Genomic DNA, 288,358 nt, shown 5'->3' on the forward strand with positions numbered 1-288,358 from the left:
CAATTAGGGAAAGCATAGATGAGTAAATGGTTTTGTATAACAAAAGGATTTGTATAGGAGAGAAACGGGGAGGAAAAATACCTACAAGAGGCTGAACCCGTTGTCCAATCTATTTCGGGGGTGGTGGGGGCGGGTAGTTGGCTATGGAGGAGAGTGGAAAGAAGCAAAAATCTGAGGAAAAATCAGGCAAAATCTTACCAGCTACCTGGAGATAGTTTTTGTGGTAAAGGCTAGGCAGTCAAGGTAAAAGTTTTGTGGGGCAGCAGCAGATAACAGAAGGGAAGTAAATCCTGCATTCTGGATCACTTTACCTTATGAGGCATCATGTCTCATCCGGGGTACTGTGTCCAGTTCCAGTCACCCTGTCATAGGAAGTATATTATTAAGCTAAAGAGGGTTCAGAAGAGATCTCCCAGGATGTTACCAGGTATGGAAGGTTTGAGACATCAAGAAAGACTGGATAGGCTGGGACTATTTTCCATTGGAACATAGAAGGTTGAGGTGACCTTACAGAGCTTCCTGAAGTCATGACGGGTATAGATAGGATCAGTGGTAGGGTCTTTTCCCTAGGATGGGGGATTTCAAGACGAGGGGGGCACATTTTTAAGGTCTGAGAGAGATTTTTAAAAAAAGACATGGAGGCAAATGTTTTACACAGACGGTGGTTTGCACGTGGAAAGAACTTCTTGAGGAAGTGGTGGATGTGGGCAGTTACAACGTTCGAAAGATGCTTTGATAAAAACATGAATCGGAAGAGTTTGGAGGGATAAGAGCTGGGACCAGGTGGGTGGAATTAGTTTTTCCGGCATTATGTTCGGTTGGACCAAAGGGTCTGTTTCCATGCTGGTTGACTATGTGTATCATGATCTATTGGTCCAGAAACAGTGTGTTCAGTCACATGAACACCCATGGTAGAAACTCAATACCCTAAGTTGGCATCTTCAAACTGCAGGACTTCCAATAGTACTGAGACCATCCCCGGACTCTTTATTCAATGACATCCTGACCATTTGTTGCAGCATTGATATGTCCACCCTAACCATACTAACACTTGCATACAAGAAAAAAATGCGAAGTGGCTGATGACTAGAGGTGATTAATTTGAGGCCAGAAGAAAAAGACAAGCATCATTTCAGCACAGCAGGAAGCATAAGACAGAGGGATCCAAGGCATCTAAGATGATGGAGAATCAAAATTCCAAGTCATCGAAAGTATCAAATTTGAGGTGTACATGCCCATTATTGGGGGTATGAATGAACAAAAAAGACTTTGTCCTGATACGATATCAGGAACACCTGTCAGGGTATCTCAGCACTCAACATTCGATGAAAAACATTTGACTCAAGATAAAGCTTTAAGACACTTGTGGCCTTTCCCAGTTCAGATGCAACAACTATTTTATAGTAACCGTAAATCGTTATACACTTACTCTGCTGTCACTGTGGACTTATGTACACAATTCTGTAAAGGCCCTTGGATGCAAATATCATATGTAGACACATTCTGAGATTTGTTTGGGAATATTGGTATACACTAGAGCAATTTGCAATATGCTACAAGTGAGACTAATTAAGCTTTACACAGGACAATTTCAAACTGGATTCTGTTGTATTTAGTTTATCGCAAATGTACACATCATATGTGGTGGTTTTGGAAAAGCAATAATGTGGATTCTTTATTTGGAAGCTAAATGGACACATCTGACCTGTAGGCTCTGCTGCTGTGTTCTATTTGCAGAATCATAGGCAAGCCACATACACATCATGTTCTCTATATTTGCAATGCACTTTGACTAGCCACAGCAGCTGCCCTATTTTTGATCAAAGTAGAACATGTAACAATAACAAATAAATTATTTTTTTCTAAAAAAACTTATCAGTGTACATTTCACTGTCTGGGTTAGCATACATTACCCAACCTGAGGTGTTTTCCTGCCTTCTTGAACTGTTGTTCATGTGCTGTAGGTCCAGTCACAATGCTGTTATGGAGTTTCAGGACATTAATCACTGTTCCTTCAGTGTCGGTGTGACAACGTCCAAGTTGGACGGTGGCACTGTTCCTATGTATTCACTGCCCTTGTCATTCTGGATGGCAGGGTTATGGGTTTAAAAAGGTGCTGCCGAGAAATATTTGGTGAATTTCTGCAGTGCCTCTCTAGATGGTGTCAAACTTGATGAGCAATAATGGAGCTGCACTCACGCTGGTAAGTGAGGAGCATGCTATTACAGTCCTGACCTGGGCCTTGTGGACAGTAGTCAGTAAGTATTAACCAGTTACTTTCCTATTGCTCAATTTAAATTCAGAAACTGCAAAAAATCCTGTACTCTTCTATTTCAATTACTTAAAGCAAATATTTTATGATATGAACAACTGTATTAACAGGTATAAAATGTACAGTTGCTGATATATCTCAAGGGGGGGGGAACAATCAAAAGATTAAAATCGCTTGCATTGATTTTTTTCACTACAGTCACCCACACTTGACAAATAAAGGGATAGTAAAGAATCTCCCCCCGTTTCCTACATTTGATTTATTCTATAACTCACTCAGCATAGATCCTACAATGGGAAAACAATGTATTACTTTTCCAGGGACAATGAATACATTAAGGGCTTTGGGAAATCCCATAGAATTCTTTTAAAAAGTTCTTTCAAGGTAATGTATAATCTTCCCCTAATATGTGTATCTATTGAGTAATAAAAGGTTCATTGCCTGTAAAGCACTTGAGATATTTGGTATTTGTGAAAGGTGATGTGCAATAAAAATGCAAATTTCTTAACCATGCACGTAATATTTCAGATCAGAACAATATTCATTAAATTAATGAGAATATACTATCAACACTGAGCACTTTTGTCAACTACAAAGAATAAAATAATTTCTTTTCCATTTTGTCATTAAACATGCAAAAAAAATGTAATATTGGAAATGTGAGCACATGAAATGCAGTTATTTTGCACTTTACAAATTAGATCATAGAGTCCCTACAGTGTGAAGACAGGGCCTTCGGCCCAACAAGTCCACACCAGCCCTCCAAGCACCCCACCCAGAACAGTCCCCCTATAACCCACCTAATCTATACATCCCTGAACACTATGGGCAATTTAGCATGGCCAATCCATCTAAGCCTGCACATCTTTGGACTGTGGGAAGAAACCAGAGCACCCGGAGAAACCCACACAGACACGGGGAGATTGTGCAAACCCACATAGACAGTTGCCTCAGGGTGGAATCGAACCTGGATCCCTGGCACTGTGAGGCAGCAGTACTAATCACTGAGCCACCATGCTGCCCCTCGATTCTATACTTGTTCAACATCCAGACTGGCAATTTTGACTACATAATGACAGTTGACGAACTTTTGTTGGATGTGAAAATAGACATTACAAAGTTAAAATACTGTAGAAGACAAGGTTCTGTCAGATGTTTTGTTTGTACATCCCAAACTACCTGGTACATAAAATTCAGCTGAGCTTATCATCATTTGCAAATTCTCTCATCGATGTCCATTTCGACCTAAGCGCTTCTGCAGCATTCTAATGGTATTCATCTTTTTGTCCTGCAATTTACAGCCCCTCTTACTGGAAAAAGAAACAGGAGAAGCAAAGTAAAAAGACAAACAAAAAAAATGTTGCAATTGCTGTTGGCGGGGTTGGGCGGGGGGGGGGGGGGGGGGGGGGGAGAGAAACGGGTTCCTTGGCTTTCAGGCAACTCCATATTTACAGTCAGTGAACGATCGCTGCACCCAGCTCACATCTATTAGAACCAGGTCACAATTAACTTGTCTCTAGCTTGTTGCATCCAACACTGCATTAGTCCATGCTGAAGTGAATGCTCTTTCTTCTCAATGATCTCATTGTTCTCCTTGGAAGACTGCTGTCACTCTCCCAGGTCTTCAGAGGCCGTCACATTCCCTCTTTGCTTGTTCCAGTTCTGTAGAAATTACCATAAGTCTGCACATGATCTACTAAGCTCTCTCAAACTTCATTTTTGGTCTACACATGTTCAATTAGCAGCTAAGTTGTTAATAACTTGGTCAGTTTAGCAAAGGTATGAACAGTTGTATACCATCTGGAAGCGTAAAGACTAAAATCTCATTGAAAATGAGATGAGATATGAGCCCAACTACAACCTCAGTATGTACAACTTCCGAAGTATTTTTTAAAAAAAGTCAAATTCAGAGTACTGCAATACGTGTGCATATAGGAGTTTGATGACAAATCTATTCAACTGTTGATTATTTGAAGTGCAATAGTTTTGCTAGCTTCCTCCTTCTCTGTTGACACCTGAAAAAAAGCTGTTGAAGTAGGAGTTACAACTGGCTTATGTTCAGGGCATTATCTTTGATTTTATCATTGGCTAGGCCAGCATTTATAGCCCACACCTAATTGTCCTGGAGAAGATGGTGATGAGTTGTCTTCTTGAACCACTGCAGTCCTAAAAGTAGGAAGATCTATCTAAAATCATACAAGATACTAATCAGATCACTGCTGGAATACCGAGAGGTGTTAGACTCCATAGCAAAGGAAATATATGCTGGTTTTGGAAACAGTTCAGAGAAGGTTCACTCGGCTGATACTAGCTATGGAAGGGCTGTTTTATAAGGAGACATTGAGTAGGTTGGGTCTGTACTCATTTGAGTTTAGGATGAGGCAAAATTATTGAAACACATTGTATTCTCTGGGACTTGACAGGTAGGACACAAAGATTGTTTCCCTTGTGGGAGAGCCTAGGACGAGACAGCATAATCTCAGGAGTAACGAGTTGCACATTTTAGATGTGGAGTAAGTTCTTCTGAGGGTTGGGAATCTGCAGAATTCTTTATTGTAGAGGGATGTGGAGGCTGAGTCATTGAATATATTCAAGGCCATAACAGACTGTTTTAAAACAGTCAGAGAATCAAGGGTTATAAGGAAAATGCAGGAAAGTGGAGTTAAGGATGATCAGATCAGCCATGTTCTCAAAGAATGGCTGAGCGGACTTGATGGGCTGAATGGCCTACTTTTGCTCCTATATATCTTACCTTCCAAGGGTCCTTGACTTCGTGTACTGGATTCCTTCTTATTCTTACCATTAATTCTAAAATGAAAATGTTTTCTTTGTAATTCATGTTTACTTTCAGTATAAACACAATTACTAATGATCCTTAGTCATAACAAAATTGGTGCAGTTTCTGGCTAGGGTTCCGTGGAGTGACATACGTAGACCATACAGCCCATGCTTGTATCACCATACAAATTAGATTATGGTTACTATTTTAGCGGTCATCCTGCCTTGGTTCAAAAACACAAGATAATGGTCTAACCAAAATTTGTGAAATAATAGTTTTGCATTTTGAGTGATCCAGTTTAGACAATTCATTTCTGCATCATCCTTCATGTGATGTACCCTGGCCTTACTCTGAACAACCTAGTTTTAATTTTGATAAGTATGCCACCTTTCAAAACGCATCAGAAGTGATTCCTCTCCATCCAATCTATAATTCTTCAATCATCTTAACCTTCTCAATTAGGCCATTCATCATTTAAGTGAATACAGACTTGATCAATTTAAGCTGGGCTTAATTAAAATCTTTTGGTCACAGATAACATTCTGGTAAATCTGCTTTTACCACCTTCCAAGCATAATATTCTTCTTGATGTATAGATTCCAGAATTGAATTTGTTTAAAACTTTATACAATTAACTGCCTGAACACATCTGAACTGCAGCTAGTGAGATTAAAGCAAATTTTTAATTTGACCTTGCAAACTGGTTTCTGTTGATGAACTTTGTGCTCTCTGTACTTCAACCTTAAACCTCTCTGCATCTTCACAGTTCCTGTTTTTTCACCATTTAAAAATTGTGATAATGACCTCAATGTAACTCTCTCTGCCAGTCTCAAACTCAGTTTAGCAATGAAAGCTCTTGCACAATTGTCTGCAAATGTACATTTCACTGTACCACGTAAGCATCAGGAATCCTGAAAATGTGGCTATTACCTTTCAAATTCATTTCATAAATCTAGTGAAAATCTACAAACTCAGCAGAGCCTTGGAAATGGGCACATAACACTATCAGCTGCATTGGTGGAAGTTCACACCTATTACAGCTACTGTATCCCACCTCCTTCCCAATTTCAAGCAGAAGGCATGTTTAACTCTAGCAGTTTCTGCACATTTAGTCAACTGTACATTTCAAAATTATTCAGTCCAATCCCTTATTTTCATGTAATCAGTCTGTTGAGCACCACTAAGTTTCAGTGACATTATCTGAAGGAGCCAGATATATTGGACATCCATGATACTGTAAGAACAATCCAACTTACAGGTAAACTGTTATATGCTTCTCCACCATGATGAAACACAAATTACAAATTTATTATTATGTATTTATTTTCCTAAGATTAAGACAGACTCCATTCAGGAGTCATTAATTCCAATCCACACCAGCCAAGGATTCTCCCATTCATTTGCACCTCTCAAACACTAAATCTGAAGTTCTTTCAATTTCTGCAAAGTGGACAATTATCTTTACAACATTTAAAATATATTCATAGAAGATACAAGTTTTGACTGCTCTCTGTAGACTTCTTTAAAAAGTATTAATGATTTTAAACTTTAATTTTAGGAGACAGACATAATTAACTTCGGATTGTTCACTTTTATAACAAACTTATGCATCAGAAATCTGTTAAAGCTTTGAAAGTGTACCAAAAACAAAAATGTACTTGAAATTGCTAGACAAATGCTCTGGTGAAGTGGGTCAAAAAGTCAGCGATTTCAAGGTGGAGATCAAGTTCAATATCTTTGTTCTCAACAGAAGGTCAACCAACCTCAAAAGATTCATTAGATAAATTCTCCAAGCTGCTGTCATTTCCAGCAGTGGCTCTGACAACTGATTTTCTTTGACAGTCTCTTGCAACTACTTAGGTTTAATCTGGTGAGATTCATAACTTGTTAGCGCATGCAGTTTGCTGTAAAATTTATCCCCCACTACATTAAATTCTGCTTTTGACTAGATATATTTTAATTTGCCTACATTAATACAGATGGACTTTCGCATAAAAATGATGTTATTGATGAATCAATTTTAATTTTTGTTTCAACTATTTATCTATCTTACTGTGCTAAGCTTATGACACTGGTAAATAATGAAAATCTTGTTCAACTTTCAGCAGTTTGTAAAATCTAGCATAAAACACAGCAGATTGAAATAGATACAAGAATATCAAAGCAAATATTTTAACAGATGAACAATCATTCCTTTCAATGGACCATGGAACTGTCATGCAATTTGAGAAGAATTTGGTTTCCTGTAAACTTCAGCTTATGTAAAAATCATACCTTTAGCATTTGAACTTGCCTTTATCAAAGAAAGTCAGCTCTTTGAATCAGCACATATATTATCTATTAAAAGACCATTGTCTTATCAGGTTGTTGAAAAGTAATACTGACAAACAGGTTACTGTATCCCTTCATTTAAAAGTCGTAGTATGCCAGAAGCTCTTGAGCCATTCTCCTGATCTGCTACAGTAACTCTGGCAGATTGGCAGAAATCAGAGATAGAATCAAAAATGATGTAACAGAATATCAGGTGTATAGGTTTCTAAATATATCCACTTAATTTACATAACACTGATGTTACGAACAAAATAACCACAAGGAAATGCGTGGGCACATCAACATTCTTCAAAATTTGTTTCGACATTAAAGTATTTGCCTACCTGGTAGAACTGAACTGCACTGGTGAGATCATTTGCATCCAGTTGCTACAAAGCACAAGTATGCTGCTGCAATAAGCGTATGGACATTTATTTTTGCAAGCTTCATTTTGTCCCCCTTTCCATTCATCACTGTCCATGATGGCCATCAAGATAGGGAACTTCAACTTAATGAGGAGCGAAAAAAGCATTACGATGGCATTCTAGTTTCAGATGTACTTTTCAGATGTACTTTTCTCATGGGATATATAATTCTTGTGTTCACAGCCCAATAGACTTGCTAATGAAAGACTCCTGAGCTGTCAATTCATAACATGTTCTTCAGCTGTGAAATTTACCCTCTGGCACCTTTCCACCCATGAATAGAAATCACATGCTCTAGGGTAGATAGACATGTAGAATCACATTTTAGTCATTCTACTGAAACCGTACAGAAAGTTCACTGGGGATGAATGAGTAAATAAAGGCTGCTGGAGAAAAGACTGCTGCTGCAACATATTTTTCTTCCATGTGTTCTAAGGTTTTTTTTGAAAAACCTCTGTATCATGCTGAATTAATAAAGTGATCATCTTTTAAAATAGCTTTTTCACTATCCTACCATTTTTGAATAGTCTGCATAATTAGCTAAAACTAGGACAGCAATCTAATTAATTAAAGTATTCAACTACAGAGCACAAAGGTACTAACCCCATAATCGAAACAAAAACCCTCAGGTCACAAAAGTCAAGAAAGGATTTTCTTTGTTGTTTCCAGTGATAGATTTATCTTACAGAACAATATGAAGTTTCCAATGTACACAAAGTATCCTCGAATCATGCAATCTTTACTGTAGCTTGCTACAAAAGTTTCTATAAGGAAATGTACCCGGAGATTGTATTTCGATAATTTAATAATTTATTAATCTAAAAAAGTGTGTAAAAGTATAGCTCTCATCCACAAGATATATGAATGACATTAAAATGCCTGCAGGTTTATCAAACTCGCTTTTAGTGTATTTGTTTCAGCAATACAGAATTAAAATGAACTTCACTTATTTTATTTTATATAAAAGAAGCCCACAGCAAAATGCTCAGAAGAAAAAACTTCATATTGGCGTGAAATGTACAGCTTTTACATTTAAAAATGTTCTGAAATATACATACAAGCATGCTAGCAAATCCAGGTTATCACAAGACAAACTGGTATGCCATTTATGAACTTTGAATGTGTTCTAACAGAAGAAAAATGAAAATCTTCTGCAAAGGGATTCTGTTGTTCAACTGGGGCTTGTATGCTCAAATTTTTAAAAATCCACAACTAAAATATGCATATCCATGTGAAATATACATACAACTTTCTCACATTGAAGTACATAATATAGGATTTTATCTATTGCCATTTATTTATTTTTTTGCACAAAAACCTATAAATATTACTTCACCAGAATCTTTTAACTTAAATCTTAAATAAAATGACAGAGGTCTGAGTTTGCACCTCCAAAAATATGAAGATGAGTATTTATCTTCATCAGTAAAGTCCTAGATAAAAATGGCCTTGAAATCGAAACAACCCACTTTCATCTATAGCTGATGAATTCTGGGAGGGAGAATGACAATAAAATGGAAAAATTACAAACTTCTACTTACAATTCTCACCAAGTTAACTTTTTGTACAATTTTACAATCTTGATTTTCCTCTTCAAAAGACCTTGTGAAATTTTTCTGATTAAGAAAAAATAGTACTGCAATTTGTCAATTTTACACTGTACACAATAGATACAAACTTTTGATATATCTGGTTTATATCTACAATACAAAGGAAGCCACCAACGGTGACTCAAATGCACAATAAAATATCATTTACAAGCACTAGCTAGTTGATATTCTCCACTATATTTTCTTCAATTTCACAATACTGTGTTTTTTTTAAAAGAATGTACAATTTATCATGAAAAATAAATTCTGTGTTGTAGCAATGATGACAAGTATTGTTTCAGAAGCTGTAACATAAGAATTCCAAAAAAGTTACTGATGTGGAAGAGCTTTACAACATATGCCGCTGATGCACCAATATCCAAGAAAAGTTCTTTGCAGGTTAACGCTCACACATTTGAGAAAGTTAGATGGAGTGAATTCAATTCTCTTGGAAATGATACTTGCTCAAATTCTGATATTTCCCCTTGCAAGGTCTTCATGTCATTGATGTACAGCTGATGATGCATATTATTGGTCAGGGAAAGGGATTAGGTCCGTGTATAACACGATTCCTAGTTTCAAAGTAAATTCATAATGGCATTGTACATTTGAGTAAGCACCACAAAGTGGACGGGTAGACAGGACTGGCGATCTTGTGTGGCAGGGTTGCAGTTGAGCCATGATAAGGCATTATACTGTTCCAGTACAAATCTGGAAAAGGAAGAACCAGTGTATTAATATTCATTTGAGTAATAAAACGGTTTTGTTAAAGAGTAGGTGACAGATAGTTATGACAAACCTCAAAACATCTGAAGTTCTATTGGAATCCAGCGGGTGAGGATGAGTGTGTTTGCCAGGAAGTAGTTCATCAGATTGTGCCAAGGAGACATGGTGATGTAAAGAAGCCTACAATAAAAAGGAATACAGTAACAGATTAATCAATTTTACCACAATAACTATAAACAATTTTTGAAACAATGTGGAACACCATAGACTTTTTTCAAACTCCATTGCCAGCCAATTTTAATTCTGTTTTGGGGTGTTTCTTGCTATAGAAGTTTTACACTGTGAAACAGCTAAGGTACAAAAGATTTATTTACTGCGCAAAGTCATTTCAGTGCTACTTTACTCTGGCAACAAGTACAGATCTGCTCCAGAGAATGTGGATGAAGGGAGTGCAAAAGGATCTTTAACTGTTCCTTCAGCAGAAGGATAATTGATGGAGGAGGGGCCAGCAAGTGAACATAATATCATTAATTTTCTATTTGCTGCATATAAATGTTTCTGCAAATACTCAACAGCACAGGTTTATGACAGCAGAATATTAAATACATGAGACTGATTCTAAAAAATGGAAACAAATGTATGTTTCACTATTAGATTTGCCTGAAACTACCTCCATGTATGCATTTTAACAGTCTTGGCAAACTTCATGGCAAACATTAAAAATAGACAGACACTTCAAATGATGATTGACAAATCTTAACATTTGAAGAAACAGCACTCACCTTTAGAAACAATGGGCACTGATTTTGGGCATGGGGACAGGCAGACCAGAACCACTGAGGAAGATTCTCAGCTTTGGCAGTTGACACAAAATATCCAAGAGCAAGCGGTTGCTGCAATACATTCGCCACTTCCTCATGAGCTTCTGTGGAGAGGAGTCGTTCACCTCCTTGGCCCTGAAAGAATGCAGATATTTAAAAGAAGTCAACTTTTGAGGTGATAATCATTAGATTATTTGCTCGCTAAACACCTTACCCATTAACCAATTTATGCATTATGCACGACACTAAATGGTGTCCCACTCCAACTGAATCATGAATGAACAACAGAAAATAGAGCAAATTCTTCTGTTCTTGATATTTGTTAGCATTTAGTCACAAAGTCTTCTAATGGATTTTCTCCCCCCATGAGCAGGTGCAGCACAAAAGACACATTATGCAAAGCGTGGGTAACTTAACATACAAAACCATAACATAACCCGCAATAAAACAGAATCGCACTGAATGGTGCGTACTTTGCTTCGCTTTCAAACAGAATATAACATGGCATGCATTTTCATCAAGTCAGTGTTTAATTTATAATCACAATAGCAAGTTTTGAGAAGATTTATAATTTATTTTTAATTTATAATCACAATGCTTTCACTTCCAGTGTTGTGAAGTTGGGTACAGTATTTGTGGACTGACAGGCAGGACAGTAGAATTTGGTATATTTAAAATATTGGTGTTTGTAAAGTGGGGGTGGGGAAGGAGGCACAGAAAGCATTGGATGATCCCTTTAAAAGATTGTGCTTTTCCATGCTTGGAGATGTCTGTGAGCAGTTTACAATTACCCAAATACACAGAACACCCAAATTGAAACATTTGTGTGGAAAGGTCATACTGTTAGTGGATCAAGCAGCATTTTTGCCATGACAGTGTGTTTCTGAATTTTGGACTGAATTTGAACCAGGAACCAAGATCCCAAAACTTATCAAATTTGAATCTGATAGTTTTGACAATCCAATTGTAAAAAAATGATAGGTCATCAAGGGTATAAAAGAAAGGGCAGTTGGGCACAGCCAGGAGAACTAACTGCTTTCTGCTTGAAAACTCAGCTCAGAAAAAGCAGCATGTCTATTCACAACAGTACCACAGCACTCCTAAGATTCCTGACAGAATTAACAGAGAAAAAAATCTTGACAGAAGAAGTGACAGAGAACACAGAACATTCCGGAAGACATGAACTGGATGTCATTTCGAGAGACCAAATTCGATTGTTTGTTATACAAGTGGGGCTTGTATTTATTGGAACAGCATACTATTAGAATCTGGAGTTATTCAAGAATAGTTAGTATTTAGAATGGATTTATTCTGTATGTTAATAAGTTAGTTAATTTTTTCCACTGCTAGAGTTAGGTAACAGGCCGAATGTATTAGTCTATGATTCTTCTAAATAAACGGTTACTTGATTATAAATTGAATATCAGAGATTTATTTGATTTAACCACTAGAAGTTGCGGAAATACAGGTTACACCCCTTCGTGTATACACAGATTATTGGACGAAGTGTTCCTCTTTGGGTGCTTCAGTTTTGGATCTCGGTGGGGTGGGGGAGGGGGGGGGGGGTCAACCTCCACTTTATAACACTCGGAAACCCCATTGTTGCATACAGATGTTCTGAAATGGCAACTATATGACCAATTTATTTCTGTATATTTAGATCCAAAAATGTTAAAAGGCCCGAAACGTCAGCTTTTGGGCTAAGATGCTGCTTGGCCTGCTATGTTCTCCAGCTCCACACTTTGTTATCTCAGATTCTCCAGCATTTGCAGTTCCCATCATCTCTCTCACTAAATAATTTACGTTCATTTTGAAGTTGAACAGAGGCGTAGGAATTGTTTATAAATATGTCACAGAATCTTCTACCTATAAATGTATTTTGACATGCTACTTAAAACAGAGAGTCCTTGCAACTGGAACCAGAGGCAATATAGAAAGTACAGCGTTCCACATGATCTCATCGGACTGAAGCAAGTAATTCCAAAAAAATTCACCTAAAGTAGTGACAAACCAGTGAGATTAACTATTGCACTTGTTCAAATTTATATCCTTTGTTCTGGCCAAACTGTAAGCAGTTTTTAACTATCCTTTCCCTAACTGATTAATTCACCTCCAGCCAAAGAGAAGTGAATTGGACAAAAAAGGTACACAGCAAGTCAACAGAGTCATCACAGAAGGTTCGATCCAAGAATTTAAAACACGCCCAATTCAAACTTCAGAATATTTGCATATTCTGTGCTATTTCCTAAAGCAAGGCAGATATGCCTCTGAATGCTGCAAAAATATATACATAGTTGGTCCAGCACAAAATGTCGTCATTCAACTCATCAACTCTCGCAAGAACTTTTATGCCCTTCAAAACTATCCTTGCGTGTATTTATCCAAATTCCATTTTGATAGTTTCTATTTAACCTGTTTCCAGTACTTTCAAACAGTATATCCAGATTATAACCCATTATGAAGAAAATTCTCATTCTCTCTAGTTACTTTGTGAAGGACTTTAAATCCAAGTCTCCTCAACTGATATGTACAAAACACATTAAAATGTGAACAATAAATCTCTCCTTAAACCTTCCTTTTCTCTGAAACAGAAAAGGGGTCTAGCTTCACTAACATGTAAACAGAATGTGTGTATGCGCACATACAAGTCTTATAAAGTTTATAAAGAGATCAGCAATTTAATTTGTAGTGCTGATGGTTTGTATCTATTCACCTAAAGCTTGAGTGTCATTACTTAATAAACAGTCATTCTTGTTAAGTCCATAAACTTGCTACGTGGTTTTCCCAGCAACCTGAGTCGAAATCAGGTAAATTGGGACATCTTTTAGACTTTATTTTAAAAATTTTAACTGGTGTTAACTTCAGCAATAACCGGACTTGATTTCCAAAGCACTACCCCAATGAGCCATGATAATATTTATCAAGTTCACTCCACAAATAAAGTTTAGCCACCTACTCAGAATCCCAAAGATGATTTGCAACACCTTGTAAGAAACAGCTTAAAATTAACAGGGCAATCTCTATGCTTTTCAGTTGGGCATCACCAGGCATCCTGCAAAATACCTGATTATTTCAGCAGCACTGTTGATGATTTGCTATGTAGTCCAACTTGATACTGAATTTACTTGCTACTATCCAGTTTCCCACATTGTTTACTTTATGGAACTTTTGAAATAGATCATGTATTGTTAATACTTTAAATCAGAGATTCTTGACATGCGTTAAACATGTTTCACTGATGTCTACACGTGCTATGGATTCTTTTTCCCTTTAGACCCTCTTATTGTGATTCAAAAAGAAATGTAACTGTTTTCATTTTCTAATGCTCACTCCTGTTATTGATTTGCTTGGGACAGACTCGAGATTCCATTGTTCATTAATTGAGGTGTGTCCTTTTTGCAGATTGCCTTTTAAAAAGGCAGAAACATATTTCATAATGTTTCACTGACAATAAAATAGGGAACTTCAACTACATCCTTTGTTTTTTTCAAAAACTCAAGCCATAGTAAATGTCAAGGCAAAATGCAGCCCTACAGTTAAGATGGCAGCATAAATTAAAAGATTAACCTGTAGAAATTAGACAGACTACTTAGTTTCTAAGCACTGAATTATTTTTAAAGGTTTTGCACTAAAAATAAAATACAATTCAATAGACTGATTTATCTGTTTAATTCTTTAATGAAATTGAAAGTGGTGCATTTTAATTGAGAAAATAGATTATTCATTAGTAATTACTCACAAAAATAAACTTGATTTAATTTGGTATCACTCTCAGGCAAAAGTATTTGTTGCAAGAAATATTAACTACTCCCAAGTTCTTGGAAGGGAATTTACACTGACAATAATCAGGTTTGTGCACTCCAAGGCCATTCTCTTTCCCACAACTTCAGGATAAGATCACAGTCAGTCCACAGGATTTAACTGATGAACAAAGCCGTGTTTTGTATTTGCAAGAGAAGAAAGTACATGGAAGAATCTGACACTCAACCAAGATATTTGACCTGGCCTAGAAGTTTTCAGAATGCCAAGATAACTGTTCTGACAATATTATGGCTTTAAGAAGTGTACTTTGCCCTTTTTTTATAAACGAAGAAAGGTTGGGACAAAAAGTACCAAGTGGTCTGCTCAAAGATCATGTAAACATGGCAGATGGAATTTAACCCTGAAAAGTGAAGTGACAAGTACTTTACGAACGGCAGTAGGAAGGTCAGAAGAACCGAGGGATTTTAAAGTGTTTGTCCATAGATCCCTGAAGATGGCAGGACAGGTTTATATAATTCCTCCACTGCCGCTGGATTCAAATGTTATGCATTTGTAGCTTTTCTTATTTTGTCGACCTTATATTTGGCCTAGAAGGTTAATATTTAAAGGATCTTCTAAACTGGATTTAATACTGTATTATCATTTGATCCAAGATCAGCATACAAAAGATAGTGCTTCATGTTAGCTTACAGTTGCTTACAGTTCACTAAGGGAGATAATGTTCTAAATATTAAATTATTCTAAAAAATTAACTTAAGAGGAGCAGAATTGTGGCCTGGGCACCAGCAGAATAACTTCTAATCCAAGTTTTTCCAAAATCAAGATCTCTTTTCTTTAAATATGTTATCTGCTATTGTTGCACTTATTTCACTCTACCAGCTGGTGGCGTTGCTTCAGGGAAAAAAAGTTCATTGTTCAAATTTCATCACCTGAAAAGGCACAACATTTTTGGAAATATTGATTGATTTTATGTGGATTCAAACAATATCAGAATTTAAACTGTCTCAAGGAGCCAGCTGGAAAAGTTGAATGATACATTTAGAAATAAATGTTTTAAAAACAAAACATATTAGGAAGGAATGAGGCAACTAAAAGCACATTTTGGCCCATTTTGTTGTTTTAGTACCCCCAAATAAGGAAAGCGGTCCATGGAACATGCTCTGCCAAATCTATGCAATGATTTAAACAAAAACTTTTGTTCCAAGGTTAAGTTAAAAAAAACTCAAGTTAAAAGCAGCCTGTATTATTCAGAAATTACATCATCCACACTTCTGCCAGTCTGGCTTTACATCTATCCCTAATTGGTTATTTCAACTGCTAAAATGTACCTTTAAACCTACAAAGTATAAGGAACAGAGAAAAATTAGGAACAAACAAATAGCAGACTCTGTGAATATTTAAATTTTTATGCAGAATGTGTTATTTGGGGTTTATTCATTGTTTGAGGGGATGGAGATCTAAAAATTTACATTGTGCACCTAACTAAATGGCACATCATAAATCAAATTTGAAATGCAAATTTGTCATTTGTACTCTTTGTAGGAGTTGCGATTTATAGTATTGACAATATTTTATGGCAAATGATAAAAATTCAATAATTAACTGGGCAACACAGGTTGAAAACAAAAACCAAGTACTTCAGATTATTAGATGATAAAATGTGAGGCTGGATGAACACAGCAGGCCAAGCAGCATCTCAGGAGCACAAAAGCTGACGTTTCGGGCCTAGACCCTTCATCTGATGAAGGGTCTAGGCCCGAAACGTCAGCTTTTGTGCTCCTGAGATGCTGCTTGGCCTGCTGTGGTCATCCAGCCTCACATTTTATTATCTTGGAATTCTCCAGCATCTGCAGTTCCCATTATCTCTGATACTTCAGATTATTTATCCTTGTCCTTCACAGATCTCAAACTCTCTCATCTTGAACAAATTGTTTGGAATATCCATTTTACGACTGCAAGATAACATGATTGAGTAATGCCAACCTAAGCATGCCAAGATTTCAGAGTCACTTCCAAAATCTGAAACAGTTGAGTAGCATACCAAACCATTCAAAACCTAACAAAAGTGACTCAAGTATTAGAGATAATGGGAACTGCAGATGCTGGAGATTCCAAGATAATAAAATGTGAGGCTGGATGAACACAGCAGGCCAAGCAGCATCTCAGGAGCACAAAAGCTGACGTTTCGGGCCTAGACCCTTCATCAGAGAGGGGGATGGGGGGAGGGAACTGGAATAAATAGGGAGAGAGGGGGAGGCAGACCGAAGATGGAGAGTAAAGAAGATAGGTGGAGAGGGTGTAGGTGGGGAGGTAGGGAGGGGATAGGTCAGTCCAGGGAAGACGGACAGGTCAAGGAGGTGGGATGAGGTTAGTAGGTAGCTGGGGGTGCGGCTTGGGGTGGGAGGAAGGGATGGGTGAGAGGAAGAACCGGTTAGGGAGGCAGAGACAGGTTGGACTGGTTTTGGGATGCAGTGGGTGGGGGGGAAGAGCTGGGCTGGTTGTGTGGTCCCCTCCCCCCACTGCACCACACAACCAGCCCAGCTCTTCCCCCCCACCCACTGCATCCCAAAACCAGTCCAACCTGTCTCTGCCTCCCTAACCGGTTCTTCCTCTCACCCATCCCTTCCTCCCACCCCAAGCCGCACCCCCAGCTACCTACTAACCTCATCCCACCTCCTTGACCTGTCCGTCTTCCCTGGACTGACCTATCCCCTCCCTACCTCCCCACCTACACCCTCTCCACCTATCTTCTTTACTCTCCATCTTCGGTCCGCCTCCCCCTCTCTCCCTATTTATTCCAGTTCCCTCCCCCCATCCCCCTCTCTGATGAAGGGTCTAGGCCCGAAACGTCAGCTTTTGTGCTCCTGAGATGCTGCTTGGCCTGCTGTGTTCATCCAGCCTCACATTTTATTGACTCAAGTATTAAACTTGTATACACAAAACACTAAAAACCTGCCTGTCACAGAGGGCACAAAATTTTCTAAGAAACTTGAAGCAATCCACACATCCATTAAGCTGACCTGAAAGGAGATTCAATTTTGAATGTAAAAGCTACGAACATTTCTCCATTAAAAATCTGCTTTTGCGATTATCACCTTACCCTGCCACCTTCACTGCTGTGTTGAAAATGAGAGCCTGCTCCTGTGCCAGTAGGTGAACCAGGAGACAGTACAGGAGAAGAAGTGGGAGATGGATGAAGATTACCAGTGATCAGAATCCGAATGTCATTGTCAAAATCTTCTGCAAAAATATCTTCTTCCAAAATTCCTATACCATCTGTTTATGATAACAGAAATAAAATAAACACCACAGCAAATAAAATAAATGCAAGAAGACATGAAATCACATTTTTAAAGCCAAATTACTGATCAATATTGCATGCTTGACTTTCTGAACAAATATTTTAAAAACAGTATTTCATACAATCCTTGTTATCATTATATTGAACTTCCCAGGGTATAGAACATAGAACAGTACAGCACAGAACAGGCCCTTCAGCCCACGATGTTGTGCAAATGTTGTGCTGTATTAATTGTAGAGGGGTCCACAACTGTTGACTAGCCATGGCTCTGTATCTGTATGCATGTGCTCAGCTTCTAAATATCTCTTCATGGGTGGATACAACATCAGAAAGTCTACAGTGTGAGCAATAATGGGTAAGGGTAGTTCGCAAATCAGTGCCCAACAACCGCTTTCCCCAGATTCCATGCAATTATGGGGTTAAAATAATTCTAGAACTATAACCAGAGGCTTAAAGCCCAGGCAGAAACCTCTGACTGGCTCTTTAAAAGAGCAATCGTGCTGAGTTCAATATCCATGGCTTTTGTCCTTATTAAATCTATTGTTAAAACCTATTCGTGGAATCAGCTTCCATTGCCTTTTCAGATAGACCATTCCAGATCCTTACAATTCCCTGAAAAAAACGTTCCTTATTTTCCTTTTAGATCTTTTGGCAATTATGTCAAATTTATGACCTTTGGTTATTGACATCTTGTTAAAGTTAATACTTGTTTCTCTATCAAATCCTCCCATCACCTTTAAAATATCACATTGGCCAATTCTCAACCGTTTGTGTTATAAGATGAATATCTAACTTATCAAATTTTCCCAAACAACAGATAATCATCACTCTTGGTACCTTCTTGGTTCTCCAATCCCAGATCCAAACCCAAGCCACTTATCACCCCGCTTACAACCATCACTACCACCACACACTAACCCTCCCATCTCTTTCTAAAAATGTTTGCATTTTACAGATGTGTGGCGGCCTGAATTATTCACAATACTCTGGTTGAGGCCGAACGTGATTTATAAAGTTTAGCATAACTTCTTTGTTTTTTTTAACGTTTTATGGCTCTTGTTTAGAAATAATAAATTGCAATTTCAACATGTTTCCCAAGATTCAACATTTCTTTAAAAGATAGTTTTTAATCAAAAAAAAAGACATTGGCAGCCATAAGCCAATCTACATTCCATGTTGTGGAGACCCCAACAGAGACTGGAGGTGCGAACAGCTCTCTTATCAAGAAAATAAGTAGATCATTCAGTAGTTAATGGCTGGAACATTTTTCAAAAATCTCAGCTACCACAACTGCCGAGGGACCTGGGCCAAACACAAGTTGATCAATTATGTTTTAGAATATAGCGCAAAAATGGGATAACAGTCATATGCTACAACCTATTGCATTAACATTCGAATTTTGGATTTGCACCAACAGCACACAAGCATTTCTCTATAACATATCATCTGAGCTTTTGCTGGAAAGAAGTATGCCTACTGTCTTAGAATGGACAGAGCTTTGTGAAAGTCACTGGAGTTCTACAAATGGTACCCTCCACAAAAAAAATACCAGCCCCAACATCAAGCTAAATAAAAGCAAAATGCTGAATATCTGAAACAGAAAGAACATGGTGGAGAAACTCAGCATGTCTGTCATCACCTGTGAACAGAGAAACAAAGTTAATATGCAGTCCAATCTTACTTCAGAAGTAATCTGTTTCTCTCTCCACAGATATTGCCAGACTCAGTAAATTTCTCCAGCATTTTCCATGGTTGCTTCACATGATCAGACTACTGCTTTTGTTGAATAAATCGCACATTTGGATACAACAAATAATTATTGATTGTTCCTTGTTCTAAAATAAACAATTTTTAAACTCTGTCTGTATCTGCTACTCAAATATTATTTTAGCATGCTTTAGGTCAGACTGTTTGTGGCAAGTAGGATACGTTTATAAATTTTTGTTTTAATATTTCATTGAATATGGGTGGGTTTTAGCACAATAAAATTAATTCATGTTGAATTTAAGTGTACCTGCCTGGCACTGAAAATGCAAGTCCTTGTTAAAAAGTATTCTTCACACTAAGCAGAAAAGTGCATCTACACTAATTGACAGGAATGTATCTTGATACAAAAATCCATTTTCTTTACCTTTCATAGTAATCAAACTTCTTACTTACAACCAGCTTCTTCCCAATTAACCGTGTTTTGGTGAAATTGCACATTCTGCAGCTTTAAAAACCTCAAATTAGTCACTAAATAAGCCTACTGACCTTGGTTACCAAGAGGTTCCAAAGCTTCAGTATTGGCAACAACTGTAGCGGCAGATGTTGGAAAAACCAGAATGTGCGTACAGGATGCATCTTGTGGAGTGTTCAACTGAGATGTTTGCAAATTGAGAGCTGTACCACGTCCAAACACGGAACCCATTGTGACAGCATCTTAAAGACCCAAAATAAAAATAATTGTCAATTGGAGTTCAACTTTATGAGATACCAATTGGGTAATTATTTTGAAACTATTATAAAATACACATCATTGTAAATATTTAAAATTTATTTTCAAAATAAAATCCATACCAGGCATAACAACAAATGAACCCTGTGGTTCCAGGGCAACCAAGCAGGCACTGAGAATTGTGGGAGAATCTGCTGCAGATATACCACACATTGTGCAAGTCTCCTTCAATTGCTTACTGGTAGACTGCAGTGAGCGGCGCCCAATTAGGATACTCCAATCTGCAGAAAGATGAATTATATTAAGTAGAAAAAGGAAACAGATTTTCTTTAGGATGTGTATTTGGCAAACAAGTTTACATAAACTGCCACACATATGCCAAACTCAGTGAACTACTTTTGTATTTTAGAAAAATGTATGCGTTTCCCCTTTGGGTACATACATTGCAAAATTAAGGGTGCATAACTCTGCACTAAAATGAATGGGCATATCATTGCAATAAGCATATTTCTGATTATCTGAAATGTACTCTTCATAGAACCAAAAACATCTATTTTGAAAAAAAATCTCCAATTTGCACAACACTGTCACTGTCATTGTCCCTTTACAGCTCACGTTGTTGTTCACCTTACTTAAGAATGCTTTACTGCTATTCTAACAAATAATTCGATACATCTATTTTTAACATCTTTGATAATACAGCTTGGTTTAAAGAGACCATCCACAAATAGGTACAGTAATGGCGAAGTGCAAGAATATACTTGCCAAATACTTTATTCATATTTTGTTAAACTTTAAAAAATAAATCAAATATCAGGACAGTTTATTTTCATTTTTGACTCTCTGATAAATAACGCTGTATTACTCAATTGATGCTGGAACGCAAATAAATGAATTGATTGATAGCGTATTTGAAGACAGCTACAATTGTGCTGCAAGAAATAAGGATGGATAATGATTCTGAAACTGTTTTCTGAAGTTTTAAGGCATGTGAAAAATAATTTCTGAATTAAAGCAGAGTTGCCTACCTTTCAGTTCTCCATGACCTACTCGCCCAAGTCTCCCCATTACAATTCTCCATGGCAGCGATGTCATCTGCATAATTCCAACACACCATTCCCATAGCTTTTGCAAGCCAATTTTACGAGCAGGCACTTTACTTCTCCTTGACCTGAAAACATGATGTTGTATTAGTTCAATGTTTCAGCTGTGTACCTTGCAATTTCTGGCAAAGTTAGGTTGTTCTCTGCATCTGCTGGCATGCACAGACACGAATATTATAATGTGCTATTACACAGACTGGAATGATCCAAATGCTCATGAATTAAAATTCAGAGTGAATGCACCACAGTTGCTTTCAAAAGATATATTCACACTATTCATTCTTTGAGTAAGTGAAACTAAGCACAGAAACCGTACCTGTTTATCATTTTTAGAAAAGGGTTAAAAACTTGACAATACGTATAGTTTTCACTGAGCTTGTCAAGAATAAAAAAATAAATAAATTCTCCCACTCTTTAAAAGGCCTTTAATTTTCATATTCTTGCACACTAAAGTGATCAATCATCAAACCATCCATTCTCATGTTAGATCAAAAACATTCAAACATCTGCTTTGCTTTATAAAGGTGAGCATACAGATTAATTTTCTTCTGACACAAACTGCATAATCTAAAGATGACAGAACGTTTATAGGACAATTTAAGAGACTGATGCACAAATTCTAACTCCAATAGTACTGTGTTTAGATACATAAGCCCCAGAACTCTTACATTTTTGTGCCATATTTAAGCTTCTTATTCAGGAACAAAATTGGTTGTGATAAAAACCAAACTCCAAGATTTATATTGGTAACTAACACATATAAACAAACATACAAATTAGGAGGAGTGGATCACCTGGCCCCTCTAGCCTGCTCCGCCATTCAATGAAATCAAAACTGAGCTGATCATTTCAACACAGAGGTCCCTAATCTGTCACCTTAGATAACATGTTTTTATTCTTTCTGCCAATATGGACAACTTCACATTTTCTCAAATTACACTCCCCATTTGACAGACCTTTGTCTGCTCACTCCTCCTGTTTAGATCTCTTTAAAGCCTAGTAACTTCCACTTCACAACTGAATTTCCTACTTATCCTTGCGTCAGCAACAAATTCAACAGCCGTACCTTTAGTCCCTTCATCCAAGTCATTTTTATAGATTGCAAAATGTTGAGGTCCCAAAACTAAGCCCTGTGGCATACCATCTGTTACAGTGCATCAACTGACAAATGGCCCATTTAGATATACTGTGTCCTGTTTGTGGCCAATCTTCCATCCATGCCAAAATCCATCTGCTACATATTGAGATTTTATTTCCCATAACCTTTGATATAACAACTTGTCAAATGCTTCATGTAAAGCATGTTACTTCCTAAACAACTCGACAAACTCATGAAAAACCATCCCATTTCGGAAATAAATGTAGACTCTGCCCAATTATCGTGATTTTTCCAGAATATTGTGAATATTTTCTAACATCTTCCCCAAGATAGATATTAAGTTAATCCGTAGTTTTGCCTGCAGAGCTAAGTGTTCAGAATATATTATATTGCAGTTGTTTTATGTATAATGTCTGCTGATTATTGTTTTAACAACATTATTTGAAGTAAACATTTGTCAGTTTAGGAAGGAGTCTTATAAAAAGACTAATGCACATGTTGTCATTATGCAGAGATAGTAGGAACTGCAGATGCTGGAGAATCTGAGATAACAAGGTGTAGAGCTGCATGAACAGAGCAGGTCAAGCAGTATCAGAGAAGGAGGAAAGCTGACGTTTTGGGTCTAGAGAAGGGTCTCGGCCCGAAGCTTCAGCTTTCCTGCTCTACACCTTGTTATCATGCGGTTACTTTTCACCTACTTGAAGTAAACAGTGATTCTTAAAGTCAATTTGAACTTGAATTCTTACCTGTTTGGGACATCAATGTTCAGGATGCAAGTCTCCAGTAATTCCCCATGAAGGTCAGTACACGATGCTAGAAGCCACCTCTGATCATGCGATAAACAATAACCAACAAAGAGCACATTGTACTTCTGGCTTGCTTCTCCAAATGTCTCACCTAGCTCTGTCTGTTTGTCTTTAATCGGTGCCAAGATATAAGGAGGTGAATATACTTGGATTGGATGGGGACGCTGGAATTCAAAAAAAAAATTGACAGTGCATACAAAGAAAACGTGTTTCTCCTTTTTATATTTAAGGGAAGAGTAACTTTAGACAGGAGATTGGGCGACAGCTAGTTTCTTCACAACGAGGGGGGAATAATGAAGGTACATATTAGATTTCAACAGTGAAAGCAACATCAGAAGAGAACATGAATTGTCTGGTTTACCATTCTCTTAACAAAGATTACAGCAGAAGAAATCACATCACTGATTACAAAACTATCAGACAAGAACCGGTTCCGCAGCACCGTAACAAAATAATTCTTTCATATGAGGGTGGAATGAGATAATTAACAAGTATTCTGTATCAGTTGAGATTACATTTAAAAGAATGAAGGAAACAACAACTGTTCAGAACTTAATATGAAACAGTTAATAAATAATGATTTCTCTTGCATTTCAAATAGTATGAAACACAAGCAGACATCAAGACAGTACGTAAATGGAAACAAACTCTACATCAAGTTGTCACAAGGTTAGAATAACTAACATTCTTATAACTGGTATACACCTGATCTTTTACTCAAAGAATTTTACTCAAAGAGCATACAGTGGACAATAAGACTGGTGATGTGCAATAATTAGTGCAAGAACGGTAAACAGGAACAGAAGTTAAAACTAATACGCACCTCTGAATGCTTAAGGGTCATATCTATTGTTGAAGCAGGACCAAAGCCAGTTAGTGATTTAATGTGGATCTGTGTGGGAAGCGGCCGTCTGCATTGAGTGTAAACCGAGAATGCCAGTGATTTTAAGTGCTGGATATAGAAAGTGTGATCATCTTTCACTGGTTGTAGTAGGTACTGGCAAGGCACAATCTGAAATGAAACAGAAGTTTTACGCTTTTATGTATCACATTGCGAGGTAACAACTTTAAATTATGGAAGATTTCAAATTGCTGGAAGCATGCTCATTTACAACTTGAATGCTTTGCAAGAAGGTTAGCCATTCCAATGTTCTGTATTAATCCATGATGGAGTATTCAATGAAAACAAAAATTGAAGTGCTACAGACCATTCAGCAAGTTGTAAAAATTGACATACAATAGATATTGAAAAAGTTAAATTTCAATTTACCTGGACAGTGAATGCATTCCTCATATGCTCTGGTAGATTATCTAGCATCTCCATATAGCACCTTAACAGGCCTAACAGCCATCCACTTGTAAAAGATGACTCCTCTTCTGAGGAATACGTAAAAGGATCAACAAGATAAATGATGACAGCTGGTGGATATGCATTGCTGTCAGCTGACTCAGCTTCAGTAGGAATCCCTATCCGCTCTCTTTCCGTAATACTATAATAGAAGAATATATAATGCAAAACGACTGTCAAACAATTGCTCAATTAATTTATGATAACACATATTTTAACATAACATTCTGTCTAAAGTGAAAAGGCACACTTCAAAATCAATAATTCTATTAATAGTAGTCTCCCACAGCATTACTGCGAGCAAGTAGATGCAACCTGCTCTTCAATTGATTGCTGTTGCCTGGTCTTGTCCTGTCCTCCATTTCCCAGTGTCTCAGTATGTGATTGAATGTATTTCCCTTTGAAGGGAGTTAATAAAATTCTCAATTGAAGGATTGGAAGTTTTTTCAAAGATGAATTAAATACTTGACAATCAATTTGCTACTATATAGTTTTGTTAAGTGTATCTAACAGATTAATAACTAACCACTGAAAAACTTTCAGCAGCTGCCAAATTTTGAAAGTATATGTTCAGCGATGTGAAACTACACATTTCTATGTACTATTTATTCAAATTTTACATCATGCATACACCAGGTAAGCCAACTAGCATAGTTCAAATACTTCACATTGCTGTGAATATACAGGTCTTCAGGCTGCTTGTTAACAAATCCCACTGAGTAATCATAGAAGCTCTTAACTGGGGTTATAATGTGTACAAATCCCTATAAACAAATTCATTTGTTACTAATATGTACTTTACATCACACTTACCTCTCTTGCACTTCTTGCTGCTGTGCAGAAATCTGGGCATCTGAATCTCCACTTCCACTGGGTGTACTTGCTGGAGGTCTCTCAGTAGTGGTGCCTGAGCTGCCACTCTGCACTTGTGTAGCCCCAACAGTTCCACCAAATCCTGAAGAGGATGTACCTGTTTGATGCAAAATGGGGGTAGTTGTTGTGGTGGCAGTGGAGGTAGTAGAAGTGGAGCAGGTACCTGTTGACCCACTTCCAACAGCAGTGCTGCCAGCTGTTGCACTGTTACTGCCAGTGCTAGTTGTGGACGTAGCTGTGGTGCCAGTTGTCACTGGTGTGGAAGTAACCCCTGTTCCCAGCAGTGGCCCACTGCTTCCAGTTGTTGTCTGCCCCTGGGTACTAGATGATGTCGGTTGGTGTTTAGGTGGAATCAGCAAGTTGTTGTCCAGCTGAAGTGTAGCCAGGTAAGGGGCTGGATGAAAAGGGATAAAAGATAAAAATTACAGAATTTGAAGGACTAAGTTCAAATCGGTTTTCAGCAGTATTTGTTATATAAACATGTACATAAATTGCACTTAAGTAATAAAAAGCTTAAAACCAAATCGATGTCCGTACTATACAACTTAATATCCTACAGTAAAACTATAAATAAAATCAATCAACTCAAGAACAAAGTTGACCTTTAATGAGAACATATTGCTCATTCTTTTCAAAAGCATTGATATCAATTATTTTACTTACCCAAGTGATGGCGGCAGACTTGAGCATATAGCTTTAACTTGGCAAGATTGTCATTTTCATCACTAACCCAAGCTTGAGAGAACCATTCGTCAACAGATTCATCTGCCAGCTTTTTTGCAGAACTCTTACCAACCCGCATAATGCCATCTCTCAATACTTTGCAGATAGGTCTATGCTCGCCAAGTCTGCATGTCTGTTACAACAAAAAAAATCCAAGTCAATATGCAAATACTAAGAGAATTTTTGATTAAATGGGAAAGAATAATTACCAAAAACTGTAGCCACTCCTGCATTTCCTGAAGTTCTAAGTGTACTTAAAATTCTACAAGCCAATACCCTGCATCATCCATACACAATCTAACTTAGCTCTTAATACATACAAGTGATAAAATGTTAACTTCTATCCTTTGTACATCTATAAAAAACCTACTCCTGTTTAATCATGTATGTTGATTATATTTTATGAAAATGGTTCAGAACCTCAAAGTATTTGTTGACATTTTTTTAAAAAATTACAAAATGTTCTGCTTTCAAGAGGATGACAAAACTAGCATTCTGTGAGGATCACAGGTGAAGAACTAGCCCTTAGTTACCACTGTGATGCCAGTAGAGACCACCTCTAACTCAAACCAATTTTAAAAGAAGTAACAGAACAATGAAAGACTCAAATGCTGAATTTCATTCACGATCCAAAGGTATCCAAGACAACAGAAACTGAAATAATCTCCAAGACTATGGATCATGATATCATCAATGTCACCAGCAGCTTCCATGACAACAGCCGCAAAGCTCAAAAATTCACTCTTGACAGAAGATTCAGAGATGAATCTTTGGTATAAAAAAAATCTCGTTTTAACTCATCTCATTTCTAATCCAATTGTGCGTGTGTTGCTGATTCTCCTCACATGTATAGCAAATACACTTTGTTAATTCAATGAGCCTGGTTAAATATGCTCCTTTTAAAGCAAAGGGGGACATTTGGATCTGGGAGAAAGGGAAGCAATCCTTTTTAAAGTAACCTTGTTACAAACCACAAAGGGGTGGGTTAACAGTAAAAAGAGAGTTTGTTCTTCCTTCCTCCCTCCCCTGGGAGCATAAAAGTTTGAAGCATCTAATCTGGAACTCTAATGAATTTGGAAATTTCACACAGGTCTGCTTGCAACAATTTTTAAAAAATTATCCACAGGTTTAATCTGAGCAACTCAATCTACTATATAAAAAACTGCATTCCCCATTTAGTCTTGGTTCAAATTACAGTTGCTCAGTTTTATTTTGAAATACTGAAGATTACTTCAAGTGAAATACACCAAAAGTTTCTGAAAGCCCAAAATAGCGAATTAGCCATGTTGCATTACCAATAATTTAACTTTTTTTGCAGTAATACTGAAAAACTAAATAACGATATTAATTTATTTGTAACGATTAAAATTCTTACAATCTTCGAAGTTTTTTTTGCACAGTAATAGCAATATTAGACAATTACATACATATTATTGATGCAGTTAAGCATTTGTTCTGACCTCATACACAGCACTAAGATCCCTGAAGAAATTTTTGGCTCCAGTGAGCAAGGCCTCATTTTCTGGACAGACCACAATGTAGGCTACATCACGCTGAGAACCATATGGTTCCAGAAGCAGCTTCTCCCAAAAGGGCAGTGCAAAAGGAGAGATCATCAGGAAGTCTTTGTCATAACCCAGAAGCAGTGTGGGGATGGGAAGTGGCTCTGGTGATTCTTCTGAACCTGAACAACAGACAATTACAGAACATTTAGTTTGACATAATAGCAGAATTTTGCAAATACCAGGATTATTTTCACACTATCATTTCCCTCATATTATGGCACAATTAAATATAATCAGCATGGATTTGTGAGGGGTAGATCATGCCTCACAAACCTTACTGAATTCTTTGAGGACGTGACTAAACACGTGGATGAAGTATTCATGGATTTAAGTAAGGCGTTTGATAAGGTTCCCCATGATAGGCTCATGCAGAAAGTAAGGAAGCATGGGACAGGAGAAATTTAGCAGACTGGATTCAGAACTGGCTGACTCTTTGACGACAAAGGGTGGTAGCAGATGGAAAATACTCAACATGGTGCTCAGTTACAAGTTGTGTACCATAAAGATCTGTTCTGGGTCCTCTTCTATTTGTGATTTTTGTAAATGATTTGGATGAGAGAGTGGAAGGGTGGATTAGTAAGTTCGTGGACAATACGAAGGTGGGTCGAGTTGTCAATAGCGCAGAGGGCTGGTCTTGGTTACAAAGGGACATTGATAGGATGTAGAGCTGGGCTGAGAAGTGGCAGATGGAGTTTAACCCTGAGAAGTGTGAGGTGATTCATTTTGGAGAACAAATTTGAAAGCAGAATACAGGGCAAACGGAAAGATTCTTGACAGTGACGAGGAGCAGGAGGATCTCGGGGCTCATGTCCACAGTTCCTTGAAAGCTGCCACCCAAGTGGATAGAGTTGTTAAGGTGGCACATGGTGTGTTAGCTTTCAATAATTGAGGGATGGAGTTCAAGAGCCATGAAATCATGCTCAAGTATTGTGTCCAATTCTGGTTGCCTCATTGCAGGAAAGAGATGGAAGCATTGGAAAAGGTGCAGAGGAGATTTACCAGGATGCTGCCTGGAATGGAGGGAAGGTGTTAGGGGGAAAGGTTGAGGGGGCTGGGACTTTTCTCTTTAGAACGACGAAGGATGAGAGGTGACTTGATAGAAGTTTACAAAATGATCAGAGGTAATATATAGAGTGGATAACCAAACTTTTTCCTAGGATGGAGGTAGCTATTACGAAGGGGGATAGTTTTAAAAGTGAGAGGAGTTAGATATAGGGGAGACGTCTGAGGTAGGTTCTTTACTCAGGAGTGCGGTAGGGGCGTGGAATGCATTGCCGGAGAGGGTAGTGGATTTGGCCTCATTAGGAGCATTTAAGCGTCAATAGATAGGCATATGGATGACAGTATAAGGTCAGGGTTGAGGTTAGATAGACCTTCGATTTCGGGTAAAGGTTCGGCACAACATAGTGGGCCGAAAGGCCTGTACCTTTCTATGTTCTATAATTTTCAAACGTCAACACATACTCATTGATATTTGATAACAACCCATATTACCTATAAAATACTTATCCGTTTTTGGATAAATTGCCTCAGACTCTTGTCTCAATTATTTCACTATTCCATTCATCAACCTTACTAAATTATGAATACTACTACTAAACTACATTCCTCTAGGCTAGAATTCAATTCCATTTCAATTTTCTACTAGTGAAGTCCTGAAGAATGGTAATGCCTGAAACGTTGACTTATTTCCTCCAGGTGCTGCCTGGTTCTTCCAGCCTCCTGTTTGGCTACCTTGGATGCCAGCATCTGCAGTTTTTTTTGTTTCTATTTCTTCCTGTGTCATTTTATTTGGAATTATTGAGTCTGATCAGGATTATTACAACATTCACCACTGTCATGAACTAAAAAGTTATAAGACTGTATCAAACCAAGAAAAAGTTATGCAATAATGAGTGGCTGCTTACAGGATTGGGCAGAACAAACAGAAATTAATGGTTAAAAGATTAACAGGGAGGAGAAAAAGGTGACAAAGCCATCTGGAAAAATAAATTCAGAAAGCATGAACTTCCACAGATGCTTACATAAACATTAAGGGAGCACTGATTCTACAGAAAATGCACCTGAAAAATTAATAATGGAATAATTAATAATAATGGAAATGGTAGATGAATAGAACTGGCAATTTACATTGGTCTTCAAGGATACCAGTAACAGCTCAGAAATCGTTGTAAATCAGGAAATGGAACAGAAGGAGGTACCTTAAGAAAGCACAATCACCAGGGAAGTGGTACTAAACAAATTGTGGGAGCTGTGGACTGACAAGCTCCCAGGTCCTGATGGATAAAATGTTAACTTCTATCTTTTTGCAAATCTATATATAATCTACTCATGTTTCATCATGTATGTTGTTTATATTTTGTCTCAGAACCCTAAAGTACTTATTGACATTTTAAAAAATTTTCAATTACAAAATGTGTTGCTTTGAAAAGGAAGACAAAACCAGCATTCTGAGAGGATCATAGATGAACAACTATCCCTTAGTTACCCCTGTGATGCCTGTAGAGATTCCCTTGGGTCTTCAAAGCAGCAGTGACTGAGATACTTGATATGTTGGTTTCAGTTTTCCAAAAGGTTCAGTTAGTTTAGAAAATTGAGCGTGTGCATCTTGAACTCAAAAAGGCAGGGACAAAAAGAATATAAGACATAGGGGTAGAATTATATCATTCTGCCCAATACGTCTGCTCCACCTTTTAATCATGGCTGATAAGTTCCTCAACCCCGTACTCTTGCCTCCTCACCGTAACCGCTAAACCTCATATCAAAAACCTATCCATTTCTGCCTTATATACACTCGATGAGTTGGCCTCCACTGCTCTCTGCGGTAATAAATTCCACAGATTAGCCATCCTCTGGGTGAAGAAATTCCTCATCAGTTCTAAAGGGTCATCCCTTCCCTGACATTGCGCATTTGGGTCCTAGTCTGTCCTATTCATCAAAATTTTTTCTCCAGGTCCACTCAATCCAGGGATCTCAATATTCTGCAAGTTTCATTCAGATTCCCACTCATCCTTCCAAACTCCAAGTACAGACCCAGCATCCTCAACTGCTCCTCATATGACAAGCCCTTCATTCCGGTAACCTCCTTCAGACCCCCTCCAACAACAGCATATCTGTCCTTTTCTATGGGGCGCAAAACTGCTCATAGTATCAAAAACAGGAAAGCACAGGTAAATCAGCTTAACATTTGACACAGGAATACTAGAAGCTATTATTAAAAAAGGGCACTTAGATAGGTTCAAGGTAATCAGGCAGTCAGGTATGGCATTGTGAAAGGGAAATCATGTTTAACCAAGTTTAGGAGTTTAGGTGCAATCATCCCAAGGGCCCAACTCCCAATATTAGTCCCACTGTCCCATTAAATGGGAACTCCACTGTTCCACACAATTTGTTTTGTCACATGTTGAGCTTTGTGAACATTTGTCTCATTTAACATGCATGTCCGGATAATTCTACAGTACATGTTTTTAACAAGTATGAAAGTGATAGAACAGAGTCTACAAAATGTAGAAAATGTTTTAAACTTTCACAAATATCTCCTGGTATCATCAGGAAACAGAATAATTGAAATGCTTACTTGGTGAATGCTAGATTATATCTTGGGAGGCAACTTAAATAGGAACAGCAAAAATCCAAACGTGGTTCAGAATTTTCTTCTACTGTGTATAAAAGTGAATACTGGAATTTACCATAGGATCCTCTGCCTATCTTGTGGAATTGTTGCCAGGTGAGAGGTCCTTGCACATGTTGGATATTTTCCCATGTCCTTCCTGTCCGTTTCTTTTGAATGGCATCTTGTAGAAAAGGCTGCAGTGAAAGTAGCATACGGACCACATCCTGGGAGGAAAGGATGCTTATATCCAGAACTGCAGACAAGAAACTCTGTTATTGCAATGTTTTAAAAAGCCAAATCCTGGATGCAAATTTACCACCATCAATATTTAGCCATGAAGTACACAAACTATCTTTTGCTTTTGAAAATTAAATCTTCCTCACCCTTTGAAATTTGTCATCTTAAGCCCATCTGCAATTAATCTGTCTTTGATCCTTCTGGCCTTGCAAACTTGCACTCAATCTCCAACCTTCCTCCTCCAACGTTTGACACACGTTACTGATGTTTTCCATACAGGTGTTAACTCTTTCCAGTGAACGGAAGTTTGAATTTCTCTAAATCAGATTTCTGGACCTGCTTTAATGACCTTGACAGAGGTAAAAATTTAATGAAATCCAGCCTGAATGTAATCATGGTGACTTTACTTTTCCGTATCCTTCTCAGCACATCTGCAAGATCCAACAACTACAATATTCTCCAATTTATCCTACACAGTCCTGGTATGCAAAGTTGCCCTTGTCTGGTTTCAACTAATTCCCTGTAGCCGGCAAACATCCTGTAATGCCTTTTTCTCTGGGTACTGATGACACCCAACTCTACATCACCGCTACTTATCCAAAATACTTTACAGCTCATTTAACATGCATGGATTAGTCAATGCTTCCTCCAAAGAACCACCATGGATATTGAAACTATTGTCTTGTTTCCCGGTCACAAATTTTGCTTCCTCGCCACAAACTCTAAATCCCTCTTCACCTGTTTCAGCTTGAACCAAACCTGATTTTTGAACTCAGCCTTCAACCCCATCTCTCAATCATGAGACTCATCATCTACTACAACTCTATGTACTATCACCAACTCCACCAACACCTCAGCTGATGAAATGCTCAGGTCAGGTACTATTGTAATTAATTTGTGCTTTTAATCACTCCAGATTCTACTATTCCATTGTTTTCTTAGTCAAATTCCTCTCCAGCATCCTTCATAAACTGAAGTTGACCCAAAACACTTACCTGTATTTAAACTCAATGCATTCATCTATAGCTGCTCTACTTAAATCATCTGAAAGGGGATCATCCAGCTGGAATCAAAACAAAACACTTTCTGCTCCATTCCTGTCACTCTGAAAAATTCTGAAACCTCTTCTACCAGGAAGCCAACAAGGAAATGCACACATTGTGATTGCCATCAGTGTCCATTTTACAACAAGTGAATGTAATATTTATTGACACCTTTTGAAATTAGATACATTTCATATATCAATCCAATATTGTACTGCTACAATAGCCTCCAGATCAAGTATCATGTTTTTAATGCATCAGGAACAATGCCAAGGCCATAAATCTGATGCCATCTAACAGGCAGACCCGGGAAGGTGATAAACTAAGTTATGAAGGACCAAATTTACCACCGGTGCTATTTCAATGCTGCGCTAAGAAAATTAAGGCTTACTCAAGACTTAAAATTAATAAACAATATCACAACACTGATGCAGTGGAGGGAATCGAAAGTAAATCAGTAGAAAAATATGGATAGGTATTGCTGATTGAACAGAGATATGGTGTAGAGAATGTTCTCTGTAAATTCAGAATCAGTATTTATGTTTGTGGGTGACGTCAACAAGCAATGTGGAGGTAAGGAAGAGGAGCTATACAAGAATTCCTGGAGAATTCTACTGGTGTGAAGAGAAAATATTGAGATGCTCAGGTTTCAACCAATATGCAAATATGGAAACCAGCAACAACAGTTGCAGGAAGCATAGCAGCACAGGAGGGGTGTCGTAGAAGAATTATGCGGTTGAATTCTCTAGAGCTGTGAAGACAAACAGGGGGATAAATGCACAGCCACAGAATTTCACTTGCTTTTGTGCGACAAGAGAGACGGAGAGTCAACTAGAGGGATTGAAACATGGAACTGAGGGAGGTAGGAAACCAAATTCAAGCACAAGGCAGAGACTGACATTATTTGGTAATGCTGAAGCTCTTTACTATATTGATGGACTATGGTGAAAAAAAATGGAAGGTAGAGAACAGTGTTAACATGGTCTGGATTAAAAGGAGTTTAGGTCAACAGTTCAACATAGGCATAATTTTTGAAACAGCTAAACAAAGCTCTAAAGGAGACTAAAAATGGGGTTTTAACCTTAACTGCTGGAAAACCTAGTTGGAAGAGACTACAGAGACATGTGCTGAATCCTTTCCAGTCTTGCTTTTGGTTCAATATCTCAGGAGTCAGAGACGTACAGCACAGAAACAGAGCCTTTGGTCCAACTCATCCATGCCGACCAGATATCCTAAATAAATCTAGCACCATCTGTTAGCATTTGGTCAATATTCCTACTCAGACCTTCTTATTAATATACCCATCAAGATGCTTTTTAAATGTTGTAATTGCACCTGCCACCACCAACTCCTCTTGCAGCTCATGCCATGCACTCACCACCCGATGAGAAAAAGTTGCCCCTTAGGCCCCCTTTAAATCTTTCCCCTCTCACTTCAAACCTATACCCTCTAGGTTTGGACTTCCCCACCATGTAGAAAAGACCTTGGTTGTTCACCTATCCATGTCCGTCATGATTTTATAAACCTCTATAAGGTCACCCTCAGCATCTGGCACTCAGGCAAAGTATCCCCAGGCAATTCTTCAGCCTCTCCCAATAGATCAAGGCCTCCAACCCTGGCTACATCCTTGTGAATCTTTTCTGAACCCTTCCAAGTTTCACAACATCTTTCCTATATCAGGGGGACCAAAACTGAATGCAGTATTCCAAATTTGGTTTCACCATGACTGGAACATGATGTCTCTACTACCATACTCAATGCACTGACCAATAAAGGCGAGCATACCAAACACCACCTTCGCTAACTGTCTACCTGTGACTCCACTTTCAAGGAACTATGGACTTGCATTTCGAGATCTCTTTACTCAGCAACACTTCCCAGGGCCTTACCATTAAGTGTACAAGTCCTGCCCTGATTTGCCATAATAAAATGTAGTACCTCACATTATCTAGATTAAATACCATCTGCCACTCCTCAATCCACTGGCCCATATGATCAAAGTCCCATTGTACTCTCAGATAACCTTCTTCGCTGTCCATTACACCACCAATTTTGGTGTTATCTGCAAATGTATAAACCATACGTCAGATATTCATATGTAATTCACTTACATAAATGTCAAAAAGCAATGGAGCCAGCACCCAATCCTTGCGGCATACTGCTGACCACAGACCTTCAATCCGAAAAGCACACCTCCACTACCACAACCTCCTCCCGTCTACCATGAAGGAAAAAAAATCTTCCAAAGCTCATGAAGGGAAGTTTCTCTTCCTAAAACACTCTCTTGGCTAACTAAATGAAAACCTGGAAGCTTACTTGTCTACCTTGTACACCGCAAGAACCTAAACTGTGAACGCTTTAAGACTTTCAATCCAAGCCAAAGCTTGCTTTGAAAAAACTTAAACCTGTCGACAGCCATCATCAGTCTGATTTAGTGAAAACAGGCCAATGGGACTGAGAGAATTTGCCAAATTGTGACTCAATTTTCAGCGTTATTTCTTGTCACATTTTAGTGTACCCTTACAAGCTGTTTCTATTCACATAATCATTACTGCCCTCTTGAACGCCTCAACTGACTCTGCCTCCTGCACATTTCCAAATAGTCCAGAATTCAACCATACGTTCAGTCTTTTTTCTCCTGATCACGTGAAAATCATTAAATCTGTCATCTCGTTCTTAAACCTTTTTAAAACTGGAACAGCTTTTCCTCGTCTACTGTACACAGATCATTCTTAACTACCTTCTAGGCAATCGTGAGTTAATCACATTGAAATTCTGAAGCAAGCTGCTGATCTCCTGAATCCCCAAAGTTAAACTATAAATTGCAAGCAATAAGCACGATAGAAAACTTTTCAGTTTCCAAGTGGAGTAGAGGTCCACCTCAAGACGTTTGACACCATTCAGGTCAAAACAGTTGGCTTGATCACACCTGATCATTCGCTCCCTCCACCAATGCAGCAGTATGCATTAGACACAAGATGTAGAGCTGAATTTAGCAAGGTTACCATGACAGCATTTTACAAACCCATGATCTCTATCGCTCAGAGGGGCAAGGGCTGCAGCCACAATGTGCAAGGTTCTTTCCTAGCCACACGTTTCCGATATGGAATGAAAACAATTGCTCATTTACTGTCGCTCAAAACCTTGGAAGTTCCTAACAGCACGGTGGGAACACATATCATACAAAACACACCAAAACAGAAGCAGCAATTGGTTCTGCTTTAATATCTTAGCCATTTCTACCATTCAACCAGATTGTGCTGATATCCTTGTGGTCTTAGATCCACATTTCTGCTCATCACTGATAGCTGATGATTCCAATGTTAATCAAGAATCTACTTAAATTACTCTCAGTATCTGATTATTAGTTTTTTGTAATTGATGTACCAGGACACCTAGGGAGTCCTGAGTTGTCCAATCTTTCTTCATTGAAGTAGCCTGCTGCTCATCTACCCCTTGCCTTGCTGGTTTTAAAACTGGCTTGTGAGACTTCAATAAACAGTTGGACATCTGTTTTTAAAATTTTAGAAATTCAACTTTCCAGCTATCCAAAACCCACTGATGTTTGGAAGTTAAAATTACCCACATATATATTTGAACATTGGATAATTCATTGAAGTAAAAACATTCTGCAGCTTGGTCTTTTTCTGTGAAGTTCAAAATCCCAATTCTTATCTGCGGTTATAATGGTGAACTTCATGTTTTTGGTCAAAGATAAATAGTTAGACAGTTCTTCTTGAAAACAACATGGACAGCAACCGAAAAAGAGGGCCATCTAAGCAGTTGGACGATAGATGCTGCAGAGGCAAGTGACTGAGGTGTCAGTGGGGGGCGGGGGGGCACTTTGGAGCAAGTGATCTCCACTTTTATTAGTTATGGAAAAGGTTAGAACAGATCAAAAAGATAAAGTTCTAAACTGGAATAAGGCCAATTTTTGACAGTGTTAGTCGGGAACTTTCAAAAGTTGATCGAGGGAACTGTTTACAGGTAAAGGGAGAGTTAGGAAGTGGGAGGCCTTTAAAAATGAGATAACGAGGCCTCAGGCACTACATTCCTGTTAGCGTGAAGGGCAAGGCTGGTAGGTGTAGGGAACGCTGGACAACTGGAGACATTGAGGCGTTGCTGAAAGCAAAAAAGAGAAAAATGTCAGGTTGCAACAGCTGGCATCAAGTAAATCCTTGGAGCAGTACAACAGCAATAGGAGTATATTTGAGAGGGCAAAAAGGGGACATAAGATAGCTCTAGCATAGAGAGAGTTCGAAGAATCCAGAGAGATTCTATAAGTACATTAAGGCCAAGAGTAACTAGGGACAGAACAGGAGACCTTTAAGATTAACACGGCTGTCTATGCATGGAAACACAGGAGATGGACAAGATACTAATCAAATATTTCATGTCAATATTTACTGTGGAGTACATGGAAGTTAGGGAACTTGGGGAAATAAATAGTGATGCCTTGAAAAGAGTTCATATTACAGAAGAGGTGGTGTGGGAGATCTTAAAATACATAAAGGTAGATTTATTTTCCCAGACCTGTGTATGAGGCTAGGAAAGAGACTGCTGGGCCCCTCGCTGAGATACTTATATCATTGACTGACAGCATGGGTGAAGACTGAGGCCAGGCTAATTTGGAGTTGTTATTGAAAAAAGGCTGAGGGGAAAAGCCAGGGAACTATACCAGTGAGCCTTACGTCAATGGTGGCTAAGTTGGAGGGGATTCGGAGGTATAAGATACACATGTATTTGGAAATGCAAACACTGATTAGAGATAGTCAGCATAGTTTGTGCATGGGAAACTGGGGGTCACTAACTTCTTGAAAATAAAACTCAAGATTGAAGGCGGCGGCACTGGTCAGACATTATCTACATGGGTCTTCAGCAAAGCATTCGACAAGGTAGATGGTTAGTAAGGTTAGGTCACATGGGCTACAGGGGGATTTAGCCAACTGGACACAAAATTGGACTGAATGTAGAAGACAGAGGGTGATGGTCGAGTGTTACTGTTTGGACCAGAGGCCTGTGACCAGAAATGTACCACAAAGATCACTGCTGGTCTCACTGCTTTTTGTCTTTTGTATAAATGATTTGGATGTGAATATAGCAGACATGGTTAATAAGTTTGCAGACGACACCAAAATAGGCAGTGTGGTGGAAAGTAAGACACTCTCAGAGTACAACAGGACCTCGATCAAATGGGCCAATGGGCCGAGGAATGGCAAATGGCGATTATTTAGATAAATGTGGGGGTTTACATTTTGGTAAGGCAAACCAGGGCAGGATTTTATACAGGGGCGTGTTTCCAAACAAAGAAACCAGGGGATGCAGGTGCACATATCCTTAACATGAAGTTGTAGGTAAACAGGGTGGTGAATGTGGCGTTTAGCATGCTTGCCTTCACTGGTTAGAACATTTAGTGTCGGCATTGGGACGTCATATTGCTGCTGTACAGGATATTTATGATGCCATTTTTAGAATACCACGTACAATTCTGGTCACCCTTCCATAGGAAGGATGCTATTAAACTTGAGAGCGTGCAGATAATATTTACAACAACGTTGCCAGAACAAGACGAGATTGAGTCATAGGGAGAGGCTGAATACGCTGGAGCTTTTCCCTCTGGAACTTTGGATGCTGAAGGGTGGCTATTTAGAGGTATACAAAATCATGAGGGACATGGATAAGGTGAATAGCCAGATCTTTTGCCACAGGCGGAGTTGTCCAAAACCAGAGGGCACAGATTTATGGGGGTAGGGGAAGATTTAAAAAGGACCCGGGTGTAATTTTTTCACGCAGAGGGTGGTGCATGGATCAAACAACTGCCAGAGGAAGTGGCGGAGATAAATATAATTACATCCGTTCAGATACCTTTTAGAGTTTAGAGGGATATTGACCAAATGCTGGCAAATGGGACTAGGTCAGATTGGATAGCTGTTCGGTGTATGCGAGTTGGAAGAAGTCTGCTCCCGTGTTGCATGACTCTACTTCTCCCTTAAAAATAATGAATGCCCTGAACCTCTGCTGCTCTACAGGGCAGAGAGTTCCAAAGGCCTCTAAGAGGAAGAATTCCTCCCCATCTCCAACTAAATGGGAGACCCATTATTCCTAATCCATATTCCTTCATACTAGTTCCTCCAACAAGGAGAGCGCATCTTTCATCATTCATGCTGTCAATTTTCGAGAAGACCTTGCGTTCCTGTTGAACTTTATCTCATTCTCAAATAGATAATATGGAAAGACTAACCTTTCCTCTTAAAATAATCCCTCCATCCAGGAATCAGTCAAGCGACCTTCTTGGAACAGTTCCTAATAGATTTATTTTGTTTCTTACACATGACTAAAACTATGCACAGCATTCCACCAACATTCTGCACAACTACAGCAAAATATTCTTAGTCTTATATTGAATTCTGCTTACTACAAATAACATTGCATTTCTCTTCCCATCTGTCGCTTGCTATACATGCGTATTGACTTGATAAGTCAGGGACTAGCACACTAAGATTTCTCTGCAACTCAGAAATTCTATCATAGCAGCAAAACATGTTCTCTTCTTTCCAGGATTCACATTTTGCTGCACAATTTGTGATCTGCTAAAAGCTTTTTCCCATTCATTATACTTATCCATAGTCCTTTATACACTGATGTTCTCTAGACAACTTATTTTCCTGTCGTTGTATTATTGACAAATTTAGCCGTACATTAGAGTCTGCTTCAGCCAAGCTATTTATACAGATTGTGAACCAGAGGTCCCAACACTGATTCCTCACAGCATGCAGTCAATCTGAAAAATATTTTATGCCATTCTCTGCTTCTGATTATCAATCAATTCTTCTAAGCATGTCCATATGTTGCCCCTACACAATAAGCTGCTATTTTGTCTAATAACATTTGATGTGACACCTTGACAAATACCTTCTGGAAATCCAAATACAGTACAGTCATTGGCTGCCCTTTATCTTGATACTTGCTCAATAATATGAATAAATTAGTCAAACATGATTTCCCTTTTAAAAAGCCAGCTTGATTCTAGTTGATCGCATGAAGATTTTCAGACTGCTGTGCTACAACCTCTGCAATAGAATCCAGCATACTGGACTTCATCAAATGACAAATGCAATTCCTCAATGGTAATAAAGAATGGGCCACGAAACTCTGACTTTGCAGTGATATTGACATTCTGTGAAAGAATAATAAACTAAAATGGTGGTAGGGGATTTTTGATTGTTTTCCCACGTAGGAATGGGCAAGTATATTGGCCTTGTAATTGGAGAGTACAAGTTGCCTACAAAATTATGTTTAATGTCAAGACAGAGGACATGAGGAAAGTGCTAGGAATTGAATTCCACTATTCGCACTATTAGTACGAACGCTTGGATTCAATCAAAATGACCAATTGCTATCCAGAATAGAGTCACAGAGCTGTACAGCACGGAAACAGACCCTTCAACCCAACTTGTCCAACGTGACCAGATATCCTAAATTACTCTAGTCCCATTTGCCAGCATTTGGCCTATATCCCTCTAAACCTTTCCTAATCATATACAGAACCAGTTGCCTTTTAACGTTGTAATTGTACCAGCCTCCACCAATTCCTCTGGCAGCTCATGCCATGTATGCACCATCCACTGTGAAAAGGTTGCTCCTTAGATCCCTTTTAAATCTTTCCCCCTCACCTTAAAACTATGCCCTCTAGTTTTGGATCCCCCTCCCCTCACCCGAGAGAAAAGACCTTGGCAATTCACCCTAAACATGTCCCTCGCGATTTTATAAACTTTAAAAGAAGTTGTCGCACACCCCTCTCCACCACCTCAGCCTCCAATGATCCACGGAACACAGTTCCAGCCTATTCAACTTCTCCCTACAACTCAAACCCTCTAACCCTGACAACATCCTTGTAAATCTTTGTGGAACTTGGAAGGTTCAAATAAGTCCTTTCTATAGGAGGGAGACCTGCATACGGTATTCCAAAAGTAGAAAACACTTTCACTAGTTTTCTTTAATAAGGTCAAAACTAAACCATGATCAAATTGCAAAACTGGCCAACAACTAAGCTTTAAACCAGAATTAAAGCAACATCCACTTTAATTCCCAACAAACATTCAAATTGGCAGAGATGCTATTTATAAAGAACAAAAAAGATAAAATACCTTTACTGGCCAATACTCTGAAAAACAAAAGATTAACTCGCCAAACACCAGGTTTCTGGTGACTAACTCAAATTGTTGAAAGCATAAATTGATAGAAGACTTTCCAATCAAGTTTTGGCTCTAGAGAACATGGGCTACACCCAAGTCTTTAGAAAGCAGTCAGAACTCAACATTTCAGGGTTAGCAATGTAGTCAAGATATTGTGATATGGAATTTAATCAGGTTCCTAAACACTTCAACCAAAGGACAATTTCAGCACAGGCTTTGAAAGATTTGTTCCTTCTAATTCTTTGGGCTTTGAAACAAATTTCTAAGATCAGTGCAGGGGCCCTCAGTTTCTTTCAACCAGTTTTTCCAGCAATTAAGGGCAATATATCATCTCTTATTTCACTAACATCTTTGCTTGACGTTCTTCACAAGTTACTTGACTTTCTGTAATTAGTGACGGTTTAAGAGTTCTTTACTCAACTGTCTGACTTCATTTTTCGTTTGTTGCTGTAATCCCAAAATTCGTCACTGTTGCTTTTAGTTTGTTACTACAAACATTAAAACTTGAAACCTAGTCATGTGATTCTGTAAGTAGGTCCTGCAATTTAAGTCTTTTTAAGGTCAATTTCTACAGACATCATAAAATAATAAAATTCTGGGCACTGCTCTTTCAGCAGGACATGAAGGTTGTACAGTTGGTTTTAAAAAGATTTGTAAATGGCTCCACAGTAGAGGTATTTTAGTTACATGGATTGATTAGAAAAGGAAAGTTGTTCTCCTCAGAGATACTGGAGAAGGAATTTGATACTGATATTCAAAATCAAAGATCTAAATTAGTTCTTCACTTTTCTGGCAGGGGAAACATAGGGCACCTATTTTAAGGTAACAGTCCAATATTATTACATTGCGACAGGAAAAGGGGAGTAGGTCTAGCTAAAGTTGCTCTTGCAAAAAACAAGCATGAGCATGAAGGGCCAGATGGTCATAGTCACTACTGAAATTATTCTTTAAAGACAATCTCTCAGTACTGCACAAAGAATACTGTGGTTTGGAAGCAGCAGCAACACAAGTTTTAGGATGCTGCCTGGTATTGGAAATTGCAAATACAAAAATTAATTTATTTTAAAAATTGAGGCTGTTCTTTTAAAATGTTAGGGTTTACAGGGTGATATATTTATTGCTTAAAACTTCAAACCATTCAGATGGAGAATGTGAAAACAAGACTGTTTCTAATGGTTGTTGGGTCTGCAGTAAAGGGCCACAGACTTAGCAGTTTTTGAAATGGCGAGAGTGAGTATGTGGAATCATAACTGCATAAAACAAAGGGGAGTTGTTCTTCATGGCTTATGGGTGAGTAGTTCAGGGTAAAATTTGACAGATGAGTGAAAGCGAGGAGGGCAATGAGACATCGGAACAGGTTGGCTAATTGCGCCTACTCATAGGTACTTTATGAGATTGGATGGGCTGAATATTTTTATGCTGTAATTTTAGTGTCCTTCACCACAGGTCCTTATAGCTGGTTCATGAAGTGTATATTCAGTTTTGCATTTGTTTCAGCACTGAATTAGATCATAGCTGATCAGAGCCTCAATCTGATGTCTGAGAACATTTCCAATATGATTGGCTGATTAGCTGTTTTGATTACATGTTTTCTGTTGGATTCCAAACATCCAGGGCTCTCAGCTCTCAAGATCTTTATAGGTTGCCTTCTTCAAACATTACCCATAAAATCCAGGCCTATGTATTTTCAAAACGCCTCAATTACATGACTTTGACGCCAGGTACTCAAGTTAAATGCATACACCTATCCTTACACTGAATCCTTTAAAATCTGGTAACACTATGGGAAATCTGCTCTACCTTTGATGAAATCAAAAAATCTTTCCTGAGGTACGTGCCAAGACTTGAACACAATAGTCAAGGCCAGGTCTGAGGAAGAGTTTATCTAATTTAATCTACCTTAATTTCCTTTGCATTTGATTTCCAATCATTGTCAAGTGGCCTTCATCAATCTCTTTCAGTTACAAAAGGCAAGTTTTAGTTCACTTTAGTACATAAGACTGCTTCAAACTTTTCAAATTTATTTTGCCATATGAACCTCAAAGTACGTTCGTGCTGATTTTACTCATAAACCAATATCCTAAACTGCAGTCAGAAGAACCCATGATATCCTCACAATCCGACCAGAATCAAAAAATCACAAGTTTATACATTTCAATGCAAAGCTCCTTCCAATTCTCTAACGTTCCCAAACTATATTGTTGAATATAATTGAGCCTTAGCTGCAAGATGAATCTTCTATAATGAAGGACAGCACATTCATAATTGATGAAGCAGTTAAATAGCAGGTCAGTTATAATTTTCCCGTCTCTAGCAAACAAAGTAAAACTCTGTCTAGGTCTTGAAATGCTTAAGGTTTCAAGTTCAACCCTCTCTCGATAGTGCCCCAAAAATTAATTTAACCAATAAACCTTAGCGAGAAGCATACAGATTAACATGGCAAGAAAGTGGTGGAACAAAAAAATTTCCTTAATAACTCGGTCCAAAACGATACTCAAACCCAAAATTCTATCACCAAGACTTCCCCTTTACAAACAAAACCCAACTACTGTCCATAACCAAGCTTCCCCATTCCCAGATATAACACTCAGTACAGGCCTAAAATATCAATGCATATTCTGATAGCAACATGAAAACTGTAGCATTTTTAGATATCAGATATTATAGATTCCCATTTCCAAATACTGTTGTAGAAACAATGGCAATGCATGGCTTCAGCATAAATTATGTTTATAACATTTTCCAGAGTAAGGGATAGCACAAATTGATGACTTCAGGACTTTGCTTTAAAGCCTTTCTCGCACAATAGATTGAAAAACATTTTGTTACAATGATTCAATATCTTGAAGACGACATTTGTCAAAATTTGCTGGAAATTTAAAAATCGTACTTATTATAATTTCAGTAGATTAAAAAAGTTAAATTACATATTGAGATTGCATTGCAACAGAAAACTTACCATTACTATTGGGCCATGGGTGCAAACTCCTACTCCTAATTAGTGCTTCATCTATCCTTCCACCAGATGGATTATCCACATATTGTCGACCCTGCTCCAGGGCATTGAAACACTCTGTGCAAGAATCGCTATTATCTGCTCTCAGTTTGTCATAGTTCCAATTTGCTGATTGAAGTGCTGATCTATCTAAGGAAATGTAGTCCAGAGAACTTAGAGAAGTGAAAGGTCCTGTACACTGATCCTGTACAAGGAAAATTAAGCTTGCTGTTAGGTCTTGTAGCCTCTTTGACCCATCAAATCCTTGGGGAACAACAGAATTCCGACACAATATCAATCGTCTTTCTGCAGCTTGACCAATCTCAGATGTCCTCCCAAAAATATCGAATTCATCTTCGAGAAAGAGGCCTGCATTATATCCAAGTCTGCGGTTTACGACAGCACTAAATCCACAGGTGCATCCACACTGGGCTTCATTGGTTGGATCTGGGATGTACAAACCAACATCTGCCCCTTTGATATTCATATTACAAACACAGATACAGCAGCTATCAAAGTTGCGATCTTTGAAGAAATTCATTACTGAATCCGACAGGATTAGCGTAACATACAAGCTGTGTGCCTGTGGAATTGACTGTATGGTTGCTGGTTCCACGGAGTTCAATGGCCGCGTAGTTGAGGGCGTTGAAGCAGGAGAACACATATCAGCACTGTCATACTTCACTGATCCTTGCCCACTGGCAGTGCCCCCACCCCGTGGAGTTCGTGGTGTCCTTGGTGTACGAGGTGTTGGGACAGAGAAACGAGGGGTTGCTGGAGATGGCAACACACCAGCACCACTGTTGCTGGCAGGTGCAGTAGAACTTACTGCCAAAGGTGTGCTCATTTGAGGAGTGCTCATTTGAATATAATCTTCTGTCAGACTCCCAACACTAGGCACATTGCTGTAAGAAGAAGAGCCAGTTGTAGAAAAATGTTGATATGCTTCTCCAATGTAAGTCGAGCAAACCACTTCAACTCCCCCTTCCACTCCCTGGATGACATGTCCATCCTGGGCCTCCTCCAGTGTCACCATGACGCCACCCAGAAACTGGAGGAGCAGCACCTCATATTCTGACTTGGGAGCCTATAACCCAATGTTCTCAATGCAGCCTTTACTAGCTTTAAATTCTCTCCACCCCGACCTCATCCCTGCCTCCTTGACCTGTTGTCTTCTCTCCCACCAACACCCTCCTCCCAACTTACTGACCAAACAGCACCATTGCCTACTTACATTCACCAATTGCAAATTCACCCTCCTTGCCCAGCACCACCCCTCCCCTCTCTCTCCATTTCAGAGCCCTCACCCCCTCCCAATTTCTAAAGAAGGATCCCAACCCGAAACGTCAGCTTTCCTGTTGTTCTGATACTGCCTGGCTCGTCGTGTTCCTCCAGCTCCACACGGTGGTACCTCTTTTAAGAGAGACTTTTTTCAAATTTTAACTTGCAAAGTTAGAAATATTTTCTATACTTAGGTAGTTCCTACCCAGTTCCATGCATGTAACTTGCCACAAAGGTTTTCCAGCACTTACACATATCCATCCCGATTTAATGAAGCAGGTGGTGGTACAGGCAGTTGTTCGATTTTTGGAGGAATAGCCCATGATGGTCGGTAAATGCAGGCATCTGGCATTTTCAGTGGAGCAAGGCATTGACTGGGCACAGCCTTCAGTGGTGCAAACATTGAAGACCCAACAAAAGCCTTAGCTTTTGGGGGCTTGTGCACATACGAGAAATCCTATAATACATAGAATCATAAAAAATTGCCTTAGAGACAGATATCATGTAGTCAAAAAGGCGTAACAAAATTCAGGATTTATTGAAACATTTGTAAAATGGTAACAAACTCCTTTAAAAATATTAAAAAGAATTCACAAGATCCAACTACAACTTTCCAAATTTACTAACTGTTATTTCTTCAGGCTTAGGACTGCCCAGTCGATCTTCCACTTGCATTTTGAATTCTGTGAATTGAGTTGCAGTCATAGTACCCACTGGATTCTCCAAGCTATTCATCCCGGTAGGCATCTCAGAATTAACACCATCTTTATAATTCATTACTGGAGAAAATGCCGGATGTTGCTCCAGGGATGGAGGGGTTGGAAACATTCTTTGCAGATCTGCGACAGCTGGAAGAAACCAAGCTCATCATTATTAGCAAACAAATCCAAATTTATACTTGCTCAGGAAGAGATCAAAATTTGGCTTCAACAAGATTATTTTTCTCAAAATATCAAAATCACCCCAAAGTCATGTGTATTTCATTTTCAAATTTTCTTTAAAAAATTATTTTTTTTTGAATAGTTTAATGAATATTTTAAGTACTATGTCCTGTAACATCCTGACAAGCCGTAACAGTACCATAAACACTTACTTGGAGGATAAGGCCCTGTTGTCTTCACATCTTTCCCAACAGCTTTGTCTTCTGATCCCGTATTTACCTGCTTAGAGCGTGTTGGAGAAGACGTCTGTAATAGATAGTTGTTGTCTTTTAATAAACTTTTTTTCATTTCTGAAAATAATTCCTGGTAATATTTTGGCTTAGTTTGGACCCTCTAAATGAGTTTAGGAATTATGGACCAAAAGGAAAATTAACTGTAGGATAACCGAAAAAAGTTAACGCATTTTGCACTATTTCTTCAAGTGCATTCTCACAAGTGTGTGAGTACACTGTAGTAGTTTTACTTCAAGGCTTAACTAAATTTTAGCTGCAGCAAAAAAAATTAGAATTACAGCCACTGAACTTTTACTTCATTCCTTTCTCTATCAAAATTAAATGTTCAAGCCCAGCAGAAGTTCAATTCTCAAGGTCCAATAATTCAAGAAAGAAAGTTATCTTAATGCAGTCAAAATAACTGCAAAGCTATATATTCCTGCAATTGATATTCTCAGCAGAACTGGAGTTATCCAAGTGTGATGCAGACTTAATAGGTTTCAACCCTATTTCCAGCAACCGATTATTTTGAAGGCATATTTGAGAATTTGTGCTTTTTGCAGCAATATTAAGCAGCATGCAGAGTGAAAGACAACATCTAGACATTGATATGAAAACGTTACATTGGTTGGTAGTCGAACGAAGCTGACATTCCTATGTTGACGAGCAACACAAACATATCCTGTTCCTTCATATGTTGTGAAAAGAATGAAACATCTGAAACTAGTTGTGACTTGAAACTGGGATGAATATTTTAATAGAAGAGTCAGGATTGTCATCAGTATTAAAACTTCCTAGTTTTGGTTTTTAAACAATAGGTTCTCATTTACTAAGTATTCCAGGGATATATCAGTGTCTTAAATGATCGGATGTGCAGGAAGAGCTTTTAGTTGCAGAAACCTGAGCTCTGGCTTTCAGAGTTAGGTGGAAATGTGATCACACTGCAACTTATGAGCCCAGAGAAAAGAAGGGAATGAGATAACAAAGTGTGAAGCTGGAGAGGGTTCTGGAATAAACAGAACCGTCTCCCCATCCCCCTCTCTGAAGAAGGGTCTAGGCCCGAAACGTCAGCTTTTGTGCTCCTGAGATGCTGCTTGACCTGCTGTGTTCATCCAGTTTCGCACTTTGTTATCTTGGATTCTCCAGCATCTGCAGTTCCCATTATCTCCAAAAAGGGAATGGATGACTTTCAGGCAGTCCAAGAGAACTAGGCTAGGTAGTGCAGAATCCCCAAGGATCCCACTCACAAATCAGTTATCCCTTTTGGAAACCGGTTCCTAAAGCGACTAAAGTTAGATCGATGTTCATGGCACCACAAACAACTCAGCTGTAGAAGAGGGGAGGAAGAAGAAAGGAGGAATGATAGTGATGGAGGACTGAATAGTTCGGGCAATGAACAAGCTTTTCTGTGGCTATGAATGTGACTCCAGGATGGCACGTTGCTTCCCTTGTGCCAGTAACAAATGTGTCACAGAACCGCTGGAAGAAGTCTTACATGCGTGGCGAGAGAGAGTGTGTGCGCGCGTGTGCGCGCGTGCATGTGCAGTGATGTGGAACAGTCACAGGTTTCGGTCCACATTATTACTAATGACATACACAAGGACAGGCACCTGGTCCCACAATCAGAACTTATGGAGCTGAGTACAAAAGTTAGCAAGGAGTTCAAAGCAGTAATCTTTGAATCACTCCCAGTGACATGTTAAAGTGACTACAGAAAGAAGAGAATGTGTGGCCAGGAAGATGAAGCAGAATAGGGAGCTTCAGATTCCTGGGGCACTTGGGCTGGCTCTGGAGAAGATGGAACCTGTACAATGATGGAATTTAAGCTCCTTGTGGGTTGTTTTGCTAGTTCTGTTGGGAGGGCTTTAAAAGTTTCTGGATTGTGTGCAAGAGGGTTTCCTACAGTAGTGTGTGTCCAGTTCAACAAGAATGTATTATTTGACACGGTTCTTGGAAAAAGAAGAAGGCCAAGTGCCTGTGGTTGAACACTTACAAGAAACGATCATGAGAACAAGACTCAGGATGATGAAGAATGACAAGCATCCATTCAGAATAAGAAAAATAAATTGGCAGGTTGTTGGCTTCAATGATTCAAGAAAAACCGAACTGTGAATACTGTAAATCAGAAATTGCTGGAAAAGATCAGCAGGTCTGGCAGCATCTGTGGAGAAAAATCAGAGTTAACCTTTTGAGTTGAGTGAATTCTGCAGAAGGGTTACTGAACTGAAAACAGTAACTCCGATTTTTCTGCACCGATGTTGCCAGACCTGCTGAACTTTTCTAGCAATTTCTCTTTTTATTTTCAATGGGACAAGGTTTGAGCAGGGCAGGATTGACAAGCGGCCGACAGAAAAATTGTAACTGAGCAACGGACTACCTTCAAAAAGTAGACAGTTGAAGTATACCGCCTCAAATAGGAAAGGTAGGAAATACAAATCTAGAGCTTCCTGGATGACAAAGGACATAGAAATAAAAATAAAGATGTGTTAAATGATAGGTGTCAGATAGAAAATATAATTGACAGCCAAGAAAAATACAGAAGGTTCAAACAGTAAGTGAAAAGACAAATGAGCGAAACAAAGAGGAACGTGAAAAGTTTGGCAGACAACATAAAGGGGTTTCTGACATACATCTGGTAAAGGAAGGCAACAGGAAAAATAGGGCTCAAAGGAGACCAGAAGGAGATTTTACAGACACAGGCAGCAGGCATGGTTGAGGCATTAAATGAATACATTTTGTTTTTACAAAGGAGAGAAATGCCACCCAGGTCTTGGTGACTAAGGATGAAACTCTGCCACTATTAGGGTTTAAAATTGACATAGAAATTGTGTTGGATAGAGTGTTGATATTTAAAATTAACAAGGCACCAGATTTGGACGTGATGTATCCAAGAAAGCAAGAGTAGAGATTGCAGAGTTACTGGCCATTATCTTTCCAGTCTTCCCAGACGTGAAGGAGGGTTAGAAAACTGGAAAATTGTTGAAGGATGGCCGTCAGAGAAAGCACACCAATTATGGACCAGTCAGTTCAATTTTGGTAGTGGTGAAGCTTCAAGAAACAATTAGCTAGGAGAGCATTAATAGTCACATGGGAAAGAAAAGTGGGTTGATCAGGAAGCATCAGTATAGATTTCTGAAGTGGAAATCATGTTTGACAAACTTGGAGATTTTTGAATAACTAACAGAAAAGCTCAATGAAGGTAACAAACATTATTGATGGTGGCTACATGATCTTCTGTAAGGCATCTGACACATTTCCAAACAAGCTTGTGATAGAACTAACAGGTCATGAAATAAAAGGGACAGTAGCAAGGTGGCTACAATACCAGTTGAAAGAAAGGAAACAATGCAGTGATCAAGAGATTATTTTTTGGGCTGGAGGAACATTGCAGTGGAGTCCCCCAAGTATTCAGTATTAGCATCATTACTTTTCCTGATATACATATGTTATTGACCTAGATCTTGGTTTGTAAGGGACAATTTTAAAATACGCAGAGGTCAGAAAACATGGAAGAACTGCAAACCGTGAGGAGAACAGTGTCAAACTCCAAAAGGATACGGACATAATGTAGGGAAGTGTGAGGCAATGCATTTTGATAGAAAGAATAGAGACAAACAATTTAAAATAGAGAGCATAATTCCAATGAGAGTGTAGCAGCAGAAAAACCCAGGTGCATATGTGCTCAGATCATTGAAGAAGGCAGATCAGTTTGAAGAAGAGCCATTAATAAAGAACGCAGGATCTTTGGCTTTATTAAGAAGGATATAGAGCAAAAGAGAAAAGAAGAATGTTGAACTTGTAGGAGTCACTCGTTAGATCTCTACTGGCACACTGCATACTATTCTGGGCACCGCATTATAGGAAGATGTAAATGCACTGGAGATGGTGTAGAAATGATTTATACAAATGGCTCAAGGGATGAAAAATTTCAGTTATGAGGATAGATTAAGAAAGTTGGGACTATACTCCTGAACAGAAAATGACAGGGAAGAGGTCTGATAGAAGTTTCCAAAATCATGAGGGATCTAAATAGAGTAGATGAGGAGAAACTGTTTCAACCCGTAACAAAAATTTAAAAACCCAGAAGGTACGGACTTAAAGTGATTTACAAAAGAACCAAATACAAGGTGAGAAGCTTTTTCTCACAGTGAATGGTTAGGGTCTGGAATGCACCACCATGAAGTGAGGGCAGTTCAACTGAGGCATTCAAAAATGTTAAGGAGTATTTGATTTCTTGAACAAAGATAACGTAAAAGGTTATGGGGAAGCGGCACGGGATTGGCAGATCTTAAAGCTCACGTGAAGAGTAACTGCAGACACAATGGGCCAAATGGTCTGCATGTCCACAGTAATACCTCTGGGAATTTAGATATCCAAATATGGCTAAAAGCTTTTTTGTAGTCTTCATTTTGAATAAAGCAAACAGCTAGGTTTGACACCACATTTTAATTCCTTCCTTGTAATGTAGCTCTGTAAAAATCAATAATATTATAAGAATATTTGCAAGTGTTCAAATAAGGATTCCATTTTCACCGAGTTTTGTTTATTTCCTGTTATTAGCAACTGCTTCAGAGGCTCTTTGTGACAGGTTCCACGCTGGATCAATGGAATCAAGAATCTGGACCTACTATTTCAATGCCAGGAACAGCACTTGCATTTTTAAATAATATTTTTATTGCAAGATTATAATGCCAATAAAAAGGAAAAATGCAAATATAAAAATAACCTGAAGGAAAGTGAAGAAATTTCCACAGTTTAAAAAAAACAATAAAAGCTAGAATTGCAAAACCATTATAAAAAATGGTGAGTTTTAGCTCAGGTGTATGGAACCTTATTAAAACAAATAACTGCTACATAGAGAGATCAGATTTGATAGTCTATCCAAATTCTGTTCAAAAACAATTCAAGTACTGCATAAAATTAGAAATGCACACTGATAAAAAGACAATTTGTATGTTCACGTGAGAAATAAAATACTGGCATGAAAACAATCTGACTTCTCACTAATTAGCTAGCTATTGTTGTATGCTTTATAATTGAGAAATAGGAGCTAAAGCAATAATTTTAATTAATTAACCCTGAGAGAAATTTACTTTGGGTAACTTATCAGCTCTGAAAGCATTTTGTTGGGAAACTAAATCAAAAAAGTGTTCATAGCTTTCTAGATTGTTTCATTAATTTATGGATTTATTCTCATGCATACATAAGCACTTAATTGTCAAGTATTTGGGAACTCAATAAATTAACAGTGAGCAGCATTCCTAACTCTTGAAACAAGCCAATAGAAATAAATTGGTGACATTTAGATCTCATTAGCAACAGATGCTCAAATATGATGCATTATTTCTTAATTTATGTCACCTTCTGCAAATATAAAATTGCACTTACCCCATTTTCCTCATCATCAGAGTTGTCAAAAAGATTGTCCAGGTCATTCAAAGATACCACTAGGTCAGTCTCACGTGTGAGGCTTGCAGGAACTAACCGCCCTGTCGGAGATTGTCGTGTTTCTAAAGAAAAAATAAATCACTAATAGTTTTAGCAATTAAGTGATTTGTAAATTTTTTTTGATTGGTTTGAAGAGAGGTTAATGTAATCAGATGCTCTTTAATATAATTGGGAATGTCAGATACCTGATTTTGGAGCAGTGTTAAAAATAGACATGGCATCTTTTCCATCAAGCAACTGTGTAGCATGACTAGACTGAGTTTCCCTAGTACCAAATCCATCTTCGAGCTGTAAAGGAAATCAATATAACCTGAAATATGTTCACTCTTATCTACAAGATTATATTTCTGTCTTTGCATAATTTGTAAATTACACATTCTATCCAACAAGCAGGGTTTAAACATTCTAGGATATTTTCCTCCTACTACTTCCTTCAGGTTAAACATTCAAGCCAGGTGTATTCTTTTGGTGGAATGTTATTAGCAACACAGGCTCAGGAATAAATCTGTTCTACTCCATTGTTTTAAACTATATTTGCACTCTGGAACCCAAATCTATTTTTTTTTCCTTTTAAAAAAGCCTGTATACAACACAATGAATTTGTTTGAATTATCCATGATGCGAAAAAAAATTTAGTTGAACCTCACCAATTTTACAATTGGATTCTCCGTCAAAGTGAAATAGAAGAACATACTTTGAGGTTGCCAGTTAACTAAATCAATCGCAAAATAACATGATTTAAAGGTGAATCTTCTACACAACTGGATTGTATAATGATCCTAAATGTGTTTCACAGGCATAAAAAGATCCTAAATGTGTTTCACAGGCAACCTGGATAGTTACAGAAGAGCTTATTTTGACAGACTATTTTCACATGATTAACAACAGCTTCAAATCAAATAATACATATTGTGCAGTCAAAATATAAATGTCTTAAATTTCAAGTTTGAAAATATTGCAGCTGCACTAAGGTTTTTGGTTTTCCTTAGCCTATCCATGTCACAGGCATTATGAACCCAGCAGATATAATTTAAATCCCAGAGTGAAACCTGGCTTGACAATTCATCAGTGATAATGGGAACTGCAGATGCTGGAGAATCCAAGATAACAAAGTGTGGAGCTGGATGAACACAGCAGGCCAAGCAGCATCTCAGGAGCACATCTCAGGTGCTCCTGAGATGCTGCTTGGCCTGCTGTGTTCATCCAGCTCCACACTTTGTTATCTTGACAATTCATCAGTTTTTTTTTGAAATTTGGTTCTAGTGATGGCCAGTCCCTGAACGTATTCACGTGCTAATGCTCTTTTAATGAAATAACTTAATTTATTTCACAAAAGAAAACACAGATTTATATATTTCAGAAAGGTGTCATCTTAAACAGCTAAAAGAAAAATTCAACTCTTTTCCCAGCAATATCCTTTTCAAACTCCAGTAAAATATCACTCCCTTCTTCACTTCTAAGATTTTGTACTTAACTGACTCTCTGCACACATTCATCAGATATGATTAGGTCTCATTCTCCCAGACACATTCAAATACAGACTAACTCACTCTTTGCCATTTTCTTCCTCGACTGTTGAAATAGTTCAAGACTTATTTTCAGCTCTGACATGGTCAGACAGCCACCTCGATCAGCCATGAGGCTTGTACAAACAAACTTGCTCCACTGGTCTAACAACTTGTTTTCTAAACTTAACGTCATTCGCCCCCTAACCAACTATTTCTGGATTCACAAAGCTGAACTTGGGAAACATTCAGCAACTAATTCCCCAGGCTAATTCACTTGATCACTGAGCTCATGTTACATGGCTTCATGGAAATTTTGAACATTGTCCAAAAGTTACTTTCTGCTCTACTTTAAAGAAATTGCCAAAGAATTAAAACTAAAAGCACAGTCATCAATCTGTTATGGATGAACACATTCAAAGGATGGTCAGCCTTCATTTAATAAGTGTACCCCTAACTTCATGACTTAAAAACTTTAATATTTTGCATGATGTTAAACGAACTGGTCCAAATTTTCTTGTTTTTAGTCTTTACTTTTGAATAAAGGAGTTATGTTTGCTATTGACCTATCCTTGAACTTAATTTGCCCGTTCATTTTAGCCAGCTCTGCTTTCATACCTCATAAATGACCTCATTTAAATTTTTAAAAATAGCCTTGGACACATTTCCTTCTTATCGTTGTAACTGTGCCCACATTCACCAAATCTTTACAAAGTTCATGCTATACACGAACAACCTCATGTATTTTTTAAATCTCTCTCCTCTCACCTTAAAAATACACCACCTAGTTTTGAAATTCCCCAGTTCCTAGAGGAAAGGCACCAACTCATTAACCCTATCTATATGCCTCATGATTTTATGAACTTCTATAAAGTCACCTCAACTTTGTATGCTCCAGTGAAAAGTTTCCGCTAGCTAGCCTTTCATCGTAACTCAAACATCCTAGTAAATTTCTTCCGAAACCTCTCGAGCTTAATTATATCCTTCCTATGACAGGGCGTCTTGTTCAAAAGGTGAAGGCAGGAAATCAGTTAGTTCCTCCCAAAATTAACTAATTTACAACCAGATTGAAAAGAAAAATTTGAAACTTGATCAATGGGTCAAATGGCACACAGATCTGAACTAAAGAATAACAAGGCCGAATAGGTCAAGCTATTATGAAAGGAAAATGATGTTTCAGTAACTCAGTGAAAAGATTCCAACATATGTCATCGTGCCAGATTTTAAAATAAAGTTGTTTTAGGCTTTTAAACCCAGAAACACCCCTGCAACTTTTCACACAAAGGTGTTTTTATCCTTATGAAATGCCCTTTATTGTTAATTTTTCTGTAGACATTTTTGGAACAAAAACAAAGTTGCTGGAAGAGTCCAGCATGTCTGGCAGCATCTGTGAAGGAAAAAACAGTTAACGTTGCAGGTCCGGTGACCTTTCCTCAGACTCTGTTTTTCCCTTCTCAGATGCTGCCAGATCTGCTGAGCTTTTCCAGCAACTTTGTTTTTGTTCCTGATTTACAGCATCCACAGCTGTTTCGGTTCTATTTTAAGTAGAGTTTTTTGACTGCTTTAGAGGCTACAAATTAGCAATATAAATTAGATGTACATTTAGAATAACCATTGTCATAAACAAGGTCATATCCGTAGTTTAAAACTTCCATTCCACTTGAACTTAAGCTAAAAAGCACTTCAGTAGAATCACAGAAAGTAAAATTTAATCATATTACGATTGCTGCTACTTGTGGGCACCTTGGTCAAGATCATTAACCAATCTGATTTCATTTCACAATACCAAGTCGAGGGTAACCTGTTTGCTAGTCAGCTGCAAATGTGCTGCTCTAAATGCCATCCTGAAAATATATGAATTCATTTAGGCTTTCTTTGTGCATTTGACTTTGCCCAAAATCTCCCCATGATTATCCTTTTCTGACACGCTCTCACTATTTCTTCCGTCATATCGATCCTTCTGTGTGATTAGTGTTATGGCTTGTACACCACTCCTGCAATTGAATTCTTACCCTCATTTCTAAATTCTACCCAAACCATTTCCATAGTTTGGTTTCCTAAAGTTAGGCCATCCTTCTCTTTTGTGCTAACACCATCATTACCTAAGATAACCATCATTTCACTTTAATTTCCTATCATCCTCAAATGTCCTGTTTTATTCAAGATTTAGGTCATTTTACAGCCAAGTCTCTGACAACTACCAGATCGTACTGATTCATTTCTATTTGTGAACTGCTTCATTTCAAATGGTATTTGCATTCAGATGCAAAATCTTTTTATCGTTTGAGTCATTGTAAACTCTAGTCCTATCTGTTAGCTGACACATATTCACACCGTTTGTCATTTCCTGTAATAACATCTTCCTCTTTCGCCTTGACCGCATTATTTGCTAAATTACATCTTCCCTACCATTCGGCTTAAAATCCTCTCCCCTTCCTTCATGGCGCAGTTGGCAAAAACACTGGTCACATCAAGCTTCAGGTGGAGGCTGACCAATCAGTACACATCCCATTTTTCCCCCGAGTACTGGTGCCCAGTGTCCCAGGAACAGGAAGCCAATTCTTCCACATGGCTTCAAGCCACACACTGATCTGTCTAATCTGACTGTCCTATTACAACTTGTACGTGGCTCATACAATAATGTACAGATTATGAACTTTGAGGCTCTACTACTCAATTTGGCATTTGCTGCTCATGCTGATTATGCAGAATCATTGGTGGAACAACACCAAAATCCTATGACAAGCTAAGCCGAGACAGGCACGGGAACTCCTAGAAGCCTGGCACTCCACACAGAAAGTCATTAATAAACAGATAGAACTCGACCCCATATATACCCTACTATGAAGGAAAACCAGAAGTGACGCAACCCAGTTCAATGGACTCGAGTTGTAAAACCATGCGAGAAAACACACAGACACGTCATCAGAGGCTGCACTGAGGACATTACTCAGCACAGTTGCGAAACATCTGCGGAACAACAAACCAGCTTGACGAGCCAACCAACGTTACCACCCGAAACCCGAGCTACAAATCTGCTCAAACCTGTAAGATTACTGTCCCATCATTTTTAACATGTTCCAAGTAACTGCTTAATTCTTGCATGTAACTCTGTATTTACGTATATTTTTATATATTCCATTAACCTTTCCAATAGCTAAATCTTAGGAACAAAATAAACCACTTACAAGATACTCACCAATTAATGAGAATTTTCTCTTGTTACAGAGTAAGAATCAAGTCCTGGAGGCTGAAAGTGCTTAGGCAAAAAACAACAGAAGACCTCTTTCCACTTCTCTATTCAATCCCTGAAGCACTTAGCTCCAACACACTATTCTCAGTCACATTTCGGTGCTGAACTGCAACAAAAAACTTAATTTTTTATGGTCCTAGCACAAAAGGCCGACCTAACTCATTTCGCAAGGAATCAATTTTAGCTAATCTTTCACTGGAACCTTTGAAAGTAACCTGGCTTAAGGCTAGCAACTACATAAACTGTAACTTTCAGTTTAGTATCAAGTGCAAACTCCAGACTAAATTAGATTTGGGCAAAATAAATATTTGGATTTTCCTACCCAATAACTGCATGGAATCAATCCCAGGATCATTTAAATCTAGAGTTACCCTAAGAGTGTCCACAAATTGAAAACATGCTGCTGTGCCAAATTTGAGAACAATATTGTACCGATGAAAATCGTTGGTGAATGGCTCGGATGCATAAAATAGTAAAAGTATGTGCAAAGGAAAACAAATTGCAGCACTGAAATGAGATTCTAAATCATCCTTCAAAGTTAAGAATTGTACCCACTTAGTTCACCATTGTATCATAGAATATCAGGAACCATTTGTTTTATAACCAATGTTCCATCTTTCATAACATTGAAATGAACAGTCTAACTCAAACAAAAAAATTTGATGAAACCTGACTCTGAAAAATGCATCCCACAAAATAGGATGCACCCCTGCATGTATACTTGCATAGTGATTTTAAAACATTACCTTGTTCGGTTGTGATTTCTTTGATGTATCTTTCTCAGAGCCAAGTTTTGACTTTTTAATCGACGTGAAGCTGTATTCAATATCGCCATCCACAAAAGTGTAAGGGTCATTAAGTTCTCCGGGACCTTCACTACACTGCTGGGTAAGTCTAGTTGGATCCAGATAATGAATTTCCTGGATTTGCATTTGTATTCTTTCTTCTGAAACTTTGAATCGCTTATGGGGCTGTGCTAGAAGTCTAAAAATGAAGCAAAGAACTTTAGATGAAAAGTAGATGATGCTGAAAATAAACATGCCACTCAACATCAGTTAAGAATATGGGCAGCTTAGGAAAGAGGTTGAAAAGACAATTTATTAGTTAAAGAGGAAGTATAAAGTGCAAGCATCAACAAGTTTACTTATGACAACATCTTTAACATAATAAACCATTTTGAGAAGCTTCACGAGAGTATTCTAAAATATGAAACCAAGCCACATATGAAGATAAGCATAAGACGACCAGAAGTTAGACCCTGGGGGAGATTTAAAGGGGTGACCCTCCAGGCAGAAAGTGAGATACAGAGATGAAAAGGCAGAGAGGGGAATTCCGGAGCTTAGGGCTGAGGCAGCTGAAAGCATTATCACGAACTACACAGCAATTAAAATTGGGGATGCTCAAGAGGCCAGAATTAAAGGACCTTGGTCATCTCAAATGGTTGTGAAGGTGGAGGGGAATTAGAGATAGGGAGGGTCAAGGCTAACCTTAGAGAACAGGACATGGGGAGACCAATTATCAGCACACTGGAATACGCAAATGCAAAAAAAAACATAAGCTTGAATAAGGGCTTCAGCAGAAGAACCAGACAGTGGTAAAGTCAGACAATGTCACAGGGTGAAAATAAGCTGCTTTACTGCTGGAACAAACGTTCGGAAGCTCATCTATGGGTCAAATGTAACATCAAGGTTGCATATAGACTTGTTCCATCTTAGACTTTTGTCAAAGGGAGGAACAGAATTAGTAAGCTTGTCAAAATATGGAACAGCAGCCGAAAGCAGATTTGCTCCCAATGTTTAACTGGAAGAAACTTCTGATTATGAACCACCTGTTTTTAAATTACTCTGATAATTTACTAACAGGAAAAGAGTTGCAAAGAGTGATGGGGAGGGAGAATTTGATAGTGTCAGCTCACATATGAAAATTGAGTTATTTTGGATGTTGTCACCAAGGGATGGCCTGTAAATAGGAAATACATCAGAGATAATGGGAACTGCAGATGCTGGAGAATCCAAGATAATAAAATGTGAGGCTGGATGAACACAGCAGGACAAGCAGCATCTCAGGAGCACAAAAGCTGACGTTTCGGGCCTAGACCCTTCATCAGAGAGGGGGATGGGGAGAGGGAACTGAAATAAATAGGGAGAGAGGGGGAGGCGGACCGAAGATGGAGAGAAAAGAAGATAGGTGGAGAGAGTATAGGTGGGGAGGTAGGGAGGGGATAGGTCAGTCCAGGGAACACGGACAGGTCAAGGAGGTGAGATGAGGTGAGTAGGTAGATGGGGGTGCGGCTTGGGGTGGGAGGAAGGGATGGGAGAGAGGAAGAACCGGTTAGGGAGGCAGAGACAGGTTGGACTGGTTTTGGGATGCAGTGGGTGGAGGGGAAGAGCTGGGCTGGTTGTGTGGTGCAGTGGGGGGAGCGGACGAACTGGGCTGGTTTAGGGATGCAGTTGGGGAAGGGGAGATTTTGAAACTGGTGAAGTCCACATTGATACCATTAAGCTGCAGGGTTCCCAAGTGGAATATGAGTTGCTGTTCCTGCAACCTTCGGGTGGCATCATTGTGGCACTGCAGGAGGCCCATGATGGACATGTCATCTAAAGAATGGGAGGGGGAGTGGAAATGGTTTGCGACTGGGAGGTGCAGTTGTTTGTTGCGAACTGAGCGGAGGTGTTCAGCAAAGCGGTCTCCAAGCCTCCGCTTGGTTTCCCCAATGTAGAGGTAGCCACACCGGGTACAGTGGATGCAGTATACCACATTGGCAGATGTGCAGGTGAACATCTGCTTAATATGGAAAGTCATCTTGGGGCCTGGGATAGGGGTGAGGGAGGTGGTGTGGGGGCAAGTGTAGCATTTCCTGCGGTTGCAGGGGAAGGTGCTGGGTGTGGTGGGGTTGGAGGGCAGTGTGGAGCGAACAAGGGAGTCACGGAGAGAGTGGTCTCTCCGGAAAGCGGACAGGGGTGGGGATGGAAAAATGTCTTGGGTGGTGGGGTCGGATTGTAGATGGCGGAAGTGTCGGAGGATGATGCGTTGTATCCGGAGGTTGGTGGGGTGGTGTCCAAGTTCTTCAAGGACCGCAACTTTCCCCCCACAGTGATCGAGAACGCCCTTGGCCACGTCTCCCGCATTTCCCGCAACACATCCCTCACACCCCGCCCCCGCCACAACCGCCCAAAAAGAGGATCCCCCTCATTCTCACACACCACCCAAAACATCAGCTTTTGTGCTCCTGAGATGCTGCTTGGCCTGCTGTGTTCATCCAGCCTCACATTTTATTATTAATAGGAAATACATGGTGGCCAACAATAGAACCTTTAAGGATACCGAGGCAACAGTGAGAGAATGGCTTGTACAAATAATTTAAAATTTCTAAAAATCTTTCATAGTAACATTATTCCTTAGTACTGTGTTTCATGAGCTAATTTTTATTCCCACTTCTTCAAAAATATCCACTTACACATTAATTCCAAGTAGTCACTTTGCCTCCTTTCTTTTATTAAGTTTCAACTATATTTTTGACCTTTTTTTGTTTCTTGCTTCCTAGACAAAGGCAACTATTTTAACTTCCTCTCATTAATCTTCCCAGTTACTAATGCAAAAAAGGCCATATTAGTTTCCCATTCAATTTCACTCATCCTCCAAATTCTTGGAATTCCTGAAAAATTCAAGCCATTATTTTCTAGAAATAGCCATGATGAAATGATCTTTTTCAACATCACCTTATTTGAAAAATGAAAAAAAAATCACTGCACAGTCTCTCAAATTCATTCAAAAAATTCAGTACTAAAGCACTTACTGAAAAACAGCCTAACAGTTACTGCCTAAATTGCCAAAAATTGCAATTTGCTCTTTTATAGTTTTTCATAAAAACAGTGCAGTAAATATGCTTTATTATTGGTAACAATTCTGAATGTGAACTGATCAGGTATTGGCTAATAAAAAGTTTAGTATTTGAGAAAGTGAAAAGGTCCACTATGTAATACCACTAAAATGTTTTAGGGTGTGTGGACATGTGCACAGGTTGGGTGGTGTTCAACAACAGCTAGATACTGTTTTATCAGTGAAAGAAAATGTAAATAAACTACAACAGAGCCTGGAGTGTAAAATAGATTTTTTTAGCACCATATTTGAATTTAAAGTGTCTTTTCAACTATCAATTTGGATCCAAGACGACATTTGAGAAATTGTATGCCTCTACTGCTCTCCAATTTACAATCTGATTATGCAAGACACAAGAGATAACAAGGTGTAGTGCTGGATGAACACAGCAGGTCAAGCAGCATCAGAGGAGCAGGAAGGCTGACGTTTCGGGCCCAGACCCTTATTCAGACCCTCCTCTGATGCTGCTTGGCCTGTTGCGTTCATCCAGCCCTACACCTTGTTATCTCAGATTCTCCAGCATCTGCATTTCCTACTATCTATGTGCAAGACACAATTTTGGTTTACAGAGTCAAACTGCCTATTGACCATCTCAACTAAACTGTCCATTGCCACATCTACCAGCCCCTGAGCATCCATCTTGAATTAGATTCAGCTAATTTAAATAATAGTGTTGAATAGCACATTAAATGCTCTCTAAACCTCGCAGGTTTTAAATGCACGAACCCTTATAAATGGGCAGATCCTGGATTATGTACATTTTAAAAAACCTCAAATTAAGCTTCAGTGGGTCACCTGAAAAACTTGAATGCAATAAAAAGGGACAAGTCAAATCAACACAAAAGGAAACAGTATACCAAAAATATTACCTTCTTAGTGCTGAGCCATCTGGATTATCAATTTTATTGTCACATCTGTCACAGTGCAGTTCTGGTGGCCTGAACTCTCCCTCGACATGGGTTGGAGTCTTGTAACACTGCCATGAGATTCTGTCCGATGATTCCAAATTTTGTGCAGTGATACCACTGTATAGAGTAGTCTCACTGACCTCTGGCACCGGTGGTAGTCTTTGTGATAAAAGCCCAGTCTTATCATCAAGGCTGGGAATCGCCTGAAGTTCTAGACCATTACTATACAGTAATGGATTAATGGGCACAGGAGCTCCTTCCAAGCCTTCTGTCTCTGGACCTCTTGGTTGGGGGCTGAGAGTTGGTGGAAGTGGAGAGATGGGAGAATGTGGAGAATCCATAGGATTCAAATTTAGTGGCTTGCTCTGGTTTCCTGGATGTCCAGATGCTGGCTTGCCATACTTTCTGCTGCTGTGCATTTCTAAGGAGACATCAATACCAACTAATCCAAGCTTCTGTCCTGTTGGATCTTGCTCCATGCAAAGCTCATCAGTTAACGAAGGTCGATGATGAAATGGAGTCATCGGACGCTTCTGCTGCTTATCTCCCTTTTCCTGCTTCTCATTTGTTTTGTGCTTAGAAGATGCAGACGATGGCAAGGAAGAAGCAGAAGGGAGCCCAGCATTAAAGCCAGGCTGAGAGATGGATGGAGGGCGGTTTGTGCCTGTAGTATTTCGCTGTTTTAGAAGCTTTTGCCTGAAAAATAAGATCAGTCATATTCGGCAATAATGGAATTAACAATGTACAGTAGCAGTGTGTCAAACATAATCGAGATAATAGACTTTCTATGAGAAGTCAAAGTACTTTTTCCAAGCATTACAGGAAAACTGCATTCATAACATACAGTTTAACCGCATATTTTCAAACTCCATATTGAAACAGCAATACAAAAAAATTATAGAAATTAAGATTTATTTCACATTTAGAGTCTGCAACAATAACCGTGCAAAGTGGCTGAAGCTCAAAGAAAATAGATCCACAGCACAGATACTACACAAACAAAGCGTTAGTGCCTGTTCTCTGTCAATGCTGGACAGCTATGTTGTTGAATACATTTGGCATAAAGCCATCGCCACTGCTGTATCAGCAGAGTTGGCAACACCATTGTCCTTAGGCAGAAGACTGTGGGTTCACTCCAGCAGTGGAGCACAAAAGCAAACTCCATTAATGTAATAAGGAAGTGGCATAGCCTTGAAAAAGCTTCTTTCAGAATCTTTGAATTCAGTGCCCGGCTAATGTCTCAGACAATCATAAAAGATCACATGGCACTATTTCAAAGAACAGAACAGAAGCTATCTCCAGTGACCCTATTCAAAACTTATCTCTCAATCAATCTCACAAAACAGATCATTATCCCACTTCAGCTTGTGGGAGCTGGCTGCATACAAATTGGCTGCCTTGTTTCCTAGATTACAACAGTACATTTCAAAACATTTAGTTAATTGTCCAGCATTTGGGACTGTCTTACAGTTGAGAAAGGCATAGTGGAAAATACAGGATTTAAAAGAGTTTTTTTTCTACACAAGTAAACATGATTAACTTTGGGCCAAGGAGGGAAGTGGTCTCCCGATAAGTTAATGGTACTTCGAAGTCCCATATGATAAATCTCCCTGTATTCTATTCTAGAAAGAAGTCACCCTGAACCGCAGCTTTAGTTTTTTGATAAGGGAATGATGGGAGAATAATGGCAATTTCAGAAGCAGTTCCAAGCAACACCAGGTCAGAAAGGTACTGAGAAAAACCATGAAATGAAATATTTTGGGATGCTTTTTACAAGCTCATAATTCATGCAAAACTATCAAAAACTGATGACTCTCTTTTTTTTGAATGGTTAATTATCAAAATAGAACTAAATTACACTGAGGAACAACTAGAGAGGGTGTATTAGGACACCATTTTCAGCTGCTACCTACAACACAGCATCATGGCAAATGCATTGGAACCTGACCCAAATCAAGAATGCCGTAAAGCAAGTTTTGAGTTGACAATATCTCACGTCAACTGCACCTGACCACCGAGAAACACTGGTTGATACCACTAAACCTACATATTTACTATAAGCATAACAGTCAATTGATTTTAATACCAGTTTTTCTTTCAGAAAATGGTCACAGTACAATGATTCCTCCCAACAGTCATTCTATGCCATGACACTGCTTAAAATCTTTAGTGTTTCAAATGTCTTTAACATTTTATCTGGTGGCTCATGACTCAAAGTGTTACTTCAAAATGAATGTTATTACTATAATTCTATTGATCAGCATATTCCCATCAACAAGAAATAGCTATTTGCGGTTTAAGTCTAGCTGCTTTGGGCAGACTAAAGTTAAGTTTTAAAGAAGAATAAAAAGATTCAATGCTCATAATATCATAACCTCAATGTACAAATTTTTACAAGACTTGACTGTTTAGGTTTAATCAAAATGAACACTCTTGGAACTAGCAGTTGAAAATTTACTACTCAAAAGTAGTAGTGAGTGCGAACCTGAGATTACCCAAGATCCATACTCAACTCCCTGAAGCGATACTTCTTATGTTACAATGGGGTGATGCTCCTTTCTTAAGGAAGTTTGGGAATGGGAATTTTTAGTTTGAGAGTGGGGATGGAATAGGTGAGAAAACAGAGAAGGAAGAGGAAAGTCACCTTGACTAGCTTTTCTCACTCAAGTCATTTTGTGCCATTAAACAAGCAGAATTGTTGCAAGATTGGGAGGGGGGGGCAGGGGAGAATAGCAAGAAATATCTGCTGTGCAATCCAGCCTCATCTATCCAGTTGGAGGAGATTTCTGTGTGTTGCTTCGGCTTCAGTAAGACAGTCTGGAGACAGGGAACGAAGAATATTCAAAATGCCATCATCGGACTTGCAAAATCAGAGCAATGCATAAAGTATGTTTGCTAAATATGAAGTAATATCCTACCTTGAACAAGAACAATTCACTCTTTGGCCTGGCTCTGTAAAATCCCACAAAGCAGCATTGCTGGCCATCTCTTCCTCAGAATTTTCACTCGTTGAATGTCTTCTTTAATACATACACATTTTTTTAAAAAGTCAGTGACACTTCATCCCTCTTAAAATATTCAACTTCCATCTTAATATACCATTACATGGATGATTAAATTTTGCTGATCAAGACAGAATGTGTCCGTTTTATAAATTCCACTCCATTGATACCAATGTTGTTACTTGAGCTGGCAAATCCCTTCTAACATTTAGAAAATTGGAGATTCTTCAATTTAATATTCTTTTCATTAAATGTACAAATTCATTTATATACTTTAATGGAATGAAAATTAGGCTAATTTAAGAGTGCTTCTGCTTTTAGTAGAAATTCTAGCATCTTCAGTCTAAAGTACATTTTCAAAGTAAAGCCAAAGATGCAAAAATATTCTCTATTCTCTCTGTAATTATACTAAATTAAAATCACCAGAACTAAACACCTTTTCTCTTCATTCATGGGATGTGGTTATTGTTGGCATTTGTTGCCTTTTGTTGCCTATTCCTAACTGCTGTTGAAATAAGCATCTCGCTAGGCAACTTCAGACATCAGTTAAGAATCAACCATGATACTTTGGGTCTGGAGTTCACATAGCTAATTTCCTTGCCTCGTGAGCCAGATGGATTATGACAACTGTTTGCAGCTTCATGGCACTATTAATGAAACTAGCTTTAAGCTCCAGACTTTCCCAAGCATACTCCTCTGCATTATTTGTCTAGTGACTTGATCATTTCACCACCACCTTCCCCTGCATGTTATAGAAGCACAAGTGCAGATCAAACTTGAAGATTCAGACAAGATGAGCTTATCTAGTTTTTCTGGGAAATATCTGTTCACAAATCAAAAGTGCCAAGAATATAGGATTTTAACGTATAAACACACAAAATTGGCAAATACATCAGATCACATTAGGCTTAATGATGTGAGCGTGTTCCTGGAAAGTGAGCTGGTATAGAGAAAACATAATAAGCCATTAAACAAACATCAGCAACAATGTCAACCATCTGTCATGTGACATTCATGTCAACGGTAGCAAACAGCATCACTGCTTCAGGTGTAGGTAAAGAAAGCCAGTTTCCGTGCTGCCGCTTCTGACCTTTGGGCAATTTTGAGGTTCAAATTTTGTTTTTAAAAAGCCACAAAGTTGTGAAGAGGTTAGTAGCAACAGTTCCTATTGGCAGGCTTGCAGCAACCATCAGGAATGTGCTTCGTTGGAAATCTGGTTGAAAAGCGTGAAGCTATATCCCTGGTATCATTTTATAGCCATGTGGTGGCACGGGGTTAGATATTAAGTTTTAGTACCACAAAAAAAAACTGCTACACTTCTGCAGGGTTTGAAAGGGTGCAAAGAAGATTGATGAAATGGTTTCAGCAATAACGATCTTTAGTAATGAAGACAGGTGTTAGCAATGAAGTAAGGACTGCTTTCCTTAGAGAAAGGATGATTTGATAGAGCTATTCCAAATCATAAGTGGTCTGAACAGAGCTGATGAGGAGAAATTGTTCCCACTTGTTGACAAACCAAGAGCAAAGGGCACAGATTTAAAGTAATTACCAAAAGGGGAAAAGGTGAGATGAGTAAAAGTTTGTTTTCACAGTGAATTGATGCAACCTGGAATACATTGCGACCAGACATTGTAGAATAAAAGCTACAGGGCAGAAAAGCTCATTGCAAAAATCAGCAACAAGGTTTACCTTGTACATGATTCTTAAGGGTCTTTTAGATTGATTTGAATATTGTCCTTAGGCCTAGGTACCAATGATCTCATTCTACCTTGATGCTTCAATGAGGTTTTTTTTGAAAATTTGAAATAGTGTGATAATATACTATGTGGTGTTACATACTGAAAATATAGTGGAGTGTGCAGCAATGATCATGGAGACTTCAGGCTTGCTGATCAAGCAACTAAATAAGATATGAACAATTCAGGCCTTGTTCTTGGGACCCTCAAAAGCTGTACGTACAGAAAGACATTTGAGAGCTCCAAGGACTCACTCTGACAATAAAGTCTCATGATGTCCAATTATTCCACTTTATTGCTCGGCAGTCATTTGACCTTTCTGCACTATAAAGATTACTCTTTAAACAGGATTACATCCTTGCATGAAGTACGTATGTAGAAAAGTATAAAAAATGTTCCAGATCTTTGGGCAGCACGGTGGCTCAGTGGTTAGCACTGCAGCCTCACAGCGCCAGGGATCCGGGTTCGATTCCAGCTGTGGGCAACTGTCTGTGCAGAGTTTGCACATTCTTCCCGTGTCTGCGTGGGTTTCCTCCGGGTGCTCCGGTTTCCTCCCACAGTCCAAAGATGTGCGGGTTTAGTCGACTGGCCATGCTAAATTGGCTGTATTCTTCAGGAGTGTGTGGGTTATAGGGGGATGGGTCTGGGTGGGATGTTCCAAAGGGCGGTGTGGACTTGTTGGGCCGACGGGCCTGTTTCCACACTGTAGAGAATTAATCTAATCTTGTATCATTTTTCTAGGTTGCAAGCATTAGTATTGAATCTTTTCTCTAAATGAGTTCACTGTCACTGTGTTTACATGGTGCAAATGCAGAACATGTTGATGAGATTGTGACAAAAATAAATATAACATGGTATGGATGGTAACAAGCTAATGGCATGCTTTCTTGTGAAGTTAACAAGATTGCATGATGCTGTGAAACTAAAATGTGTACTCTCTGGTTTACTGAACTCCAGTGAGTTAATGTTGAACTAACACAGCAGCATATTGTTCATCTTAATATTATTGATCCATTCCACTCGATACTTCTAATCAGATGTCAACCATAGGAATTATTGTTTTATTATTACCCTACTGCAATTGTTGAAGAACTGCTTTGTAAATCTTGACATGGAACAAAAATAACACACATGGCCGACTATAAGAGCTGACAGGGATGTGCTGAGAATCAGGGGCCTTTATGATAACTCAAGATTTTCCTACCTGGGTCAGAATGGCCATGTCATTGCTAAATTCCAATTAAGAGGCAACACTACAGTCTAAAATAACAAGATGGTAGATGGTAACTCTATTTACATGAGTACTTAACAAGAACTTTATAATGATTATCAAAGAGGCTGTTAGGGATAAGACAGGTCCCACATTGATCAAAGTGAGGCAACAGCTATAATAGCTACAAGAGCATTAGTTAAGCTGTTGAGTTAAACTAAAGGAGGTCCAAGTTTCAAAACATAATGACAAAAACACAGGTCTTCCTTTTCACAGAAAGCCAGCTGATGTAATCTTTTATAATTATTTTGAGCAAAAAAAGTCAATTTTATACCCAGCTTATCTCTGACATCTAACTGGTACCGTTTATCTGCCTCTAGCTGAACCTAATTCTCTATTCTTAAATTGGACAGTCTGATGACCAAAAACTGCAGTTGCCTTTGTTTTCTATGTAAAACTCTAATGCTGTAAATCTGGCATTTTTTTTAAAGTTAACTATTTAATTTGCAACCTGATTACACAAGTAAGCTTTGGAAGAGATTGCTGGGCCCCTTGCTGAAATATTTGTATCATCAACAGCCACAATTGAGGTGCCGGTAGACTGGAGGTTGACTAATGTGGTGCCATTACTTAAAGTTGTAAGCAAAAGCCAGGGAACTATAGACGTCAGTGGTAAGTTTTGCAGCAGATCCTAAGGAATAGGATTTACATGTACTTGGAAAAGCAAGGTAGATAGGATTGTGAAGTTGGCATTTGGTATGCATACCTTGATTGTGCGTGCGTGCGCGTGCGCCCCAAACTAGAGGGTGGTGCATATCTGGTACGCGCTGCCAGATGGGGTGATGGAGTCTGGTACAACTACAACATTTCAAAGGCATCTGGATGGGTATGTGAATAGGAGGGGTTAAGAGAGATAACGATTAAATATTAACAAGTGGGACTAAGACAGATTGTGGTGTCTGGTCAGCGCAGACAAGTTGGACCAAAGGGTCTGTTTCCATTTAAAGTTTTAGCAAAGATCTGTAGCTTGGATTTTGGGTGAGATTGTTGACTTGCTTGCCAAGCTGGCTTTTTCTGAACAAAAACAAGCCAGTTCTGTAAGCAGGTCTGTTTCCATGTTATATGACTCTAAGCATAGAGGTACAAGTAGACAGGAATTTCTGCCTACTCTTGGAATTGAGCACACCTTACATTTTACCATTTTATGGCACATAATGCTGAGTTAAACTTACTTCAGTTGTGTTTTGTTCAAATTGCATTCTTTCCAAACTTTCTGAACCATCTGATTGGTTACTTTCTGAGGAATTCTACCAGAATGTTTTGGGCTTGATGTAGTTGCCACTCCTTCTTGTCCACTCATTTGACCAGTCTGTGCAATCGCATCACCTGCTTTACAAAAAAGCAAACATGGAAGTCATGACAGTATCCAAACAATACTCAAGATGGACTTCTGTTAGTTGCTAAAGTTCTTGTCCCGATCAAGTATAAAATCTATCACAGGCTAACAGGAGATAAACATTTTTTACAAAATGGGAAAAGACAAGTCTAAAAATAGATCAGAAGTGGACCTTGCCAATCTTCTCAGTTTATCGTAAAGTATATTTTTGCTTTCAACATGCAGAGAAAGTTTTTAAATCAAGATTAATTTTGCTAAGCTTCTTAAACTCAAGGACATTCAGTGAAATTTTACACACTGAGCACTTACAACTGCCTGAAAATAAACCACATCATGGCACTTGAGAAAAAGGTAATCCTCTAGGTTTTACGGCAATTTTGGTTCAACGGCCAGATTTCCTGACAACCAGTGTGATGCTTAGTTTGTCCAAGAAGTTATCACCTACAATATGTTTTAAAATCAGACCAGTGTATCAGCCTTCTTAATGCATCATACAAAAAATACTTTTGTCCAGTAATCATGATTGAGGGATGTACTTTTGTTTCTTAGTTTTGTAATAGTTTTGAACTTGAGGTAATTTTCAGTGATAACTTAATATTACTCAGCTCAACAAAAATTTTCTATTGACATTTTTCCCTTTGACTAATTTGACGAGAATACTTGTATCTATATTCATAATATATGAATAAGGAATAGATGTCAGTCACTTGGTCCTTGAGTCTGCTCCATCATTCAATAAGATAATGGCTGATCTATTTATGTTTTGAATTCCACATTTTCCATTCATCCCCAATAATCTCTGGTCCCCTTGTCTAAGATACCTCTGCCTTACTAACATACAATGAGTGCCACCCTCTTGATGCAGCAGCTCCAAAGTCTCTACCTTACAAAATAATTCTTATCTCTATCGTAATAGGGGAACCCTTAACTTTTAAACAGTGCATTTGGTTTGCATAAAGTTGAGTAAAGTGAGGGCACTCACCACTGGCTTCAAATTGCAAGCAGCTTTTAAGATTAGTGGCAAGAAAAAGTCTGTGATGATAACTTCACTTTTATAACATTCATTTCATTTTGCCATCGCTACTGTAGATACCTAACATCCAGTAACAGCTATGTCATCCAGTAGGTTATGTAGTCAATCTTACTTAAGAATTTGCTAATGACGAACCAGGAAATGATAAAGGAAAAAGAGTCATTTGTGGAAGTGGCATAGTAAACAAAAGGTGGGATAGATTATAAAGTAAGAAACGATGTGAGCTTGTCAGAAAGGTATAGTGTTCATCATTGGGGATCTTAATCTACCTAAAATTTCAAAAAAAAAATCATTTGAGCGAAGGTAGCCGAGATGAGGAATTTATAAAATGTTTTGGGGATAGATTATGAGAATAGTAAATTCTGGAGTTGATCACAAAGCAGGCTTTCCTTATTCTGGTATTGTGCAAAAGAATGGGATTAATTAATGACATCATCGTGAAGAGACTCCTATGTAGCAATTATCATATTATGATTGAATTTTAGTTCAGTCTGAGGGGGTGAAGACGGAGTCCAAGATTAATAGCTTAAAATTAAGGCAATACAAGGGCATGTAAATAGCACTGAAGCGTAATGGCAATTTTGCTTAAGAGACAGATCAGTACAGATGCAGTGGCAAAACACCTATATGGACATTTCAGGATAGTCAAAATAGATACATTCTAATTAGAAGGAAAAATCCTTATGGGAAGATCTACCATTTATGGTTATTTTTAAAAATAAAGATTCCATCAAACTTAAAAAAAAAACATGTTTGCACAAAGATGGATGGCAAATCAGATTTACAAAATATAGAAAACTGCAAAGAATGACTAAAAGATTAATGAGGGGAAAATTTGAGTAGAGAGAAAGACAACCAGAAATATAAAAAAGCAGACAAGAGTTTTAGATAAGACATTTTGAAGAGGAAAATATAATGTGAATAGGAAACAAAAAATGGAAAATAAGAGGATGCAACGGTATTTTGCATCTGCTTTGCAATAAAGGGTATGGGTAACAAACCAGAAAGTGCTCCAAATCAGGAAATGGAAGGGGGGGACAAATAGGAAAATTAAAAATCACCAGGCAAGTGGTAAGGGGAAACTGTTGGAACTGCAGACGTAAAGGTCCCTGGGTCCTCATGGAATTGTTCCTAGGATCGCCCACAAAGCAGCTGAAACTAATTAATGCATTAGTTTTAATCTTCCAAAGTTTTCTACATTTGAAGAGAGTTCCTTTAGATTGAAAGATAGTTAATCAACTCAATTTCTTCAAAGATTAGTAGAGACAGAAAGCTGGAAGCCACAAGCCAGTTGACATAACATCTACTGTAAGAAAGACGTTAGAATCTAAAGGCGTGATAGCAGGACACTTAGAATAGTTCAAGATAACCAGGCAGAGTCAGCATGGTTTTCCAAAAGAGAAATCACAAGTAACAAATTTATCGGAGATCTCTGAGGAGGTGACATCGCTAAAGGAATTAAGGTGGATGCACTGCACTTAGACTTCAAGAAGGTATTTAATAACATGCTATATCGAAATGTTTTTATAGTCAGTAAAAGCTGAGTGTACAAAAAAGTACCAAAATGCAAAAAATGGCAACAATTCTAGCTACTTAGTCGGGGTGCGTCACAGTCCAAAGTGATAAAGAGAGAAATTCACAATTTATTTCAACAGATGAATCAGATTGAAACAGAGTAAACACCAGTCTACATTTCAAAACAGCATACCTAATTTGAGCATGCTTCAAAAGTTTCCTTAGGTACAGGCATATCTAAAATAAATAATGAATTCTCAAAATAATTAAGCATTTATGACCCTAAACATCAAAAAAAATCCGATGCTGTAAGTTACCCGAAGTAAGTGAAAGACTGCTTCAGATCAAAGGAAGTTGATAATAGTGCCAGAAATAGTGGCAATTTTGAGCACAAGAACAATTCATGACCCAGCAAATAAGTCCAAGAACATAGATATGAAGGAGGTAGGGAGATCAAGAAAGCAAAGTAGTGAGGAACATAAAGGCAGATTGCAAAAACATACCAATATCTGAAAAGAAGAGGTTTGACAAAAATAAATGCTGCTCCACAATAATGGGAGACAGGAGAATTTAGAACAGCAAACAGGGAAATGGCGGAGAAACGAAACAAATACACTGCAGATAACAAGGTGCAGAGCTGGATGAACACAGCAGGCCAGGCAGCAGATGAGCAGGAAAGCTGACGTTTTGGGTCTGGGCCCTTCTTCAGAAAAATGGTCCAGACTTGAAACATCAGCTTTTCCGCTCCTCTGATATTTCCTGGCCTGTGTTCATCTATCTCTACACTTTGTTATCTCAGACTCCAGCACTGGCAGTCCCTACTATCACAATACAGAAAATCACCCAGAAATACCAGATAACCAAAGGGTGTGTGCAACTGAAAAGGTCAAAGAAATTAATTTGTAAGTGGGGAGTACGTGACAAATTAGCTTGATTAAAGAGTTGATAAATCTCCTGGGCCAGATCACTATCACCCCGGGGTTTTGAAGGAATAGCGAGAGACAGCAAATGCATTTATGTTTATCTTGCATAATGCTATAGTTTCTAGAAAGGTTCCTGCTGACTAGAAGGTAGCAAATGCTACCTCACTTTCTAAGGAAAGGAAAAGAGACAATGGAGAACGGAAGGCTGGTTAGCACGCCATCTATAGATGAAGTGTTATAATCTGTTATAAAGGATAATGGTAGCAGGACTTTTGGAAAATAACAGCAAAAGATGGACTGAATCAACATGGATTTAAAAGAAAGTGTTTGACAAAAACTATATTTTTGAGGGTTTTGTTTTGAAGTGTGAAGAAGAACCAATAGATATGGTGCATTTGAGTGTTCAGATGGCTTTCAATAAAGTCCGTTGAGAGATTTTGGAGAGATATACTCGCATGGATTGAGAATTAGTTAATAGAAAGCAGAGATTAGAGAATATTAGAAGATATAGAGAAGATTGGAGACTCTTGTGATGTTTACTGTTACCAGAGGCAAATGAGAAGTATCACTGCTAGATTCACAATACTTGCAAACTGTGAATGATCTGGATTTGGGGATCAAAAATAATATTTCCAAACTTGATGATACCAAACTGTGAGGGAACCCAAGTTGTGAGGAGGTGCAAGGTGACATCAAGAGGGCTTTGACAGGCCGAATGAATGATAAAATAAGGTTGATGAAATGTGAATGAGTGTGACAGACCTCTACTTTGATCGAGTAAACAGAAATGCAGAATATTTAAGTGGTGAAAAACTGGGAAGTACAGGTGCCCAAAATGATTCGCGTGCCCAAGTGCATGAGTCATTGCAAGTTAGCATCCATTTGCAACAAGCAATTAGAAAGGCAAACAGTATTTTGGCAGTCATTTCAAGGGCATCTGAGTACAGAAGTAAAGATGTCTTAATGCAGTTGCACATAGCCTCGCTAAGACGTCGTCTGGAGTACTGTGCACACTTTTTGTCTTCTTGCCTAAAGTATATACTTGCCAGAAGACATGCAACAACGGTTCATCCAGTCACTCCCTGAGGTGGCAGTACTGTCTTGAGAAGTTGAGAAAGCTCTACTTGTAGAATTTCTAACAATGAGAGGCGGTTTCATTGAAATTTGTAAACTTCATGCAGAGCAGTACAGTGCCAATATAGATAGATTGTTTCCCCTGCTTGTGCCTCAGAAGAAGGGTAAGGCCATTTAACACAGACATGGTGGAATTTTTTCCACTGAAGATAATAAATATTTGGAATCCTCTCTCCCAGAGGGCTATGGAGGCTCAGTCACTGAGCATGTTCAAGACAGAAATGGATAGGTTTCTGGACACTAATGATATTAGGGGATATGGAGATAATCCCGAAACTGACATTGAGGACATGATCAGCCAGGATCTAGAATGATGGCTCAGGGCTAACGGGCTGATGGTCTATTCCTGCTCCTATCAAAGAATAATACATAAAACGGAAAATCATCTTGCAACTCTACAAATTTAAGGTTTAATCTATGGAATTGCGTTGTGATTTCAAAATCATGTTAAATTTCCTCATTTTTGTTTTTAAAAGGAATCCATAATTAGTCGACTTTTTGTAGAAGTATTTACTCACGACACTACAAAATTTAATGGCTGATTAATTGGACTAGATTGGCAGTGATAATTATACCATGCATACAGCGTGGCTCCACTTGCACATCTAAAAATATAAATAAATACCATTTCTTTTCATCAGTATAGATGAAGATATTCTAAATGAAAAAGGCAAGAAAAGGCAAGTCAAATGAAATTTGTCCAACTTTCACAAAAAGTAATAATTTAAAAATCTCCGACTGCCTAACATCATCAGTAGGGGGAGCTCATAGTTCAAAATTAAACTAAGCCAACCCATTTTTGCACAGTGATGCCAAAAAAGCTGACTGAAGTATACAGGTCACTGTTATTTGTAGAATTACTTGTAATCAACGGTTATAGTGCTACAAGCTCAGAAAAGCAAAAGCTATCTATTCTCAATACATTATATTTTTCTTTAAATAACATGTGCCACTTAAAGTAACACACCCAACACACTTTTTTTAAAAAATAAGATATTGAGGACAAGCAGTTTAACGTACTTTATTTTAAACATGGCCACAAGATAGAGGAAAAATGGATAATGCTTAAATAGTTACCTTTCAAGCTTCCAATTTAACACATCAGTAAAGTTAGGCCTCGCATAATGACATAAACACTAACAGTGCCATTGACAACAGGCTTTACTGTAAGGTCAGAGTCAGCTCGGGATAAGACTGATACAGGACACAAACTGTCTAGTCCGGTATCCAAAAATCTCTGGTTTAATAAAAGCAACTTTTCAATAAAATTGGAATGAAGGCGGAAATTAAATACTAATGTCAGTTTTGCTCATGGATCAATTTATATTAAGTTAACAATTTATCAAGTTACATAATGATTCCAAACATTACATTAAATGGGACTTCAGAAGGGGGCTCTATTTTCACATTTTACTCAACTCTCTATAAATGATTTAATGTTAGGAAATGTGCAGTTTCTACCACATAACATCCATTAAGGGAGTTAGAGATTAAAATTCACTGAATGCATTTCACAACTTTAAACATAAATGTGGTCACATTGGAAATTATGATGTTTTGCATCACATGGTAAATACTCATGCAGGAAGAACAGGTTGCTGTGCTGTCATATCCTAAAAGAGCAGAGCAGAGTCATGATGAGGAGAAAGCAAATCAAGAAAAATAAAACATCCATGGCACATCCTTTTGAATCATCACAGAACAGCCTTCAGAGCACTAAGATCAAATAAATCAATATTCACATCGTGCGACTGACCTAAATATTTTATATACTTGGTTTAAAAATGTCCCAAGCTTGCACAGCATTTATTCATTTAAGTAGCTTGCTATCGCAGAAATATACAGCATCTAAATTTCACAAAGGGGGGCTGGTAAGGAAAGAGAAGGGCAGAAAAGATTTAAGTTTTACTTCAAATGCTTAGAAAATAGATTATCTGCTCTGTATCCTGAAACAGTGGTTCACGTGCACAAAAGAAAATTCTCCCCCCCGTAATTATGAAGAGCCTTTGCTTTAATCTGCAAAAAAGGTTTATAAACAAATGTGGAGAAAAGTGATCCAAAAATGAAAATACATTCCAGATAGAAACTTTTCAGTAACTGTATTGGTCACCAATGTAGACCAGTGAACTCAAAATCAGAGCTCCAGAACTCAACAAATGTTTAATACGTATCTGTTAGCATAATTGCTGACGGTAAAATAATCATTTTGCAACAAAATGTAACAAGTATAAATCACTAATGTTAAGATATAACAAACTCCACTATTAGTGGAGAACATACCTATTATAGTCTGCTCAGGAGAAGTGGGTGGTGTGAGTGGCAATCCACAACTTAAGGAGTCCTTCACACTTACTGATCCTTGTGTTGGATTTGTATGGCCTCCTGCATTAGCAGCATTTGAAACTACAGGGATATCCCCCTGAGGAATCAATACGAAAGCTGATGGGTATACCATTCTCACTCCACCTACAGAAATGCAAAAACAAATAATTCTGCACAAATAATAATACAAGGAAGCGTTAAAGCAACATGCTGGGAGATCACAATGCAACATCATCTTAACATGACAGGTGACGTGTTTGGTTTATTCCAAGGAACATTCCTCCCCTTTTTTTGGCTAGCAGTAAAATATTTTCAATTTTTAAATCATCTTAATTTCAAATAAGAGACTATATGCACATTAGAAGATAAAAGTTTCGAAACAATTATCCAAATAAGTAATTTCGAAGTATTTAAATTATTTGTTTTATCTCAATACTATGGCCTTTAAGACGTGTTGTGTGTCCTGGTTTTGTTTCATGAAGTGAGGTTGAGGAAAAGACACCAATATGTTCCAAGCCAATAAAGCACACAGCTTGTGAGGCCTTGGGTTTTTGTTTTAAAAGGTCAGAACAGAAGCAACATGAATGGGTAGAGTCAGGGTTCCACAGAACTAGGGCTTTAGTTTAGCTTTTAGTAGTTATTGGGGTTTTCAAGATGCTAACATCCCTCTCGGCTACAGTTAAAGCTTCAGTTCTCTCTCTCCGCCAGAATTTTGTCTTGATGTCCTTTTCTACTAGGTTGGAGAAATGTTCCATGTGAGATAATCTATTTGATTGCTTTGCAATTGCCAAAGTTGTATTTTTGGCATGTTTCTATATTGGAACAATTGCTGTTTGCAAGTTAAATAGCTTATTATTCTGTTAAGTTTTCCAATAGGGTTAAAATTTCAATAAATTCTTCTTGCTTTTATTTTATTTTAACTATAGGCTGAGAGTAAAGCGTATTTTGCTTACCGCCAAGTAGTGTAACTAACTGAATTACATCTGGAATACTGCACCTTACATTTGCCTTTAAATAAGCTAAAAGTTTAGGTGTAGGCCGTATCTGGACATAGTTGAAGGGGGCTTGGTCTGGTCCATAACAGTTATGGCGTGCTACTGTACAAGTGGTAGTGAGTGTAATTTCATCCTTCTTTTCAGCTAAAGGCACAAACAAGACAAAATGCAACCAGTTTCATCATCACAACCGTTTTTTGAAGCAAATCTTCCATACATCATTCTCAGCGATAAAAGCCATTACCATAAACAGAGACTACTTGTGACTACGCAAGTTACAGAAGGATTACATCTCATCAATTCTGACTTGATGACTGATTAAATACAAAATACACAAAGTTCTCTTCACATGTGAATGTAGTCACAGTTCACAACTGAACTATCAATCATAATGAGCGAAGACTTGTGTGATTATTGCAAAGCAATAGTATGATGCTCAATTACTTAATTTTAATCTTATAGATTATCAAAATTTGGACAAGCAAAAAAATTTCTAGATTCTTTCTAAAATTTTGTTTTGTTTTAAAACACGAATGGAAAATGTGAACCAATTCACAGAAGCTGAGAGAATTCTAACTAATCTCTTCTTGCTTTTAAGCAGCTCAAAGCCAAGTGGAAATTAGTTTTATTATTTGACTGGGAAAAGACTTTGTGAAAAAAATATTGTTTACTTTACTGCCTCATTGCAATGTCTCATTTAGAAAAATGATCAAAACTTATTTCAGCAAGAAATGAATAGCTCATGATGTGGCTGATAAATTTAATCCCAGATTTGATCAAAAGCCCAAGGTTACAAACGAGTGAAAATTCCAACTAGAATTTCTATTAAAAAAATTAGTTCAAATACTTAGCTGTGATTGATTAAGTTTTTGAGGGGTAACATTACTATATATTTAATATTTTGTATGGAATTTTTAACTAATTGAAAGACAAAGGATTTTTTTCAATGCAAGAGAAACTTTAGTCGTATGGTTCCAATGTACTAGGCTATTTTAAAGAGATACTCGACATAGACCTCTGCTTGCCACATCAATGCATACAATTTTCTTTATTAATCAAAAGATACGCCCGTGACAAGCTAAAGGTGGCTGAACAATGATACCTGTAATATTCAAGAGGAAGCAGAAACTGCACTAGCACAATCCCTTAACAATTAAAATAATCTTGGAATGGCAGTGTTTTAGTAACATTACTCCACACTCACCAACAATAACCTCAACAGCTACAGGGAAGTCATCATCACAATCCATCTCTTCTTCCTCCCTTGTTTCCTTCTTTTTCAGTACCATTGGATAGAAGTATTGCCATTCTTCAATCAATTTCCTTGTAGCTGGATCAGACATCTTGTATGTCTGGCCTGTAAGTGTGCCATTCAGTCCAAATGGGCTAATGATCACTGCAAAAAGCACATACATTTTGAATTTTTTTCAGAAAAATAGCAATCTTTTCTGGTATTGAGGCTTAATGTAGCACTTTTTTTCAGAATCATGAACTAGTTCAGATGCACTACACTGAGGTTTGGTTTTCAAAGTATATCAAAAGTTCTGGATGTGAGTTTGCTCGCTGAGCTGGAAGGTTCGTTTTCAGATGTTTCGTCACCATATTAGGTAACATCATCAGTGAGCGTCTGACGAAGCGCTTGTGTTATGTCCCGCTTTCTATTTATCTGGTTAGGTTTCCTTGGGTTGGTGATGTCATTCCCTGTTCTTTTTCTCAGGGGATGGTAGATTGGCTCCAAGTCAATGTGTTTGTTGATGGAGTTCCGGTTGTAATGCCATGCTTCTAGGAATTCTCGTGCATGTCTCTGTTTGGCTTGTCCTAGGATGGATTTGTGGGCTACCCTGATGCCAAGAGGTCCGAGTAGTCTGGCAGTCATTTCAGAAATGCCCACAAACCCACCAACACACTAAAATAGCAGCTAATGAACTTAAAAGACCCTATTACAGACAACAAATAAAACAAACGTCATCTACAAAATACCTTGCAAGAACTGTGACAAACACTACATTGGACAAACTGGCAGAAAGCTAGCCACCAGGATACATGAACATCAACTAGCCACAAAACGACATGACACATTATCACTCGTATGCTTACATACAGATGAGGAAGGACACCACTTTGATTGGGACAACACATCCATCCTAGGACAAGCCAAACAGAGGCACGCACGAGAATTCCTAAAAGCATGGCATTCCAACTGGAACTCCATCAACAAACACATTGGCTCCAAATCAATCTACCATCCCCTGAGAAAAAGAACAGGGAATGACATCACCAACACAGGAAATGACATCACCAACCCAAGGAAACCTAACCAGATAAATAGAAAGCGGGACATAACACCAGCGCTTCGTCAGAGGCTCACTGATGTTACCTAGCGTGGTGATGAAATGTCTGAAAACAAACCTTCCAGCTCAGCGAGCAAACTCACATCCAGAACCTCAACCTGAGCTACAAATCTTCTCAAAACTCACTATATCAAATCATTCCAAAACTACATTCAGAAGAGTCACTTAATTCTCAAAAACAAAAGATTTCTGTAGGTACCTCCGTTAAATCTGGATTTAGTAGCAAGACCAAGTCCATGCATGTTTCTTGCATACAATAAGACAAATTTTCACAGGATTAGTCTCGCCTATCCCCCAAAACCAAACACATCAGTTCCCTGGCATCAATCCCTGTCCTCAGCCACTGTCTCAGTTTGAGCAAGGCTGTACACAACCTTGGTATTCTACGTGATCCTAAAGAAGCTTTCAAACATACATTCGCTCCATTGCGAACACCACCAAACCTCTTCAGCGTCACTGAGACATTTTACAAATATGTACAACCTCATTCCACTGATCCAACCTTTCATTTGTCTTTTTGATCTTATTGTCTGCATCTTTTCCAGCAACAAGGTTTCCACTTCAACACTTCAAAACTAAAAAATTGAACTTATTAAAATCCTATGCTAGTTTCATGCTGTCATGCTCTCCAAATCAAACAAAAAAACAACTGTGGATGCTGGAAATCAAACAATTTTTTTGCTGGAATTTGTCAGAAAAAAAAACACAGGTCTGGCAGCATCTGCAGAGAAACAGCAGCATTAACATTTCAGGTCCAATGAAATTCTCCAGTTCTTAAGATTAGTCACTGGACCCAAAACATTAACTTTGCTTTCTCTCTACAGATGCCACCATACCTGCTGTGTTTCTCCAGGGATTTCTGTTTTTGTTTATGCTCTCATGATTTAATTCACTATTGCTTAAACTTTGGGCTGTTGTATATCTATCCTTCCAGCACCATAAAATATTGGTGAAATCAGAAAGATGTATAATTCCCTGCCTAATCATTCTACCTCCAGTTTGTCCGTTAGCCTCTCCTTAAGAGTGTCTCGAACAAGTTTTTGGTTATCCTTCTGACCATCTCCTTCTCCTGCTTGGTCACAATTTTAGTCAAAGGACTAAGAAACTCTTGGGAATGTCATTCTATATGTTATTACACCATAAATGCCATCAGCTTTGCCCTCAGCACAAAATGTCAATGCACTGAGCTTAAAAATAAATATGAACATATAAATTAGGATCAGGAGGAACCATTCAGCCCCAGCTATGCCATTCAAGATCCTGGCTGATAGAATTGTCACCTCAACTCTACTTTTCAAGCTACTCATTTACTGATTCACTTGCCAATCAAAAATCTAACTTAATTATGAATATAATTGATGATTTAGCTTCCTCTGCTCAGTACAGTGTGAATTGGAGCATGCTCGAAGTTTTAAAGAACAATGAAAATAAGTATGCGCCTGAGAAGCAAGATCTCTGAACTTCACAGAATATTCAACACGTAATTGCTGAGTCTCACTTAGTTCAAACTTGTACATCAATCTTAAAAAAATGGCAAAAAAAAGGAGTATTGTTAGCATAAATGGCACTTCAGACTGCAAAGCTCAACTTTATTTGTTACAGAAAAAATATTTCAGTAATCAACCTTGGAAAGGTGTGGCTGATGATAGTGCCATGTTGATGTGCTCTTCATTAACAAGGTACACAGGTTGGTGTTGGGCAATTTCAACACTTGTGCAGACATTGCTCTCTCCGTGCAGAAAGAAGGTGAAGGAACAGGAAAGGTGTTCACTGTGAAAGAATACAATGAAGAAGTCAATACAAGTTATTACTGTTTAATTCTAATCTTTTTCAAGACCTAAAGGAAGCAAGTAATGGCAAATAGAGAAAGAAACACTAAAGAAATGGTGGACAATTATAGTTCCTAAGATAATGCAATAAAAAAGGAGAGGAAAAAGGAGGGGAGTAAGAACATTAGCATTAAATATAAACCACGATCAGTGCAAAGATTGTTTATGATCCGGCAAAAATCTAGGTGCTGTTTCAAGGTTCCTAAGAAATGTAACTGTCCTAAGAAATGCAAATCAAATACAGAACACGAGGAAAATTTATAAGTTACTTACCATCAGGGGAGTGACTTTGTTTTTAAAAATGAAATTTCACAAGTCATTTTTTACACATTGAAAATAGTTGATTCAATTTTGGCCAAAGGGAAATTAACACCTAAAAATCAGCAATGCATCTTTTGGGTTAAGGATGTATCTAAAGGATGGTAAAAATTGGAGCAGATCACAACCGATGCTTGTAGAATGGAATTAGCATCCATCCTAAAAATCTTGTACTAAATCGGTTTTATTTTTAGAGCAGTATTTCACATTCCATTAATGTGCCATCTTCAAAACTTGCCAAGTTTGGAAACAAAACACAGAAGTTAGCTGATTTGCATTCTGAATCCAAACCAGGGACCTAACCTGTAATGTCAGCGAAACCAGCCCACACCAGAATCAAAGCTGAAAGCTGCATTTTTCTTTCAAGTAAAAAGTTACATTGTTTTTGTATGTGAATAAAAACTGAAGCCATATAAGGATGTGCACTTTATGATGAGTACATAATTGCGGTATTCACAAATAAAACATTTATCATCTATTTAATGTTTCAAATAGAAATCTACTTTTAATAAGATTTGAAACTTACAACATGTAGCACAAAGATATGATCATTTTAGACAAATCAAGTGATTTTACAAGATCTGTGAATAAACTCACCTCCATGTTTAGCACTACTTATCAAAACATACCAAGATAAAAGAAAGTAAACACTGACTATTAGTGCACTCTGTTAAACAGTTATGATTTTACTACTTACAATTCCTGTGCAAGAACACAGATAATATCATACAATATGCTTCACATTTTTAAAACTGTGGAATAATGTCCCTGATGCAAACTACTGCCCTTTTGATGAAAAAAAAATGTCAAAAGTTTAAACTGCAAATAAACCAGCTATGGGTGAATAGTTTGTGCACAAGTTTTATCCCTTATGAATGGCATTCAACTTAGCACAGGGCTGCAGGAATCAGCTACAGCATTAATCAAAACACGGAAGAAAGCTAGAATACTAACAAACTTATTAAGTACATTCCAACTTTTCAGATGACAGAAATTTAAATTTAAGCACCAAGGTGAGCTGCAGTTCAGTACTAAATGGAGCTCTGTAGCCACTCTGGCATTTCAGTATTGCTATCAAAAAAGGATAACTGAGGTTTATTTTTAAATCTTGGAGATTGTTTTACAACTGTGCTTGGAGCTCAAAATGTTTGTTTCCAAATCGCCTGTTCATCAGTTCTGGCAGAATATCAAATTCCACAACTACATAAATTGGCATCTGTTCTAAACTTTTTGTTTCATTCAAATGACAGATTTACTGCAGTCCTCTATGGGGTTGGATTGAATGTTGTAGGTTAAGAGCAATTGTTCACTATGTACATGCCAACCTAGCTAGAAGTAACTGAGTAGAATTAGATTTTAGTGAATACTAAAACTGCATTGAATGTACTCAAAACAAATTCTAGACAAAAGGAATTTTAGTTCAGTACCGAGCAATAGATGTGCAAAGTTGCATTTAATGCATCATGTATAGAATTTGCAGCCAAAGTAGTCAACACAATTTTTGCCTGTGTAACTTAGCAGATAAGAAAGACTGGCATGACATTTAAAGGATTTATCTGGAAACACATCAATAAGGGTGAAGGAAGACATGAAGTTTCTTAATTTCATGCCAATCTCCAGCCTAGCCCTGCCATTTTATAAACATGGATGAAAGCAAGTAAACTTGCGGTCATTAACTATTTCTACACTGATATATAGTTATTCGGCTTATTCCTGGAAATGAACTGGATTGACATTAGAATAAGTCAATTTTGATGGAGTACTTAAATTCAAAATACTTGTATGTATATATTGATATGTAATGCTCATTTTACAAATGATATTTTTAAAAAGGCAAAACTTAAAATATTGTGTAATATGCACATATTATACCATTACATATCTGGCCACACAATAATGCAACTAAGTGGCTTGTCTTTGCAAGTCAATAATCACAGCTCTGGATCAATTCAACTATTGACCTACACAATTTAACTCAAAACAGTTAAGTAAAATCATAAATTACTGTTACTCTCGAACCAAACCTATTTCTAGTGTATCACACATTAGCAAAATTGCTTGTTACCATTACTTCACAATGGCAGTCAATACGTTTTCTTTCCAGCACTGAATTACTTGATTTATCTTCCATCGGTCCCCAGCTACCCTCAAGCATTTTAAAAACGTGAACGCTGTGCAATATTCACAAACCTTGTGGCACAGTATTCTAATCCCTTAAAATATAAAATGCTTTTATTTATTTTCCAAAAAACAAGATGGCACATTGACACAATTGAAATTAATGGAAAAAATGTTTAAGGAGTTTTGTGTTTCTTTATGGGTCAATTTTAGATGAGAATTTTGAAAATCATACTTTACGATATTTCTTCACAGTCTGTAAAATAATGCATGATGATCTTTCACCCTTCTGTGTTAGATGATCATCGCTGTTCCAAACATGTCCAGTGTTTGAAATAATTTGTTTTTCTCTAGTCCACGCCCCACCCCCAAACCCAGTTAACAGCTACTGGTAATACTTCAGCACTGCCATTTACACCTCTTCCGAGTCCTCTTTTGTTTCTTTACCCCTCAGTAGAACCTGTTGTTGTCTTGCACCATCTTCGCTTTGGCACTATTTTGTCCTCCACCCTAACAAACACCTTCCTTTTGTTTCTTCTCTTTGTAGTTGCTTAAATCCTGTTGACATCTAACTTTTTCTACTGGTGGTGAAAAGTCATGATCTGAAACCCAGTGCATCAAATAGTTCCAGTTTTATTTCATTTTAGGCGCACACATACAATGTCTGCATCACCCTACTGCCATGAATTACACCAAGTTATCATGGATTTTCCCCAGATCGCTTAGCAGCAGCATTCCAAAATGCATAACGGAAACAATCTATATGCTTCATTTTTTAAAAACTGCCCCCAAAACTAATATTTAATTCTGATACAATTTAGCCTTGATGAGCCAAATAGTTTTCTAATGACCATGGCTATGCATTAATTTCTTTCAAAATGAGAATATCCAGCCAATACCTGCAATTTTATGCTAAGTAATAGCTTTTTAAAAAATACATAAGCAGTATCTAATGCACTTTAAATCAAAAGATTTTCCATATCCAAGACTGACCAGCACTTGCTTTGAAGCCCAGAGACACCCTATATGCAGCACAGTGGCTCAGTGGTTAGCACTGCTGAATCAGTGCCAAGGACCCGGGTTCAATTCTACCCTCGGGCCACTGTCTGTTTGGAGTTTGCACATTCTCCTCATGTCTGTGTGGGTTTCCTCCAGGTGCTCCAGCTTCGTCCCACAGTCCAAAGATGTGCCTGCTAGGTGGATTGGCCATGATAAATTGCCCATATAGTGTTCAGAGATGTGTGGGTTTTAGCAGGACGGGTCTGAGTGGAATGCTTTGAGGTTCAGTGTGGACTAGTTGAGCCAAAGGGCATGTTTCCACGCTATTGGGATTCTATGATACACCACTGCTAAGAAGTAACACTGTCAAGTGAAAGGAGTTTAATATATTTAGCATGCATCTTGAAGTAGCTTTGCAAATGGTTTACTGCCAATGATGGAACACCGTTCACACACAGTGCCACATACATTAATAAGGCAACACCTGAGATATTTTCAATTTTTCATATGAACCTATTTATTTTTCTGGAATGACTAACAACTTTCATTCATTAGAAGATTAATTCAGTAAATGTGAACCCTTATTTTGTTAAATGCCCAATTTAGATTTTATGTCAACTTAAAATTCACAAGCAGTCAAATTAACAATTGTATTGAATTCATTTAAAAAATGAAATGGATCAGGTTTGTCTTAAAGTATAACTCAATCTTACTTAATAAAGTGGCCACAATAATTCCATAAGACTTAGATTCCACAATGCTATGCAGTTAAGAGAAGAGAAAATGTGATCTACGTGTTGGCTGCATCATTTACAGAACTAACCACTCAAGTTAACTCATAACTAGCTTGAAATTAATTTCCCCATATTTGAGTTTAAAGTGAATGAAGTGAACACAGGTTGGAGGTGCCCCGAGTACATCAACGGGCAAACAAAGGAACCAGGTTCAATTCTACCCTCGGGCGACTGACTGTGTGGAGTAAAACAAGAAAAAAAGCAAAAGTTAACCATATAACACCTCATGGTCACCAATCACTTATCAGGTAAAGGTGCTACCGTCCTACTGAACCATAGGGTTGCTCTCTCATTACAGACAACTGATAGTGGTTTAACTTGAGGTTTAACCACATGGCAAGGTGAGCGAAGAGGTTAGGAAGGAGAGTCCTTCATAGTAACCCAAGCAAGAATTGAACCCAAATTGTTGGCAATTACTCCACACCAAAAACCAGCTATCTAGCTAACCAACCCCAGAAACACTTATTATCTGTGTCCAGTGCATATTTTCATACTGACTGCCCATTATGTTTACAGCATGATCGTACCATAACTGAAATTAATCTTTAAATTTATGCAGAGAAAAATAAGCAAACAGGTTCCAAACTTAGTATAGATACTGGATCTGAAGAAGGGTCCCGACCCAAAACGTCAATCTTTCCTCATCCTCTGATGCTGCATGGCCCACTGTGTTCATCCAGCTTCACACTGTGTTATCATAGATGCTGGATTCTGTTCTTAGTTTCATTATTTATTTGTGGGATGTAGAGATCACTGGCTGGTCTGTCCCTATTTACCCTTGAGGTGATGGTGAGCCACTTTCTTGAACCACTGCAGTCCATCTGCTGAGGGTTGATTTAAAATGCCGTTAGGGAGGGAACTGCAGGATTTTAACCCAGTGATAGTGAAGGAATAGCAATGTATTTCCAATTCAGGATGGACAGTGATTAGGAGGGGAGCTTGCAGGTGGTCGTGTTCCCAACTACCTACTGCCCTTGTTCTTCTAAGTGGAAGTGGTCACCCTTTTCTGAAAAGTGCTATCTAAGGATCTTTAGTGTATTTTTGCAATACATCTTCTAGGAAGTACACACTGTGTTAGTGGTGGACAGAGTCAATGCTGGTGGAAGTGTGCCAATCAAGCGGCTGCTTTGTCCTGGATGGTAGCAAGCTTACAGAGCATCATTGGGGCCGCACCCATCCAGGCAAGTGGGGACTATTCCATCACCCTCCTGACTTGTGCAATGTAGATGGCAGACAGGCTCTGGGGAGTCAGGTGGCGAGTTAGTTGCTGTGGTATTCCTAGCCTCTGGCTTGCCCTTGTAGACACAGTGCAGTTCCATCACAATTTACTCATACTGTTCACATTTATCACTTTTTATTCAATCAACTAATTGAAATGAGCAAATTATTCAGGAATTTTTTCCTATTTCTTACACTGACGCTGTATTTACTTATTTCCTAAGAATCATTAAAATTACAACCAAAGCTATATTGATGCTTCCCTTTAAATTACACCCTGTTATATTCAGGATTATTTTCTTATTCAGATATCTAATAATCCCTTTTCCATGAATTCTTTAGTAAACATTTATCCAACGTGTCCTTGATTGAGTGCCCACCCTGATTATGTTCATTTAATCTCAATTCACAAATCTGTACAAGTCTTCCAAAACCCCTCTGTACTGATATGTATGGAACAATTATTAGCACAACTACGTTGAAAGCTCAGCATTGTTCTTCCTCCACTTAAGTTTTCTTTCCTTTAGAACGTTGGTTTTCATTACCTATTTCCCAAAATATTTTCCACCTTTTTGGCACTGAATTAAATCTATCATCTATCTATTCAGTCAATTGTACCCTTTCACCGTAATCCATTTGTATCACTTAAGTTTAAATAAGCAATTTGGATTATTATTCATTTGCCTTTGCCCAAAACGAAAAACATCCAGTCTCGATAAATGTCTAAAGCTATGTTTCAATCACGCACATACCCAGTACAGTCCTCTGCTAAAGAGTGTTACGCAAGTGCAGGCTGCTTTTGCTGTCCAACAGTCAAGTATAAACTGTGTGTGTGTATTTTTTTGATTTACCATTGGGCTAAGTTGCTAACGAATACAAATTGTGCATTAAGTATTGTTTGGCACAAAACACAAAGTGAATCAGTCAAGATACTAAGTTCTAAATCGTTATACATCTGAAATGGCAAACTGAAAACGAGGCGAAGTTTATTTGACTGTCCACCTAATAACTATCATCTGCACTAAAAAAGCTTCACAACATTTTCATCGCGTTCACATCTTTAAAATAAATGCATTATTGACATTTAGGCAAGTTAAGAAGAAAATATTTTTCTCCAATATGTTTCACTGATCTGGTTACTGGAGTAAAGTGCAAACAAGATTAGGCAGGTGAAGGCTGCTACTCAACCTAATATTTATACCAAGTCTTAGGGCCCTCTTTTGGTGCACAGAGAGAGAGTCCCTGCCTCTGGGTTGAGAGGCCCAAGCTCAAGTCCCACCTGCTCCACAGGTGCTCAATAACATCTCTGAACACCTTTACTAGAAAATACCAACATTGCATACAGCAGTATCCTGCACAGAGCAAAGTGGCTCTGCCATTTCCTCGGTTACTATGGTGACTGTATTTCAAACATTGTGGCGCAGTGGTACTGTCTCTGTCTTCGAACTGAGAGATCTGCTCCAAAGGAGTGTAATAATATCTCTGAATGGATTGGTTAAAAAAAATAAAAATGTGTTTTAAAATTTTGCATCAAGTCCCAGGGGCCCTCTTGTGGAGCAGTGGTAGCATCCCTAGCCAGAGGCAGGGAGGCCCGGGTTCAAGTTCCACCTGCTCAAGGGAGGTGTATAATTACATCTCTGAACAGGTTGATTAGGAAGATAGGCCAATAAAAAAAATTATATCAAGCCCCATTCCTCAGCTGTGCTTGCTGAATTATACTAGCTCCAGGTACAGCGAAGTCTGGAGTTTAAAATTCTAAATCAGGTTTTCAAATTCATCTCCAACTCCACATCACCTTAAGAAATCTATAGTGATCTAAATCCTATATCAAGTGTCATTTTAATCACTCCACCATCGGTGCGGGTTGGGACTGATGGGGTGGGGTGGGGGGGGGGGGGAAGAGAGAGAGAGAGAGAGAGAGAGAGAGAGAGAGAGAGAGAGAGAGAGAGAGAGAGAGAGAGAGAGAGAGAGAGAGAGAGAGAGAGAGAGCGCGAGAGAGCGCGAGAGAGAGAGAGAGAGAGAGAGAGAGAGAGAGAGAGAGAGAGAGAGAAAGCAAGACTTTACTGCATTTGTCTCCTTTAAAGCATTCCCAAAATGCTACCTCTATTCTTTGAAATGGTAAAATGCATTGCATTAAATTTTCTACTGCTCTGCGTAGTTCCTCTGTGCTGCAGTGTGTGGTGGCTCGTTGGAATAATGTTCTCATGCAGCTTCGTTTGTGGGTGTTGGGATGGTTGCTCCTGTAGTTCAGTATTTGGTCCGTATGTGTTGTTTTCCTGTAGACGCTGGTTTGAAGTTCCCCATTGACTGTTCGCTCTACTGTGACATCTAGGAATGGCAGTTTGTTATTGTTTTCCTCCTCTTTTGTGAATGTTATGCCAGTAAAGGGTATTATTGATGGTCTTGAAGGTTTCCTCTAATTTGTTTTGTTTAGTGATGACAAAGGTGTCATCCACGTAGCGGACCCAAAGTTTGGGTTGATGATTGGCAGAGCTGTTTGTTCGAGTCTCTGCATTACTGCCTCTGCTAAGAGGCCTGCTATCAGGTGCCACCACACACAGAAAATCACCTATACAGCGTATTCAGAAAGAATGGGTGCCCTATGAACACAGTCCGCCAATTTCTCAGCAACAAACCCAAACAAACAGACAAAACGGGCCCAGAAACCATAACCACTCTCCCCTACATCAAAGACATTTCTGAAATGACTGCCAGACTACTCAGACCTCTTGGCATCAGGGTAGCCCACAAACCCACCAACACACTAAAATAGCAGCTAATGAACTTAAAAGACCCTATACAGACAACAAGCAAAACGAACGTCATCTACAAAATACCTTGCAAGAACTGTGACAAACACTACATTGGACAAACTGGCAGAAAGCTAGCCACCAGGATACATGAACATCAACTAGCCACAAAACGACATGACCCACTATCACTCGTATCCTTACATACAGATGAGGAAGGACACCACTTTGATTGGGACAACACATCCATCCTAGGACAAGCCAAATACAAACACGCACGAGAATTCCTAGAAGAATGGCATTCCAACTGGAACTCCATCAACAAACACATTAGCTCCAAATCAATCTACCACCCTCTGAGAAAAAGAACAGGAAATGACACCACCAACCCAAGGAAACCTAAACAGATAAATAGAAAGCGGGACATAACACCAGCGCTTCGTCAGAGGCTCACTAATGATGTTACCTAGAATGGTGTCAAAACGTCTGAAAACTGAGCTTCCAGCTGAGCGAGCAAACTCACATCCACAAATGGCATTTTTCAGATACTGATTCCATCCCTCTTCCTGCCAACTGACCTAGATTGTTCCTAACCTTGGTGGCATAAATGGCCATGGATTAAGATTCCAACCACATATCTGTACCAAAGATTGCTTAGTTCCACCTCAGTAATGTTCCTAACCTTGCTCAAATCCTTATCAGTTTCCTCTAAAATCAATTATCAAACAGACTCCCCTCAAGATCCTTTAAAGTACCACTGTCCATGTATAAACACACAAAAGAACTCGTGAATAGGAGTTAGCCATTCAGCCTCTCAAGCCTGTTCTGTTATTCAATGAGGTCATGGCTGATCTGTGGCCTAACTCCATATTCTTGCCTTTGACATAGTTGTCAGCTTGTTCCTACCTCAACAATCATCAACAATCCCAACAATTATCAGATATCTGCATTTCTCCAGATCTGGAATTTTGAGCACACAATCCTTGCTCAATCTTTCTGGTGTCAAAGCCTTAAAGTCATAAATAAAATAAATAGTAGTAGACGACAAGTCTGCTTCAAAATTCAATGAGATCATGGCTAGTCATCCACTTCAACATCATTTTTCTGCACAGTCCCCATATTCCACGATATTTAATATATGTGAAAGTGTCTCAATCTCAGTCTTAAGCATACTCAGTGTAGTAAGCCTCTACAGCCCTTTGGGGCACAGAATTTTATACAGAATGAAGAAATTCCTCAATTTAATCCAACATGGTTTACACTTTATTCTGAGGCCAATTTCTTTCTCCATCTACTCATCAGGACATGTAAAAATTTTGTATGTTTGAATTATATTACTTTTCATTGTTCCCAACTCCACAGAATACAGGTCCAATACATTTAATCCGTTTTCACAGAATAATCCCTCCATCTCAGCAATTAGTTTGGTTAACTGTTGAACACTCCCTCCATAGCGAGTGCCACCATTCTACGGGTGAGATGAAAACTGCAAACATCACAACAGGTGTTATCTCAAAGCTCTACACTATTACAAGATGGCTCACTTTAATTAAGACCAACAGGCTATCTGTCTAAATGCGTGCTGTACCTGTTAGCTTTCAGTGACATATGAACAAAGCCATCAAAATTCCTTTTAAGTTCAACACTTACCTCGTGCTGTTTAAGTAGTGCACAGTATTGCTGTTTTCCTATTGAAGTGAGTAACAGCTTAGTGCTCCACACTATTCCACTGGCCAATTTTTCTGCCCTTTGTTACAACCCACTGGCGTAGCATGCTCTCAATACAGTCCTACTATCCCAGGAATTGTACCTAACATATCAAGTTTTAAAAAGGGATGCACACTGCTCCAAACTACTTGAAATTCAGACCAAAGTTGATAGAAAGCATGGTCTAGGTTCTTCCCTGAACAGCTATTCTTTGTTAGAAGTAACTGGGCTACAAACACAAGTAAATAGATATAAATCACTAGCATATTACACAAATTACAAACTTTGTTCACACAGACGAGAAATTAATTATTGGCAGAGGTAGACAAAAACTGTGAAGTTGGGTCAGTCTTTCTTTGCTTCCCAATTTAGATTTTGAGATGATCCTACTTTGGCTAGCCAGGGCATTGGTTTTCAGTTGTCTTTCTCTGGAAGATTCCACTGGTTTTTTTAGTAGTAGAGTGACTGATTCACTTGGAAAATGTCAAATTTGTCAGAAGTCACAGCACCTAGCACCTTCTTCAGACAAGGTAACTAGTTTTCTTCAAGTTTAAACTGAGCTTATTTTTAAAGCAGCAAAAAGGCACATTTTGCTGGAGAACCATAACAACAACCTTGTGTTTTTCTTTGTGCGTCTGTAGCTGTCTCCAGATTCTTTATTAGCTGAAAATCAGCTTCCCCTTGTAAGCAATTCCTCTGCCTATCATTTGCTTTTTGCAGAAACTAACAGCCACAAAACAGAGTTGTGAAATTATGCAGCCATCCAGGTAAATCCCTGTTTCTAGTAACAAATAACCTCTCCTTGCAGTCCACAGACTTTAATGACACAAAAATAAGAAACTTAATTTTCTCTATTTCTGATTCATCAACCTGCAACATGACAATATCCAGCCTCAAAATCACAAACATCACGTGCTATTTTCAAAGGTCTGGAAAAACCACGGGAAGCCAATACTGATTCATTTAAGGTTACCTTCGACTTCTCAAATGCTGCTTGGTATTCTGACATACCGTTTTTGAGAGTTTTTTTCAACAATTTATTCAAGGTACAGCTATCACTCCTAAATCTCACTAATTTCTAGGAAAATCCACACATTCCTAAAAAACCTCGATTTCTCATTTAGCTAAAAGGAACAAGGAATTCTACTAAAGACTTCACTTTTGCTTGCCTTGGCAACATCAGTCCTTTTCCAACCATAATCCCAAGCAAGTCACACTCACTTTCACAAAATCACTTTGTTAAATTTATCACTAAACCAGCCAACTGCAATTGCTTAAACAAGTCTCGACTTGTCTTTGCATTCTCTAAGTGTTATCACAAACTACGACAACATCGAAATATATCAAAGGAAAAGAATGAACTGCAGATGCTGGAGGATCTGAAACAAGAACAGAAATTGCTGGCGAAACTCAGCAGGTCTGGCAACATCTGTTGGAAGAAAGTAGAGTTATTGTTCTAAGTCCAGTGACTTTTCATCACAAAAACAACTTTCACTTGAACGCAGAAAAACAAGCTTGTGTTAGTTTCTGAACCAGATGGATCAACTAGATTGTGTGTACATCAGAGAAAGGCAACTCTCCTACTTTCACATCAGAGTTAGCTAATGTGGCACATCCTGGTATATCTTTACAGATTATTTTTACTTTCCCAGTAGTCTTACAAGACCCACTTGTCCTTCCTCTAAATGAGAAAAATATCTAACCATCCCAGTATTCTCACGTAAGCTAGTCAAATTGTAGGAGATTCACTTTACACCACCTTCTCATGTCTCTATCACTGTCATTTTCTTTTACTCTTACCACCCGAACACATTTGTTCCTTCCCCACGTCTCCATATTAATACCCTTTCAGCATGTTTATAACATAACCAATTTTTCTTCCTACAATCAGGAGTCTTTATCAGAAAGATCACTTTATTAAGCCTTCCAATTGAAGGTTAAGGACCAACTAATTTCACTTTCAAAGGCTCACCATCTAAAGGCAACAATTCCAAAACTGCATTTCTCATTTAAAACACGACTTGCTAAATGTTAGTTTTCAAACAAAAAGGAGGCCATGGTAAAACTTATGACATTTATGATCCTTCCAAGCATCTTCCCATCTTTCCACATGTAACAATCAACTATTTCCTCATTGCTATTTTTATCCAACTGCCCTTTAAACACAGCTAAAGTGCTAGGCTCAATACGAGATACAGGCAATTCTGAACCAATTGATTTCTTTGTGATCATCCAACATTGACAGCTCCAAATTTTGTTATTTGCATCAAAATAAACTCTTCATCTACTCTGAGAAAGTTTTTCATATTAGGGCAGCACGGTGGCTCAGTGGTTAGCATTGCTGCCACACAGCACCAGGGACCCAGGTTCGATTCCATCCTTGGGTGGCTGTCAGTGGGCAATGTGCATTCTCCGTGTCTGCGTGTGGTTCCTCTGGATGCTCCGGTTTCCTCCCACAGTCCAAAGATGTTCAGGCTAGGTGAACTGGTCATGCTAAATTGCTCATAGTGTTCAGGACTATATAGATCAGGTGGGCTATTGGGGGATGGGTCTGGGGTCGACGCTCTGATGGTCGATGTCAACTTGTTGGGCTGAAGGGCCTGTTTCTACACTGTAGGAATTCTATGATTGATTGAATGACTGAAGACCGCTGTTCAGTGACTCCAAATCCTTAATTAAAACAAAATTGACACCCAGCTTCCTGTTCCTTTGCTAACAGAAATAACTTTATTTGTCCTCTCGGCAATGTCCCTTTGTCCTTTGTATACAATATTCCATATGGTTTTGGTGCATTAATTGTGTCTTTTTAAAATAGTCCTATTAAACTGAGTAATGACTTTTAATGATTCATGTTTCTACTTGCAGGTCTTGTTTGTTTTCTTCCATTCCTGTACTTGATCGCAAAAAAAGAACAATCTAGTGCTGCAATGAGGGAATGCTGCCCTATTGAGATGCCTCCATCAGATTTTGGATGAGCTGTTTACACCAGGCCCTATCTGCCTTCTGTGGTAAATATGAATGCCAGTATTTATGCGTCAATCAACACCATCAAAATAGGTAAATCTTACATTTTAGGTATACTCACTGAAGTGTAAGAGATATGCGGGCAATATGCACATTCCCACAAACAGCCATATGATAGTGATTATAATTGGTTGTAAAGTGCACTGGGTGTTCTGAAAGACACACTGAATGCAATCATTTTCATTTTCCCATTTATTTTCCAGTAAAGTGCAATAAAGACGTCATGGGTTTTGCCATTTATTTGCCTAGTATGTTTAATCATTGGCGTATGTTTTAATGCTGTCTTGTAATTTAGTTCTGTTCTTTTCAGTCTTGATTATCCTTCATTACTGCACCACCCAGCCACCTCAAATACTCATTTGACTTCATCTACAAAACTGCAAAATGGTTTCAGAATTTTAAATTATTTATAAGGCTCGTATGCTGAGATTCTTAGCACTCTACGTCCCAGCTTCTGCCACAGAGAAGCTCCCTTAAAGCTCACTCAATCTTTGCTTTCCTGCAGGTCCAACTGCCAATCCAGTGAAACGCCCCTGCTTTGCGTGCTCTGATCTTATTCATTAGTTTATGTTACTCTTTAACAAACACCCTTTGGGATCTTGATATGGGTAAAACAGATCTAAGTTATCAACCTTCTCTATTCTGGATACTTGCTCTATTAATACGGATGCAGTTATTTTTCCTAACGTCAAGCTTTAGAACATAGAACAATACAGTACAGAACAGGCCCTTCGGCCCTCAATGTTGCGCCAACCTGTGAGCTAATCTAAGCCCTTCCACCTACACTCTCTCATCATTATCCATATGCTTATCCAAGGACTGTTTAAATGCCACTAATGTGGCTGAGTTAACTACATTGGCAGGCAGGGCGTTCCACACCCTTACCACTCTCCGAGTAAAGAACCTGCCTCTGACATCTGTCTTAAATCCATCACCCCTCAATTTGTAGCTATGCCCCCTTGTACAAGCTGAAGTCATCATCCTCAGAAAAAGCCTCTCACTGTCCACCATATCTAGTCCTCTGATCATCTTGTATGTCTCTATTAAATTCGCTCTTCGCCTCCTTCTCTCCAGTGAGAACAGACCCAAGTCCCTCGGCCTTTCTTCATAGGGCCTGTGCTCCACACCAGGCAACATCCTGGTAAATCTCCTCTGAACCTTTTCCAACGCTTCCACATCCTTCCTGTAATGGGGCGACCAGAACTGCACGCAATATTCCAAATGAGGCCGCACTAGAGTTTTATACAGTTGCAGCATGACATCACAGCTCTGGAACTCAATCTCTCTACCAATACAACCTAACACATCATAAGCCTTCTTAACAGGACTATCAACCTGGGTGGCAACTTTCAGGGATGTATGTACATGGACACCAAGATCCCTCTGCACATTCACACTACCAAAAATCTTTCCACTGATCTGGCATTCTGCCTTCCTATTATTCCTTCCAAAGTAAATCACCTCACATTTATCCGCATTGAACTCCATTTGCCACTTTTCAGCCCAATTCTGCAGTTTATCCAAGTCTCCCTGCAATATTCTTCCACACTGTCCACCACTCCACCGACTTTAGTGTCATCTGCAAACTTACTAACCCATCCACCTAAGCCTGCGTCCAAGTCATTTATAAAAATGACAAACAGCAGTGGTCCCAAAACAGATCCTTGAGGCACACCACTAGAGACCTGACTCCAGGCTGAATATTTTTCATCAACCACCAATCGTTGCCTTCTTACAGAAAGCCAGTTTCTAATCCAAACTGCTAAATCTCCCTCAATCCCGTACCTCTGTATTTTCTCCAATAGCCTAACATGTGGAACCTTATCAAAGACTTTACTGAAGTCCATGTACAGCACGTCAACTGCCCTTTCCTCATCCACATGCTTGGTCATCTTCTCAAAAAACTCAGAGGTTTGTGAGACATGACCTGCCCTTAACGAATCCATGCTGACTATCTCCAATCAAATTGTTGCTTGCTAGAAGATTATAAATCCTATCTCTTATAATCTTTTCCAAAACTTTTCCTACAACAGACGCAAGGTTCACAGGTCTATAATTACCTGGCATCCCCTTAGCATCATGGACATGTTTCCTCTCTCCAAAATATAAAGACAATGTCAACTAATTGCTTGTTCTCAAGCAGGACGTTTCTTTTTTTTGAAGAAGTATGTTCATACATCTCTCTGTTCTCCAGATTATTTTAAAATCTTTCAAGGTAATCCAGCAGGAGCACGGTTTTATCCATCTTGAATCCGATTAGTTATTAGATATTCATTTGTTTTTAAATGAGAATATGCCATTCCTAACCTGCTGTAATGTTCATTGGTTTTCTCCACGTAATAGTTTCGAAAATTAAGATATTACTTCTTTATATATGTAACAAAGCAAATTGAGATTTCTGCCATTTTGCAATCTCACTGCAATTTTATCCTGGCTACAGCCTTAAGGCCATATTGCGCCCTAATCTTCCCAATAATTTTTCTTTCAGAATTAAATTTTGTGGACATAATTATTTTGTTCATTTATAACTTTATAATTATAGTTATCCATAATTTCCTTTTGACATTCTTAATAAGACGTAGGAGCTGATGTAGTCCACACCGCCCAGAGACTGCTCTGCCTTAATGAAACCATGGTTGATCTCACTCTACTTTCCTACCTTGTCCTCTTAACCCTTGATACCTTTACTAATTCAAAACTTTTCTATCTCAGTCTTAAATATATTTATAGGTCCAATCTCAACAGCCTTCTGTCATAAAGAATTCCACACATTCATAACTCTCAGATGACACTCCTCCTCAACCTGTATCTTAAATGTGTGACCCCTTATTTTGAGATCATACCAGCTGGCCCAAGCTCATTCACAAGAGGAATAACATTTCCCCACAACTATCAAATGAGCTTCTCTACTTCATGTTACATCACCATAACATGCCCATCCTGAATGAATCATGCCTTGCGATAAGAATTGAAAAGAATTGCTGTCCCATGCAAAAACCCAGCTTTGAAGGGGAAAAAAAACACTTGAACCAATCTTATTATACCCTAACCAGTGACTTTTGAAGCTTTAAAAGATCCTTCCAAAAAAACAGACGTCAACTTACAAGCCACTGTTTAGGTGTGAATGATCAACATTTTGAAATGTTATCAGCACCAGACAGATGTCTTGAACAGCCATGATTCCTTGCTAACAAAGATACTAGGTCAGGTTACATTTGAGCATTTACAAAAAGCATAATTTTCAAGTCCAGTAAAATAGGATTTCCTGAAATGCTGTGATTTATAGAACATAGAACATAGAACAGTACAGCACAGAACAGGCCCTTCAGCCCACAATGTTGTGCCGACCATTGATCCTCATGGATGCACCCTCAAATTTCTGTGACCATATGCATGTCCAGCAGTCTCTTAAATGACCCCAATGACCTTGCTTCCACAACTGCTGCTGGCAACGCATTCCATGCTCTCACAACTCTCTGCGTAAAGAACCTGCCTCTGACATCCCCTCTATACTTTCCACCAACCAGCTTAAAACTATGACCCCTCGTGCTAGCCATTTCTGCCCTGGGAAATAGTCTCTGGCTATCGACTCTATCTATGCCTCTCATTATCTTGTATACCTCAATTAGGTCCCCTCTCCTCCTCCTTTTCTCCAATGAAAAGAGACGGAGCTCAGTCAACCTCTCTTCATAAGATAAGCCCTCCAGTCCAGGCAGCATCCTGGTAAACCTCCTCTGAACCCTCTCCAAAGCATCCACATCTTTCCTATAATAGGGCGCCCAGAACTGGACGCAGTATTCCAAGTGCGGTCTAACCAAAGTTTTATAGAGCTGCAACAAGATCTCACGACTCTTAAACTCAATCCCCCTGTTAATGAAAGCCAAAACACCATATGCTTTCTTAACAACCCTGTCCACTTGGGTGGCCATTTTAAGGGATCTATGTATCTGCACACCAAGATCCCTCTGTTCCTCCACGCTGCCAAGAATCCTATCCTTAATCCTGTACTCAGCTTTCAAATTCGACCTTCCAAAATGCATCACCTCGCATTTATCCAGGTTGAACTCCATCTGCCACCTCTCAGCCCATCTCTGCATCCTGTCAATGTCCCGCTGCAGCCTACAACAGCCCTCTACACTGTCAACGACACCTCCGACCTTTGTGTCGTCTGCAAACTTGCTGACCCATCCTTCAATTCCCTCGTCCAAGTCATTAATAAAAATTACAAACAGTAGAGGCCCAAGGACAGAGCCCTGTGGAACCCCACTCACCACTGACTTCCAGGCAGAATATTTTCCTTCTACTACCACTCGCTGTCTTCTGTTGGCCAGCCAATTCTGTATCCAAGCAGCTAAGTTCCCCTGTATCCCATTCCTCCTGACCTTCTGAATGAGCCTTCCATGGGGAACCTTATCAAATGCCTTACTGAAGTCCATATACACCACATCCACAGCTTGACCCTCATCAACCTTACTAGTCACATCCTCAAAAAACTCGATAAGGTTTGTAAGGCATGACCTACCCCTCACAAAGCCGTGTTGACTGTATTTGATCAAGCCATGCTCTTCCAGATGGTCATAAATCTTATCCCTCAGAATCCTTTCTAACACCTTGCAGACGACAGACGTGAGACTTACCGGTCTATAATTGCCGGGGATTTCCCTATTTCCTTTCTTGAAGAGAGGAATTACATTTGCCTCTCTCCAGTCCTCAGGTACGACTCCAGTGGAGAGCGAGGATGCAAAGATCTTCGCAAGTGGCGAAGCAATTGCATTTCTCGCTTCCCAAAGCAGCCGAGGACAAATCTGATCCGGGCCTGGCGACTTGTCAATCTTAATGTTTGACAAAATTTTCAGTACATCAGCTTCCTCTATCTCTATCCATTCCAGCATGCACACCTGCTCTTCAAAGGTTTCATTCACTACACAGGTCGTTTCTTTCGTAAAGACAGAAGCAAAAAACTCATTTAGGGCTTCCCCTACCTCCTCAGGCTCCACACACAAGTTCCCTATGCTATCCCTGATCGGCCCTACTCTTTCTTTGACCATTCTCTTATTCCTCACGTAAGTGTAAAATGCCTTTGTGTTTTCCCGGATTCCTTCTGCCAAGTCTTTCTCGTGCCCCCTCCTGGCTCTCCTCAGACCATTTTTGAGCTCCTTCCTTGCCTGCATGTAATCCTCTCATTTATCTCAAATATTTACAAAGACAAATATTACAAGTATACATCTCCAACATTCTTTTTATTATAAAGTCTGTACCTCCTAACGACCATGGTTTCAGTTGATTAAGGAGCACAAAAGAATTGCCAATTAACATCTACACACAACTAAATATACTTAACACTATTAGTAGGTTGAATTATTCCTTTTAACAAACAGCCTTTCCACTAATATAACAAAGTGTGGAGCTGGATGAACACAGCAGGCCAAGCAGCATCTCAGGAGCACAAGCTTTTGTGCTCCTGAGATGCTGCTTGGCCTGCTGTGTTCATCCAGCTCCACACTTTGTTATCTTGGATTCTCCAGCATCTGCAGTTCCCATTATCACTGATACAATTTTAGCCTTTCCACTAATGTCTAGCATGTTAGTAATTAGTGAACAAAAGCACAGAAAGGAAATTTTTTAAAAAAGAGGTTCTTCCATTCATCTCAAAGGAAACTCTTCCAAGAGATCCAAGTTTCTCACTGATGCCAAACTTGATATCCTAATGTACAATGGTTTACACTGCTCAAGTTGGAATTGGATTCATGCTCAAGGTAAGGTATTTTCAGGAAGAAAAACAGGCCCACATTTGAATTGTTTTCATGCACATATTTACACAGATGCAGCCAAAGATCAGGATGGAATTCAAAACAAATAAATTTATAATTATCAAACAATCTGTTAAAGAAATTAGCAATCATTAATGCAGACAGCATCCCATAAATTGTTTCAGTCCAGATTGGTTGTTCAGAAGCAGTCACTCAGATTTCCATGCAGGATGTGGTGGTGGTGGTGGTAGGGGATGAGGGTAGAGGGGGTAAAAAGAGTGGAGAGAGATGAATGCTTTTTTTAGATCAATTGGTACATTCCATCTTGATTGGCTCCCAGAAAATAGTTTGTGACAGCCTCAATGAACAGCAGCCCTCAATTTCATGATTTTCTCATCAATATGCACTTCTGTCAAGTACTGAAGGAATGTCAAACAAACAGATTCAGATGAATAAGGACCATAATTGTTGTTGGTTCAAACTTGGACCAGCAGACTCAATACCCAAATGACTGGACTTCAGGGCTACTCAGAAGTCTCCCACAGATTAGTCAACCTTACTGGCACTCTTGTACAGCTCATCTTTCTGTACATGTTAAATCGTAAAGGAATATGAAGAATGTTTTCAAAGATTTCCATTGTTTACAAGTAAGATGCACCACACACTGCCAGACAATGGCCAACTAGAAAATCTGACCACATCCTGTTCGCAATACCATCAATATCCTGGAGCATTACCTTCAACTTGAAACTTACACGAACAATCCATGTCAATATTGCGGCCGCAAGAGTAAGTCAGAAGATGGAAGTCATGAAGCAAGTAAAACACACTTGCATCCCCAAAGTCTAGCCATTACATACAAAATACAAATCAGTGTTTAATGGAATCCCACTTGTTGGATGAATGCAGTGCCAACAACATGCAAAGATGATAGAAACATCCATGAAAAAAGTTTGATTGGTACTTCACCTAGCATTTTAAACATTCATGCCTTCCACCACCAGTACACCAGCCATTCTGTTGATGATCAAGACCAGACTGATGGAGTGAAGAGTAGCTGGGTTGGATGCATTCTATTTTTTGTACATGCATCATGCTTGGCCAGCTTTCAACGTTGTGTTGGAGGCAATTCAGAGAATGATTCCTAGACAATCACCTAGAATGAGCAGATTGCCTCACGAGCAAAGGCCAGACAGGCTATGCATGTATTATCAGGAGCTTAGAAGAGTCAGAGGTGACTAATCAAACCACATGATCCTGAAAAAAAGACTTGACTGGATGGATGTCAAAAGGATATTTCCGCTAATGGGAAAATACAGAACCGAGGGTCATAGCTGAAAAATAAAGGGGTACCAATTTAAAAAGAAAGAGATGAGGAAACATTTTTCCGGCACTGAAAGTTTTTTGGAATTCTCCTCCTCAAAAGGCACTGGATGTAGAATCTTTACACACTGCTAAGACAGAGGTAGATAGTTATCAGGAATCTAAGGAGGATGAAAGATTATCAGGGATATTAGGAGATGTAGAGATTAAAGTTAGATCAAGCACAATCTTAATGAATGGCTGAGTAAGGGCAAAGGGGTCTGCTCTTGTTCCATGTTTGCATTGCTGGGTACAGGCCAATATTATAACTGTATTGGAACAATTTAGCTAGAGTCACAGCTAATTTTGGAGTGAGTATCAAGTCTCATCTTTTGCACTAAGGTGCTCAGCTCTCGCGTCATCGAGGTTAGAAAGATATGTGGAGCAACCTTTTCAGTTAGTTATTCAAATGTCCACCACAATTGGACATGACAAGAGCAGAGCGCTTTGATCTGATCTACAGGATTGCTTAGTCCTGTCCAAATCTCCGCGAGCAAAGTCAAATCTCCGCGAGCAAAGTCAAATCTCCGCGAGCAAAGTCAAATCTCCGCGAGCAAAGTCAAATCTCCGCGAGCAAAGTCAAATCTCCGCGAGCAAAGTCAAATCTCCGCGAGCAAAGTCAAATCTCCGCGAGCAAAGTCAAATCTCCGCGAGCAAAGTCAAATCTCCGCGAGCAAAGTCAAATCTCCGCGAGCAAAGTCAAATCTCCGCGAGCAAAGTCAAATCTCCGCGAGCAAAGTCAAATCTCCGCGAGCAAAGTCAAATCTCCGCGAGCAAAGTCAAATCTCCGCGAGCAAAGTCAAATCATACCAGACAAAATGTCAGGTTTTGCATGAATCTGTGGGACTGTCATCCAAATTTCTGCATTAAACCCCTAGTTGTTAGTAAGGAAGGCTTTGCAGTATTACTGGAAGTGGAATTACCAATATCTTTTCCAAAGTCGAACTCTCAAGGTTAGGTAATCTGTCCAGTTTCATTCCTCTATCAAAACTATGCAGTGGCTTGATACAAAGAGAGCCTTGTCAGGCTATTACAAAGGTCATTTAAGAGTTAACCATATCACAGAGTCTGTCCTGAATCACTGGACTGGTGAATATCTCTGGAATAAATAACTAAATGAAACCTTTCAATGTCATTGCGAGAAAATGGTGTACTCTGCTGTTAGATCTGTGGAGATGTGGTGTACCACTTTTTTTTATAACTCTTCGAATTTGGCATCTGCAAAAATAGTTTGAAAAATTTGTGGAACAAATGGCATGTAAAGTTCAACATCCAGAAATGGAACACTTTGTGGTATTAAATACAGTGTGAAATCTCAGCTGCAGAATTATCTATTCTAAACCATTAAATAATGAGGTTGAATCAGTTCAGTTAATCAGGAATCAAAAATCAAACTACAGACTGCAAATGCACTGCCACATCGATTTGGAGGCAATGTGAGAAAATGGGCTGTTCAAATTATATCTGAGAGTTTCATAGCCTAAAATAATAAACAAAATGCTTGAACCACATTCAAAATAATCTGACATAATATTTACAAGTTTAACTGAACTCAACTGTTACATAAAGCATTGTCAATAAAAACAACAGCCTATCAAGTTCTACACTTAAAATTTATTTGGAATGAGACAGTCTTCAATGAAACAGATCAGGCTACATCTACCTGTGGCATTGCCTTTGTACAGTTTCCTTATTTGCTCTTATTCTGTACAGTAACCAGAGCATTCAGTACTTAGACTATGTGCTCATATTCCTTCTGGTCTGCATTTTAAGGTAGAATTAATCAGCTGGCCAAAACTAATTGTGCTGCACAGCTGAAAGCTGCACAATTTGGACAATGTCTGTACATTTTTGGCTCCCAGTTACCATCACTGCTGAAAGCACTGACTTATTAGTGTCACATAAATCTAGTCTACACAATTTCCATTGCCACGCATCGTAAAACAGAGGAAACTGTTTTGGCGATAACTGTGCTGAAAGCATTAAAAACCAGTTTAACTAAGTCTCTAAATCCTCATATAATAAAACGAGAAACTGCAGATGCTGAAGATCTGGAATGAAAACAAAAATTGGTGGCAAATCTCAACATGTTTGGCAGTGGTATTTATAAAGACGACAAGATCTTGCCATCTCGTGGATTGTTGAGGTGGGGGCTCTGCGCAGTAGCTGGATAGCTATCCATACTGTCATTGTTTACACACCCTTTTCATATCTTTCTTGCTCTCTCTGTTCTATCGCCATCCATGCTGCCAGACCTGATGAGTTTTGTCAACTATTTTTCACTCTAACTCTTGGTCACTTGCTTTACGCTGTTTACAAGTAATGCTACATAATTTTTGATTCTGAAGATAAAGCAGAATTTATATAGTACTGGAGTAAAGTTTAGACAGACCTGCAAAAAACAATGCTAAGCTTCTTTGGAAATAGTGGCATGCTAATATTCATCAACAAGTCACATTTTCTTTAATCCTTTCATGGGTTGACAGCATCACTGAACACCCAGAGTTCATGGGCCATCCCTAGGCCACTTCAGTGTCAAATCACATTGCTATGGGTCTGGAGTCATGTATAGGCCAGACCAAGGAAGGATGGCAGATTTCCTTTCCTAAAAGGCATTAGTGAACTAAAAGTGAAACAATAGTCACATGATCATCATTAGCCTTGCGCTTGAGTACATCATGCACTTTTAAACATTTTCTACTTCAAGACTGATCTTCTCCTTGTAGTTTTGAAGTGTATAGATACCAAATACAGAAACATACGTTAGTGAGCACGGGCATCAATAAAGTAATAAATCCCTCTTACTAATGCTTACCTTTTGTTGACAGGCTTCTCATTTTTCTCATAGGGTTTGACAAACCATTTTCCAATTCTCACAAAGTTCTTATCCATCAGACATCTAGAAAAATGACAAGAAATAAATTCAAACTAAACATTTCCTCCACCCCATAGCTAAATATTATGTTCTGCAAAGATGGTTTTATGAATATAACTTATGATCCCAGACAATGGGAACACTAGATATCCCAGATATGTTGGATCTGTTTAGAGATCCTAAACGTTTAAAGAATAAATGTGTGAAGAATCAAAGGTCTAAAACAAAAACAGGACTCCAGGACAATACTGAAATAGCCAAAGAATCTTTACTATACAAATTAGAACAAAACAAACTTATGTATATATGTACACCAAATGCAAAAGATAGCAATTATAAACAATTAAGTATTCTAACACTCAATTCAATGAATTAACCCAGTATAATTTTGGTTTTACTGCATCCTTCACTCCAGTAGGCTTTTCGATATACTCATACATATACCGGAACGAAGTCCTTTTTTTTTCCTGCATCTGGCTGTGTAGGTCACAGTTCATTGTATGCTGTATCCCGCCAATATGACACCCCTGCCCAAGTGTAGGCTTCACTGGGAATTATGCGCCGCAACCCATCAAGTTATCTATGGGCATCTAATGTTACTGAATTTCTCTTTACAAAGCTACGTGACCCTACCTAAAGGTTTACAACTCACTTTTTCTTTCTGAACACACAAAACTGAGTAGTTTTGTTAAGCATAACAGAATTCATTCATGTAATGTCCAGGTCAGCTTTCTTATGTTTTTTTTAAGCAAAAACCAAGTAGTCTTTTTTTAAAAATAGGATAGCACCAACCTCAGCCACCTTCTCCATAGTAATCTCAAAGCATCCTTGCTTCTAAAAGTCTCTAAACTAGGTCAAAAATTCAAACACTATAATCACTCACAGGCACATAAGAAATTGAAAGTAAACAACTCTACTTCACTTTAAACAGAAACCAAAACTATTTTTTTAAACACTTAACATAACCAACAGAAACAGTTAGAATAAACCAGATATGACACAAGGATACAATAATGAATGAGGGATCTTCAAAGGCAGAGGGGTGTCCCTATCAATTGATCAGGTGGCTTGGGTTCACGTTCCACCTGTGCCAGTGCTGTGTAATAACATCTCAGAACAGGTTGATGAGAAAATAGCTACAGTAATGCATGAACAAACCATCTAATTATCTTAATTAATATCAAAAACATGCAGCTTCCACCAAAAAATAACTACGAAGCACTTGAGATTGCCCTGCGACTGTGACAAGTGTCATGCTTTGGTCACCAGATTAAGTGTTCATAGGGCTTCAAACATGTTGTTCTGTTACAGATAGGCAGCAGTTTGGGAGGTGGCAACACACAAAGGATAGGCTCAAGGTTGGAGATGGGGCAAGAGTTTACCAAGACAAAAGGATCAAAGGGTCCAGTTGTCCACCAGAACTGATGGAATCAGGTTTCTTGATGAGAGATGCTTAGTATGGATGAAAGAACTAATATAAATTACGTGGGATCCAGAAAGAAAGCTGGAGTTCAGAAGCTGCTGGGGACTAAGTCTCTTTGGCAAGATGAGCTTGAAGAGTCAGCGAAGACAGGACAGAAACAAGAGCAAGATGAAAAATCAGGGCGGGGGGGGCGCGTGGCAGGGAGAGAAACCTTAAAGGACGTTTGTCTAGGGAACAAGGTAAGGGAGAGAAATGACCTAGACAACTGACTGCGATATCTTAAGCTCAGTAGATGAAGTAGTCAAGCTTGTTGAAAGTACAACTGGAAGGAACAGAGGAGTGGCGCTTGCAGTAGACAACAGAAGGTAGGATAATGGTGAATCTTGAACAGTTGTGGCTCACAACAGCAGGACTCAATATTGCTTTACATAATTCACCTGATAAAGTAATGGATGGCTGTATCCACTTAAATGCACGCTCCTGGACTTAATGGGGCAGAGATTTAGCTTGGATCAGGGCGAAAGATAGAAACAGTCATTACGATGACTAGGATTAAAGAAAGGCATGGAGGAATTCATTGGCAGCTACAGAAACTTCAAGTGAGGTCAACAATTAAGACAACCTACTTCTCGAACATTGTGGTTCTTATCTTGCATTTGTGGCAATCAATCAACATACACATCATGTCTCCATTAACAGAGATTAAACAATGAGATTATCTCTATTTTAATGAAAATAGTTGAAGGAAATAGCTAGGACACTAGGAGAATTCCGATATTCTTCTTAGAAGCCCTAAAGAATCCAGCTCATATCAAAACTGCTCACATTCCAACCACGGACATACAAGATCTTGGCTTCAGGCTTCATCTGAAGGACAATAAACAACTCCCTCAATGCTCATTCAACCTCCAGAATACTTGAAGTTTCTGCAACAAGACCCCAAGCTGATAAATTGTGCTCTGAAGAAAATTCATATCAGACTCAAAACTTTAACTTTTTCTCTCTTTTAATAATGTTGATATGATGGGCTAGCTTGAAGAAAGGGTTGACAGGACTGAGGAGGAACGGCACAAGTCAAAATTGCCGCAGTTCAAAAGGCCTTACTCATCCGTGCATAGGTAGTACAAGGATAACTTGATGAGAAACAAGTAAATGAAAGCATTAAGAATAACTAAAAAGAGGAAGCTCATAAACCAAAGTTGACAACTAAGGAATTTAATTTATACAATTATGCTTTTTCTTAAAACATTGCATTGATGTCTACTGCAAGACAGGCAAAATTCACCAACACTAAATAAGAATCATCTGAGACTGTTTGCGGGCATGCATTCTTTAGTGGAACGTTGTGTAAACCACATTGAACACTTTGTTCGACCCTAAGTATCATTTTGCATCACAAGCTGAAAAATTAAGCTCGTGTTTTCTTAGATATTTTGTGCCATTTTTTCAGATGCCCACTCCCATAGCCACCCCAGAAAAAATTAATTTTAGTCCAGGCAAACACATTTCAACTTAAGACATAATTTAAGTATTAAGGCATGTGATCAATGTCGTGCTTCAATATTCAGTGATTCCAGACAAATCAAATCAGATCTGAACGAAACCTGATCCGACAGATCATAAGTTAGTTTTTATTCTGCAGTCTGATAATCATGGTGGTCAGTCACCAAACAAACTGAACGTTGACTGATTTCTATTGAACAAAAGAACAATTTTATTACACTGCTGCGTGCATAGTGTATAACAAATTTAGAAGGCTCTCAGTATAAGCAAAAGAAAAATTCAACTCTTCCTGAAATATCCTTTATAGACATTCAACCAGCATGAAGTAACTGCTTAACTTTAATTTTTAAAATTAACTGCAAATTATTCACAAACATTTCCTTTCAACAACTTTCTGTATATTCACCAGACATGATCCTCTCCATTCCACAGGCATGGACAATCACAGGCTACATCACCCACTTTTCCTAACAGGGGCTTTCTTAATGCTCTGTTTAAACTGCTAAAGCAATTCTAAGACTTGTTTCCAGTCTAAAGGCCTAAACGGGCAGAAGCTCAAGTATCTTGCTGTTTGTATGAATCCATCTCAACTGAAACTTGATTGAGGCCTCTGATCTGTCTTTGCATACATCCTAAAAGTTCAACTTGGTAAACAGCCATTAATTAATCCAGACTGGTTCATCGAGTTAGTTAGATTAAAATGGTGTAATTTTTTTGGACATTATCCTGGAACCTCTGCTATTCGTAATTAATTTTGATATCTTGTCAAAGACAAGAGTAATTTCACAGATCTAAAATGAAAAATCCTGCTTTAAAATTCACCACACTGTCAATTGATCATTTCTTGAAATGCTGCAATTGGTCTCGCACTTTAGATTGTATTCTAGAATCATCAACCAATTTGAACTCAAAACAGATCTGTGAAACCAATGAATGTGTCCAGATAACAATGCAGAAATTTAATCCAACTGTTTAAAATAATGCAGGACTGATGTTTTCATCAGGCCACATGAGCAAAGTAAGCATTCATTCATTGTACTCAAAATTTAGTTACGTCACTGGATGGTGTTTCTCAAATGAGGAAGAGCTGGGCTTTTCTGAAATTTTAGCGTAATTAGCTCGCAGAGAAAGAAAGTGGCTTTTGGGAGTTTAAAAACATAATCACTTTTTGCTTGAACACTTTGATAACCATTAACTGCAGCTCAATTTTCAAATAAAAGTGAAATCCAAAAGCAAACATTCAAAAATGTGTTCCAGATTCAGACTACAATTAGTCCATCTGGCCACGAAATAAATGAATAGAAGGGTATACATTTCAATAATTAAAGCTTCAAGGTGTAATGCAGACTGCATAAGGCAACTCAAAAAGCAACACCAACATTTGAATTAATTAAGCATGTGCTTCACAGAAGAAATTGGGGGTTGCATAAGATTAAAGATAAAGACCGACAAATTTGTAGAAATATTCAGGAGAGTGCCTAATGTCAGTCATAGGGACACACCAGAATCCATAATAAAGGATGTCCAAGTAGGACACTCGGGAAATAATGTTAGGATTGAACACAGTTAACACAGTGAACTTTCAAATAAAAATCAGGTTTAGCAAACCTGAAGTTTTTTTGAGCACATAACATGCAGAATGGATAAAGGGGAAAACAGGAAATACTGTATATTTACATTTTCAGATGGCATTTTACTAGACCCCAGATGAGACTGTAAACAAGATTAAAGCTTTTGAGGCTAGGTTTTAGGGGACATTATACAAACAAGGGCTGAGAACTAATTAACACAGTAGATAGTTGGAATAAACAGGTGACTTGCAGGTTGACAGGTTGTGCCTCAATAGCCTTCAAAGATTGTTGCTTGGGCCGTAGCTATTTACAACCTAGTGTCATCGACGATCATTTACTAACAAGTAAGGTTGTCCACCAAGGAAACTCTATCACCAGTGATGGGTTCTGCAGATCTTATGTGGCTGATGAGCACAACTCTTCAGTCACATATCTGATTACATATTTGGCACGTGGAAATGGTATTTGGCCTCAAGATCACTGGCATTCCTTTCTCCAGTTCCTTTTTCCGTACTCTCTTACCAATGACTGTTTGAAGAATTGTGTACCTTTATGCAGAAGATTCTTCAAAGCTGATTTCTTCTGAACGAGTCTCCCATGTGTTACCATCATAGAATCCCTACAGTGTGGATGCTGATGTTAGGACACCTGTGCTTCTAAACGATGCAGAGAACCCGACTCAAACACCACTTCTGTTACTTCGACGGCCTTGAGGCGGTATGTGGTGTCTCCCAAAGTTTTGGAACCAAATGATGATTGCCTTATTCACAAGGATCTTGATATCTGCACAAATGTCAGTCGAAAACTCATCCTTAGGCATCTGAAGGTGTTTCTCGCAGATTGAGTACAGTAGTGTATATCTACATTGCTATCAGCCTTATGAGAGAGGTAGCTTCCCAGTTAAGGAAAATGTTCCACGTTTGGGAGGATTTTTCTGCCACCTTAAACGGAGAGATGGACCGGAATTCGACCTGCAGTAGGTTGGTAAAGGGGTGGAGTCTTCTTGAGGTAGAGACCAATTCTTTGGTATGCTTTCATCAAGGCGCCAAGCAAAGCTTGAAGATTCTCAATAGCACGGAGGCAACTGCATAATCCACATTCTGAAGTTCCATAAAATAGGTCGGCATCAGTTTCTTCTCAGATTTCAACTAGTTAAGGTTTGAAACATTTCTATCCAGCCTATTGACAATGTCTACAATACTGGGAAGCTTGTTCTTGACAAGAATGGTGATGAAGGAGGTGGGGAAAAAGATGAGGACAATGACATCCGTGTTTGACCCATGCTGACCTTAAAGAATTCTGTCACATTACAGTCATTGGAGGACCATTGCCAATATTTTGTCACAGAGGGGGTTGATGAATTTCTCTGGACAGCTAGCCTTTAACATCTTCCACAGCATTTCATGATTGACCGAGTCAAAAACCTTGGTCAGATCAATGAAGTCCACGTACAGCAGTTGGTGTTACTCTTGGCATTTCTCTTGGAGTTGCCAATCTGTGAAAATCACATTCATTGCTCCAGGTCATGGTCAAAAGCTGCACTGGCTTTCATGAAGGATTTCCTCAGAAGCTGGGAGAACATAACCAGAGAGGATTTGAGCAATGATCTTCCCAGCAATGGAGTCTAAGAGATTCCTCTAATTCCTATCTTTCCATGAACTGCCACATTGCTGCAGGAGAGAGGCTGAAGTGTTTTGCTGATTCCAAAGGCGATGCTGCCAGGAGTTCTCAACTCCTGGTAGAGTCAGCCATTACACTAAGGTCTGGCAGGAGGAACCAAACAAAGTGTGATCCCCAAAAAGCTTTCCAGGTAGAATAATGAAGCCTGAAGCAGTAGCAGATCTCTGGTTATCACAATCGGTATCATGGACTTTGATGCAAGGATCAAATGCAAAATTTTCCAAGAATGGAGGTGACACAAAATCAGGTGGGAGGATGCAACAAGGATGCTTCCAAAGGGATTGGGAGAGAGAAATGTCAGGTTATCCACACTGCAGTGGTTGAAAGAGAAACCCCATTCTTGCTTCAAGACAAACACCAACCATGCCAATACTATACATATCCTAACAAGTAACTTCCTGGTGAAATGCAATCAACTTTGCCTGCATCAAGATCACAAGTATAACACTGAACCATGGTGCAAGTCTGAGAAAAGATAATGTAAAAAAGCCTGTGCCAGTTCATCTAACAGGCCATGATTTGTGCAATTAAGTTTCACGAGTATCCCTCAAGACTAGTAAAAGTGCCATCCTTCGAAATATCAGCTGGAGTGGGCTTTCGACAGCAAGACGCAATCTGAACAGAATTGACTGAGGAGCAGAAAATGCCTCTGCGAAAGGACTGTAAAACTCACACCAAATCACAGTCACCTGACAGACCTTTCTTAGAGAACTAATCAATTGTTAGCTCAAGGCTTTTTGCTATTTTCTATATGTCTCTGAAACAATGATACTATTAAATTGATTCAATGATTTCCTTTCTTCAGAAGATCCATTGGGGAGAGCCTCTGCCAAAAATGTTGCAGGGCCTTGAAGTAGAAATCCCATAGAAAAACTTGACCGCATATAGAATCAGGGAGCCAACAGAACTGATAGCGATACGATAACAATTCTGACTTGGAAGCAGCATTCACACTTATGACTTAGAAGGCTAAGTTCATGAAGAATTATTGACTCTGACTGCAGCATCTGCAGTTCTTGCTAAATTCACGAAGAACATTTTAGAAATAGCAGTTTCTGTCAGTTAGGTTAAGGTTTTGCTACTCAGATTGACAAAAGTTGGGAAGCGATCTTCCTAAGATCACGGTGGGGGGTGTTGTCCACAATTCACAATAATGAAGAGGACCCAAGGATTCGAAGTACATTTTTAAAATATGTACCTCGCATCAAAAGTGGGAATGAGGTTATTTATTGGATTGGAAGACTGTATCAAAATAAGAGGCCATTAAGCAGCTTGCAGAATGATACATTAGTAAATTTTATTTCACCTTAATCAGAGATACGGCTATGACAGCACTCCAGGCCATCAAGAATTCATGAAAAAAGAGAAAGAAAAAAAGACAAGAGGACGAGGTATGACAGCATTATTAAGACTGCATTTCTTTAAAAAAATGTTTGGATTCTGTGGACAAAAATGGAGAAGGATACACCATCTTTTAAACCGAAGAAACTGTGGAAGGATATGTTTCAGTTTTAAAACAAGCTATTGAGATTCATCATAGAGTTGCATTTCTATGGTCACTTTCTTCAAACATTGGGGGAGGATGATTGTTGGTCCCATCAGCATTAGGAGTATGCATTCAGGACAGTTTTGCACAATGACAGCCTGTAGATTCAAAACTCAAATCAGGTCAGTTGTGGAGGTCAGAAGTGTTCAGCATGACAACATCTCTGGTTACCTCACCAAGTTCACAACTGTGTGCAAACAATAAAGTGGCAGAAAGTCTTCAAATTTGGAAAAGTGGCAAGCTTCTCTCTTCACAGAGAAGTAATTCCCAATGATCATTTGCTCATAAGCTGCTGGCTCCAACTAGTGGTTGAGAGACTGAACAATTAGTGCGCCAAGATCCTGTGTCGGCAGTAAAGCAGTGAAAAGATTTGGAAAGGTAATCAGAAGAACCTGAAAGAAACAAAAACACGCCTCATTGAATGCAGTGGATGAATGCTGTTGAACTCTCATTTTCTTTCTCCACCCTCAAATCTGAGTTTTCCTTGTTTATGTCTGTCTGCATAAGCGTGTAACGATTTAAGATGTGGTACAGTTTAAGTTAGAGAACTGCAAAGTTGATAATTCCTACCTCATCTACTTGTGGTTCGAAGTGATGTGTGTACACAGACTGGCAGTTTCTTAAGAACAAAAACATGGTCACCAAACAAGAAAACTGGGGATTTGGGTAATCTGATTTCATCTTTAAATTGTGACAATCCTGGGTCTGGTGGGGCTCAAGTGTCAGTGAGCTTTCCTCAAGTGGATTGTGACACTGTTATAGTGACTTTATCCAACTAAATAGAAAATAGTTGCCAGATGTTTCTAGGACTGAACATATTTGCTTAAATTTGAAAAAAGGGGAAGTATTACATCTTTAGGAGTTTTATTTTATACTTCGTTTCGAATTTTTTGTAAAGAGATGGCAGCAGTAGGTTGTCATGGTAGGATGACGACAACATAATTTGGTTTAAATCGGAGATGAAGACCCACTGCTTAAATGATCAATTGGGGAATAACTAATTTGATCATTTAAACAAGGAGTGCATAAATATTTACCCCTCAAATAACATTCTGAAAACTAATAAGACACTGCTGTTAACTTCATTAGTATTGCTTTTCTGATTAACTGGAAATCTAAGCACAAATTCAGAGGTAATCAGCTGGAACTGACTGCTTGAAAGGATGGCGGAAGTTGAGACGATGAGCTCAAAAGGAGGTTAGGTGACATCTTGGACAAAATAAATTTGCAGGACTATGGAAACAAGTGGGATATTCTTCTGCCATCTCCCTGAAGGGCAGTCAAGCACTGTGCGTTAATCAGTCTCTGCACAAGAGTAACTGATTCCATGTGTGCTAGAAAAGCTCAGGAATATTCTTCACATTTAAATAATTCTGCAAGCATACATAATTATACATTTTGCAGCAAATTTACAAACGTGTTTTTCAAGTGTCAACTGTTTCTATAAATTATTCTCCTACGTGTAAATATGACAGAATGCTGCAGCACAATGGTTAAAATGACTAAAGAGCTCTGTTAAAGTGCATTCAGCTTAATATTCAGATTGCAGTATCTGCACATTTAAATGCTAAAGTATTGTTAGATGCTAAGATAAAACAAATACTGCAGTGCATAATAGTTTGCATAGTTCCATTAAGCATGAAGTATTCTCTGGTAAATTGATTTAGTTTTACCTTTCTAGCAAATTGTGAATGGCTTTAAAGAGCAGTGTTCTGCATTCGTATGTAAGTCCATTTTCCCAGAGACCATCTTCCACCACTGGAAAGCAAGAAAAATATCATCACCCATGAGAAACTAAATTCAACCAAATAGCATAACAGAAAAGCTCATACATCGTTCAATCATGAAAAGTTGGCATTATTTTATTTTGTCAATCTAAAATCTGGAAAGCTATAATTTCTAAATGGCACCTGACAGAATACATTCAGTCAACTGAGACAGCAAGAACTGTAGATGCTGGGGTCAGAGACAACAGTGTGCAGCTGGAGGAACACAGCAGGCCAGGCAGCATCAGTGGAGCAGGAAGGTTGACATTTCAGATCAGGACTCTTCTTCAGAAATGGAAGGGTAAGGGAGCTAGGAAATGGAGAGAGGAGGGGTGGGGCTGGGGAAGGTAGGTGGGATGGTGATAAGCGAGTGCAGGTAGGGTGAATAGATGGGAGAGAAGATGGACAGGGTGTGTCGGGTCATGGAGGCGGGATGAGAGGGAGGGTCAGCATGGATGCAGCCAGGGGTGGGGAAGATTTTAAAACTGGTGATTTCCATGTTTAAACCCCATTGGGCTGCAGGCTTCTGAGGCAGAGTATGAGGTGTTGCTCCCCCAGTTTGCAGGTGCTGTCATTGTGACACTGGAGGCAGCCCAGGACAAACATGTCACCCAGGTAGTGGGAGGGGGAGTTCAAAAATGGTTGGTAACCGGAAGGTGTTGTCATTTGTTGCGTACAGAACGCTGATGCTCTATAAAACGATCTCCAAGTCTAGGTTTGGTCTCACCAATGTAGAGGTAGCCACATTGGGAGCAGCAGATACAGGAGACCAAGTTGACAGGTGAACCCTTCTCTGATATGAAAGGTTTCTTTCGTGTTAAATCATTTCGAATACATACTAAAAATGACACACTTTGAATGGAACAGCTAACAGTGTTCAAAGATTGAAGTACAGAGAGATTCTGCAGATAACTGAAACATTTTGAACCATAGAACAGTATCCCATTCAACACACTGGCCTTGAGTTTCTCACGTCCTCTCAGACTTCTTCCAGCTGCTGCCAGAATTTCACTAACAGATATCCACTAACACACAAGGATACTATCCAATTGGCCTCCCTGTCGATAATGGGAGGAGTGGTTCAGCTGTGGTCCCAGTGACCTCAGTGGCCCCCACTAGCAGGGCCGCTAGCATCCCCTAATCGTTAACTCAGCATAAAATGCCAGAGCCCAGTTAAACCCACTTCTGCCCATTTCCCAGCAGCTCAAACTCTTTGTAAGTGGTTATTTAACGTCCTTTATTACAAATCTGCATCCATCACTATTAGCAGTTCACACAAAAAAAATCCCCAACCATTCATTACATTTCTAGAAAACCTTCCCTCATGTTGCTTTTGGTTCTTTATTTAATCTCATACAAATCTACATGTTTTGCTTATCTGTCTAACCATTGGATACAGATTTCTTTATTTAATCCAAGCCTTTTATGATTTTAAGCGCCACTATCAGATTTTGTTGAAGAACTTTGAAGTTTATCCACATAACTAAACCCTTAACCCTGGAATCATCCTTAAATCTTTCTCTAACCTCTCTACATGTTCACGGGCTCCTGAATAAACAATTGCTCAAATTTTAAAATTCTGTTTCTTATGGGGCAGCACAGTGGCTCAGTGGTTAGCAATGCTGCCTCACAGCACCAGGGGCTCAGGTTCAATTCCAGCCTTAGGCAACTGTCTGCGTGGAGTTTGCCCATCCTCCGTGTTTGCAGGGATTTCCTCCAGGTGGTTCGGCTTTCTTCCACAATCCAAATGTGTACAGGTTAGGTAGGATAGCCATGCTAAATTGCCCATTGTGTCCAAGCATGTGCAGGCTAGGTGGGTCAGCCCTGGGGAATGCAGAGTTACAGGGTAGCAGGATGGGTCCAAGTGAGATGCTCTTCAGAGGGCCGGTGCAACTCGAAGGGCCAAATGGCCAGATTCCACACTGTTGGGATTCTCTGATGTTACTAACCCTTGAGGTTGCAAGCGGAAGTTGATAAAACCGTTTTTTTTTAAAATACCTGTGCTACTCTGCTTTTAATGACTAAAGGATAGAACACAAAATAAGACAAATTGGTAATGTTAGCACACAGTTGTGTACAGTACAATGTTTCACAAATTAAGTCAGGGCTGTTGGACAATGCAAGACATTAACAGGGAAGTTTAAGTAAAGCAAAACTCAGGCAAAAAGAAAATAACTGCATGAGCAAACAGGACATTAAGAGAATTTTACAGATGTATTAATAATAATTAGTCATCATTTTAAAGCAGCCACTAAGAGACGAAGGAAGACATGAACTTTCATGGCAAAATTATAGCAAGAATTACAGCTGAGCAGAATCATGTACAGAAGTTAACCTTTTGCAAAAATATCAACCATAAAGATTCACACATGCAGCCTACAAACAGAATGGACAGCATGTTGTAGCCCAAAAGAAATCCATTCCACCTGTTGTGTCAGAGAAAGAGGAAGCTTTTATTTATTCACCTCTAGGTTAATTGAACACAGCAATGTTTCCTCCCAGTGACAGCTCTAACCAATTGCAATCACGATTGACTTCCTAAAGATGAAGTATTTTTCACTCACAATCCAGGTTACTTAATTACACATGGATGTTTCTACTTAAATAAAAAAAAGTAGCCCAGGTGTCAACCTGGATTTATCTTAGAGGGCTATAACTTACTAATTTTCTAAACGGCTACATTTTAGTTTCCAGGTGATACATCTGCATTACAAAGAATTAATTTGCATAGGTGACAATACTTTCTATATGCATGTTAACATCTATAGTCATACAGATGAATCGGAAGATTACATCAATATCCTCAAGAAATTAGCAAGTTTGCATTAATCCTCAAGCCACAAAACCCGAGGAAAATGTTAATTTTCTTAGTCACCACAGTATTTAACATGGCACAAACAACAGCCATAAAGTTGGATTAGTGATAATGGGAACTGCAGATGCTGGAGAATCCAAGATAATAAAATGTGAGGCTGGATGAACACAGCAGGCCCAGCAGCACCTCAGGAGCACAAAAGCTGACATTTTGGGCCTCAACCCTTCATCAGAGGGGGGGGGGAGATGGGGTGAGGGTTCTGGAATAAATAGGGAGAGGGGGAGGCGGACCGAAGATGGAGAGAAAAGAAGATAGGTGGGGAGAGTATAGGTGGGGAGGTAGGGAGGGGATAGGTCAGTCCAGGGAAGACGGACAGGTCAAGGAGGTGGGATGAGGTTAGTAGGTGGGAGATGGAGGTGCGGCTTGGGGTGGGAGGAAGGGATGGGTGAGAGGAAGAACAGGTTAGGGAGGCAGAGACAGGTTGGACTGGTTTTGGGATGCAGTGGGTGGAGGGGAAGAGCTGGGCTGGCTGTGTGGTGCAGTGGGGGGAGGGGACGAACTGGGCTGGTTTTGGGATGCAGTGGGGGAAGGGGAGATTTTGAAGCTGGTCAAGTCCACATTGATACCATTGGGCTGCAATTTTCCATATTAAGCAGATGTTCACCTGCACATCTGCCAATGTGGTATACTGCATCCACTGTACCCCGTGTAGCTTCCTCTGCATTGGGGAAACCAAGCGGAGGCTTGGAGACCGCTTTGCTGAACACCTCCGCTCAGTTCGCAATAAACAACTGCACCTCCCAGTCGCAAACCATTTCCACTCCCCCTCCCATTCTTTCGATGACATGTCCATCATGGGCGTCCTGCAGTGCCACAATGATGCCACCCGAAGGTTGCAGGAACAGCAACTCATATTCTGCTTGGGAACCCTGCAGCCCAATGGTATCAATGTGGACTTCACCAGCTTCAAAATCTCCCCTTCCCCCACCGCATCCCAAAACCAGCCCAGTTCATCCCCTCCCCCCACTGCACCACACAACCAGCCCAGCTCTTCCCCTCCACCCACTGCATCCCAAAACCAGTCCAACCTGTCTCTGCCTCCCTAACCTGTTCTTCCTCTCATCCATCCCTTCCTCCCACCCCAAGCCGCACCTCCATTTCCTACCTACTAACCTCATCCCACCTCCTTGACCTGTCAGTCTTCCCTGGACTGACCTATCCCCTCCCTGCCTCCCCACCTATCTTCTTTTCTCTCCATCTTCGGTCCGCCTCCCCCTCTCTCCCTATTTATTCCAGAACCCTCACCCATCCCCCTCTCTGAAGAAGGGTCTAGGCCCAAAACATCAGCTTTTGTGCTCCTGAGGTGCTGCTGGGCCTGCTGTGTTCATCCAGCCTCACATTTTATTATCTTGCCATAAAGTTGGGGTGGGAGAGGGAGCAGGGAGAAAGACAGCTTCCATCACTCAACAGGGCCTGGGTAAAGGACATGGATTGGGGTGTTCAGGCCCCAAAAATATTTAAGACGATATTGAGTCCTGAAGGTTGCATCTGTGGTTTTGTTTTAATTTAGCGCACATCCACAGCTTTCTGACATTAGGGGCCAAAGAAAACCACTCAGACATACCAATTGACTACCAGCTAATGAATAGAAATAGTTTACATATTAAGAACATAAGAACTAGGAAGAGTAGGGATCTGGCCCCTCGAGCCTGCCCCACCATTTAATAAGATCAAGGCTGATCTTTTTGAGACTCAGCTCCACTTACCCACCCACTCACCATAACCCTTAATTCCTTTACTGGTCAAAAATTTATTCAGCTTTGCCTTAAAAACAGTGAGGTAGCTTCAACCGCTTCACTCGGTATGGAATTCCACAGATTCACAACCCTTTGGGTGAACGAGTTCCTCCTGACCTCAGTCCTATATCTGCTTCCCTTTATTTTGAGGTGGTGCCCTCTAGTCCTAGTTTCACCTGCGAGCGGAAACAACCTCCCTGCCTTGACCTTATCTATTTCCTTCATAATCTTATATGTTTCTTTAAGATCTCCCCTCATTCTTCTGAATTCCAATGAGTATAATCCAAGTCTACTTACTCAGTTTGTCCTCATAATCCAACTGTCTCAACTCTGGAATCAACTGAGTGAATCTCCTCTGCACCCCCTCCAGTGCTAGAATATCTCTTCTCAAGTAAGGAGACCAAAACTGCACAGAGTGATCCTGGTGTGACCTCACCAGGACACTATACAGCTGCAGTCAGCCTCCCTGTTCTTAAACTCCATCCCTCAAGCAATGGCAGACAAAAGTCCATTTGCCTTTTTAACTACCTGCTGCACCTGCAATCCCACCTTTAGCTATTTATGCACAAGGACACCCAAGTCCCTCTGCATGGCAGCATGCTGCAATATTTTACCATTTAAAACATAGTCCATTTTGCTGTTGTTCCTACCAAAACTGATGACCTCACACTTATCAACATTGTACTCCATCTGCCAGACCTTTGCCCACGCACTCAGACTATTTATATATCTCTCTGCAGACTTTCAATATCTTCTGCACACCTTGCTCTACCACTCACCTTAGTGTCATCTGGAAATTTTGACACACTACACTTAGACCCCCAAATCCAAATCATCTCTGTAAATTGTAAACAATTTACGTCCCAACATCGATCCCTGAGGCACACCACTAGCCGCGGACCGTCAACCAGAAAGACACCCATTTACCCCTACTCTTTGCTTTCTTCTGGTCAACCCATCCTCTATCCATGCCAATACATTACCTGCAATACTGTGCAACTTTATCTTATGAAGCAGCCTTTGATGTGGCATTTGTTAAATGCCTTCTGGAAATCCAGATACACCACATCCACAGGTTCCTTGTCGTCCACCATGCAAGTAATGTCCTCAAAGAATTCCACCAAATTATTTAAACATGACCCACCCTTTATGAACCCATGCTGGGTGTTCCCAATGGGACAATTTACATCCAGATGTCTTGCTATTTCTTCCTTAATGATAGATTCGAGCATTTTCCCCACTACCGAAGTTAAGCTAACTAACAGTTACCTACTTTTCTTCTACTTCCTTTTCTAAACAGTGGCGTCACATTGGCTGTCTTCCAACTAGTGCATTTGCTATTTCCCCATCACCTCTTTTTGTACCCTGGGATGCATTTCACCAGAGCCAGGAGACCTGTCTACCTTTATCTTCATTAGCTTGCCCAGCACTACCTTCTTATGACGATAGTTTCTAGGTCCTCCCCTGCAATAACCATCTTGCCATTAGTTTCTGGCATGTTATTTGTGTCTTCTACTGTGAAGACTGACACGAAATAACTGTTTAATGTCTCGGCTATTTCTTCATTCCCAGTTATTAAATTGGCCTTCTCATCCTCTAAAGGACCAATGTTTACCTTCGCCATTCTTTTACAATTTACATATTTATAGAAACTTTTACTGCCTGTTTTTATATTCTGAGCTAGTTTACTCTCAATCTATCTTACTTTTCTTTATAACTTTTTTTTGTGGCTTTCTGCTAAGATTTCCCGGTCTACTAGTTTCCCACTACTCTTCGCTGTTTTGTATACGTTTTTCTTCCAATCTGATACTTTCCTTTATTTCCTCTGACATCTACAGCTGGCCCTCTCTTTTCCTACACTTCTTCCTTATCACCGGAATATACTTCTGCTGAGCACTGTGAAAAGTTGTTTTGAAAGTCCTCCACTGTTCCGCAATTGACCCACCATAAAGTTTTTGCTCCCATTCCACCTTAGCTAACTCCTTCCTCATTCCTTCACAGTCTCCTTTATTTAAGCACAGGACATAGGTCCTGGAATTAACTTTTTCACGCTCCATCTGTATTTTAAATTTGACCATACTGTAACTGCTCCGTCCAAGAGGATCCCTAAATGAGATCATTAATTACTCCTGTCTCATTACACAGGACTAGATCTAGGATAGCTTGCTCCCTCATAGGTTCCATTACATATTGTTCAAGGAAATTATCACAGATTCATTCTACGAACCCTTCCACAAGGCTACCACGTCCAACCTGGTTTGACCAATCAATATGTAAATTAAAATCCCCCATGATAATTGCTGTACCATTTTTACATGCTTTAGCTATTTTTATATGTTTACTGCCCTCAACTCCCCCACCACGATGTCATTATTTGGTTGCCTGCAGACCATACCTATCAGTGACGACTTCTCCTTGCTATTCCTAATTTCCACCCAAACGGATTCAATGTTTTGTTCAGTAGAGTATCATCTCTCACGACCACCCTGATATCATCCTTAAATATCAGAGCAACAGCACCTCCCTTATCTTCCTGTCTGTCCTTCCGAACAGTTTGACACCCCTGGATATTTAACTCCCAGTCATGACTATCCTGTAACCATGTCTCTGTAATAGCCACTAAATCATACACATTTGTCATGATGTGCGCCATCAACTCATCAACTTGTTTCTAATGCTCCGAGCATTCAGATGAAGTGCCCTTATGCCAGTTTTTGCACTACCTTTTTGGGTCCTCTCACCTCCATTACTAACAGTTCGAGTTCTCCTTCCCTTTAGCTTTTTTCCTAATTTTCAATGGAGTTGAAACTTCATCACCTGCTAACCTGCTGCTTTGCCTTACATTACTTGTTATTCTCCCACTACGCTCACTTCTCCTTTCCACTCTACTTACTATTTAAAGTCCTATTAACTACGCTATTTATCCTTTTTGCCAGAACACTGGACCCGGACCAGTTCAGGTGGAGTCCATCCCAGCGGTATAGATCCCTCCTGTCCCAGAACTGATGACAGTGTCCCATGAAAAGGGAACACTCTTTCCCACACCACTCAGTTTAAAATAGCTTTGCCTTCAATGTCTCAAAATTACCTGGAGAAACCTCTGTATTTGGCCCATAGCAAAGGAAAAGTTTATTTTCTCCCATTTCACTGGTTGTTGCAAGTAGCTTTAGATCAGAAGTCATGGTTTTTTGTCACTGGCAATTGTGATACGATGAGCTGATAAGCGACACTACTGGCAGCATTTATTCAGATTAAAATTTTACCAAGTGAAGGTGCCACTTGCTTAATAGAGATAGCTTGATTTATGACTTAAAATGACATTCACCTGACAAAGGGGTGACGCTCCAAAAGTCTGTGATTTCAAATAAACCTGTTGGACCACAGCCAGGCGTCGCGTAACTTCTGACAATCAGCAAACATTAGAGGATGTAATTTTGTTCAATCAAGTTCACAAGCTTATTGATCTGAATTTCAATTCTTTTAAAATTGGGAATGCACAAATCCCAATTTCAAAATGAATTGCACAATTTATTAAAATTATGTTCAGACTTAAACGAAAACCTGGAAGAGACTTAAAAATACATGTTTTTGGACCTTTTTGATGAAATATTACATTCAAGTTAGAGAAAAGTGCACTTAAAAGGCCAATTTGTTCTAAAGGTTTCATAGCTACCAGAGCAGAATGACATCCAGAGTTGAAGTTTGCATTTACTAAGACCAGCAAGGGACAAGTTGAGCTTTGCAAAGCAGCCCCCTCCATCATTTTGAACTTGGTTAAATCTGACTGTCTCGGAGATATCAAGTAGGAAGGAACTATCAAAATTAGGAGAGGGGGACCGTGACTGTTTAAAGTTGTTTCAGATTTAATTAACGGGTCAATCTTCCTAGATTTAGATGAAACTCGGCAGGTGGGGCTCCATTATGCATTCGTCAATTACTACTTTTATCTGTGTTAAAACTGGAGTTTCACCTATTACTAGACTGAAATTAAAGTAGCAATCTTGGTCTAAACAAGCAGCTTATGACTCAATATAAAATTATAAACTTTCCACACCTGTAGAATCAAAGGATCAGCTTCAACACACGAATGCAGACTAGTACTGTTAGGGCATTGATAAGAAAATGAAGTGTGAAGCTGGATGAACACAGCAGGCCACGCAGCATCTTAGGAGCACAAAAGCTGGCGTTTCGGGCCTCGAACCTTCATCAGAGGGGTCTAGGCCCGAAACGTCAGCTTTTGTGTTCCTAAGATGCTGCTTGGCCTGCTGTGTTCATCCAGCTTCACATTTTATTATCTTGGATTCTCCAGCATCTGCAGTTCCCATTATCACTGTCAGAGCATTGTTTCTTTGCATACGCGTATTATAATTTATCCTGTTTCGTACAATACTTGGGCTTTAACTATATTAAAATATTAAACCTCACTGGTAGGGAAAGGGAGCAGTTGGTAGTTCTGGAATAAAATACACACTAAGGTAGGCTTGGAAACCCATATACTCAGTTAAAACAGCAGACCAAGTCACCTGTTCAGAATTGTTATTATCAGTGTTGCAGTTCCATTAACTGTTAAATTTGGAAGAAGTCTCAATTGTTATAGCCACACAGGTCACAGTTTAGGTCAAAGGTATTTCCCTACCAGTACAAAATCCTACTCTAAGTTTCGGTAATGTCAACAGTCACTTGCCATGACCCACAAAACTCATGCTGATACTTGTATTCCATTGCTGAGCTTCTCTCCTCAAGGAACTACTGGCCCCAACCAAATTCCCTGGAACTCAGTTTTTAGCTCTTTAATCATACAGAACATAAGTTCTTTGATTGGCTAAACCACAAGATTCAACCTCCCTCTGCTTACTGCCATTTTGAAAATTAAAGCAATTTGTTCAGAACACAGATCTTTCTTCACCAGTCACGAACCATTTCAACTCCCCCTCCCATTCCTTTGACAACATGTCCATCCTGGGCCTCCTGCAGTGCCATAATGATGCTACCCCTAAGTTGCAGGAACAGCAACTCATATTCCGCTTGGGAACCCTGCAGCCCAATGGCATCAACGTGGATTTCACCAGCTTCAAAATCTCCCCTCCCCCCCCAACCAGCCCAGCTCGTCTCCGCCTGCCTAACCTGTTCTTCCTCTCACCCATCCCCTCCTCCCACCTCAAGCCGCACCTCCATTTCCTACCTACTAACCTCATCCCGCCCCCTTGAACTGTCCGTCCTCCCTGAACTGACCTATCCCCACCCATACTCTCCTCTCCACCTATCTTCTCCTCTATCCATCTTCAGTCCGCCTCCCGCTCCCTCCCTATTTACTTCAGAATCCTCTCCCCATCCCCCCTTTTCTGATGAAAGGTCGAGGCCCGAAACGTCAGCTTTTGTGCTAAGTTGCAGCTTGGCCTGCTGGGTTCATCCAGCCCCACACTTTGTTTTCTTGGATTCTCCAGCATCTGCAATTCCCATTATCTCTCCTTCTTCAAACAATTGATTTCTTTGCTTATAACAGTGAAACATTCAAGTATTGTCTGTAAGGTCACACAAGCATAATTAAAGCAAACCAGGAAACAACCTTTAAATTCACCTTAAACCGAAACCCAAAAAAAACTATTTTAACCTTATTAAAAAACAATAAAGACAGTTACAACACCTAATTCCTGAAGCTTAAATAAATTTGTTTCACCATCTGGAACAGCACTATAATAGAAGTAGCACAGAGTGTGGGTAAATATTGACAAGCACTGTCTTGCAAAGCAAAGCAGAGTCATCACTAACCATAAAAGCTACAAGATACCAATTAAAAGCATGTCCAATCAAGAAATAGGAGCAGGGGTAAGTCCTAGAATAGTACTGCAGAATTGGCGATTAATCATAGCAACTTTACATGGGTTGCTTTGAAAAACAATTCAATTAGTTTCACTCCCTAATGTTACATCATATTGCTGCAATATTTTTCTTCAAGTATTCTCAAATTTTCTTTTTGAAGCATCTCAGATTTGGACCCACTTCTCAACAAATCAACAGTTCTGATCTGAACCGTCAAGTTAGAAAAGATTTTCCTCACCTGCTTTTGTTAGCATCTTAAATCATCGAAAATGGTTAGTCTTAATTTACTCAACTCCTTCTTGATTTCAAACACTCCTAAAAATTTGCTCGGCCTTCCATCCCACGGAGAGCATCTGGATTCTCCAGTCTATTCACATGATAGTAATCTTTTGTAAACTAATTTGCCTTCCTTTTCAAAAAAGTTACATTTTTGCTAAGTTGTGGCAAGTCGAATTGACATATGCCTTCATTCCAGCGGAATCAAAAATTTGTTTAGTATAGCTACCCGGCTTGTGCACGTCATTTGTAGTTATGAAACTCAGGATCTCCCCAGATTTTAAAGATTTGTGAACATACCAATGTTAATATTATTGCACCTGCATTAAAATTGCAGCATTCAAGCTTGTATCATTTTTTTCCCCAAGTCGACCTAGTCAACATAAATTGCCGGAATTCAATTTCAAATGCAACCATGAGAGTACACTACCACAGTACTGTTTATCTGGAAACTGTTTTTATGTAGATGTGCTTGCCATTAAGCAGAATAATCGCAAGCCACAGAAAATACTAAGAGCACCAGCCCAGTTTCCAATGATATCCCAAGAAGTAGTCCAAAACAATCCACGTTCTCCTACTTTTCGTATAAGATGCTTAAATTGTGCATTATTTCAAACTTTAAGAATTTTGTTTTTAAAAATACTGCTCTAAACTAATATTTAACTTGGGAAGTTCATCTAGAACATGACAAACAAGTGCACATGATTAAGAGAGCAAGTTAACATTGAAAATAGGCAGCACCTTAATAAGCCTATTTCCTCCATCAAATTCGTCAAACTGAAGATGTGAACTCAAAATCCCAATGAGCACTTGTGATTTAAATTATACCTGGAAACCCAATGTTATTTGAATAATAATGTGAAAAATTAGAGGACCAACACAACACAACTAATTAACTGACATTATCATCAAAAATAATTTCTATCTTGTATCATCAATTAGAATTGCTTCATTGGCACAACTAATTCTGGAAGGCATTTTCACCTCTAGCTCAGCAAACTCTTATGATTGCAACTCCGGACTCATCTCTACCTCCAGTATGACTTGGCATCACAAATATTCTGCTGTGGTAGAACTGTAGGTTCCAAAAAGGTGGGAAGAGGCTCATGCGGGCTGCTCTGACCTGTTGGGCTGAATAGTCTGAGATTTAAGTTGTGTGATCACCCTGCAATCAAACAGCTCAACGATACATAAACTGCCACCCTATCAAATATCAGAATAGTACAGCAAAATGACTCATCGTCTTCACAGATTTTTTTGGGGCGGCTGGGGGGCTAGAGAGAGAAGGAGAAAGCAGGTCATTTGGAGAAGCCAAGGGAAGAAATGACGACTACGGGATGGTACAGGTATAAATTATACTGATTACTATCAGACAGAGGAGTTCATCAGTGCCACCTTCTGTGAAGCAAAAAACCACTGTCTTTCATTCTGCACCCTCTTCAAAAATTCAAGAAACAGAAGGACATCTATTTATAACAGTGGTAAGCCAGTAGAATGAAAACACATGCACTCAATTCAAATGACATTTAATATAACTGGAGCATGCACCTAAGAAGACTGCACAAGCCATCAAAAAGGTAGGCAGAGTTAGCAACTCAACCACGTTAAACAGACTTGGAATGTTAATTACAATGTAACAGCTTATTGTGTCGAGCTCTCAAGGTCACGTGAAAAACAATAAATCCACAAAGATTCACCTTGAAGCAGATAACTGGTCATCTTTGAGATGAAGGCTGGGAAACAACACACTGACGTAGACCAAAGTAAACTAAATGTACTTTTAAAAAGTCTAATTAGTGAAATAGTTTATGAAGGTATTTAAAGTGACAAATAGTAAATTTATCTCATTAGGAAAAACTATAAACTAAGGTCATGTTTCAGCTCCGCCACACAATGTTCAACTTTTAGCATCATACTATATTAGTTATAAAGATAGGAAGAAAAAAATTAGGAAGATTACAGAAGAGTAACAGAAAAACAGTAAAATAAAATGGAAAAGTAGTAGAGAGATAATCTACAACATTCCTAATCCAATCGAAGTCTCTGCATATAATCACTAGTGCTGTCTAGGAGCTTATGAATGTTTGGAAACAACTGGGTTAACAGTATATACAGTACATGATCAGATGGAGCTCATACAATGTTGTACAGTAAATCTCTCACAAAAGGCTACTAATTAACCTTAAACACATATAGACTCAAAACCTTTAACTTATTGATTCTTTGAGAATAACCTCAAAATCTTTTCTTCATCAAATGTATGAAGGAAAATGGGGCAGTAAGAGATGTGTGGGGCCGTTTACAGACCAGCCTACATCAAATAGAATACAAGATAGGTAGAAGCCTCAATGCACAGCAATGTGAGATAATTCATTGTGGTAGATAGAACAGAGGAACAAGATGAGGGTACAGTTCAAAACTGTGCAGGAGCAGAAGGATCTGTTGTACCTGCGCCAAAGTGATTAAAGGTGGCGGGACAAATCAGGAAAAAACAGTTAATAGTGCATACATTATCCTTAGCTTTACTAACAGATACAAAAGTTCTGGACAGGGAAGAAGGCTACCTCAGAGTAACAAGACATTGTTCAGATGGGCCAAGGAGTGGCAGATGGAGTTTAATTTGGATAAATGCAAGTTATTGCACTTTGGTAAGGCAAATCAATGGGTAGTGTTGCTAAACAAACAGATCTTGGGGTCAGGTTCACAGTTCCTTGAACGTGGAGTCACAGGTAGACAGGGTAGAGAAGAAGGCATTCAGTACACTTGCCTTTAGTTTTCACTGCATTGAGTATGGAAGTTGGGATGTCGTCATGTTATGGCTGTACAGACCAGGGCAGATTGCCAGTGATCAATCCCAGGAGCTTGACATTCACGATTATTTCTATCTCTGTATCAATGATGCAGACAGAGGCATGCGCTCCATTCTGCTTCCTGAATGGAATGATCAGCGACTTCATTTTGCTGCAGAGCTAAGAGGAACTGCAGATGCTGGAGAATCTGAGATAACAAGGTGTAGAGCTGGATGCACACAGCAGGCCAAGCAGCATCAGAGGAGCAGGAAGGCTGGCGTTTCAGGTCTAGATCCTTCTTCAGAAAAGGCAGGGGGGGGGGGGGGGGGGGGGGGGGGGTGTTCCTAGGCCCGAAACGCCAGCCTTCCTGCTCCTCTGATGCTGCTTGGCCTGCTGTGTGCATCCAGCTCTACACCTTGTTATCTCAGGACATTGATGAGGCTAAGCCAACAATGCCCTCATTCCATTAATGAGCAAAAGAAATCCAGAGCAAAGAGTTTTCCTAACCTAGTCTAACTGCATTTCGCTTAAGTCTCAACAATTAAAATTAAATTGAACATGCAAGATCTTACAACATCGCTAGTATTTAGAAACCTATTCATCCTTATCTTGAACATGGTCAATGATTGAGTTGCCATCTTTCTCTGGGCCAAAAAACTCCAAGGATTCACTAATTTATTTGGAGTAGAAAATTTCCTCCTTATCTCAGTCTTAAACAGACTGTCCTTTATTCTAAGGCAGACTTTCTTCCCAAAGGAAACATCCTGTCTGGAGCAACCCTGTGCTGTCCTCAAAATGTTGTACATTTGAATAAGATCACACCTTATTCTTCTACATTCTCAAGACCACAGGTCCAATTTCCTCAAATCTCTCCCATAGGGCAGTTCTGCCATCAAAGTAATTACTATAATGAAACTGCATGCACTCCTTTTGTGGCAAGGATACTATCCCATAGGTAAAGGGACCAAAGCTGCATAGAATACTCCATCCAGTAACAGTCACACCACGCTTTAGTGATCCCTTCTGGAAATATTGCATGGATGTTAGGTTCAACAGTGTTTCCAAAGTTTAACTATTGACTGGCGAGCACATTTATAAAAAGTGACCACTTTTGACAGCAAGGAAGAATTGTTGGCCCCAGAATCAAATTCCATCATAAATTAGTCTTTGAGGACTAACATAATTGTCGGAAGAAACTCCTCAAAGAAAAACATATTAAACTTGTACACCTAAGGACAAGAATATTTTGCAGCTGTTTTCACAAACAAAAAGGAGCAGCAAGCAGACATTATAGCTAAGGACGAGAAGGCAGTTAAAGAGGAATCACTGAGGGAAGCCAGAAATTTTGAATGTACATGAACTGTTAAATGAAATGTATTTCAATCTGTTGAACAAAGCAACAGTGGAAGCTCTACTTCCAAATCTCCTCTGGTTACAAGCAGTAGTGAAAAGTTTTGAAAAATTGAAAGATCGATTAAAGGGAAATTGAGACTTTTCATCCAAATAGTAATGAAAGTCTGGGACCAGCTGCCTGAAAGAGGAATGGTCATGTGCACACACGTGTCTATAAATACATTTTTAAAGCACGCATGTGAATGTCTGTGTATATAGATAGGAGATATATATCGCACACACAATAAAAACCATTTATTTTAGAATTTAAATTTTGAATTAGTGGCATGGGGATTTGTCTGCACTTGACAGGGTATTTAACTTATCAGTCTTTCTGGAGCCATAATTTTAAAACAGCATGTGTCAAACAGGAGGTGACCAGATACTACTTAGAGTTATAAAGGTGTGCAATTTGTCTGAATTGAGTTTTTAAGATTGGACAGCAAACATTGTCAGGTGTAAAAATAATTTCTTTCTCCATCATGTACAGTGTTCGAAATACATTTATTCATCTACTAGATTCAGGGAAATGGACTGCAAAACAATCAGTGTAACATTGGGAACAATTTGAAGCAACAAATCACAGATGTGATGTTATGGGTCATGTGGAAAACAACAATCCCCAGATTTCTCTGAATAAAATAGTTCAGAAATAGGTTGCTTCAGTGCAGGGGTTTAACAAGGGATTAATCTGGAAAGCTCTTTCTCAAAACAGCAAAAAGATAAAAACTGAAGGCTCAGGTTTTTTTCAGAAATCGAAATGATCCAAAACAGTTTGTGAAACAATCTCACTAATACTTTATATATACACTTTTTCTCCCCCCTCTATTTTAATGGTCTGGGTATGCTAAGTTCATTTGGAGTTTCTATGGTGACATGTCAATGCAATTTCTCCCCTTGAAAGCCTGAAGACAGGCTAGGTCAAAAAGACAATATACAGCAAACAACCTTGTCATACCACATTTCAAGAGTGTTTTTTGTAACCATAAGCATACAGTAATCGTGGCATTTACTTACCTGAAAAATGTCTCTGAAATTTATCCGCACGTGTAAAAAAGACTTGTAAAAAAAGTATCAGAGATAATAGGAACTGCAGATGCTGGAGAATCCAAGATAATAAAATGTGAGGCTGGATGAACACAGCAGGCCAAGCAGCATCTCAGGAGCACAAAAGCTGACGTTTCGGGCCTAGACCCTTCATCAGAGAGGGGGTCTAGGCCTGAAACGTCAGCTTTTGTGCTCCTGAGATGCTGCTTGGCCTGCTGTGTTCATCCAGCCTCACATTTTATTATCTTGTAAAAAAAAGTGTTGTCCATACATCCTTTACATTGCCTCTATTTTAATTTTCATATAATGGAGTTGGTATATTAGCATATTCTAATCCATGACTTGCAAGATCAATCATTGCTGAAGCAAGCCTTTACATGATATTATATTCCTCATGTCACAGAACCAAGAGAAGAAAATATCTGTGACAGTTCACAAAACGAATCAACTTGACAGGCACACTGCAATGTAATCTCTTAAGTATTCATACAAAAATTTAGTTGATTACTTTAAATTGTAAATTGTTAGGAAGCCTCATAGACCTCAGAACACCATATTTACTAATCTTGCATTACGTCATACAGAAGGATGGTCCATTCATTTTCTGATGTCATAAACCAAATGTATCACAGAAAGAGGCTATGGTGAGGAAGAAAAATTACATAGATCATGTACAGTGTTCCATAAGACCATAAGACACAGGAGTGGAAGGCAGGCCATACGGCCCATCAAGTCCACGTCACCATTTAAATCATGGCTGATGGGCATTTCAACTCCACTTCCCTGCACTCTCCCCATAGCCCTTGATTCCTTCTGAGATCAAGAATTTGTCGATCTCTGCCTTGAAGGCATCCGACGTCCCGGCCTCCACTGCACTCTGTGGCAATGAATTCCACAAGCCCACCACTCTCTGGCTGAAGAAATGTCATCTCATTTCAGTTTTAAATTTACCCCCTCTAATTTTAAGGCTGTGCCCATGGGTCCTAGTCTCCCTGCCTAACGGAAACAACTTCCTAGCGTCCACCTCTTCTAAACCATACATTATCTTGTAAGTTTCTATTAGATCTCCCTTCAACCTTCTAAACTCTAATGAATACAATCCCAGGATCCTTAGCCGTTCATCATACGTTAAACCTACCATTCCAGGGATCATTCGTGTGAATCTCCGCTGGACACAGTCCAGGGCTAGTATGTCCTTCCTGAGCTGTGGGGCCCAAAATTGGACACAGTATTCTAAATGGGGCCTAACTAGAGCTTTATAAAGTCTCAGAAGCACATCGCTGCTTTGAGATTCCAAACCTCTTGAGATAAACGACAACATTATATTTGCTTTCTTAGTTACAGACTCTACCTGCAAGTTAACCTTTAGAAAATCCTGGACCAACACTCCCAGATCCCTTTGTATTTCTGCTTTGCGAATTTTCTCACCATTTCGAAAATAGTCCATGCCTGTATTCTTTTTTCCAAAGTGCAAAACCTCACGTTTACTCACATTGAACTTCATCAGCCAATTCCTGGACCACGCTCCTAAACTGTCTAAATCTTTCTGCAGCTTCATTTATTCATCTACTTGATTCAGGGAATGGGCAGCAAAACAATCAGTGCAACATTGGGAACAATTTGAAGTAACAAATCACAGATGCAATGTTATGGATCGTCTGGAAAATAGCAACCCCCGATATCTCTGAATGCTCATTACAGGCATATTTATTATTCGAAAGGTCAAAATTATAAAGTGTTTACCCCATGGTCCGACAGTTCAAAATGAATGCAACAAGCTCATTTCACACGACTTTTAGCTTTACTGAAGTCTAGTGAAAATGAATCATCTCACCAATTCCATTCTCCTCTGGTGAGAGTTTCCCCACGCATCCGCACTTTAACTGCTGCAGAAAAAATGACCAAAGAATCTTTGTACATATGCCAGTCCTAACTCAGCGGCTACTGAAGACAAGGCATAGGGGTATGAACCAATTACAGTCCATGGACAAAGGAAAGCTAACAATAACCACCATTTCCTCTTGTGACAAAAATTTATAAATTAAGTCATCTTCCTGCAACCACTTAATGACAGAAAGTGTCAAGTCAAATAGTTGCTATCAAAAGAAAATGGGCTTTCAAACCACATGCAGGTTTCTTCACCTACCACCCCCACCCCGGTAAGAGATAAATGCTTCTAGTACAAATACTTATGGATTTATTGCGCTGGCATTGCCACTGAATGCTGGGCTGTTGCTGAATGGATGAATTTAGCAGCTGGCGTATGGCACAGAAGCTTGATGGGTTAAATAAGGGAGAAGGGAATAATGATGATGTGGGCATTGAGGATTCTTAATACATTTCTTCAATTACAAATAGTGGAAATTTTAATCAATACCGCTGAGCAGAAGAGATATCAAACTGACTGCCTGTTTAGAGAAAGCATTTGATTCAGTTTCCTACTGAGTTAAATTGCTGAGAAATAATTCGGTGGATAATTTCACTTATTGGTTCAGTTTTATTGTTCTTGACCAAGGCAGAAAAAGATGGATTGGAGTTCCAACTCAAAGAACTGCACATAATCTAGCCTGAAATTGAAGGTATATAAGCTTTTATTTCAGACCTGTCGATTCAGAAGATCATTTAAAGAATCCACATCTCTACTGTCACACTAAAAAGGAGTTCCTTCTCCCACAATCAGATCCTGGATAACATTCACCATCAAGTTCTAGTCATTCATTCAGTTGCATTTGTAAATTATTTGTCAGCCTGCAACAGCGGCTACATTATAGTTGTAAAGACCTTCAGTGACTGCAAAGACCTTCTGGATATTTTGAAATCGTGGCAATGTTCTACACAAGTTTGTTCTCAATTATTGAGACAAAAAATGACATAACATTACATCTTATTTAATAAGCAACAAATTTCAGTCTATCCTGATCTGAAACAGTATTACAAGAATCCACTGCTTGTTCAGTTCCCACTGAAGGAGCCACTGAAATGTGAGTGAATCTTACAAAAATCTACAAATGTGTTGTTTCACAAAATGCCACAGCTCTACAAAAGCCCTCAGTCGGGGTTCAAATTACTCATATTCCTGTTTCTGGTAGAAAACTTAACGCAGCTCATCATGATTGATAAAACTGATGTAGTTAAACAATTCAACTTATTGTCTCCATTCTAGCAAGAAAATTGGGTTTTTCAGGAAGTAAATTAAATTTGCACAGTGAGTTTCTTTTGGAAGAGGAAATTTAGAATATTGACAAGGTTATTTCAACTTTGCAAAGCTGTTGAACCTTCCCTTCTTGAAATTATTTTGTCACAATGCATTCAACAAACTTTTTCACTGTAAAAATTGTTCTGGCACAAGACAATGTGCATACTGCCAATGAATTCTTAAGCAATCTTTTGTATTGATCAAGGATTCTCAGCACGCATACACAATTCACAACACATGAGCAATGACACTTACGAACAAAATTAATATATTGGTTTCATTAAAGTTGATTTCCTTTCCTGACACTACAGGGTACAGGGTCAACTGAGAGAGGAAGGTCAGGGAAGTCGAAGTAGACAGAATAGAGTTACACAAACATACTTCTGCTCATGTAAAGTGTTCACAGAACTCTCCCAATGACTCACTAAAAATTTTAACCACAACCAACAGCAAAGTCCCAGGTGCCGTTTGTTATGAACGAAAAGTGGTGGCAGAGTGGGGATTCTCAGCCAGACCTCCTGCGCTCCAACCATTGCTTTCCCTTTTTCTCAACTTCACGTATTCTGTCCTTTCTACTCATCTCCTGTCATTGGCAGCAAGTTGAGCCAGTGCAGACTGGAGGCTGTGTGTGGCAATGAACCAAAGGCTACATCCAGCATGGACTCCCAGCCTCAAGGTGGAGCAGAGAACAGACTTGAGGACTCGCAGCCTCGAGGTGAAACCTAGCACAGGCCTGAGTTGAATTCCACCAATGACCCATCTGTTCAAATCTGCTTTCCCGCAAACCCGCCCTTCTCTGCTTTATAAGGACTGCTTGAAGTCTTAAACTTTATTTTACTAATTTATACTTAAAATTTTGTATCCAGGCACCTTTATACCTAGGATGGCACTGGAAATGGTGTCTTAGTGCACTTTTCACTGTATCCCTGTTTTTGAGTACATGACAATAAAATTTAATTCTAATTCATAATGTGTTACAGGTTAATTGCAAACTATGCTGCTATTGGGATATCACTGCATTCAAGGAAGCAGAACAGCAAACATTCCTGTTTCTCAAATGAACCTGCAAGAAGTATGCGTGTGCAAGTCCTTGACAGACACTAAACTGAGAACACCACAACGGACACTGTCCAGCTTGCTCGGGGATCAAGACTCAACAGTCACTGGCATATCATATCGGATCAAAACATATCTGTATAACCAGATTCAACCCTCAGTCATCTCCAAGATCACAGAATCACTACAGTACAGTCATTTGGCCATCAAGTCCACGCTGATCCTCTGAACAGCATTATCTTTATAACCTTGCATTTCCCATGGCTAATCCACCTAAACTGCACATCTTCGCACTGTGGTAGGATATGTGTACACTCCAAACAGACTGCTACCTATGGGTGGAGTTGAACCTAGGTCCCTGGCACTGAGGCATCAGTGCTAACCACTGAGTCACTGTGCTGCCCCAAAGATGGGGGAAAGCAAGAGGGGAAAAAAAAACTTGCAACACCTTAGGACATCCAAGTTCTTTTGTGAAGTGTCAAAGCTTTTGCAACGTAGGAATAGCAGCAATTAAGCACAGGAACAAGCAGCAATGCACAGCAAACTCCAACAAGCAGTATGAGACCCAGTTATCTGATGTTGGTGCTGATTGAAGGATAGATATTGGTCAAGACTGCAGTAGCATCTTTCTATTCGACACTGCCTGAAATATTTCAAAAATATAACTTATATCCTGATGGGGTGGATGGAGTTTCCTTTGAAGGCATAATCGAAATAAACAGCAGCAATAGTGAAGCAGTGCTTTGGCTTTGTACTGAAGGGTTAGTGCGTATTTTAGGTTGATATTTCTGGAATGCAACTTCAGTCCACAGCCTTTTCTCTGAGGAAATACTGCCACCAAATGCATGTAAAATTTATATAATATGATTTAAAAGTCCTGCTTTTTAAAAAGCTGTTTGAATCACATTCTCAGATGAGAAAATTCATTCTTGTAGTATTGAATTCACATTTACTAACTTATTCAAGTCAACAACTGGTTTACTAGTATTTGATAAATACCCGACAACCTTCTAGAAATTCCCACTTCCAACTAATTGATCCATTATTACATTTGCTTAAAGCTGAGTTTTTTTATTTTACAATATGGATGAATCCCTCAACACAATTCTTTTTATAGAATTTCTTTTTTAAAATAGAGGGGAGGCGATGGCCTAGTGGTATTAGCACTAGACTATTAATCTGGAGAACTAGGTAATGTGCGGGAACCTAGGTTCAAATCCTGCCACAGCATATGATGAAACTTGAACTTAATTTTAAAAAAGGATCTGGAATTAAGAGCTCAAATGATGAGGGAAACATGTTCATGCAGAGGGTGGTGTGTGTATGTAATAAGCTGCCAGAAGTAGTGATGGAGGCTGGCACAATGACAACAACATGCCAGTGTGGCATGGTGCTGAATGGGGAAGGCATTGGTCTCACCATTCAAAGAGCATTCGTTCGATACTCATGTGCCTTTGGAATGTTTTAGGTCAGCACGGTGGCTCAGTGGTTAGCACTACTGCCTCATACAGCACCAGAGGTCAGAGTTCGATTCCAGCCTTGGACGACCCTCTGTGTGGAGTGTGCATAGCGTGGGTTTTCTCCAAGTGCTCCGGTTTTCTCCCACAGTGCAAAGATGTGCAGGGTGGGTGGACTGGCCATGCTAAACTGCCCAATGTTCAGAAATGTGTAGATTAGGTGCGTTGAGGGATGGGTCTGGGTGGGATACTCTGGAGGGGCAGTGTGGACTTGTTGGGCCGAAGGACCTGTTTCCACACTGTAGGGATTCTCTAATGTAAAACCTTTCCCTTAAGAAAGGCTCAGGCTTAACACAAGACAGTTAGTTTCACAACAATTACTATCACAAATACCGAATCAGTTCATGGAATTGCATTAAATATTTTTCTAAATTGTTGCTACTGGCTATTTTAATCTCCTCCTCCAAAATGCCCATTTTGTCAAAGACATTCCACTCCAGACCTAACTCTGATCCTAAATTGAAAAAAAAAAGGAGATAAACTTCACAGATGATTTGAAAGGGAGCATCCTTAACATCAAGCCAGCATTTGGCTAAATATAGGATCAAGAAACCCCAGCAAAATGGACTTCAAGAAATGCTCCACTGGCTGGGAGTTGCACCCTTCACATGGTTAATTGTTACAAAGGCTGTCTCAGCACATTGTGAAGCTGATGATTAGGTCTAGGATATTGTTATAAGCAACTTTTCCAGAAACAAACAACTTTCCGTACACTATTGAGCCAGGCGTAGGGATCTTTATTGCTGGCAGCAATGATCAATAATATCTGCAACAAACGGATAACAAACAGTTCTGTCCAGGTCAAGGTTTCAGCAGGTAAGTGCGACATGCGACATTTGCACCGTATGTTTCTAAGACATTGTCTACCTCCAACAAGAGAAAATCCAGTAATCTTCCCTTGATTTTCAACAGTATCACAACTGCTGCATTTCCACCATCAACAACTTTTACTCTCAATTAACCAAGAACTTAACTGGACCTGCCACAAATACTGGGACTACAAAACTCATTCAAAAGGTTAGGAATACTGTGACTAGTAAATCTCCTGATTCTTCAAAGCCTGGTCATGATCTACCTGGTACCAGTCAGGAGCTTCATAAGTTCAATTCAAACAACACTCAACAGGTTTTAAACCAAAGGTAGCCCATTTAATAGGCAATCCATTCACCAGGTTTAAGATGCATTCGCTAGACCCTGATGTAACACAATAGCAAAGTATGCCATCCACAAGATGCATTGCATTGAATCAGCAAGGCTTTTTCAGTAACATTTTCCAAACCTACAACTTCCAGCACCTCGATAGGATCACCACAACCTGCAAGTTCTTCGAGCTACACGTAATCCTGACCTGGAACGGCAGTAGTGTCGAAGTTGCCAATCAAAAATCAGGAACTTCCCACCACAGACTTTCACAGCTGTACCTGTGTGGACTGCAGAGCCTGAGAAGGTCGCTTCTCAAATCAAGTTTAACAATGTCCACAGCTAATATGCAATAAATTTCTAAAGGAACATATCCATATCATTGTATCCTAATAAGTGACCTGATGTCTCAAAGTATATATTGTACGACAAACTGAAGGACTTGTGCTACAAAACTTCACATTTGCATTGCTTAGCACGAGCCCAGACATAAGTGGGTATGTTTGTAATATATGTAGGCACCAAGAGCTGTAATGGAAGTCTATTGAATCCGTCAATAGTACTTTACCCACATCTCATTAATGTTTTAGAAGCTAAAAATAAGTATGTATCATTTCAGCAGCTATGAATACCCTGAAAGTAAGAAGCCCATCACTGTATCTACAGTGCATTGTGAAAACATCTAGGATAACAGCAATGGCTATTTACGAAAAAACAGCTCGTATATCCCAGATACTACTTCATACCTCAAAAGATGGGCAACAAATGTATCTCTCACTAGCAATGCTCTCATCCTAGGGTTGAGCAAAAATCTGATGACAGACCATTTCCATTATATGAAATATCAACATTGTCTGCCTTCCCTGGTACTCTGAGGGATTAAAAACTATAAAAATGCAAGCTTTTTGTTCCTTTAACGCCGTTCTCAACTGAAAGGAATCCAACTTTTGTCATAATTATATCAGAATTATAAGAAATCACCTGCGATGTTATATCATATTTCTGAATATTTTGTTACTGAACTCATTTCAGTTATGTATTATTTCCAACTTCAAGTCTTTAATCATTCTATGCACACACTGTGCCTTCAATATTTCCCCCCCTTAACTTGGACTCTGACACCCAAAATCAATTTATCCATATAAATATTACTTAATGCATCCTTTTTTTTTAAAAAGTGGCCGCTAAAATTCTTCATCAGCTATACTGTAACTTCAACAGTTCAGTACATTATAAAACAGATTTGAACATCCCAAGGTATAACCTAATATTTTTCAAAATAGCTTCTGGTCATAAACAAATTACTCCAGTCAGCAACCCTTCGGACCTGTCACAAAGAATGCTAGTAGAGAATCCGGTTGTTCCTACCATCAATTACTACTTCAAGTCAGTCTGTAATTTTCACGATCATGGCTTTCTATTGATGAGCTAACTCATCCAAACAAAATTAGTGATTAAATCATTTTTGAAGGGAGTGAAATGACTTCCAAAATTCTAAATAACTTAAGTAGCTTCATGCATTATCTTCATTTATTACAGATGTCCTCCAATTAGCAAACTTTGTGTTTCACAGCCGTTTTAAACGTAGGCATCTGACTAGCGCTGCTGACCAATTACCTCCATTTTTATTTTCGTACCAGTCAGGCATTACCAACTGCTTTTTTTGACCATGTACAGTAAAGTCTTCACTGAATCGGCGTCAATAAGTATGCCAACATTGTACGCAGTTAAGACACCGGTTGGAAACAGTGCCATGGAAGATTGCACATAGTTGGTGCATTATTTTCACTTACTTAACATTTTAAGTAACACTGGCTGAAAATCTTACATCTGCCTGTGTTTTAGTGTCAGTTCTCTGTCTGAAATACTAACTCAATTGCTGGTAAGGGACATAAAACTCATCCTTATTACATGCTTTCTTATGGAGAGTGTAATTTTCATTTAGTGCACTTTTTTGGGAACATTAGGAGCTTTAAATGTGAAACAGCTGTAGTCTTCAAAGAATTCCAACAGTACAGCAACTGCTAAAGTACTTCTAAAGCCTCGCTGTATACCCAGTAAAATAAGAGGAGGAAGTTGCAAATGCTGATAATCTGAAACAGAATGCTGAAAATGCATAAGCAGTATAAATAAAAAGGACAAGGTATTTACAAGTGTGTACATTCAGTTTGATAAATCATAATCCTAACAAGGGAAAAGTTGGATATCATCTGCATTTTTCATTTCTAATAGTAACAGAATGAGCAATAAATGCCAGTCTTGCCCTTTATGCCCACATGCCAAAAAGACTAAATAACTGATAACAATAATTCCATAATCAAGTTAATTTTTATACGTAAAAGGAGACTACAATCTGAATTACACACAAAACAGCATTCAATAAACATTTCCTATGTTCATCCATATAACAATAGAAACAAAACTTGCTCTAACTGTTCAGAATTGTATTGCAGTTGAGACGAAATGTTCAGAATGAGTGCATTTTTGGGAATGAAGGAACAGCAATCAAGATGCAGCCACTGTATATCGATATTTTAGTCTACTATCTGCTATAGTGTTCCAAAAATATTCAATGTAAGCGAGGAACAGCAACTTATCTTTCATCACAGCACTCTACAGTTTCTGGGTGTAAAAATTTTTTGACCACAACCTCTGCCTCTAGTTTACTGTTGTGTGGTTTAATGGGATTTTTTTTGTTTGATGTTTGTTTTTGCGAGGTTTTTTAAATCTCTTGTCGCATTCAGATGGCTGCCATATAGGCATTCATACATGATCTGCATACAACTTTTGACTCCTTGCAAGATCCATTGCCAATCTGGTTTTTGCATCATGAAACCTTTTCTTGTTTGAACTGGCAGTGTCAGCTTACAGACAAAATTGCCAAGGGACATAAGCCAGAAATGATATTGCATCGTAACAGGAGGAATGCACTGAAAATCAAGATCCTTTAATCTACCACAGTAATTGTGGTTATGTTGAATCAATCACGAAAATGACCGAATTTTTTTTTTAAATTCAAAACAAAATTTTCACAGGCTTCTTTAAATGAACTCAAAATAATATGATTATCAATGAAACTTCTTCAAACAAGTGGCAAACACTTCTAAACTATGTCACCTTAATCCCAAAAGGCAAACACAAGGAGGGAATAATCTCCGTAGTTTTTTTTTGGAAAAAGAAAAGCCAAGGGAAAAACAAGCCCCTTTGGCCAAGTGCCTGGAATGTAAATGACAGAACATTATGACTCCTCATGGCCCGCTTAGCTTCCTAGCAATGAAGCTGAATTGCCAATAGCCATTTCAGAGATAGCAGGAACTGCAGATGCTGGAGAATCTGAGATAACAAGGTGTAGAGCTGGATGAACACAGCAGGCCAAGCAGCATCATAAGAGCAGGAAAGCTGACATTTTGGGCCTAGAAATGAAGAAGGGTCTAGGCCCGAAACATCAGCCTTCATCCAGCTCTACACCTTGTTATCTGCCATGAGTCGTTGCAGTCTTGGAAGATGTTCAATTTTGATAGCAATCACCCCTTGAAAAGTGGTCCTGGTCCAACTTGCCAAGTTTTACAGGGTAGTCAAAATAATTGATATTTGGAAACTTCTTCACATTCCCATAAACTTGAACTGTGCGTATAATTTCAAGACAGACTGAACAACCCCCAACCACCACCACCTTCCTTGGCCCTGCTGAGCTCATCTCACTCTGAACAATTTTTCTTAACTCATCACACTTTCTCTTTAGACCTGTCTTCTTATGGGGTACATTCCTTGTTCCAGTCCTACTCCAGTCCCCACCCGCAACCTTCTCTGGTATATTGATGTCTATTTTCTTTCTAATTTCCACCTGGCTTCACCTTCACTGGCCCATCTCTGGCCTCTATTCCATCCCCCAGTTCCTCAGTCTCTGTTGCGTCTGTTTTGAAGATGACAACTTTGGCAAGGGACCTCAGAAATGTGCACTTTCTTCATTCGAGGATTCCCCAGCACTTGGTTGACAGGGCCCTCAAAAGGTCTGACTCATCTCCCACATCTCTGCCCTCATGCCTTCTCTTCCCTCCCAAAACAGCAACAGTGCCCTCCTTATCCTCACCTAACAGCCCACCACAATCACACCCAAAGGATCATCAGCCGCCCCTTCTGTCACCTCTAGCGGGATGTCACCACCAGACACACATTCCCCTCCTTTCCCTTGGGGCCATTCATGGAGGGATGCTCTGATCCACACTATCTTCACTACAACACATCCCCACTGACCATGGCACCTTCTCCTGCAATCGCAGGAGACATGGCATCTGCTCATTTACTTCCTCAATCCTCACCGTGCAAGGCCCCAAACAGCTTCCAGGTGAAACAGCACTTTAACTGCATTTTACTTAGTCTGAATAAAAACTGAATGAACTGCAGATGCTGTAAATCAGGAACAAAAACAAAGTTGCTGAAAAAGCTCAGCAGGTCTGGTACCATCTGTGAAGGATAAAACAGAGTTAACGTTTTGGGTTCAGTGACTCTTTCTCTTGTTTTTCCCTTCACAGATGCTGTCATACCTGCTGAGCTTTTCCAGCATTTTGTTTTTGTTTCTTTCAGTCTAGTCTACTGTAATTTGCTTCTTCGTAACACAGTCTCCTTTACACTGGGGAAACAAAGTGCGGACTTGGTGACTGCTTTGCAAAACACTTGTTCACAAAAATGACCCAGCTTCCAGTTGCCTGTCACTTCACGGAACACTGGTGTTGTATTGGTCAACATGTCTGCTTCAAGCTTGTTGCAGTGCTCCAGCAAAGCTCAGAACAAGCTGCAAGAACAGCACATTTTCCACTTTGGAACTCTGGACTCAATTTGGAATTCAACAATTTTAGTGCTTGAATACCTTTTTCACTTGTCATTACTCTAACCTGCACACACCAGGCCTTGTCATTACATGCACTGCTACCACACACAATCCTATTGTCAACTCAGTCTCCATTAGCAGCTATTCATTCTTCCTGGCTGACTCTCACTTACTCCTTTGTCCAACTGTTTCTCTCTCTCTTTGGGCTGTGTCTCCACCTATTGTTTACTCCCACACCCCACCGCCCAAATCTTCTGCATAAACGTCAACCTTCTCCTAGTTACCATCAGTTCTAAAAAGTCACCAGACCAGAAACATTACTTCTGCTTTCAGCGCAGGTGCTGCCAGACCTGCTGAGTTTTTCCAACAATTTTGGTTTTGTGTGATTTCGAGTATCCATAATTATTTTGGTTCTTTGTTTGGTGCTCCATTGTGTCTCTTATCTATGTTAATAATTGGATAGACAAAGGAGATTACAGGTTTAAACATTACACAAGATAGAAAATTTAATTGTAATAAACAAGGAGCACAGGAACAAATTTCAGGGGTACACTGAAACATTGATAAAATGGGAGAAGCAGCTGATAACTTTTTACAAAGAAGTCTGAAGTAATAAATTTCAGTAGAAAGAATGCAATAACAGATTACAAATTCAATCTCCTCAACAGTGTTAAGGAAGAGACACTTCTGAGTTTACGTACACAAGTCTTAGAAGATGTCAAGAAAAGTTTCATTTTGAAGAACACAAGATCCTTGGATTTGTTAAAAGCAGAAAGGCCACAGACCTTGAGGGGCATTTAGGGTTCCTCTCATTTTCATGTGATGCCATATCATTTGTCATTTCTTAATTATTCAGTTTCCTTTATGAAGTTGAGTTTTATCCAAACAATTTTGATATTCATACTCCAATTAATCATTTCTTTATTATTTCGATCTTAAAATGATCCGTTAAGATTTGTCGATAAAGATGTTTCATTTCCCTGTCTTCATGAATGTCGCATTAACCTGGTTTCTTATTCTTCTTCTGTAAGAAAGCGTAACTTCATGCCCACATGACATTTTTTGCCTTTCTAGCTTATTCTTAGAAATATTAAACTACTGCTTATGCCTCTTAGCTATCTGTCATTAAACATACTTAGTGGCATGCGTGTATTATGTCTGTGACCCCTTTCAGGCCTAAACATGGAATTGACTAGTTTTAAAAATCTCCCCATCCCTGGCCTCATCCCATGTTCAACACTCCCTCATCCCCGCCTCCTTGACTTGAAACAAAAACTGTTCACCCTCTCTCCCACCGACCCACCCCTCCCATCCCACTGGCCAATCCACACCACTCCCGACCTGTATTCACCTATGACCATCCCACCTACCCACCCTAGCTGCACCCCTCCTCTCTTTATTTTCCAGCTCCCTTCCCCCTCCCCATTTCTGAAGGGCCCCAACCAAAAGCATCAACTTTCCTGCTCCTCTGATGCTGCTTGGCTTGCTGAGTTCCTCCAGCTCCATGCTGTTCTGACTCCAGCACTGCAGTTCTTGCGATCTCTATCTCCTGCGAGCTGTGACGAAGTTTTTCATGCTCAACTCCTACGTGAATCTTTATCTTTTTAACATCGTGTGTACCCTAATTAAATATAGTTGCTTCTCAATCAAACCTATCTTTACACCCAGAGACTGCTACAATTCAACCCAGCAAAGGAGAGCAATCACCCAGAACAGTAGTTAGGACAGTCCATGATGGAGCCACTTGAATGGCAGTTTCAAAATAAGATCTGCAAAACTGAAGAACTGTAAGCCATCATGAAGTTTGACATTTGATGAATCAGTGGGGAGGATTGCTGAGGGATCTGTGGGAATTATCTTGATCACATTTCCTATTTGATGTATTCTGTGTGGTGTTCAAGTACAATGTATCAGCCATAATTTTACCATGTTAATTCTAGGTGTTCGGGAGTAAGCTATGTATTTGTTGTAGATTGCATTTCTGTTCTAACTTGTAAAATTCATTGGTGCTTGTTCAAAACAGTGGAGTTTTATGGCTTTAATCTTTAAATAAATCCCCTGGACCTCTCACTCTGCTTAGTATAAATTGAGCAGTCTTGGATCGCAACAACACCAAACCTACTCCTTGGTTATTTTTAAAGAAGTCAACCATGAAAACAGTTTGATTTAAAGCAGAATAAAGCCCTGCACAATAGTATTAATCTTAACCAAGAATATTAAATTAAGCATTGATGGTTTGAGGAGGCAGAACAAGCAATCACAAAGTGAAATGTAATATTGCATTTTGCATTGTCGCTACCCACCAGATTGGGCAAATGTTTCACAAAATCAAATCTGAGATTCTATTAAGCAAAACACATGGTCACACACTTATCCAAGAAAAGAACTTATAAATTCTCATTTATACACTCTAAAACATGAACTCAAAAGGTTGAAAATTCAATACGATTTCAAGAATAAATTCAGCACAAAAGATTAAAATCTCTGTTCACTTCTAACTGGAAATATGTGAACAAAATATGTTGAGGTACCAAACGTGACATGGTGGAAACCTGAAAGCTTGTATAAATCTATACTCCCAATCGAGCTGGTATGGCAAGAGATATTACACATTGGCTTCAGTGTGCAACTATGAACGAAGTCTGTTGTTTTTCTTCAGTCAACAGTAGTAGAATGCTCCATTCAACTGTCTTTTGAAACTTGATTCATAATTTATGAAAGCAATTATACTGGAATACCTATAAAATTCAAAGAAATATAAAAAGTAACCAACACTGCATCACAAGAGATAACAATATTTACTGGGTATTTAGCTTCTGTTCTGTAACGATTATGCAAAAAACAAACTAGCTCATTAATGCCCATTGGAAAGTCACCCTGTCTGGCTTTAAAATGACTCTCGCACTGCTAATGCTGAATTGATTCCTAAAGTGGCAAAGCAAGTCAAGGACAACTAAGGATGGGTAATAAATGCCTATCTTGAATGCATTCAGCCTAAAAATCAGTTCAGATTTTCATTGAATTCAAATTTCACCATCTGCCATGGAGGAATCAGAACCCATGTACCTAGAACATTAGGTGGTGATTTCTGGATTACTGAGGGCTAGGAGGGAGAAGGGGAGAGTGAGGGAAGGTTGTTCTCAGTTTATTCAGATGTTCTGGATCGCTTTCTGCTCTGCACTTAGATTTTTGTAAAATAAATTGCACCTCTGCCAATCCAAGGCCCATGACCAGACAGACCTTCCTCAATTCAGATTCTTTGCGCCACTGTCTCAAACTATACCCTAATCGCTTTTTGAAGCAGAGATCATCTTGTGCAGCTTAAAAATATGCCCCACTTTGATTCTTCCAAGTTGCAAAACCGTCTTGGCATTTCAGCTATAACAGCTTCGCTTTTAATTCAGTTTATAGTCCATAAAGAAAATGTCTGTGGTCCCTTACAGCTCTATAGGGCCACTGAGGGCAGATCGGAAATATTCTTAAGGTTATAGAAAAATTGCTGAGTAAATCACATCTGTTTTATGTTACGTTATGGAGGCAATTGTCATTCGCATTATTCTAGATTCACTTTTTAAAGTGAGGACCATATTAGCATTATTATTAGACAATGTTTTGGATAACTCAGTTGATATTTAAATTGTTAGCATCAGGTTAATACTTTGTCACTTACTCCATCTTCAAAACTTTGAGTCAGAGACACTAAGCAATTGCATGGACTTGCTCTCAAAGTCAAATTATGTGTTTTGAATTTTTAAAAAAAAACACAGGATGCTGGTGAGGCCAGCATTTATGTCCGTCCTAATTGTCCTTGATTTTGTGGTGGCGTACTGTCTTACTAAAGAGTCAGGCACATCAGAGCCCAGGAACTACTGACCTAGCAGAGTGTCATCTACTATTGGTAATTTGCTAGAATGGACAACATGCATTTGATGATAAATAGAAGATGGAAAGGGCTATTACAAATTCACAATACAACTTGGAGAAAAGACAGCATCTGTTTAACAAATACTGAGTTTTCTTATTTTGAAAGTCCTCAGTAGTGCATTGGGAACATCTGGTAGTCATCAATCTGAACTTTCAGAAAGCATTTGAGTAACAATGTTGGCTTATAAGCGGTTCCAAAGCTGTATGCAAAAAGTCACATGTTGCTCGTGGAATGGTCTATTTTTCTTCATGATCATTACTCTCCATGATCATTACTTCTGGCCTGAGCAGAAGTAGAAGGAATATATTGTCTATATTTAGAAAGAACATCATATAATCAAAAACAAATGCAGTACCACACAGTAACCTACAAAACAGAACTACCATAGATGATGTTGCAACTATGCTCTCAAGGAACAACATGGCATGCTGATGTCCAGATTGGGCTCTCAGTGCTACTTGCCTCCATGCAACATTGCAGCCTTAGTCCAACATCAAGAGGTGAATTCCAGAAGTGTGGTTGGAATCACACCTAGTGGACATTGTGATTGACATTAGGAGTCCAATGTCTGTCCCATTACATTGTCAGCACAATATCCGAGGTCCAATCAACTTTCATTTTTTCATCAGTGACCTTCCCTCCACTTTAAAAGCAAAAATAGGAATGCTTACTAACAGTTACAGTGTCAGTACCACATTCAACTATTCAGAGAATGAGGTCAATGTACGTATGTAGGAAAACTAGCCAACATTCAGGGTTGGGTTAAAAGTGGGGAGTAATATTTCATATTTAATGGCATTGCTTTTATTGAAACCCTCATCACCATTCTGGAGAGTCAGAACCATGACAAAAAACTCAACTGCCTGAATAAATGCAGTTCCAACAACATTCAAAAGAACTTCATGCAAGAAAAAGTATACCATTGGATTGGAATTGATTCATCATTTTAAAAATTCAAACCTTCCATCACAGGCAGACAGTGCTCGAGATGCATGGGAGCAATGTACTAGATCTCTTTGCAGGATGCTTTCTAAATCCATTATCTCTACCACCTAGAAAATCTAGAACTCCCTGCCTAACCACATTGTGGGTGTACCCGCATCAGATGGACTGCACTGGTTCAAGGCAGGAGCTCACCACCAACTTCTCAGGAGAACTATGAATACAGAATACATCATACAAACAAAGTAAAATCTAACAGAATCATGATTCAACACCTTTTTTTTCTAATGGTTAGAGTCTAAACTTGATAGTTATTTCTTTGTAGTTGTGCTAGTGTAAGCTTCAGAAATTTAATAACTTCATGGATTGAAAGAAGCAGCAATAAATGTCTGGAATAAATTGTCAAGAGACAAGGACAAACTGTTATACAAGTACTGAAAGCCACACCTGGGAAAAGGAGTCCGAGGCTACATAAACAAAACTGTTTAACATCTGCTTGACAACATGCTGCCTTCTGGCACAAGGACAAATGACTGCCCTGGAGAAGAATTTAAAAGGAGTAAATCGCAGGAAAGACATGTCTTCTAACGGATCGTCAATGCCAAACATAGCAGAAGTAGCTTACCTGTTTTGTTAAGTAGGCAAACTGCAGACTCTATAGCTCCAAAGAAGTAGTCAATATCACGGATGAAAGCATCCAGAGGACCAACGTTACACCACAAATCTGAAGTAGTGAAAACTGCATAAGAATTCAACTCCAGCAGAACTTCGAAGAACTGCACGAGGATTAAATCCTGGAGGATCCAGGTTATGGTTAGAATCACAGCTAAATTCCACCATTAATTAGGTAATAGGCAAATTGGATTGAAAAACTGAACTTGCTTAATTGCAGGGGTCTTTGGGTTGCTTCACGCAATAAAGTTTAAAATCACTTTCAGTATTTGAGTGGCATTCCTTCTTAAGTAGCCGAATTTAAAAATAGCTGGCAGTAATTTACCAACATAATGTTAAAGGCCTTCAAAACAAAAATGCCCTCCAAAAAAAAAGTCTCATGTTTTTATTTGAGTGAAAGGAATATCAGGAAAATATTTACAAATTGAGTGTTGATGTAGCACCAAATGATAAAACACCAGACTGATCTTCTTGCTTGCTTAAGTGGACTAAAGTCAAATTCACCTGAGTTGTTTTACACACTAGTCAGAACTTATTTCTGGAACAGTGAACTAATGGGCATTCAACATTACCACTGGGAGAATGGAAATGCACATCCACACAGCAAAACATTGGCATTTTGTTCACAAACATCTGTAGCCTGAGTATAAAGAGCTAAACGAAGGGGGCGAGTTTAAACAACAGGCAATGTTTTGTAAGCACTTGGCTGCAGAAAACAACAGTGCAGTGAAGTGACAAAGACAGTCAAGTCAAGATGCACAAATGATATTCAGTCTTTTTTTGCTGCACGTTATCTTAACTGTGGATGATTACAGTGACATTCTGACATTGGTAAACCTTGGACAATCATCAAATCTTTCATCTGCATTCTTATTTTCAACATGACTCACCCAAGCAACTAGCTTGATGCCCACCAGATTCTTCTCGCACCTGCTCCTCCTTTACACATCTACCCAATTTCACCCTATTATTCTCACTGTCAACATGCTAACAAGCCTTGCCAACTTCATCTCAAAAATCACCCTGACATTCTTCAACCGAGGCAGTCATACATGGCTGCACACAGGCAGCATTCAAATCTTCACCTCATCAACTCTCCCCAAAATTGGATGTATTCCTGTTCTTTCAAATTCTCATCCTGATAAACTCTCCCAATCACATCCATATTCAATCCAATCTTCACTGATGGCTTTTCTGCAGTACTCACTTGATCATTAACAAGGCCATGGTTAAGGCATTAAATTGATTGCTTTACCATCAACAGGCAGGACTCCAAGTAAAAACAGGAAGGTATCAGGGTTGTTTCAGCAGCCTTGACATAAGTTGAAACACATTCCTGGGTGCATGGTCTTGCATAAGTGGTTTAATAGTGAGTTAAATAGTCACAACCTTGACACAAAAATTAAGGGCTACTAGTATGAAAGGCTAACAGAGCTTTGGATCTAAAACAGCAAAGTCAAAAAGGCAGCAGCATGCAGAAACTCAATATCTTGTACCATGCTCCTACTTCTCCCAGCAGATAAATATGTCCAGAACTGTTTATAAACAGTGATTATAATGGTGGCTTCAGACTACTTCAGCTCTGCATACAGGACAATATTTACTGACAGAGAAAATTGTAGATTATAGATTTGAAAGAATGGAAGCAACTGCATTAAAATTGTCAAGAGCGAAAAAAAAATGTTCATGATCTGACACAGCAATTAAAAACAAGCAAACAGACAGGTTTTGTCTTGTCAACGGAACAAACGTCAATCATGCTTATTGCTGGCCTGCACCAAAATGAAGCAGCAATTTAAGTAATTATTTGAAAATTGAAATTTTGTTCAACGAAGTTTAAAATAATTCACTCCTACCTGGAAATACTGAGGCAAAATTTTACAAAGCAATGCAATAAAAGGTCAGATATACAGATGCTCCGGTTTCCTCCGACAGTCCAAAGATGTGCTGGCTAGGTGGATTGGGCATGCTAAATTGCCCATAGTGTTCAGGGATGTGTGGATTTGGTGGGTTATAGGAGAATGGGTCTAGGTGGGATGTTCTGAGGGTCAGTGTGGACTTGTTGGGCCAAACAGCCTGTTTCCACTCTGTAGGGATTCTATGATTTTAAGATATTAGAAAGGATAATTGTAGCATTAGCCAAAAATTTGACTTAAAATTTTTACTGTTGCCATACTTTCAATTTTGCTTCTTCGAAACCGAATGCACTGCAGTCCATACTTGAGCAAATAAAGGATTGCTTATTGGAATGCAAGCTATTCAAACACTAAAATCAACAAGATTTGTTGACCTTAACACAAAACAATCACATTCAATTACTGTACATCTTGATAAGATAAACAAGAACTTGAAATAAGAAAAAGCTAGAAATACTCAGGCCTGCCAGCTCCAATGAAGCAAGCAAAATTAACACTAACCCACCTCAATGTACACACACATACACAAATACAAAAGCAGTAAATCTTGGCCATCAACTGTTCCCACAACTGCAACCAAGTATTTTCTGTTTTTATTGCCAATTTTCAGCATCTGCAGTGTTTTACTTTAAATACTTGCATCTACAGACATTTTGCACTTAATCGCGATTTCAAGAACACTTAGAGGCTCACATATGACACAGAAGCAGATAAGGTGAATAACAGATAATATTTCTGAAATGAATTACAGAACTTGCTTTTCGTTTTTAAAATTTTTGTTAAACTATTCAGGCAGTCATTGGTTTAATGCTGAATACAATGCAGTCAAAACTTCACAAACGCTTCTCAGCGCTGACGACACTGATTAGTTAAGCAAGCTGACATTGTACCTTTGGTTTCATTTTAGCGCAGGTTTCTAAAAATTCAATAGCCCTACATTTAATCCCTCATTCTCAGTTGATGAAAACTTCCCAGTTCATTTATGTTAATAGTTTTACATTGTTAAAATTATGTCTGATATCACTGGCTTCCAATTCTAATATTGCACCTATTTCATAGAATCCCTACCATGTGGAAACAGGCCCTTCAGCCCAACGAGTCCACACCGAACCTCAGACATTCCACCCAGACCCATCCCCCTACAACCCACCTTATCTACACAATCTGGAAGTTGTCATAACTAGATAAAACTATCAAGTGAATTCATTCCCAAAGACATAAAAATGGCTGCAAAGTAAAATCCAGAGATACCGGCCCTTGAAATAGCACTGTCTTAAATTCCAGTAGTTTATGTTCATATGCTGCAATTAATTGAATTAAAGAGAGTGTCTTCAAGACAATAGTGACAACTGAAATCCAAAAGTAACATCAAATCTTTACATCACAACTAAGAACTTAACCGTTTGCCTACTAGTTTGGGTAAAAGGTAAATTTCATTTGATTTGATTGATTTATTGTCACATGTACTTAGATACAGAGAAAACTTTTGTTTATGAGCAGTGCAGGCAGATCATAATAAGGACATACAGATCCGGGAATAAAAACTTGGGAGGCACACAGGTTACACTGCACAAGGCACGTGCTAGGCAAGATCAACATTAACTTCAAGTAATACTGATCTTGCTAGAGAGAGTCCATTCATCAGTCTATTAACAGCCAGGAAGAAGCTGTTCCTGAATCTGGTGTGTTCAATCTTCTGCTTAACAGAAGCGGTTAGAGTAGAGCATTACTGGGGTGCAACAAAGCTTTGATGATGTTAGCAGCCTTTCTACAGCAACAAGCCATGTAAGTGGAGTCCATGGATGGAACGTTGGCTTTCAGGATGGTCTGGGCTGTGCACTCAACTTTCTGTATTTTCTTACAGACCTGGAAGTAGTTGTCATACCAGCCATTATACACCCAGACAAAATGCTTTTAGTGCTGCATCTATAAAAAAGGTTATTAAGCGTCCTTACCGACACGCCAAATTTTCTGAGCCAAATGAGGAATAAGGGGCGTTGTTGTGCCTGCTTGACCATCACATCAAAGTGTGGAAGTTCAGAACAGGCTGTCAACTGTCACCACTCCTGGGAACTTGACACTGCCCACACTCTCAGAACTTCAGCTTCAATGATGTAGATGGGGATGTGTTGTCCTCCTTTCTTTCTGAAGTCAATGATCAGATCTTCAGTTTTTCCGATGTTATAAAGAGATTGTTCTCATTGTGCTGCTAGGAAGGGGAGGTCAAACTCCTCTAATTTTTAAAATCAAAGGACAAGCCCCCAATCTGTTACAGGAGCAGAACCCCCCCCCCCCCCCCATGTAATAATTAAACACAAAATACGCAGAGAAGCTTGCCTCGCCTAATCTATTAAACTGTTACAGGGAAGTGGAGGTCAAATAAAAGAAAATCCCTGACATTCACTTTATTACTAACAAGTAACAATTTATGTATTTAATCCTAACAGTGAACAAATTAACAGAATTACTAACAAACCGAACAATTCCCTAATTGAACTAAATTCTTCTGTTGTTCTCAAACCATAAACACCATTCTTCTGCTGATCCAGCCGTCAGGGAAGTTCTGTGAAGTCATCTGTGAGGACTCTTAGCTAGAAGTGCCGTGGGATCTTTTATGGATAGAAGGTGCTCTTAGAGAGCTTAGCAATTGCTTGTGAGAGGTAGATGCTCATTTCTCAGATGGCAGTTTGCTCTCACACCGATTTTCAAAAGCCCACTCCTTATATATCTTGGATTGAATATCAATTTTATTACAATTGCATTGGTATTAGATTGTCAAACGCATCAGATTTAAATTCAACTTGCTTTCAATCGAAGGGTTTGGTTTAAATTAATTGGCTGATTACAGCTTGTTGCCAAAACATCAAAATAAACTTAAGTTTCCCAATCACACAGCCAATCGATACATGTTTTAACTTCAGAACAGAATGTACCTCTTCAGCTGCTGAGACATCTTCAGTATAAATCTCGAAGCTGAGACAAGCACTTTATCTCTTAAAGGGGCCACACACACCTTTATTTTAAGGAATTCTAGCTCTCTACCTTCCAATTCAAGGTTACTTAACACAACTTTGCAATAGCACATCACCAAACCTTCTATCTCCTTACTGGATTCAGACTTGTCATTAGATATACATCCTACCCGGGTGGTAGGATCAGCAAACTTTGGAGGGCGGGGTTGGGGTTCCAGTGTTAAGTGCTACAATGGAGGAGGTACAGTCATCTATCTTCATTGATTGCAGTCCGTGGGTCACAAAACTGAGGATCCAGTTGCAGACAGCGGAGCCGAGACCAAGATCTCAGAGTTTTGACATCAATCTGGAGGGGATAGTAGTGTTGATGGCGGAGCTGTAATCAATGAGCAGGGGTCTGACGTAGGCACCCTTGTTGTCCTGATGTTCCAGGCATGAGTGCAGGGCTGGAGAAATGGTGTCTGCTGTAGATCTGTATGTCAGTAAACAAACTATAGGGGATCAAGGCAAGCCAGGAGAAGAAAGCTAATGATGGCCATGACCAGTCTCTCGAAGCACTTCATGATTATGGAGGTCAGAGCCACTGGGCAGGAGCCCTAAAGGCACAATGCATGTGCTTTCTTAGGTACGGGGATGATTTTGGTCTTCTTGGTGCAGGTGGGAACTTTAGCCTGTACAAGAGAGGGGTTGAAGATGTCAGTGAATAGCTCTACCAGTTGGTCTGCACAGGATCAAAGTGTTCATCCGAGGGCTCTGTCCTGGCCCATCGCTTTCCTTGGACTGACTCCCAGGAAGATCAATCAAATATCTGCAGTGGTGACAGAGGGCACAGGAGCATCCAGGGCTGAGGAGACAAGTGACACCGTGTCACTGGCATGCTGTTCGAACTGAGCATAGAAAGCATTGGCTGCTTTAGGGAGAGATACGGCGCCACAATCTCACTGGACCAGAGAGCTGCTCTCTGAGATGACTGGTGATGGCTTCACCTGAGGATTACCATGCTTCAAGGCAACGGGAGAGGTTGAAGAGGTGAACCCATGCTATTGGCATGGCACTTATTAAAACCAGCCAGCCAACTCAGTTAATGGACACACACCTCTCCCCCATCACATCCACCATTTAACAGAGATGGGAAATATGGTAGCAGCTATTTCATGTTTATTATTTATGTTGTGTTTTTTTTCCCAAGATGGCAGCTTGTCTGCCCACCAGTTCTGTCTCTGTCTTTCCCTCCTTGTTTCTCCCTTCTCTCTCTATAGTAGTTCTAACCACCACCACCCCCCCTCCCCCCGCCACTGCTTGTAATTCCCTACCTAAGGAGTCGGGAAGAAGCCAGGTCGCAACCGGGAACCACATGGTGGAAGCTGAACGTGCAGGCTTCTTCCAGCAGCAATGGCAGATCGAGCGTGGGCCAGAGCAGTGGCGGCCGATCAAGAGTGATGCGGTGAGAGTGGGCCAGTGAGACAGTGCCAGCAAGATTGAACCAGTCACACAGCTCACAGCATGACACTAGCAGAGGCATGGCGAGGGCTGAAAAGCCCTGAATGGGACTGAGGCAGTGGAAAGGAAGTTGGACTCTCTTAGAATAACAGAAAAAAAAAGTAACCTAAGTTAATGTGAACGGCGCCATGTACGTACTGCAAAGGTACACACTTGTTCACTGTATTTTTGCCTTAAATCTTTACACGTTACATCTTAAATTGCTTAAGAAAAGGAAAACTCTGATTTTAAACCTCAGCTGCCTCACGGCCATACCCAATCACGGGAAAGGCTTCAGGAGTAAACCCTGAGGATAAATCCGGAGTCGGAGTCCCTAAGACAGTCTGCTGTTACATCTAACCTCGGTCTGACAACTCCTGCGACGACACCGGTGCCAAGTTGTATCGGTCCCTGCTGTACCCATGGACAACACTGTTGGCGTGGAGAGGGGAGACATGCTGCATGGGCAACTGCTGATCTCTCCTAAGACCCTGACTAGGCCTGCGCCCCGGAGAGGCCACTCCAGCGTCGCCTCAAACACAGAAAGCAGCAGTCACCGGTTATAAGCCACACTCGAGTGACATACAGCAAGGTGCCAGGGGTTGCTTTCGATAGGAGGGAGAGGCCATTTCGCCTCACTGGACAGCTACCGGCCGCCTCAAGCTTTGCAGCCACCGGCCAATTAGATGCTGTCCTGTCACAGTCCACCCACTCCACTGGGTGCGTGGGGCTTACGTATACAAGTATCCAGAATCACAGACTGTATACACTGCACCAAGTAAAACAAGGAAACAAGGAAAGAAGCCAGCATTCAGACCTGGATGCTGGAATGTACAGACCATGACAACCGGCCTGTCAGACAACCTTCAAGAGATCAGTGACAGCGCAAGACAGCAGTGATTAACAACAAACTGCTACGACTCCAAGTGGACACTGCAGCACTTCAAGAGACAAGGCTCCCAGAATCAGGGAAGTTATGAGAGCGACAAATCAGGAACAGTTGCTGCTACTTGATGACTTCAATGCTAGAGTGGGTGCCAAACACGGCTCCTGGCCAGGCTGTCTGGGATGGTACGGGATCAGCACCATGAAGGACAATGGACAACGACTGCTCGAGCTTTGCACGCTCCACCAACTGTGTGTCACCAACACCTACTTCCGGGCCAAAGTTCAGGACAAAGTTTCATGGCAACATCCCCGCTCAAAACACTGGCACCAGCTAGACCTGATCCTCACAAGACGCAGCCACCTGAAAAACGTGCTGATGGTTCAGTCCTTTCAGAGTGCCGACTGTGACACGGATCACTCCCTGATTTGCTGCAAACTCAGACTCCAACCAAAGAAGATGCACTACTCCAAGCCTGCAGACAAGCAGCGTATCAATGCTACTACAACCCAACATTCAGACAAAGTGACAGTATTTTTCAAGTCACTGGAGGACGACCTCCTTGCAGACCCACCAGAAGGAGCTGCTCAGCAGAGATGGGACACTCTAAGGGACACTATCCACAGCACCGCGTTGAAGACCTTCGGGAAGGAGCGGAGCAAGACAGGACTGGTTTGAAGCAAACGCGAATGAGCTCAAAGCGACCGCTAAGGCGAAACGTGCTGCACTGTTGAAACACAAACACCAACCTACCCAGGTAACACTACAAGCACTGAGGACAGCAAGAAACAACACACAGACTGCCAGACACTCTGCAATGACTACTAGCTACAACTATGCAAAAGCATCCAGTTATCATTTGACACAGGCAACATATGTGGAATGTATGAGGGGATCAAGAACGCCACTGGCCCAAACCACAGGAAGACGGCTCCACTAAAATCTAGGACAGGCGAGATCAAAGACAAAAGCAAGCAGATGGAGAGATGGGTGGAGCATTACTCCGAACTCTACTCCAGAGAAAATGACATCTCGGACAACACGTTGGACACCAAGGAATGCATACTGGTCATGGAGGAGCTGCACGCATTGCCAACTGCTGATGAGCTGAGCAGAGCCATCAACAGCTTACCCAGTGGGAAGGCACCAGGGTTGGATGGCATACAACCAGAGGTCAAGTGTGTGAAGGGGGTTCTGCTTAGCCACCGGCTGGAACTACTGTGCCAGTGCTGGGAGGAGGGAACGGTGCCGCAAGACATGAGAGACTGCAACATTGTTCTTATAGAGGGTGACAAGGGGGGGGAAGAAGCGGCTGTAACAACTACTGAGGAATCTCACAGCTGAGCATTGTTGGGAAGGTCTTCGCCCGCGTGGTCCTGGACAGACTACAGAAAATCGCCGAAAGGGAAAGAAACGCCGAGAGCAAAGACAACCACTCTGCGCGCTTTCTTCAACCTCACGAAGGCATTTAACCTCGTGAGCAGAGACGGCTTGTTCAAAATCCTTCCCAGGATTGTTTGTCCTCCGAGACTCCTTGGAATAGTCCAATCGTTTCACATGGATACGAAAGGCGTCATTCAATTTGGCGGCTCTTCTGAGGCTTTCAACATCCGCAGCGGTGTAAAGCAAGGCTGTGTGCTTGCCCCACCCTGTTCAGCATCTTCTTCACAGTCATGCTGAAATGCGTGTTTGGAACATCAACTGATGGTGTCTACCTCCAGACCAGACCAGATCGGACGGAAGGCTGTTCAGTCTGTCCCGGCTGAGGGCAAAATCCAAGGTTCGTGAAGTACTCATTAGAGACATGCTGTCTGCAGATGACGCAGTGTTGGCAGCACACTCTGAACAGCAACTGCACCACCTCATGGGTAACCTCTCAAGAGCCTGCCAGGAACTCAGCATGACCATTAGTCTGAAGACGACCAACATGCTGGATCAAGGCGTTGAGCACCCCCCTGCCATCACCATCGACAACTACGAGCTGGAGGTAGTCCACGAATTCACATTCCTCAGCTCCACCATCACATATCACCTCTCCCTGGACTCCAAGATCAACAGGCGGATCAGACAAACAGCCTCCACATTCGCCAGGCTGACCAACTGTGTCTGGGGGAACAAAAAGCTGACTACGAACACCAAGATTGTAGTCTTACAGGGCGTGCTTCCTCAGCACATTGCTTTACGGCAGCGAGACCTGGAGCCTCTACCCCAGACAAGGGGGGCATCTCAATGCTTTCCACCTTCGCAGCCTGAGACACATTCTGGGCATCAAGCGGGCCAAAAGAGTCACCAACACCAAGTCCCCACCCACGCCCAGATACTCAGCCTCTTCAGCCTACTCCAACAACGCTGGGTGGGTTATATACATCGTATGCCGAAGGGAGGATTCCGAAAGATGTGTTGTACGGGGAATTGGCCATCAGGAAGAGAGCACGAGGATGACCTCATCTTCGTTTCAAAAGATGTCTGCAAAAGGGACATAAAGTCAATGGACCTGGACGTCGAGAGGTGAGAAGACGTCGCAAATGATCGCTCATGCTGGAGACGGGAACTATGCAGAGGGCTGGAGCAAGGAGAGGAGAAACTGAGGCTTGCCGCTGAGGAAAAGCGCACTCGATGGAAAGACAGCAACACGGCAACACTGGACGAGAGTGTCTTCAAATGCAGTTGCTGCAACCAAGACTGTCACTCCTGTGTGGGTCTGTACAGCCACAACAGACGCTGCGCTATCACCAGCAGCTGAATCAAAACTCTTCAGGTGGAGATCCATGGCCTCTCGAGGCTGACCGATGCCACACTAAAATGTGGTTTATGGATATTGCAGAGAGGTACACTTAAGTCTTGATCTAATCTAGCCAGATATTATTTTCATAATTCACATTTTCAAGTGCAGAACAGAATACCAACACAACAGCAATAAAAATATGTTTTTACATTAACCCCAAACTTTTTTAAAAAATCTTTTCAAACAGTTGATTAAAGTGCCTTTTAATAGACTGCCCACATGACAACACTGGAAGGAAGTGAATCCTCTCCTTACTTGACTAATACTGCCAAAAACACATTCTGTATCAGAACTGAAAAGGGCTCTGGCACGTACTACTACATCATGTTTAACTACAGAACAGTTCTAATCCTTTACTGGCAACCAGTGCAATCAGATAAGGCAACTCAATGATATACACAAGACACAAACTTGGAGAGGTAAAGATCCAATTCCAGGCAACATTTTGCTATTATAAAATATTCAAAACAAAAAAAAACAATGCAGTTGCTTTTCAAAGCACTGCATTGCTACTTGCTGAACTATTTCTTAGCCAGATCATTCACTTAGCTGCAGCTGTACTGAACAGCACAATCCACTGGATAATAACATGGCTAGATTTGAAAGGGCCTAGCGAAGCGCATAATTGTAATCCAAATTTCAATTAACCTGCAGCCCTCTTAAGAGATTGTGCATGTTTAATACTACTTTAAAAGCAGTTAGTTCTTTGAAACATTGAGATATTAAAAGAAATAAGCACAGATGGAAACTTGAAAGCATGAGCACAACAAAGTCTAGTCAGAAGCAAAAAAAGTTGCGCAATCTGAATTGTGAAAATAGTTTTCAGTGAGACTGAAATATTAGGGGTCTTGGATGTGTTCAAGATTGCCTTTTAAACACATTTCCTTTACTTAGCCAGATAGTCAACTAAATCAGCAAATTACATCAATGCTGCGCATAATCAGAGCAGGCAATGACCAAAGTTGCCCCATTTTGAACAGGATACTGGCACTTGAAATGCAATCTGTCATTAAATCCTTTCCTCTCTGCTGTCCTCATTTTTCTCCTGGGTCCTTGAGAGCTCCTACACTGATGGGAACTTTTGTTGCCAGCTTGGAAACTTGATTCTCAGACGTGTTTTAAACTTTAGAAAGATATAAAAATTACAACATCTTACTGAGAAGAAAAAAAAAACAAAATTGCAGTCCAACTTAAAAATAATACGATGGCAAACCCTAGCTCCACTTTGAGTAAGTTTTGTTCAGATAGCTGATGATTTCAGGACTTTAATCTTTGCAAAGCAGACCACATGGGCTCCTCAAGGACCTTCAAGCTACAGACAATGGGAAAACCATGCTAACACCAAAGCGGTCATGGTGAACAGCTTTGCAACAGATATACTAAGAGAGTGGAAAAAAAGACAGTGAATATTTTTATAATGTTATGCAACTACTTCCTCTCAAAGTTGTAAAAGTATTGGTGGTTGTAGCAGGATGACAAAAAGTCTAAACAAAACAGGCCAAGCAGTATCAGAGGCGCAAGAAAGTTGATGTTTCTGGTCTGGACCCTACTTCAGAAAAAACAGGAGAAAAAAAGTGTGATTTTTCTGAAGAAGGATCCTGACCCAAAATATCAGCTTTCCTGCTCCTCTGATGCTGCTTGGCCTGTGTTCATCCAACTCTGCCCCTATCTCAGATTCTCCAGCATCAGCAGTTCCTACTACCTCACCCCACATAGAACATACGTTTATCACTTTACTGCATTGTCCTGGGTTTGAAAACAAACTAAACGGCAAAAGATTTGAATTCTAAAACAGTAACAGGAACTAAAATGGACTTGTGCACCAAGATGGATACACGAGGGTGACAGATAGTAAGTGCTTTTATTTGCCAAATATTATAAAACAGTATACAATGTGAATAATTGCTCCAACTGTTCTAGGAGGACCAGTGAACATGCTAGACATTTATTTTCAATATACACTGACAACGCAAAACCATGGACATTATTGACGAATATGATTTGCCTGTTATCTTTACAGGTAAAGACTAAGTCCCACTAAACTACAAGTAGTACAAAGAAATACAAGAATATTGCAGAACCCAAAGAAAATTAGCTTTCCAGTTCTTTGAGATTTTGTAGAACAAAGTTCAATGCTATTTGCACATTTGTTTCATCCAACAAAACTCTGTCAAACATTCAGCAGTGTCCCAACATGCCGAACAAAAATCTAAGTTTTTACACTAAATCTTCCCCTACCAGGAAAGCAAATATTTCTTTAGGGATTATATTTCAAGAATAGTGTCAGTGGAAATAATCAACTATCTATACAACAAAAATTTCTACAGAATCTTAGCATATAACATTAACATGCTTTGCCTAGAAACCCAAATGGTTTGGAAAAGGTTTACACCATAATTACAAAAATAGCTCAGTGATTTTATTCTCCCAGAAAGAAAATTGTGAAAGGAGCCATATCACCAACCAAATTTACCCAAAAAAGGAGAACATAGACTCAAATAATCGGCAAGAAGCAGTTTAACTCTGGGACTTTGCAAAGTTGCATCAAGGCAGCCGATTCAGACGTAAAGGAGGTGAGGAGAGAATGCACAAGTAACTGAAATAATTGCAAAAAATTAACCTCTTTGTAAAGGCCCTACTAAAAAGGATTAGGCTATGGCAGCTAAACTCAGATTCCCTCATGAATGCAAGCAGTTTCCTGCCAAAAGACCTGATAGATATCTTATATGCTCTGCTTAGAAGATAATCCCTTTACAGAAGTAATCAATGACTCCAAAATAAATTCATCTGACTAGATCAAAATGGGAAATCAAGTTATCACCTGACATCCCCTTCTTTCCACAACTGCTGCTCAAATCCAAATTCAGGAGGTAAACATATATGGCTCAAAACCACACAGCTATCAAGTGCATCTCCAGCTCATTTTTAGATTGTAGAAGTAGCTACTGGCTGTAAGTCATACACCTGAACTTTTTCTATTAAAATATCAAATTGTTGAATTTTCTTTTTCCCTTCATCACACGGAACTCTCAAACAACTCAGCAGTTCACCATTTTTAGGAAGTGTGAAAAGAAAGGCTTAAATTTATATTGGTTCAGAGACAGTGGGAACTGCAGATGCTGGAGAATGAGATAACAAGGATTTTTTCCACCAACCCCCCTTCCATTCCTGGAAACACTGCAATACCTGGACGATGCACAGGGTGGACGGAGCAAGCTCTGATGCCAACTCCCTGCACCAAAACTCAGTTTAATATAGGGTCCTTAAGTAAAAGGCATATCAGATATTAAAGATGATAAGAACAGAAACTACACTTGGTCTGAGCCGATAGGCCGAGAAGCAAAGGGTCTAGGCCCGAAACGTCAGCCTTCCTATCCAGCTCTACACGTAGTATAAGTTTAAGATAACAATTCCTTACACAACCACAGGATCTTTAAGCGCACTTTACAGCCAATAAGGTACTTTGGCTGCAGTTACTATTATAAAGTGACGAGCACAGCCGCCAGTGTTGTACAAAGAAAGGCTCAATGAAAAGCAATTGTGATAATGAACAGATAATGTGTGTTATATAATGTTAATTAACGGATAGATGTTGGCCAGAACACATTGCAATAGCAGGTCTGCTTGTCTTTGAAATGCTGCCACAGGATCTTTTATATGCAGTTTACAAGCAGAAGTGATTTAATGCCCCATTCTTAAGACAGCATCACAAAGACATGGAACAGTCCCTCTTCCGCACCTACACAGGCCCCAAACCCCACCTCTTCCTCCGGTACATTGATGACTGTATCGGCGCCGCCTCTTGCTCCCCAGAGGAGCTCGAACAGTTCATCCACTTCACCAACACCTTCCACCCCAACCTTCAGTTCACCTGGGCCATCTCCAGCACATCCCTCACCTTCCTGGACCTCTCAGTCTCCATCTCAGGCAACCAGCTTGTAACTGATGTCCATTTCAAGCCCACCGACTCCCACAGCTACCTAGAATACACGTCCTCCCACCCACCCTCCTGCAAAAATTCAATCCCCTATTCCCAATTCCTCTGCCTCCGCCACATCTGTTCCCACGATAAGACATTCCACTCCCGCACATCCCAGATGTCCAAGTTCTTCAAGGGCCGCAACTTTCCCCCCACAGTGATCGAGAACGCCCTTGACCGCGTCTCCCGTATTTCCCACAACACATCCCTCACACCCCGCCCCCGCCACAACCACCCAAAGAGGATCCCCCTCGTTCTCACACACCACCCTACCAACCTCCGGATACAACGCATCATCCTCCGACACTTCTGCCATCTACAATCCGACCCCACCACCCAAGACATTTTTCCATCCCCACCCTTGTCTGCTTTCTGGAGAGACCACTCTCTCCGTGACTCCCTTGTTCGCTCCACACTGCCGTCCAACCCCACCACACCCGGCACCTTCCCCTGCAACCGCAGGAAATGCTACACTTGCCCCCACACCTCCTCCCTCACCCCTATCCCAGGCCCCAAGATGACATTCCACATTAAGCAGAGGTTCACCTGCACATCTGCCAATGTGGTATACTGCATCCACTGTACCCGGTGTGGCTTCCTCTACATTGGGGGAACCCAGCAGAGGCTTGGAGACAGCTTTGCAGAACACCTCCGCTCAGTTCGCAACAAACAACTGCACCTCCCAGTTGCAAACCATTTCCACTCCCCCTCCCATTCTCTAGATGAGATGTCCATCATGGGCCTCCTGCAGTGCCACAATGATGCCACCCGAAGGTTGCAGGAACAGCAACTCATATTCTGCCTGGGAACCCTGCAGCCTAATGGTATCAATGTGGACTTCACCAGTTTCAAAATCTCCCCTTCCCCTACAGCATCCCTAAACCAGCCCAGTTCGTCCCCTCCCCACATTGCACCACACAACCAGCCCAGCTCTTCCCCCCTACCCACTGCATCCCAAAACCAGTCCAACCTGTCTCTGCCTCCCTAACCGGTTCTTCCTCTCACCCATCCCTTCCTCCCACCCCAAGCCGCACCCCCATCTACCTACTAACCTCATCCCACCTCCTTGACCTGTCCGTCTTCCCTGGACTGACCTATCCCCTCCCTACCTCCCCACCTATACTCTCTCCACCTATCTTCTTTTCTCTCCATCTTCGGACCGCCTCCCCCTCTCTCCCTATTTATTCCAGTTCCCTCTCCCCATACCCCTCTCTGAAGAAGGGTCTAGGCCCGAAACGTCAGCTTTTGTGCTCCTGAAATGCTGCTTGGCCTGCTGTGTTCATCCAGCCTCACATTTTATCATCACAAAGACTGTAGCATTCAGCAGAGCAGCAGAAAATCAACACAAATTTTGATGTGGAGATGCAGGTGTTGGGACTGGGGTGGACCCGACAAAGGAGCAGTGCTGAAACCTCAGAAGTAGAACTTTCACTATGAGAATTATATTGTAGTTTAAGGCATGATAAGCAATAGAAAATATAGGATGATATGCTTTGTGCCCAGTTTGCAGCACATGCTCCACTTTAAATAAAATTTAAATAAAATTCTCATTCCATAGGACCAATTTAATGTTCATACATTTTAGCAAACTGAGAAGCTGTGCAACACTGCATAGTTATTAGCTCTAATCCGATGCTAACTTGAAATGACTTTTTTTTCTGGACAGCTCAAACTATCATTGGAACAAGTTTGTACATCCTGCAGTTAAATGCCAATAATTAACTAAAATGAACCATCGCAGAGGCCAAGTCTACAGTCAAAACTGATATCATTAATGCTTGGTAACTGTGAAATATCAGTTTTAAGAAACGATTTCTTGTATGAGTAAAACCTTCCACTGTATGAACAAATTATATTTGCTGAAGAGACTGACAAACAGCTGTAACAGTTTGTGGAGCTGAAGGAACACAGCAGGCCAAGCAGAGGACCAGGAAAGCTGGTGTTTTGGGTTGGGACCCTTCTTCAGACAGCCTCCAGCTCCACACTTATCTGACTCCAGTTCTTACTACCTCTGACAAGCAGATGTAAATTTAATACATCTTATCAAAGTTTGACTGCATATTTTACTTTAAAAAGAAAAATCACTTTTCATTGTTTATTTATATTAACTAAGGTAGACTCAATAGGTGGTCAAAACAAAAAGAGGCCAATCTGGCTCAAATCTTCCAATGGGACGATGACCCCTGTGGAGGCTGGTGTTAAGTGGTGAAACCGTACAGTCTCAATGCAGCTAACTCCACAGGCAATGCACAGCAAGTTGAAGCTTTCGATGAGAAATTACCCCATGCTTAATACCCTCCGACGAAGTTCCCAATTCTAAGACTTTGGAAATACTTAGCTTAATTGTTAACTCGGAAAAGGAATTTACACCTGCTTTAACTCGTCCGTAACTATTAAAACAGGAACCGCGCGACTCCGCATTCACGGCAAGAACTTTAAGCCGACCCAAACTTCCCTGGCCACCTGACCCTATTCTTCGGCTTTAGGCACGTATATCCTCCTAATCACCTGACACCCATGCCCTCTCACTTACGTTCCCTCGGTACCCAAGTGGCGTCAAGACCATTAAATCCTGAACTGGAGCACGAATTGTTATTTTTCAAATTAAAAAGGTCACAGTTACAATGCCAACTCACTTCGCTTCTCTGATGAAGGGTCGAGGCCCGAAACGTCAGCTTTTGCGCTCCTGAGATGCTGCTTGGCCTGCTGCGTTCATCCAGCTCCACACTTTATTACCTTGGATTCTCCAGCATCTGCAGTTCCCATTATCTCTGATCACTTCGCTGCTGGCTGCGTGGAATTAACTCGCTGGCAGCTTCAGCTGAGAAGACTTCTGACTCAGAAGCTTGCAAGGAGAAATCCTCCGTAGGTAATCGTATTTTTTTGAAGTAGTGTTTTCAAACCTAATCGGAAGATCCGTGCCCGTGTATTATGTTGCTGTATCAGATTCCTCACGAGGGCAAGTATTATAATTTACAATAATGTTACAGCCCCCTCTTGTGGCAAATAACGGTACTGCCACATAAAATTAACGCGTTATTTCCTGAGAACTAAGGTGACAAAAGGTGTCAGTTCCGACAATTAACCTTTCACTGCAAGTTATTCCAAATTACACCTGACTGGCAATTGTTCTCCGACTGCATACTAACAACAAACAAGATCATAATAGTCAATTTAGTCCATTGTTCAACCCTCTTAGCACCCAGTTTATTTTAAATAACCCCCAAAACATCATTTCTATTATCCTCCTTAGGGTGGTCCAGAAATTTGAGTAAATTAACTTTTCATACCATCAGTTATGGGTCTACTTTCACCAGACTTTTGGTCTTCACAGCCTACTTTCTGATTTCATATGTCCCAATTAGTGCATGTATCTCTCCAGGCTTTTCTTTAACCGAGAAATTATGGGAACGTCCAGTATTTCCCATTTCCTCAGCTGCATTTGAGGGTTTCATTACTGCACTCCGACCACAACAAAGCTATGCACCATTACAGCAGAACTGAAAACACTCCAAATGTGCTCGAGTGTCACTAAAACCAGAAAATCGCTGCTGGATTTCTACTCAACATTTTGAGTTACATATCTGTACAGTCAAATATATTAATCTGGTTTTCCACAATGATCCAAGCATATAGTTCTTTGAGAAGGTGACCAAACAGGTAGATGAGAGTAAACCGGTTGATGTGGTGTATATGGATTTCAGCAAGGTGTTCAATAAGGTTCCCCACAATAGGCTATTGTACAAAATGTGGAGGAATGGAATTGTGGGAGATATAGCAGTTTGGATCGGAAATTGGCTTGCTGAAAGAAGACAGAGGGGGGTAGTTGATGGGAAATGTTCATCCGGGAGACCAGTTACTCGTGGTGTACAGCAAGGTTCGGTGTTGGGTCCACTGCTGTTTGTCATTTTTATAAATGACCTGGATGAGGGCGTAGAAGGATGGGTTAGTAAATTTGCAGACGACACTAAGGTCGGTGAAGTTGTGGACAGTGACGAAGGATGCTGTAGGTTGCAGAGAGGCAGAGATAAGCTGCAGAGCTGGGCTGAGAGGTGGCAAATGGAGTTTAATGCAGACAAGTGTGAGGTGATGCACTTTGGTAGGAGTAACCGGAAGGCAAATGGTAAGATTCTTAGTAGTGTAGATGAGCAGAGAGATCTCGGTGTCCACGTACACAGATCCTTGAAAGTTGCCACCCAGGTTGACAGGGCTGTTAAGAAGGCATACAGTGTTTTAGCTTTTATTAATAGAGAGATCGAGTTCCAGAACCAAGAGGCTATGCTGCAGCTGTACAAAACTCTGGTGCGACCGCACTTGGAGTGTTGTGTACAGTCCTGGTCACCGCATTATAAGGATGTGGAAGCTTTGGAAAGGGTGCAGAGGAGATTTACGAGGATGTTGCCTGTTATGGAGGGAAGGTCCTACGCAGAAAGGCTGAGGGACTTGAGGCTGTTTTTGTTAGAGAGACCCAGGTTGAGAGGTGACTTAATTGAGACATATAAAATAATCAGAGGGTTAGATAGGGTGGATAGGGAGAGCCTTTTTCCTAGGATGGTGACCACGAGCACGAGGGGCATAGCTTTAAATTGAGGGGTGAAAGATACAGGACAGATGTCAGAGGTAGTTTCTTTACTCAGAAAGTAGTAAGGGAATGGAACGCTTTGCCTGCAACGGTAGTAGATTCGCCAACTTTAGGTACATTTAAGTCATCACTGGACAAGCATATGGACGTACATGGAATAGTGTAGGTTAGATGGGCTTGAGATCGGTATGACAGGTCGGCACAACATCGTGGGCCGAAGGGCCTGTACTGTGCTGTAATGTTTTATGTTCTATTAGTGATGAGCCAATGATTTATCCCTGATTCTCCTGAATTCAATATACAACTGCCTCAGAAGTAGCTTTCTTTTTAAACTACAGGAAAAAAAACAAGAAAAATGAAACTGAGATGTTGTTTAATTTTTAAAGTTGATTAAAATCTTACATGCACAGAAAAGCTAATATCTGAAACACAAGGCATCAACTCAACTTGATCCAAGAGACACATGTGAATGATTTTCACCAGTCTGCATTCAGATTGTGACTAAAGCAGTCTGCATATCTCTAATCCCATTCATGAGAATACACGTTGGAACACATTCAATTACCAAAAAATACACAAGTACAATTATATTAAAATGAAGAAGTTCTGTTTTTCAGTGTTAATGCTGTCAATATTACAATTTTTCCCAAATGCACTAAAAGGTACATACGAATATTTGAGAACAGCCAAGTTTCAAAATATTTCCTAAAAAGGACACAAAAGTAGGACTACTTAACTCAATTCAGCAAAATACATTTCAACAGAGATCAGAAATTTTCCTTTGATACTCAAACTTCAATTTTTTTTTCTGAAATGCAACAATGGAACATAGTACTACTGTTAGGAGGCAGCAGTCAATGCACAAGGCCAAACTATTCTCACCCATGCCAGGCTCTAATGGTTTGTGGAAGCAAGTTTTATTTTTAATCAGAACAATACTGGAAAGCCTCTGGTGTTCCAGTGGTTCCTCCTGATTAGCTAGCAGTGCAAATTACAAAAAATCTTCCTCTGGCAAAGTCTCTCACTCAAAGCACTTGTAGGTTCTGTGTCTTCAATTTTAAGAAGTTTAACCCAGTCAGTGCAAGCAGAACAACATGTAACAAAGTTGATATCCAGCCCAATCAAAAAGGTGGTGGTAATAGTAGGAAAGGCATCTGGATGTAATATCACTCACCTGCTAAATTTAAACAAAATTTATGAAGAGTTTTAACTAGCACTGCATTAACCCCATGTATAATGGTGGAAGCTGAAAGAGAATTTAGAAAAGCATCACATGATGTTGAGACTTAAATGAAACATGTAAAGGACATATCAGGATTGACTGAGCAGTTGATCAAAAATTCAGGCATTAAGGGTGGATTTACTGTACTGCAGTGGTAGATGGCTTTAAGAAAAAAATCCAAGGGACACAACATTGGTAACTGAAAACTCTGTTGGCAGGAATCCAAGTGTCTAGGTAGAGTTGAGGCTTACGTTACGAACAGAAAACCAACATGCCAAATTAAGGAATGAAGGAACATCATCTGCTAGTAATTAATGAGAATCACTGCATTTTGCTGAATAGCATTTTGCTCAATGATCTCTACAAACAGCAACCAGCTGAGGAGTAAATAAGCTTTTGGTGGATTAAGTGTTATTAAAAGATATATCACAGTTTGCTGTTCACTTTACTGGTGGAGACTGCAAACTTCCCAATTGTGTTTTGGAACTTTGGAGGTACATCAAGAAACTTTATGCGACACTCTCAAGCCTTCAATAGTTCTTTGTGAAGCAAAACTCTTGAGGACTTCACTGAAAAAGTAACATATTGCTCAATATTCACGAGCACACTGACCCAGATTTCACAATGGCCAGATAATCATCTCTGCAGTGTACACAGGATTGAGAGTTAGGACCAGCAGAATCCCTGACATTAGAGACCGAGGGAACTGCCCAGGAAATTGACCATTCTGATGGACAACTTCCCTATACCTGGAACCTGCTGGAGCTATCTGCTCAAATCCAAATTCAGAGAGTTCTGTTGTCATTAAGTTAAATGGTTATCTGAAGAAGTTAGATGATTGAAAAGTAAGTCTGATTTAACTCAATCCCCAACTTACTACATACAACCCCCAATACACTTTTTTAAAATTCATTCACAGGATGAGGGAGTCACTGGCTAGGTCAGCATTTATTGCCCATCCCTAACTGCCAGAGGGCAATTAAGAATCAACCACATTGCTGTGGGTCTACGGTCACATGTAGGCCCAAGCATTTAAGGATGGAAGTTTCCTTCCCTGAAGTGCATTAGTGAACCAGGTGGGTTCTCCCCCCCACCCCGCCCAACAACTGACAATGGATTTCACGGTCATCATTCGACTCAGCACCAGAAAGATCAGACTATTTCAAGCTGATTACTGCCATACTGTTTAAGAGCAACAAGAAGTTGGGAATTTTACTTTGGGAAACCATTATTAGGGGCTGTATGAAAAATGTCTGGGTTGGACCCTATCTTAACTCAAAGGTGAAAGCAGATTTGGAATGGTTGCCAATGGGGGCCTTATGTTCTGGTCTTAGCATGCAATTTTGATCCTCACTGTTAACTTACCATTGTTTGAACCTGCCTGGAAATGCTGACATGAGACATCTACAGGTTTAACACCAAAGCTGTGGTTAGATGCAGTTTCAGAAGCAGCAGGCATGGGGTCCACGAACCCACTCTGAATAAATATGCAGCGTGCGGGCTGATTTTCTCTATGCATTTCTTAAGAAGCAGTGACGTGCAATACCTCTCACAGAAAGCACAAATGATCGTGAGGTGCCGGCCTGCAGACTCCTTCGGCACTAACACTTTGTGGGCTTTATCCTGAGCATGTGTAACGACCATGTTGTGTCAACACATACTCCACTCCACATACCGATGAAATTGTGTTATAGGTAATGGAAGTTTTAGAAATAGCGTTCACCTATTTGTCAGTCACATTACAGCCAAATTGTGTAACCAGAACATGTGCAATAGTAGAACCTATTATACACAGTCCCTACAACCAAGGAGATGAGACTCAAGCCAAGTGTGCATGTTTTTCTAAAAAAAAGGCAACTTTGCTTATTTGCATAAAAACACAAGCAGTAGTTTAATAACTATTGAACTCAACTTTACTATTGGAACAAAGGGAAACACAGCAACGCAGTAGGCAAATCTAGCCAGATAAATGTGGCACTCCAGACAATCTCAAATTATTGCATAGGGAATAGTTTTTGTTGGGGAAAACAGCATTCGAGTGGGAGTAAATGATTCTGTCCACAGCAGTTTTGAAGACAACAAGCTTATAAGCATGAATACCAAGACCATTCTAACATGCACTAACGACTCCAAGTATTTCCTCCGTTCTGGTCCCATGGAGCACTTAAGTGAAAAACCAGAGCTATAAAAGAACAACCCATCAGGATAGAAAAATCTGGGACAAAAACCAGTCACATCTCAGGCAGTCTCTGCTCAGTAGTCAATATTGCTGCCTCAGAACTCGTGATCCCACATCATTGGTCAATTCCAATTTGGAAACCCTTGACTTAAAAAGGCACTGATTTGGCTATTTTCAATTTATTCAAAAAAATGTAAATATTTTAAATGCTAATTACATTGTATATAATTTGGTTCTCCCAATGATTATTTGTGTAAACAGCTCAAGACTCTAACATGAATTGTTATCACATATCAGTTATGGAATGAAGTTGAACTTCATAATTGTAATGTCTATTTTAATCACAAACATTAAGTGTGATTGCTAATCTTAAGTCAATCTTTCTAGAGGAAATGTTCCTTGTTACACACAACTTGTACCACAAAAACAGCCATTGTATCAAAAAAGCTTGATAATCCTCCAGGCCTTGAAAGCTTCGCTGTGAAGCCTCCTTTTCAGAAAAATCACTGAATTACATCCTTAACACAGCAAGAACTCTAACTTCAGCCTTTGCCATGGCTAAGTAAGCACTAATAATGAAACTACATTCTAAGTCTAATACATAATTATAACTAATTCTGTCTGTACAAAGATTTTTGTCACGCAATTCTTCTCTGTATATTTTAACAGAGTCAAGTTGAAAATGCTTGAATGATTAAAATGCTGCTCTCTGTAGTTGATAAAATCATTTTAGCAGTAATTATTACAAAAATTGTCAAAGTATTTTGTCAAACATCTTACCAATCACAGAATGCAATGTGTTAACAGCATTAAAAAAAAAGGTTCGCACTTCTAAGAAGAGCCAAAACTGATGAATCTCCTGCACATAATCACTAAGGAGGTGATGACTTAGTGGTATTATCGCTGTACTGTTAATCCAGACGTTCTGGGGACCTGGTTCGAATCCCGCCATGGCAGATGGTGGTATTCAATAAAAATATCCAGAATTAATAGTCAAATGATGTCCAAGAATCCACTGGCAATTGTTGGATAAACCCTTCTAATGTCCTTTAGGGAAGGAAACTGCCATCCTTACCTGATCTGGGCTACATTTGACTCCAGACCCACAGTAATGTGGCTGACTCTGAACTGCCCTTTGGGCAATTAAGGATGGCCAATAAATGCTGCCTAGCCAGTGACACCCTCATCCTGTGAATAAAGAATTATAGTATCGAAGGAAGCAAGAGAAAAATCAAATGCCACTTTCCCACCTGAAATTTGCAAACCTCCTTTCAAAATAATTAGCCTATTCCTTTAGAAAGGCAGATTGCAGTAAAAATTGGTGCTTAAAATACAAAGGATAGCTGGCTTGCCCCCATGACCCCTCTCCCCAACTGTTCAGTAAACCTAAATATTGATGTTAAGGGATTCCAGCTATCCAACTTAGACTACTGCATTACATCTGGGTGGATTCCTCTCATTGGAATCTAGCTATCTCATAAGTGATCACAGCCAAAAGATAGGTCCCACCTAAATGAATATCCTAATGGAGTAGGAGATGGTCCCTGGTCATACTCTTCAAAGGTAATTGCTCTTGGTGATGTATCGACAGGTTGTTTGCATTTCAGTGGCTTAGGAACGTGTGAAAAAGAGCGAAGCAAACGTTGGACCATTTTTTGATTTTGAATTGCAAATATAGCTTTGCAGTCACTAAGTTTAAAAGTTTTCAAAAAAATAATGACTTATGAAGACAGCCAAAATAAAAATCAGTCTTTCCACCGCTGGATTTTATTTTATTGTGCTGTGAATATAAAAATCCTCTGAATTAACCCCAATGGTTCCTAACCAGACTGTTTTGTAACAGAGATAACAAGGTGTATAGCTGGATGAACACAGCAGGCCAAGCAGCATCAGAGCAGGAAAGCTAACATTTCGGGTCTGGACCCTTCTTCAGACCCGAACTGTCAGCTTTCTGGCTTAGGCTGCTGTGTTCATTCAGCTATACAGCTTGTTATCTCAGATTGTCCAGCATCGACAGCTCCTAGTATCTCTATTCTGTAACATTTTTCTCATCAATCTATTTAGAAATGTTATTACACACCTCCGGAGCAGGGCTCTTGGTCCAGGAATACGGACATTACCACGGCACCATGAGACATTTTGTATAACCAACCACAAACACTGCAAATAGTCCATTTGACAGTCAGAGCTTATACAAAACACCTAGCTATGTATTAACAACACGGTAACTTTAGCTGAACAAAATTAAATAACCTCAATAAAATCTATAATTTAATCCCAATAATTCTTTTTTTCAGCCTCATTCACACAAAAGGCAAACAAATACAGTAAAGGGTTAAACAAAACAAAATAACAAAACTGGCCAGATTACTTAAATGGATTTTTAATGATTACTTAAATGATGTGTTGTTCCACAGGCATAGATGATTATTTTTTGTTGATTTTTCTGCTATCAATCAGGACTACTGTTGCAGCTCACTCAGTAGAGGTCAATAACAGTTTGTACTCTGAGCTTCCAATAAGTTGATCATTGGAGGGTAGACAGGGAGCATTCAAATCTTCACACCATACATTAACAGTCAAACTCCTTCTCACGGAGAAGAGTCCAAAACCCAAACTCTGCCCTTTCTTGTCAGGCAGACTGCTTCCCCACAAGATCCCAATTACCACTCCAAATCTGCCATGGAGTGCAAGGTCTCTCCCATATTTGCTGGAACCAATCCCAGGTCCTGATCTTGTTAACTGTCAACATCTGCTTTCTGTTTAAACATACTGCTCTCCACATGTCAAAGTATCTTTGGAGCCTTCTGATCAGAAACCAACCTGCAATTAACTTCCAGACATGGCCTCACAAACCAACAGCTTTTGCTTTTTTTTAAAAACAAAAAAAAGTTGCTGCTCACCGTCCAATGATCATTTTCAGCTCTCTGTACACAGCTCCAAATCATAATTAAGATAACATTAAAGTAACAAAAAAATCACTTAACAGACTCCAGACTTCCATGCTAACTCTCTAATCAGCTAAAGATTTATGGTGTTCAGTCATCTGAACTTCATTATTGTAATTCTCCAACAGATCAGGTGAACTGCTTAAATTCCTTTCACCATTTTATTTTTGGAAAAAAGTCATCTGCACAACTTTCAAAGCTAACAAAACAGCTCCCGAATTGACAGATCTTCTGAAGTGTATATAGTGAGGGCATCTGCAATGCTCTCACTTACTTCCTTCAGATATGTACAATGGAAACAATTTAGTTAGAGGACTTGTCATTTTTTTGTCCGCTTAGTCAAATTTATTTTGCCAAAACATCTCATGATTCAAACATTAGCTTCCTTTGAATATCCAACAAGTTATCCTCTCACTCTATCATAATTACTGGCACAGAGAAATTAACCAAACTTGTCTATTACTTGCTATTTTCCCCCCTCCCAACAGCAATATCATTATTTTCAGTTTTCAAGGGGTCCACAGTGTCACTTTTCCCTCATGTGACTCAAAAGATTGTGTTGATTTCGCTTTTCCTTTCATCTTACGTTCCTTTTTGCAACACTTTTATTGTTAATTCTTTGTTCCTCTCCCAATTATTTTGAGTGCATTTTCTTATAGTTTTATATCGTCCTTCGACTCCATCGCCAATGGCCTTTTTGGCAAGTAGAGCATTTGCTCCTTTGGTGCATAAAGTAGCCCTGTTAAAAACTTCAAACACCTTCAGGTGATCATCCGTCATTTTACTCAAAGAGAATCTCCCAATTTATAATGGACCATCTCCATCTCATCAGAAACAAATCAGCATTACCTACTTATGAAATTTTAGTAGTCTCTTTGCATTTCTTGTTCTTAGACATTATTTGGACCCATATTATGATCTCTTTTACACGGTGTCAGCCTGGTTCGTTAACCACAATTAAATCTAATATGGAATAAAAACCGAAAGAACTGCGGATGATGCAAGAGTTCTGAGGAAGGGTCACTCAACCCGAAACATTACCTTCTGTTTCTGTCCACAGATGCCGCCAGGCCTGCTGAGATTTTCTACCAATTTCTATTTTTCAAACTATAACATGTCCTTTGCTGACTCCAAGAAATTCCAAGACTGCAGAAATTCATTCTGGATAAATCCAGATATTCACTACCTTTCTGATGGTTTAGGCTGCTTATTGCAAGGTATGTGTGTTAAATTCAAATCCCTTCCAGCCATCTTATTTAAACCATTCTCACTCGCTGGTCTAGTCAAATGCACTTATGCATTCTGTCACTGCAACACCAGGGTGCTTGCACACAACTTCTACTTGTCTTAGAAATTTCTATCTTAAATTCCTTTTTATTTATAAAAGACACAAACCTTTTCATCATCACCCTCTTTGCTACTACTTTTCATCATCTACCCCATCCAAATTTATCTTAATTCTTTGTGATTGCTTATTTATTGTTTCTACTACATCCCTGGTCTCAGCCAGTTCAGGAATAATTTATCTCACTAATCCAGCACTTTCCTGCCAGAGATTTATGAAAGGATTCGCAATCTTTCTTATTAAAAAATGTCATCCATTTCTTTAATGAATGAGTTACCTGCAGCTATCAGGTTATGTTTCCCCTTGGTGGAGCCAACCTCAGGCTAGATTCCCAAAATTATTGTGGCTTCAGTGAAGATACCCAAATCGTTAAGCACCTGCATCTCAAGGGTTGAACTTGCTCCGCTTTATTCATCTGCCCTCTTGGTTGGTCTCAACTAAAGCTAATTTACACAAGATTCCTCTCCTGTGGATTCTTTTCTGTGAGGCCAAATAAATTTATGCTCCTAAAAAGCATCATCTAGGCTTCAGTTTTAAAAAAAAGTGGAGGGGGTGAATTTTATTAGTTACTAAATTTCATCGAGTCAGAGGCATACAACACAGAAATAGGCCCTTCAGCCCAACTCATCCACAGTGACCAGGTTTCCTAATTTGAACTAGTCCCATTTGCCAGAGTTTGGGTCATATTCCTGTAAACACTTCCCATCAGTGTACCTGTCCAAACATCTTTTAAATGCTTTAATTGTACTTGCCTCTACCACTTCGCCTGCCAGCTTGTTCCACATACGCACCACCCTGTGTGAAAAAGTTGCCTCTCGGATCTCTTAAAATCTTTTCCCTCCCACCTTAAAACTATGCCCCTCGAGCTTTGGACTCCTTTACCCTAGGGAAAAAAACCTTTGCTATTCACCTTATCCGAGCCCCCTCATGATCTTATGAATCTCTAAAGGGTCACCCCTCAGCCTCCTATGACCCAAGGGAAAATTTCCCTGCCTCCCGTCTCAAGCTTTTCGGTCTCGATAACATCTTTGTAAACTTTTTTTGTACCCTTTCCAGTTTAACATCCTTGAGACAGCAGGATGATCAGAATTATATACAATTCTTCAAATGTGGCTTATTCCAAATCTCTTAGTGCAATGAAAGATGCTATCTATTCTTTTCTAATAATGTCGGTAATAAGTTAACTTTGGGATTATAGGCTTTCACAGGTTTGCTGAAATCCTATTGCATTGTTTCTTTTCAACACCAGTTGGCTGGCTGCACTCAAATGAGGAATCCTTTTGTTGTCCTATTTTCCTTTGGCTAGATTCTAAGACTCTGATTGAGAAGAGCCACTAAAGGTGGTTAGTGGATGGTTCTATGACAGTGAACTTAACAGCACACTTATATTTGAACATAGGCCAAGGTTGCAGACCATTTTTAACCCTTTCTATATATTTCTGGAACGGTAAAACAGCAAGTTAGACAGGACCTTGAGAGAAACAGCTTGGAGATGCTCTAAATCATGGGTCAATATAGAGGTCTACGATACTTATCAAAGAGTTTGAGAAGCACACCATTAGATGTTCAGATCCGCATCAAGTAGTCCTAGTAGAACCTGGAGCAGTCTTTTATTGGAGGTCAGGGGTTTTTTCAACCTAACTTCCTAGGCCTGACCACCCTCACCTGCTCATTATCTTGCCCTCCAATAATGTCAGTGAGGATGTTCACCGATTATTGCGTAACGTTCAGCACCATTCATGACTCGTCAGATTCTGAAGCAGTCTGTGTCCAAATGCATCAACACCTGATCAGTCGGTCAGTCCTGGGCTGATGAACGGCAAGTAACTTCTGCAGCACACAAATGCCAGATAATGATTTTCTCCAGCAACAGAACGATAAAAAGATCAATAGCATTACCATCACTGAGTTTCTCCAGAATCAACATCCTGGGGGTTACCAATGATCAGAAATGGAACACATAAAGACCGTGGCTACAATAGGAAGTCAAAGGCTAGGAATGCTGCAGTGGTTAACTCATCTCCCAACTCCATTAAACCTAACCACAAGGGCCAAGTCAGGAATGTGATGTAACACTTGCCATTTGCCTGGATGAGTGCTACACTCAAGCAGCTCAACACCATCCAGGATAAAACAGCCCACTTGATTCACATCTCATGTAACACTTTCAACCTCACTCCTACTACCATCATGGTGGCAGCAATGTGTACCAACAACAAAACGTATAACATAAAGACCATATCTTTTAATTCTTCTGTACTTTTGATTGCGGACTGAAAATGGGAAAAATGACAGTTTTAAGAAGCAAAGATTGTGGAAAGGATCACTGCAGTTTTAAAAGCTGTGTAACAATACTCAAAGCAAGTGATTTTTCTGAAGACGGGTCCACACCCAAAACGTCAGCTTTCCTGCTCCACTGATGCTGCCTGGCCTGCTGTGTTCATCCAACTCCACACCTTGTTATCTGCTTTTTGCACTGCTGTTTGTTCGAGCAGTGGGGGAGGTTACTACAGATCAGCTGGAACCAGTGGGTTTTTACAAAGGGAGACATATTTGGCGATAAGCAGTTTCAGAGATAGTAGGAACTGCAGATGCTGGAAAATCTGAAGTATCAACGTGTAGAGCTGGAGGCACACAGCCGGCCAAGCAGGAAGGCTGACGTTTCGGGCCTAGACCCTTCTTCGCAAGTTCTGAAGAAGGGTCTAGGCCCGAAACGTCAGCCTTCCTGCTCCTCTCATGCTGCCTGGCCTGTGTTCATCCAGCTCTACACATGGTTATCTCTGGCAATAAGTAGTTAATGGTTTGTGGAATGACTATTAAGTGTTGATGACAAAAATCTTCTGCCAACAACTCACTACCTCCCCGGTGGATGAACAATTATGGGTGTGAATGCTTGGTCAAAAGCTGCCAGATCACCAAGGGGGATGTCCTTTTCTCTGACGTAATGAAAATTCCATCCTGAAAAAAACCTGTTCACTGCCTCTCACCAATTGCTATAAAGCTATGCCTTAGAATATTTTGGATTTATTGATTTGAAGTGCAAGCCAGTCATGCTGTGCCTCTTGCAAACAAATGCAAGTACCTCAATGAGGAAGATCGAGAAGCATTGAGTCCTAACAAGCCAAAAGGATCTCAGTGTATCCCGGGCACAGGGACCATTAATCTGCGTTTAAGTATCTCTTTGGTTTTTGTTTGCCTTTATGGGTGGATAGGGTGTGTTTTACGAGAGGTTCAAGCTTGAACCAGTATTTATATGTTGATAGTTCATAGTTGTTCATCTGCCACTAGAACCTATTTATTTTGAATAAATAGCAATTCATGTTAAGTACAGAAAACTAACCCCTGCTTTTTGTCATCCAGGATCTAACCAGGCAGGTAAGTTGAGGAATTTTGCATAGTTTTATAAAATGTCCAACTTTGGAAATAGCAGGGCTTGATTTCCAGCATGCTACTCCAACAAGTCTTAACAACTGCAACAATTCAACAAAGCTCCTTAGAAAGGACGTTCCAAACCATGGCATTTACCATTGAGAAGGAACAAGGCAACAGGTACATGGGGGAAATTTTACATTTAGTGGTGCTCCCAAGTCACGTAGTTCCAAGTCAGAATTGTACATCACCATTCCATAACTGGTGCTAGATCAAAATCCTGGGATTCCCACTCTAACAGTACTGTGGGTGAATCCACATCACAAGGACTGTATCCAGTCCGTGGCTGAACCAGGAGGTCCACTCCCTCATGGAACTCCAGACCTGAAGTATACAAATTGGGCAACTGTGACCTATACAGAAAATCCAGGTATGACCTTCATAAGACCAGGCCAGGAGGTGTTAAGAGGCTATACCAAACTAAGCTTGAGACTCAGACGAACTACATAATATATTTTGTTGAGGCACGAAAGGCTACGAAGTGAAGTCGAACAGAATCACGGGCAATAGTACGTTCCTCCCCGAAAAGTTTAATGCATTCTACGCTCTCTGAACAGAAGGTCAGAGAAACAATGTCACCTATCACAATAACCTCAGATGCAACGGTACCCATAGTCACTGCCACAAACATTATACCAGCTTGAGAGAGAGCTCACGAAGAGTGACTGGCCCAGATGAAATTTCCAGCCATGGATTCACAGCCTGTGTGGACAGCTGGCAGGTGTATTCGCAGATATCTTTAAGCTCTCCTTAGTATGATCTGAAGTCCCCATCTGCTTCAAGAAGGCCACCATCATCCCGGTCCCAAAAAGAATCAGAGCGCCTCAATGACCGCCGCCCACTAGCACTGAACACCATAATTATGAAGTGCATTGAGATGTTAGTCATGGGTCATATCATGTCCAGCCAACCAAACTGCATTCATCCTTGGCAGTTCGCCTACTAGCGCAACAGGTCCATAAACAGCCCCCAATCCCTGCCCCTACACTCATTCCTGGAACATTTGGATAACAAGAATACCTGTCATGCTCCAATTTATTGACTATAGTTCCACCTTCAACACCATTATTCAAAACAAACTCATTTCTAAACAACAAGACCTAGCTCACTGATCCTCACTCAGTAAGTGGATCTGATTTCCTGACCATAGATCACAATCAGTAGGAATAGCATCTCCTCCACCATAATCCTCAACACCTGTGCCCCACAAGGCTGCATACTCAGCCCCCTAAAATACTTCTCACGCATGCATGACTGTGCAGCCACATTGCGCCGCAACCCCATTTACAAGTTACTGATGACACCACTGCCATAGGACAGATCTCGATGAAACAGAATACAGGAAAGAGATTGAGTGCTTAGCAGCAGTGTAAAGACAACAAATCTCTCCAAAATCAGAAAAACAAAGGAGTGATCACTGACTTCAGGAAGCAGAGTGGACAGCGTGTTCCTGTCTGCATCAATGGTGCTAGAGTGGAGATGGTTGAGGAAGTCAAGATCCTTGCAGTATGATCACCAATCTGTCTTGGTACACCCACACTGATGCGACAATAAAGAAAGCATAATACCTCTACTTCCTCAGGTTTTTAGATTAGATTCCCTACTGTGTGGAAACAGGCCCTTCGGCCCAACAAGTCCACACCGCCCCTCGAAGCATCCCACCCTGACACATCCCCATATAACCCACACACCACTGAACACTACGGGCAATTTAGCATGGCCGATCCACCTAGCCTGCACATCTTCGGACTGTGGTGGAAAAAAAATTCTGTACGTCCATAAGGACTCTGACCAATTTTTATAGGATGCTTTCTGTGGTGCATCTATCTGGACGCAGAGTGTGGTACGGCAAGTGCTCTACCCAAGACCACAAGAAATTACAGAGTTGTGAACACAGCCCAGTTCAGCACACAAGTTAGCCTTCCATCCACGGACTCCACCTACACTTCCCGCTTTGTCGATAAAGCGACCAACGTAATCAAAGACCCTTTCCATCCTAGTTATACTCTCTTCCACCCTGTCAGGCAGAGGGTAAAGAAGTTGGAATACATTTATGAACAGATTCTAGAACAGCTTCTTCCCCGCCATTATCAGTGTTTTGAACAGACCTGTCATCAAATGTTAATTCTGATCTTTCTCCCTGCATTTTCTGTAGCTGTAACACTGTATTCTACACTCTGTTCAATTACCCTGAAGGACTTTGTACAGTACAATCTGCCTGTATAGAATGCAAAACACCACTTTTTACTAGCTTGGTACGTGTGACAGCAATAAATCAATCATATCCACACGAAGCTCAAAGCAGCAACTTAGCCCCTTCTCAAGTCCAAATAGGATTAGACAAAGAATGCCACATCCAATGAAAGAACATTTAAAAAGCTAACTTTAACTAATTTAGGATTCTGATCTCAAAATCACTGAGGCATGCCTGAAAGAGATACTAGTGGATGAAAAAAACGTTGCCTTCAGAATGTCATTAACTTTTGCAAATTGGCATCCCTCAGCATTAGCATGTACGGTGCACGTAAATAGGCAGTTAAGAGGACATATATTTTCCCTGGGGCTCATTTCTAATTGTGACATGGTGCACTAAGAATGACACATTCATATGGATGTTGGACAGTAATGTTTATGTTGTAAAATTAAATGACCAAAATTGCATGCACTTTAAACTGGCACTCCTCAGAAACAATGAGTCAAGTTGAGCTTTATAACTCAAACATTTTTCTGTATTTCTCGTTTATTACAAACGGACATCACTGGCCATGATAACACTTATTGCCCATCCTTAACAGACTGTGGGAAGGAAGTAGCGAGCCACTGCAGCGCTTGGGATTTAGGTATACCCACAGTGCTGCTTAGAAGACAGTTCCAGGATTCCAGTTCATGCTGCATAGGGACAGTTTTGCTCAGGTTCCTTTACACCATACTCTATTAATGACAGGCTAGCTAGCCTGACATTGAAATCTGTTACTGAAGTCTTAAATACACTTTAAAATAATAATAAAGGAATCTCCCCAATATCGAGCATGCACAGGAATAGTATGTATGCACTCACGCGCATGCTACATCAATTTGCTGGTTGCTCAAGAAATATTACTGCTGGCATTGAGTATTCAACTCATTATTGTCACAAAACGAATAATTTTAAAAACAGGCAGTACAAAGCAACAGTTCTCATCTGAATCTGGAATTTCTCATTGCGAGCATCAAGGACAAGCCTCATGATCAGTCCTCAAACAGCTGTAATAAAGTATCTGATCCATTATTCCTTTGCAATAGTAAAGATCCCATTATCCAGACCCAAGCATCTAGCATTCCCCTTTTGGGCTCAGACATCCATCACTTGAGAATTCCAATATTTGGGATCACAATAATGGGGACTTTCAGCGTATAATCAAACAATGTTAAAATTATTTCATGTAAGAGAATTATGCTTGACAGATTTATACTGAGTCTTTTGAGGATGTAATTAGTCGGGCAGATAAAGGGGAAATCAGTGGATTTAGTAGTTTTGGATTTCCAAGTTGTCACGCAAAACATTAATGAGAACAGTTCATGGAGTTTAGAATGATATATTGGCCTGGACAGAGGAATGGTTAACAGTCAGGAAGCAGAAAATAATAAACTGGGCATTTCTAGATCAGCAAGTTGCAACTAGTTTCATGCTAAAAAAAACAAGAGTTTGGTCCAAGGCTAACTGGAACTGAATATAACTCTGAACAGGAAAACAAATCTCTTTCACACAGCAAGTAGTTTGGGTATGGAGGGCACTGCTTTGAAGTCTGATAGAGGCAAGTTCAATCGAATCAGTCATTCGACAGAGTACTGATCGATTATATACCTGTTCAAGGGTACATGGAAGAAAACAGGAGAATGCCATAGATAATCATGTCCAAATGAAAAGCCAGTGGAGGGGTGTTGGGTTGAATACCTTCCTTTGGCGCTGTAAAGTTTGTTACTCTGTGACTTAGACAAAAAAAAATCGTAATCTATAGTTGGTTGTTGACAGAGTTCAGGGCAAATGTGTTTGGAGGTACACCCATTGAGCGACGTGGGAGTAGACAGTGAAATAGAGTGGAGGCTGAAGACATATCATACCGAATGGGGAGCAGATATGAGATGTATGACCGACTGTTCTAATCACAGGATGTGCTTGAGAAAAAAGGGTTCGAAAAACTTCAACGTCTTATCTAACCACAGCTGTGAAATATGTACTTTTGAGAAAAAACTAGTCACAATTGCGATGGGGCTAGAGATTAAGAAACTGTTAAACTACATACTACTCCAATAGCCTTCGTAACGAAACATGCTCGACTCAACAAATATTAACTCAAATGCTGAATTCTAGAAGCAATTTTCAATATATTATAGTAGTAAAAGGCAATAATGTGCTGAATGCATACCTTCGCCATTGTTTACTTGCTGCTCACCAATCTCAAGAACAAAAAAAACTTTATATAAAAATAAAAACCAAAACTGCAGAACACAAAGATGAAAGGCCATTTGGGCTTGTTCACAGCACTGAAGCCCACCATCTGACTATTTAATCATACAGACCGAATACACAGGTTGATCAGCTTACCTTATGTTTAGTTAAATACAGCAAGGTGGCGGTAACTTGAGAGAAGTAAAACTTTTTTCTTTTGAAGAAAAATCATAGATAACATTGTACTTGATTCATATTTCTCTGTAGTTGTTTTGTTTCTAGTTGAATCAGAAATTAAGTGAAGAAATTGCTCTTACAAACAATCATAACTAATCTGAAAAGGAACAAAAAAAGTGTGACCACCCTTCAACCAGCAAGGCAAGGTAACAAAAAAAAACCCTTTGTTTAAAAAGAACCTGATGAATTGCCCCACTCAAAAGAACTTCACTATCCATGAATTGCTCTGAAAGTTACTTACACAGACAAGTGTGGCAAAATGTTGTACAAAGATTCCACAACCGTACCAAAACAAAATGTTACAGTTATTCATGGTGTTGACTGTCTGTAAAATTTTGTTAGCATTCAAAGATCTCTAATCTTCATGTAGAACTTTACCAAGAAAACGCTTTAGCCAGACTACATATTTGATTACTGGCACTGCAGCAAATTACATTTGCCAATTTCAAAACAGTATTAGTAGGAAGTCAACAGAAATCAAGTATGAATTATTTCAAAATCTCAGGTGTTACAATAAAAGTTTGACAATAGGTCTACTTCTCCACACTGGGGGAAATAAAGTTACAAGTAGTTTGTTTAAAACTTGTTTAACTCCTTCATTCAGAGGGGAAGTGCTGCTGACAAAACCAGTATTTGTTTTCCATCATAATTTCCCTTGAGACACACCCTTTGCCACAAAAAAATCCATTCTATGTGCAAATGCCATCCCGAAATTTGTGCAACATGTAAATTGCTTTTGAGAATTTGCTTTTAAAGCTTCTGGAGAATGAGGTTCATAGATCGAGATGCCCAAAATCAAGATATTTGAATTTCAAACGGGCCACACTGAGAAATATACATCAACAGGAAAGCATATTTCTAAAAATTAGCTTAATATTGTCAAATGCAATTTTCATATGTTCTTAGCACTTGTGATAGATATTTTTTAAATCAACCTGTTCAGGCATATTATGACACACCTTTGAAAGGAGGGGGTCAAGCACCCAGGCCTTCAGGTCTCGAGGCAGAGACACTGCTACTGCACAAGAATCCTATCACTTGTGTTCTAAACAGAACACAACTGCTCTTGTAACAGAAGCAAATGTTCTGTAATGAACAATTACCACTGCTTGTTCTTTAAGGCTGTTGCACTAGTAGTGGTTATGTATTTGACATGCGAACGACAAAAACTGTCGAATGGTACCTTAAAAACTTAATCAAGATTGCAATCTGATTGTTGACAAGATTAGCAAGTCAATACACAGAACAAAAGGAATGGAGTCAGAAAATCCCTTCAAATAAAGAAGTGTTGTGTTACATACTCTCTACACAGTAAAATTTAAAAATTTTAAAAACTTCTGAACATCTCAATTAAGCTGAAAGGTGGAAACATGGGCTTCTCATTAACTGATCCTAATTTTTTCTAACATAGTTGAGGGTAATTAAAGGACTGCACTGGCAGCACAGCAGTTGTTTTCTTGCCAGTGGCATAATGATAAAATGCACAATTCCAGATTCAAGACTGAAACCCAGTGTTCCATAACTTCTTAGCTTTCAGCATCAAACTCTCAAGTTTCTAAACGTCCAAACCACTTGAAACATCCGAAAATTTTCACAAAAGTCTCCCAACACAAAGGACTGTATAGTCAGTTACCTCAGTTTCTACTAAGCAAATAAAGGATCCATCAAAATTGAATTATTTATCCTATCTTTTGGTTCACAACAGTATTATTTTAATGTTAAATAAATAAGATGTAACAAGACACTTCACAGAAGCATTACCAAACAAAATATGACAGAGCTACAAGAGGTGATAGTAAGGCAGAGAACCAAAAGTCTCAGGCCAAGATAAGGAAATGAAGACATCAAGAAGAGTGAAGCAGCAGCAGAGAAAACTTGTGTGCAGAATTTCAGAGCATAGGGCCCAGGTAGTTCAAGACACATCAAATAGTGGTACAAATGATTGAAACTGAGAATGTACAGAAGGCACACAGATTTCTCAGTGGAGGAGGTTAAAGAAACATGAAAGGGTGAAGCCACAATGATTTGAAAACAAGAATGTGAGAATGTAAAAACCTGGTATGTCTGAAATAAAAGCTAAGGCACGTCAATAAGCAAACACAATTGGTGAACAAATTGGTCAATTATGGCACAGGCAGCAGTTTTCTATGACAGTAAATTTATTCAGGGTAGAAACTGGATAGTTAGTCATAAAACAGCAGAATGATCACATCTACAGGTGTCAAAAGCAAGGTTAAGGATCTCAGTCGACAAGCTGAGACATAAATGACTCGAACCATGTTACAGACGTTTAACAAGGCCATTTTGGTAATCAAGTCGATATGCGGTCAAAGGTCATCTCAGGGTCAAATAAGGCCACAAGCTAATGAGCATCTTCAGATAGTCAAATATTAAGGGATAGAGCCAGTGATCATGGAAATAGTACTTGTGATAGACTGAAAGCATTAGCTTTAATAAACTCAATATTTGGAGGACTGCATGTCAGTCAGGCAAGTGTAACAAAACAGAGACATGAACAGGTCAAAAGGTAGTGACAAATTTGGTCTATCGTCAGCATAGAGATATCAAAGCTGAAGTCAGAATCCGAGTCAGTGTTGTACAGTATGGAAACATCAAAGAGCAGAACTGATTAGGTCTCTAATTGACAGCCACTGAGGATCAAGTGTTGGAAAATCTAAGATTCAATACAAGACCTGCCAAGTTCCATAGCATGCAATTCCTGAATTCCCTAAAGGTGGCTTCAAGAAAGTTGGGATGATGGCCATGATGGGGGAAAAAAAGAAATCACTAAGCTAGGTTGTTTCATTACTATGAGAAAAAATTCTTTCGTAGAAACCCTTGCACGTGGACCCTCAAAAAAAACAATATTTAAATTGCAGTATTTCTTTCTGTTTGAAAAACACATACTTAAGAAAAGAAATACAAGGAGCTTGGGCAGATGGCAACAAAAACAAAAAATCCGATTTGCGCTTCATCTCCCATTTCATTGTGTAGCAGCATGTCCAAGAAAGTCTGATTCGACAACCTTGCTCTTAAGAATAACTGGACACAACTGACATTGCCTGTAGTGTCAAATAACTGAACATCAATTAGCGTAGTGTGTTGTTTTAAGAAATGCTGAAGTTTCTACTGGCACTACAGATAAAGTCAGATACTAGTATTTGATCTTCCAGCACGTACATTATGGGAAGAGCATTGTACAAAATATAAAATCTCTTAAAAGCTCTCAAAATTGCTAATGATTGAAGCAAACATTTTGGTTAAAATTCTATATCTGTAAGCAAGAGACTACACCAAAATTTTGACTGTCACTCATGATTGCAATGTTTGTTCAACACTGCTCTCACCAGATTTAACATAGGACAAACACCACATTTAAAATTTTAGATGAATACAATTATGAAACAGGATTACTCAAATTTCAATTAACATAAAACCATGGTTACACTGATTAAAAAATATAGTTTGTAACACCAGCATGCATTGCAAAGAGCATCTCAAAAGGTAAATGCAGTAAGCATTTTATTCCTGGGTGTGAAATGCCATCTTGCGTTAAACTGTGCTACTCTGATCATGCAGTTTATTATAAAATCATTAATCTCTCCCTTTGAGAACATGTGAACACACTGAATGCGCAGTTGCTTTTGCTCATTACCAGCAATATGCAAATTAATGCATCATGGGGAGTTGGCTCTGTCAAATTGTTGCAGACAATTCCGATCAAATAAATCAAAGAAATTTATATAAAAACAGAAATAAAGGAAGTCACAAGCCAATTTAAAACGTACTTTTAAAACGGCTATCTTAAAACCATAAGTTTTTAGCTTAGTTGCCAAGAAACTTTGAATCAAGCTTAAAACAATACATATCCACATTACCATTCCAGGTATTGAGCCATGAAAGCAAACTACAAGACTGATGCTGTTTCAGCAATTCAACAGTACCCTATGAAACTGCATGTGTACTAAGTAACAAGACGACTTACAAAACATGCAGTATCAAACTTCAAAAGATAACAATGCCGAGATAAACTAACATGAAAAAACTAAAACTGCAAATTGGTCACCAAAGTTTCAAGCAAAAATAAAGTTATTGCAATAATTGCATCGGTATCAAGGCATACAATAGTTCACACATAAAAAGGGTTGCATGAAGTTACATCATGCAAACGTTTGAAGAGATCATTGAAATGAAATCCAGATACTGAGGTAAATTTTTAGCTAGCGAAGCAGCTGGCAATGACAGTAAAATCTGTAAACTGAATATACAGATTTGCTCAAAGTGAATACATTATGTTGCACATTTATTCACTCATTGATACTGCTTAATACTGTTCCATAAGAGAAAAACAAGAATTTTGCTGTCAACAGATGACTTCGTAATAGTCTCCATTGGCACATCTTTCTCAAATGGTACTTCATTCCAATTAAAGATTCCTTACACAAGGAATATCAAAGCACATTCAAATTTCAAAGGGCACATATGGATTCAATCCATGCTCCATTCACGTAGTCAGGGGCGAGGAATTGAATGAAGGCCATGAGATTAAACTTTAAGCAAGTTGTCTATCAGATGGTATCTACTTTGCTTTGAAAAAAATCCAAATAGCAGTCGCAGGTCTGGAATCACGTGTAGGCCAGATAAAATAAAGGTAGCAGATTTTCTTCCCTGAAGGACATTAGTGATCCGGGTGGTTTTTGATGCTCAGCATTGGTTTCAGAGTCACGGTTAGGATCTTAATCCCAGATTTTTTTATTGAGCTCAAATACCATCATCTGCCATAGTGGGATTTGAACCTGTATCCCCAAGACATTTTTCGGGTCTCTGGATTAATAATCTAGTGATAATACTACTAAAGCCTTTGTCTCCTCTTTTCTTACCTCTGGTGATACTGGGCATTGTTAACTAGTTACAAGTAGACCACGCTTCAATAGGTGTCTAATGCCAAAGAATTAAAGATTAGGATAACTTTACAAAGTCAACAAACAAATATTATCTTCATGAGATAGGGGCAAAGGAGTTTTGCAAATCCCTGCACTACACCTCCTAAAATTTCACACTAGGCAGATTAAAATTTTTCATTAAAAAGCATCCAATTTGTTAGCTGGTAGGATAATTTCAAGTTGCACAACCATCCTGTTGAAGGCTTTATGTGGATCACCGAAAAGAAAAAAATATTTCACAAACACCAAATTGAAGTTAAATGGGGAGGCAATGGCCGAATCGTATTATAACTGGACTGTTAATCCAGATATTGTTCTGGGGACTCAAGCAGCAGATGGTGGAATTTGAATTCAATAAATATCTGGAATTAAGAACCTAATGATGACCATGAATCCATTGCCAACTGTTGGAAAAAACCACCTGGTTCACTAATGTCCCTTAGGGAAGGTAACTGCCATCCTCACCTGGTCTCGCCTAAATGTGATTCCAGACTCTCAGCAATATGGGTGACTTTCAACTGCCCTCTGGACAATTGGAGATGGGGAATAAATGTTGCCTAGGTAGTGACGCCCTCATCCCACGAACAAATAAAATGAAAGCTATATTTGGGCAATTTTATACAACTGATAGGGTGGATAGGGAGAGCCTTTTTCCTAGGATGGTGACCGCAAGCACGAGGGGGCATAGCATTGAATTGAGGGGTGAAAGATATAGGACAGATGTCAGAGGTAGTTTCTTTATTCAGAGAGTAGAAAGAGAATGGAACGCTTTGCCTGCAACGGCAGTAGATTCGCCAACTTTAAGTACATTTAAGTCATCGTTGGACAAGCAGATGGACGTACATGGAATAGTGTAGGTTAGATGGGCTTCAGATTGGTATGACAGGTCAGCACAACATCGAGGGCCGAAGAGCTTGTGTTGTAATGTTCTATGTTCTAATACTCCAGTTAAGTTTTCATATTTCATTTTTGTCAACATCCTAAATAGTTTGGCAATTTGTTCTTTAAATTTCATCTCAAGTCAACTTACTTCTGTACTGCATTTTTAAATTGACAAAATGTCGTAATTCATTTCACAGAAGCATTATGGGTCAAAACTTAAATGAACCACAGACAGAAAATGTAAGAACAAGGGAGAAAAAGAAAGAACAAAGTATTAGGGAAGAAAGCAATGAGAAGGTACAACCTGGACATCACACAGTAAGAGAGAAGTACATTAATTGAAAATCCAAGCCCAAATGCAGCTTACAAGCTGAATCTACAAAAGTTACATTAAAAAGTAACAAAATTTTTAAACATGAATTGCTCTAAATATTCCCAAGATGTTCAGACTTTTAAAAGGTATTCAACCATAGCTCTACTGGAAATGGAGAATAAAATGCAAAACAGTTACTTTAAACATTGCTGGTTCATCCTCAAAATTAAAAAATTATAGTCACTGTTGCCGAGAATCTTGAGGCAAATTACAGTGTCAAATCAAGTAAAGAACCTAATTTTGGACCGTTCCTCACTGACATACTTGACGACAGCCCACCTGAATTGTCCTTGGCTTCTGCTGCACAGATGTAGCGACTGTTTTCACATAAACTGATGACACTTCTGAGTCAAATCTCGACCTTCCCCAAGCTTTGTCCCATCAACAATGCTTGTCCAACATTCCAACTTGAAGAATCATAATTTCAAGGTAAATCTTTGTGCAAAGCTACTTTTTAAACCAATAACACAAACAAACTTGATTCTCCCTCAACTCTAACATCCTCCATGGCAGCAATCATTTGTCAAATACAAAACCGATATGCCACATTTGTGCCGCAAAACATACCACCAAAACTGTTATTCATGCTTTCATCATGGACATTCAATTTTCTCTTGATCAACTTTGCGTCATTTGTTCTTAGAAAGTTCTGTTCGTCCAAAATTCAACTGCCAATATTCTATGCCAACATGAGCCATCAGGTCAAATTTTATTTTCTCAAACGTATCTTTAACATATCCTCTGTGACCGGACCAATTCCTTTCTCCAACTCAATCCACCCGTATAATGCTGCTGCCATCCTCCAATGCCTTAACCCACCAGAGGCCTTGCTCTTAGCCTCAAGAGCCCAAACACAGGAAAATTTCTAAATCCCTTTGCTCTTTCATTCTTCTCCCATTCAAAACCCAACTTTAAACTATTCAAGAGGAACAAAAAGTAGGAATCCGTCCAGTTAAAACAATAATAGCAGAATATCATAATATAATCAGGTAGAGTTATTGTACTTTTGTGAAAAGGAAATTGTTTATCATTGTTCTTGAAGGGCAGCAAACAGGAAATCAGTATATTGTTGTGTTTGTGAATGTGCAACTTAAAAAGGTTACTGCAACAGACAGTATTGGGGGGGGGGGGGGGGGGGGGAGAGAGAGAGAATGCTGCCTGGACTTAATTATTCAGTCTTTCTTTGTATTTGCAGATTTTAAGTGTTCTTTCCCTTGGAACAGAGGAACATAATTGAAGGATACAAGATATTGAGGGCTTGGATAACGTGGATAGGGAAAACATGTTTCCAGTATCAGAGGTCAATTACCAGAGGCACACATTTAAGCTCAGAGTCATACAACTGCACATCATGGAAACAGACCCTTCAGTCCGACTCATCCATGCCAAATATGCTAAATTAATCTAGTCCCATTTGCCAGCATTTGGCTCAGATCCCTCCAAATCTTTCTTATTCATATACCCATCCAGATGCCTTTTAAATGGTGTAATTGCATATGTTGTAACCACTTCCTCAAGCAGCTCATTCCACACACGGACCACTGTCTGCAGGGGAAAAAAAAAAAAAAGAGTCCTTTCGATCCTTTTTAAATCTTCCCACCCCTCCCCCACCCTAAACTTACGCCGTCTAATTTTGGACTCCCCCACACAGGGAAGAGACATTGGCTATTTACCCTATGCATACCCCTCATGATTTTATTAACTTCTCTAAGATTGCCCCTCAGCCTCCAATGCATCCAGGAAAACAGCCTCAGACGATTCAGCCTCTCCCTAGAGCTCAAGCTGTCCAACCCTGGCAACATCTGTGTAAATCTTTTCTGAACCCTTCCTAGTTTCACAACAACCTTCCTATAGCAGGAAGATGAGAATTGCACACTGTATTCCAAAAGTGGCCTAAGCAATGTCTTGAACAGCCACAACATGAACGCCACCCCCAACTCTTATACTCAATGCAGTGACCAATAAAGGCAAGCGTACAAAACACCTTCTTCACTATCCTATCAATTTGCAGCTCCACTTATAAGGAACTATAGCAGGCACGAGGGAACTTGTACTCCAAGATCTCTTCGTCCAGCAACACTCCCCAGGTCCTTACCATTAAGGTGTCGAAGACCTGCCCTGATTTGCCTTTCCAAAATGCAGCACCTCACATTTATCTAAATTAAACTCAATCTGCCACTCCTCAGTCCATTGGGCCCTCTGATCAAAATCCCATTGTACTCTGTGGTAACATTCTTCGCTGTCCACTAAACCCACAATTTTGATGTCATCTGTAAATTTAGGAGGTTAGGTTACTATGTTCACATCCAAATCATTCATATAAATGACGAAAAGCAATGGACCCAGCAACGATCCTTGTGCACACTGCTGGTCACAGGCCTCCTGTCTGAAAAGTAACCTTCCACCAACCTGTCTGACTTCTGAGCCACTGTTCTGTATCCAAATGGCTAGTTCTCCCTGTATTCCAAGTGATGTGATTAGTGTAAGGATTAGAGGAGGCACAAGGGAAAAGAACTTTCACCCAGAGTATGATGGGTATCTGGAATTCACTGCCAGGGTTGGTGGGTTGAGGGAATAATCCTCAAATCCTTTAAAAGGAAGTTGTCACCTGAAAGGCTATGGATCAGGTACTAGAAAGTCGGATTAGAATGGTCTCCTGCTTCATTCAGCCATCACAAACAAGGGGCACATTGGTTTCTTTTCCCTGCTGTGACTTTTCCATAGTTCTAATGGTCAACCCATGATGCTGGGGCAAATATATTAGCATAAATAGAGAATTGGTTGTTAAAGGAAACAGCAAGTCAGAATAAGTGGCTCATTTCTAGGTTGGCAAACTTCTAAGTAGTGCCGGTCCACAAAGATCAGTATTGGGGCCTTGGCTATTGACAAATTATTTTAATGACACGGATGAAGGAACAAGTGGCTAACATTAGCTAATGACAGCTAATGAAAAAAGGTAGCAAGTTGTGAGGACAAAGAATTTTCAAGTTGAACAAGCAAAAATTGGTAGTTGGGGAAAGAGAGAGATTACCTCCCTTTGGTAAGGAGCACAAAGTCATGTGAATCAAGTGAGACTGCACAAATCTGTGGGACAGAGGGTTCTGGGTGTCCTAGTGAATCACGAAAAGCCAGCATGCAAGTTCTTAAAGCAATTGGGAATGTGAACCGAATTTTACTCTTTATTAGAAAGGTGATGGAATGCAAAAGTGAGGAAAAGGAAGTTGGCATTTTGGTAATGTCACTGGACTAATCCAGAAACCCAGACTAACACTGTAGTATCACTGGTTTGAATCCCACCACGGCGGAACGGTGAAATTTGAATTCAATGAAAAAAAGTTTAACAAAATCTGGGATTTCAAAATAAATATCTGAGCCAGGGACAGACCCCAGGTAGTGGACTGCTGTGCTACACACTGCCAAACCGCAAGTGGAATGTTAATTTTAAGAAGCTTAGCAGAAGAACGAATTTAACAATTATTTTACTAAGCAATGTAAAATTTAGAAATTTAAAGTATGCGTCTAAACTTACACAGTACAAGTATTACATTTAAACCAGAGAGAGATAGTAAGAACTTCAGATGCCGGAGTCAAAGATAACAGTGTGGAGCTGGAGGAACACAGCAGGCCAGGCAGCAGAGGTGCAGCAAAGTTGATGTTTCAGGTTGGGACCCTTCCTCACGTTTTCTTTCTGCCAAGGAAGGCACGATGTAATCTAACTTCAGTTTTAATGTTTGACTGCAATGGGATTCAATGCTTCATTTAAAAAAAACTTAACTGACAGTTGCAATTTTCAGGAATGCAATTATAGCTATCTAAAAAAAGTGAGGACTTTTATTTTAACCACCTAGGGACAATTAGAGATGGGCAACAAATACAAGCATTTCTAGCCACACCCACATTTCATTCACTTGCTGAAAGCTAGTTTCCCAATGGATTAATTTCAGGTGCTATCCACCTTCTAACCCCATTAGTCTGCAGTTCTTGTGGTATGGCGATAATGTCTCTACTTGAGCCTGGGTTCAAGTCCCACCTGCTCCAAATGTGCGTAATAATGTTCCTGAACAGGCTAACTAAAAACAAAGTGTGAAGCTGGATGAACACAGCAGGCCAAGCAGCATCTCAGGAGCACAAAAGCTGACGTTTCGGGCCTCGACCCTTCATCAGAGAGGTGGATGGGTAGAGGGTTCTGGGATAAATAGGGAGAGAGGGGGAGGCGGATCGAAGATGGAGAGAAAAGAAGATAGGTGGAGAGGAAAGTATAGGTGGGGGAGGCAGGGAGGGGATAGGTCAGTCCAGGGAAGACAGACAGGTCAAGGAGGTGGGATGAGGTTAGTAGGTAGGAAATGGGGGTGCGGCTTGAGGTGGGAGGCTAACTAAAAACATCTAGTTTGTAGCTTCTCAATAACTATCATTATCACTACTCACACATTTCACCTACAAGCATGTGCAGCACGTACACCAAGTAGACTGTACAACCCGATAGATTTTATCTCAATGCCCCAATTTATAAATTTGTGATCATGGCAATTTTGGAGTAATTCTTCCCCAGCAAAACATAAGTCACCTCTCCCAACCAGGATATCACAAATGAGAGAATAGTGACTTTACGGTGTCAATTAAGGCAGCATGCTTGCAAGAGACCCTTGATCATCTTTTTCATTGAACAGTATTTTATAATCTGTTCTGTATTGTATCCTGTACACTGAGTCTAGATTATTAACAAATCAACGTGGATCTCCTGAAAACTCCACAATGTACATTCCTCCAGTCTAAGAAAAGGCCTACACTAGTTGGTTTCCAGTCACTTAGCCAAGTCAGCATCTACTGCCTTCTGTGCCACTTGCTTGCAGGAGGCACAGGGCAACTGGTTCATATTTAGAATATCTGACTTATTAATAGCCACAGCATACAGCAACTGATGAGTTTTTTAACAAAAATGCCTAAAAGCTAGTTTAACTGAAATTAGAAAAAACTCTCTTTTGGACGTTCACATCCAAGCAGTTCAGCTACCTGGGAGCCAGTTGCTTGCAGGTCTTTGTCAGTAACAGCTAGTCACATTTCACAGACGAATCGGCTACTCGTTGCTGACTAAATTTTATTTTGTACACACACGCTGGGTCCAACTCATCTGCAACTCAACCACCCCCAATGCTCGAAGAAGAGCAGAGCAGTTAGAACACTTGCTTTTAAAAGTGCAATAATCCTTTCCACAAACTTTGTTTTTTAAACACACAGTCTTTTTCCCATTTCAGTTCACAGTCAAAAGAAATACAGCAGAGTAGAAAGAGCTTTAAACCGTACTGGCAACTGATTCATTTGTCTCACTTCATTCCCCAGAAACAGATTCAGCAATACCTCCTTCCTCATTGGGCTGGAAACATATTGCTGTAGGAAATTCAACAGTTCAAACTCTTTCCTTTTGTGTTCTTTATTTTAAGAGTCATTTTATACTTAACACTGATGTCTTATAAGTACTTGATAGTTCTTGTATTTTAAATTTAAATATTTAGATTGAAAGTCTGATACATTTTCCACAATTTGGAAGCCTCCAGTGTACACCAGTAATGTGATGTTAAAGGTCTGCTGGTTTTTAAACTATAACCAACTAAATTCTGTTCATGGCTCTGTAGGACAACCACACTCTTCAGTACTGTAATACCCTCCTTAATACTACCACTTTATTTTCTCTCAGAGATAGTAGTACATTCTGCAGATTGCTGGAGCATCTGAGATAACAAGATGTAGAGCTGGATGAGCACGGCAGGCCAAACTGCATCAGAAGAGCAGGAAAGTCGACATTTCAGGCCTCGACCCTCCGAGGTCAGCTTTCCGGCTTCTCCGATGCTGCTTGGCCTGCTGTGTTCATCCAGCTCTACACCTTGTTATCTCACCTTATTTTCTTAATTTATTTCCTGAACACTTGGTACTTATCTACTAATATTTACCTACAAACATTCTGTCCTGTCTTTTTGCAAGCCTGGTCTGCACTATCACTACATGATATAACCACCTGATTCCTTCAGCTCATTAATCTTTTTGTCACGTTTTATATGCACACGTACAAAATGCTGTCAACCAATATGTCGACCTCTTGCATTCCCTCTTACTGCAACTCTGATAGAATTTGGAGAGACAAATTCTTTCTTCACCTTTTTCTCATATCTAATGTTGTCTCCCATTTCAGATCCCTACTAGTGGTTCTCCAATTACATTGCAACGGGAAGGTGTGCGTGCATTCCTCAATTTAACTACCAAACCAATACATGCCTTATGTCATCATTTTTCTTTTCTCATTAAAGTTCTCATCTGAAATTTCAGATCCATTTTCTATCTCAACTCTTGCACCAGAGAGCAGCAAAAATAACTTTGTTACAGTGAAGACTGATATTAGTTTTAAAAGTGATCCTTGAGGTGTTACCTTACAAAATCACAAGGGATATAGATAGGGTAAACAGTCAAGGTCTCTTCCCTGAGGTGGGTGAGTCCTAAACTAGAGGGCACAGGTTTAAGGTGAGAAGGGAAAGATTTAAAAGGGATCTAAACTTCTTCACACAGAGGTTGGTGCGGGTATGAAAGAGGAGCAAGTCTGGTACAATTACAACATATAAAAGGCATCGATGGGTAGGTGAATAGGAAGGGTTTAAGAGGGATATGGGCCAAATGCTAGCAAATGGGACTGGATTAATCTAGGATATCTGGTCAGCAATGACACGTTCAACCAAAGTGTCTGTTTCCATGATGTATAGCTCTCTGACTCCAGCTGCAATGTTGGTACTGCAAAAGGAACAACTGTTAGAAATACCCAATGCTGTCACTAAACATGATAAAGTAGTTCTTGCCCCTTGCTCCTGTACGATCCAATGACCACGCTGCACAAAGTGTGCTGACTGTTGTAACTCTTTGCATAGTGCTGGCTCCAAACACATCTGAACAAAGATTTCAGAACCTATGGTCAGCTTAATAATCAAACTTACTAAGCATTCATAAAGTTATGACAGCGCCTGTTTATTGTAATGTTCTGCACATGGTCACCTGGTTAAAAAAAAACAGCCTGGTTTCATTCCCATCTCTTTACTACATGTCCCACGCTAGCTCTCTGCTTACTCTTAGGTTGGCCATTTCCCCAGAAATTTGTGCTATCCATTAACTCATCCGTTTCATTATCCTCTCCCCACACATAATAATTCTTAACATCTCTTTTCTAAGAAGTGGTTACATTTTCAGAAAAACAGATGAAATTCAAAAAAGGTATGGGGAGAATGAAGACAGCCTGAAAAGTCTGAGCTTAGATTAAAAAGTCTTAAAAACTCATTCATCTCATCAGTGAAATGAATCAGATGTAATCTGATTTGACCCATTTACGTACACTTTAATTAACCTGTGATTTCTACACAAGTATATTATCTTGAATAAACATTAAGTAGTAAGGTAATCAATGTCTCTGCTGCATTATTATCTGAAACAGCATCATAAACCTGTCCATCACGAACTATCTGGTGCTTACTGAACAAAATATACTGGTCATTTTTATCCCAAGCACCAAGTCCACACTGAATACCAGTGGGCTGTGCTAGCTGGAGATGAGAGTTCTAGCTAACATGACCTTTCTAAGCTCTTGAGCTTCAAGTTGAGCCCTTGGCCACAGAAAACTGCTGAATGGGAGCCCATTAGATCTCGATTTAACCCAGGCATGGGGAACCCATACAGCATTACGTTCGAGAAATTTCACTTTTTATATTATATTACAGGGTCAAATATAGCAAACATGCATGCACCCCTTAACAGGAATGTTATTGTTATAATGGTTCCTTGTGTAAGGACAAAAAGGAGGTCCATCATCCTCTTGAGCCAGTCCCAGCATGTTATAGGGTCATGGCTGATCTGCACCAGGCATCACCGTTTTTGTGCCAGCTCCTAATAGCCCTCGACTCAATATTTCAAAAAAAAAGTTAGCATCTCTAAATATTGAGAGATCTGGGCTCCACAACTTCTGTGGTACTAAATTCAAAACATTCACTACCCTCAGAAAAATATTCCTTCTCAGTTTTAGAAGAACATTCCCTTATTCTGCAACAACATTCTCGAGTTCAAAATTCCTCCACTAATGGATGCATCTCAACACTGACACACGTCACTCCACTTGCACGTCATTCTGCTTTTCTAAAAAGGGTGAAAGAGGAAAACCAGTGATTTACAGGCCAGTTAGCCAAACGTTTTCAATCAGGCAATTGATGGAGTCTATAAATCAAGAATGGGGTAACTGAACATCTTGAAAATTTCCAGTTAAGTCAGGGAGCACCAGCACGGATTCATGACAGATAGATCATGCCCCGACAAATCTTACTAAATTTTTTGAAGAGGTGACTAAGGTAGTGGACAGGCTAATATCTACGGATGTTGTTTATATAGACTTCTAAATAGCATTTAATAGAGCCCCACTAACTAACAGAGGCCCAAAAATTGAGGGCAAATTATTCATGTTGCTGGGAAATTGGTTGAGTGGGAGGAGTCAAAATTGGTAACTGAATTGGCAGGATGTGACCAGTGTTGCCCCACAAGGGTGTGTGTTAAGGCTTTAATTATGCACATTATTTATTGGCAATTTGTATAATGGCATAGAAAGTCACATATTTAAGTGCGCTGGTGGCACAAAGCTAGGTGACAACGCAGACAGCATAAAATTACAGTGGGATGTTGATAGGCTAAGTGAAGGAGCAAAAACTGCAGCAGATGGACTTCCATGGAAGCAAAGTGCAAGGTTATTTATTTTGGACCGAGGAGCATAGATTGGGGCACTTTCCAGATGGTATGAAGTTGAATACAGCAAATGCCCATAGAGACTTGTGGGTTCAGATGCATCGATTTGTAAATTGTTGCAGACAAGTGCAGAACAGCAACAAGAAAGCTATTGAAATGTTGGGCCTTTCTACCTAGGGGACTGAAATACAAGGATGTAGAGATCACACTGCAATTATACAAAAATCTGGGTAGCCCCAGCTCTGTGGCACCACACCTTAGGAAGGATACATTGGTCTTGAAGGGAGTACAAGAGATTTACAAGACAGTTAACTGGATTCCAGGGGTTAAGCTATGAGGAGAAACCCATTTTCTAAAAAATTAAAAGGTGGTTACGGGGCAATCTGGTCAATGTTTTCAAGATATTAACAGAACAAGACCAGGATATTACACTATGCCCACTGGTTGGGAATTCTGGAAATAGAGGGCATGGTCTGAGAATTAGGTCAAGACCATTCAGGAGAGATATTAGGAAGTACTTCAGTACAAAAAGAGTGGTAGATACTGAGAACCATCTTCCACAAACAGCAGTGGATGCAGGATCAGTTGTCTATTTTAAAATGTGATAGATTTTTTAAGATTAAGCAAGAGGTATATGCCAATGATCAACCAATGACCTCACTCAAAAATAAAATAGCTTGAGAGGCTGAATGGCCTAATCCTGTTGTGATGTTCCTACCTTCTCAAGCTCCCTCAGAATGTTGTATTTTTCAAGATAGCCACACTCATTTTTCTAAACTCTAATCAATAAAGACCTTTTAACTGTTTAGCTGTTCTTAACAAGTGAATTCCTTCATCCAGGAATCAGCTAAGTGAATCGCTTTTGAACTACTGCCAATACCTATATTCTCTTTAAAAACAGGGATCAAAACTTTACACAACATTCCAGGTGTGGCCTCAAATGACATGGTGTACTCTTGTAACAAGGCTTCCCTACTTTTAAACTAACTCCTTCATAATAAAGGCAAAATTCCACTGGCTTTCTTAACCACCTGCTGCGCTTACACGCTAATATGTTGAGTTTCATGCACAAGAACACCCAGATCCCTCTGTTCTTCACTTCTGGCATTTCTTTCTAAAGTAATCTGCCTTTAGATTCTTCCAGCAAACATGACTTCACACTTACCTGCACGAACCCAGACTGTCATATTTTCATCAACAAACACTCAACTGATCTCCTACCCTTTGCAGATTCTTTATCACAACATGCCCTCCCACCTATTTTTGGTATCAGCAGCAAATATGGAGATGTTACAGTGTACCTCCTCATCCAAGCCATTAAATTTGGTAATGGTAAATGATACACTACCTATGGCTGATCCTTGCAGCACTCCATTAGTTGAACCTATCAAAACTGTAAGCTATCTATTAATTCCAAATCTGTTTTCTGTGTGTTAACCAATCCTCAATCCACGCTAATACACAAGCCTCAATATTACAAGTTTCTTTGCCAAGCAATAAAACTTTTGCAATATCAACATCAACTGCAATATCAAAAGCCCTCTGGAAATTCAAATACAGTACATCCTCTGGCTTTCTTTATCAACTCTGTTTATTATATCCTCAAAAGAATTGTAGAAAGTGTGTCAAACATAATATTACATTCACAAAACCATGCCAAAGGTTTGACTACTTTGTGTTTTTTCTGAATGAACTGCTATTTATTCCTTACAGTCCATTTTTAAAACTGTCCCAACTCGAGGAGTTAGGGCAACTGGTTGATACTTTGCTGCTGTCTGTCCGTCTACTTCCTTTCTTGAACAGGGGCATCACACTTGTAGGTTTCTGATCTGATGGAATGCTTCAAGAATCCAGAGATCTTTAGAGTATTGTTTTGACCAGTGCCTCCACTATCTTGCAAAAATAATTGTGCTAAAAACAAAAGTAATCAGCAATGAGTGTCAAGGGTTCAAATTTTTGATTTAAAAATTATTGGGCTCTTCATATAACCAAGGAGACAAACATATCAGGAAACAGTTGCCTGATTTCACACTGAAAATCCCTCAGTCACATTGTGACGCACAAATTTGCATGATAGCTACACAGCTGATTAGTGATATAAAAACATTCCTTAAAATAGAACTGGATATTTAATATTTAATAAGCTAAATAAAAAGACAAAAATGTCAACTAAGATCCTTTTATGCAATTTTCACTTGTCTGTAGAAGGATTAAAACAAATATTCCCCAAAGAGCAAGTTTATCTTTATACAGTAGCTCTGGATTTCAGCATTAGTTACAATTTCCACTGCAGCAGCTTAATTATATTAGCTGACTGTCAAATGCCACCTAGAATACTTGCTCACTCTTATCCATTTTTCACATCTTAAACAAATTGTGTTTTTATTCCCCCAGAAAACAAATGTCAGCTACAGCAATTCAAATTTACTGCCGAGTGCCTCAAAAATATTTATAAATAAAAAGTGATTGTTTTGCTATTGCAGATCATTGCTCCCAGGTGGTAAGTTTTAAAACAATTGAGCGCACAGGAAGGGAGTGTCCAAACATTTATCATTAAAACTAGCTCTGCTTCGGTTCGTGAAGTGCCCAAGAGGTCCATTGTTAAACCATATTAACAACAGGTGCTTCTGGACGTGGTTCCAAATCTGACAGATTCATACTAAGGTTGACACCAGCCGCACAAGAAAAAAAGCAGCACAAACAGATGCTGTGGTAAGGCTGTTTGTAATTCCAGGTTAAAACTAACAGCCTCCTCCCTCCCAACTCTTGTCCGGTCACATTGTAGAAGTACAAAAGTGGCATAATGTATATTTCTAGTTTATAGGAAGACAGTTGAAAACATTAAAATAATTTCATTAAATGTATGACTAAAAATAGTGACAAGAAAGAAAAAATTACTACTCTGGCTACAAAAGAATGCTCAACAGGTAAAGTATTATTTCAGCATCCCCCAAAATCTCAATACCCATGTTTTAATATATTTTGAACAATGTGCTCCAAGAAGCCATCACAAAAAAAAAAGCCTGATATATTTACTGTGGGTAGTTATATCACTATTTGTTTACTATGAAGGATACTACTAAAAGTGTATTCTATATGCATCCCTGAACTTGTAATCTTAAAATTTTCCAAGATAGGATACACCAACCTAGCTTTTAAATGCAATTGTGTATAATGGCATCTCATACATTAGCACACAACTATATTCATGCAATACATTCAGTCAAAGTCTATGTGTCTCCATTCTCCTGAATGCCACGTTTCCCATCTGACACTAAACTCAACAATTGGATGTGCCAGACCCCAGTCAACACAAAAAAGTAACAGCTCTGTTGAAAAAAAATTCATATTTGGAGATGCATACTCAAAATGATTGGAGCAAGAATAAAAATATTAAGCCAGTGCAGCCCGAAAATGCCCTTCCATGGTTAAGATTTAATGACATTACTTGACTGTAGTGGTAGGGCGCTTTGACACAAGGTGTTTGGTAAAACAGACTGGGAACAGTTCTTTTCCCCAGCATCAACACATCTTTTAAAATGAGAGGGAATAATTTATTCAATACAAGTTCAGTTTTTAATCAGGCAGATGATTTTGCACTAATTTATACAATATCGATCACATCATAATCTTTTGTAGCCTCTACACCAAACAGTTCAGCCATTAAGTCAAGTTATACCTGCAGCGAGTTCAACTGTAGAGCTCAAGGTGCAGGTGCTTTGCTGACTAAGTACATCTCAGAATCAAACAACAACTGGTGTCCCAGTGTAGTGGAGACACTATATTGTATCTCTGCAGATAAGAGTACAGGTAGTTCTGCTGTAATGTGTTTCATTGACGTGAAGTGGTTGTAACACAATGATGAACAGTGGACACTGTTTGGATAACACTAACTTTCTGTTGTACAGGTATAGCGATTTACCTATCAAACAATTTTCAATGGTGCAAGATCACACAAAAACACAACTATAGATAGTCAAAACAAAAACACCAAATGGTCTCTCCTGACAAATTAATTTATACCCAATTCATTGGCATGAAACATTGTAATTCTCTCAATCTCCACACCTGATATGATATTTCCAATAACTTCCATTTGAAGCCAAGGTTTCCACCATTTTAGAATTCTGATATCTTCTTGCCCTATTTGCAGACTTCTAATTTAAATTTTAAAGAGAATGCATTAAAGCCTCAGGCTGTGAGTGAACAAGTGACCAATCCATCGGCTGTGCACTAAACTGAAATCAACATTATGGTAAATTCAAAGCTATAACATTATGTTTGAAAGTGGAGATAGGTCACAACTCAAAAGGTTGAAGGGCAGGGGAGGTACCAACCAGATCACACAGGAAGCAACATTAAAATAAAAAAGAGTATTTATTGAGGATATTCTGCCTGGGGGAAGCAATCAGCATGTGTGTACAGGAATACTATTGAGGCCAGTTGATGTCCATGGCTCTGTCAGTGCATACAGTAGTCATTTTGACGTCTGAACAAGGAGATGAATCAATCCTTCAACAGCAAAGGAGAGGAGCAGGTGGAGAAGGAAAGAATAGGCACAACAGCAACCTCAGCCCAAGCTTCCAGTTGGGCCACAGAAAAAAGTGGAGGGGGGCCAGACAGACAGATGGGGAAAAGACAGACAAAAGGAGACCTCCTCTGCAGACACCACTAGAACAGGAAGCTCTGCTCTGTCAGTCTCAGCTTCCACCTCTATCAACCTAGTCCAGTCATCTTCATGCTGGCACACACATCACTTCTTACAACTAATATTGCATCATTCAACAGGATTGAAGGCCCAATATTAAAATGAACAATCTTGAACAGGGTAACTTTAAATAGGGACTGACTACACACTCAAATACCTACTTTAGATTAAATCAATATAAAGTTTGTTTTCAACACAAAGCTCAGTTTGAGTTTGGAATAGTTTACAACAGTTTCAGTAATCCTTAAGCTGTGCGAAAACTTCTTGAATGAAGATTAAAAACAAGAAAATACCTAATCAGGATCATAGTCTACTAAAATCAATTAAAATAGAGAATAAAAACGTTGCATAAAGTTCTCGGAGTGAGTCTTCGTCATGTCTCAGATTCTGACCAAGTCAAGAGGCTGTGGAATTAAGCTCTGCTCGAGACAAACACATATTCAAGATTTTCTAATCAGGGTCAGAAACCTTATTTCATCTCTTAAATAGTTCTGCCTTCAAATTTTCTGAGCATCCTGTACAGAACACAGGCTAATTCGGGAATATTCAAAAGCCAGGAAGGGAGAACCAGTGAGGCAGCTACACCAACATTTTCAGCAAGTAGACTGTATTCTCTTGCTTCAATGTCCTGACAAGAACTAATGAAACTAAGTACGGAATGCATATGTGGGGACAAGGTATCAGGTGGACAGGTGGTGGGAGACAGAAGGTTGAGGAGCAGGGGGTTGGACCAACCGGTATGTGGTTAGGTGATTCTTAGTGGTTCAGTCATTAAGCCTGTAATTTAAGTAAAAAAGGTGAGGGCGACCCAGGGTCTTGCAAGGCTTCCAGCTCTGAAAGGCTTTGTAAGAAGATTCCAGGCATTGCCCCAAGGGAATTTCAATTTCCTAGGTCATTAGTGTCAACTGTGTCAGGATTTCTGCCTGATCCCCCACATACAATATCAATTTATCCTGCAGAAATGACAACCTGGCTATCAAAATTTCTGCACCACAATTTCAAGTGACATTCCACAGCAGCACTGATAGATTGCTATCCTGTTAGAAGCCCCATCTACCATCAATTTAATGTTATCAATTCTAGGACGCTACTCTAAGAACAGTTTGCAAGGTCTACCAATACTATGACCAACATTAATTTTTCAATCAACACCTAGAAGTAGATCATAATCATTTATTTCATCGATCTTTGGAGTAGCCTTGCATGCACGCCAACTGCCATCCTAGCTACGTTAAAGACTGCACTTAAATAGTAGTTGATTGTAAAGAGCTTTAGGACATCATAAAGTTCAGGAAGGCTTTTATTAAAAAGAATTACCTGAAGACAGACAAAAGCACCACAAATATACCTTGATAAATTTTGCAGGATTCTAATAAACCTAAGTAAAGAATACAGGAACAGAATAGTGAAGTAAATGTTACAGTCACGAGCACATGAATACACAGACATATACAGCTACAGATGTGTACACATTTGCTGTGATAAATTAATTCCTAGCAAATCACAAAGTATAGATTTATAGTTTTATTTTGGTTACATATTCACCACCAGTTTGCTGTAGTCAACATTTATAGTTCTCTGACATCTCTGAGCAGATGCTAAGTTGGCAGGAAAACCAAACATTTACTAAGCTGTAATTTTTGCAAATACTGGGAAGCCACGGTAGAAAACATTAACCTCAAAAAGAGCTACTTGCTTCAAGACACCTGTTATAGAATGACCAAATTGTTGTTAACTTATTTTTCTTTGAAATATTTAAAGATTAATCATTAATTGAAACAAAATATTGGCCAGAATATTTTAATCATGACATGCAGTACACAAATACAAACTACTGAAGGCTACGGTGGAGGAAAAAAATGAGATTAAAAAGGTGTTTCATGAATAGAGAAAATAATGTTGCTCACAGCTATTTACGCACAAAGCAAGGAAGTTATGTTCGTTTATTAACTCTCTTGGACAAAATTTGTGCACGCAGAAATACAAGGAAGATTTGGCTCAAGAACCTGAACTTTGGAACTTAAGTTACAGCTTGCTTGTTTCTGAAAGATCAAAGCAACACAGCATAACTTTCAAATTTACAATTCACTGCTTACAATTATTCAGATATTACATCAATGCCCACAGAAACTTAAAATTGATGAAACTTACACAGAATTAAGCAGGAGAACTGACTTCAGATAAACACAGACCTTAGCAAAAAGAGTACTGATGCAGATGTTGAGTGACTTTTGTTACCATATTATGCGAGATTAAATAGAAAACATTTCCCAATTGAAATGGGAAATTTTTAAAAATTCAATTATTGGATGTGGGCATTGTTGGCTAGGTCTATTTATTACCTATTTCTAGCTGCCCTTGCAATGGCAGTGGTTAGCCGTCTTCCTGAACTGCTGCAGTGCATTCAGTGTAGGTACCAAAAATTTGTTCCCAGTCCCATCAAGCCTGCCAGCACCAACTTCTACTGGCTCCCACTCCGAAGCATAAAGTTGTCGGAGTGAGTCTTAGTCATGCCTCAGATTCTGACCAAGTCAAGAGGCTGTGGAATTAAGCTCTGCTTGATGGTCTCATTTCAGACTTTTTGTTATTTATCCGTCCCTCTTCAAACTGTCACCTGTGCATTCTCCAATCACCCCAAAACAAAGATTGCATGAGTGTGAAGTTCAGTTTTTTCAAGTTTTCTTCCTAAATCATTAGTTTCACAATACTTGCCTTAGAATGTTCAGGAAACTTCTGAAGACTACGACTTCTTCGGACATTTCTCACTCCTCTTCGATGTCCTTATTACAGATTTTTATCCCTTTATTCACACTACAATGAAATAGCTTGAAAACACCATGAAATGCACTGTACCAGTCATAGCCTTTATGGCTCAAAATATTGTCAACCCAACACATGCTGTATGTAGCTTGCAAACTAACAAAGCATCGTGAAACTTACTGATAACAATTGACTAATTTTAAACACTGTTGAAACACGAGATTGAGGTTTTTACAAAATGTCTGAAATGCTGAAAATACAATCAATAAGTTATTCACAATAAGACGGTCTGGTTTTTGTCCCAGTTGCATCAGATGGGCAACTTTGGGCCACCTTAAGTCAGAACGTTAGCTTCTAAACCAGATCAGACAAGGTGGTTCCAAAATATTTTCCCAGCCTGACTTACAAAAAGCTCCGTAACAATAGATGTAATCCAGCAAAACCATGCATACGGTACTGGAGTCAAATATTGCACAAACCATCCCCACCCGCCCAATTCTTTCAGCACTAGCTGCTGTATTCCAGCAACTTCAGAAATAGATGGATTAAAAAAATCTACATAAAATTTGGCAGTAACTATAGTACCAAAATCACACTATTCTTATATTTTTCCCCTCAGTATTTGAAAACCAGGATTTCAAAACCAAGACCAAGGTCTTCATTTACCAAGAAAATGATCCTTGGACTGAGTCTTGGGACAACATAGCTGGCACAAAGCACCGAAATAATACTACCAGTGAAGATCATCCAAGCTAGAGGTAAGAAAGGCAAACCAACAGCAACACAGTCTCCAAAATGAACCTGTCCCAACAATAACCAAATTAAAACCAACTTTACCGGGTGGGGTAAGTCATTCAAATGTTTGACACCAGATGCAACTGTTCTACTTGGAATCACTGCAACAAGAGAATCTCAGGAGCATAGCACAATGTAGGGATGCCCTCAAAGTATCCCTTGAGAGCAAAAATATCCAACTACTCATTCAATTGGTCACATGTGATGGCATCCAAAACAAAGATGCAATGAAGAAAAACCGGGGTGGGTGGTAGTGAGCACGCACGAGAGAAAGCACAGGAACCTCCAAAACATTTCAACTATCTCACCCTTCACGTACCACCTGCCGTGAAACAATAGATAATGTCTTGATCGCATCGGATATTTCAGAATCCATCAAATGAAGCAGGTGCCAGTCACACAAGCCCACATAATAGCTGTCCTTACATTATTCCTCAACCTTACAAAAACATTCTACATTGGCTAAGCTTTATAGGAATGCAATCGACCAGTCATTTAGGCACACCCCAAAATCTTCTTATATTTCCCACTGGTGACTATTTATCAGCAAAATGTTGCCATTTTGCCTTAAAAGCTGAACAAGGATTAAGAGGGGAGATAAGTGAAAGAGAAAGAAGCGGGGGGCGGGGTAGGATGTACCAAACTAATGCCAACAATACTACTGACTTGAAAAAAGCAAAGTCAATTTTAAGCCAAAGACACTTGATTCACAATGGCTGGGTAGAATTAAAACTGCACCAAGATCAAAAGGGCAAATTATGAGTACACATTGACTCTCTCACTTTTTCAAAAGGATTCAGCTCATGGAACAGAAATCTGATCACTTTACAAAGTCCATTTCACATTTACCACAGGTTATACCAAGACAATCTCTGAAATTAAGATTTGCTTCCATGTCAAGTCAATTAGCTCCAAAATGGCTGACATGTCTATTACATGATTGTCATACTTTATCGCATGTAGGCAGGGATTTGAATGGATGAGTTGTTGGATGGTTTGCAGGCATTCTTCATAACATCTACATACGCTGGTGTTCAAGAAGTTTCTCAAAGTATTTGGTGCCTTCGCAAATTAGTCTTCTCTATTTTAGTCTAATAAACTTGGGGCACCAAGAGTCAGCTGAGATGCTTGATTTCGACAGATGGTCAAAGAAATCCTAGTTTAATGTTTCCACTCTCCCTAGGAGTTTGCTGCCACACTGGAGTTCCAAACGGAGCTTCAATGCACTGAATGTAATGGCAGGCACAAGTAGTGTATAATGTTGCCCTCAAGTATTTATCACTCTCATACAACAACTTGAAAGTCAGGCAGATACTTTGCACCAGCACGAAACTAATACAATCATACCTGGAAGTAGAACAATGTACTTGACTAAAAAGAGTTCATCACTATGTTCCTCTCTCACAAAGTTCAGCAATTTAAAGTACAGCAAGGTATTATTCAGTGATCATGTCTGCACCAGCCAGCAAGTAGCCATCCATCTTGATTCCCAATGTCCCACCTCTCAGCTTGCAACCTTGTAGATTATGGAATTCAAGTGTACATTGCCATACATTAAAAATATTATGCTTCTACCATTTTTTTTCAGGCAGCAAGTTCTTAACATCCCCCAGAATCCCCTGAAATCAAAGATCAGTGCTGCAATCATACCTATCTAGATCATCCAAATTGAGCCAAACATTTTGGATCTTAATTTGTACAAATTGATTCTGCCATCCCAATTATTTCACCTTGTGTCACAAAGCACAAAATTGAGTCTTTAAGAGTTCAATGGACAAATCTATAATTATGAACCCAGAAGACCAGAACCAGGAGCCAACATAAGCTTTTCTGGCTCTTCAGCCTGCTCTACCAATAAGATCACTGTTGCTACAATCCTGACTTTAAAGCTCTAATAACTCTCCTTCTCCCACCACCTCTGCAGATCAAGAATCTGATTCAGCCATGAATATTTTCAATGAGGCAGCCCCTGTTCTCAGGATTACAGAATTCCAAAGATGAACAATGAAATGTTGTACACTGTCAGTGTATGAGCCCAGGTAGAACAGATTAGACTTTGGCAAAGATGCAAATTTAGATCCTAGAACTGTTTTCTTCATAAAGGATCCATTGACATACGGAAATAAGGCAAAGCAACTTGACTATTTTAAAATGTTATGGATAGCCTAAAATCTATTGACATTTCAGGCCAAACCAGAGCGATATAGAAGCCCTAAAAACAGTTTCCAGCTTTGGAGTCGAAGCTACCAGAGAAAATCCCCAAGGAACAGCTGCGTTAATTACAATAATAGCGAGTTTTGAGGAGATTTGTAGCTCAGGTTGAGGTTCTGGATGTGAATTTGCTCACTGAGCTGGAAGGTTCGTTTTCAGACGTTTCGTCACCAGCATTCTAGGTAACATCATCACTGAGCCTCCGAAGCGCTGGTGTTATGTCCCGCTTTCTATTTATCTGGTCAGGTTTCCTTGGGTTGGCAATGTCAACGCAGGAAATGACATCACCAACCCAAGGAAACCTAACCAGACAAATAGAAAGCGGGACATAACACCAGCGCTTCGTCGGAGGCTCACTGATGATGTGACCTAGAATGGTGACGAAACGTCTGAAAACGAACCTTCCAGCTCAGCAAGCAAACTCACATCCAGAATTACAATAATGTTTAGCTAACACAAGGTGGGGAAGCTTTGCATTCGACAAATTGATCTATTTTTGAAGTGTGCCCAAGTTCCAGATTTCCCAACAAGCCAAAACATTGTCCTGGCATTTACATATGAAATTCCATTCAGAATTTTACATGTTTCAAGGTTGCCCATTTTCTAAAATCTAATGAGCATAAACTCAATAATACCTCATAAAATAGTCCCTTCATCCCAGGAATTAGCCTATGAACAATCTCTGAACTGCTTTCAATGCTAAGTATATCTATTGGCAAACATAGGTACCAAAACTGTACACAATATTCCTAGCGTGGTCTCACCTATGCACTATACGTAAGATTTCCTTACTTTTATGCCCCATTTTGCTTGCAAAAGGTCAGTGTTGTCTTTCAAATTACTTGTATCCAAATGCTAAACTTTGCAGTTTACATACAAGGCAGCCCCAGAACCCTCTGCACAATATGCTGCAATCGATAAGTAACATCTTCCTTCGTCAGAAAAGCAGACTGATCGGCTTTCAGTCCCATCTGTCTTCCCAGTGCTGTTTGATTTTTTTTAAAAAAAGGAAAAAGGAAACTTTGTTTCTCTCTTTTGCTATTATGCCATTCAAATGGAATTAGTACAAACACTATCTACCACTCAACATTTTGAAATTCCCTCCAGTAATTTCAAAGCTTCAATGATTGTACAGACATTTATGCGTCAGAACCTTTGCAAACTTGTAAGAATGATGCCCAAAAATGAATCTTTCCTCAAATAGCAATTTAAAAAACTGATTAAAACAAACTGAAAGAACTATAAACAACAGTACTAACAAGGGTTTCATCAACATACAAAATTAAATTAAAAGCATTTCAATATTTCCAAAATAACAACCAACATCCATTTTTGATTTCTGTTAGCCATCCATGGTACTACAAAGCACTTCTGCAAGGTCCCATCCTCATGGCAGCACAAGGTGCTGAAACAGAAACGAAAATCCCTCTAGTGCATCCACAGCCATACCTTTCACATATGCACAATATTTCATTAGAAGCTATTTTATCATCTAACCTTGCTCCAACAACTATGCATTATCTACACAGTAAACCAGTAGCAACAATGTTGAATAAAAACACAAGTTTCCTACACATGTACCTGCTACAAAATTATAAATGTAACCAAGAGATACTGAGCAGAAATTCTGAGGGTTAAGAGCAAGAGGACAAGACATAGGCAGAGGCACGGCAAGTGAGACAAAATTACAGTAATACAGAGAACGATGCATACAATATCACAGTAAGACATTGATACACTCAAACTGGCAGAGAAACTGAAACGAGTACAATCAGACAACAAAAAAGGCAAATATGCATTGTTGCAACGTGTTACTTCATGCAATACTCAGTGTGCATCACCAAGCTGCAAATATCTATACACTAATACTCAAAAGAACACAACTTAGTCAAGCACATTAGTCAAATGTTGCTGATTTGAGAAGATCCAGGGGTCTGAGCTTTCACAAGTTCTAATTTGACACGTCAGTACTTGCTAAGTGTAAAATCTGCTACGAACCAGTAGCAGATAGTGTTTTAGATCCAAAGTCCACATTAAAAAAAATTCCCTGAAATATTTACAAGTGAAAATCTGGTGCAGAATTTTCAACACAGCTGAAATGGGTTAATTATAAATAAGCATTCTTAACTCATGTTCAGTCCACCTGCTGTAAGTTAGTTTCAAATTACTGAAATGTCTTTAAATCAGTACAGAATCAATTACAGTCCTCAAAATGTTTTAATAAATTAGGAAAAAAAGGTTTCTTGTAAAGAAGCATGTTATCTGTGCTAGAGAGGATAAATTTTAAGAGCCTTGTCAAACACCAAACAGATGCTATTAGCGGGAACATATGGTAATTAACTTGATCGGAGGGCATGGTCAATTTTGTAGGCAGACCTAACTTTCAACACAATATCAGCAAAGAAAACAAACTCAATTTGTGGCTGAAATTCAATCTTTTGAGCTGGTTTGACCGATTTTTCGTGAATTATATTGGAGACAAAACTGTAATCTGGTTAAGACTTCACACCATCAACTCTGATTTTTGGACTCTGCACTTTTCATTGGAATCAGAAACTACTTAATAGCTATTGTTCACAAATTTATGCCTACATACTTGCTGCAACTGATAAATCCATTTCCTTTTCATTAAAATGATACAGAACTTAGCAAAACAAAGAAACCTACAGCACAGGAACAGGCACTTCGGCCCTCCAAGCCTGCGCTGATCAAGATCCTCTGTCGAACCTGTCATCTATTTTCTAAGGGTCTGTGTCCATTTGCTCTCTGCCCAGATATATCTTAAAAGACGCTAACGTGTCTGCGTCTACCATCTCCCCTGGCAACGCGTTCCAGGCACCCACCACCCTCTGTGTAAAGAGCTTTCCACGCTGATCTCCCTTAAACTTTTCTCCTCTCACTTTGATCTCATGACCCCTAGTAACCGAGTCCCCCACTCTGGGAAAAAGCTTCTCGCTATCCACCCTGTCTATACCCCTCATGATTTTGTAGACCTCAATCAGGTCCCCCCCTCAATCTCCATCTTTCTAATGAAAATAATCCTAATCTACTCAACCTCTCTTCATTGCTAGCACCCTCCGTACCAGGCAACATCCTGGTAAACCTCCTCTGCACCCTCTCCAAAGCATCCACATCCTGTTGGTAATGTGGCGACCAGAACTGTACACAGTACTCCAAATGTGGCCGAACCAAAGTCCCATACAACTGCAACATGACCTGCCAACTCTTGTACTCAATAGCCCATCCAATGAAGGAAAGCATGCCATATGCCTTCTTGACCACCCTATTGACCTGCGTTGTCACCTTCAGGGAACAATGGACCTGAACACCCAGATCTCTCTGTTCATCAATTCTCCCTAGGACTTTTCCATTTACTGTATAGTTCGCCCTTGAATTTGATCTTCAAGAAAAGATTCTGTACAATGTAACATTGCTCAAGATTTTCAGAAAATCTTGCAGATTTATCCAAACTGCATTCAAAGAAAACTTCACAATATAACTGAAATGGAACATAAACTGGCAATATAAAATATTTCAAATTAAACTTTACAGAAAACAACAAACCATTTTCCTCAATTGAAGAAATGTGGAAGACAGCTTCAAGTAATCATTGAAGAGGCTACATTCTGAAAGATCAAGAAGGGTTTGTAGGTATTGATCATCTGAACATGTTAAATAGTTTACACCCACACTTTAAATAAGCCCTTTCTGAAAGGACAACTGACAGTACAAGTCCTTGATGCACAAGATGATGTAAAATGCTATTTAATGTCACACAATAGTAACAAGAATACTGCAGTGTTTACCTGCCAACATTTCAATATTTGCACAAGTGTCCAGATTCTATTTGCTTTACCCCAAACTGACCAAGGTGGAAAATATAAAAAAGTTACATTCATAATCCAATAGTTTCACATTATGCCACATTCCCGTCGAGCTGAGATCCTGCAACATTTCTGCTAAACAAAATTCTCAAGTGCTACTTCCAGCAAACAAAAAGGCAGTCCTGGAATCTCAACACATTCCGCTCAAAAATAAATTTACAAAGGCTTAATTACAAGCAAATTACTTCACTGAACTACTTGTTTTAAAACATTTCCACAAACAAAAATCAAAAAGTCAGTTACAGTTAATAACAATAAATGACATGAAACAAAACCTCAATCTGGTATTACCAATCTAAACATAAAGAGTTAATGTTCAAAACCTTTTAGCAATCCTTTGCAAATAATTTCCACAAGTTTGAGAACTTTAAAGATTAACCAAGAGCCAGAAGTAAACATTTTGCTAAAGGAAACAATTAAATTATGCAGTTTAACACCAATATAATTGGAGTTTACAGTGTACAACTTGTTAAAACCAAATTCAATAGACTTGTTAACCAATGACAAAGAATTGTTTTTGGTTTGGAAAAATAGTGAAACTCTTCTAGAACTAGAATATTTTAAGGATGTAATCAAGTATCTGCATACAAAACGAGAATAAGATTCACAAAAATTATTACATCATTGGCAAATTATTATTTCTGCATTCAAGACAAAATGTTCTAAGGAGGGAAAACGGAGATAATTGAATAAAAGTGCCAAGTAAAAGTTAGGCATTTTGTACCATGCATGTTAAAAAGCACTTGTCTAGTATAAATGCTGTGTAATGGATTTTAATTTTAATCCACACAATGTAAAATTCAAAGAAATTAAGTAAACTGAGGAAAAATTATTACAAACTCCCAATAGGAGTTAGTGCTAGTGAGCTGCAACAACACCATAAAACCATGTTTAAAAGTTTCAAGAAACATCATTTCTGAAATAACACATTCAATCCCTATCATTTCAAATGCAGAAGAAATCAGAGGCCCTTTCAACTGCAGAATGGAGCATCTTGATCTCAAACCACAATAGATAAATTGAGGCATGGAAAGTGTGCTGACAAAACACTTTCTTATATCTGAAATAAATGACAGGGTCAACCACTTTTACACCAACTGAAAATGTGTGTTTCTTGCTTTATATAGTAAAATTCAATACCCTCACCCAGAGATACAGTACAACAAACTGCTTACTTGTAAACTCCACAGCAACATACAGATTGAGACTGGGCCAAACAATCACAATATTTGCTGAACTTTGGGGAGATAAAAGACTTTGATACACATTGATATGGGCTACGTGTTTATTTTTTGGTAGCTGGTGGCAAGAAAATCTCTGCAATAACTGGACTTAAATATTACAACATCTCTGCAATTCATGACATCCCTCTTGAAATGGGGTCAATGTACATTTTAACCAACAGAGAACTGACAGCTCTGCAGAGTATTCTGGAAGTAAGCAATAATCATATGTTCCATGACACAAATTGCCATTCCCACAGAATATTTCTGACTGTACCAAAGCTGTCTTTGTCATCTGGTAGTTAGAGTGAAACAGAAGAGAATGAAGGTTTTAGGCAGTAATGCTGTAGTTCAATTGTAAAATTTGTTATATCCACCTACGGAGAGACAGCAAGTGAAAGTGAGTGTACGGAGCGTCAAAAAGGGGGTCAGTGAAAGTGCAGAGAGAAAACACAGCACGAATGACAAAGTGGAAGTGTCTACAAGTAAACAAGGAATCAGGAAAATGATAGAAGACGAGAGGATTGAAGGGGGAACAAGAGCACATATGTGAGGCCAAAAGAGTGCTGCCAAGAGGAGTTGCTGTATACAATGATTTGTGATGAATTACTGACCAAATACAAACAATATGCAAAATTGATTTTGCTTTCTTCAGTACTGGAGGGTTACTAAGTTGCCTAAAGCTAATCTCAATACATCCAATTATCTTCAATAACAATATTCACACAGATTCACCAAGTTGTTTACTGACTTTTGATGAAATGATAAAGCAGAAAATGTACACAAACTAAGCTCTTGAAATTAAAAGATTCATTAGTGTGTTTGGCAGGTTTACCTTACAGGCTCACTTCCAAGAAAAGAATTCTTGCTCCTTCTAATTACTCCACATTCCGACATATCTCAGTAACCCCTAAAATGGCTTTTGGAGTAAGTGGAAATGAAATAATAAAGAGTAGACTAGAAATACACATGCAATTCTGCATACTTAAAGCTCCACCAACAGTACAAACAGCTAAGCATTTGAATTCAGTTCCTTTAAGCAACTCCAAAGTGTCTCAACATTCAGGCATATTATAGATGTTATGCTGGACACTATTACACTGTAGAGGTGCAGAGATGGTTCTGAGTTTGAGCTGATGGACAAATCATAGCTAACAACTTACATAAGATTTCATTTCAGAAAACTGTTTCCATAATTGCAACTTTGTAAATCGTTCCAAGACACCAAAAATCTGATAATTCAATATTACAGGGCATAGTTGACAACTTGTTTCTAATTAACATTCAGGGAATATTAAGCATATTTTTACTGCTGTTTGAAATGAATAAATGAGGATGAGAAAACTCTGCAAACAGTTATCACAGGCTATTTCAGAAAATATTCAAATCATAAACAACCAAACAGCTTTTCAAAATATTCACTCCAACATCTTTAAGCAAAGAGCAAACCTATACAAGCAAATTTCAACATTTAACCCAATTTATCAAGTCACACTACTTGCTTAATTGAAATACATTAGAATATTGCTGTGCATTTATTTCCAACTAGGAGCATTTCGTTAAACAGTCAAGTCAGACTGAGTTACGCATATAAACACTATATAAATAAAAACACCACAGGGCTGAAGATAGAGGAATATATACTGTGCAGCTTAATATAACCTTTGATCCCTCAAATGAATTGCATTTGTGTCAAAACTTTAATTATCACTTCATTTAAAAAAAAACTCACTAAGCCTCACAGTGTAACCACTAAAATATCAAATAACTCTGCATAATATGGAGAAAGTAGAGAAATGACACGTGATAGTGCTTAAAAAGTGCCATAAGATTTTAAAAATATGCATATCAAGCCAAACTAGTTTACGTATAACAGGAAAACAGCAAAGATATATTTTCTCAACCACGAAATGCTTACGTCAGTGTCACTCTCATGACAAAGCTGGTATTTACCAGAACAGTTTTAATTGTGGTTTCAGTATTTATGCTTAAATCCTATTATAAAAATGCTGCAGCTGTTATCATTCATGAGAGCTTAATCTTTATTTCAGATGTTTTCATTCTTTTATTGGGATTTTACGACAGTAATTTTACAAGTGATACTAAGTAGCCAAGAATCATAAATAAAAAGCTCATGTATCAATTTGCAAATTAATTTTTCAGGCGTTCCTTGTGAACTCAGCTGACATGTGAACTAGTTTACCGCTGTCTGGATACCTGTATGGAGACCTAAAGAAAACTAATTGCAGGTGACACTACAAGTGGAAATTGCACAAAATTCAAAAATGATACAGGTCAATCATGCTTATTTTGCCAACATGCAGTCTTAACACCCACGTAAAATAGAGAAAAGTACCAAGTCCACAAAAGACTCCAGACAACAAAACTCAAAGGTCAAAATGAAACTAAAAATAGTCACCTGAGCCATTTCCAACCAGATTAAATAGATAATGTGAAATCTTAATTCACAACTAATACTTAAGTGTTGACAAGGAATGAAGTATCCCATCAGAAAGTTCTTGTGATAGGCAGAACAGTTTTATTGGCTAATAATATAACACTGAAGGATATTTAACTAGATTACATTGTTACTTCTAATATTCTTCACCCCAGTGTACAACAAATTTAAGCTCCAGCCATAACATGCCACGGTACAACAAAAAAAATTCACAGCTGTTGTCTACCACATCATCTTGGCAAGTTTTATGTTTGATCTCTGGGTAAGGGGGCTCCCCAAGAGCTAAAAAAGTGTTTTCAGGTTGCTAAATTCACTATGCAAAAAATTTCCACAAAGCAGACCATATTCATATTTTACTTGATACCTATTTGTTTAAATATGCAAATCAGCATTCACTCTTTCACAGAAATTAAGCAAAGCATCAGCTATTTCTGGCTTGCAAAACAGCACAAAATAATTTCCTGTAGTAATAGCAAATTATGTATGTGAAACAAGTAAACTGTAGTATTTCAAAACATAAAGGAGAATGTGAACTAACAGTTAAGAATCCTAAGAATTTTCTTGTGAATAGTATACAGCTATCCTGCTGACAGAGTCAAATTACCATGCAGTTGGCCCCTCTGGATCTTTCCAGAGACCAAAAGCTGTAAACGACCAATCACTGCCACTGCTAAATCAATGCATCATTACCTGAACTGCAGGTATCCAAAATATTCCAAACACTGGAGATCAACACAAATTTACACGAGCAAGTACTCAATATTTCTACTTTTTTTTTACAAATAACACAAAATATTTTCATTATACACAGGCACACTACAATACACACACCCTTACACAAGATGTCAAAACCACAAACAATGTAAATTTTGATTTCATAGTTACTAGGGAAGGTATGTCATTCAAAGTCCCTAACAGTTTGATGAATTATGGTGAAAATCCCAGGAGGAACTTGTAATTTAACATTACTGTAAAACATTTTATATTTGCAAAGGAGCCTATCTGAAATTAACAGTCATAAAAAAGCATTTTTAAAGACAGCCTGGAAATAATCAACTAAGCAATTGAGATGGCTTTGCAAGGGAATAAAGTCCACTTAAAGATTTGATCTATTACACATCCTTCTTTAATTTTTTAGCCTATGCATCCCAAAGCAACAGTAATCAATCTTGGAAATTCCAAAAGTATAGCCATTTTATATGATAAAGATGGAACTCACCTCGTAATTCATGATGAATTATATCAACTAAATTCGGCTCCTCTCCCCACCAGTAAATCCACAACTCCTTGGCTTCAGGCCTCACATCTCGTCTCCATACACATAGTAGATTGGCCTGTAGGCATCGAATAAATGTCTGCAGAATAGGATCATCCTGAGCTGGAGCTGAGATGATGGGACCACAGCCCTCTAGCCCTTGGAAACTGTACCTACGCCATTTGATGCCAGTTAGTTCAGCCTGTTGGTTGAGAAACATATCAAAAACAATTCGATAGAAAAAAAATTAAGAAGGACCAATTAAACCTAAATCTATTGGATATGGTGAGGATGATATTTTGAACTTAGACAGACATACTTAAATTGTTACACTGATTGCAAAACAAAATATGGACAAAAACAGAAGTTGCTGGAAAAATCTCAGCACGTTTGGCAGCATCTGTCAACAGAAAGCAGAGTTAACATTTCAGGACCCAAACTTTAACTCTGCTTTTTCTCCAAAATGTTACCAGACATGAGTTTTTCTTGCAACTGCTGTTTTGTTTTGCAGTATCCGAAGTTTTTTTTTGGAAAACAATAACATACAAATGAGGAAATTGATTCATTAACTCTTGATTGATCAAAACGTACCTCAATAGTATAGCAGAACTTCCACTGGAAAGATGTGAAATACATTATTTTCATAATGTGAAAGTAAGTGTTTCTACGAGTACTTGTATATGAATGAAGCACTCAACAATCTTATACTATTTTTAAAGATGCGTAATTTCACAAAATATAAACACACGAGAGCAGAACGCCTTTCCGCAAAATTTATATTTCCTTACTGTAGGTTATGTCCAAGCGTCAACTGAAATGCACCATGAACGTTTAAAATATTTTGAATATTATGAAGACAAGATTAAAATAAACTGTGGATTGAACGATGCAGTCAAAGAAGATTCACGGAGAGAAAAATTTCAACTACATTGCCAATGCAGAAAGAGTACATAACATTAAAACTTCAGACAAGAGACATGATTTATTACTGCACACGGGAGCATTAAAAAAACGGGCACCGGAAAATCCGAGGACAGCGGTGGTAATAAGACAAATTGCCAAATAAATGACATGTAAACGGCAAACAGTATCAGATGCCATGTAGCGATTACGTTCAACTCCACCTCTTCACCCCCCATCCCCAATAAAAAAAGACATGCTTTAATTCGGCTTGAAATATGCAGACATTTTTCCAGTTCAAGATGGTGGATTAAAAGCTTCCAGCTCCGTTGAGAGACAACAATAATATGCAATACGTAGTATAGGCTTTTGGGAGGGGTGGGGGGGGGAGAAGAGGTGGGACATATTCAAAAATAAGTTGGGGGGGGCGTTAGGGAATAAACTCCAGACAGGAAAATAAGGCCATGTAAACGGTTATGCTAAACCATTAGCAGAAAATGGCTGCTCCCACACAGCCTAAGGCCCCTCTCTCTTTCTCTCCAGTCTCTCTCACACTCACCAGAGAGAATAAATTCGAATGGCAGTCCTCCAAGCTAGCACCGTTGGCCACCCAGTTTGCTGCAGTCATGCTCCGTGCATGACTTTCTCTCCGGAGGTCGAATTAAAGATTCCGTCTTGCTTTCCCCTTGCAAAGAAAAATAATATCTCGATAGAACCGGGAGGGATGAAACAATCACCTCCCCTCACCAGAAAAAAACCTCCTCCGCCCAGAGGAGGGGGTGGGAAAAATAACGAATAAATATGTTTTAAAAACGATAACTAAAAATCTCTCCAGAGCGATGGAAGGAGTGACGTCCGCCGCTTTAATTCAGGAGGCTCCCCCAAGCTTTGATGATGATATAGAGATAGATAATTTCGGTGTGTGTTGTCCTTTCACGTCGTCGTCCGCCTCCCAAGTTAGAAGGGGGGAAATCACTCGCTGCTACTGCTGTTGCCGCCGCCAGTGATCCACTGAAGGCTGCTTGCTGCTCTTCTCGCTCTCTCTTTCTGGCTCCCCTCCCTCCTCCCTCTCTCCCACTCACTCACTCACACTCACACACACATACATACATACATACATACATAACACACACACACGGAGAGAGACAGAGATAGGCAATCAGCGTAATGGCGACAGCGCTGAGGCGGGCGTCTTTCCCCCGCCAAGGATTGGCTGCGCCCGCGTCACATGGACGACGCGCGCCCTCCCCCTCCCCGCGCAGCACACTCAAGCCTAGGCTCCTCGCACTCCGCTCGCTCCTCCCCATCCCACCGTCGAATGGCGGAGCTGGGGCAGGGAGGAGGGGGCGTGGCCTCGACGGGCACGAGCTGCCGGACCGAAGTGTCATTTCCCCGCCCCCACCGGCTCTTCTCTCTCTCTGTCTCTCACATGCACAAAAACACCCCGGCTCGCTTTCCGCGCCTGCGCAAGGGGTGTGAGTGTGGCGGGGTGTGGGGAGACCTGGGGGTGTTGAGGTGAGACAGTGCGCGGGTTGGGAAGGTGGTATGGGAGGGAAACGGGGGACGAGGTTGTTGCTGTAGTGTTGCCCACCCACTGGTGGCGCTCGTGAGCGCCTTCGCCGGCAGGAGAGTTGACCAGGCCTGTGTGGCCGGTGGAAACTGTGCACTGGCTCTAACTTTGTCAGCAGGTGAACACCTAACCCCAATTCCTTAAATCCTTAGTTTAATGAAATTGCATCAATGCATTGCATAATCAGATTTTTTTTTAAATGATGCCTTCACAATTTCATCAAAGCCCAAAATAGTGTTTCAGCGTGTTGTTACTTTGTTTATACTGTTGCAGTTCTCATGAATTGATTGGAAGTCTCCCATTGAAGTCGGTCCTTCCCCTTTTAACCCAATACATGTTCTCTTTTTATTTATTCATTGAGTGAGGGCGTCTGTTTCACAGTTAAACAATTCCAGAAGATTGCTGAGGTATTCTGGAACTTTCAGAATTTCACATCTACTTTATAACATTAAATCCATTGTATAAAGTACTTAATAAATTTGTATCCCAATTTGTGGAAATGGAATGTCAGTAATAATATCCAGGATCGCAGATATTACTTTGGAAAATAACAGAATGAGGAGACTGGAATACAGCCAAATATGTCAGTAGAAGTCAATTTTGACAGTGAAATGGGATGGAGGGGTTATCTTCAGAATTCGATGTATTAATTGACGACACTCCCTGATATTTGACTGTGGGAAAGAACTGTCGAAGTACCGTCCTTTGCGTTTATTCCAATCAATGTAATCCCAATAACACAATTGAAATGGCTTATAGTAATAATCTTTTATTTAGATAACAGCTGTCTTGAATATTTTATTTCAAACAATGCTCTTTCCAAATATTTGATTCCTAAAGTGAGTCAATAACAATTCAGGTAATGTTTCATGCAATAATGGTTTATATTGGACGCAAGATAGTTATGCTTTAAAATTGGAACTTTTAAAATGTAAATATTTATTTCAATTTTTAAACCAGGAGAACCTCTGCATTTTCCCTTCTAAATGTATTTCCTGTATGGCAAGTGCAAAATCTCCGCTGTGCCGTAAGTGAATAGAAAACACAAGATAGACAGTTTCCCTCAAAGAGGAAAGCAACATCAAAGGGCGAATCAGTCCAAGCTACTTTTTTACACCTTTGAGCAGGCAGTTATGCAGCGACGTTGGCAGATGCCTGGTAGAAGACAGACTGACCGATTTTTCGGCAGGGAATGATGCAATGCATGGGGAGAGGGATAAAAATGAGCTTAAAAATGAATAGAAAATGAGGAATTCATAATTACAAAAGGTAAAGAATTGCCCACAATTTATGATAATATTCAGGTTTCACAGTGTAGCTCAATGTCAAAAGTGTAGTTTGTTGCTGACCTATATATTTTACATTTAGGTTGCTGTCAGTCATTGAACCAACATAGATGATAACATTATAGAAATACGTACATACTTATATTCTTCCGAAAGTGATTTTGCAATGAGCAGTGAAGACGATGTGATTGTTGCAACTGTATTCTTGGAAAGAATTAAGTATATGGTACAAGAAAGCTTTCAACTTTGTATGTCTTTAGTGATGCGTCTAGATTTAATATTGGAACAAATTCCACAAATAAGGAATAGTTAGAAAAACAACCCAATGGTTATGACTAACCACATATCAGTGACCTGTAGTGCACATTGTTCTTATTTTCTCATGGTACTTTTTCTGCATTCATTAAATTTGATATCTTTGAAATTTTGTAGCTTGTAAATATTACATCACTCAGCGACTTGTCTGTTTCTATTGAGTGCATTTAATTGGATATGTCAATGAATTGAGATATCTTCACACCCTGTAAAAAAACATATCAACCATATTTCACACAAGAATAGTTGTAGGCTGAACACCTCAGTGATCATATATATGAACTGTACAGAGGTTATTATTTAAAATACTTAGCCATACATGCTGTATGATGATATTTCAGTTTGAAGCAGCCTCTTGATGGAAAATTAACTATCTATTTCTACATTGAGGCCATCACATACCTACAGGCATATTAATATCAGAGTTGGGAATATTTTCACCACTCAATCATATTTCACTACATTAAAAATCCTAAACCATATCTTATAAAAACTAGCTACTATTATTATTCACAGCTAAAATGAATATGAAAGAGCATGATTTTATACTTAGAACTCCACTGGATCTTAGTATCATATTTTGTTATGGGATGAAAAGAATCAACAATGCATTGAAATATATTTATGTAAAATGTTATTTCAATTTTTAGATTGTGTATTTTCCTTCAGGTTCTATTTTAAACAGAAGCATGATGGCGTACTGATGTTTTCTAAAGTGACACATATTGATAAGACTAAGTAAAAACATCTGTAACAACATACTCTAGTTCTTTCAAAATGGATTTGTGATCATTCATCCAGAAATATTTTCAACTACAGCTATAATAAAACAAGTAATCAGTCATGGCATAATGCTTCAATTGTTACTGATGCTGTTGCTATTTGATGATTAATCTAGAAGATGGGCCACCTGACAATAAATGCACAATATTAAAACTATATTTTTTTGCCTATTCTTTTAGTGTGGTAATACATCATAAATGTTTTAAGATCAAATTTTAAATGAAATGTGGTGTCTTTACTTAAAGTTTTCATTCAGTTGGATTCAAATTATGTTCTTCATTAGAGCTTTTGGTGATTTTTGCTCCGCACAATGAAAATTTTTATTTCAGCTATGAAACCCCTGGGGTTAATTATCCAGCATGCAGTGATAGTAATTGCTGTTGATTAATTTCAATCAATAAAATATAAGCATAAGCAAATAGATGATCTGTAAAGTACAAAACTGTATTTGTATAACGTCTACCTAACCTCAGGGTAAAAGAAACCTATTTTTTAAATTACTTTAAAAATTACCTTCTTTAGGTACATGGTTTGCAGTATACTTAAAACTGCTTTATTAGTATTTCTGTTTTACATTCCGACTGATGCCCTTGTCCAAAAAAATGCTTTAATTTTGAAAATGCTGGTTTTATTAATGTCCAGCACTTTATCAGTGTCATTGGATGAAAATAGTGCTAGTTTAATAATTTGAGAAGTTCATTACATTTTCAGGATGATAAAAAATATTGAGTTTTTTAAAACATATTCCATTCAATCAGGAAAGAATTTATATGATCCACTATATACAGTACTATTATAATATCTAGGATACAAAATTCAAACAAGTTTTCAATGCTATATTCTAGAAAACAAATGTTATGCATAATGAAAATTGAAAAAGACTATACTCAAAGGATTGTAACATTCAGTGATTGCTTTAAAATCATTGAACTGATAGCTGGATGCTTCGTTGAATGAATTCTTTGTTGTTAATTGTAAATATTTATTAGAAATAAAAATGTGCTGCTTTTCCAATGATATTTTAAGTTGTATTGTCATGGGGGTCCCCTGTTGCACTGTTCTTAAAATGAAACCTAGCTAAGTAGAATCATGTAACAAGTGGGACTAACATAAACATAAGTCAGGCTTATCAAGTCAACAACCACTGAAACACTTGCTGAGATTGCAAAAACCCTGAGATGTGAATCATGACTGATGTGAAAATCACATATTTTACTGAATTTAAAACAAAAGCTTTCATCTGCTAACTTGAGAATTATGTTTCGGTGTGGAACAGCTCACTGAAATAGCGAAATATTTGTGGATTCTGATATTACTATTTCCCAAAGAGTCCTTCACCACCTCCAACTGACTGGTAACTTGGAGGGTCATAGATAAGGTGAATAGCCAAGATCTTTTCCCTAGGGTAGCAGAGTCCAAAATTAGAGGGCACAGTTTTAGGATGAGAGGGGAAAGATTTAAAAGGGACCATAGGGGCATCTTTTTCACACACACGTTGGTACATATGTGGAATGAGCTGCCAAAAGAAGTGATAGAGGTGAGCATAATTACAGTATTTAAAAGAGATTTGGACAGGTATATGGATAGGAAAGGTCTAAAGGGATATGGCCAAAAGCAGGCAACTGGGACTAGTTTAGTTTAGGCAACCTGGTCAGCATGGATGCATCAAGCTGAAGGCCTGTTTCCATGCCTATGATTCTATAACTTAGGAAACTCACCAAACATGCTTTTCACACTGTTTGCAGTGATGAATGGGTTTTGTATAGTGTATCCTCATTGCCTACCGAGCACAACAGTGTATGCTATACAGCACCATGCTTAAAATATAATATTGTTTATTTCTTCTGATTAAATAGTGGAACACAACTTTATAAATTATACTAATTCTGATTCACAATAGCTCACAAGAAATACTCAGAGGTATTTCTAGAAGTTACTAATGGTGAAGAATATTTGACAGTGACACCTGGCTGTGTTATTTTAAGTCAAAAAAAATTCTGTTTATTCCTGACAACTTGAAGCATTCGTCGTTGAGCTGCAAATGTTAAATATTGACTTCCATCTAAGTTCCACAAAAACTTTAGAAATGAACATTTCTTCTGCTGTTTCCTTTTTGACCTGTTTGAAATAAGTTCATTTCATTTAAGACTTATGTAATTAAGAAGAACATAACAGAATGGAAAAAAAAAGAGATGCAGTCTAAGGAAGAATTTTGACACCAAAAGCAGGCAGGCTTTGACTAGGAGAGATGTTAAAATTTGAAAAATTGTAACCCTATCCCAACTCCCCGACTTTGATTTTAGCAGAGGAGGGACAGGGATTTGGATGACCACACACTCCCAGGATACTGAGCACCATTTTAAGTTTAACCCTGGCCAGTTCAATTTCTGAGGCATCAGAAGACATCCCCATCTAAAAGTCAATAAGGACAATTGAACCCAACAGCTAAGTACACTGCCCTGTAGCATCTGGTAAATCTGTTTCTCACAACCATGGGACACAGCCATTCCAAACCCTACAGATCACCTCTCCAAGGCGTCCCATCTACTGACCCCTCCACAAACCATCTGATCTCCTCCAGTGAGATAACAAGCTGTAGAGCTGGAATGAACACAGCAGGCCAAGCAGCATCAGAGGAGCAGGAAGGCCGAAATTTTGGGCCTAGATCCTTCTTCAGAAAATAGATCTCCTCCACTGTCCACTCGTCTGACTCTGGCCTATGATACCACCTCATCCAACTCTCCTCAGACATACCCGGTCCTGTATCCTGAGTATCTCCTTTACCAGGCACCTGATCTTAACCTCACACATGTAAAAGTGCTAATCAAATTCTGCTATTAAATTTACCCCAAGCACCCCATGTCAAACCATGTCCTCCTTTACTCTCTCTCCAACCTCAAATAACTATCCAGTGCCTAGAGTTTATACAGTATGTTATCCCTAGACTATTCCAAAGCACTTTAGAACAAATGGATTACTTTTGAAGTGCGATCATATTTTTAATAGCTAAACACTGAACCACAATGATGATCAACCATCAGAAAAAAGGAATTAACAAATATCAAGGAAATTTGAGGAGAATTAGAAGAAAATCCTTCTGTTTCTCATAATAACACCTGAGCACACACACATATATTTAATACATATTATATATTTATTTTTATTGGGAATGTGTGACATGTCACTGAACTCGTAATCCATAACCCCAGATTAATATGGGTTCAAATCCTACCATTTGCAAATAGTGAAATTTGAATTTAATAAATAGACCTGGAACAGAAAACTAGCCTAATGATTCCCCTACCAATTGTTATAATAAACCCGGTTCAATAAAGTCCTTTAAGAAACCCTGTGGCCTTCATATGACTCCAGCGCCAAAATAACATGGTTGACTTTTTATTACATATGGGCAATAGATGCTCATTTAGCCAGCAATGCTCCAGATCCCATTAACAAATAAATGATTTACATTGTCCCAGCATCTAATCCAAATGAGAATGCCTCAAAGTAAATCACTTGCATTTTTCACCATTACAGTAAAGGGAAATTTTGAATTTTAAAGTGCAGATTTGCAGTCAGTTGAAAAATTAGCAAAATTAACTTTGGTTTGCATCAATGATCTCTTAATACTGATGATATCTTAAGCATTTCTACAGTTGGAAATGATACTTAACAAATAGAATAAGCTTACATGGAAACGTCCCATCACATGTACATGAAATTAAGCCTAATTCATAAAATAAGTGTGTTTTCCCCACTTCTAATTTCCTTATTGGACCTCAATATTTCACCTTAAACAACAACATTTAGTGGTTAAAATTAGTTAAGTTCATGCATACAAATTCTCAGCTCTTCAGGATAACAAAACAAAGAAGAATACGCAGTTGTTTCCTTCAATCACAGTAATTAGGAGCAGGAGTTTGCATCACCATTGAATAAGGTCATGGCTAATCTGATTACCACCGTTTCCATCTCCTGCTTTCTACCTTTACTACCTGTGCCTTAAAAAGATTTGTAGGGCAGATTTATCCCCTTCCTGGTATGGCATGAACAATGGCAAGAAAGCTTGGGGAAAAGGTGGAAAAATCAGAATAGCAATGTCAAGGTATTATTTCCACATATTATTTCCATATATAGGAAAGTTGACATTTCGGGTCAGGACCCTTTTTCGGAAAAAGACCCTACTCAAAACATCAACCTTTCCGCTCCTCTGATGCTGCTTGACCAGTTGTGTTCGTCCACCGCCACACTGTGTTGTATCTGACTCCAGCATCTGCCTTGTCCTTGCTACCTCCATCTATTCTAATCCTATTACCCGGCATGTAGCCCATAGCTTTGCATGTTATGGCATTTCAAGAGTTCATCTGAATAGATCTTGAACATCTTTATTATTTCAAACTTTACCACCCTTGCAGGCAGTGAGATCCCTATACCGAAAAGTGGGTGAAAATACTTTTCTTGATGTCCCCTCCAAACCTTCTGCTCTTTACCTTAAAACTGTGCCTTCTAGTTATTGACCCTTCTAATAAGGGGAAATGTCTCTACCTGCCTATGCCTCTCAGCACTTTATATACGCAAATCAGATACCCTTTCAGCCTTCCCTGCTCTACGGTAAACAAGCCCAGCCTATCAAGTCTCACTTCCTAGTTGAATCGCTGCCCCAATCATATCTTGGTGAGTCTCTTCCTCAGCCTCTCTAGTGCAGTCAGATTTTTCCCATAGTGTGGCAACCAGAAATGCACATTCCATCTGTGTCCTAACTAATGATGTAGGTCCATCATCAGTCTTTGTCTGAAGAATCCAAATACTTAAAAGTTGTATCTTTTACATCTGATTACACTTGTTGAGGACATTTAAATACTCATTTGCTATCACATTAAGTTCTGTGTACGGATTTATGCAAATTTCAATTGCTGAGTATTGTAAAGCAGATGAGAAAAGCATATCTAAATTTAGAATACTTCTTGCTTTACTGTACTCTCAGCAAATTCATTTTTTTACTTTGGCACAAATCTTACTGCAGTTTTTAGAGATTTGCACTCAAGAATTAAATTCAAATATCGAGCAAAACAATGTGTTAGCAACAAAGGCATTTTATGGAGCATTAAAGGATATATTTTGTGTCTGATTTAAAAGAAAGCAAAATTATGATTAATTGTTAAACGATATATGATTAACACTGAAATAAATATACAGTACCAACACATACTTGCTGTATTATTATTTTTTCACAAGACAGATAAAATCCACCCTATGGACTCCGCGAGAATATTCATGAGCAGTTTAGATTTTCGAACATAGAACAGTATAGCCCAGGAATGGGCCGTTCAGCCCATGATGTGTCAAACATGACACCAAATTAAACTAGCCCCTTCTGCCTGCCCTCGGTCCATATCCATCCATTCCTTGCATATTCATGTGCTTATCTAAAAGTCCTTTAAGTGCTCTTATCATATCTGCCTCCATCATTACCCCTGGCAGCATGTTCCAGACTTCTACCACTCTCTGTGTAAAAAAAACTTGCCCTTGACATCTCCTTTGAACTCTCTCACCTTAAATGCATGAAGCCTAGTATTAGATGCTTCAACTCTAAGATAAAGATTCTGACCATCAAACCTATCTATGCATCTCATAATTTTATAAACTTTTATCAAATCTCCTCTCATCCTCCACTAGTCCAGAGTTTGATTTAGTAAATGCCATGAGAATCTACTCATAATTAGATTCATAGACACATGAGAAAAAACACTAGTCATGCCGAAAACAACATTTTTTCTGGCTTTTTATGAGCAGTGCAAGTCTAAAATGTAGATTATATATTCTTTCCAAGGATGATGACTGACCTGGGTGTTTGTTTCTTATTGCTTAGTTTATGTTTCCTTTACTCGGCTTTGTGTCTTATTGACGAACTTCATTTGAGATGCACTTCATGTAAAACAAACGTACAGGAATAAAAACTAAGCATTATGCATAAATTTTAAAACATAAACAAAATACTTAGAAATTAAGATAGACTGACCCAAATAGCATTTGTGATTTTTATTCATTCACAGGATATGGATATTGTTAGCAAAAGTCAGCATTTATTGACCACTTTTAATGGAGAAGCTGGTGGTCACAATGTGTGGAGCGAACTTTGGCTTTTTAAGCCAACAACACAGAAGAAATAATGGCTCATGTTTAACACAGAGTTGCGCAGGTTGTATATGAAGGTATCTTCTGTCTTCTGATCCAAATGGTGACCTTGTACAATTTCGTAACTAGACCCAATTTTAAACTCTATGTACAGAGATTATTGATTTATACTTAATTCACCAAAAGTTTGTATTCTGCAAACTCTTTTCCTCTTGAATGTTGCTTTCTGCTAACAACAAAGGATGTTTGAATATATCCCCTTGATTTCACTCAGAGTGTTTGAATTAATCCACTAAGCAAGATACAAGAAATATAATTATTGACATTATCCAAAATACAATTAGATTCTGTTGTACTGAAATTAAGGTACCAGAGGGAAGAACTTTGATGGATTGAATGTGCTCTCCTCATCTCTGACATTTTTTTTACAGCGTGAGTGATAATGGGAACTGCAGATGCTGGAGAATCCAAGATAACAAAATGTAGAGCTGGATGAACACAGCAGACCCAGCAGCATCTCAGGAGCATAAAAGCTGATGTTTCGGGCCTAGACCCTTCATCAGAGAGGGGGATGGGGAGAGGGAACTGGAATAAATAGGGAGAGAGGGGGAGGCGGACCAAAAATGGAGAGAAAACAAGATAGGTAGAGACGAGAGTATAGGTGAGGAGGTAAGGAGGGGATAGGTCAGTCCAGGGAAGATGGACAGGTCAAGGAGGCGGGATGGGGTTAGTAGGTAGGAGATGGAGGTGCGGCTTGGAGTGGTAGGAAGGGATGGGTGAGAGAAAGATCAGGTTAGGGAGGCGGAGACAGGCTGGGCTGGTTTTGGGATGCAGTGGGGGGAAGGGACAAACTGGGCTGGTTTTGGGATGCAGTGGGGGAAGGGGAAGAACTGGGCTGGTTTTGGGATGCAATGGGGGGAGGGGACGAACTGGGCTGGTTTTGGGATGCTTTGGGGGAGGGGGAGATTTTGAAGCTTGTGAAGTCCACATTGATACCATTGGGCTGCAGGGTTCCCAAGCGGAATATGAGTTGCTGTTCCTGCAACCTTCGGGTGGCATCACTGTGGCACTGCAGGAGGCCCATGATGGACATGTCGTCTGAGGAATGGGAGGGGGAGTGGAAATGGTTCGCGACTGGGAGGTGCAGTTGTTTGTTGCGAACCGAGCGGAGGTGTTCTGCAAGGGTGTTCTCGACCACTGCAGGAAAGGCGGGAGACGCGGTCAAGGACGTTCTCGACCAGGATGAGGCATTCCACTCCCGCACATCCCAGATGCCCACGTTCTTCAAGGACCGCAACTTTCCCCCCACAGGGGTTGAGAACGCCCTTGACCGCGTCGCCTGCATTTCCCGCAACACATCCCTCACACCCCGCCCCCGCCACAACCGCCTCCAGGGGATCCCCCTCGTTCTCACACACCACCCCACCAACCTCTGGATACAACGTATCATCCTCCGACACTTCCGCCATCTACAATCCGACCCCACCACCCAAGACATTTTTCCATCCCCACCCTTGTCTGCCTTCCAGAGAGACCACTCTCTCCGCGACACCCTTGTCCGCTCCACACTCCCCTCGAAACCCACCACACCCGGCACCTTCCCCTGCAACCGCAGGAAGTGCTGATGTTTTGACTGGGCCCTTCATCAGAAAAAGGTCTAGGCCCGAAACGTCAGCTTTTGTGCTCCTGAGATGCTGCTTGGCCTGCTGTGTTCATCCAGCCTCACACTTTATTATCTTGCAGTCAAATGTGATTTGTGTTCAAGTAAGTACACAATTCAAGATAATATAAAAAACATCCATTTGTAATAGAGGAAATGCTCATATGTCAGATACTTTAAATGGTACTCTCATTTGGGATCATGTTTATATGGATGAGCCTTCTTAAATCAGACCCCTGAATAGTATTTATGTTTAAGCTGCAGGAGCTGGGAACTAGAGTAGGTACAAAAAAAACTGCAGTTGCTGGAATCCATGGTAGACAAACAGGAGGCTGGAAGAACACAGTGAGCCTGGCAGCATCTGGAGAAGGAGAAGTCAATATTTCAGGCATTACCCTTCTTCAGGACTGGATGTCGGATAGCGGGGAGCTGCTGATAAAGGGGGGAGTAGCAGAATGGTGGTGATAGGTGGACACCTATCACCACCATTCCACTACCCTCTTCCCTACCTTCCTATATCTGCTGCTCCCCCCACCCCCACATCTAGTCCTGAAGAAGAGTAATGCCTGAAATGTTGACTTCTGCTCCAGATGCTGCTAGGCTTGCTGTGTTTATCCAGCCTCCTGATTGGCTAATTAGCTTAGATACTGGGGCTTTTCTCTTTTCATAGAGGATCATTGATCTTTGTCATCTTATGCAGTGAATGCAAACTCAATGCACGTTTTCAAGAAAAAGCTGGATAGCATATGAATAAGTAGGTTAGGGTCTTGTAGCCCAATGGCAATGTCCCTACTTCTGGGTCAGAAGATCCAAATTCAAGTCCCATCAGCCCTAGAGATGTGACATAACTTGTCCACACAGGTTGATTAAAATAACTGTGAAAACTAGGTGATATGTTCAGTATTGTATTCTATGGTCACTGTTGCTTTCTGTGACTTTTTTTTATCAGTTCAGAAGACAGCAAATTACATAATTATATAAATTTCTTGAAAGGGGCTCTTGTGATGCAGTGGTAGTGTTACCTTCCCGGGTTCAAATCGAAACAGAAGTGTGTATGAACAGATTAATCACCGACACCTGTAATTATCTTGAAGTATTTTAGCCTTTTATAGACGTTCTTTCTAATTTTTTGAGTGATTGCATGCCTGCTGATGGGTACAGAAGGTTCAGTCAGCTTACTTCGTTGAAAGAGATTCAACAGCTATTTGACATTCGTCTGCTTTCCTATTTTTGCATATTTCGTATGTGATATGTCCGAATAACATTCTGAATGGACCCTAAGAAATGTCAGGTCAAATAAATGGTACCTATGTAAATATTAATGACAGTAGGATAAGGTCTGCGTAATGTCTTAACCTTATCTATTTGCAGGGTTAGTTTAACTCTTCTAGACACATATGGTTATGTACTAATTAGGATAATTTCCATCTTCCAGAAGATTTTATGATTGAACATTGCAAAATATGAATTGTTACTGATTAGATTTTAATTGCCATTATTAAGTAACCTTTCCTTGCTAATGTACTCTGAATGATAGGATGCTTTTGTCACAACTTACACTAACTCAGGAGCTGAATGGAAAAGGATCACCAGTTTTCTTGGTTATGCTTCAGAATGAATTTAATTGCAATTTTAGAACAATGTGAAGCAGTTTTACTTTGTGTTGATGCTGAAGTTGTGGACCAGGTGTTTACATGAAAATTTCATTTGTAACTTTGGTGTAAAACTTTTTCCATCAAAGTTATAAATGAAGAGCAGTGAGCAGCTATGGAAATTTAGGGCCACATTATAAATGAGTCTTAAATCTGTAACTGCAAGTCTCACTTCATTTTGATTCAGATCCAACCTTAATTCTGCAATTGCACTACATAAATTTAGCGGTACTTTGCACTGGCACTGTTGCAAATTCGCATCTGCTGTGGATGTTCAGGAGCCAGTCACTCTCAAAACTTGTATTTTGTGGAAGTTGATTTGTGCAGGAATGTAACCCAGTGAGCTTTACAGCAGCATCTCCTTGTGATCAAACCAAATATCTGTGCGTTTTGCACAAATCATTCTTTAATTGATCTGAAGGCAGACCAAGCAAACATTTCTTGAGAAGAGATCCTGTATAAATAAACATGCTGCTTTCATTTGATGACGAGGTAAAATGGCTACAACTTGGCAATGTTGTGCAGAGCAGGAGCAGAGAAGGAAAGGAAGGGAAGCAAATTTACATTCCAGATCCCACGCAATTTGCGGACTTCATGTCTTATGTGCCCCAACCGGACTGTTCAGTCACATGATGACCCATGCAGAGACTTATGACCCTGAGTAGATACTATCTACAAATTGTAACACGTTTGATGATAACAATGGTACAGAATGACAGTTCTAGCAGTATTCACTCAAAGTCACTGAAACATAAAATAACTTTCAGCATTTCTTTTTACATTAGATGTAAAATTTCGTGCTGCAGTTTCCCCTTTCCATGCAATTCTGGCCAAAGCAAAAATTAAAAAAAACCTTGTAGATTCCAGCACAATTTGAATAAGATATGCATTTTGCTTTTTTCACTGGCTGGTTACATTGAGAGGCCTTGTCCCTCTAATTAGATTAGCACATTTGGAAATGCTTTTGCATATTCATATATCCTAAACTGTGGATTGGAAGGAAACAAAATACTTTTCACACGTTAGCACTTTTGGATACCAAATCAGAACACAGAGTCATAGAACACAGAAGGAGGCCATTTGGTTCATTATGCCTATTCTTTGCAAGAACTACCCAAATTACTCCTCTGCTCTTTCCCCACAGCTGTGCAAATATTTCCTCTTGTGGGACACATGGCTCTTCTGTTGAACCCCTTGTTAAATCTCTTAGCTATGACTGACCAGTAACTTAAGTATCTCTTATGAAGATTTTGAGAAATCCCTCTACTTATGATAGAAATATACTATATTTTCATCTATTTTATATAGGAATGGAATAAAGTTAACAGGAAAAATGAGATGATCAATTTTAAGCTCTATAATGTTTACAAAAACAATTGCAGTTACAAGAAAATATGTATTTTCCATGACATAATTAATGCAAGATATTTACTGCAGTTTCTGCGAACAATCAGGTATCTGGTCTTTCCTCAATAATTTATTTTGTAGAAAGCTTTTCATCTATGAGAGAAATTATTGATGTGAAACCAGAATGGTATTAGATGCTGCATATAACAAATTACAAGCTAAAGTTTAATGAACAATATATCAACCTCAGAAAATATTCATGTTGCAATGTGAAATTTTCCATTTGCCACATCAACTGTCCATGTGGTCTCTTTGTATCAAACAACTGGATCAAACATTGGCTGATTTTGAATGGTATCAAACTATGCGAATAAATGCACAAGTAACTGGATTAGTACACCAGATTCATGGGCCTTCCAGTTATGGGGCTCTATACTCAGTTTTCTGACATGGCCTTTAACTTGAATCATGAAGGATATTGTTCTAATGTACTTGAATTTGATTCAGAGTATTGCACAAAATGGTGGTAACGAATCAGCAGTTGGTTTGCAGCCCTGCTCCCATCCACACCTTAAAATCAGATGCAATCCAACATTTGGGCGACCATGATAGCCTACTTTGTAATTTCCTTCAAGATAAACCATGTCATTTACATAATCTAACCCTTTCTTTTCCTGATTGTGCCATTTTACAACTTACTGTTTGATCTGATTTGACCCTTGAAGCTGTAATGGCATTTTGTCCTTATTGTTGCAAGCACATCCAAATTAATCTTCTCTTGCCAACCGAATACCTTCTTACCAAATTCCTTGAGAAAATGTTAACTTAACCCCTTGAGGGTAAATTGGTGAATAAGATTGCCGCATGATTTGGACACATCCAACTTTAATGTATACTTTAATTTCTCCCCATGGATGCTGCTGTGCGTGCTGAGCTTTTCTAGCGATTTCTGTTTTTATTGTTAATGTATGAAGGCTTCATTAAAAAGAAAATTCGACAGGGTGTGAAAATTAATGCACTCTCTCAGTTTTTCACCTAGTAGATTAAATTAACATTGCTCTTGTTGTATTTTCAGGTACTAACATTAGAACACATTAACCTACCAGCCAAATTCAAAAAGATTTCCATCTGGCTGATCCTAATATATAAGAAATATCATATATTATGATACACCTCATGTCCTTCCAAAATAAGTTTTTCCAGCTCCATATCTACCCTTCTTGAAATTGATGTGACAACTACTGCCTCTAAAGTAGTCCTTGCCATGCATTCACCTCTTTTGCAAAATGCGTTGTATCTAAACTTTATGTATACCTTCTATCACTTAGATTTGTGTCTATTCCTCCCTTGTAGAATCTATGACCACATGAAATGTACTAATGTTAACTTTATCTGTGCTCATTAGGATTTTGGACGCTTGAACAAGATAACCCTAGATACTTTCTTTTAGGTGTAAATACTCTCTGTTTCTGCTGCTTCCACTCATGATTACTCAAATGGCTAAAGCTAGCTACCCATTTAGAAGTCCTTTACTGCACCCTTTCTGATGTCTGGACATTTTATAAATATGATAACAAGGATTACATATTAATTTCCAAGTCAGGCATGAGTAGTACCTGATACAAATTCTGAATCACTTCATAAGATTTCTGTTCTATTCCTCTGGCTAAACAGTCCAATTTCCCATTTGCTTTATTTACTGTTGTCATACACTGTGCTAATGGCTACACACATCTATCCACCCATTTGCCATATCCATCTTCCATATCACATGTTAAACAAAATCACTTTTCAATGTTTCCACAGCTTCATATTCCTCATTAAGCTAACTAATTACAGAATATATGCTTAATGTTGCATGAAGACATAAATGCTAGTTTATGTACAATTCAACTGACTTTTATCTGTCTAGACTGAGTGCAGGGAACAGAGACAAACTTAAAAACTTAGGTTGATAGTTAACAAAGTGAAGACGTAACTTATAGACACATTTTGGGCCATCTCTAGTCTTCAAGCATATCTAAAACTTTAGATGATTTCATTATTGCACATTTACAATTCAATAGTTAAACCAGTACTTAACCTAAACAGGTATGGGAGGTGGTGGAGTAGTGGGAATATCACTGTACCAGTAATCTGGAGGCTCATGGCAAATTGCGAAATTTGTATTCAATTAATAAATTTGGATCCAATGAGTCTAATGGTGACAAAGAAGTCATTATTATTAATTACTGTAAAAGCCCAGCAGGAAAACCAAATCTGGTTTATTGAGGAATGTAGGAGGGCATGCCAGGGACTGCAGGTATACCTAAAAATGGCATCCAACTACGAATGGATCACAGCTAAACACTGCACTCCACGCAGCAAATGGAGGGGAAGAGTTGGTATTGATTTGCTATGGGGGCATAGAGTAAGATGAAGAGTAAGGGCTGAAAATATAACCTAGCAATTAAGATGATGTTCCAGATGACCAATACAGGTTCTTTAACCAGGCCACCCTGGTAACTGACCGGCCCTGTGGTTGCCTCCAATCTGCTTCCAGGAGTGGTGGGCAATGAGATTGACCAGATCGCACATACTGTTTGCACTTGTGGTCACGTCTCCACCACCCCCTTCCCCACAAAGGGTAAAGATTTGCACCATCTCATTTGAAGTGAGCTGAACGCCTTGGTAGCGATAATTCAGGCAATTGCATTTTTTTAAACATTGGGTCAGCTGATGTAATCTCAATTGCCAGAGCATGTCTTCTTTCATCCTTATCACTACATCTCGAACAAAGAACAGAATTTGGCATATGCAATAATTCTGTCTGAAAGGTTATCAACCTGAAACGTTAACTCTTGTTTCTGTTCCCACAGATGCTGCCTGACCTGCAGATCATCGTTTGCCTTTTTAATTTATTTGATTTTCAATGCAATTTACAGCATTAATTTCACATCGAGTTGCAGAACTGGAGAGGAATCTATGACTTGTAGTTACATGTCCTGGCACGCCCTGAGGTATAGTGAAAGTTCCATTGTCAAGTCAGTTTACAGTCGTCTTTTTGAGTATCTTCCTGCTGTGCTGAAATCTTCAAAAAACTTCACTTCAAGTTGGCTTTATCTGGAATATTGGAAACAATGATTTAGCTTCTTGTTGAGTAACAAGCATTTCCTCTGTGTTCTGATTCAAAGGCTACTAAATAACATGAAAATTTCAGAAAAATAATATTTATCAAAACAACCAAACCAACAAACATGGGTATCTTTAACAGCTGGCTGTCACATCAGTTTATCTTTATTGCTAGTTGTGAATAGGTGGAAATAGCACTGGGTGGTATTTCTGTGTCAAAACTGATAACATTTTAAGTCATCAAGGCCTAAAAGTTGTATGAACTGTGAGAAAAATTCTGCAGACATAAAGCCAAGATGAATGGCTGTGCATTGAGAGAAGGAAAGTGTGGGGAAATGGGTGTTTTCATCAAACTGCATTGGTATACTGTACACAAACAGTTCTGAATCTTAGTAGAAATCAGCAAAGTACTTTTCTCACTACATTTCATGGAGAATTTCTCTCTGCAAGGTCTCATGGATTTTATTGCATTATCATCCCAAACACACCTCATTAACTGGGTACCATGTCCTTATGGCACCCCTTCATCCGATGCTAGCCCAATTCTACCACTCGCATTGCGCAAAAATATTTGTTATTGTTGGGATCCATGATACCATCAACATGCCCAAAAGGATGCCTGGCAACTGTAATGCACTTGCAGTCTAGAGCTGCCCTGCACAGTTCAAGACATTTGCCCTGGACATTGCTGATGTGGGGAAATTGGTACCCCACTTTGCAGTCAGGAACGTTGAGGTCCTGGTTGTTGGAGTGATGCTGAAGAGGGCTTTCACTTTCAACTGGGACCAGCAAAAGGGGCATGATGCTAGAATCTGCCAGCCCTAGTCCAAGGTTCCCGCCTGGATCAATGCAGTATCAGCCATCCAGAGGAATGCTTAGTAAAATGCAAGATGACCTTTTCCATGTGAGTAAATGCCATTATCTTCTCTTTGCTACTATACACTCACTCTGTCTCTGCTATTGCACACACTTCCCAGCAACGTTCATGTTTTACCAATCTCACTGTCGCGTGTAGCATCTTACCTCACTAATTCTTACTCACCAAACTCCAAACCCAACACATACTAACCTTGCATGGCCCCTCTGTTGCCTATTCACTCACTTGACCACCTTTTACTAACTGCACTAGCGCTAACAGCTGTTTAATTCCAGGGGTAAAAAACACATGCAATAGGGCTGGAAGATCCAAGCTAGGGGTGAAGTGGCCAGCATATGGCTGCTCAGCCACTATGAGGAAAAAAATCATGGCCCTCGTTGGCAAAGAACCCTGAGATGCTCCCTCGTCCAAACCATAAGCTGGGTGTTTGTTCTGCACATAAAGTGTCCGGGGAGCAACATTGCAAAGAGAGTCCCCAGTGTGCTCTAAAGTGCAGCACTGAAATGCAGCTGCAGATCAGAGACATGCTATGATGATGCAGTAAGTTGTTGTTTAATGCCAATGTCTATGGATGAGGGCTCATGTGGGTGCTGCCCATGGAGTATGCCCTGAGATGTTGGTAACTGGTGTCCAAGATAGGAATAAGCCGTGATCTGGATTCATCAGGTGATCGCTCTGAATTTCATATTGGGAATTCACAGCATCTAGGTTTTTGTAGGTGGAAGAATGGGAACCTGTACACTAATGAGGTGAGATTGGGTAGTAATCAGGATGATAATAAGCAATAATCTATGCTAAACGTTTTCTTGTCACTCACTAGCAGGAATCTTGTCTCACCATTCAATGTTTGGTTAGAAAATGGGAACTTTGGATCTCAATATCACTAAGGATCTCACTGGACATCTCACCTGATTTTATCAAATTTCTCAGCATGGCCTATATCAGGCTGGGGAGATCCATTCACACATTCCACTTGTGTACCTCTAAATTCCACTTAGCAGACCCCACCCCACCAACCTGGCAGCTGAGCCCTCATAAAGTTAAATCTCATATTTAACCAATACCAAATCATCTGAGCCCAATCTAAGGTGTGACACATTTCATAACTATTGAGTATGCTTTAGAGACAGAAATGCATCTGATAAATCACGAAGCAATGCTGACAGTGTCCATACAAATTCAGACTGTTTACTGCCTCCCGGAGCTTAGAACATAGTGATTGGATGTGGTAGTGGGAGAACTCATGGCCTAAGTACAAAATCTTCCTTCTTTTCAATGTTTATGCCATATTAAATACAATTTCCATTGAATTAAGTCACCAAGTAGGTAGCACACACTATAAGCTCTTAAGTGGCAGATTAATGGCAGGTAAGAACATTGAACATACTGCAGCATATTATAAGCTTCGTGCAGGCTAGCTGATTTTTTTTTTCAAATTTAAGAAAGATCCAATTACTCAGGACCTTCAATATTTAGATTTCAGACTGCCCAGATTCAGACTATCCATCTTAACATACAACCTCATTACTGTTGCCAAGGTTTCTCATCCAACTAGAGAGTTGCATCAGGTGTTCATAGAAGTCAGTTGGGAATCCTTACTTTTGCAGCCCAGGTGGCATCTGGGTTGGAATAATGGAATAACTGATGTTAAGAGACAAGCTACCACAAAATGAGTTGAACATTGTATTAGCTGATTTCAATGCACTGAGGTGATGATTGTCAATATGCTGCATTTGTAAGTTTGTTTCTTTATGCCATATCTTAAACCAATGTAACTATTCAAACTATAAATATTATCAAGTCTCATAGCCTTATGTGTATCCAAGCATATCCTATCGCTCAGCAGAGCACAAATAAGTTTATCTAAACTAAGCAAAATTAAAATAACCATTGCATTTATATAAGGTGGTTTTAGTCCCCATCTATTACCAATTCTCATGTCTGAAGCAGCAACGAATATATATTTTCAGTTATTGTACAGAGGTTTTCATAGCAAGATTGATGCGCAAAGCCTAATGTGCCAGAGGTAATCTGTTGAAGGGGAATCATCTGACCGAAACATTTAATCTATGGGTGTGCAGACATATTAAATAGTTCTACAGAGAGAAATCAGCAACTGCAGCTATACTCCTTTCTTCCACATTACAAAGGAGTTCAAAACAAGAATATATCTTTAATTGCTTGGAAGATATTGTAGCAGAGAGTCAGTAATTTAAGACCCAGTTCAGTTCATTTTGAAGCCAATTTTAAAGACTGTTCTGAATTTGCAAGCAAAAGTCTTTGTTAATAAGAGACAACCAATCTGGAGCATGCATTGATTTCAGTCGAAATCTCAATTGAAGATTCCTATAAGAGTCAAAACAATAACTTAATGAAAATTCACTATTCTTCATCAGTGCTAAATATAGTTTTCAGATATTTGAGACTAATTACTGATGAGTTAACTGCTAACAGCATAAATTGGGGGGAACAACATACTTGTGCCAGCTGCCTTGTATAAAATAGTTGAGATATATTGACTTGAACACCGATTGCATTATCTTCATCAAAATGAATGTGCACTTTTTGTCTATCTATATTTATTGCTGTATTAATCAGTGTAGAAGAGCTTTGTTTTGCAAACATTTAATGCATCCTATGTTTTAAATGTGCGCATTAACCTGTCTTCAGACTGTGCTGACCTAGGCAAACCAAATTAAACTGAAACAAAAACCTTCGCAATTTGCCATGTTACTCTGTTGATTGTAAATAAAGATACCACCCACTATACCATTGGAACCTTTTTTTAAACATATATAAATCAGATAAACAAACCTGCAGATATTGGAAACTGCAATGGCAATAGAGCTCAATAAGCGCATACTGAGATTACTCACTGGTGGCAAGACACATTCTGCTTTAAATTAATGCCACTTCAAAGCATAAATCCAGCACAGATGCTCTCCAATCAGCCTAAATGTTTCCAGCCATTTATTTGTGGATTATTCTGAGCCATGGCTATGTTACTGAACCATATAGATTGTGATTGGTTGCAGTTATACTGCTATTTTTGCACCATTGAACACCAGAAGTCATTTAGCCATGACATGGAAGTGACATACAACTTGGGAATTAGTTCCCAACCTGACTACTAAACACACTAATGTCAGAAGCAAAAGATCACAGATGCTGGCAATCTGAAATAAAGAAAACATGCTGAAAATATAGCATGCGTCAGCATCTACAGAAAGAGAATACAAAGTGAGTGGGCAGGTTTTAATAGCGTCTGCTGAAACAGACATGATGGCACCTGGGCCTTGGAGATTGAACATCCAAATCCCAACAGCACAAAAACAGTCTTGCTGTTGGCAGAAAGGCAATTAGTCTCATTAATGGGCCACTAAGATACCAGTTGTCCCTGATTCTTCCCCACCCCCGTGTGCCCCACTCCCACCACCCCTGATTTAATGATGGCTTACGGATTGGCTCAGAGAGTCCGCATCAAACCTTGCTGAATCCAGTCTGTCGTCTACGCATTCAACCCCAATCACCTCACTGACTAATGACTATCTCACTGCCCACTCTATTTTTCCAGTGATCTTGTGACGACGCCCAATAAAAGCCTCAGTACATTCCTAACAGTGGTGACCTCTCCTGAAGACTTTGCCAATATTAGAGACCTAGTAGCCTAATTGGCCGGCAGCTTTTGGCGGCAGTATTTCTGTACTCTTAGGGCCTTAAGCTAAAGTTAATCTATGTGAAACCTTCTCTGTGAATATGTCACATGTCACTTTGGCAACTTTAATTTTGTACCTTATTATTGTGAAACCAGGCTCACAATGTTTTGGGGTAGTCTGTACAATATCTTGTGGGCTATGCCTGGCATTCTAGAGCTTCCATTCTCAGATCTGTAGTGTAGTACGAGTAAAGCAGTAAGCTTGGACCTGAACTGTTTCCAATTGTTGCAATTCTCTCCATCTGCCTCATCCCAACCACTTCCCCATAGCCATTGCCCAATATAACATTATTTAATTCAGCATATACTAGGACCCAATGATGAAACTTTCCTCAACTCTACGGCCCAATGTTTCACCAGGTTGTGGGGAGGCTTTTGCACTATGACTTTTTTAACACCAAATCTTCCAAACTGTTCGGGTGGCACGGTGGCTCAGTGGTTAGCATTGCTGCCTAACAGCACTAGGAACCTGGGTTTGATTCCACTCTTGGGCGACTGTCTGTGTGGAGTTTGCACATTCTCCCTCTGTCTATGTCAGATTCCTCCGGGTGCTCTGGTTTCCTCCCACAGTCCAAAGATGTGCAGAGTAGGTGGATTGGTCATGCTAAATTGCCCGTAGTGTTCAGGGATGTGGAGATTAGGTGGGTTACAGGTGGATGGGCTGGTGTGGACTTGTTGGCCGAAGGGCCTGTTTCCACACTGTAGCAATTCCATGAAAAAAAAACTTGAGTAAGTGTGTCTTAATCTGCCATGTTGAAACTAAACTGTCTCATAAATGTGAGATAGGACACAAGATATTGATAGTCTTTAGTGGTTCACAGTGCTCACAAATGGCAGCATAGACTTGTCCACAAAGCAGATAACATTCCAGTTATTTTAGAAAATCCTATATAGTTAATTCTAGAGTCTGATGAACTGCTAAAGATACCGATATAATGTTGCCTTATACCTCTGTCAAATTCTGGTTTAAAAGAACTGTGTTTATATAACCAAGTAGTTTCCTACTCTTAGTGAATTATACAATTCTGCATTTTTCCTGAAGAGAATACTTTCAACCTTCTGTTTAAGGGCAGGCCTTTAAAATATTTTAAAACACATTACTATTCACGACTGAAAACATATTTGGTGAATTAGTGTTTTCATCTGTACATGTTCATTAATTTCCAAGTCAAGTCATAATAAATGTGTATTCAAATCTGTCAGCCCATCTCAGACCGTGATAGAGGTCAGCACCTTTGAAGCTTTGATCTTCCTACTTAGGTTCAAAGGTTCAAGGTCATATGAAAATCCCTGGTTTTGACCTACCAGCATGCCCCTTGAACTCAGTACAATTCAAATTCCCTGCCAAATCCTGGCCTAATTCATATACAAAGCTAAGATATTTTTCTCTAAATTGCAATTAAAATTCCAGATGTTGTTAAAATGTTCAGATAAAGTAGTGTGCTACCGTATCTGCTGTATCAAATGTGCAGCAGAAATACCTAAATAATAATGTTGTGCAAAGCTGTCTTTAAAGGTGCAGAAGTGTGCTGTATAACAAACTAAATGTTTTGCTTTTGGACAGAAGTAATCGCATTTCGTTTTTTTAAGTTTATGGGCATATCAAATAATGTCACCATGGTTACTGAAATGACAAAGGCTGAACAGATAAATTATCACTTAATTGAAGCAACTGAATCAATTAACCGCAAATGCCAGCTTCATTGTGTATAAAAATGGTGAAATTGGATGTAGTGAAATACCATTAGTGAAATATTTCTGATTTGCCTAATCATTTGCAATGAAATTGAATAGAACAGTGCTGTTTTTATAGTGAAATTAGTATCTACTTATAGTAAAAAAGTGAATGCTCATCAATTCTTTCATTGTTCAGACATAAGAGCATTGGAATGTGCCTTGCAGATCAATGCAAACCAGTGCCTCCAGTCACAGAGCACTTAATCCCTGTCAGCACACAGACTGTTTCTCTTAATTGCACTTTCAAAACATTCATCTGAGTTCAGCTACAGGAAACAGAAAGTCTCAAGATCCCCGTCTTTTCTGTAAAGCACGCAGTCAGATTCAGGTCAAGCTTATGGCCTGCAACCTGAAGAAACAATGAATACAACACCATTTTTTAGTTAGAGACCTTGAAACAATGTGGAGAATTGCAGTAATTTCTGGATGGATTGCGTGTTCCTCTTGTACCTGAACTTGAACTTAACACTTTATTACATGATCCCAGCATTCAGATATATTCTAACAACCAACTCTTAATATTTTATCATTCAAATGCTCACAATAAAAGGCTTGTACAGTCTGCTTAAAAATGAACATGCAATACATTTTGACTAAAAACTATGCTTTAAACTCTTGGCTCAGATAATTCCCATAAACAACCCAGGCTGTGTGGTTTATGATGTCATCTGACTCTTTCAGTTAAATTATAGCTGTATTACTTACTCCTAACCATCCCTAATTCCTTTATTATACCCTCCTGTAAGCCAAATCATATTATTATTCTGTAGTGGTGCCATCTCATAGTCTCGCACAGACTTCATTCAATCCAATTCCAGTATTTCCTAAACTTGCATTAGTGTTTTTTCCATTTTACTGAGATTATAAAGCACTCGTCTATATACAGAAATATCAGACAGCGAACAAATAGATCATAAGTATTGTATTTAGACTCTAGCTGCACGAGCTATATGTGTGTGAATATGTATATATATATATATATATATATATATATATAAAAACACCTAACATCTGAAATCACCTATACCCCTGAGTGAAGTCAAGGCATCCTCAACATTCACATTTTAAATGTATAATACACAAATTGTTTTCAAGGCACTTCCTAGATTGGATTGAAAAAAGTGGATTATCTGTATTTATATAAAGATTATGTGAAATCAGTGCGAACAATCATCTAGATTTGAACATGTCCACCCGGGAGACAATGAAGGCTTGAAAACCATATTTTTTTGTGAAGCAAAATAGTAGGCAAAACCCTTCTGGGATTGAACAGTTTACTTCAAGAAAACCCTAGAAAACAAAACAATGTGTGGAAATAACAGGAACTCTGATTTATGAAATAAAACAATCAGCAAAGGTTTGTCAGTACAATTCATAATTTCCTTTCTAGGGTGTTGATCAAATTCGAACCTTTTACGTGCCCTTAAAATAAACAGTTTTCATTCAGAAATGGGATTTGACTACCTACTGTCTAAAATGGGTCTGACCTTTGTGGTATTTAAATGACATCAAAGTGGTAGATTTGTACCTCTGATTTCTACCATTTATAGGATGGAATGGGAATTAATAAAGAATGTGGCATCTTTCAATAGCCCATGTTTTATGGATCATTTAGGTCCTTCATTAGTGAAAAAATAGCATCAATAACTACTGCCATTTCAATACCAGTTTAAGGCATCATTCTTGTCTGTAACAAGACATCAGATAAATGGCAAACCTTTTGGTGACTTATTTAAATTAAACCCAAAACAATAGCCAGAATGACCACAGCTTGAATGTAGCTGCAAATCATTTACAGATTAAAATAATGCAGATGAAGGTAGCAGTTATATCTAAAGAACCAAAGTAACAATCGATACTGAAACAAAGAGAGAAACTATTTTGAGATACACTTTGGTTGAATATTACTGCATCTGTGAACAATCCCGTGAATTCACCACCTGAAGAGTGGAAGATTTATATTTTGATGGCCATGCTTCTGAAACCTACTAGGGGAAACAAAATATTAATTGTTTCCACAGTAGTTGTACAATTTACCCAGAATAACACCAAAGTTTTAAAAGTCTACTTTTGTAAATGATAATGGCTGAAGCTGCATAATTGATATTGCTGTACAAAACATTTATTTCAACCCTTTCTGTCTGATCCAAATATCTTTTTGCTACTTACAACATTCTCTGTTTTACATAAGATGCAAAAAAAGTGTGTAGAACGTTGCAAAAACAGAATGCTCGCATCCTGTTTTTCTTTTAAATTGATTCTGTCCACTTTTACCAGTTAGTCACTACAAAAAGATTTTGAGATAGGAGTTCAAGACAAAACAAAACTGCTTAAAAAGGTGGGATCAAATTTTAAAAGGTCTTATTTAATATAAGGATGAACATTCTTCGAAGTTAGAGATAGTGGGAGCTGCCGATGCTGGAAAATCTGAGATAACAAGGTGTAGAGCTGGGTGAACACAGCAGGCCAAACAGCATCAGTGGAGCAGGAAAGCTGATGTTTCGGGTTGGTACGCTCTTCAGAAATGGAGGTGGGTCCAGACCTGAAATGTCAGCTATCCTGTACCTCTGATGCTGCTTGGCCTGCTGTGTTCATCCACCTTGTTAACTCACATTCTTCTAAGTTACTTCTGACTTACTGCTTGAAGCCACAGTATCTGTCCTGGAGGAGTGACTTCGCTGACTGTGATCCATTACAGGTTTGCAATCGTACTTCTGAAGGTTTCTTCTCTGAGGTTTTTCTTTTAAAACTCATAAACAATTTCACCAGAACTACTGAACAGTTCGCTTGGTTTGAACCATCTGAGTAGCTCAGACTGGAGTTATGGCCCTGAATTCTAGGTTGATGTCCAGTAGGATACTCACATCTGACAGGGGTGAAAGCTCTCCTTTCTTCAGTTGTATGAGCTTTAGGCACTCATTAGAGCGATAAAAAAATTAAATACCTAACAGCTGCCATAAAACAATGGCCATGGGAACAGTGGTAGTGGCTGCGGCCTGTCAGATTATTAACTTGCCCGTGAATATTTTCACTTCTTCCAAATATTCTTCAAGAGAACAGTGCAAAGACATAGAACAACTGCACAGAGAAAATTGCTGAAAGGGTACTTATAATGTTTCTACTCATAGAAATTAAAACACTCATTGTCCTCATTTATCCCTACCTTTTTCTCCCAATGAGACTGAAATACTAAGAATGATTTGGTCACATCACATCAGAAAAAAAATGAGGAGTTGGGGCCAAAAATGGATCTAAGCAAGGCCAGTTTCGGCTGATTAATACCTCTCACTTCTTTATGACCCAATAATATCCTTCTATATCTTGATGGTAACAACCTCCCCTCCTCCCACTCTACCACAATTTACTTCCTTGTTTGGTGTATACGTTTAGCACTATGTCATATAATTACATAGGTTTGGCAAGATATGGCTGTACTGCATAGGTTTCATATTTTGATAAAAATAGTGCTTGATTGATCTGGTCTTGCAATTTTGAATTATGACATTTTTTCGAGGGTACAATTTTGGGCAGACATATATAAAAATATGACGCAGTCACCATGCAAAGGAACAACTTCACTAAATGGCAGGGTCCTAATTTAAGTGCAAGCCAAATAGCATATCTCAGAGCAAAGTCTTTCAATATTCGTAAAACATTATACAGCTGTACCATAACAAAATAAATATTTTAACTTGCAGTTTCCTTATGACTTCATTTTATTACAGGTGATGTTCTTCCTTATGCAACACATTCTCTGATAAATTAGTCATAAATTTGGATCCATTAAGCCCTAAGTATCCTTACTTGAATTCAGCAAGATGCACAATGGTTATAATGTGTGGATTTTGGCAAAAGGTATATTACAATTTGTTGGGAATGTATATAGGCATCTATCCATATTATTGCATCATAAAGAAGTATTAATCAGTAATAAGTATTAACCAGCTGAGAGGGGTCTTGCTCAGATCCATTTTTTCATTCTTATTTCTCTCTCCTTCTCTTATGCGATTCCACGCATCCATAATGCAAAAATGGCTTGAGAGACCATCCACATTTTTCTTTGCATAAAACTTGTGGCTGAGAAGTTGGATCATGCTAACCTTAAAAAGAACACTAACATCAATCCTGTAGAAAGCAAAGCTGTAGGACAAAAATCACAATGTAACTGTCTATTTTTGGTCCTGATGCCTGCAGCATTATCAGGTGGACATTGTATGGCGTTGGTGAGTGGTTCTAGTGCTGTTCCTGCCATATGAAGCTAAAGGTGCCATTGACAGGAGCACAGGGAATTGATGTTCTGCACCCACCCCCTTCTCACATTGTTGGTTATCAGGAGATATAGTAAGTCTTGTGTTCTCCTGCCTCTGAGTCTGAAGATCCAGATTTAAGTCCCCCTTCTTGTCCTGTTACAAATAGAAGGAACATTCATGTTGCAACTCAAACAGTTGATATTCAGCCGAGAGATTCTTCCAACAATTCCCCATCCATTTCCAAAGGAAATTAAATTTAATGTGATGATACTGAACAAAAAAGCAAAGGCTGTACATCAGTCACACTCCCAGACTTAGCTTGCCTGTCTTAGGTCGCAGCAGAGTCCACCAGTGTTAGGGTGAGGTGTTAAGAAGAGTTTAAAGGTCCATCTTGGGGAGCTATGCGTGCATTCATTCTGCATGGCAAATGCAATTCTGCAGTGAAAGTGCAGAACTTGCAATATTGGTAAAGTGTCTATATAGGTCTCCAGGGTTCTTTCTTGAGCCAGTGTTCGACCCTTTGGGCATGTGCAAGTAGGAGGCCTAACAATTGGAGGGGTGGCAATCAAGAGAGTTTATTTTAGTAATACTCTGACATGAAGTTAGGAGCTTCACCTGGTCCTACAATAATTAAATAAAACTTAACTTTTGCAATCTTTGAGAATATTTGGTTTGGCTGCCAAGTACCTGACAATACGAAACAACACTTGTTTGTGCAGGCTATGGTCACTGACAAACAAATTTTGCAAAGAGAACTCAGACAGATGTTAAGCCTTCAATTTGCATGCAAAGTGCCAAACACTATTTCATGTGTGCACCTGGGTATCTATTTAGATATCTTGCATGCTGTGCATTTTTAATTCTTTAATAATGCGGGCATGCCTTCTGCCATATTGGCCCTTAGACACCCACTTTATGGTTATAAAACAGGCATGGCCTGATCCAATTTCTAGCTCTGCACTTTTACAAAATGTGTTGGTGAAAGTGATATCACAACATTGACCCTGCAGCTGATTAGATTCAGGAAGCACAGGAAGATAACATGGATTTTGCAGTACAACATGTGTTACTGCTTGACTGTTTTAAAGTTCATTCTTTTCACAGAATCAACAAAATCCCTCCAACTGCTACAAGATTAACAGGGTCAGCTTCACGACTGTGATTAATCATAGCATGTGACTTGGTATCTCCCACAAACAACAGTGCATATGTTCCTGCTATTCTGGTTGATATCACATTTACAACTAACTTGTCGATTTCAAATAAGGCTTTCTTCCCGACACCCCCCCACTCCCATCCCCACCCCCCCCCCCCCACCCCCACGTTTCTGAGGATTCAGACAGCTGATATGTTCTCCATTGTCTAGTTTTGTTCCAAGTATACAACGGAATTATCTAAACAATATGCTGTGTGAAATACTGAACTGTGCATGGTGCATTGTGAGAAAATAAAGGATTGTTATGCGATTTTCATTTATAGTTTCTGGTAAGGTGTTGACTTTTTTAAAATCAAATATAACACAACTTTTTTTTAAAAAAGGAACCAAAAGAAAACCTGTCTTCAGCTAATGGATTCATCAAGACCATTGTGACCACAAGCACGTCTTTGACAGGTGTTACCAAATCTCTCGTGAAATTTTATCTCGAGTTTTATTTCACTAATCTTCAATCAAAGAAAGTGTGGTTGTTCTGCTTTGTGGCCGAGCCAATTATTTAACAAAGTCTCACTATGCCCACAGCTCAAGTTCCAGCTCTCCGTGGACAAGAGGACAAATTTCTCATGTCCTTTGGGAAGACTGTGTCTGCACACTAGATTAGGTGTAGCAAAAGCAGAGACCTGATAAGGGAGAATGTAACAACAATTTCAGTACGCATTCAGTCCACAGCAGATTTTCGCAAATCTGGAAAGATAGAAACTTTTCAAATCACAATCTTGTTTATTCCACCATATTAAAATTCCAACAGTGTAAAAATTTTAGTTAGTTATAATGATGCTGTGTAAATGCCAAGGAAATATAATTATCAAAAGAGATGACAGTTTTGAATTTCACATAAATTTTTCTTCATTGATTTTTGGCTATAACCCAACTGCTCGTGACATGTTAGCCACTCCTGATCAGGAAAGCACTGTGTAACATGCAACATCCATTGTTCAAGAATTCTTTTTAAACATCCTGCAGCTATACATGCACAGATGGGCAAAGTCAGTGTGGGCAGTTTGCCCTGCCTCAATACTTACTGTTTGCTATGGATTTAAGGCACACCCCAGTCCCCAGAAAGTTAATTGTGTCTTTTCCCCTGAAGCAAGTGCCTTCTTCTGCTGCTAAATTCATGTTTAGTCTTGTCCTCTGCAATAATATATCATTGTGCTGTTAAGTATTAAGACTGTGGCAAAGGGTTTCAATAACACACAGAGAATGAAGGATTTTAACCAGCCTTCTAAAAGAATTCTCACTCTCCAAAGGAATTTAAATAAATGAAATAATTTAGTGTTTGAAATAAAGCAGCAAATGTTAAGTGCCAAAGTGTCAAATTACATTTAGCTCAATAATGAAAATGCCTCCAAGCTAGATCCAAACTTAGATTCCCAACATCTCAATCAGATTAGACCAGCATTCCATAAAGCATTGCAAACTAAATTTGTTTACAATTTATATATTTAGTACTTAACTGAACAAAAGGCAGCAAGATTTTCTAACCACACACTTTGAGCTGAATTTCCTTTCTCGGGGCCAAATTCGGCCATTAGAATGAAATGCAGACCAGGAAACACCAGTGGGCAATTTAGTAGGAGACAGCTAAATAAGTGGGCCATCTCTTCGAGCCCTGTCCAATTTTGTACAGCAGGTGGTCAATAGGAGACTGGCATGGGTGGTTGGTGCCAAAGTGGCTAGCAAGGTGGCTCCATTCTCAATTCTGGCCACAAAATGGTGACGTAAGAGGGCATGGAAATTTAGCACCATCAGACCAGAAGGGAATAGCTCCCGAGACACACAGTAATGGCTCAATTTTCAAAATGATGCCATCCAAACAGGATAGAACCAAGCAGCTGCCAGGCTTTCAGGGTCAATCTTCTGATCCGACCGGTATTTAGTGTGCAGGGTTCAAATCTAGCCAGGGTTGAGATAGTGCCTTGAAAGGCTCCTTAAGAGGTTAAGAATACAGGACAATGGTGTTGCATCCAAAGTGATGGAATTGGTGGGAGTGTTGAAATCTGATTAAAAAACTACACACCATTCAAGTTCACAAAGTTGTATCATTGCCATCTCTAATCCTGCCTTCTCAGTCACACAAGGATTCAGCCTCTTGCTTCCTCATTTAACAGCAAACTGATTGACAAAAATCTGTTCCATGAGAGAGCTTACTACCTGCTATGACAACTTTATGTCACTACGTAAAAGCTGTGCTTACACTAGGGTTTCTTATTGCTATCAAAAGGTATTACATATCTGTGGTAGTGCTTAACTACCACAAGTGTTTCTTGCTCTATTGTTGATGATCTCAAAGTGTTATTAATGGTATTAATAGTGGAGTTTACGTATTTATAAATATTCTCAGTATCTTTTAAATATTTAGAGGTGCAAAGCTAACAATCACTGTTGAACTTGTTCTAGAAATGGAAAGAGAGCAAATGGTACAGCAAATGCTTGGAATTTCCTGTTGGATTCAGGATTCCCAAATGGTTTGGTCTACTGGCCTGAGAACAGCGCACTTGGCAGGAGTACAGTAATCATTTGCAATATATACTTTCCTCATGGTCTCATTGTAGTAAAAGAACATTTAATGTGTTGGAACACTTGGATGAATAAATAATGTAGTTCTTTAGAGACTAGTACGAACATTTTTCACTTGAAGTGTAACAAAAATTGCGACACTAATATTCCTTTGCATAGTATATCAGTTATGTTCACTGTAGTTTTAAAACAAGATGAAACTAAACTCAATATCAGGCCAAGAGTAAAGTTCCCCATACATTCACTTTATTCATAGTAGGTTCTTTCAGTGAGTTCTGAAAGGACTCATTGCAGAGCTGTCTATCACTGTGCCTGAGATTGCTTTAAATAGTTCATCTATTAAGTAAGGAATTAGCTTGAAAACTTACCTCATTGTAAGGAATGCAAAACAGAAGTCTGGTATTTATTTTGGCAATTCCTAGTCATTCTAAGCATAGTTAAAATAAGCAAAGTTGAAATTGTATATAAAATGGCATTGAACAACTATTGCGGGATTCAGCAACTGCTGTTACAATAGTGACAGTGAATAACTAAAAGATGCACATGTGTGGTATTAATCAGATGTGTGCAAGTTGGTTGGTACATTTTTGGCAGCTAGCAGCATGAGATGTTATTAAAGAGATGTAAAGAGATAAAAGAATTGTTGTACGTGGAGTTATAGTGAGACAGTTTGTGAGAAACAGGGGCAAGATGAGATGTGTAGAAGAAATCCTTGCTATGGATGGGCATCAGTCCATCTTGCTTTTATTCAACAATTTTTTTCAACAGCAGCATCTGTTTCAGGTTTATGCTATCAAATGTTTCACTTCTTACATTTAGTTTTGTCTGTTTCTCATCTTCGCTTCACTTGCCCAATTCACCAGGCTGTTATCAGTGTTTAAATTATATTTACAGCATGTATGGCTATACAGTACAACGCATAGTTTCAATTATTTTCCCTGTAATAATTTTTAGTTGAAAGTTTGCAAGATAGATGTCCAGATGTTCTTTGTGAGGCAGCATTTAAGCCCCATCAAAGTACATGTCAGAAAGCTAATCCAGCCAGTATTGAAATAATGATTTCAAAGCATTTGCCTCGTTATATGTTACGTGATGATGAGCTCATTGAGTGAATGTCATTCGATCACTTCCATGTATCCTTCAGAGTATTGCATCAATTTGGATCAATGTCATTTCAAAACATGTGTTTCAACAAATTTCAATGTTTCACACTTAAAATGAACACTATTATCAGATTGGCAAGTTCTCCAGAGGCTCAGTTTTTGAAAAACCAAAAAGAGCTTGGTAACAAAATCTTAGCTCACAATACAGAATAAGCAATGAAGAGAGTAAATAGATTAAAAAAGAATTCCACTGGTTGGAAGATAAGCGAATATTTTAAATTTAAGCATTTCAGTTGAAATTGTATTGGGCTGTATGCCCGTAAGTAAAGTGTTAATGTGCACATGGCAGAGCTGCTTGTGGCTAATGTAACTGGTCATACTTTTTCTCCTATTTTGGACATAGTTTTGGTCATTATTTTCCTGTTTCCTCCAGTGATGTACTTCTCATAGAATGGCATATAGATGATTTCACACCAGTCTCTGGAATTGTGACATGAGCGATTTATCCTCCAATTACCTTATTTTGAGGATTTAGGTTTTAAAACAAGGCCAGCCTGGGTCAGTCATAGCACTCTTGATTCAGACTCTGAGAGAGTTCTGCATTGTTGGTGAAATGTTGAACTGAAGCCCATCTGGTTGTTCAGTTGATGATAGCAGATCCCATACCACTTTTCAAGGAATAGCTGTGCCCAAAGCAACAAACATTCAGCAATAAATGATTATTCATTTCATTGTCTTTGTGAAGCTTTGTTGTATGCAAATTGGTTCCTTATATAACATTTATTACTGTTAGAAAGGTAAACAAAGAGTATTGTGTTTTGAGGAGACGAAAGGGACTATATAAATGCAAATCTTTCTTATCTTAGCCATTAGAGCCATTTGTCATTGTTATTTTGATGACTTTACTGTGAACAAAATTGTATCTCGTCTGCAACAACCAGTCATCCCAATCCAACCTCATCCCATTTGCCAGCATTTGGCCCATATCCCTCTAAACCTTTCCCATTCGTATACCCAACCAGATGCCTTTCAAATATTTTAATTGTACCAGCCTCCACCACTTCCTCTGGCAGCTCATTCCAAACACACTGCAAGAAAACTTATCCCTCAGGTCCCTTTCAAATCTTCCCCCTCTCACCTTAACCTATATCCTGTAGTTTTGGACTCGCCCACCCTAGGAAAAAGACTGGGCTATATCACCCAATCCATGCCCGCCTGCCAACCATGATTTTATAAAACTCTACAGATCACCCCTCAGGCTCTGACACTCCAGGGGAAAAAAAGCCGAAGGCTACTCAACCTCTCCACAAAGCTCAAACTCTCCAGCCATGGCAACATCTTTGCAACCCTCTCAAGTTTAACAACATCATTCCTGTAGATGGGCAACCAGAATTGTATGCAGCATTTGAAAAGTGGCCTCATCAATGTCCTGGACAGCTGCAACATGACATTCCAACTCTTATACTCAATGAAGACTAATGAAGACAAGCATGCCAAACATCTTCTTCACCACCATGTCTACCTGCAACTCCAATTTAGAGGAGCTATGAACTTGCACTCCAAAGTCTCTTTGTTCAGCAACACTCTATCTTCCTCTGCCATGGTTAAAGAAAATCATGCCACATCAGCTGATAATATCCACTGTGGAATGGAAGGAAAAGGAAACAGCAACATGAACTCCCCAGTGAAATGAATCAGTTATACTCTGCTGTGTTGCATAAAACGGTGTCTCATGTATATGTTTTCCTAATTGGTGTTTGATTATCTAAACTAATCAATTATCCAAACATCCCTTGGTCCTAATTAGTTTGGATAAGCTGTCAGTCTACTGAATGGGATGTCAAAAATGTATTAATGTCAGCATTGAGCTAAATATCAAGTCCGATCAGTTTGAAGTGAGCGTAGATACAATGTTGAGCATTATCAAGGAATTTGAGACTTGCGTCACATTCCTGAATATCACCAGCATGCACAAACACACAAACAGAAAATCCCCAATTAAGAGCATTTGCATTTCACAGGGAGTCAATAACACGACAATTCTGGTAAACAAATTCCAAACACCTATTAACGCAACTAGTTTGAAATACCCATAACTTGGATAAAGATTTATGTTTTCTTCCAATGTGTATTGTTTATATACAAATGGCATGGGAGGAGTTGGATCTTGATTTCTGAACTATAATAGTATCTAACCTGTTGCCCAATTGGGGCTCCTGCACATTCTGTAGTGTTGTTAGCTGACAGGCTTCTACCGCACAAAATAAATGATTGATACTTTAATTAAGTATATGCTTGTCAGAAACCTCTCTTTCTGTTTTCTTAAAAGAAACTTTTAAATGCAGGAAACTAAGGCAGGAATATTACTTGGGTAAGCTAATCAATTTTCGTTGTATTATTTAGGTGTCTGGCACCACTCCAGCATCTGACATTTAGGTAGCTTATCAATATAAACTATCAGTGCAAACCCAGCAATTACTTCTAAGATGCAAAAAAAACCACTATTGAGCTGTCAATGTTAAACAGCCAAATTCTCCAAATTCAACAGGCACCAGTAACCTAATATCCATATGTACTCAGAGCTGTCATTTTTTCTGCATAAATTTCCTTGATACTTTTAATGACATACTGACCACCTCATAAACTGTTGCAGAAAATTAATCCTGAATGCATAGCAAGGGCATGCATAATGTTTGCAAATTGCTAACTCAATCTCATCACTTAACATCATGAGTCCAAAGTCCAACTGATGAAATTTGCTAATGTATATCTTGGCTTCAAGATTACAAACCCTCCAAGAATATTCCTGGAGGCTGCAAGAATGGAAGATTAATCTCCAGGACTCTGCAGTGAACAACTCTGGGGAACAATCAAAGGAACATTAACTCAATTGTGCTTTTCTTTCATGTTCTTTATCAAGATATTAGAGAGGTGAAAATAAACTGTTCTACTGACAATCATGATGAATTCAACTGAGTCGCTTTCATTTTCGATTGTTAAGGCTAGACAGCACGCCTTGGATATGGACCAGTGCCCCCCCACCATGTGGGGCCAGCAATGTTCGTGATAGGATTTCACTTGATGTAATACCCAGAATACACCCAGCAGAAAACAACCATCCTCTACACGTTCACCCATCAGAATGATCTGAAGGCTCCCTGCTTCTTCCTTGAAAACAGGCTCGAATAGTCGCAAACAACCATCAACCTTCCTTCACCTGGCTGAGATCAGTCTCACTTTGAACGACTTCTCCTTTAACTCGTCTCACTTTCTCCAGGTCAAAAATGTGGCTATACATATCTGCATGAATCTGAGTAATGCCTATCTCTTCGTGGGTTATGTGGAGCATCCTAAATTCCAATTCGACTCAGGCTCCCACCCATTGTTATGGCAACTATGTTTTCATTGCTGCTTCCTGCTTATCCAGAATTTGAAATATTAATCAATATTGCTTCCATCCATCCTTCGCCCACCTTCACCTGGTCCAGCTCTGACTCCTTCCTTCCCTTCCTTAATTTCACTGTTTCAATTTCTGAGACAGGTTGTGTATCCAGATCAACCACAAAACCCACTGACTCCCACAGTTTTCAAGACTACATTTCCTTGCACCCTGCTTTTTGCAAGGATCCCATTCCATTCTCCCAGTTTCTGTGTCACATCATTCTGATGATGCCTTCTTCCATGGGGTGCCTCCATCATGTCGTCCTTTTGCCTCAAATGAGGACTCCCCCTCACATAGGTTTAGAGGGTTGTTAGTGGCCTCTGACAATTTTATTCATTTCTGTCTTCACTACGTTCCCTCCCTGTCAGAACAACAATAGGGCTTCCCTTGTTCTCACTTTTTACTGGGACAGTGGTTACCACTGCTGCCTCATAGTACCAGCGACCCGAGTTTGATTCCACCCTCAGATGACTGTCTGTGTGGAGTTTGCATGGTCTCCTTGTGTTTGCGTGGGTTTCCTCCAGATACTGCGGTTTGATCACATGGCCCAAAGATGTGCAGGTTAGATGGATTCGTCAGGGGGAATGCAGGGTTATAGGGAAATGGGTGTGGGTGAGATGTTGTTCTGAGTGTCGGTGTGGACTTGATGGGCCGAATGGCATGCCTCCACACTGCAGGGATTCTATGATTCTAGAGGATGTGAGTGTAAAGAATAAAAAATGCAAAAGTTTGTGGTGAAATTTTTGCACCAATGAGAAGTGCAGTGAGGTCAAATACTGTACTAGAAACATGTGAGATTTGCAAACATTTGAATCAAAAGAATGTCATACCTGTTTCAAGTTTCCCATACTTCAGTTAAAGGCCTTGTTACACACGGCTGTCATTGGGTGCTCCCCAACAGGTAGAAAACATGATTTGTTGGAGGGGAGGAAGATGAACTGATGATGATATGCACATTAGGACAAAAAGTGTGGTGGGTACTTACCTGCCTCATTCGATCCTGATTTGCAAAGATTAAAGTTTGCTACCAGTTTCACTATGAAGGTCTGGCTACTGGAATCCAGGTTCACCTAAAACTTTGGAGAGTCTGGCCAATGAGTACCAGTTCAACACACCAGTTCTCCATGACTGGTGCACTAGCAAGACACAAAAAAATGAACCTGATCAGTTCATCCAAGGTATGTATTGCATACAACTGACTCATAAATGTACAAACAACAAAGAACAACTGTGTGCATGCAGGGTTTTGTATGCGGTAAACAGCTGAGTTCCTCCATTGTAATTTTCTAGCTAAAGTGGGACAATCAAAGTGATTGTGAGCTAAAGACTTCAGTTTGAGTGAGTTTTTTAAGCAGATATATTTTCTTTTATTTTAACATTTATGTACAAAGATAATAAATAAAATAATGATGCCATAATATTATGACAGAAATGAGAGTAAAGTTATGCAACGGCCTTGTGGTATTATTGCTGGACTGTTAATCCAGAGACCCAAATAATGTTCTGGGGACTTGGATTCAAATCCCACCACAGTGGATAGTGGAACTTGAATTCAATAAAAGCAAATCTGGAATTAAGAGTCAAATGATGACCACAAATCCATTGTCAATTGTCAGAAAATCCCACTTGGTTCACTAATGTCCTTTATGGAAAGAAACTGCCATTCTTACCTCATCTGGCCTATATGTGACTCCAGGCCCACAGCAATGTGGTTGACTCTGAACTGTCCTCCTGGCAATTAGGGGTGGGTTAGAAATGCTGCCTAGCCAGCAGAGTCCTCATCCCGTAAATATTTTTTTAAAAATGATGTTACTTAAGTTAACAAGGTCTACAGCTGGATGAACACAACAGGCCAAGCAGCATCAGAGGACCAGAAAGCTGACGTTTCGGGCGCAGACCCTTCTACAGAAATGGGGGAGGGGAAGGGGGAATGGGGGAAAGGCGGGGGCGGATAGACGATGGATAGAGGAAAAGATAGGTGAAGAGGAGACAGACAGGTCAAAGAGGCAGGGATGGAGCCAGTAAAGGTGAGTGTAGGTGGGGAGTTAGGGAGGAATAGGTCAGTCCAGGGGGAGGAATAGGTCAATGGGGCAGATGACGCTAGTAGGTAGGAGATGGTGGTGGGGCTTGAGGTGGGAGGAGGGGATATGTGGGAGGGAGAACAGGCTAGGGAGGTGGAGACAAGTTGGGCTGCTTTTGGGATGCGGTACAGGGAGGAGAAATTTTGAAACTTGCGAAATCCAAATCGATACCATTGGACTGCAGTGTTCCCAAGTGAAATATGAGGTGCTGTACCTGCCACCTTCAGGAAGCATCATTGTGGTACTGCAGGAGGCCCAGGATAGACATGTCGTCTGAGGAATGCCAGGTGGAGTTGAAATGGCTCATGACTGGGAGATGCAGTTGTTTAGTGCAAACTGAGCACAGTTCGGAAGTAGAATGCCTCATCCTTGGAGCAGATGCAACAAAATGGCCAAGATGAGCATTCCACTACCAAATATCTCAGATGTCCTCGTTTTTCAAGAACTGCAACTTTCCCCTCTCAGTGGTCAAGAATGCCCTCAACCATGTCTCCTGCATTTCCCACAACTCATTCCTCACACATCCTCCCCCAATAATAACCGAAGCAGAATCCACCTCATCCTCACGTCCACCCCACCAACCTCCGGACCCAACGCATCATCCTCTGACACTTCCGCCATCTGCAATCTGACACCACCCTTGTCTGCTTTCCGGAGAGACCACTCTCTCCAGGATTCCCATGTCCACTCCACATTCCCCTCCAGCCCCACCACATCTGGCACTTTTCCCTGCAACTGTAGGAAGTGCTCCATCTGCCCCCTCACCTCCCCCCCTCACCTGTATCCCAGGCCCCAGGAAGACTTTCCACATCGAGCAGATGTTTACTTGCACATCTGCTAATGTGGAATACTGTATCTGCTGTACCCGTTGTGGCCTCCCCTACATTGGGGAAACCAAGTGGAGGCTTGGGGGCTGCTTTGCAGAACACGTACGCTCGGTTTGCATAAAACAACTGTACCTTCCAGTCGCAAACCATTTCAACTCCCCTGCCATTCCTTAGACGACATGTCCATCTGGGCCACTGGCAGTGCCACAATGATGCCACCCAAAAGTTGTAGGAACAGCAACTCATATTCTGCTTGGGAACCCTGCAGCCCAATGGTATCAATGTGGATTTCACAAGCTTCAAAATCTCCCCTCCCCCCACCACATCCCAAACCAGCCCAACTTGTGTCCGCCTTCCTAACCTGTCCTTCCTCCCATGTATCCCCTTCTCCCACCTCAAGTCCCACCCCCATCTCCTACCTACTAGCCTCATCCTGTCCCCTTGACCTGTGCGTCCCTCTGGACTGACCTATCCCTCCCTAACTCTCCACCTACACTCACCTTTACTGGCCCCATTCCCGCCTCTTTGACCTGTCTGTCTCCTCTCCACCTATCTTTCCCTCTATCCATCTTCTATCCGCCTCCCTCTCTCTCCCTATTTATTTCAGAACCCCTTTCCACTCCCCGACTTCTGACGCAATGTCTAGGCCCAAAACATCAGCTTTCCTGGTCCTCTCTTGCTGCTTGGCCTTCTGTGTTCATCCAGCTCTATACCTTGTTATCTCAAATCCTCCAGCATCTGCAGTTCCTACTATCTCTGTCACATAAGTTACTGCCTTGTTCAGAATTTTTAGTTGGGTACTGCTCAAAAATGCACTGTTGAACTATGTTTATCTCGTAAGCCTAATAAACTGACAGTGTAATAAAATTATTGGACAACTGTCGAAACTTTTGTTGAGAAAAAAGAATGAATACAATCCAACTTGTGGGAAAATTTGACATTTGGCAGATGACATGCTACTTTAGTGGGCCAATTTGTTACTGCCTAGCAGAGTAGTGTGTGGTTCAGAATAATGCCAACAATGTAGGCTCAATTCCTGTTCTGCTGATGTAGATTTGGCGCCAGCCTCTTCATCCCACCCCAACTGTGGAAGGTAATGACAAACCAACTGCCAAGAAAAGAGCTCAGGATGAAATATCAACAGAGAATCAGCCAAAGAGCCACCTTCAGACAGTGTAATATAGATTCACTGTGGCTATGTGTGGCCTTATATTCATATATAAAGTGCAGGTTTACTATTTGAACTTTCGGATGAGACAATAATCTAGCTGCAAGCATATACAAATCACTAGTGACCTGAATGATATGGGCTGTGCCATCAAATTTGATAAAATTGACTGAGATGTCTCGGGAGGCCTTCCTTGATGTGAGGAGGAGCTAGTTGCACTTATAAAAAAAAATTCTGGACATTGAGATGAGATTCTCACAAGGGAACAGAAAGAAGGTTTATTAATAGGGTCCATTGTTTGTTATCAGCCTCATTAATTACAAATCTCAGCTCATTAAAATGAAACTCTCTATCATACCACCCACCACAAAGTATCTAGACACCGAACTTTCCTGACATGAAAATAAGAGCGAGTAAATCTGTTTCTCTCTCCTCAGATGCTGCCAGATCTGTTGGGTTTCTCCAGCACTTTCTGTTTTTACTTCAGATTCCAGCATCTGCTGGATTTTGCTTTTCATCAAGGTTATCGTCCCATATCAGTCCGGAAGCCTGGACATTATTAGTCAGCCGCTTGGAATGGTCAGGGTCGTAATCTGCTTCTGTTAATGGATGAGGCAATGAACGTGTGGTAACCCATCACACATCTTGGCTCCTTCTGCCTTATTGCGGACTACTGTCTTCTGGAATGAGAGAAAAGGAGGTATTACAGGAGGTAAAGTTGCCTGCCAAATGTGTTAATGCTGGTACAAATGGGGTAAAGTTGGTGAGCTGTATAAAGCAGTTGAGTAGGCTCGTATAGCAGGTTAGGGTAATTGGTGGGTGCCGGCATATGAGGGAAGATATTCCATTCATTAGTGAGACTGATAGAGTGTCAACCTTAGTGGTAGAAAGGTGCAGTAGCAGAGATGGAGTGAGATGGCACAGAGGAAATGACAGCATTTATCCTGGTGAAGCAGAGAGGGTCATTCATCTTTTTCCTGCATTTCTGGGCATCGCCCCAGGCAGCTGATGCTGCACTGGCCTGGTGAGCGACCTTGAACCAGCTTGGTACGGTATGGCGTTGTGGCCTCCTCTAATAGTATCAGTGGGAGACAATTCCCTTTTCTGCACCACCCCATCTGCCAGGACCTCCAGCTCCTTGCCTGCAAAACTGGTTGCCAATTTCCCCTTATCTGCCATGTCAAGGGGCAAACCTCACAAACCGTACAGGGCAGCTCTGGACCGACAAAGCTTATCTGGGTTTGCAACAACCGATTAAAGATTAAGTCAGCAACCGATCCGTTGTGGGACATCCTGGTAGTGGCAAGCTCTCCCAGCTATGGTGAGTGCTAGAATTGGGCTAGCACCAGCAATAGAGCCAAATTTGGGGTGCGGTAGGTAGTTAATGAGGTGTATGTGGGAGGCTAGTGTGAGAAAAGTCACTTGGCCTCATAAGGAAAAACCATCCATGTAACTCACTGACCATTACACAGCCAAAATAAAATAAGATACAGCCCTAAGTATTCATGCTCAGCGCTCCAAAACAATAACAGAAGCATAGTAGCATCTATTGCCCAGGTATTAAAATACCAAATTAAAATAACTATTATGAGCGTGTGTAAAATCTTGGTTATGTCCCACTTGGACTATTGTGTCATGCTTTAGCCTCCTTGCATGTGATATGAAGGGCCTAACAAAGGTTCAGTAAGTGTCACCAGACGAATGCTTAATTTCTAGGCTTTCACTTACCGTTATCAGCTTAAAGAGCAGAGTCTTTGTACCCTATGAAGCAAAGGCTTTAAGATGTTTTGGCTGAGGCCTTTAACATAATGAAGAGACACCAGGTATGTTCATATAGATCAGCCATTTCTGTGAGGTAAGTTGGGAAGAATCAGAAGGATAAGAATATAAATTATGTAAACACAATAATACGAGATATTAAGGAGATTTTACTAGTTGCAGGTGGCCAGTGAACTTTGGAGCAAATTGCAGATTCTCGGCAAGTGTTCAAAGACAGACAAAATCCTGGTCATGACTGGTTTAACTGTGATAGAAGGTAAATGGGGAGAAGTGGTAAAGCACAACCCATGGGCCATATGTAGCCTGCAGATGCTTCAAATATGGCCAGTGACCACAATAGGGAAAACAATGCCACTGCCTCAAGATGCAGGCCATACATGTGCAACTACTTCTGGAGCCTGGCTGCTCGGTCAACAGCTGTAAACATGAAAGATCCAAATCCATCAAGAGTTTCATGACCAACTGGATTAGTTCTAGGTGAATTGGACTTCCCCAATGGTCAGAGGCCAGATGTGAGCTTTATCTCGGAGAATGCAGCTGTTAACTTTGACTTAACCTGCACTGTAATTTCAAAACTTCTATTTATTTTCGACTTAGGCTTTATTGCTCATAATTATTATTGATCATCTATCTCAAAACTCTTGTAGCTGTGTGAGCAGTCGGTGAATGTTTCACACGATAAATTCCTATAGCTATATGGTACCACCAAAGTGGAACTTCAATTAAGTGATGAATATATGGACATAGGAAATAGGAGCTGGAATATGCTATTCAGCCCCTCGTGCCTGATCTGTCATTTAATGAAATCATGGCTGATCTTCTGCCTTGATGCCATTTCTCCACACTATACCCATATCCCTTGATGTTTTTAATACCTAGAAACCCATCGATCTCTGTCTTGAACATGTTCAATGGCAGCCTCAACAACCATTGGGTAGAGACTCCAAAAAGCTCACTATCCTCTGAGTGAAGAAATTCGTCCTTATTCTTGTCATAAATGGCCTACCCTTTAACCTGAGGCAGTGGCTCTTTGTTCTACCTATTGGTCCCACAGTTAGGGAAAATACCCTACCCTGTAGAGCCCTGTAAGAATTTCATGATTTTCAATGAAGTCAACTATCAATCCTGTAAATTCTATAGAACACAGTCCCAAACCCCTCAATCTCTTCTCATTGGATAAGCCTGCCATTCCAGGAATCACTCTGATCCACCTTTGTTGCACGTCATCTATGGCAACTATAGAACATAGAACATAGAACATAGAACAGTACAGCACAGAACAGGCCCTTCAGCCCACAATGTTGTGCCGACCATTGATCCTCATGTATGCACCCTCAAATTTCTGTGACCATATACATGTCCAGCAGTCTCTTAAATGACCCCAATGACCTTGCTTCCACAACTGCTGCTGGCAACACATTCCATGCTCTCACAACTCTCTGCGTAAAGAACCTGCCTCTGACATCCCCTCTATACTTTCCACCAACCAGCTTAAAACTATGACCCCTCGTGCTAGCCATTTCTGCCCTGGGAAATAGTCTCTGGCTATCAACTCTATCCATGCCTCTCATTATCTTGTATACCTCAATTAGGTCCCCTCTCCTCCTCCTTTTCTCCAATGAAAAGAGACCGAGCTCAGTCAACCTCTCTTCATAAGATAAGCCCTCCAGTCCAGGCAGCATCCTGGTAAACCTCCTCTGAACCCTCTCCAAAGCATCCACATCTTTCCTATAGTAGGGCGCCCAGAACTGGACGCAGTATTCCAAGTGCAGTCTAACCAAAGTTTTATAGAGCTGCAACAAGATCTCACGACTCTTAAACTCAATCCCCCTGTTAATGAAAGCCAAAACACCATATGCTTTCTTAACAACCCTGTCCACTTGGGTGGCCATTTTAAGGGATCTATGTATCTGCACACCAAGATCCCTCTGTTCCTCCACGCTGCCAAGAATCCTATCCTTAATCCTGTACTCAGCTTTCAAATTCGACCTTCCAAAATGCATCACCTCGCATTTATCCAGGTTGAACTCCATCTGCCACCTCTCAGCCCATCTCTGCATCCTGTCAATGTCCCGCTGCAGCCTACAACAGCCCTCTACACTGTCAACGACACCTCCGACCTTTGTGTCGTCTGCAAACTTGCTGACCCATCCTTCAATTCCCTCGTCCAAGTCATTAATAAAAATTACAAACAGTAGAGGCCCAAGGACAGAGCCCTGTGGAACTCCACTCACCACTGACTTCCAGGCAGAATATTTTCCTTCTACTACCACTCGCTGTCTTCTGTTGGCCAGCCAATTCTGTATCCAAGCAGCTAAGTTCCCCTGTATCCCATTCCTCCTGACCTTCTGAATGAGCCTACCATGGGGAACCTTATCAAATGCCTTACTGAAGTCCATATACACCACATCCACAGCTCGACCCTCATCAACCTTTCTAGTCACATCCTCAAAAAACTCGATAAGGTTTGTAAGGCATGACCTACCCCTCACAAAGCCGTGTTGACTGTATTTGATCAAGCCATGCTCTTCCAGATGGTCATAAATCTTATCCCTCAGAATCCTTTCTAACACCTTGCAGACGACAGACGTGAGACTTACCGGTCTATAATTGCCGGGGATTTCCCTATTTCCTTTCTTGAAGAGAGGAATTACATTTGCCTCTCTCCAGTCCTCAGGTACGACTCCAGTGGAGAGCGAGGATGCAAAGATCTTCGCAAGTGGCGAAGCAATTGCATTTCTCGCTTCCCAAAGCAGCCGAGGACAAATCTGATCCGGGCCTGGCGACTTGTCAATCTTAATGTTTGACAAAATTTTCAGCACATCAGCTTCGTCTATCTCTATCCATTCCAGCATGCACACCTGCTCTTCAAAGGTTTCATTCACTACAAAGTTGGTTTCTTTCGTAAAGACAGAAGCAAAAAACTCATTTAGGGCTTCCCCTACCTCCTCAGGTTCCACACACAAGTTCCCTATGCTATCCCTGATCGGCCCTACTCTTTTTTTGACCATTCTCTTATTCCTCACGTAAGTGTAAAATGCCTTTGTGTTTTCCCGGATTCCTTCTGCCAAGCCTTTCTCGTGCCCCCTCCTAGCTCTCCTCAGACCATTTTTGAGCTCCTTCCTTGCCTGCATGTAATCCTCTCTCGCTGAACTTGACCCTAGCTTCCTCCACCTTATGTAAGCTACCTTCTTCCTTTTCACTAGAAGCTCCACCGCTCTCGTCATCCAAGGTTCCTTAATCTTACCCCTTCTTGCCTGTCTCAGAGGGACATATTTACTCATCACTCCCAACAACTGTTCCTTAAACCGTCTCCACATGTCTATAGTTCCCTTACCATGGAACAACTGCTCCCAGTCCATGCTTCCTAACTCATGTCTAATCACGTCATAGTTTCCTCTTCCCCAATTAAATATCCTCCCATTCTGCCTAATCCTCTCCTTCTCCATAGCTATGTAGAATGTGAGGCAGTTATGGTCACTATCACCAAAATGCTCTCCCACCACAAGATCTGATATCTGCCCCGGCTCGTTTCCGAGCACCAAGTCTAGAATGGCCTCTCCCCTCGTCGGCCTGTCAACGTACTGCGTTAGGAAACCCTCCTGAACACACCTTACAAAAACAGCTCCATTCAAATCTTCTGCTCGAAGGAGGTTCCAATCAATATTAGGAAAGTTAAAGTCACCCATTACAACAACCCTACTGCGTGCACACTTCTCCAAAATCTGTCGACCTATGCTTTCTTCAATCTCCCTGCTGCTATTGGGGAGCCTGTAGTAAACCCCTAACGAGGTGACTACTCCCTTGCTGTTCCTAATTTCCACCCATACTGACTCAGTAGGCAGATCTTCCTCGACAAAGGAAGCTATATCCTTCCTTAGGTAAAGAAGCAAAAAAAGACTAGAGATAGTCTCTTGAGAACAGGGCAAATTAAGTGTAGATTTACTAGTGAAGCTCAAAATCATAAATGGCATTGATTAAGCAAATAAGGAAACTCTTTTTCCGCGGAAGGAGGGTTGCTAATTAAAGGACCCAGGTTTATGGTGGGCTGACAAAACAAACCCAGCAGGCAGAAAATTTGTACAACCAACAAGCAACTTGACCAACAATCCTGCCAGCGAAGAGGAATTGAAATAGCATAAATAGTGAAGAAGCATAAACGCTTCTTAGCATAAACGCTAAATGAGTCCCGGGATATATATGACTGAAGCTCTCCACAAGTAATCTTGTTTTAACATTACTAGATGGGCGTCTGAGAGATTAGTTGCTTATGCACTTCTGAAGATAAGAAAAAAAAATCTTCTGTTCATGCCCGAGATATGGCAAAGGCTTAGGTTTTTTTCAGAAAAGGGTTACGGATGTGATAGAAAGTGGAGTGTGCAATTTAAGAAAATTGGAAATTGGGAACATGTTCCGTAACAGTTGTGAAACAGATTGTGGATGCATTTAGTACCTCTTTTAAAACATGATGTGAGCTTATTAAATCATAGCTCTAGGAATGAGAGGTAGGGAAGGGGTTTTGTTTATTCATTCATGGGATGTGGGCGTTGCTGATTAGGCCAGCATTTATTCCTTATCCCTGATTTTCTCTGGAAAAGGTGCTGGTGAGTGGTCTTCTTAAACTGCTGCATCCCTGAGCTGCTGGGACATCCTACACTATTTCCATACACACAAGTGGCTATCCCCACCTTGAACTGACATTTCTCACATTCACCTGCCCTCCTGAATTGAAAAGTTTAATTTTCTCTTTTTTTTTGCTTTTCCATGAAGATAATATAGCAGGTACAAAGTAAGAACATTGGGGTCATAACACTTAATTGCAATGGTTAGAGTCATACCTGGTACGTAGGAAGATGGTTGTGGTTATTGGAGGCCCATCATCTCAGTCCCAAGACATCTCTGCAGGAGTTCCTCAAGGTAATGTCTCAGGCCGAACCATCTTCAGCTGCTGCGTGAATGATCTTCCCTCCATTATAAGGTTAAAAGTCAGAATGTTCACCAATGTTTGCACAATGTTCAGCACTGTTTGCAACTCTCAGATACTGAAGCAGACAATGTTCAATGACCATCTCCAGTAAGAGATAATCTAACCACTGCCCCTTTTCATTCAATGGTGTTACCACCACTAAATCTCCACTATCGACATCCTGTGGGCTTATCATTGACCATAATCAGAACTGGACTAGCTATACAAGAGCAATTAAACACAGTTGCTACAAGAGAGGCCTAGGCTAGAAATACTGCAGAAAATAACTCACTTTGTGACTTCTTAGAGCCTGGCCAGCACCTACAATGCACAAGTCAGGCGTCTGATGGAATACCCTCCACTTGCTTGGATGGGTGCAGCTCTAATAATGCTCAAGAAGCTTGATAACATCCAAGTCAAAGCAGCCCGTTTGATTGGCATCACATCCATAAACATTCAGTCACTTCACCCCGAACTCTGAGAAGAAGCAATTTGCACCATCTACTAAGATTCTTTGTCAGCACCTTCCAAGCTCATAACTGCTTCCATCTAGAAAGACAAGGCAGCAAATACATGAGAACACCATCACCTGCAAATTTCCCTCCAAACTGCTTGCCATCCTGACTTGGAAATACATCACTGTTCCTTCACTATTGCTGGGACAAAATCCTGGAATTCCCTCTCTAATGACATTGTGTGTTGACCTACAGCACGTGACTGCAGCGGCTCTAGAAGGTGCAACTAGGGTCTGGCAATAAAGGCTGGCCCAGTCAGTGACACTCACATCCCACAAGTGATGGTGAGTGTGTGTGATACTTTTGATGAAACGACTTGGCTTTGTCCATCATCTATGTTTGTAAAATAGTTTAAGGCTTCATTTTATCCAGCTCAAAACGTAAACCAAAACATTAAATCAAATGAAACCGAAAATTCACAGTCTCTCTGCTGCATTCCCAGTACAGTGCCAACACAGAGGTGGTGAAAATTCTATGAATCAATTGAGGACCAAACACACCAAGGACAAGAGTTAAAATACCAAGAGCTTCCACTCTATGTTGTAAGGCAGAGCATCTGCCTGCCTCAAAGAAAGTCAGTGGCATGGAAGGCAATGTGATGATTTGCAGAGTCCTTGGAATAATGATATAGTGGCATTCTGATTTGCCAAGTGGAATGGGGCACATTAGGATATATGGGTCTACCTTAAGGGCTCTAATGGTCTCATGCAGGCACGTCCTCAACAACAGTATGATGACTGAGGTTATGTAATCCAGGCAATAAAGAGCATGGGGAGAAACTGGGAACATAGCAATGGGATACAGGATCAGACATAATACTATTGAATGGCAGACTAGGTTTAAAGAGGCCAATAATCTACTCCTGCTCCTGATATCTATAATTGCCTTTCACCTTTCCAATATTTTCCTTTCTCTCAAGAGGTTTCGTTCGAAAGTGATAAATACATTCTGAATCACTTAGCTGAGACATCCCTCTTTGTAGGGAAAATAAATCGCTCTCCTGGTTAGTTTTCTTTCTGTTTGCTTAAACTGCCTCATGTAAAATGCTGACATCTTGGAGAGAAACTCTATTCTCTATGTTGTAATAGGTTTTCTTCATAGTTCTTTAAATGTCTGCTCCACGCTCTTGATTTCAGTGACCAGCTACCGTTACTGTTCATTTATTTTTCTCTGACCACACCCAAGTTTAGTGAATCAAGCACATGGTCCAGTAGTGGATAATAAATGGCACAGTAATGGGTTGTAAACAGACTCTCAGAATCAAACACAAAACAATTAAACACTACATTCTTACACATTTGTTGGCCAGCTCGAGCAGTCCCTAAAAACCCAGTGTCTTGGCCACATTAACAGCACTAACTATTTGAAGGGACTTTCTGATTATTTGAAGCAGTTTTAGTGTAGGATCAATATCATGAACAATCAGAATCAAAACTGCTGAAATGCTAAAAGCTGGCCAAAGCGAAAGCTTGTTTTGCAATGCATAGTTTAGTTTACATTGTGGAAACTGTTTCGACATCCTTCCAACATTTGTTTTTTAACAAAAAAATCAAGCATTTTTTTTCTCCCAGAAGCTTCTTTTAAACTATCAACAGGCTATTCAGAGTAAAACAAACAAGCAAAATGAGAACAATTTCCATTTTAAAGCAAGTTTAACCTATGTGCTTATTTCATCTCTGTTCACTTCTGTAGTCCTAGTGCTATTTTTACCTAAGAGTGAGCTCTTTCACCTTTTAAACGCATTGCATTGCTTGGAAAAAGGTTTTCTCCATGTCCTGTCAGTTGGAGGATGTTGTGTGACACTGAAGAAAGGCCTACAAAGGCCGAACAAAAATAGCTTACAAAATCGGAAAAGAGGCAAACAAGCTGAGGCAAATAAAAGATAAAGCTGGCACTTTTTTCCTCAGCTTCAATGTACCCTAATGATCTAAAATGACCCTGCACCTTTTTGTTTTGTAGCGTACATATACCATTAATTGCCCACCAACAGCTACTAGTCATGTAACAAAAGCTTCAGAATGTGTTAATGGGCCATTCTTGCAGGGTGAGAGCAAACGGATGTTACTGCTCTCTTACTTCAACGACTCAGGGAATTTCCCACTGAAGTATCTAACTATTAGGTGTCACGTAAAATTCGTTTTTGCCTTCTCTTTGAGATTCAATTCTTGACATTTTACAGTACACTCCAGTTAAAAGCAGTTGACATAACAGCAAAGATACAAAGCACAAGAAACAGAAAAGGCTGAAAATCTGGTTTAACAGCAATTTGCCTGCATACCATGATCAAATCAATTATTAATGAGGGGACTACACGCTCCTGGTAAGAGTGATTTCAGTAATGGGTAATATTTTGTTGAAAAATTCTACTTGCTCTTGAAGGAATTTTTAAATATTAATCTAGTTTTATGCATGCGACTGAAAATATTTTTTTAATAAATCCCCACGCTGATAATTATATCTCCAAGGGTCTAATGCTGAAGCTTCATTTAAATATAGTACGTTAGATTCATGTGATAGGAGGCTAACTTTCTCAAAATAAATTCTTTCTTCAAACAAGACTTGTTTGAAAGATTACACTCTGGAAAGCAAATAATATTTAAAGAAGCTCAAATTAAAACAAGTCTTTCAAAATTCTCTTATGCCTGAGATGCTTTTTTAAAAAATATAATCATTTAGTTTAAGCAAACAAGAATACCTGTATTTATTTTGAAACAATATTGACTGAGGTAGGACATGTGTGAACCTGCTAGGAGCTGCAAGTTGTTAGGATAAAAGTGATAAATTCTTGGGGCACGATCCTGCCAACCAACGAGATAAGGTCACTGGTCTTTGTGGGGTGGTTTGGGAAGGTTTATCAGTGTGTGCTCTAGATCTGACCCCGGCAGCTATTTCTATTGCTAACAATGGAGTACTTCCATCATATGGGCTGACAGATTGGATTCCAAGCTTCCTGATGCCTTTTGGATTCCGTAAGTTAGTACTGAGAGAAAAATCTGAAACATATCATGAATTTTCATATCATCCTGTGTGCTAGCCTTCTCTGTATTGCTTCAAATTTAAGCATGTCTTCTGCTAAGAAGCCAAAAAAACTAATTTTGGAAGCAAAAATGATGGTTAGAAACTTTCATTGATACCTGGCAATATAATCAAGTGCGACCACCAAAATACAAATGAAAAGTCCGGGCAAAAACACCTTAACAAGAGAATTTTGACATTTTCTCCCACAGTCTCATCACAAACTACAAGAGGACAATCTTGCAGTTTAACAGTGCTTTTAGTATTGGAAACTGTCCCATGGTACTTCACAGAAACCTAATCTGACAAAAATAGACACATGCAGATATAATCGCAGAATAGGATTCCAAAAATATCAGTGAAAATTCCAGAATTTTATGTAACAAAAAAAGTAACTAGAAAATGAAGGATTTGTGATTTACATAGCTGCAATATAGACTTTTCATATCTACAGAAACATCTTATAGAATTTCACATAATACACGAATTTTCCTATGTAGAGAAACACACCACAATTTTGTGAACAGTAAGATCACACAGAAGAAAAAATGGTCAGATCATCTGAATTTGTTTTGGTCGTATTTGTTGAGGGAGAGGTGAGCTGAAACAGAAAGGATTTCACTGCACTTCAACTGGTGCTTGGATATTGCCTACTTTTTGTTGTTCTTGCTCATAGACATCAAACTTTATACACTCCTTTTCACTTTTGCAGTTATGCCGGTGATGACGATTTCCACTACCAATTGCAGGAAAAAACTCTGTCAAATTTGTTACCATATTTCTTTTTTTCAGCTAGTTTTCTTAATCTGACAATATATCCATTGACCAGAGGCACATTTGTATGGAGTGTAGCCAGTGGATGGAGATTTGAACATTCACCCTTTTTCAATGAAGGCATGAACAGATAATTTCTGCCAGCTGGCAAACACAGCTCCAATCCTCCATGACTAAACAGAGTTAGACTTCGCATTTGGAATGCAGCCACAAATATTTGGAGGCCTTTGCTGCCAATGGTGAAACCATTCAATTTATAAAATGGGCGGCTTCCCAACTGAGGAAATCATTTTTGCTGCCACAGTGAGAAAACATGTCTGCCACCAACCAGGATTTTACACAGTTTAACTTGAAACTAACCTTCACATGCACATTGTCAAACATCTTAAGAGGAGGACAGAAAGTAAGCAACTTGATCTAGGCAGCTTGATGCAATGTATACTTTTATCTCCTACACATATGCGATTTGTTTGCTGTACTCTCTTGAAATTTAGAATTATCCTTCAGAATAAAAGAGACACACTAAGATATGGCCTTTATTCCAAAACTGGTCCATTTTCATAACTCTATTTAGTCACACACTAAGGGTGAAAATTTTCCCTCCCTCAAGCTGGTGACAAGGGAAACTAGGTGGGTAATTTGCCCTGGAATAAAACTTAACACCTTCACCTCTGTTGGGTAAAAAGGTCTCGAAGCAACTTTCTCAACTCACCAGCAATTAAGGCTCTTCAATGATCAATCAATCTTCATTTAAGGCCCTCAACTCACCACCATTCCAATCACCTGTCCCACTAGTTCAGGAGAAAGATGGCTCGTTTCTCACCAGTGACTGAGGTTTTCCTGTTCGGCCAAGTATGGGAATGAGCGTGTTAGTGGTAACTAACACACCACCCCACCACCAAAATAACGAGGTCTGTCACCCACCTATCAGTACATTAGGAGCTGGTGGGCAGCACAATGGCAAGTTTCTCTCCCAATCAAACTTACGTGCCAGATCATCAGAAGTTACTGGCCAATCAACAGCCAGCAGCTTTGAGGTCTGGTCAAGGCTCTCTCTGGAGTTGGTCCAATAATAGAACATAGGACATAGAACATTACAGCACAGTACAGGCCCTTTGGCCCTCGATGTTGTGCCGACCCGTCATACTGATCTCAAGCCCATCTAACCTACACTATTCCATGTACGTCCAATGAGAAGGTAAGTCAATTTGATCTTCTTATTGTGGGGAGTCAATGAGGTCAGGAGGGTCAGGATCAGGACTGGACTTTTAGAGGTCAGCCTCTTGCCCACCAAAATGCCCCTTTATTTGAACAATGTGAAGGAAGACGTCACAAACTCAGCAGGTTGCTCGTCCTAGTTCTCCAGTCAGGAAAGTATCAACTTTCTCTCATGCCAGAAAAACCATGATCAGGGAGGTGGCAAGTTGAGGCCATCAGTTGATCACTTAAAACTATAAGGTATAGGAGCAGAAAAGACCATTCAGCTCAATTCATCTGCTCCACAAATCAATAAGGTCATCGATAGTCTGATAATCCTCAATTCCATTTTCCTGCCCTTTCCCCATCACCCTTGATTCCCTTACGAATAAATAATCCATCTATTTCAGCCATGAATATTCTTAAAGGCTATGCCTCAAACTCCTTCATAGTAAAGAAATCCATAGATTCACAACTGTCCAAAAGAAAAAAATCCTCCGCACCTCTGTTTAATGGGCGATTCCTTACAGTAATCAACTTAGTGAACCTTCTCTGGATTGCCTTCACTTATACAGTATATTGCTTATAAAAGGGGACCAAACCTGTTCACAGTATTCTGAGTATAATCTGACAGCATCAGTAAGAGTTCAAAGTGTGGGCCTGGATGAACACAGCAGGCCAAACAGCATCTTAGGACCAGAAAAGCTGACGTTTTGGGCCTAGAGCCTTCATCAGAAAAGGGGGATGGGGAGAGGATTCTGAAATAAATGGGGAGAGAGGGGGAGGCGGACCGAAGATGGATAAAGGAGAAGATAGGCGCAGAGGAGAGTATGGGTGGGGAGATAGGGAGCGGATAGGTCAGTCTGGGGAGGACGGACAGGTCAAGGGGAGGGGTGGTAATGAGGTTAGTAGGTAGGAAATGGAGGAGTGGCTTGAGGTGGGAGGAGGGGATAGGTGAGGGGGAGAACAGGTTAGGGAGGCGGGGACGAGCTGGGTTGGTTTTGGGATGCAGTCGGGGAAGGGGAGATTTTGAAGCTGGTGAAATCCACATTGATACCATTGGGTTGCGGGGTTCCCAAACGGAATATGAGTTGTTGTTCCTGCAACCTTCGGGTGGCATCATTGTGGCATTGCAGGAGGCCCATGATGGACATGTCGTCTGAGGAATGGGAGGGGGAGTTGAAATGGTTTGCAACTGGGAGGTGCAGTTGTTTATTGCGAACCGAGCATAGGTGTTCTGCAAAGCGGTCCCCAAGCCTCTGCTTGGTTTCCCCAATGTAGAGGAAGCCACACCATGTGCAGCGGATGCAGTATACCACATTGGCGGATGTGCAGGTGAACATCTGCTTGATGTGGAAAGTCATCTTGGGGCCTGGGATGGGGGTGAGGGAGGTGGTGTGGGGGCAAGTGTAGCACTTCCTGCGGTTGCAGGGGCAAGTGCTGGGTGTGGTGGGGTTGGAGGGGAGTGTGCAGCCTTGTCTGCGTTCTGGAGGGACCACTCTCTCCACGACGTCTCCAGGACAAACTCGCCAAATTATTTCCTCTCCTTGCCACCTTTCCCATGACCTCTGCAGAGGGAAAAAGTTCAAGCAGTGTTGAGACATCTGATAGAGCAAGAAATTTACCAATCAGCTGTTTATCAGCTCTTAATAAACTGTCAGACGAGTGATAAACTGAGTTTTATTGGTGGTGGGAACAGAGTGTTAGTCAGCACTAAACACGTTCACCTACGCATTTAGAGTAAAGGTTAAACCTCAGTTTTAAGTTTCTTGTTGATTTTGATCTCTTCCATATCTTTTACATTTTAATTGAGAAGTCTCAGTGAAAACCCAGGTTCCCTGCTCAGTACTCTGATGAGATTGCAAGGCTCTTCCACATCTCCCGTCTGGAACTTACCCTAGCACTGAGGACTGTTCCTTTAACTTCTTGTTTTCCAGTATTGGAAACCTAGCTGCAGTATGCCACTTGCCACTTTCTTCTGGGTGTCAATGGAAAACTAGCCATTGGGATGCAAATGAGGTGTAGGAATGGAAAAACAATTGGAGTGATTTGTTAACTCCTCTGTTATTCACCTTCCTACTCCAAGTTTACATTTTGGATCATAGGAGATTTCATTGAGAACAAATTCAGATTGAAGATCTTGACTGAAAATTGTTGGTGAATCTTGGAGCACTTTGGGACTTGGGTTGGAAAGATCCACACAGTAAGCAAAGTCAAATGGCATTGTGACAAGCATATCTTGTACTGATTGCACAGTCATATCTTGGCTAGACAATCCCAGTTGTCAGACTGCAGAAGGATCAGTAACGCCTCTGAGAACAATGCAAGTAAAAGGCATGAATGATAATTCTAAATAATTACATCTATAACGTGTACCATAAAATCTTTAAGTACAGAGAAATGATTTACACTCAGCAGTGTAAATGTACAGCAATGTGAGTTATATAACAAGCATAAAAGCTGGAACATAACTTCCTGTGTATTGTCAATATTTTATTGCACAGTAACTGCCTGATTGTCAAGACATAAACGTAGTTTAATGACAAAAAAACTTATGCTTGCATTTATATTTGAAATAATCTGAGTACAGAATACTGAAGTTATATCTACTCCAAAAATAACTGACTATAATATACTATCATCTTTAATGTACAGCATTCATTCACAGGATGTGCTGACTAGAACAGCATTTATTGTGGTTCATGAATGAGATCCTTAATTGCCCTGGAGAAGACAGCGATGAGATGCATACTTATACTGCTGCAGTCCACAGGGTGACGGTAGACTGCTGGTGCTGTCCTAAAGGCAGTTCTACGATTTTGACCCAGTGACGGTGAAGGAACATAGAAACCTACAAGTTAGGAACAGGAGTAGACCAAGTTGTTGTCAAGGCCCATTGCCTTTCCAATATCCAGTGTCTTCAGCCTTTTCTTGGAATGATCCATGTGAAGTGAACTAAATTCTGGCATCTGTGATTTTTGGGACCTCAGGAGGAGGCCACAATAGATCATCTACTTGGTCCATCTCTCTGAGGATGGATGCAAATGCTTTAACCTTGTCTTTTGAACTAATGCTTTGGGCTCCTCCATCATAGAGAAAGGGGATATTTGTGGACTCTCCTTCTATTAGTTGTTTAATTATCCATTACTATTCAAGGTTTGATGCGGTAAGATTTCAAAACGTAGATCTGTTCGGTTGATTATGAGATTACTTAGCCAAGCTTAATACATGTTGCTTTTTTTTTGTTTAGCTTGTGAGAAATCCTGTGTGTAGCTTCACAAATTTGACACCTCATACTGAGGTATCGTTCTGTATATGCTGTCCGAAAAACATATACATACAAGCAAGTAGTAAGGGGTAGGCCATGCAGTCCCTCAGCCCCACCATTCAATAAGATCTTGGCTGAGATTGATGGTGATTCCAGGTAAGCTTGCGCTCCCTTGCTTAACTAGAATCTATCTACCCTTGCCTAAAAAATATTCAAGGACACTAGTTCCACCATCTTTTCAGAAAGAGAGTCATGATCCTCTGAGAGATAATATTTCATAATCCCAGTTTTAAATAGGTGATCCATTGCTCTCAAACAGTGAACTCGTAGTCATAGATTGTCCCATAAGGGGAGATATCCCTTCTACGTCTACCCTGTAAAGCGCACTTGGGTTTTATATTTTTCATTCAATATACTTTTCTTTTCTCCAACAGGCACAAGCCCAATAATTCCCATAAGATAACCATTCATTGCCCTATTAGTCCAGTAAATTTCCTTTGAATTATTTCCAATATATTTACATTCTTCTGCAAGTAAGGTGACAAATATGTGTGAGCGGCATGCCAGATGTGATCTCATTACTGACCTGTATAACTGAGGCATAATATCCCTACCTTTGTATTCTGTTCCTTCATGGTAAATGCCAACTTTCCATTTCCTTTCCTAATTACTTGCTGTAACTGCATATTAACCTTTGCATTTCATGCACAAGGGCATCCAGATCATCCTGCATGTCAGAGACTCTGCAACCTTTCACCATTGCAAATATGATATCTTCCTCATAACTTGTTTTCCCACCTCTCATTGAGACTGGGTTCATCTTCCAGCTTGGTGAACAAACTGGGAGATGAACCCTGTTTCAGAGAGAGGCCAGGGATATGATGGGCCATTAGGTTAAAATTTGTGGTTGAGTACATTTCTGTTGCTGTTCATGTTTCACAGTGCCTCACAGATACGTAGCATTGAGTTACCAGACTTATCCCATTTTGCATAATGGTTATGCCACGCAATGTAATGTAGTGCGTCGTCAACATGAAGCTGGGAATTTGCAATCCAATCCACGTTGTCAAGGACAGACTCATCTGAAACAAATTGATTGAAACAAGCTATGTCTTTCAGGACTTGGCCAGCTTGGTCAGTAAAAGCCAATCTTGTAATGGATGTTGATGTGCCACACCAAAGTTATTCTATGTCCTTGTTCCCCCCAGTGCTTCCTCTAAGAGTTGTACAACACAGAGAAATGTTGACTCATCAGCTTGAGGGAAGCAGTAGGTGGGTATCGGAAGGAGGTTTCCTTTCTCATGTTTAACATGCCATGAGACTTCATGGGATTTGGAGCCAATATTGTAGATTTCCAGAATAACTTCCCTCACCACTTGTTCTACTGTGCCACCCCTCTGGTGTGCCTGGCTTGCCAGTGAAACAGGATATACACAGGAATGCTGATGGAAGTGCTTGGGACATTGGCTACAGCTGTGATTCTGTGAATATAAATATGTGTGGCTGTTGCTTGATAGGTCTCCAGAATACTTCTTATCACAAATCCTATTGGTGATCCCAAAATACATTTCTTACTTTCTTACAGATTAATTCTTAAATTCCAGTTGTACTGAGCATCCTGAAATAAATGGAACAAAAATAGAAGTTGCTGGAAAAGCTCAACATGTCTAGCTGCATCTGTGAAGAAAAAGGTCAGAGTTAACATTTCAAGTCCTCTCCAAGAAAGGGTTAGCGGACCCAAAACGTTAACTCTGATTTTTAACTACAGATGCTGCCAGACCTGCAGAGCTTTACCAGCAACTTCTGTTTTTGTTCCTGATTTACAGCATCCACAGTTCCTTCGGCTTTATTCCCCTAAAATAAATGGTTGACTATCCAAACCTAAACAGGTTGGCATGAATTTTGCAGTCAATGCCAAAAGAAGACTGCTTGCCATTGACTCTGAAGACAACTTCCCACAATACCCATTGAAAACAATATCTATTTCAAGTCCACCAACTCCCACAGCTACGTAGACTACACATCCTCTCACCCACCCTCCTGCAAGAATGTGATCCCCTATTCCCGATTCCTCGGCCTCCGCCGCGTCTGCTCCCAAGATGGGACGTTCCATTCCTGAGCATCCCAGATTTCCCCTTATTTCCAGGACTGCAACACCCCCCCCTTCAGTGGTTGAGAATGCTCTAAACCGAATGCACCTCACCCTCACATACCCCCACAACAAAAACAAAGACAGAATCCCCATGTCCACACATATCACCCCACTAACCTTCATATCCAACGTATCATTCTCTGCCATTTTCGCCACCTGCAACCTGACTCCACAACCAAGGATATATTTCCCTCCCCACCCTATCTTCTTTCCATCGGAAAGAAGATAGGGTGGGGAGGGAAAGACTGCTTTCTCCATGACTCACACGTCTGCTCCGCACTCCCCACTAGGCCCACTGCCCCTGGCACCTTTACCTGCAACTGCAGCAAGTGCTACACCTGCCCCTACAGCTCCCCCCTCACCTCCATCCACTTCAACTTCTCCTCCCACTCCCTGGGCCTCCTCCAGACACACAACAATGCCACCTGGAAACTGGAGGAGCAGCACCTCATATTCCACCTTGGGAGCCAACAGCCCACTGGTGTCAATGTGGACTTTCTAAATCCCCCTACCCCTGGCCTCATCCCATGTCCAGTCCTTCCACCTCACTGAGCAATCCCCACCACTGCTTATGTGCACTCACCTATCATCAACTCACCTGCCTTCCCCAGCCCCACCTCTCCTCTGTCTAATTATTTCAGAGCTCCCTTCCCTCTCCCCCATTTCTGATGAAGGGTTCAGGCCCGAAACATCAACTTTCCTGCTCCTGTGATGCTGCCTGGCCTGCTGTGTTCTCCAGCTTCACACTGTGTTATTTCCCACAATGTTTGTTGCTTTATAGAGTCTTATTTTCCACAATCAGATTGAATTTGGTGCCATTGACAGGCAATCATTCAGAAGCAGACAGACAACAGAGAATTTGATCAGTTCAACCAGATTATCGACTTTTCATAGATGACAAAACAGGAAGTAAAAAGTATCTGAATATAAATTCCATTTAAATAATTGCGCAGAAAACCAAACAAAGATTGGACAAGCCAATGGGATTAAAGGAGATATATAATTTACGAAGTGGAAAATGTATTTTTCTTTTGAGGGAATAAGGCTTCATATCTGGGAAATTATACTTTCAGAACGAGGGAGATGTCATTAGTATCTTTGACTTACTACACTGTCATGAATTCCTTATAAATAAGGTTTACATTTTTTATCAGTTTGCACAGCAAAAATTGTTAGTAATTAATTTAAGTTCATGTTGATTACATTGGTGTGGATTACAACAGAATAGACCAGGTAAGGGTATGGCTGACAGCAACTTGTAAATTTTTGCATTTGTCTGCAAGTGTGTGATGCCAGAAGCTGCTAGCAAATTTACACAATAATGATGGCGAGCATTGACGACATTGACACAAATACCAGGCCATTACTAAAAGTTTTATGCAAGCAGTATTACTTAGACTTTGTTATTGACATTCTCAGCCTTGTATTGTCCTCAGACCTCAAGTGAAACATCTCTGAAATTCCTTTTGCTGCCTTTAGTCAGTTAGGTTTACTCAACATAGTTATTCTGCAGCTTGATCATTCTCTCTATAAACCTTATTTGGTCCAAAACTTGAATACTCCAGTTATGTATGGGAAAGGTCATTCAGAAGTTCATGATGGGATAGAATACAAGAACAGCAAGTTATCTTATCGACATTTTACATTGCTTAAGGAAGTGTAAAAATACAAATCATTATTGGTGTACATAAATCCACCCCAGCTCAACTTTAGACTACAATTACTCTCGCAAATAATCTTCTTTGATTTTGTTGGTACTCGTTCAGAATTCATCTAAACATGCCTCTTTTATTGCTTCTGAAGTTTCCAACAGACTGCGATATATTCTGTTATTCCACCTTGCCTTAGAATTATGTTGACATTTGCACAGTCTGCTAAATTATTATTCCTCAGGATCTCAAAACCTACTTTCCCCAGTCATCTGAATTTTAAAACCAATGTGTGACATTAGCTGGCTATTATTTTCAACTACATTTTTTTAACCCTTTTAAAGTTTGATATTACCCTGGAGTTGGGGTCTTCATTTTGATTTCTCTCTTAAAAAAGTACAATTCTCCCTTGACTCACAAAATACGACTGTGAATTTTAGATAGGAACTAATCTTGAGATCAAGTATCAAATAGTCCTAACAATTGAGAATGATTATCCCACAAAAAGTCCTCTGATTTACTCACTGTACTTGTTTCATTCTTGGAAATGATTTTCATTCAGAGGAAGAAACTTAGTTAGCCATAGTTTTGTCTGTATGATGGCCAGAGTATTTCACGTCAAATTTGCCTTTCTCATCACAGTTAAGGGCTACATACAATGCACTAAAGGTACTCTCATGTAACCACCATGGCTCCAAGTACCAGTCACCTTTTGCCATTGTCCTTGATGACCTCCAATAACTCCTAAACCCCAATTTATTTCAAAATCCTCAATTGTAACTCTCTACATGGCGTAACTGTACCCAAATTCCTCCAGTCCAAAATCACAGAATGAGTCATGCATTTTCCTTGTCCTAGCAAATTTATTCTCAGCATTACTTCAACTGTACCAGTTAGCACAGAGCTTTTAACTCTGGCATCATCTGGCTCTGTAGAGTTGTCTTCCAAAACCCATTGTATCTTTTCATCTGAACTCATCTTGCTACGCCTGCCTTGTTACCTCACCCTCAATCTGTTTCCTTCCATATAGTGTTTGCCTTATTCAACTCCTCCTTCCTGAGACCCACCAAAATATCTTGGACGAATACAGAAATTGCTGGCTAAATTCAATTTGTCTGGCAGCATCTGTTGGGGAAAAAGTAGAGTCAATGTTTCGAGTTTGGTGACTCTTCATTAGAACTGATATCAGCTGGGACAATGTGGTACTTATATTGAAGATCAGGTTGGGGATGCGAGGGGAGAGGTAAACAGACAGGTGGAGATGGATCACCGAGAAAAGAGAGAGATATGAAAGTGGTAAGCTGATCCAGGGATTATTGTTAGTAGGTCAGTGCAGAAGAGAAGCTGAATAAGTGATAATGAGAGATGAGAGTAGGACAGAATGGGCAGGCTGTACAACCCATGTCATGGGATAGTAGGATTAAGAGTGGTTGAGAATAGGCTGGGTGTGCTGAAAGCTAACCGTATCATGGCAGGACCAGGGTTGGAGTTGTGTAAAAAAACTGGAAGTACAGAATCAGGCTTAAGAGTTATTGGACTCAATATTGAATCCGTGGGACAGAAATCACACAACACCAGGTTAAAGCCCAAATGGTTTATTTGAAAACGCAAGCTTTCAGACCTCAGCCCCTTCCTCAGGCATTGCGTGAGATAGATATAAGACCCTATACCCTCTCTCACACTTTGCCTGAGCAGGGGGCTGAGCTCCAAAAGCTGGAATATTCAAATAAACCTGTTCGACTATAACCTGGTGTGGTGTGATTTTTGACCTTGTCCACCCCAGTTCAACAATGGTACCTCCACAGTATGGAATCCTAGAAGCTGCAGGGTCCCAGGTGGATTTTTTTTCTTTTATATATAGAATCCCACAGTATGGAAACAGGCCATTCAGCTCATTCGGTCCACAGCAGCCCTCCGATCAGCACCCCACCCAGACACATCCCCTACGCTATCCCTGTATTTCCCATCACTAGCGCATCAAACCTACACATCCCTGAACACTGAGAGGTAATTTAGCATGGCCAATCCAACCAACTCGCACATCTTTGGACGGTGGGAGGAAACAAGAGCACCTGGTGGAAAACCTTGCAGACATGGGGGGAAAACGCAAACTCCATACAGATAAACACCCGAAGCTGGGATCGAACACTGGTCCCTGGTGCTATGAGCAACTGTGCCTCCCTTTGTTTCAGATCTTCAGCATCTGCAGCTCCTTGTTTTATTGAAACATCTTTGGTTGGTTAACTATTGCAATAATCAAAGTTACATTGTTGTAGCCACCATTACAATAAAATGTTGATCAGTTTTTCAAATCTAACACAAGAGCAGCAGACAAGCAAAACTAATTGATAGTAAGCTCACATTGTGCAACATGTCAATGATGTATTTTCTTGTAATATGCAGAAACCAAGTTACATTCTGACTTAATGGACAAATAGATCCCCATACTGTTGCCTGATGGTTAATGTAATTGAAAATCAACCCAACAAAAATCAATTCAGCCACTTTCAGTGACATCATTGTGTTTGGTCTTTCATGTTTTTGTTCATCCTGTCCTTTTCACTAACTCACCAATTTATTTCTCTTTTGAAGGGGTAGACTCCTTGATGGAGTTTAATTCAACAGTCGCTTTGTGATGTCCAGCATCTTGCTGAAATAACAGTTCCTTTTTGTCTATCTGCTCATTATTAACGTGCAAGACTTGATAATGCAAAATAACAAGGTGAAATCTGTTGTTTGCAAACTGTTAGTTGCATGGAGTGCAGTTTGAAGGCTTGTGTTTCTTTCTGAGACAGTTCTTAACTGAAACAGAAATTAAATTGGTTTCTGAGAGTAATTTGGAAATTGCATTTCCTGGTTATGAAAGTGGAGTTCTGAGAAATTAGCCCTTGGTTGATTGCTCAGGAGAGAGTTAAAGTGAGAAGAACGAACAAGTTAGTGAAATCAGATTTTAGCCAATGGTTGCAATGGGACAGAGGCTCAGAAACATTGTGTGAGAATGACCTGAAAAGGCCATAACCATGCCGAGTCACTGGATAGTTATTAGCAAAAAAGCCAGGTAACATGTATCAGGGTGCTATTTAATTGCTGGTGAAGGTAACTCTGAGCAAGCTTTGAAAACAGGATTGTCTTGGACAGAGTGAATGAGTATTTTTGGTAATAATCTAATCCTTGAAACTTGCATTGAATAAAGTGGTAGGTGGAGACTACTTGATAATCAAATCCTTCATGCAGAGAAAGATATGAATTTTACTTGAGGAAACAAGAGCTGTGAAAAGCTTTACAACCATCATAGGATGGAGGCTGGGGTCTTCAAGGAGATGCAAGGTTGAGGTAGTTAGATTTTTATCCATCAGGGAATCAAGAACTGTGGGAAAAAGACAAAGAAGTGGAACTGAGGTTGTTGAGGATTACCAGGTCAACTACGATCTCATTTAATTATTGGAGCAGACTCAATGGGCTGAATAGCTTAATTCTGCTCCTATGTCTTATGGTCTTAAGGGATGTCCAATATACTTGTGGAAATGGTCAGTAAATCTGTAAGACTTCTTTATTTTGTACTTGCTACTTGAAGTGTAATGTATTCTTTCAACTGCATACAACTTAGCTGGTCCATGTTATGTCTTTTTTTAAAATTTTGGGTTGATTGTCACAGTGAATGTTTTAAAAATAGGAAATGATTTCTTCCATTGGGTTTGTTTAGGGAGTTTTTCTTTAATTCATTAGTCTGCAGGGTTTTTGATAATAAAAAGAAAGTAAAACTTGCATTTGCATAGTGCTCTGAATAATCTCACAACATCTCAAAGCACTGAAGTAATAAAGCACCTTTGAAGTGTCTCTGTTGGCTATGCCTAAATTTGAGGATAATGTTCTACTCAGGTTGTAGGTTTCTCAAAACATAGACCGGTGTGTCCCTTGAGTCTGCTCTGCCAATCAATGTGATCATGGCTGATAATCCAACTGTTCCAGTTTTCTCCCCAGACACTTTGATCCCTTTAGTTCTAAGAACTATACTGAACACATCTTGAAAACATGAACACAGCAGGCCAAGCAGCATCTCAGGAGCACAAAAGCTGATGTTTCGGGCCTTCATCAGAGAGGAAGACTCTCTGATGAAGGGTCTAGGCCCGAAATGTCAGCCTTTGTGCTCCTGAGATGCTGCTTGGCCTGCTGTGTTCATCCAGCTTCACACTTTGTTATCTAGGATTCTCCAGCATCTGCTGTTCCCATTATCACATCTTGAAAACATTCAATGTTTTGGCCTCAACCACTTCCCTTCTGTTTTGCCTCGCTGCTTCATCATTATCTATGTTTACGTTCCCAAAGCCAAAAGCTGTGATTTTTTTAAAAATTAGATTTTTGCCTATTCCTAATTGCACTTGAGAAAGTGGTGGTGACCTACTTTCTGGACCCATTGCAATACATGGGCTGTAATAGTGGGAGTTCCAGAATTTTGTTGCACCAATAGTGAAGAATTGGTGATAGAATTCTTAAGTCCAGATAGTTTGTGACTTGAAGAAGGGGAACTTCAGGTGGTGCTTTTCCTACATATCTGCTGCCTTTGTCTTTTTAGATGGCCAATGTTTGGAAGATATTGTTGAAGGAACTTTGGTGAAATCTTGCAGTGTATTTTGTAAATAGTGGACAGTGCTGCCACTATGCATCAGTGGCCAAAACAACTATAATGCTAAAGGAAGTGGTCAACTGTCAATCAAACAAGCTGCTTTGTCCTGAATGGTGTCAAGAATGTTCTTGGAGATGCACCCATCCAGGTAAGTGCAGAGTATTCCATCACATTCCTAACTTGTGCCGGTACATGATGGACAAGCAGTAGGGAATCAGAATTCATTATAGAATTCCCACTCACTAACCTGCTCTTGTGGCCACAGCATTTAAGTGGTTGATTCAGTTATGTTTCTGATTAATTGTGCTATCGCCTACCACCACTTCGATGAGATCAGCTAACTCAATGGGGACTGATGATTGAGTATCCTCCTTTCATGGTCTGCATAATTCAGTTACTCACTAAATACATGGGATGTTCAAGGCTCTGAGGTTTTATTAGGATTACATTTGTGTTTATTTCTGTCACGAAATTTATAGGCGAAATGTTTATGAAGTAAACATATGGATATCTCAATGCTGACAAAGCAGTAGCATTTATTTATTATCTACACATCTCAACCATACAACTAGCTACATATTTTTTGCATTACAACAACAGAAGTATCAGTATTCCTGACTTGGCCATAAGCCCAGTCCCGCCATTTGGCTGCAGTTCCTGGAACAACTGTGGGTTATAATTGTCAAGCCACCAGAAGAAGCAGTGTTAGTAGAGCCCTAGGAGAAAATGACAGTTTATAAATGCAATACAACTGCTTCAGCAGTGACAGCAATTCAGTCCTCCCACAGTGGATATTCTGAAGATTGGCTGAAAGTGCCTGGTAGTCCACATCAGCAGAAAAAAATGAAGGTGAAGTTCAGCTCGTCATTGACTTTGTCAATGACATTCAGTTGAGTGGTGAGATACTTATTCAATCCCGACACTTCAGTCCCAGAGAACTAAAATTATCTGCAAATAACCCTTGCCAGCAGTATTTTTTCATGATTCTATGTAGACTCTCTGTTTAATGTAACATAAATTGGATAGAGATGCTGAAAATCAACTGTATCACTGTTATGGCACATCTTCTTTGAATACCTCTGGCAGAACGTGTCATCTCTGAACAACAGAGGACCACTTAAGATTGGAGGAGGGCACTGCCTTAGAACAAAAAGATCATCCTTTAGAGCTGAGGTGAGGAGGAATTTCTTCAGACAGAGGATAAGGAATCTGTGGAGCTCATTGCCACAGATGGCTGTGGAGGCCAAGTCTTTGTGTGTATTTATGAAAAGAGGTAGATAGATTCTTGATTAGTAAGAGAATCAAAAGTTGTGGGGAGAACATAGAAACAGGAGTAAGCCATTCAACCCCTTGAGCTTGTTCTGCCATTCAATGAGATCATGGTTGATCTGAGGCCTAATTTCATATGCCCGTCTTGGACCCATACCCCTTGATACTCTTGTTAAAAATTTGACTATCTCAGATTTAAACTTAACAATTTGAGGAAAAGAGTTCCAAACCTTCACTATTCTTTGCATGTAGAACTGCTTTCTAGTATTTGTCCTGAACAGGATGACCATAATTAGCCTATGCCCTCTAGCTCCAGAATTCCCAACCAGTGGAAATAATTTACCTTTATCTACTGTTTCTTTCCCTGTTAATATCGTGAAGATTTCATTTAGATGACCCATAACCCTCTAAATTATAGAGAATCTCTCTGCCTAATCTCTCCTCATAACTGAACCTCTGAAGTCCAGGTATCATTCTTGTGAACTTGCATTGAACTCGCTCTGGGACCATAACATCCCTCCCAAGGTGTGGCGCCCAGATCTGCTCACAGTACTGCATCCCTATACATCAGCCCTTTAGGAATGAAAGCCAGCATTCCATTAGTCTTCTTACTATTTTCTGCATCTGTTTATAATTTTAAGGAGAATTTTAAGGAGCTATGCAACTGAACCCCCAAATTTTGCTGGACATCCATTGTATTCTACTGTGCCTTCTAAAAAAAATACATCAATTGATCCTGTTTCAGTCCAAAATGGATAACCTCACACTTGCTATACTAAAATTCATCTTCCACAGCTATTCCCATTCATGTAATCTATCAATAACCTACTGTAATTTTGTGCTATCATCAAATTTGTTTACGATGCTATCCAATTGTGTGTCATCAGCAAATTTGGATATTTGACTTTTTATCCCATTATCCACCTCATTAATAAAGATTGTGCATAATCGAGGCCGCAACAGAGATCCTTGCGGGACACCAAGAGTTATGTCCTACCAAATAAATTATAGTCTTTACCCATTATTCCAACTCCCTGTTTTCTGCCACTCACTAATTTCCTATCCATGTCAGTCATTTGCTCCCAATTCCTTGGGCTTTCAACTTAGCTAATAATCTTTTACATGGGTATTTATCAAAAGCCTTCTGAAAATCCATATATATAACATCCATCAATTTACATCTGTCCATCATTTCGTCACTCCTTCAAAAAACTCTAGGCGATAGTCAGGCACTGACTTCATGAATCCATGCTGACTCTCCCTGCCTGACTGAAACTTTTTGAGGTGATCAGTTACTCTGTCCTTGATTATAGATTCCAACAATTTCCACATTTCAGATATTACACTAACTTCTTTCCCTTTATATAAGCATAAAATCTCTTCTTACTCTCTCTATGTCCCTTGCACATTTCCTTTCATAAATCTTGTTAGCTGTTATTATAAGCTGTTTATGGTCAATTATTGGTCTTTGTATTTGTCCCATTCTGTGGGATCTGTACAGTACTTTACAATTTTATAAACTCTTCCTTTTAATTTTATGATGTTCTTTACCTCCCTGGATGCCCATGGCTGTTTCTTTTTTTGAGGTGAAGCTTTTCCTTCTGTTCTGTACAAATTCCTTCTAAATAGCATGAATTGGTTCCTTGAACACCCTACACCATTCCTCAGTTGCTTTACCTATTAAAAAAGCTTCCCAGTTTACTGTGGACAGTTTTTGCCTCATTTCATTAGAATGTACCTTACTTCAATCCAAAATTCTAGGATCTGATCTTTGCTTGTGTCTTAGAAATGCTACACAAGACTCAATCATATTATGATCACTATTTGACAAATGCTCACTAATAACTCAGTCACTAATTAAATCAGGTTTATTGATCATTACTAGATCCAATATTGCTTGTTCCCTTGTTGCATTTGAGAATTTGCCATGGGAAACTATATGACACACACTCGAGAAATTCACAACCTTTCTGTCTCTCCCAGTCTATGTTACGACTAAAATCTTCCATTAATACAATCTGCTATTTCTACATAATTGCCTACTTTTAGGATTTACACATTTCAGCACTCTTGAGCTACAACCAGGTGGTTATATTTGGTACTTGTTGTGGTTTTAGTGACTTTATTGTTCCTCAGTTCCATCCGAAAGTTCTCCACTGGGTAGTTTCCCTTCATTACATCCTCCCTCACCATAAAAGTGATTCTTTATCGAATCAGCAATGCTACTCCACGCCCTCTGAAATTTCCTCTGTGCTTTTGTGTGAAGAACTCTAATTTTGGCTGTACACTCTATCCTGTTCTTCAACATTTTTTTGTTACACCTCTCTCTTGCCTTACTCAGTACATATTTTATAGGCCCTCAATCGGGTCTGACCCATCTCCCGCACTTCTGCCTTCACCCCTTCTCTTCCCTCTCGCAACAGCATAGGGTTCCCCTTATCCTCATCTACCATCCCACCAGCATCCACATCCAGAAGATCATCAGATGCCATTTCCACCACCTCCAGCAAGATGCCACCAACAGACACATGTTCTCCTTCCCTCCTTTGTCCGCCTTCCACAGGGACCATTCCCTCCGGGACACCCTAGTCCATACTTCCTTTACCCCAAACACCTCCCCAAAGCCCTACGGCAACTTCCTCTGTAACTGGCAAAGGTGCAACACCTGTGCATTATACTTCTTCCCTCCCCAGTATCCAAGGGCCCAAGAATACCTTCTAGGTGAAGCAAGACTTCACCTGCACTTCCAAGAATCTAGTCTAGTGCATTCGCTGCTCACAATGTAGTCTCCTCTACATTGGGGAAACGAAGTGAAGACTTGGCAGTTGCTTCGCAGAACATCTACATTCTGCTTGCAAAAACGACCCTGAGCTACCTGTTGCTTGTCACTTCAATGGACCACCTTGCTCCCTGGCCAACATCTCTGTCTCTGACTTGCTACAGTGTTCCAGTGAAGCCCAGTTCAAGCTGGAGGAACAACACCTCATTTTCCACTTGGGGACCCTACAGTCCTCCAGATTCAATATTGAGTTTAATAATTTTAGGGCCTAAACTCTTCCATGTCCCAGCCCCACCCCACACACCAGGCCTTGCTGTCACAGAGCCTGCCACTATACACCCCCTGTTGTTAGTCACTAAGAGTCCCCATTAACCACTATTCACCCTCCCAGCCTGATTGTTAGCAACTCCTTCGTCTGTCCAATTGCCTTTCTCTCTCTTTGGGCCCTGTCTTATTGTTTACTCCCTACCCCACCCACCTCCTTATTTTTCTGCATATACACTGACATTTTCTCAGCCACCATCAGTTCTGAGGAAGGGTCACCGGACCCAAAACATTAACTTTATTTTCTCCTTCATAGATGTTGCCAGACCTGCTGAGCTTTTCCAGCAACTTTGTTTTTGTTCCTGATTTACAGCTTCCACAGTTCTTTTGGTTTTTACACTTTTTACAGTCTTGCCTTGTTAATTACTCTGTTCCCTTTTGTTCATCCTATGAACAACACAGGCATCTATTCGACATCGTGTAAAATTGCCAGGTGTGTCCTATATACAAGCAGTGAGACAAGTCCATCACAACCGATGACCACTGTATTAGGCTACTCTTGATCATCAGTAAAATGATAGAGGGTATCATGAACAGTGCTAACAAGCAGCACCTGTTCAGCAATAACCTGCTCTGTGATGCCCAGTTTGGGTTCTGCCAGGGCCACTCAGCTCCTGACCTCATTACAGTCTTGGCTCAAATATGGACAACCGAGCTGAATTCCAGAGGTGAGGTGAAAGTGATAACCCTCGACTGACTGTGACACAAGGAGCCGTTGCAAAACTGAAATCAGTGGAGATCGGGGGCAAACTCACTGCTGATTGGATCTGTAATTGACACACAGGAAAATGGTTCTGGTTTTTGGAGCTCAGTCATTTCAGCTCCTAGGCATCTCTGCAGGAGTTCCTTAGGGGAATGTCCAAAGCCCAACTATCTTTAGCTGCTTCATCAACGACCTTCCCTCAACATAAGGTGAGAAGTGCAGATGTTCGCTGATGATTGCACAACATTCAGCACCATTTATGACTCTCAGATAATGAAGCAGTGCATGTTCCAATGTAACAAGATTTGGACAATATCCAGGCTTGGTCTGACAAGTGGCAAGTGACATTCGCACCACACAAATACTAGACTATGGCCATCACCAATAACAGACAATCTAACCACCACCCCTTGACATTCAACGGTGTTACCACCACTGAAGCCTCCAAAATCAACATGCTTTGGGTTACCATTGGCTAGAAATTCAACTGGACTCATCACATTAACACAATGGCTACAAGAGCAGGCCAGAAGCTTGGAATATCGCAGCGAGCAACTCACTTCCTTACTTCCCAAAGCCTGTCCACTGTCTACAAGGTACAAGTCAGGAGTGTGATGGAATACTTCCCACTTGCCTGGATGGGTACATCTCCAACAATACTCAAGAAGCTTGACACCATCCAGGACAAAGCAGCCCACTTAACTGTTACCACATTCACAAGCATCTGCTCCCTCCACCACCGACACTCAGTTACAATAATTTGCAATGAGATGCCCAGGAAAGATTCACCAAAGATCCTTAGGCAGCACCTTCCACACCCACAACCACTTACAACCAGAGGGAAAAGGTAGCAGATACCGATGAACATCACCACCTTCAAGTTCCCCTCCAAGCCACTCACAATCCTGACTTGGAAATGTATCACTATTGCCGGATTAAAATCGTGGAATTCTCTCCCGAGAGCATTGTAAGCCAACCTACAGCTCATGATTGCAGCAGTCTGTAAATGAAGCTCGCTACCACCCTCTCAAGGGCAGCTAGGAATAGGTACTAAATGCTGGCTAAGCCAGTGATGCCACCGTCCCATGAGTAAATTAGAAAGAAAGAATCTCTACCTTCTCCTTACATGCTGACCTCCTCCTCCAGTTGCCACCCCCTGCCATGCTAGTTGGCACTAGCAAACCTCCCCACAAGGATATAGGTGCCCCTCTAGTTGAGGTGCATCCTGTCATTTTTGTGCAGCTCCTCTCTGCCATGTAAGAGCTTCAATGATCTAGATATCTGGATCCTCCCTCCTACATCTGCTCATTAGCCACATATTTAGCAATATACTAAATTCCAATTTCTGGTCACACTGGCATAATGAGTAATCTTACGGTTACAACTCTAGTTATCTTGCATTTAAACATTATGCCTAACTCCTTAAAATCCTTTTGTGGGACCTCATCACACTTCCTGCCTATATCAATAGTTCCAATATAGATCATGACCTCTGGCTGTTCACCCTCCCCTTTCAGAATATTTTGTGCCTGCTTGGGACATCCTTGGCTCTGGCACCACATGCCACCCTGGAGTCCCACTTGTGGACACCGAAATGCCTTACTATGCCCCTGACCCTCCTTGCTGTAAGACGGAGCCAGCTGGGGTGCCACCATTCTGGCTACACATGTTGCCAACTCCTAATAGGGTACCTGGGCAGGAGAATGGGATTAAGAGACATAGCACCCATGATTGAATGGTGGAGCAGACTCAATTGGCAGAATGATCTGGCTAGTATCTCCAGTCTTTTCTGTTTTTAATTCAAATTCTTTGAGGACGTGACAAAGTTGATTAATGAGGGAAAGGCTGTAGAAGTCATATTCATGGACTTCAGTAAGGTGTTTGATAAGGTTCCCCATGGCAGGCTGATGGAGAAAGTGGAGTCACATGGGGTCCAGGGCGTGCTAGCTAGATGGATAAAAAACTGGCCGGGCAACAGGACACAGAGAGTAGTAGTAGAAAGGAGTTTCTCAAATTGGAGACCTGTGACCAGTGGTGTTCCACAGGGATCTGTGCTGGGACCAATGTTGTTTGTGATATACGTAAATGATTTGGAGGAAGGTGTAGGTGGTCTGATCAGCAAGTTTGCAGATGACACTAAGATTGGTGGAGTAGCAGATTGTGAAGGGGACTGTCAGAGATTACAGCAGAATAGAGATAGATTGGAGAGTTGGGCAGATAAATGGCAGATGGAGTTCAATCCGAGCAAATGCGAGGTGATCCATTTTGGATGATCTAATTCAAGGGTGAGCTATACAGTAAATGGAAAAGTCCTAGGGAAAATTGATGAACAGAGAGACCTGGGTGTTCCCTGAAGGTGACAACGCAGGTCAATAGGGTGGTCAAGAAGGCATACAGCATGCTTTCCTTCATTGGACAGGGTATTGAGTACAAGAGTTGGCAGGTCATATTACAGTTGTGTAAGACTTTGGTTCGGCCACATTTAGAGTACTGTGTACAGTTCTG

General features: G+C 39.7%; 1 protein-coding gene, 1 non-coding gene and 1 pseudogene across 3 annotated transcripts; all 3 read right to left on the reverse strand.

Annotated features, from left to right (window-relative positions):
- Positions 1-8,557: 8,557 nt before the first annotated feature.
- On the reverse strand, positions 8,558-217,190 carry LOC125464043 (mediator of RNA polymerase II transcription subunit 13-like). Of its 2 annotated transcripts, none has more exons than XM_048556028.2 (31): positions 216,607-217,190; positions 215,112-215,349; positions 113,207-113,291; positions 103,751-103,834; positions 80,691-80,836; positions 77,920-78,111; positions 75,679-75,864; positions 68,630-68,783; positions 64,368-64,469; positions 61,411-62,145; positions 57,409-57,646; positions 52,090-52,192; positions 51,845-51,966; positions 46,397-46,490; positions 45,931-46,151; positions 45,555-45,760; positions 43,987-44,927; positions 31,629-31,805; positions 27,835-28,058; positions 26,315-26,507; positions 25,592-26,045; positions 24,701-24,920; positions 24,254-24,442; positions 23,371-23,594; positions 21,451-21,593; positions 20,545-20,703; positions 20,239-20,406; positions 17,785-17,960; positions 10,884-11,057; positions 10,175-10,281; positions 8,558-10,086 (listed from the first exon to the last, which is right to left on the reverse strand). In XM_048556028.2, the coding sequence occupies exons 1-31, from the start codon at positions 216,673-216,675 to the stop codon at positions 9,954-9,956; spliced, it is 6,657 nt and encodes a 2,218-aa protein (XP_048411985.1). In that variant the 5' UTR covers positions 216,676-217,190; the 3' UTR covers positions 8,558-9,953. The 2 variants fall into 2 exon arrangements, with proteins under 2 accessions (XP_048411985.1, XP_048411984.1); XM_048556027.2 differs by having other exon boundaries at positions 68,630-68,786.
- LOC125464372 (U2 spliceosomal RNA) lies at positions 159,701-159,892 on the reverse strand. The gene has a single exon (XR_007250005.1). It is a non-coding gene; the product is annotated as a U2 spliceosomal RNA (small nuclear RNA).
- Positions 217,191-267,086: 49,896 nt separating the features above from the next.
- LOC125464383 (U6 spliceosomal RNA) lies at positions 267,087-267,179 on the reverse strand (annotated as a pseudogene).
- Positions 267,180-288,358: the final 21,179 nt, after the last annotated feature.

The sequence above is a fragment of the Stegostoma tigrinum genome, chromosome 26 (genome assembly GCF_030684315.1).
Source record: "Stegostoma tigrinum isolate sSteTig4 chromosome 26, sSteTig4.hap1, whole genome shotgun sequence".
NCBI lineage: Eukaryota > Metazoa > Chordata > Chondrichthyes > Orectolobiformes > Stegostomatidae > Stegostoma > Stegostoma tigrinum.

Bases quoted from the DNA above. Each gene is read 5' to 3' on its own strand.
- LOC125464043 (XM_048556027.2), bottom strand. From the start codon at position 216,675: ATGACTGCAGCAAACTGGGTGGCCAACGGTGCTAGCTTGGAGGACTGC. The intron at 68,787-75,678 runs GTATGTTCTCCA...TTTTTTGTAAAG, and splicing joins TCCTGAGCAGACTATAATAG to CAGGTGATGCGATTGCACAG. The intron at 26,508-27,834 runs GTCAGAACAAAT...TTGTTGTAACAG, and splicing joins ATCTTAGTGCTGTGTATGAG to ACATGCAGACTTGGCGAGCA.